Raw genomic sequence first — 267,968 nt, forward strand, 5'->3', positions numbered from 1 at the left:
TGTATGTATGTATGTATGTACAGCTTGATAAATTATATATATGTACAGCTTGATAAATTATATACAGCTTGATAAAATAAATGCAAAGTTATCCTTTGGGAGCTTCATCTTGATAAAATAACAGGAAGTGTGGACATTACTGTAACTATCCTGTTGTCAGTCTGTTGCTGCTCCTGTTTGCATTTCCCAACCAGCAGCTTTTTTCATGTGTTACTGTCCAGCCAAATTTTGCTAATTAAACTCCATGCAGGATACTTTACAGCAGGTTTCAATTTGTACAGTTTTCAAATTCAATTTGTACATTTGAAATGTGTGACGCTCCATTGCTGCATAATCACTTCAATACAACAAGCAAACACAGAAATTAAACTTGGTGTGTTCAGTTTGCAGAGAAATATGGAAACGTTTTCAGCCTTTGGTGGAAGGTTTGTCGTCATCAATGGTTACAAACTTGTGAAAGAAGCCCTGGTCGAAAAAGACTACACTGATCGTCCCAACGTTGCACTGTTTTATGATTCGTTTGGGAACAGAGGTAGTGTGCATTGCAATTTATTTACGGCCAGTAGCATCAGACTTACACCATGTTAAACATATTAGCATAAAGTTAAAAGTTATTATGGCCTGATCACTGGCAGAACTGTTGCATCAAGAAACTACTTCAGTAGAACCTGTCTGACTGACAAAGTGAAGTCGACTAAAAGATCTCAAAAAGCAACACACTTATGGCACGAAAGAAATTGATGGTTCCATCAAGGGCTATAAAATCTTTAAATCAATTCTAAAATTCACAGGTAGCGAGTGAAGGACTGCAGGGGTCACTTTACTTGCTTCCTGACAAAAGCCTGGCAGCAGTGTTTACTGATGTTGAAAGAAAGAGCATCACGCTGTGCTCTGTCCAGATCCATCCAATCTTTGCATTTCCACAGCACGTAGGCTACTGCACACAAAAAGCACACACATCTTGACATTGACAAAGGGTAAGGTCCACACTGAACCTGTTGTTGACGTTTGGTCATACCTGTAAACACACACCTACACAAGTTCTTTCTAAGTAAACAGTTTTAGTAAATACCACTTGTGTTTTGTAAGTTTAACAAACTTAAATGATCAAGTTTTACCTCTGGTCACAGTGCTACCCTGTTGTGATTGTCTCAAAACTAAATTCAAGTTGATGAATCCAGTCCTGTGTTTTTAGAATAGCTCTCTACTTGTGTCTTCTCTACATTCAACTAAAAAATTAAAATACCATTGAAATGCAAGGACTGCCCGGCTATCTGCAGAGAGCACAGCTTTTTAAACATTAGGTGGAACTTATCCTGTTTTTTCTTGTGATGATATTGATGGTTAGTTCTTCCATATGAGATATAGTTCTTTGTTCTACATTAAAGTGTGTGTTATACTGCTTTGCAGAGCACTGAACCGACAGCCATGGATGCCTTGTTCTGAGAAGACTTCCAGTCATTCTCAGGGATGCTGTGTCTATTTAAGAGCAGTTTGGTGAGTAACACTAACATGGAATCTACACTACATACAAACATACAACTTGTTTACACAACTAAAATAAAAACCATAGTGAATTATCAAAATGATATAGCCTATTAAAGAAATTCTTCTTAACCTGAATGTCCTCTTTTTGTCTAGTTCTTTCCATAGAGTCTTAATAAAGGAGACTCTGTGGACATTCCAGTGGGAATCCTGAGGACAACGGAGCTGCAAGCCCAGCATCACCACAACTCCTCTCAAGAGTCATAGACGGCAGCCTTGTAATGGAAGCAGTCACCAACCTACCTCAGCAATGTGCCTCTGGTATTGCTAATTTTACTGCAATTATTCTACAGGGGAAAGTTGCACTGCTATTTTGGTTTTGCATGTTGTCTTTCACCGTTAATACATTTGTTGCTTTATTGTGTGTAAAATGAAATAAAATAAATAAAATGTATTATATAAAAAATAGGATTTTATTTATTATATTAAGTTCTAAATATTGTACTTTCAAGTAGACTCCACAATTTCTTTCGATTGTTGATTACTTAAATCATTTCAGTTTATGTAATTTGAAATTTGAAATTCTGATCATTTATATTTAAGTTGACTATACTTGATCAAATTAATTTTCTCTACTTTTCAGTAACTTAAACCATTTGAGACAATCACTTGGTGAAAGTGGTTAAAGTACAATCAACTTGGTGTACTCATTTTGGTAATAATCTTGATAATAAATGGTCTACTTTCATGTTTTGGCCTCCTGTGTTAGTTATTCATTCATTGGTATTAAATAAAGTTACTGTAATATCTATGATATTCCATACCCACCATACATTGCCCTTTTGAAGAAACGCAAAAAACACCCACTGCCTTATCTTCTTATCACCGACAGAGGGTACAACCTGTTTTAAAGCGTGGTTTTGACAGTTTGTCATGTAGGCCTACCTGTAAACACACACCAACACACAGTGTAAACATCAAGCAGATATAGTCTTCCCTTTAACTATCTGGTCCACTCATCTTCAGTGCAGTCCTGACAACACACAGGCCACAGCTGGACAGACACATAAGATCAGTAATATAGAAGCTGTAACACATGGAGACAATATACAGCATCCTCAGCCTGGAGTGGGTTGATGGCTGGAGTGTTGTGATGTTTCTGTGTGTTTTCCTGCTGCTGGCTCATGTCTTGACGAACCAAACCTCGCCGAACTTCCCTCCTGGACCGTGGCCGCTGCCTTTGATTGGTGACATCCATCGCGTTGATCCCTCCAGACTTCACCTGCAGTTCACAGAGGTATGTCTCTAAGACAACGGCAACACATCCCACACATTCAAGTCACAATCTGCGTTTTAAAATGAATTTTAAACAATTTTATACTTTTTTTTAATTAATCATTATTTAAAAAATGAATGAATAGATACATCTGCATATTAATGAAAAGTCCAGAAAAATAAAAGTACATTTAACAGGCGCTATAGATTAACTTCAGGCAGGTTCTGCAGCTGCAAAATGAGAGAGAAAGAACATTAACTTATGTGCAAGATGATGTTGATGTGGACATGTCCTTCAGAAGTGAACACTCAACCTCACTGTTTGGTCCAGTTTAAACAGTTAAATGTCCCTGCGCGTTCTGTAAACTGGAATTGCGCTAGAAGGATTTGATATTAAGCCAAAAGGGGTTAGATAACACCAACATTATTTAGGATGGCTTTTAATAGCGTGGTAACACTTTCATTTTATTTTGTTCTATTTTATTGCTTTTATTGTTTTTAATTGTCTTTATTAATTCCTTTATTATCTATTGTAAAGCACTTTGGTTCACTGAAAGGGTTGTTGTAAAGGGCTGTATAAATAAAGTATATTTACATTTACAAAATTCACTAGCAACTTCAAGGTTTAGGAAGGGAGGATAATCGCCTGCCAGTGCGTGGGCATGTGGGCAGTGCAGGATGTGACACACACAGACATCAGTGTGCTTGTTTGTAGTTGTAATTGAGAGGAGAACCACATAGGCTACGTCAGTGCAGTTGGTCAAGGCTGCGACTTCGCTGGTCAAAGTTTTGGCGCAAAGCCAAGATGCACATTTGCTTTGCCACAAGAAGCGGATGTTTTATTCGCTTCAATTGTCTTGTTAGTCTACTTCTGTTCCTGCTTACATTTTCCAACCAACAGTGTCTTTCATGTGTTACAGCCAAATTTTGCCAATTAAACTCCATGTAGGATACTTATTGAGACACATGCTGAATATTTGTGAGGCTGCTTTGTTGTGTTATTCAATCTGCTGCACTGAAATTTTCACTCTAGCATCAATAATGTTATTGATTGCATTGATGCATATGCTCACTGTTGATCAATACAACAAGCAAACCCAGAAATTAAACATGGTGTGCTCAGTTTGCAGAGAAATATGGAGACATTTTCAGCCTTCACATCTTTGGTGGAAGATTTGTGGTCATCAATGGTTACAAACTTGTGAAAGAAGCCCTGGTCGAAAAAGGAGAAGACTACATAGATCGTCCCATTGTACCAGTGTTCCATGATTCATTCGGGAATAGAGGTAGTGGTCAATGCAGTTTATTTAAAGCCAGTAGCATCAGACTTTGTTAAGAGTATTTATTAATATTTATACCATTCAGGTTTCGTTACACTTGGTTTAATGCTGTTTGTGTTTCTAAAAGGTATTGTGGTATCCAATGGTAACCCATGGAAGCAACAGAGGAGATTTGCTCTTCAAACTCTCAGAAACTTTGGTTTTGGCAAGAAGACCCTGGAGCCATCCATCCAGCAGGAGTGCAGATATCTCATTGAAGCTTTTGGAGATTATCAAGGCAAATAATATCTATTTTTAACGATATACAAAAAACCTCATGTATGGGCTGATACTGCTGTTGAGTTGAGTGAGTTTTGTTGGGCCATGTCGATCAGCTGGCCAGGCTGCCATAGATACACAGATAGTTATGTTTTATACCTTTTAAGCCAGGGTCCTTAACCCTTCTGAGGTTGTTCCTAGATCTGCCAGTTTTTGGGGGGTTACAGCTCCCAGTGCTCCTATCACCACTGGCATCACAATGGGTTTCACCCTCCACTATTTGCCACTGGTACATGCCATGGAGGGGCCAATCCTCTCATGCTAGCTTCACTGGCTCCTCCTCCTCCTCCTCCCTGCTTGGTTTCTGCTGCCTGGGGCATTCACCTAACAGATCTTCACTGTGGGCCCGTCCCGCAAACTCATGGATATTGGTTGTTTCATCCTGGATAGTGGCTCTGACGCCCACTAGTCCTTGTTGGCCACCCTCCTTCCGCTTAGTGTGAAACCCTCCATGCATGATGAGGGGCTTCCTTGTCTTGATATCAGTGGCTTTAATCTTTTCATCTGGCCAGGCTATAATTCCAGCAGGTATCTCATTACTCATAGGGAGTATTTGTTGATGGGTTTGATCTTGTTCCATCCATTAAAGGGACAACGAGGAGTTTTGGAAAGCGAAGTGTTTTCATACTACACTTACCATGAGCCTCCGCGCGGACTGTGAAATTCTTGGACCGGCGCAAGATGGCCGTCTTGCCAAAAATGTTTTCATTCATCAACAATGAAAGTCAGAGGCTCAAAGACGATCACATACCGTCGTAGTTCCGACCATAAACGGCGATTCGGCGGTGTTATTTTCATGACCCGCCGGGCAGCGTCCGCAAAACCGAAAGTAGGAAACGCTGGTCGGCTCACCCAGCATTTCCACCATTAATTAAAATAACAAAATAACGATAGAGACAAAACGATATATTTATCGAAAATGGAGCCATAGCGTAGATTCATCCACATTAACGTGAGACTTTTTTATAACCAAATAGAAACTCCTTGTTGTCCCTTTAATCTGCACAGTAATCATAGGAACAGCTAAGACCCTCAGGCTCCCAAGACCCAAGCTTGGAAGGGGTACAAGACCGCCCAAGTGGGCAAGGGGGAGGTTTTCTTTTTAACATGTTGTTTCTTGTCTTTATTTTACAGGAAAGCCCTTTAATGCCCAGCCTCTATTACAAAATGCTGTGTCCAACGTCATCTGCTGCCTGGTGTTTGGGGAGCGATTTGAATACACTGACAAGAATCACAATACTATTCTTCAGAACTTCAATGACATAGTGTCCTTACAAGGACGATGGACAGTGCATGTGAGTGAACTTGCACGCTGTATTCTATTTGAAATCCCAAATTTGAAATGCCAGAGCCCAAAGGTTGTTTTTAAGCAAATAATAATGTAAGAGGATCCCATAACAACATAATCAACATGAACTTATTCAGTCGCTGAATAAAACTAAATAATAAAAAAACTAAAATGTGTAACTGGCGAAGTACTCAGATCCTTTATTCAAGTAAACATACAAAGGAGGCTGTGCAGCCATCTGCCATATATACTATGGGTCAACATGATTTTCTGATGAGCTGGTGTCCTTTTCCGATGTAGATTTACAACACAGTGCCCTGGCTCATGAGGTGGCTGCCTGGACATCACAAGGCCTTGCTCAGACTGGTACAGGAGATGACTGATTTTATCAAAGTCAAGGTCAAAGAGCACAGAGAGAACCTCGACCCCTCCTCACCAAGAGACTACATCGATTCCTTCCTCATAGAAATGGGAGAGGTGAGGGTTTGATGTGACTGTATTCTATTTGTTCTTTATGCATTTTCTATTGAAATATGGGAATTGACTGCTGTCTTTTTTCTGTCACTAATAGAAGGAAGACATGGACTCTGGTTTTGATATAGAGAATTTGTGCATTTGCGCCTTGGACCTGTTTGGAGCAGGAACTGAAACTACTACCACTACTTTACATTGGGGACTTCTTTACATGATATACTACCCTCACATACAAGGTGTGTGCATGTGTGTGTGTGTGTGTGTGTGTACTATCTGTCCGACCCCATGCCATATTGATAACTTTATGGTATTGTGAGTCTCTTACAGGTCAACCATGTGATAAACAAGCCATGTTCACTAAGTTTCCTGTTTTCACTGTGTACAGAGAAAGTCCAGGCTGAGATAGACTCTGTGGTTGGTTCATCCAGACAGCCCTCTGTGGCTGACAGGGAAAACATGCCCTATACGAATGCTGTCATCCACGAGATCCAGAGAATGGGCAACGTCCTCCCCCTCAATGTGGTCCGTATAGCAAACAAGGACACTACGTTGGAAGGGTACACCATACCAAAGGTATGATGGAAGCTTTAGAAAGAGCTAATTTCTGTCTGTATTTTGCGTATTGCTTGTTTTCTAAGTTTTGTTGTTGTTGTTATTTTTTGACATAGCTTTTGAATGACTTACGTTTGTACCACTGAATCCAAAACTATCCTTTTTCAGTGAATGTTTTTCGAGCAAGAGCTATTATTCATATTTTTGTCAAATTAACAAATGGAGATTGCCAAAAGCCAAATCAAATAGACTAAAAAACTTATTCATAACACAAGCCATTATCCAACTTAATTCAAATACTAAACAGTTATGATACACTCTTATTTATTTTATATGTTTCAATGTATTTTGTATGGAACAGCTCCCAGTCTGCCCTCTGGGGTACTGCCATTCAATGTTGTTCAATGCTATGTAGAGTTTGTGTGGATGTGCTCTAGCCTATATGTTCTGTGTTTTTTGCCCTTCTGCAACATGAATTTCCCTTTGGGGACAATAAAGTTGAAAGTTGAAAGTTGAAAGTGCACTGAAAAGTTGAAAGTGCACTGAAAAAAACACATCGGTTTGATCAATGCTTTTGATCAACTATTATGTCTCCAGGGCACTGGGATCTTTCCGACTCTGCACTCTGTCCTTCGTGACGAGTCAGTATGGGAAACCCCACACTCCTTCAACCCTCAGCACTTTCTGGACCAGGATGGTAAATTCAGGAGAAGAGAGGAGTTCATTCCCTTTTCAGCAGGTCAGTCAGTAGTTACAACCCTCTAACTCAGTTCAATGTTTGAAAGATTTGCACATGAAAATTGACACAAAAAAACTTATATCAATACTGGCCATCAACCATTTACCTGTGGAACTGTCCAAAGCTGTGAAATATCCTGTGATCAAAGCAAATCATTTGAGGATTTTGTGAGACCACTCAACTCGTGTATTGTGTTTTCGTAGGGAAGCGTGCATGTCTTGGAGAACCACTGGCCAGGATGGAGTTATTCCTCACCTTCACCTCTCTCCTTCAGAGGTTTTCTTTTTCTCCACCTGCTGGAGAGCAGCCCAGTGTGGAGGGCATTCTGGGAGGTATTCATTCCCCCAAACCGTACAGTGTTTGTGCCAAGCCAAGATAAACCAGCCACTGTGCCAAACTAAACCAATCAATCCACTGCATTTAATGTTAATATTTTATCTTGTATGTTATTCCTTTCTGAGGTCATCTTACTCAGAAGGTCTCTTCTGTTCAAAAAACATACAAAAATAACAAACTTCATTCAAAATATGCACAAAGTGCTCTGAATACTAACAACTTCATCAGGCTGCCCAGACGAGGGACCAATCACAGGTTTTGATGATTTAAAAAAAGGATTCTGTGGCTTTGACCATGTTCAGATGGACTGGGGGAAGCAGGTTAGGGTATCTGTAGATAAGAATACATACAAAGGGCATGTAATTCCTCAACACAAAACCAAGTCTTTTGAGTGTGGAAAAACACACAAAACTTAAAACATCCCAGTTTAAAAAAAATCACTGGGAGCTATTATTTCTTGGCATATTACATACAGTATGTCTGACTCTCTAACACGATGTGTGTGAGTAAATAAGAAAGAATTGGATTTACCTCATGCATTTTACTTGGTATTATCTGCTGTTGATAGGAATTAGTTGAGTTTACAATAGTTGAGCAGTAAAATTATTAATCTGTTGCATTGTTTTAAGATTGTATAATATTATTCTTCAATAAACCTGCATGTGTTTTATAAGGCTACCACAATGTTTGCTGTCTTTGTGTATAAACCACCACTTCCAATCACTTCATGTATAAAACTTTCACCTTTAGGTGTTATTGATGATTAGTACTTTGCACATTTTTGAAGGCGTATAGGCCAGTTCTGAAAATTTGCAAACCTCCAGTTTCAGATGTGTTTTAACATGAACTAAAACTCTTAGTATATATAAATGATTGCAATATTTGAAGTAAATAGATAAACCTATCAGTTCTACAGCATTATTGTATGTAGATGCATGTACATGAACTTCTAACTACGGCTTTCCATAAAAGACACAAGGCTTCACAATAAAAACTAGTTAAGCAGTACTCAGTCAATGAATCAAGTACAGTAACACATTAATCTTCCAGCATAAACATGCTCTCAAGGTGTGGAGGCTGATGCACACCTAAAAAATCTTGATAAGCATAAACATGCTCAACAGATTAAGTGTAGCCTATTAAATAGCTGTTTCACAATGTCAACATACAGCCATCTAGCTGCCAGATACATTTGACCCATTAAAGGGTGCAGCAATAATAGTAAGGTACTTTGTACCATAGCCTGCTCGTGACCGCCCCCAATGACATTGCATTTCTTATTTCTTCTTATTATGTAAGACTATTCAATTTTTATAAAGAATGGCCACACCTAAAGTCTTACGCATTAAATAACTTTCTGGAAACATAAAGGTAGGCTCCCAGAGGTTTAACCCCACCTAAGGCTTTACACGTTGAGAGACAAACACACACACACACACACATACATTTTCTTCCCCACCAACACCTGTTGGTAGGCTACACACTCACGTTTTAATTGTAAAGAAACCAAAAAAACACACAGTAGCCTACACCATATTATTACCACGCACAAGGGTAGCCTAAGTTAAGTCCGTTTCAAAACGTCCTTTAAAATCCAAACACACACACAATGACGTAGTCTACACACTGGCCATTGGCCAAGCGCGAGCCAGCGTAAACAGGAAGCCATAGTTCTATGTAAATCTCCGGTTCACTCAGAAACTTGTGTGAAGTCAGTGCAGTCGCGACGCCGCAGGTCACCGCTAGACAGATACAGAAGCTGTAACATGGAGACAATACACAGCATCCTCGGCCTGGAGTGGGTCGACTGCTCCAGTGTTGTGATATTTCTGTGTGTGTTCCTGCTGCTGGCTCATGTCCTGAAGAACCGAGCCCCGCCGAACTTCCCTCCTGGACCGTGGCCGCTGCCGCTGATTGGTGACGTCCATCGTATTGATCCCTCCAGACTTCACCTGCAGTTCACAGAGGTATGGTCTGTCTCACAAACACCAGCACATCCTCAGGACCAAGTCAATGCCCACTGTTCACTGCTTGATGGAGAATGACATTATTGGAAAAGAAACAATCTGCATTTTGAAAAAAATACACATATATATATTTTTAATAAAGTTGTTATTGAAATTGAAAATCCTTTAAAAGTGAACTCTCAAACACACTGTTTGGTCCAGTTTAAACAGTCAACTGTCCCTGTTATATAAACATTTGAAGTTGCCCATTAGGATTTGATAATGAGCCAAAGGGGTTAGATAACATTTTAAGTTACTGCATGAAGTGTCATAAAGTGTTGACCAATAATTAACTGGCAGCTGTTTTGATGATATGTTAATCATTTAAATCATCTTAAACCAGGAATATTCTGTTTCCAGTTTCTCAAATGGTTTGTCTTCATAAGTTGATAAAAAGAAAAACAAAGTTATCCTTTGGGAGCTTCAGCTTGATAAAACAACAGGAAGTCTGGGCACGTACGTTAACTGTCCTGTTGTCAGTCTGTTGCTGCTCCTGTTTGCATTTCCCAACCAGCAGCTTCTTTCATGTCTTACAGCCAAAGTATGCCAATTAAACTCCATACAGGATACTGGTTTCAATTTGTGCTGGTTTCTTTTTAGAAAAAAATAAAATAATAATAATAATAATATTTGTGAGGTTGCATTATTCAAACTGCTGCATGGAAAATTTCACCTGAGCATCAGTAATGTCATTTTTACAGCGGGACAATCCCAGAAATTAAACATGGTTTGCTCAGTTTGCAGAGAAATATGGAGACATTTTCAGCCTTCACATCTTTGGTGGAAGATTTGTGGTCATCAATGGTTACAAACTTGTGAAAGAAGCCCTGGTCGAAAAAGGAGAAGACTACATAGATCGTCCCATCATACCGCTGTTTTTTGAGTCAATTGGGAACAGAGGTAGGCTAGTGTTCAATACAGTTCATTTAAGGCCAGTAGCATCAGACTTAAACCATGTTAAATATGTTAGCATAATAGTTAATAATACTGCACTTAGGCTTCATAACACTTGTTTCAAAGCTGTTTTGTGTTTTCTAAAAAGGTCTTGTGGTATCCAATGGTAACCCATGGAAGCAGCAGAGGAGATTTGCTCTTCATACTCTCAGAAACTTTGGTTTGGGCAAGAAGACCCTGGAGCCATCCATCCAGCAGGAGTGCAGATATCTCACTGAAGCTATAGAAGACCATCAAGGCAAATAATTTTTATTTTTAATGATATGCAAAATACCATGTATAAGGGTAGATACTGCAATATGCAGCACATATTTAAGTTGGAATGATCATTTTTGCTTTTCATGTTGAAAATTCATTAATATTCAGTCTTGAGTAATATAAAATTGATTATGTGAGTTTTGGTGGGTCTTGTATGCCAGGCTGAATCTGTGGCGACACAACAATATTGTGGCGTGTGTGTGTGAGAGAGAGAGAGCTATTTGTTTCTTGTCTTTATTTTACAGGGAAGCCCTTTAATGCCCAGTCACTGATACACAATGCTGTGTCCAACGTTATCTGCATCCTGGTGTTTGGGGAGCGATTTGAGTACACTGACAAGCAGTACCAGACTATTCTTCAGAACTTTAACGACATAGTGTCCTTACAAGCTAATATCGCAGTACAAGTGAGTGAAGAGATTGCATGCTCTAATCTTTTTAAAATCAGGATTTATAATGCCAGAGCACTGAAGTGTTTTTTTTTTTTTTACTTTTACAGTAACTGACACAAACTGAATAATAAAAATCATAGGTCAGTCAGTTTTTAAATGTGTTACTAGTGGCAAAGAAGTATTCAGATCCTTAACTTAAGTAAACATATCGATGAAACAATGTAAAAACATTTCCCGTCACTAGAAGAAAAGACTCAGAGTGTATTTAAACTCCTAGTAGATAGATTGTTATTTTCACTTTTCCTCTATTACAACATATGAGGGGAAAAAAATCTATATTGCTGCGGCCCACTAATGCATGCTGTCATGCTTTATGTTCTCTATGAGGCTGTAAAAGTGCCATAAAAAGAATAAATCTGTAAACCCAAACCCATGTAAAATAATCCAATTTATCCCTTTATGGCGTGCGGCAGCTCCTGAACATGGGCCAATAGAAGGTTTGATTACTACCAGCAGGTGGCGACATGAATCAAAATCCAGCAGTTCCTTTACAGATGACAAATGACGCAGACATTCAGAGAACATAGACCTCCATCAATGCTAGACACTAAGCACCTTCCAATCCACACAATTGAATTTATTCATTTATTTATGCATGGGTCCCCACAGTTGATGGCAACTAGATAGTCTTCCTGGGGTCCATAACCGTAAGAATTTTTACATAATACAATGAAGAATGAAGAATAATAGCCTACAATAGAAAAAAACAACAACCATACAAATAAAGTCATGTATGTTCGCAGTGATCTGTGTAATGGTTCTTCTCTGGCCCATTTCACCTCCCTCCACAAAGTTTACAAGTTTACATATTGATATCAATATGCTAAATCTTGATGTTCCTTTATTGAGAAAACCTTTGTACTAGAGGTCGACCAATAACCGATTTTTAAAGGCTAATGGAATAACAATAGTTTGAAGCAGGAAAAAGCTGATGAATCAGCCAATAGCCCATGAAAAAACATTATTAAAGTCGTTCTAATAATCATGCTAATATGTTATGAATTAAGTCATATTAGTAACAAAGGCCATGAGAGTGGGAGGCTGCACAGTCATCAGCCACATGGGTATACCTCTACGTCATACTTACAGTAAGTGGTGAACTGACTGTGGCCTGATTTTCTGATTAGCTGGTATCTGTCCTTTTCCTATGTAGATTTACAACGCAGTCCCTTGGCTCATGAGGTGGGTGCCCGGACCTCACAAGACAATACTCACACTGGTACAAAAGGTTATTGACTTCATCAAAGTCAAGGTCAAAGAGCACAGAGAGAACCTCGACCCCTCCTCACCAAGAGACTACATCGATTCCTTCCTCATAGAAATGGGAGAGGTGAGGGTTTGATGTGACTGTATTCTATTTGTTCTTTATGCATTTTCTATTGAAATATGGGAATTGACTGCTGTCTTTTTTCTGTCACTAATAGAAGGAAGACATGGACTCAGGTTTTGATATAGAGAATTTGTGCATTTGCGCCTTGGACCTGTTTGGAGCAGGAACTGAAACTACTACCACTACTTTACGTTGGGGACTTCTTTACATGATCTACTACCCTCACATACAAGGTGTGTGCATGTGTGTGTGTGTGTGTGTGTGTGTGTGTACATGCCATATTGATAACTTTATGGTATTGTGGGTCTCTTACAGGTCAACCCCGTGATAAACAAGCCATGTTCACTAAGTTTCCTGTTTTCACTGTGTACAGAGAAAGTCCAGGCTGAGATAGACTCTGTGGTTGGTTCATCCAGACAGCCCTCTGTGGCTGACAGAGAAAACATGCCCTATACGAATGCTGTCATCCACGAGATCCAGAGAATGGGCAACATCATTCCCCTCAATGTGGTCCGCCAAGCAAGCAAAGACACTACGTTGGACAAGTACACAATTCCAAAGGTATGATGGACATTTTAGAAAGAGCTACTTTTCTTAATCCAGAACTATCAATTTTTTGCAAATATTTTTCAATCCAGTCATGTTGTTATTATTTTTGTCCAATAGGCTTTATGCACAGCTCCACTACTTCCTGAAATAAGCCAGCTGGTTTATTTCCTGTCTTACATTATTGGACCAACTGATTAATCCAGGTGTGTCTGACCATTGTTGTGAGGTCAGACACACCTGGATTAATCAGTTGGTCCAATAATGTAAGACAGGAAATAAACCAGCTGGCTTATTTCAGGAAGTAGTGGAGCTGTGCATAAAGCCTATTGACAAGAGGAAGCACTGATCAATGCTTTTGATCAACTATTATGTCTCCAGGGCACTGGGATCTTTCCGACTCTGCACTCTGTCTTTCGTGACGAGTCGGTATGGGAAACCCCACACTCCTTCAACCCTCAGCACTTTCTGGACCAGGATGGTAAATTCAGGAGAAGAGAGGAGTTCATTCCCTTTTCAGCAGGTCAGTCAGTAGTTACAACCCTCTAACTCAGTTCAATGTTTTTAACTGAGAAGTTTGCACATGAAAATTGACAAAAGAAAAATATATGTGCATCAATACTGGCCATCAACCATTTACCTGTGGAACTGTTTACCATGTCATTCTTACATTATTTGGCAACTCAAGATGGGATCAGTTTTTCTATCTTATCCTAATGTTGTTCCAGAGCTGTGGAAATATTCTGTATAAGCAAATCCTTTGTAGATTTTGTGAGTCAGGCTCATTTTCTTTTCGTAGGGAAGCGTGCATGTCTTGGAGAATCATTGGCCAGGATGGAGTTATTCCTCTTCTTCACCTCCCTCTTTCAGAGGTTTTCTTTTTCTTCACCTGCTGGAGAGCAGCCCAGTGTGGAGGGCATTCTGGGAGGTGTTCACTCCCCCAAATCGTACAATGTTTGTGCCAAGCCAAGATAAACCAGCCACTGTGCCAAACTGAACCAACACAATGAATGTGAAATGTGAAATGTTAATATTTTATCTGCTATGTTATATCTTTCTGAGTTCCTCTAACTCAGGAGGTCTTTTATGTTCAAAAATTCAAAAAAAATACAAAAATACAAAAATTACAAATTTCATTCATACACTACATGTTAAAACCAATGGTTGAACATGGTTAAAAATACAGCAATGTAAATGGTTAAGAAAACACCAAAGAGGTGATTTAAAAGAGGATCCAGTGAATCTGAAGCCTTGGGACCCAAACAGCAATGGCTTGGTCACCTTTAACGACCAGTCGAGATTTAGAGGAGTCACATGTAGACTGCCGCCTGATTCAGCCTGAATCTTAAAATTAAAATCTGATTGTCACTCACTCAGAAGTCAGGATAAAAATGGCAACTCTGTGCATGGCAACAGAGAGGGATCTTAAAAGAGTTTCTTCCCAAGGATGAAAGAGACCAATTTATGGTGGAGGATTTATAATGTGCCAGAGCGTTTTCCAGAGTTGTCAGATATCTCACTGAAATGGCAAATAGAAGAAGGGAGCAGGTGAACTCTCTAATGATGTTTTTTTCTCAATCTTGTCAGTAAAATAATTACAGAATTGATTTAAATCTCTCTGTTGAGGATTCAACAGGCTGCCTTGCGAGGGTTGATTACTTAAGAAGGATTTTGTGCTTGTGACCATGATCAGTGATGAGCTGTGTATTGCAGGTCTTAGGGGGTCCCTAGATGAGAATACATACAAAGGGATTAGGTATTCTTTAAAATAAAACCAAATCGTTCAAATGTGGAAAAACACATAATACATCCCAGTGTAAAAAAAAATCACTGGCTTTGATATGTGTCTGACTCGAAAACTTGATGTGTGTAAATAAGACTGGGATTTATAATAGTAACAATGATACATTTTATTTCATAGGTGCCTTTCTGGCAGTCCAAGGACACTGTATACTGAATAAAGAAGTGCAAAATACACAGTAAAAACCACCAGAGATACACAAGATTTCTTTCTTTCTTTCTTTCTTTTTATTTATCCCAACCAAGGCAATTTCACAATTTGACAATATCATCGCAACATTTCTTCCATTGGTTGGAAGGGAGCAGGGAGAAGATATATCTTATATTGCCTCCTTTAAAAAACAAAAGGTTAAAATTAGACAGTGCAGTTGTTATCAAATCAAAGAGAAAAGGCGATCTTAAACAGATGGGTTTTGAGTATGGATTTAAATAGTGGGAGTAAATTGATATTTCTAAGCACAGGTGGAACAGAGCAGCTGAAAGCTGTGCTGCCCACAGTGGTGAGACGGGCGGTGGGGACAGTCAAGTGGATGGAGGAGGATGATGTGTGCATCAAAAGTGATTCTTAAAAGAAATGTATTGTGATTAATTGTGGGTACGAGATGGATTGTCAGCATGGAGGATGTGGCCTTGAATGTCAACAGAAGGATTTTGATATCAGTGTGTGAATGAACCAGGAGCCAGTGGAGCTGCTGCAGGACGGGAGTGATGTGGTGGATGGAGGTAGTGATTAAACAGGCAGCTGAACCAGACCAGTTGAAGTCTATGGAGGGATTTGTGAGTGAGAACAAAGAGGAGGGAGTTTAGTCCACACATGCACCTCACCCTGTGGCCTACTTGTTCACATGGTGGTTTCAATCTGTGGTTTCTCTCAATGAGAGAGCACCATGTTTAGAGCAGGAGTTCTCAACTAGTCTCACTCTGGGACCCACATTTTCCCATGGTCATTAGGTCGCGACCCACTTTTATAGAATTCAAACCAAGATTTTTTTTATTTTTTTTAAAGCCTTTAAAAACTAATTTTGCTCTTTATAGAGCAAAGTGCATTTCAGAGCACATGAATGAAACTGAGGAGTTACCATGACAACTGCATGTACGGAAGTGAATTAAAAAAAATCAAACTGCACAAAATGGAGACCAACAAAACGATATATTTGACTTCTGATGCATCTCTGCATTCAGAGCGTGTTCACAAAAGTGAATAAATATCAAATTGCACAAAATGAAGACCCACAAAACAAAACAAGATTCACTGCATTCAGGCCACGTTAATAAGAAACTGATATCTTTGCATTCAGAGCAAATAATAAGAAAGTGAGGAGGAGCATTACAACTGCATGTGTTCACGTGACGCGTGCCTTTCAATATAAGTTATTTTTCAAAATAAAAGACATGTCTAACATCAGATGTGCATTAAATATTATTTACTTTTTTGACCAGCTGTCCACGACCCATCCAGAACGGGTCCGCAACCCACCAGTTGAGAACCACTGGTTTAGAGAACTGTTTATCAGCTTCACATTAATTATATCCTCTGTTGACTGGAGCTAGTTTAGTTAACTATGGGAGGACTGGAGTAGATTGTTTAACTTTTGTGGTGATGTTTTAAGCTTGTATATTAGAAATACTCAATAAACCCATACATCTACACATGACTTCCACGATGTTTGCTGTCTTTGTGTATAAACCACCAACTTCAATCACTTCATCTCTAAAAATTCAACCTTTAGCTGTTGCTCATCATTTGTACCTTTCACATTTTTTGAGGGCATAGTAGTTCTGAAACTTTGCAAAAAAACCTCCAGTTTGAGGTCTCTTTTATCTTTACATGAACTTGCACACCCTCTACTTTCTGGGTTTTCCCTTTAAAGCCTTTGAAGGTACAAATGGAAAATAACTTGCAAAAGGAGACACAAAAACTCAGTCTGTGTCTGTCTTTCCTCATAAACACAGGCGACACTGAGGGACGATGAGTTTAAGCAGGAGGTCCAGTGAAACCAAGGTACGGGCTGGTCTAGTATGTGATGTGAATTCTTAAGTTTGTTTATCAACCTCAAGTATAGCACTGATGGTTCTATGACAGCATTGTGTGTAGTATGCATCAGTGTTTTTGATGAATAAACAGTGTATGTAGCCTACTGATAGCCTTTGTTTTCCCATTCACTACCTCAGCACATTTAGATGTAGCTGTAAGAAACCTTGCAAGGTGTCAGCAGCAGTACAAGAAATGATAATGAGGTTTCTCAGAAGTTACGGTCAGGATCTTATGTAAAAGTTGACCTTAATGTCACACAGCATGCTACACTCTAGGTCAGTCACTTCATGATGTGCAAGCAGCAGCGTATTTAATGAGAGCAGCTGACATAAAAGTCAACTAAACGTTTGTGGTGAAAATAAAAACAGGCAAGTTAAGTAGAACACCAAGGTGCAAAAGATCAAAGTCTTTGCCAAAATACCACCAAACTAGGTCACTGGCCTCTTTAAAGATGTTTCATTTGCACGACGGAGATCACTTCAGTCAGATGCTTCTCACAAAGAAAGTCATCTGGGGAAAATGTGACGGCAGCTACAACTTGCTTGTCTTGTCAGACAAGAAAAACCTTATCAGAGCTAATCTGCTACAGCACGTGTGTCATAGAGCTCCAATACCCGGAGACGCTTGTTGTTCCTTATCAGCCACAAACCTGCACTTCAAAAAAGCAAGAAGTTTACAACACAACACTGTGCCTTCTCCACATGTTCGACGCAGCATCTCCTCTACGCGGATGGCTGAGGTAAGTTGTGAGGATCATTTATTGTACAGAAAGGATGCATCAAAAGTCATTCTCAAAAGAAATGTTTTGTGGTTAATAATAGTAACTCCTGTTACAGTTGCTGATTCTTTGATATTAACGAAGATGAGCTGAGATGAATTTCTCCTCTACCATCTGGGAATGTATCATCTTACTACTCGGACTTTCCGTCCAGCGTGAGTATTTATTCACCTATCTTCAACACATCTATTAGCCGCTGCAGTTCAGTCACAGCTTGGCAGCTTTTGGGGTTTTAACGTTTGGTTTTGCAAGGCAGCAATTGAAGTCCTTCCTGGTATGCCTTATTGTAATTTGTACATACATTTTGGAAGAGAGGGAATCCTTTGTGTCATAAAATCACACCCCTGGCAGCATTGGTGGTATTTATATGCAACAGCTAATTCTAATAATTATTTCAAACCCTGAAAATAACACCTCACCTTTGGATAACACTACTCTGCTATGAACACACTGACTCTATGTTTTGTGGACAGGTTGCCCCCTGCTCCCAGCTGGTGGTCAGCGCCTCAAAAAACTTGGCTACTTGACAGTAGAGCCAGCTCCGCTCTTCGTCATCGGTTCAAACCTGACTGTGTACTGCCACACCACACACTGTCATCCAGGGTAGGTGTAGACATTTGATATAATGTGCTTTCTGCATGCTTATGTCTAAGATTCATGCAGATCATTTGATACTGTCCTGCTAGAGAGAGAGAGAGAAAAAGTTGTGATAAGATGCAGTTATGTCGATGACTTCTACGTAGGTTCACAATATCCCTGGAGCTGAATGGCAAGGCTGTCGAGGCTTGGAAGAAACTGAACTGCACCACGGCAATATTTTATCTGCCCCAAGTCTGGAGGCCACAGTCTGAAGTGATCTGCAAGCTGAAGCAACATCAACATTATAGGATTGTCATTGGAAAGGACCTACAAGGCGGCCGTATGTACACTTGGCTCTGATGTCTACAGCTACATAGGGTTAAGACTGTATGTCTTTTTTTATGTATAGGAAAAAGGAAAGTCCGCACACACTTTGGTGGTAATAAATTACTGCTCTGGAGCTGTTGTTGGTGTGCAGACTTTCCTTTTTCCTATGGTTTACTTGTCCTGTCCGGCACCCAGAGTTTAGACTTGGGGATGTGCATGCTTTTTCAGTTTTTTCATTATTTTTTTAATGTGCAATTTATGCACAGGACTGCATTTGCCATAAATATAAATTCTGATACAAATTAAAAATGTAACTACCTCATTTCTAGGGCTCTGATACTGCAGATAGTAAAATGTGTTGTCTGGGTTATTTAAGTGATGGCAGATTGCAAAGACATGCACATATTGACAAGTCTAAATTGTCCAGAGGTGTAAAAGTGAGTGTGTGTGTGTGTGTTGTTTGTCCCTATATGTGGTCGTGTGATAGACTGGTGACCTGTCCAGGGTGAACCCCACCCTCACCCTATGTCAGCTGGGATCCGACCCTGCACAGATGAGGGTTATAGGATATGGATGGATGGATGGATGGATGGATGGATGGATGGATAATTCAGAATAAAACTGCTTACAGGTGGTTGTTATAGGGTTTTTGAGGAGGTTGCTATGGTGATTTGGCACAATGGCTTCGGTCTATATTGCTGCTAGTGGTGGAGAAACAGAGACAGGATCTGCAAATTTGACACACAAGATTCAAGATTCTTTATTTGTCACATGCATAGTTAAAGTGTACACTTACAACAAGCAGTGAAATGCACTTTTAGAACTTGTCTAAAAGTGCGTGTGTGTGAGAAAGAGAGAGATTATTAGAAAAATAAGCTTTGGGGGTGAAAAATGATATGATGTAATTAGGTGAGTATGGTAACGATAAGGAAGTGAAAGGCTGTAGGGGAAGAAAAAGTTTAGTCTTACCAGTTCAAGTCAATCGTCATTGTGGTGTTCGTGTATGAAGAAGCAGTTCCTGGTCAATTAAAAAATACTTAACTGGGCAGAAAAGAGAGATGGTCTATTGTGAGAACACAATAACAAGTATGGAGTATTAACTAATATTATCCAGATTTTGTTTCCAACAAAGAAGAGTTTTCATAGTGTGGTCACTTCAAATTTAAATGACATCCGTATCAGAAGAGACTTCACAGAGAGTTAATTTGAATATTTGCAGGTCACGTCCCATTATTCTCTCTGGGGAAAAGTCATTACGTACTTTTTGTGAATGAGCTGGTGTTTCGATTTGTCATACTGAGCGTGTCTATGGAAGCAGAGGCTCTAGAGGACTATAGCACCAAAAGTCGCAGACAAGAGACAATATTATTGTGGCATTTCTCAAAAATGACGTGCTTTTTGTTATTTCTTTGTTTCATTTCCAACCTTTTCCTCTTGAAGTCCCTCCTGATAAGCCTGAAAATATCATCTGCGAAACGACAAACAGCTCAGACTTCATGAACTGCTCATGGGAGAGGAGACTGGAGACACACCTACCTACTACCTACAACATTTCAGTCAACAGGTACCACAGGTTTTTCTTGTTCTTCCTACGGTACAGTTTAATATTTTTGTTAACGGCAAACTTTTTTCCTTTTTTTTTCACATTTTCAGAGAAAATGGGACCCAGGTACATTCAGCTCAGATCAAGGACGCTAAGGAAATCACCATACCACGAGGAAATTTAAATGAAAACACTAAATACCAGCTGATCATCACTGCTTACAACCACTTAGGAGCATCGCAGTCTGATCCATTCGCCCTGTGTGTAAAGGACACTGGTGAGTTCCTGTTTCTGTTGAACTCTATCTGTATGAATGACTCTGTATCTATATAATCACGCCTTTAAAAGGTTGGTTTTTTAAATCAGATTTGTGTACTTTCTGAAGAAATGAGTCAGCCTGTTTACTGTCACTTTTTGACAATTGTTCAAACGTCACTGTCTCTCAGTTTTTGTAATATCTCTCTGAAACCTATCAGTCAACCTACATATATAGCTGTTTCACCTCACATTGACTTTTTGAGTCATTACTGAATTGTTAAAGGGATAGTTCAACATTTTGGCAAATTGGCCCATTGCCATAATCGCTATAGTCATAGCAGTAGGTTCGTTACCTTTAATTGTCGGTGCAAGCTATTTTTAGAACAGCGGAGCGGAGCGGCAGGCTGCTCAGAGCTACGCTACGGAGGCTCATGGGATTTCTTGGTTTCCCTCATCAAACTCATCAAATACACAATCCAACAACTCCAAAACGCTGTCGTGGACAAGTTGTGACCTGCACATTCACCACGCTATGAGATAATAACACAACGTTACGAGACGGAGCTGTTTTAGAGGTAAATTCATGCAAAACAGTTGATGCGCGTTGCGTTCAGGGACAGTTTTTCAGCAAGCAGTCTCTGTATTTACCTCGAAAACGGCTCTGTTTCGTAACGTTCCATTATTATCTCATAGCGTGGTGAATGTGCCGGTCACAACTTGTCCACGGGAGCGTTTTGGAGTTTTTGGGTTGTGTATTTGATGAGTTTGATAAGGGAAACCAAGAAATTCCATTAGCCTCCGTAGCGTAGCTGTGAGCAGCTCGCGGCTCTGCTCCACCGTTCTAAAAATAGCTTGCACCAACAATTAAAGGTAACGAACCTACTGCTATGACTATAGGCATTATGGCAATGGGCCAATTTGCCAAAATGTTGAACTATCCCTTTAATTACTGTTTTGGTATTTTTCTTAGATTTTTCCTTTTGGATATGTGCACTGACGCTACCTTTATGTCCTTTTGTACTGCAGTGATACCAGAAACTCCACATGTTATACAGGTAGAGTTTAGCTCCACATCCGTCACGTTACAGTGGAAGACCACTGAACCCACAGCACATCTTAAACCATACACCCGGCTCCGGGCACGAAATGGATTCTGGGTAAAATGATAGCTTTGTTTCCAGCATCATAGTTTTTTTTTTCAGACCGTGTGTGGGTGATCTAATCTCTTGGTGCTTGACAGGAAGAGAGAGACGGAGCGCAGCTCGGTGGGTGTCTGATAAGCGTGCGCGACTTGAGGCCTCTAACCGAATATGAGTTCCAGATGAGGACTTGTAACTCAGAATCAGGACCAATGGATGGCAGCATGCCCACCTCCACCCCCAAGCTGACCTCCAGCCGAAGGTCAGGCTGCAGCAGGTGGAGCGCATCTGTGGCGCTGAAAAGCCCCGGAAAAGGTAGGCACACCAGTTTAATCTCAACATCCTTATCTATCATGAAAGAAAGTCAACTGAATGAGATAATATGCATAATCGTCGTCACTCATGCAACAACCCACATCATGTACTTTAACTTATCTGCAGGTCCATCTCAGCTGTTGCACGTCTGGAGGATGTTCAGCAGCCTCCGACCAGATGGGCAGCGGATGCTGACTGTTTTGTGGAAGGTGATGCCTAATAACTACTCAGCAACACTGGCTTTGATGTTGATAGAGCCTATTTTGTAATACCAAGACACATCAAATACCAGAAACACTGTGTTCTTATAGACAGCATGGTGCGTCACCTCAGAGCAGGAAGGTTCTGGTTTGAACCTGCTGTTCTGACGTCAGACATACACGTTAGGTTAGGTTCATTTCTACATGCGAGACCTGTCTCTCACTCACCCAATGGGACAAACTCCATCCCCCCATGACGCTACAGGAATAGGGAGCATTTTAATGAATGCATTCATGGAGATACAGTGGCATGCAAAAGTTTGGGCACCCTTGGTCAAAATGTCTGTTAATGTGAACACTTATACAAGTGGAAGATGAAATGATCTCCAAACAGCAAGTTAAACATGAAACATTCTGTTGCAACATTTTAAGCATATTCTTTTTGTTTTCTACAATTTTAGATTGAAAAAGGGAAACAAAGCAGCACCCTGCAAAAAATGAAAAACCCAGGAGACTTGAGCTCTCAGAGAACTTTGACCAAGGTGTCAGACAAGATATTTACTATTAACACGCTGTGATGGTTTCCATTTGAAAATGTTAAAGATGAAAAAAAAAAATCATATTGTTTCAAATGTAAAGGAAATGTGTCATCTGTAACTGTATGCCTTTTGGAGATAATTTCATCTTCCACTTGCTTCACTGTTGAACAAAATTCAAATTTCACTCATTATCTACTCACCTTCATGTCGACTAAGAGCTGTGAGAATTTTCCTCCGTCCCTTCTCTGAGTTACGGGGGGGTCCGCGCAGCAGTATTTGTCCTTATAATGGTTGTCAATGGATACCAACTTTCTTCGTCCAAAAAAACACACCAAAAAACATCCAAATACCTCCATACTGCTCGTCTGTAATGTCCCTCTTGTATTGAAGCCCTGACATGAGAAATTGTTCCGCCGGTCTGTGCAAATCTCTCAGGAAGAGCAGTGAACTGAGACACTGGGAGCTTCCGCTACAAACAAGCTTAAAATATAGACTTATTTAATTTTTTTCAGAACAATTTCTCATGTCGGGGCTTCAATACAAGAGGGACATTACAGACGAGCAGTATGGAGGTATTTTGATGTTTTTTGGTGTGTCTTTTTGGACGAAGAAAAGTGAGCACCATTCACAACCATTATATGGACAAATACTGCTGCGCGGACCCCCCCGTAACTCAGAGAAGGGACGGAGGACTCTGAAAATTCTCACAGCTCTTAGTTGACATGAGAGTGAGTAGATAATGAGTGAAATTTGAATTTTGGGTGAACTATCCCTTTAACATAAATTGCGTCCAGGGGTGCCCAAACCTTTGCAGAAAGCTTGTACTGCTTACTGTTCCTTTATCTTTTCACTGTGACTTCCTGAACTGCACCCTCTACTCTTTGTTGTCTTGCACAGATTAAACAAGTAAGGTGCAGTATAACATGTGCATTTCTTCCAATCCCTTCCTGTAACTGAATAAAATGTTTGTGATGGATGATGAAGAAAAGTAAACCTGAATGGACTTCTTCCCTATAGCCTCCGCCTCCAGATGACCACAGTGGTGAGGTGCAACTCTACAAAGTCCTACTGGCCAACCATGAGAAACAGGAGTTGCCACCAACCCGGTGTTCAGTCGAGGTACCCGCAGAAATTCAGGCGGTGAGCATCAGCGCTGTCACTTCATATGGGTCATCTCCACCAGCTGATGTGCCACTCAGACACTCAGGTACACAAATATCCAAAGCTAAAAAGCTCAAACGTAAGATGGTAAAGAAAAGCCTCATCATTTAATTCTGTTTCTGTCTGTTCAGGAGTTTCTGGACCTGTTCTGAGAGAGTTGGCCCCTGCAGCTACTGGCAGCACGGTGCTCGTCTCCTGGGCGTGGCCGGACACCAAACACCAGTCCGCAGCTGGAGGGGAGCTGCTGCATTATGTGGTGGAGTGGATAAGTGTACCTGCAACACAGCTACAATGGCAACAGCTGGATAAAAACCAAAACAACACGTCCATCACAGGTAGAGAGCTGCGTAAAACCTGCTCTCATACAGACAGTGAAATAAAACAAAACTTGTCAGTGAGTCATCTAAAACAGCCACTAAATGTTAAATTCACCACATCACACAAAAGATACAGTAGCTACGTGACAGACAAAAGGTTTTACAACTGAGATGAAGCAGCGACCTCTGGTGGGTGATTAGTGAATTACTCTAGTGGGTGCATTTTTCCACCTCAGTACCCGATAAGGATTTAAAATAAGTATGATCATCGTAATACAACTGCATCTTAAGTTCACGAGCAAATATTGGATATTAGTAAATTACAGTTGTGTGTCATTTTCCTGTTCTGTTTCAGGTCTGAGTGGAGGTGTGAGGTACAATATCTCCGTATATGCTGTGACCAGCAGAGGTGTCAGTGCTCCATCATCCAGACTGGTCTACTCCAAAGAGCAGAGTAAGGCTCACAGATTCAGCATGTCCCAGCTCACTTACACACTTGTAGATCTTGGCACATTTTTCAACAACTGAGTGACTGATTTTCTGTAGGGATTCAGACAGCACATGATATAAAGCACATAAAGTACATCGTGGAGTCTTCACTCATCATCCTCTTGCGTTCTCACTGTTTTTTTGTTGTTGTTTGTTTGTTTGTTTGTTTCTTTTTTTCTTTTTTTTAAATAGTGCCATATAGTGTAAAGACATACAGATACTACAAACAAACTACAAGGGTCAAACTTCAAATAGGCAAACAGAAAGGAGACAAGAACAAAACAAGACACATATACTATATATACTGATAATAGTAATAAAATTAGTAAATTTCATTAGTAAAATGAAAAAAGAAAAGAAAAGAAAAAAGTATATATATAATGAAGAAATAAATACAAATATAAATAAAGAGTAAAAGGTAGGTAATGGTTTATTTTTCTCTTGTGAGATTGTGCATGTACGTGTGCATGTGCGTGTGTGTGTGTGTGTGTGTGTGTGTGTGTGCGTGCGTGCGTGCGTGCGTGCGTGCGTGCGTGCGTGCGTGCGTGCGTGCGTGCGTGCGTGCGTGTGTGTGTGTGTGCACATGTGTGAATGACTTCTTGTGTAAGATTGCAAAGAAAGTGCAGAGGGAATGAGACAATGTGATGGAAGTATGAGAAGGAGGTGGAGACAAGGGGGAAGAGACAGATGAGAGACAGGAAAAAGTAAAATAGTCTCGTAAGTAAGAATAGGGAATACCGTAACATCGTTTTAGACCCCCAGCTTGCCCCGGGGGCCAAGACCTCCAGGGTGGGAGGAGGGCAGGACTGGAGGGGTATCAATTAATTAATCATTCTTTCTCTTTTCCTTTCCTTTTCCCTTTGTTTGTTTCTTTAAGAACCGATGTCTGGTCCCCATATGTCAGTGCTGGTTCACAAGCGCAGGCAGATCCTGATCCAGTGGGATGAGCTGCCTGTAGACCAGCAGAGGGGCTTCATCACAAACTACACCCTCTATGTCCAGACGCTCGACTCCAACGACACAGCAACGAGTGGTGAGCCATCGCGCTGTGTCCTTTTGTCAGTGTCAGTGTGTTTTGTCAGTGAGTCAGTGGCTATTTCGCTGATTAATCACTATGAGTAATTTTACTTTAGCAAAGATGAAAAATATTCACTGCAGGCTGATTTTCTTTGCGTTGTGTGATAGAAAACTGAATAATGTGTGGTTTGTGGCTGTACGTAAGGCACGATAAGATACTGGAAGACAGCACCCTGTGCATTAGGGCACTGTGATGGGTATTTATCACAATTCATGACATTTATCATGACCAAACATGAAAAAAAGGTAATTAATCATTTGTTGCCATGGATACAAGCTTATTACAGGCACATTTTAAATCAATCTAGAAACTAATATACACGTTTTCTATTTTGTTTTTGAAATTTTCAACCTAACCTCACAATAAAGAACAGTCTATTCACCTCCACTCAGTTCTGCGGCAGAAGGTTTAAATTTATATATAAAAAATGTATTCATCCTTTAATCAACAAAAATCTGCTTGGCTACGAACCATGCAGTGATAGAATATGCTTTTGTTGTATTTCGGGTGAATTTAACCTTTAAACTAAAGCTCTTTACCTGCTGTCTATAGTGTGTGAATTTGAACAGGCTCCTTCACAATAAAATTACCCTTTGATTTGATCTGAAGGTTTTAACGGAAATACAACTTTGCTGCGCGCCGTTTCCTGTACATCAAGAGCTCATTTAACCCTGTGCTCATGTGTGTGCTTTACTTTGGTCAGACCGCAGCACACCTGTGTCTATGAACACGTGTTAGAAGTCATATATGCAGTAGTATGCATATATTGTGTTGAAGCAGTAACCACCGTTAGATAATGGAAAGTGTGTAAGTAGCATTCCATTGATACTCCCCTCCCACAAGGCTTCAGTGCATCAGCAGGGTTTTTCTGCGCTTACTTCCAGTAACGGGGTGGATTTTGAGCGTTGTAGCGCTGGGTGTTTGTTGATGTTTCACCGGTGTATCGTTGACTTGTCAGGAATTATTCAATGGAACAGACAAGACACAGTGGGACCTCAATATCCAACCAACACAACACAGTATTCAGAGGAAAACGTATCACTACACATTAGTGTTTGTTTGTTTGTTTTATCTCATTGAGGCTGAGAGATACCTCTACTTATCCTACATCTAAACAAGTTGTTGTGGCCAGATTTGTCTAAGATATGTGCTTAGATATGTGTGTGTTTAAGTTGTCAACATATAACCAAGGGCAACAGGCACAGACACACACTAATGTTTCAGAAACTGGTTGCCAGTGAATCATAGAGTTTTCTAGAACTGACTCTGACCACGAACAGGAAACCATGTGGCTGCATCATGCACACATGCAACTGTAAGCTGTTACTAACCAGCCTGCTTCATACACTATTTCTGGAACCTGAGTGTAAAAGCACCTGAGAACATACCTTTACTCTCTCTTACACGTTATGTGCACATAGGACACTGTTATTACCTGTGGAAAGGAGGATATGTTTTTCACCTGCATCTGTTCATTTGGCAGTAAAAAGCATTTAACCAATTTGCACAGAACTTGATGGAGGGATGGGGCATGGGCCAGGGTTTTTTGGCATAATCCATATAATTTACTATCAATTACCATCAATCATTGTCCTTTTTTTCTTGTTCTTTCATTTCATTCAATCTGCTGTAGTTATAGTTTTACTGTCGAAACCACACTCTGACATGAAACATGATAAATACAAATGAGCCTGTATCACCTCAATGTTCTCCTCTGCCATTTTAAATTCTTTCTTTAAAGGTGTACAGAAATGGCCGTTTGTCCTGTTTGTCGCGCCGAGTTGTCACGAGCTGCAACACGAGTTTACCCGAGTTTGATTGGTCGTTATCAAGCGGGCGGGATATTCAAAGCTTGGGGCGAGACCGAGCTCTGTGTGTGTGTGTGTGTCTCAGACGTTTGAATGACGGATGACGGATCCAATATCAGTGGCTGGTGAATCGTGTACAGGCTGACGTATAATCCGTGCGCCTGTATTATCCAATGTGAACAAAAACTACACACTTTCATCCCGGATTCACTCAAAAATAGAATTTTGCACAAAGTTTGGCCTACATCATCTGATAGATGAGTTATTACATTAATGTTATGATCCAGAGTGGGCTCAAATTCAATTTTCTTTTCTGTACACCTTTAACAGCAGGGTTAAGTGACATGAAGAATAAAATGTGAGAGCTGAATTATTTTCAGAATCCACAGTTGACCAACCAGTCTCAATGCACGGTTCACTCAGAGTGTTCGATCACATCACACAAGATCCTTCAGCAGGGTCTTTGCAGTGTTTCAAAGATTGATGGAATAATTGGAATGATTTATATGTATGGAAATCTAAAAACGTATTTATTCTTACATGTTAAAGCTTAAAGAGATGGTAGCATTTTTTTTAAAGTGGGGTTGTATGATCTCCAAATAGCCCCTAAGTACTTGAATTGCAGTAGAAGACTCTCTGCACTCCCGTTAGCAACGCCAGCCCATAGCCCTGCCCAGAGATTTACAACATACATTGTTGTGAACAGACCCAAAGAAACGGCCTATTTTCGCAGCCTAAAAGAGGTTTTACCTGAAAAAAATACACAGTTCTATTGTTCGCTATAATATCTTTTTTTTTCCCAGCCCTTCAAAATGCAGCAAAAACGCAACCTGCTGATCGGCGGGCGCTAACCCTGGGCGGAGGGATACGTGAGTTGGTTAGGTCCAAATAAAAACTGCGTTTTTCCTGCACTTCGAAGGGCTGGAAAAAATTATATTATAGCGAACAATGGAACTGTGTATTTTTTTTTTTTCAAGTAAAACCTCTTTTAGGCCGCGAAAATAGGCTGTTTCTTTGGGTCTGTTCACAACACTGTATGTTGTAAATCTCTGGGCAGGGCTATGGGCTGGCGTTGCTAACGGGAGGAGTGCAGAGAGTCTTCTACAAATGCGACTATCCCTTTAACTCAGCTATAACTGATACCTTCACACCAACAATGCGCGAAATGACAGGGTGAAAACAGTGAAGCGACAGACACTTAAATAGCTTGTACAGCTTCATAGCAAATTTTAGCTCATTGTTGGTCCCAAACAAACCCGCACGACAGACACAGTTAGAGTCTAGCAGTGGAGCATTTAGCAGCAAGAGCCTGATATTTCCCCCAAGAGCTGGTGGAGACCAAAGAGCTAAAAGGGAGTACATTTTGGATTTATACTCTTTAGGTGCAGAAAACTCAGATTGAATGTTATCCTTTATGTATCACTGCTAACAAGCGTGCCATGATACAAACTTGTCAATGTTATGTTCATAACTTGTTTCTACCGCCCCCAAGTGGATAAGAAACAGCTTTAAATAGCTACTAAATAATATCCATTCATTGTGCTGCTTTGACAAAAAAACTCTCATTGGCTTCTTTGCAGTGACGCTGCCCGTCCTCGGTCCCAGGCAGATGTGGCTGGACTGTCGTGAGGGGACTCTGTCTCTGCAGTTGACCGCATCCAACTCGGCAGGAGAAGGGCCGCGCGGGATCCGCATCACCTCTCCGCCTGCAGCTCCCGAAGGTCAGTCTCCTGCCTCCGTCCTGCCATCCCTTTGAAAACACAAACATCCCTACCTGTATGAGTGTAAGTCGTTCACCTTTAGACAACTGGTCTCCTAATCTGTGGTGTGTTTTCCTTCTAGATCATGTGGTGATTGTTACTGTTTTCATCCTCACCATCTTCATAGTGATCATAGCCAACCTGATGTGCTGCGCATGTGTGAGGAGAAGGTATCAGTATTAAATATATAAGCTTTATTTCAGACACAGGTCCATATCATAAGTCATACAATATAAATAGTACAAAAATAAAAAAAGAAAGTACAAAAATACAAGAGTGTGCATTTCATAAAATATACAGGTTATTGCACCAATGCCACCTTAGCCTAGAAGTGAATCGGTAGCAGCTTTTCAATGGGCTTACTAGGGCCTCAATTATGTGATTCTCTGATTTGTCTACTAAACATCAACTGTCTTAAGAGTGCCTCACAGGTTGGCACTCTATTAGACACAAACAAATGACTGGCACTATGCCACCTAGGGACACAGAGCAGTAACCTCATTGCATCATTGTATGCTACCATGAGCCTCTGCATACTCTTTTGCTTATAATTGGACCACAATTGGGAGGTGTATGGTGTTATGTAAGTTCTGAACAGAGAACACGTATTAAACAGTATTACTTTAATATGGAAAATAATAGTCATCAGACAACAGACATCATCGAATAATAGTGAAAGTATTCTGTTAGGATAGCCATAACTGTATCTCTCTGTTTGGATTTTTTAATGCACATAGGTTTTGTTTTACTAGTAACCAGGATGGATACCACTGTGGTTGATTTCATGAAATAGCCCACAGCACCACAACATGAGCGTATTAAACAAGAGCCCACACAATTACCATGAACAGGAACCTAAAGTCTGTGGCAAAACTGTGCAAAATGTGGTGGTTTTAGCTGTGCAGATGCTAACTGTGTGATTCATCCATTATAACATTTCCACCAAGTGTGTTTGCTTTGTCTCTGTTTCAGAATAATAACTTTTTTTTTTGTAAATGCACCTCTCTATCTTCTATCTCAGGATTAAACAAAGATGTATATCCTGGGGACCCACCTGGCTTGTTGAAAACCTTCCAAAACCAGGAAACAGTAATGCCATCAGACTGCTGAGGGTAATTATACAGTAGGAAGCCAAAGAAGCCAACTGTGTTGACATTTATACTTCCCTTTTTATGTGAACTGCTGTCACCCCATTAACCAAATCAGCCACAGATAGCATCTCCACCAACAGCACCAATACCAGCCAAGAGAGCAGAAGTAGAAAAAAGTAGAAATAAAATTAGATTAAAAACTCTCTCATTTCTTGATGTTTACCTCTCTGGACGACAGTAGAAAGGGATGTCAGTTGTTTCTGTCTACTTTCACTTTGACAGCATCCAGTTACTTTGTATTCACAGCTTTGTGATCAACAAGTAAAAACAAAACACCTGACAACACATGTTTGTTCAACATGTTTGTTTCTCTGTGTTCATCACTGAATCAATCCAGCCTCACATCATTTTGTTTTTTGTTTGTTTTTGTGTCTTTTTTGGGGGGGGTCTGCAGGAGGACAACAGTGTACCATCCTTTTCGTCCACCCAGAGTGACCCTCCGCTGTCCCCCATTAGTTTGATCTCCTCTGAGGAGATGGACAACCTGTATCCCATCATCTCAGCCAAAGTATCCCAGACCAGATCGGGGGAACCCACAGCCGAGACACATTTACTGGCATCGGACACTGGGTCACTGCTTGTCGACAGCCACCTGGACCACGTCAGCTACAAACCTCAGATCGCTACGCTGGCTTCACCGGGAGAGGACGTGAAGGACACAGAAGATGAGCAGGGGGACACACCGGCAAGTGGGGAGGAGGATGTATGTCCAAGCACACTCGATGGATTACTGGGAGATTTTTTGTCCAGTGTGGAGGTGGATTCCTCTGATTCACCGCTGGGCACGACTCTCCACTCTGCTGGTGGCCCTTTGTGGCCTAAAACTAAAACTGAAACAACAAGCGCCTTGAATAAAGGCTTCTTAGTGAGGGGGAGGGGGAGTGAGTCTCCCCTTCTGGAGTCACTACAGGGCGACATAGTGACTCCTGACATGGCCAACACTGGTTTGTCCGAGTATACAGTTGACACAAGTCTGATTGGTGGTTACTTCCCTCAGGTAGCTGCAGTCAGCAGCACCCCGCTCTGCGACACATAGAGGCAGCGGCGACGATGGGAATGCCATAAAGAAGGACAATGTGCACTACTGAACTGACTTACAAGAGAGCATTACTCATGCACCACCACCTCCTGTATCCTGTAAAAAAAGATTAAATGCATAACTGACTTCAATTAAAGGTCATTCTGTTACATGTGAAGCAGGTCAAGACAAAATAAGATGAAGTTTTTGATTCTTTAAAGGGATAGTTCAATATTTTGGCAAATTGGCCCATTGCTATAATCCCTATAGTCATAGAAGTAGGTTTGTTACCTTTAATTGTCAGTGCAAGCTATTTTTAGAACGGCAGAGCAGAGCCGTGAGCTGCTCAGAGCTACACTACGGAGGCTAATGGGATTTCTTTGTTTCCTTCATCAAACTCATCAAATACACAATCCAACAACTCCACAACGCTCTGGTGGACAAGTTGTGACCTGCACATTCACCACGCTATGAGATAATAACAGAATGTTACGAGACAGAGTTGTTTTCGAAGCAAATGCAGAGACTGCTTGATGAAAAACTGTCCCTGACAGGAACGTGCATCAGCGGTTTTGCATGAATTTACCTCTAAAACAACTCTGTCTCGTAACGTTTCGTTATTATCTCATAGTGTGGTGAATGTGCAGGTCACAACTTGTCCACCAGAGGGGTGGCGTTTAGCTCACTTGGTAGAGCTGCCGCCCCATGTTGAGGCTATAGTCCTCACTGCAGGTGGCCCCGGTTCGAATCTGTCACGACCCGGCTCTAGGCAGGACAAATACAATGAAACGTACGGGTAAAATAATAGATTGACAAATTTATTAACCCAAAGGAAGATCTCAACCAAACATAATCAAACAAAAGAACACAAAGGAACACGAGGAGCTGCAGCGAAGCTGCGCACAGCTCTCCCTCTGGAGCCAGGTGAAGCAAGGGAAGTGGAGGGAGGAACACCTGGGGACTGACCAGGCCCACACCGGCATCAGAGCACACACCCACCAGCCGACCTGCAGACAGACATACATACAAAGCACAAACAGAAGCAGACACAACCACACACACACACGACAGGTCCTACTGGCAGCAGGCCGTCACAAATCCCATATTGGGCAGCCCTTTCCTGCATGTCATTCCCCCCCTCTGCCTCCCCATTTCCTGTCTTTCTCTCAACTGTGCTATCGATTAAAGGCATTAAAAGCCCCAAAAAATACTAAAAGGAGTTGTTGGATTGTGTATTTGATGAGTTTGATGAAGGAAACCAAGAAATTCCATGAGCCTCTGTAGCATAGCTCTGAGCAGCTCGCAGCTCTGCTCTGCCATTCTAAAAATAGCTTGCACTGACAATTAAAGGTACAAACGAACTGCTGTGACTATAGGGATTATGGCAATGGGCCAATTTGCCAAAATGTAGAACTATCCCTTTAAAAATCAGTAACAAAACACCATTGAGGTTGCAAGGTTGGGTGATGTACATTCTTTAGTGTTTCAGTCATTTTGGCAGCACAGCTCTGTGGATGTCGGTGTTGACTGGTCTGGTGGTAAAACAGACACTCACAGTTGACTGGTGATGTGCCCTAATGATTTTGGTGATTGCCTGACTTTTCCTCTAGCCCCGACTATGAAGATGCCTTTTGTGGTTTTGAATAAAATTTTTTGAATGGACCCCATCCCATCAACCCACCCACCATCCCTCCTGGATAAATTTGAGTAGCTTTGGTTGACTGACATTGGCCTCATCATCACATCGAAATCATCACTTGTCCAATGTTTTCAAGAGAAAATACCTGAAAGCGCCTGTGTTTTCTGCAAATGATCAAGTGTTTGTGTTAACATGCGAAACTAATATGGTGAATACTGAAAACATTACTAAATATTTTCTAGTTCACATTGTCACTGACTGCATGCATGTTGACATGCTGATATCAGCAATTACGTCAATAAAGCAGCACTTTGCCTGAGTGCAGCCTTACAAGCCATTTAAAGCCCAGCAAGTATTGGTAAAGGATGAAGTGAATAAAATCTTGTCAAATACATTTTTACAAAACTTGACAACCAAAATAATATTCATACAGGTTTATTAGGGATTTCTAAGAAGTTGCTGATTAACCATAAATACACAGGACACACAAGAATAAACCAGCATCATTCATGCGCATACCCAGTCTAAGTAACTGTCCTGTTCACAGACTTTCTAATAATTCAACATGAGGGCGTGACCTCTGTTTTCTAAAGTTCTGCTCTGTTAGACAGTGGTGTGATGTAGAGTGTGAAATTATTCCAAAGCAAGCCCAGATGAACGTCAGTCGGGGGGGTTTCCCTCCTGCAGATCATGGCTATAAGGTCATTATGTATATCTGCCCCTGAACCTGAAGTTCTGCTCACACAGTCACCACCTGCAGCTTAACACATTTTTTTAAGGACTTCCTGAGTCTTGTCTCACTTCCCCCTTCACCATCAAAATATGAGGAGGGTCACCCACATGTCGACACACTCAAGCGTCTCCAGGAACCTCTCTGTCTTTAAGCATCACTTTGCTAATGTTTATATGTTAAGAGCACAGTTGTTATTGTTATTATCATCATCAAATTGCTATTTTCTTTTGAAAATACTCTAATGTTGAGCCCTGTATTGCTGTATGATGTATGCCCTGAAGGTGAAATGTGGTGCACTTGCAGGGGAAATTCCCCCAATGCACCACATGTGGATCTGATTGAGGGAGTGACAGACATCTTTCTGTGTGGAAAATGTGATGATCAAAGTTTGTGAGCAGTTGTTGTCTTGTTGCAACTCTTTCTCTGACAAGTGCAGTAGGCTACACATCAAAGTTACCTCATCATGTAGTTCCTATCATCATACTCTACTGTTTATAGGATGGAAATACTAGTGAGGGTCAACAGTGCACAGGGGCAGCTTTTAAGCAGCTGTAGTTTCCTGGAAACCCAGGAATAATAAGTTTATAGCTCACTTTAATGGACATATTACATAATGGACATATTACATGTCAGCTGTGTGATTGTGCGTGTGTGTGTGTGTGTGTGGGTGGCTTCATTGATGAACCATGACTTGACTTGTGTAAAACAGTGTTAGTTCAGTCCAGAGGCGGAGCCAGCACGGGCGCTCTGCCACTTTGGCACAGGCGAGACGTGTCTATACACAGGTCAGGACGCACGACTCTAGTCTACACATAAACATGTTCAGAGTGACTTACGATGACGGGCAGAGCTTCAGGTGGCTCAGGAGGATTTGATATCGGGATGGGAGGTCTCGGTGAGTACCATGAGCTTTTATTTCCCTCAGTTTTCATTACTCGGTGTTGATTGAAAGCGGTTGCGGTTTATTTTTAATCCAGCGCTCCACATCTGTCCACTTATCTGATCTGCTTCAAATCAGTGATTTCATAATACTACTTACATGGGAATACAGTAATATAGTAATATAGAATAAGCAGGGAACAACATAAACGATGACTAAGAGATGAAGTTCTGAGTATTGTATTTATATAATAAGCCTGTCAAAAATGTATTTATTTCAAAGACACTACAGTGATCTAATGAATGTATGACCTTGTGCTTATTTTGAAATTAAATGAACAGCTTGTACTACAATGTAAGAGTCGTATAAGGAGACGGTTGCTGATGACTCGTGGCGACAATGTCCCAAACATGGTCCATCCTCACCACCGTAATGTTGCTGGCGGTGCAGCTTTGCATTGGTAAGCTCAGACGACTGTGTGGATACACGTCGCTGTCAGTTCACTTCACAATAAACATGCGTTTTATTGATTTATTTCCCTCTTTTAAATGAAAGTAAAATCAATTATTCTTGTAAAAATGTCCGTAAAAAGAATTAGTATAAAGCAAGTGTTCAGGTTCACATTTTCTCATGCTGCTACAAATTCTGCCAAAAAATTATTCATAATCTATTGCACTCATTTACCAAGCTTTAGCAGGTTTAAGACATGATGAGCATCCCACTGCGGCTTGTATAGTCTAAGTCACTCTTTGTGCCTTCAGGGGAGAAATCCTGTACCATCTGGTCCAGTGCTGGATCTGTGGTGCAGCGGGACTCCAGTTTTGCGGTCTACTGCACCTTTAACTGCAAGTGCAAGAGATACATGTTCAGTGACCATCCACCTACACCCCAGAGACACAAAGAGCTGAATTCTACAGTCATATATTTCAATGTGGTGAACATAACCAAGGACAGAACATACAGCTGCAACTGTGACTGCAGTTCAAGGCTTTGTAACTGTCCTGCGCAGGATCCCTGCGGACTGGACATCAGAACTGGATGTGAGTATGAAGTACAGGAGGAGTGAAGCCTTCTTCTCTGAAACTGTTTCCCCACTGCAAAGTTTGTTTATGCATAACGGATTTAACACTTATATTTCAACTGGGCTTTTAATGCATGAGTTACCACTTACCACACCCACAAGTTCAACATGAGCCAACAGCATTGACCCTAGATGTTTTACTTTACATTTAGACATTATGCTCTTGAAAAAACAAACAAACGTATGGACAGAAATCTTGTTTTCCAGCACATGGTGTCTTAGAAGTTTCATCTTAACTTTACAAACTATATAACTAACTTTACAGACTATGAAACTAAATGAAAAAAAAGAGAAAGAGAAAGAGGTGCTTCTGCTTTCTCTTCTTTATTTAAAGCATAAGCTGTTCACATGTTGGAGGCTGGCTGCAGCTAAGTGTTATAGCCACCTGTGACAAGTTGCATGGTCTGACCACAGAACCATTTCTAATTTGGGAGTGAAACAAGTTGGGTTGTTTCTGTTTTTGGTTTTTGACACACATGACATGTGCAGTCTTGGAACACGTACAGAAAATGATCAATTAGTAATAGACAATAGCTGCTAAAGACTGATGGTTGGTGATGGTTGATGATGGCTAATGCCAACGTTTTGGAATGAGAAAGTCGTATTCAAGCATCTTATTGTTGCACTCTTCTCAACCTCTTTGGCTGCTTTGTCCTCCAGACCCACCAGATCGCCCTACAGACATCTCATGCCGCTTTGAGGTCATGAATGACACGAGTGGAGTTGTGAGCTGCACTTGGGACCGGGGAAGGGAAACGTATCTCAGAGACACTTCAGTGCTGAGGTGAGTCTGAAAAACTTGACCTGACTTGAAATCTGCCTGCAAAAAAGCAAAGGAAAGACATCTCAGTTTCAAACGATCATGCTAACGCTGTCAAATGAAACTCTGTGTGTTTCAGTGTGAGAATTGAACCAAGAAATCACACCGATGGCCCAGATGTGCACAGCGTCCACACAGAGGGAAGTGATGCATCGTCAGTTAATATCACTCTGTCCAGAGATGTCAAGCACATCAATGTCTCGGTGGAAGTCAAAAATGACCTGGGCACCGAGGTGTCCCCCTCCATCCGCTACGCTCTCAGTGACATTGGTGAGACCCGTGAGCTTAGAATTATAAGGTTCTATCTCCATTTTTTTCAAAATTGAGTTTTTTGCATAATATCATCCATTAGTGGTTTGTTAATGCCTGTGTGGTGCTATTTTTAAATTTTCAACATTTCTTAATTAGTTATTCATAAAATAAAAAGATTCTATCAACCAAAACAAAAGCCGAGTTGGAACTTTGATGCTCAATATCTCGGAACTACCCAAAACGGAGATAGAACCCTATAATTCTAAGCTCTCATTTTGCAGAGCTCTGGGGACTTCAGTCTGCAAGCCGCTACTTTCACACATGTAACGACAGTTTCAAGTAATTTGTAAAGGCATGAAATGATGATGCCGTTTGCAGCGAAGTGTTTCATCCTTTTATCAACAACCATAAACTACGTAAATCTTCACTACAGTGGTTCTGGTTGTTTATCAGCTCTGTGCATTTTCCTTATAATTGATGTCGTGATGCACTGAAGTCTTATCATGTTTTGAGGTATAAAGAAAACATCAAAATCTGACCTTATTGTGTGAAAGCTGCTCAAGACCTTTGTTTCTAACCACTGTGGTGGTTGTGTTGATGTGAGCAGTGATGCCAACGCCTCCTGCCCTTGGGCAACCTGAGTGCACCTCTAGGAAATGCTTCATCAAAGTGCTGCAGCCTGTGAGGACTCAGCTCCTGGAAGTCCAGTACATCTCAGAAGAACAGACATGGACATCTTATCTACATCAAGTAAGGCATATCTTTGGACTGGTCCAGATTGTGGGAAGTTTAGCTGTGAGGCATGTTTATCTAAAAGCCTTCAAAGGCAGCACTGCATCATTAGACCTCACAGGTCTTCTGCTGATTCAGATCAAAAGTAGATATGAGTGTGAGGATGATTTAGTGTCAATAGAGGTGTTCATTTGATCTCTGGTCCTCTGTCAGATGCTGTTAAAAGATTATCATACAGTAAATGCCCTTGCAAAGCCCTTTGAGACAAACTGTTTGTAAAAACGGGCTATACAAATAAAATTGCCTTGCCTTGCCTAAATGTCACTTTAGGATAAAAGAGTGAGTTTACGTCAGTTACCAAAAAAAAGATGAAAAATACATGTCTTTTTTTTCACTTTCAGGGAGGGCATGCACCTCAGAACCTGTCCATCTCGTCTCTGGAGCCCTACACCTTATATTATTTCAGAGGTCGATCCAAATTCAGCACCGGCCTGTGGAGCCAGTGGAGCTCAAACGTTTCCCACTGGACTGAAGAGGAGGGTAAGTGGCTGAGTACAAACATGCAGCTCCTCAAACCGTTCAGAGAGCCTGACTGTGTGCGTGTATCTGCATGCACTGAGATGAGAGCACCACAGACTCTTATCTGAAGACAGAGATCTGAATAGATTATTTGTGGTTCTTTATCTATACAGTCTGTCAATGAATTAAAAGTTTCTTTTCGTTTGTGTTTTCTGATGCTGTTATCAGCTCACCATTGCGTGCATGAAGGATATTTAGAAGCCACTGAGACAGACAGGCCTCAGTGGGTTTTGGCCTGAAAGCAAAACCAGTCATTAGTGATAAGACAGAACTGCATGCAGTATGATAAAATGTAATTAAAATATTTTTCTAAACTAGTTGATTCATTTCAGTTGAACACCTGGCCACAGTGAAGAGAGCATGAGATGGTATAGAGGACAAGCACGTCATAGCCCACTGATGGTGTGAAGATACGTAGATGTAATCCACTATGAATGTGCAGATGTGCCACATAGTCAGTTCTGCATAAACAAATCAGCAGCAGAAACAAGAGCAGAGGTTAGGGTAGAAATAGAGACAGTTTTAGTCTTCGGTTAATGAACAAGAAGAATCATATCTTTGTCAATCCTCCTCATTTCCCAGGTCACCATCTTGTCTGATGGTTGAATCCAAAAGCAAAAGCAAAAAAAATTTCAAATCCACAGAGGTGATGAGGCAGCCAGTGGTTTCATGACAGGACAGTATGAAAGTCAACATAGCGATCTGAAACACAATGTAGGAAGCTCATCTGTAACAATGAACTGTTGCCTTTTCATGTGAAAATGGTAACATTTCACATAGAGGTGCAGTTGTGAGTCTGTATGCTGATTTTAATACTTTAATACATATTGTTGTGTTCTGCTGCAATGGGCAATTAGGTGCTTTCTTCAAACCTCTTTGAAACTAAACATATAGCCTTTAAGTGAACATCCTTCATCTTCATTTTGCCACAACTGGACAGGCATATTTGATGAAGGGGTCCCTAATGAGAATATAAGAATTTGGGAGGGGTTCATTTTATCGCTGTCTCAAGCAAGCTTCAATAATCAGTATTGCAATTTGGGGAAAAACAAAATCTATGTAACATCAATGTAAAGGTATCCAGTGTGTTATTATTGTTTATCTTCATTTGTATCTCAGTATTTGCATTCTGTATTCTCAGTATTGTATAAGCAGATTAATGCAGTAGTGCAAAGCTTTGAACTTCCCACATACTGTACACAAAGTGGGTAGGGTGGGGGCCTTTTCTACTCGACTGGGTTGTCACATGTCGTACATACATACATACATACATACATACATACATACATACATACATACATACATACATACATACATACATACATACATACATACATACAGCTGTCACCAGTGTCGGGTCAGTGAGGTTTTTTATGTAGCAGGTGTTACACACATTAAAGCATCAGCCAGTTTAGAAAAACCACTTTACACTTTTTACTTTTTTTTTAACAGCCGTTAGTTGGCAGTAAAAATTCAGTGAGTTTTTATATATATATATATATACACATACACATACACATACACACAGTATAATAACTCCTGTTCTATTTTTCTCAAGAAAAAACTGCTTTAAAGGAAGTACTCTCTTATTTGAGGTTTCATAAGAATTGTTACTCATTGCCATCAAGCTCGAGCTCACACAGGAAACTTTAACAGTGGATGTGTGTCATTATCAGAAGATTTCAAAGCAACACGCCATAGATTGATTCTGGCTGAAAGGAAGAAATCTATAAATAAATCTATCGACTGAATTCAAACACAACGCAGTGCAGTGACAGACTGATGTTTTGTTATTCTAGCTCCTGCAGAAGAGTTGGACGTGTGGTGCGCTCAATCAGCATCTGACTTGAGAGTTTACTGGAAGGTAAGTTTTAAATCATGTCAAAAAGTCCTTTTTTGTTTGTTTAGTTTAAACTGCTGAATGATGATGAGTGACAGTACTGTCAGCAGTCAGTCAGTCAAGCGTCCGCATGTGTTCCCTGTCCTCTTACCGTCTGTGTGGGTGGGTGACTTGTGTTGTAGCCATAGTAACACTTTCTGATCTTCCTGCTTCTCTACGGCGTTCTGTGCAACCTAAAGGTCAACCCTTGACCACTTCTGAGGTGACACCTTCACACGCACAAGTACACGCATACGCTCAAACATCCCCACCCTTCACCACACACACACATGCATGCACTCACACATTTATTCATTTTGTAATGTCACATGAACACAGTGAAAGATAAGTGAAACCTCACTGCAGACACCACAGTTTCAGTTTACAAGAAAAAAAGGAGCTGCACAGAAATGATGTGCCGTACACACTCATTTTGCAGTGTGTTGATTTTGAGCATCCTGTAAAGACAGTAATGCCACAAAAGCATTTTCCTCTCCCCTTCGCCAAAAGCAAATTTGGCACCAAACTCAATGGTTAACCTTTGGATTTTTTGTTTTGTTTCTTTGTTTGTTATTGCAGGAAGCCAGCATTTCCATGTCTAGAGGGAAGATCAAAGATTACCGAATCAGAGTTTATAGCCCAGACTCTGGGAAGGATGCTGTCGCTCACGTCAGTAGTGATGTCAGGAATTATACCGTCTCCAACTGTGCTAACTGCGAGGTGACACTGTGGGCTCGTAACTCCAAAGGGCTGTCCCCTCCTGCCACAATAACAGCAAGGCACACAATAGGTAAAAAAAAAAAAAAAAAAAAAGGGTAACACTTTACAATAAAGGTCCCTTAATTAACGTTAGTTAGTACATTATTAAGCATTAATATATAAACTAATGTGTTAATTAATGCTGAGTAATGCATACATAATGATAACTAATTACATTATTCAACTTTTATTATTACTTAATCATTTATTAGTAGTAAACATTAATTAACTGCTTACTAATAGGCAAGGCCGTTAATAATTCTAGGGGCCCAGCGCCCAGTAGGGCCCACAAAAAACCCCAGTAGTCTAATCTTTGTATGACTGAATTATTCTGCATAAGACCCTGACTAATACTCATTGTATTGCTGCATTAGCATCAAAACAAAGTAGGCTAAATAAAAAAATGATAATACATACGTAATCTAAGAAAAAAAGTGGAAAACTCAGGGGCCCACTTTAGTATTTTTCAGGGGCCCCAGAATTCCTAGTGACGACCCTGCTAATAGGCTTACTTTACTTTGTTTCCTAATCCTAAATAATACATAATAATGATTGTTAATAATCTGTAAACAGTTAATTAATGCTTAATAATGTACTAAGTAACGTTAATCAAGGGACCCTTATTGTAAAGTGTTACCAAAAAAAGAATAAATAAATAAACCTCAAATCAGTGAATGCTTGTTTTGTAAAATCTGACCTGTAACAAGCAGAATCCAGGATGGAGGTAGCGTTTGGTAGTGCCCGTGTTTCTTTCTTGTACTAAGTATTTATGTTCATGCTTCTCACTTTTTAGCCCAGTCCTCTCCGTACATGCATGTATCAGCAGCCAACCACAATGTCTCCATCTCCTGGGGAGAGGCTGGAACTGCAGCGCTACCTGCTGCGTACGTGGTGGAGTGGTACCCGGAGGGCCTCAAGATGGAGGAGCTCAGATGGATGAGACTGGACACAAGAGAAAACCATGCAGTCATCACAGGTGGGACCACTAGTAAATACAGGTGGAGGAGTGACACAAATAATGTTCTTCACTCCAGCCATGTTGGTGTTTTCTCAGTTTCTCGCAAGATGACGCAGCTGTTGTTCACCACTGTAGTATACTGTGCAGGAGACAATAATCAGGCCAGGGATGCACATAAAGGGATAGTTCACCCAAAATTTAAATTTCACTCATTGACTAAGAGCTGTGAGAATTTTCAGAGTCCTCCGTGCCTTCTCTGAGTTACGGGGGGGTCTGCATAGCAGTATTTGTCCATATAATGGTTGTCAATGGATACCAACTTTCTTCGTCCAAAAAGACACACCAAAAAACATCCAAATACCCCAATGCTGCTCGTCTGTAATGTCCCTCTTGTATTGAAGCCCCAACATGAGAAATTGTTCCGCCGGTGATTTGCACAGACACAGGAAGAGCAGTGAACTGAGACACTGGGAGCTTCTGCTACAAACAAGCTTAAAATATAGACTTATTTAATTTTTTTCAGAACAATTTCTCATGTCAGGGCTTCAATACAAGAGGGACATTACACACGAGCAGCATGGAGGTATTTGGATGTTTTTTGGTGTGTCTTTTTGGACGAAGAAAGTTGGTATCCATTGACAACCATTATATGGACAAATACTGCTGCGCGGACCCCCCCGTAACTCAGAGAAGGCACAGCTCTTAGTCGACATGAGTGTGAGTAGATAATGAGTGAAATTTGAATTTTGGGTGAACTATCCCTTTAAGTACCCCATCAGGTGACAGCTTCAGCTGTGCATAACATAACTCTATTACAACCACTGTTTGTGCTCCTGCAGATATCAAGCCGTTTGAGTGCTACGAGGTAGCAGTGTATGGAGTCTATAATGAGAGCTCAGTGACTCGGACCATGTTTACAGGTGTCAGTACTGTGGAGTCAGGTAAGATCGGAGAGGATTAACATTATTTTACTACTGTGTCATTTATAGAGCCATAATATGATATCATAATTGTAATACTTTGAGTATTAGAGCGTCTGAAATTCATTGTCCTTCATTGCGTGGTCTTTTGGGCTTCTGCTTGTTGGGTCTAGTGCCAGAAGCTGGCCCCGTTGCCCAGGAGGAGGTTTACAGGCAGAATGTCAAAGTAACATGGACGGAGCTTCCCAGGGGCCAGAGGAGGGGCTGCATCACCAAGTATACCGTCTATCTGCAGAACGCCGACGGACACCAGCAGCCTTGTAAGAACTATTTCATCTGTGATTGTCAGGCAGGGAGACAGCTGTCAGGAAAACTGGATTTTTATGTTGAGAACTGACTGGGCGGGGGTTTAAACTTTATTTTTATTTCACAAGGTAGAGATTAAAAAGAGCATTTTTTCAGCACCTCCCCTAATTTACCTTTGCTCCTCTGTTCTGTGTATGTGACTTTGTATTTCAGACTCTGTCCCTGCATCGAAGAGGACGTATGAGTTGACAGACCTGCCTCCAGCTGCCTACAGCCTCTGGGTGACGGCCTCCACTGCTGCAGGAGAGGGACCGGAGGGCCAGAAAATTAAGTTCTTCATCCAGGGTGAGCTTTGCCTTAAAAGAATGGGTAGATAATCTTTTTGGGTGGATGGGACAGTCATGGAGTCTCCTGGATAACTATTGGATCACTTTCCTCCAGTATAAGTTTTTATGTTTATAGTGAAAATGTAGTAATATTAGCTAGAGATGTACAGGTATGCTTAAATAAGGTACAGTATCTCACTAAAGTGAGTACACCCCTCACATATCAGCAGCCATTGCATTATATGTTCTTATGGGACAATACTATAGAAATGAAACTTGGATATACTTTAGAGTAGTCATTATACAGCTTGTATAGCAGTATAGATTTGCTATCCACTGAAAATAACTCATCATCCAGCTGTTATTGTCTAAATAGCTTGCAACGCAAGTGAGTACACCCCTAGCAGAGATGGACAGAGTACTCGACACCAGTACTTGAGTAAGAGTACAAATACTACTGGTCAAAATTTAGTCCGTTACAAGTAAAAGCAGTTCAGTCGACATGTTACTCAAGTAAGAGTAACAAAGTACTTGCTTTTAAAGGTACTTAAGTATCCAAAAGTACATGCTTTTAAATTTACTTTAAGTAAGAGTAAGAGTAAATTTCTCATTTTTCACATCAATGAATTACTATAATTTTTTCTAAATGAATTTAAGGATCTTTTAACTCTTGTTTCTGAGAATGAACTCTTTGAAACCACCTGCACTTTGCTTTAGGGTTAGGGTTTTCTTCTTTGACAAACACAGCTTGTCTTCAATAGCTTGTCTTCAATAGTACAAGTTGCCTTGGTATGAAATGTGCTATATAAATAAAGATGCCTTGCCTTGCCTTGCCTATTTTAGAAAAAAGAAAAAGAAAAAAAAGAGCAGACCTGAAAGTAACGAGTACTTTTCAGCCTTCCTAGAAATTAAGTAAAAATATTTGTCTTGGAAATGTATTCAAGTAAGAGTAATAAGTACCAAAGAAATCTAATACTCAAGTAAAGTACAAATCCTCTAGATATATACTTAAGTACAGTACTCAAGTAAATTTACTCTGTTACTGTCCACCACTGACCCCTAGTGGTACCTAAACATGTGGTTCAAGCATGCAAAGCCCCTGTCCTATTCATCATGTCCATGTTTTTGCCGGACCATACAAATTTGTGTATCATGGATTAGAGCTGATGAATTTAGTACGTTGTGTACAATTCTCTCATACTGGCCACTGGATGTTCAATATGGCGCTCATGGCAAAGAACTGAGAAATAGAGTTGTTGCCCTCCACCAAGACGGCCGAGGCTATAAGATTGGTACCACCTTGAAACTGAGCTACAGCACAGTGGCCAAGGTCATACAGTGCTTTTCCAAGACAGGTTCCAGTCAGAACAGGCCTCGCCAGGGTCGACCCAAGAAGGTGAGTCCTTGTGCTCTGCGTCAGACCCAGAAGTTGGCTTCAAAAAACAGAAGCATGAGTGCTGCGGGCATCGCTGCAGAGGCTGCAGAAGCAGGATGTCAGCCTGTCAGTGCGCTGATCATATGGCTGTGTGTTGAGTTATTTGCAGTGGATAGTGAATCTATACTGCTATACAGGCTGTACACTGACTATAAGTTCTATCCAAGTTTCATTTCTATAGTATTGTCCCTTGAGAAGATATAAACAAATGTTTGCTGAAATGTAAGGGCTGTACTCACTTTTGTGAGATTCTGTGTAGATAGACAGCATGTGTTTAAAATAATGTTAAGTTGCTTAAGTTCCTGAATGCCAAATGTTTTTTTTTCTGTTTGTCCCTTAACTGTCAAAGTGTACGCTACAAATTAACATAACTTCCTGTTTTCTGATCATGATTACAGAAGAAACTCCAGTGTGGCTCTTGGTGGTGTGTTGCGTTGCCTTCGTGATCGTGGTGGTTTTTCTGTGTCTGTGCCAGTGTCCAGCGGTAAAGCAGAAGTGCGTGAGCAACATCAACCTCCTTATCTGTTATCATTTACTCTTCTGCAGAAAAACACACCACTACTAAAAGAACAATGATTTTGCAAAAAAAAAAAAAAACAATTATCATGTTGAGAAAACAAGTTTCCAGATTGTTCAGCAGTTTTCTCCGTCCCCCTACCTCAGGTTCTGGATGTTTTTCCAGTGCCTCATGCTCGATGTTGTGCCAGATCCTGCAAACAGCAAATGGGCAAAGGAGTGTACGCAGGAGAAGGTATTTATGTGCAAGTGAATTCAAATCGAAGGCACACTGCAGCTCATTGTTCCCAGTATGAGCCTGTAATCTGCTCCCGAACAGGGCAAGATGAACCTCCAGCTGCAGCTGAGTAACTCCACTGTGATGGAGGAGGAAGAGGAGCCCATCCTGGTGGACGTGGAGGAGCTGCCCAAGCAGAGCGGTGGCGTCTTCACGTCTAAACACGTCTTCTCGCAACTCCGTCCCCAGCTCGGCCCTGGCCCAGAGACCGGACCGGCCACACAGCTGTATCCTCTGACCACGTACATCAAGAGCTTCTCCCACGACTCGGACAGCTCCGACCACACGCAGACCTCCCTGGACACCAACACCACCGTCGACTACATCTCATCACACGGGATGGGAGTCATGGAGGAGGACGATCTGGAGGAGGAGCAAGAAGAAGAAGAGGAGGAGGAGGAGCACCAAGGGGAAATGCTGGGATTCTTCCCCAGTCAAAACATCTTCCTGGACACGCTGGACTTTGGGGGAAAGTTGACTCTGGATGCCGTCAAAATTGATTTCTGCAGTGACTTCTTTCAGGACAGCTAGCGTCGACCTGAGGCAGAGACCTTTGATGGGACGAGGTTTGACGATTTCAAGAGGAGGAACTGATGAAAGGAGCAAAAGACCCTGAGTTTTTTTTTATATAACACGCTGAACTACCTCTTTGCTTCCAACTGAACTGTTACAGAAACAACTGGTGACGCAATGATCATTTTTGACTCCAGTGTACTTTTTTTTTTTTTCATTCAATTGCATTACCAGTTTTCTCTCTATAATGGCTATAGACACACTAATACCATGACCACAATGAACACAGCACGGGCTGCTTGGAGTACATCACATATCCACATTTCTGCCTGAACCGAGGTATTTGTGTTGTCAGCACTGGTTGATATTTTTCACAGCTCACATTTGGACTTGTTATGGAGGGAAAAGCACAGATGTTATTCACTTAAATCTCACAATGTCGCGACAGTGAGCCAGCATGCACAATACCATCCACTTCTCTGTGTAGTTTTGAAATTACTTTTATATAAGAGTCTTAGAAGTTATAAGACGTCAGTGAGACTTCAGGGCAGTATGGATGCTTGGTTGTGCAAAGTCCAAGGAGATGGAGCAAAGAATATAACAACAAGATTTTATTTATTTAAAGTACTCATACATGAATGAAATATCATTACCTCAACTCTGTGACTCAGTGATCTTTTAAATGGCTTCTGTCATATCAGCAAGGCTTTTGTCAGCTGGAAGTGGGCAGTGTTTCAGCTTGAAAAAAACAAATGGATGTTAATCAGGACGCTGAAACTGATGCTGCTAAATGGAATTCAGCCACTATTCATTTTATTGTTATTATAATATTCACCTCTTGTGCTTTTCCTACTGCGACACGTCAAAATGTTCTCTGTCACGACTTGAAACATGCTCACTGAGTGTGACCATCCTGTATATTAGCTGTGCTTTAAAATCTCTATGCTACCTCAATTTTAGCTCATCTAAATCATTAGAAATCTGAATCGTGTCCTTCAGCGTGTTTGCATATTGGTAATACTATACAGATACAGAACCAGTGTTGTTGCTGAAGAGCAAAATCAAAATTAATTAATTGTAACAATCTGCAAAGTTTTAAAGGCCTTTAGATCTTTTTGGTAAAAGGAAATGTTTTGAATGATTACAGCCATGTTCGCAGCTCGGACAGTGAAGTGTGGTATATGCCAGCAAGTGCAAATTTCCACTCAAAACAAAGAGCAGCTGAAGATCAACAGCAATGTTGCTCATATTATAACAAGTGCTGCTGAACTGCTGAATAAGTTGATATTTGTATCTAATGATGATAAGTTAAAGGATCATCAGATATTAAAATCCATCCTAACACATGAATGTGTGCACCACCTTATAGCAAATCAGACAGTTGTGAGCACAGTGCACTGCAACACTAAACTGTCAACCTCATGGTGTCGCTAGAGTCAATAGGATTCATGCCTGTGTAGGTGAGCTGACCACCAACGTCCCTATTCATGTCACCAACATGACCAAAAGTGGTGTCTGAAATTGTTTGCGTAGTGCACCCTATTGTGCGATCTTATTTGGGAGAATATTATTTGTCTGTAGTTCCATCAATGAAAATAAATGATTTTGTTCCAGCACTAACATCTGTACAGAACTGAAGTCTTGTTTCAGGCCTCTGTGTCTCTTTCTCTCATACAGACTTATGGTTTGAAACAGTGAATTGATTGCAAGGGTGGTTTAGAGTTTTATGAGTGTTGGCAGCAGGTTATGCCCAAACTATTCAAACCTTGTTAAAGTAAAACAGCCTGGGCTGTGACCGGGCTCTCTCACACCAGTCTTCATGAGGATCAAGTACAACGGTCACTTACAGTAGAGATCATAGACAAGAAGACATGGTTGAAGGCATAAGCAACACAAAGTTGAGCTAGACAGAAGTAAAATCATTTTCCCTTTGGGCAGGATAAAAAAGGTGACAACGCAAAAGATTTATCGACCATCTTTATTTACCGACAGAGGTCTCTAATAGCAGGGCTAGAATTCACACATTTGTAGAGCACTTCAGTTGTTCCACACAATGAACGACTGTATTTCTTTCAGAGCAATTATGCAGTGGTGCCACTGTGGAAGCTACAGGGCAAGTCAACAGTGGAGGAAAATACCAGCACAGAACAAACAGCAGAACCAAACTGACGCTGGGCTGAGTTTACATGTGTGGAAGGATGCTCGAGTGGAGTGTGTAAACAGTCGGGAGAGGGTCCGAGGGGGCGGGCCAGGGCCTCAACACCATACACCACCTCTCCCCATCACTCTTTGCAGTAAAAACAAAGGCTTTGATTGCACATGGTGAGTTATCAGAGATGAAATGAGCAAGGAGGAAGAGACATTAGATGGTGAACAGCACCCCGAATGCAAGTACATCAGAAGACATGGAGTAACTTCCAGCTTCAAATAAATCCACGGGACAAATGTGGCAGGATCGATGCAAATTAAAGAGAGTAATCACCAATGCGTTCCTCCAAAATGACCTAATGTTCCTCCTTCAAAATATTTCAGTACAAAATAACCTTAATACAGATTTAGGTGCCATTTCATCAATGCATTCAAATGTAGACAGCAGTGCTTGACCAGAGATCAAGGGGTGTCCTATTTGCACCATGTGAAATACAGTCTCTGAAAGAATTTATGAAAATAGTCAAGATTTACAGGCCGAAGATCATAGAAGAATAGACCTCCTGTATAAAATATAAAACAATACCCCAGTGCTAAAGAAAAAAAAAATCCATAAATCTCAATGAGTGAAGCTGTAACTTCATCTGAAATACCTGGTGTGGCAAAGCTTATGAGCTTGGGTTGGAGCTCTGCAGTGCCTATTGTAAAGCAAGCAAGCAATGGCACACACCAAGCTAAAGATATTCTTCTTATGCTTATATTTCGAAATGCATATTTTCAAGCAGCAATTACAAAAATTTATCAATGGACAATGCATAACCTCTGAAAAAAATACTGTATGAAAACATCCCTGCTACTTTGTTTCCAAGTACAAAACCTCTACCAATAAGTTGCTCCAGAGTAGCAAGAAGTCCTTTTCTTTTTTTTTTCTTTTTTTTCTTACTTTCTGTTTTTTTTCCATCTTTGTTTTCTTTTTATTGGATAAAACTCAGTCCTCACATTGAGTGCCATAGTTAATGACAGTCTTCTCCATCATTTCACTTTGCTGAAGGATCCAGGAACATGCAAGCCTCGTAGTGGAGGTGCTCAGGAGGCTCCTGTAGGCCTGAGGGTCGGCAGCCAGGGCTTAGGCCAGGGCTGGGAAGGCCTCTGGGTCGTCCACGTTGGGCACAGACGCAGATGACTGCAGGGAAAAGTCGTCATTAAGTAGCAGCTCAAAGATTCAAATGGTTGATTTGTTATGTTCACACAAAAAGGGAAACAGAGGGCATCAGAATGTAAATCAAGTAAATCCACAAACTCTTTAATTCTAGTAATTGTTCTGGCCCCGTTTCACAGATACTAGGCTTCATAACATTATCTACCTTGTCGGGTCTTCCGCCAGTGCGGACCGGCCTAGTGGCTTCACCGCCACCGGCACCGGCACCGGGACCGCCACCGCCAGCGGCTCCGCGGCCACGACCACCGCGGCCACCACGTGGTCCTCCGCGTCCACGGCCTGGACGGGCCATATCTCCAAAGTTGATCTCCAGCTGGGACGTAATGTCATTGGCTGGCTTCCGGAAGTGGTGCTCATCGTCTCCCTGACGCACAGAAACGGGAAATTAAATACCAGTTATGATTTTGTACACTTGCAGTTTTGTTTTTGTGAGTATGGGTTGATGTCAGATAATGTACAACAGTGATCAAGATTTTACCTTGGGCTCTTCAACCTCAGGATCAATCAGATCGTCTTTCTTGACCTGTGAAAGACATTTTTTTATAGAGTGAGAAAGATACATAATGTTTCAAATGACAATCTTTGAGGAGAAACATTTTAATGCAGGACAAAAAAACATCATGTTCTGCGTTTCTTGACTGTAAAGTCAGTATTGCAACATTACAGTCATACAGGCTTGAGACCTCATTTAACTTGTACTGTTCTACATCTAATAAAAAAAATTTAAAAAAGTGTTTTCTGCACAGTCTCACTGGGCACATATCTGCTCATGTTTCTTTTGCTTTACTCTATTTTATTTGTTGCTTTCTAAATTATTGTAAATTGCATTACATATATTCACATTGACATAAGGCAGCATCAGCTTCCACATTATCAGTGGTTGTAGAGAGTCTGGGACTTATAGTATTCAGGGGTTTTCTACGTTTATTTGGTATCAAACTCAAATCAGTTCACAGGAAACTGGTGAATCACTTTTTTAAAGTGTGCATGATCTCCCTGCTGGAGGAAGAGGGCCTTCTAGATAAAGTGAAGGGGTTTCCCTCACTAGACAGAGTGGGTGGTTGTTCATTGCCTATTAGTATGTGTGTTATTTTACTGCTTTAAAAGGAAATAAATGTGGCATTGACAATAATAACTTGTTTTTTCACAAGTTATTAGCCCCTAGGTTCTATTAAGACTGGAAAGGTTTTTACATTTTTTATAACTTGGCCATCACCAGAGTGCATCTGATTCTGACTTACCTCTGCCTTGGACTTGTGCAGCACGAATCCTTTGTTCCAATCAGCTCCCTCGTTGGCTTTACGGATGTTGAACTCCACCTTGGCCCGTTCCTTGTCCTGCATGGCCTTCCACTCATCCAGAGTCATCTCCTTGGGGCCTTCCTCCTTCACTTCCTCTACCTCATTCTCCCTTTTAACAAACACAGCGACAAAGAGTTGAGTGTTGCTGTTGGCCTTGACAATGATTTTAACTTACATCTTAATACAAATTCTGGTTGATTTGATTTGAACACAATACTGTAGGCTACAGAACCAAAGACCACAAAAACAAAAACATCTGTCCTCTTAAGTCCTGACAAGATTCATAGAAGAACATACTTGTTCTCAGAGTCAGCGGGTGGATGCTCCTCTCCTTCAGGGGTCTCTTCAGTGTTGTTTGATTGGTCAAGCTCACTATGAAGAGAGAAACAAATCATGGTCAGATTAACACATTCACCAAAACATAAGGCTCACTATAAACAACCAGGAAATTAGAAGGTGAAGTTTGGCTTTTGTTGCTGCTTTAATTTGTCCATTATGCACATGGTGTCTACATTCTGGTGGAGGGAGACTAGCGCTCAAATCAGGGTCAAAGATATTGCACAAAGACCCAGAAAAGAGTAACACATTATGCTGATAGTTTGATTTAGTGCAAAGCTTTTGTATCAGACTGTTTAAGCCAGGTGTATGCAGCATACTGAATATTTTGTTTATTTCTGTTATTTTACTCAGACTTTTTGCCAGAGTGCTGCACAGGGATCACATGCAAGTTGGAGTTAATTAACAGAAAAGGAACTGATGAAATCTAAAGACAACCACACCCATCTTATCCAGACTATCTCCAAATGTGACTTCAACAGCCGTCAAACCAAACGTTACCCAACCACAAGGGTATCATATTAAATTTTTCATTTTGCATACATTGGAACTTACTTAAGCTCATCCTTGACGGTGCCCCAGTTGTGAGATCCACTTCCACCACGTTTCTCCTCACCTTTCAGACTACTGAAACAACATTTGCTTTAGCCAGGATCATGACACATACACTGCATTTAAATACACACAACGGTCTTTAAGCAGACCCTGTATAAGTTATCATTTTATACAAGGATAACATTTAGAAATGAAAGTACTTACGATCGGTCACTGCCACTGTGTCTATCAAATTCACGTTTTCCTCGGGAATCAAAGCCATCGCTGCGACCCATGCCGCGTCCTCTGCCCCCACGGCCGCCGCCTCTGGGACCGCCGCGTCCTCTCATCGGCCTGTCACCAATGGGTCTAGAAGAACAGACAAAGAGTATTATTCACCTTTGCCTGTGAGGAGTTCAAAATTAAGGCAGGGCCATCTACTGGCTTTAATTTTAGTGACTACTACTTGTTTGTTTTCAAGCACATCAAATCTGGAACAAAGGAGATGTAGTACACTTTGGTACAAGGTGTAAAAAACACAGCCTGAAAGCTGTTGGCTACCAGCCAGAATGAAGATGGGTGTGGTGCGTATCCCACCCATTTCAGAGGTATGAAAAACCAAAATCTTATCAGTTGAAAATGTGAATCCTCACATTAACTTGAATGGTCCCAATGGAAGAAAACTGTGTCATTTAGTCTTGAACTCATAGAAATCATAGATAAATTAGCCAAATTAGCTAAATTGGCGAATGACAATCAAGATTTATATTTGGATTTATTTCATGTGGTATCATTTTTTTCACAGCTGTTGAGATAAATGTGCCTCCAGCAGTTTAGGCAAAACTAAGCCTTATCATTGCAAACAACGCCTTTAACAGATGCTGTGCTGACCCACACCCCACAGGGAGAGCTTCTTTTGCCTCATGTGGAGCAAGAAAACGCCCTGCAAAAGTTATGATGGTAGTGGGCTCACTTTAACCTTCTTTCAATTATGATTAAAGTTCAATTAACACCTGCTGATCGGAAATTAAAACTCACTTCTCCACTGAGAATTCGCCACCCTCAGGCTTGTCACCGGCATCACCAGCAGGCCTCTCGAAGCGGCGAGGTGGCCGCCGGTCGGCAGGTCGTCTGTCTGTTGGGGGGCGCCCGTCTCCCTGGCCGCCCTGGGGTCTGGGGCCATCACCACCTTCTGGCTTGCGGCCCATTCTCCTCATGCCAGGACCTACAATTGACCACAACAGGAGGATTAGAGGACCAACAGCATTAATAGATCAGGGCGCACTGCTGAGCACCAACACACAAGAAGGATGGGAGGGCGATTGTTCTGTTGAACTGGAGCAAATAATTTCAATTAATGTGGAGAATCAAAGACATTCAACTGGTATAGCCCTTTATTAAATACTCTGCAACGCTCCTCTGTCTGCAATTTAATCATAATAAACATGGTGGAAAAGTCAACAAAATGCACAAACAATCATGTGGAACAAACTTTGTAAAAAAAAAAAAAAAAAAGTATGTGATTAAACTTTGGGTTTGAGAGTCTGTGGGATAATTGATCAATTCCCATTTTGATGGTGTGATTTCCAATCTTCTCAATCAGTCACCCTGTGGATTAATTTAAAACCTCCATAGTCTTTAACCCTTCGAGGCACATGGTTGACCACGTCTGGCCCAGTCCCACCCATTGACCAAATCACCAGTTACTAAAATAGACACAGTCCAAGACATAGCAGCAGCTGGGTGCACCACAGTCGCCGCACCTGTCTCATCTTCTCCCAAGCAAACAGCTATGAGCCCAGTTGGCAGCCTGACATGATGATAATGGCCAACTAACTGCCTGCGACTAGGTATCCATCTCACTTCCTGACACTACACGTTTCACTTCTGCTTGTAGTAATTTATAGTCTTACAAAGTTTAGGTGAGGATAAATACATCGCAACGTCAGCATATAAACATCGGCTTATTTTGCACAGACAACGTGATGTTTTACAGGATATAACACTTTTAGGGAGACGGTATCTGGTTGATACTAGAGCGGAAGAAGTGAAGGCGGACGGGCAGGTCGACCGCATGCACCGAACATGTATTGTGCGCCAATGGGAAGTGGCAGTTTGGAGGCTGTGCTTTAACACGCCCCGCACGGCAACCACGAGGTTCATCTCCATGAGAGCGCTGCAGCTCCTAATGTCCGTGACAAATCCACCTCCACATCGCCCACGATTAAAACTCAACCACTGACTTTTTACACTTGTTTAATCACCACGTTGATTTTGCATCTGTCGGGCCTCGCTAAATACTAATTAAATTTAAAACTGTAATAAAAAATATTAGTACAAACTGCTCTGTTTCGGCCTATTCGGGTCTAAATGTGAGCAACAAGTGGCCCCACGGAGGGTCACAGTGTGACAGGAGTCACATCTGAGCTCTTCACGGCCACTCTCTCTCTGTGGTCAACCAGGCTCGCGGGTCCCACCTGCTCAACAAGGCCGATGGGGAACCAGCCAAAACAAGCTGGCCTGCAAACTGTTTATCACCGAAAGGCTGAAGCGGCACAGCTCCCACCGACAAACACGCGTGTTCAGGTGTCACGGAGCCGTTGACGACAGCATATTGGGACACAAAAGACACACCACGCGGACCTCATGTCACGGGAGCTTATGAACCGTTGCTAGCTAGTGAGCGGCGAATTAGCCTGTTAGCTCAAAACCTTCAGGAGCTGCTTGACTAAAAACCACAAAACAGAAAAACATATTACCATCTTTTTTGAGTGGGACGGGTGCCTGGGTCTCCTCTTTCTTATCGGTCAGTGGGACCTTTCTGTCTTTTTGGGACTCCTTTTTCGGCTGCTTGGCAGCCTGGGCTGCAGTCTTGGCGGCACCAGGAGCAGCAGCCTCCTTCTTCTTCTTAACTTCGGCCTGCTTCAGCAGCTCAAAGGGATCCGACTCGTCGTCAAATAACTGGTCGAACCGATTGGTTATGGCACAGCCAAAACCTTCTTGCATTTGTCCGGGCATGATGGCGCCCCTTCAGCAGGATTTTCCTCCGATTCTACGAGGCTTGGTGCGAGCACTTCGCTAGATGAAGCCACAAGATGGCTGGGAAAAGGACCTTCTTCTCTTCCGGCGCGATAGACATCCGGGACCTCGGAGCTGGCGCGGGTGGGGCGTGTAGTTCTTTTAAAATCGTTAGCAGTTGACTTAAACAGAGCGCACGTTAATGGAAAAACTACACTACCCACAATGCTGTTCTCGCCAGTGTTGCCAGCCCCTGTGAAGCCAAGCATGGGAGCTCTCGTACACAGTCTTGTTTTGACTCCTCGGTAAAACTTCCCTAGACCTGCAGCCTGCTGCTGCACAACGTTAAATCAGATTTACAGGTCAAACAGGGCTCAAACACCCCGTCACCCCCCGATATATCTATCCCCCATTCATGTCTTTATAAACCTGTATGGCAGCAGGTGCTTCTGTTTTGCCATTTATATTTACCCCCACACACAGGCTATGTCGCGTTAGAAAACAAAATGGGTTGTATAGCCTAAATGTTGCATTTAGAACGTAGTGTCAAAAATCTTGAGCGAAGTTCCTCGCAGTGAACAAAGTGTCCTGACATTTAAATGTGGTTCAGAACAAGTATTCACACTGCTGAGCCCCAGGCTCTTTTTACCCTGCCTGCATGTGGGGCTAGTAGTGTAAACAGGCTGAGCATGTCACAGTAGCATGTAGATATGGAGTTAGCACCACTCCCTGGTGTAATAAAACCTGATCCTGAGTGTGGTTCTGTGGATAAGGGTAAAAACACGACGAGAGGGGCATATTTAGGTCATCTCTAGCATTTTCCATTTCTGGCACAGTGCCTTTAACACCAGGCAGAGGGAGGCAAGCTGACAACCTAGTTAGTTTGTAGCAGTTTGTTTACATAGGCTACATTTGTAACATTGTGAATTCTGATTGAGATAGGAGGCAGCATGATGGCTGTTATGTTTTCACTTAGGTTATATGTGACTATGATATGTGGTTATGAATAAGTTGGTTTGTTTATTAGACACACGTCTGAGGCAGGCTATGTGAAAGATGTTGACACAAACAACAAAAATATCTATGAAATCTTGAGGAAGTTGATGCAGTGTAGCTATAGCCGACAAAGTATTTGTAGTGGGTGATTAGATGACTGATAAAGTCAGTTGTGAAACACAGCTGACTTTATTTGGCATCTTATTGAAAGACAGAAAGGAAACACATTCTTGAAAGTCTGAGAATTATAGCCTACAGTGCAATTCACTTTTACCTACCAAACCTCTGTCTATTAGCATAGTGCAACTTGAAAATTTAGCATCACTATAAACATTTTAAAGGAGGTCAAAAACAATATTAAGTCTACTGATATCTCATTTAAGAATTTATGAGCATCCAAAGGTTTTACTGCAACTTTCACACAAGATAGGCCTATTGACTTTTATTGTGAATCTTGATGTTTTATTATGGCCCAAGCCATCAGGGTTTGTCTTTTTAAAATGTGGTCTAGCATTCAATATGAATCCCCAGAGGAAGGCACTCTGAATGTCTCATTGATCATTGATGGTATTTTGGGAGTTGTGGTGGGTGCTGGTGTTTGACCTTAAAAGGAAAGTCAAACACTGCCAGCTGATGGACTTGTGTGACCTTTGTCTTTGTCAGGGAGGCAAACTGACACAAAGCACATAGCACCTGTTTAATTAGTCGCACTCATATCAGTCTGCATAATAATTCTGCTTTGGATATAGGGATGTAAATAATGTAATTGTACATTTAATGTACAATTACATTATTTACATCCCTATACACTCAGTTGTGACAACCAAACAGCATTCAAAGCTATACTTTGTCCATCCCCTTTTCAAGCTAGGTATTGTTATTTTCTAACTGTACTGTTACTGTATTGATATGTTAGTGTCTATTGTTTGTTTTGTCTGGTTGTTAACGGTCTTGTTGAATTGTTTTTATTGTGGTCTGTGGTCTAGTTTGAAATAAACTAAAGTAAATAATGGTAAGTTAGCTCTTGCAAAATTATTCAATCTCTGTCAGTTGAATCCCATAATATTTCAATTAGTTTTCCTCAGTTTGCTTATTTGTTTCCAGCTTTATCACTGTGCTTTTCAGCTTCATTGCATTATCATACAACATCCCATGGGCAGCTCCTGGAAATCATGTAACATTAGGCTACATGATTTACAGTTAAAGACCAAAATTGTTCTGAAAATGTTAAAAGTATTGCCTATAGGCCTACTACTAGTATACTAGGCCTACATCAAATTAATATATTTGGTACCTTTGGTCCTTTTATTTTTCTGGATCCATTTGGATTTTTTTGGAATTATTCTAAATTTCATCCTCAAAATGAAGGAGTTCAATTTGACTAGATTGTGTTGATCTTTTGTTTTATTGCTTGATAAAAGCACGAGAAAGTGTTTATAAAACCTTGAACTTCTTCTCACAGCCGTCATAATTCAGATTTCGGTTAGAGAGGTGATCAAAGCAATAGGCTGATTAATTTCTGCTCGTCTCTGTCTCTGTCTCTTCCTCACTGAAGTGGTCCAACCCACATGGATGATGCCACTCGCAGTGACAGTCTCTCCCGAGCGCACTGCTGTGGCAACTCCGAGCCGATCATCATCCACCAGACCAGAGAAGATGACATCTCCGGTCAACAAAGCCATGATGGAGTCCTACGCGCTCATGGTTATGGTCATGGGCACGTTTTTCGTCTATTTCTGCGGGATGGTTTGGGCTTTTTGCAACCCGAAGCTGAGCGGCTCGGAGGAGGAGGAGGAGGAGGAGGAGGAGGAGGAGTGCGGGGCTGTGACACAAGCGGCCGGACCCGAGGACGACCGCTGCGCCTCACATCCTCCGGAGCGGAGTCTCGGGTGCACCTGCGCGCCTCCGTACAACGCACAGGCGCTCACACAGACGACTTACGTAAACTTCTGGCACGACACGGACAGTCTGCTGTCGGACTGCACCGCACACTGTCGTCAGGATCATGGAATTAACAACCAGATTGGATACAGTCCCTCCTTCACCGCATAGGATGATTATCTGGTGACCTATCACTCTCCAACTCTGTCTATATGCAAGTGTGTTGTTCCTCTCACTTATCATTCTTTAGAGTCAGCGGAAGTAGAGAGAGGAGGGGTGTGAAATGGACAATGCTCAGTTAGTTTTATTATAAGCTCTTTATGTGGAGACATTTTACATGACACACATACAAACAGCAAGTCAGGCTCACAGGATCACTGAGGCTTCTGCATCCCCGCTTTGAATTCAGGCTTGTGTGTTGACAGTGTTATTCTGGTGAAGTCAGAGAGCCATGTGCATGTTGCTCCCAAGTGACCTGTCAGACAGGCATAAAACTGTCTCCGTCTGGGAACTGGGTGTTCAGCATCAGGATGATCCAGATCCTGCAGGATCTGTGTGGGACGCGCTGGAATTACTTCTGCTTTTCCTTCACTTTCTTCCTCACTTCACCTTCTAGTTGCAATAACTTCTCATACAAAACCTCTGATGTTTCCAAATCAATATCCATCTGTAAAGAGGAACAAAGGGCACTTAACTCATTGTGTGAACTATAACAAGACAATTAAAACTTTTTTTTTTTTGGAGGAATGGGAGGGTAGTATTCCTTGTCGTACCTTACGTGGTTGTGTGTAGTTGTTGCCCAGCCCAGATGTTAAGCTGAGGTACTTGCTTTGTGGGTCCAGTGTTTCAGGCTTTTGCTTAAATAACCAGAACTACAGGGAAAAGCAGCATTACTAAATGAATCTGTACTAAACTGTGGGGTGGAATTAAAATTTCATTTCACATACCAGGGCTTCAGCTCCATTATAAGGTGTCAGGGTGAAAGTATTGGTGAACATTCTTATCTGGGATCATGAAAAGACAGACGCAAAACTGATTTTAGACATAAAAAAAAAACAGACAATCAGATCAACTGGAGGGGACAGGCATGTGTAAGTAATTTGTACCATGAAGAGTTTCACTCACAAGCCAAAACAGAGGCATTAACAGAGTCCAGAGGAATGCTGGAAAGGAGGGCAGGATGCCATAAGTCAGACTGGTCTTCACAAAGCCAGGGCAAATCACAGATGAGTACAATCCCTGGAGAGCAAAAGGACAGTTCAAGTCATCAATATCATCAGAGGCGCAGGTAAAACGCAGCATGTGAGGTGTGTGTGGGAGCCCACCTGTGTGTTGTAGTGTGTGTTGAGTGCCACGCTGAGCAGGTCAGAGGCATATTTAGAGGAGCTATAAGGCTGGGTGCCAATCTGGTGCTGTATGTCCTCAAGGCTGAAGGCTGAGCGGCAAGCGTTACTGGATGAGGTCCAGATCAGCTGCGAGGTGCGACCAGTCTGACACAGAACCGGCTCCAGTTCCCTGATCTGGGCCACAACACAGAGGAAGTCCGATCCACAATAAGTCACAGATGCCCATTTGTTATCATTATATAAGAAAGAATGCAGCTGTCTGAGGCACACTTTCTTTAAAGGAATTCTAATTAAATTTAGAAACTATGTTGTCACTCATGAATGTAGCTTTAGGCCTACAACTGACTCACTGAGAGAATTTTAGATTGGATTAAGTTTTTTATTATTGAGTGCTTTAGTGCAAAAATATACCTCACTTTTACTCTGACTGTTTAACTATGTGATTGTAAAAGGAAGTATTTTATTCCCCAGCAGAAAAATGAATCTCTATAATCTTTCTAAAGTGTGAACAGGAACTTTGAGAAGGTTTCTCTTTGACAGCAACCTGCAAATGCACAGTAAGCAGAGGACTGTCCACAGTGACCTCCTGGGTAGAACAGTACGCACTGTTAATTTTTAATGAGCCATAGCTATTTGGTAACACACAGATCCAGTATCGCCTATTAATGTTTCCACAAGGGCAAACAGCTGACACAAAGAAATGCAGGAAATATGGCTCTGTGCTGTATGTCATTTGTGAATTAGACCAAAATTGCAGGTCAGTACTTTGACAAAGTAGCTGTGACTCACTAGCAGGAAGTGACCAAAGAGGTTGGTGGCAAAAACTTGCTGAAGGCCGTCAGAGGTGACACCGTCCATCTGCGTCAGAATGCCCTCACCGGTGGCAAACATGGTGATGACGTTGCTGAAATAAAGGCAACATTGGACGATGAGCTCTGGAAGTGGAGTATGGGAAAGTGATGACAAGCATTCAAGGTGAGAACGGATATACAACAAGGCAGTGGTTCCCAACCTTTTCTGGCTTGTGACCCCATTTTGACATTACAAATTTCTGGCAACTCGATTTAAATTTGAGCAAGTGAAAGTATAGAATACAGTTGTTTAGGATTGTGTGTGGTGTTTTTAATCATACTTTTTTAAAAAGAATAATAATTAGTTTAAAAAATATTTTTATCAGTAATTTTTTTGATCAATTACTGGACATTTCGGCGACCCCATTTGGATTCCAGGTGACCCCAGATGGGGTCCCGACCCCAAGGTTGAAAAACACTGCAATAAGGTGTCCAAGCAAATTTCCGTCGTTAGAATTTCATGATATATTATAGAAGAATACATAATATTATTGAATGGCCCCATCACTAAACTTATGTATCGTGTCATAGGAAGGCTGTACAGTGTGGGAATGGTTGAATTCAATTTGAACTGTCACAACATTACTATTAATTACTATTTATCGTACTGATGCAAATTTGCTTATTATCCCTTTAAAAAGAATGAACAATTAAAAAGCCAGGGCATGCTACACCACACAGTGACATGGAGGGGCTTCAGGAATCAGGGACATCTGTACCTGGAGAAGAGGCCTCTGAAAAATGCCTTCACATCAAACTGTGGGTTGGGCATAATGCCTGCGTTCAGGTAAAGGCAATCCAACCGGTTATATCTATGTACATATGACAAGAGGAGACATGAAACAGCATTTTGGCATAGTGTTGATGAATGTTTGACTTGGCAGCGGTGAGGTCATCCTCCCACCTGAGTTTGACCTCGTGTGCAGCACTGATGACGGAGGAGACGCTGCTGGTGTCCATCTGCAGCAGGGCCACCTGAGCCGTGGGGTGAGAGGCGAGGAGGGCAGAGCGAGCAGCCTGAGCCCGACGCATGTTCCTGCAGGCCAGACACAACTGAACACCCTCCGTGTCCTCGGAGAGCAGACGCTCACAAAGCGCCAGGCCGATGCCACTGCACAGATACACACAGGACACGTGCAAGTGTTACTCCTACATTTGAAGGTAATAGTGTGTCAAGCAAAACTTAGGCACACCTTTTAAAAATGGACAGGAGAGTAGAAAACCAACTGTTGACGGTAACACTTTAATTGAATAGGTATTCATAAGATTGACATAACACTGTCATAACCATAAACATCAATGAATACTTATGACAGCTGTCGTTAAGTGTCATTCAGTAAGTTATGTCACTTTTAATGCAAAGTTGACATTGTTTGAGATGTTTTTGTTCTGACAACTTGACATAAAGACAATTTAAACTGTCATAGCAGACCTAATGGCCAAACTTTAAAAAATTATGTCAAGTTCTCATAACAAGGACATCTCAACTTAACGACAGCTGTCATAAGTATTCATTGATGTTTATGACAGCTGTTATGTCATGGTTATGACAGTTTTATGTCAATCTTATGAATACCTCTTCAAGTAAAGTGTTACCAAAAAGGAATAAATAAGGTAGGCCACATTAATAATACCATAAAGCAACAATCAGCAGTAGAACAGTCTTTACCTGTTTGCTCCCGTCACCAAAACCACTTTGTTCATCTCTTCAGGTTCAAACTAGAAACAAACTACATGGAGAAAAAACACTAGAAAACACTTATTTAATTCCTGTTAGCTTTTTCAGTGCAACAGGCTTTCTGCCTGGACTACAAGGTGTTGGTTTTCACTCTCTAGTCCTCCTCCGCACCAGGATTGGACACAACAACAGGACCCAGCCAATGAGATCCTAGGACCAGTCAGCTGAGCTTCAAGGACCACCCCCATAGTATGACATATTCAGCCCACCCCAATAACTGTGAAGGCAAGAGCTCTCTGAGAGATTTCCATCTCTGTTTCAATTTTATTTGTATTTTCTCTATCAATATACAACTTTGGTTTACAGTTTATAAAAACATTCTCACTGAAATGTTGAGTACAGAGATGTAATAAAACCAAACAAATCAAGACATTTGTCAGGGTGCAATAACACCTTTACAGCTATACATCTGTCTCCAACACTGAGGAGATTGATGACTGACATGAAAACATTTGTTTTATTCAATGAGAATCACCACATGCTTCACAATCCAGAATTTGTCTCCAAACCAAATGTCATGTGTGGCGGATTTGTTACAGATTTGTTTGCCCAGATTGCAAAGTACAGATAGATAAGACTGATGTCCACATATGTGTCAACCTATATGCTTTAGGGCAAACATAAGTGTCTTTCATGTACGAGGTAAGTGGGACAAAGGCCTCTGATAAGAGTGGAGAACCTGTAAATGAAGCTGATCAGGCAGAAACAGTGGTATGCAGTATGAAGTTCAAGCTATAAGAGCAAAACACAGAAATATTCCATACGGAGAAACAAACAGAAAAGATAAGGAAAGGACCCAGCTAATACATGAGCAAATATAAACCACTGTGAAAGTGATCTGTAGACTTCTTTGGTTCCAATGAAACATAGTGAATATCCCCATTCCCTCTACATTCCTGATTTAAAAGACTATTTACCTTCTCTTTAACGGTTTCAACATCCACAACACACTTCATGTAACACCTCTCCACTGATACAGACTGTAAACATACTGTTGAACCAACATAGCACAGGGGCACAACACAGCTCAGACTCCTGATTTTGCAGTTTGCACTTGAAAAAACAAACAAAATACACATATATATGTGTATATATAAATGTTTTGTGAAGTTGTTTTTCTTTGCTTGGTGTGAAAATCCAATGTTTGACCAGGAACATTGCTGAATCAATTCAATTCTGATACTTCACACACATCAACTTAAAAAGCATATTAATACACACATATATAAACAAAACATAAACAAGACATACACATATGAACATATAAATATAAAGTACAAAATATTGATATTTGAGATTTAGACTTATCTATTGAAAATACACAGTCATATACACGTCATGTTCAAATCACTAGGAAAGCTGCAGGGAGATGAGAAAAACTGTGTGAACTGATATTCTAAATTAAGACACGGTGTTTGTTTGAGCAACTGAGATGAAATACTTGAAATACAATGAAATGTAACAGTAATGGTTTGCTGCACGTTTCCCTTCTACATTCAAGCAGTCCTCCAGAAGAAAACACTGGACAGTTCTTCAACAACGTTTGTAACATGGGGAAATTTAAAACGCACAAACGCAAAAATTCGAAATATATTTTTCAAAAGTGCCGAATGTCACTTGCTACATGTAATTTTTTGGCTTTCGCAACACGTACGTGTGTGTGTCAGGGTTGGTGCACTATGAAAGAGTATGCCTATGAAACATCTTAGTCAGCGTGATTGTGCTAATTAAATTCAAACTGACACACACACACACACACACACACACTCATACACAAGCACACATACACACACACATACAAAATGTCTCTGGTAGTCCATATGTAGTGTGTTTAGTCCATGGAACAGTGTTTCCCATATTGTAGCTTGTAGCCCACAGGTGGCTCGCAACCCTTTTCGTCACAAGACAGCTTAAACCTGGAGTGTGTCCACGACTCTTGTTAAGCACCATTTCTTCCGCAGATGCAGCGGACTGGGAATCACTGTCTTAAACACAGCCCTGGCTTAAGGCTGTATTTCCAGGAGGGCTTGGTGTATTTCCTGGAAGGAGGGCCGTTCTTTTGTGTTCCTCCTCCAGCAGCTCAACATGATCTTGTAGAGCGAGTCTGGACACAGCACAGGCTGAGGCAAGTAGATCTGCACGGAACGGAGACAGATGTAAGTCCAAAGGGTTCACCGGGTTTTATTATACAGGTGAAATGTTTGTGACAACACTTACCTGTCTTTTCTGGTCCCTGAAAAACTCCCCTGTGTTCTCTATCACCTGCTCATCGGTGAGCTGAGAGTAGGGCTGCTCCTTGCAGAAGTTTAGTATCTCCCACAGGGTCACCCCGAAGGCCCACATGTCACTGGCTGTGGTGAACTTTCCCTGCACAACAAGACGCCGTGATGATAATGATTAGTCTGTTTCCACACACAACCCGCAAATATTATCTTTTACAGTTTTTCTCAATTGCTAAATCACTAAACCCTATTGCCTGAACCAAATGCTCAGTTGCCTGAACCCACTGACTGAATCAGTCACTCTTGGCGAAACCATCAGCACTTTTCACCTGTTTAGACACAACTTGCCAACACATTTTCATTGTGATGCACCTGTGTTGCATAATGCTGAGCACAGGTGGCAAATGTCAGACACAATTAAAGCACAGGTTTCGTTTTGTTTTTGTACTGTACAAGTGCTACATGTATGCACAGAATTTCTGTTTTTCATATTTATTTATTTTTTACTATGTACAAGTGCTAAATGCACAGGTTTTTTGTTTTGCAACATGCATTTAGCCTACAGTGAACAACAAACATTTATTTCTACAGCTTCATGTCCTGAGCATTGTGTTTTCTATTTTAGTGACTGCTCTGTAGTGTTCTTAATTTTGATTGACTCGGGGCACGATTTGACAACATAGTTCAGTTTTGGGCACAGATTGAACTGTTTTGATGTGAAAGTTTGGTTTTGCAAGAAGAGTCTGAGGTTTTGTGAATGTAGCTTGAAAATTGGGGTTTGTGTTCACAGTTTAGAGAAAAGGAGAGCAGCTTTCGAGAAATGTGTCTTAGCAATCGAGAAAAACTGTTAATTCCAAGACAGATTCCCATCAACACAGGAGGGTAACTTGTCAGGGAGATATTACACCAAGGACTTTTCTTCATAACATCAGGAGCGGTCCTCACCAGCAGGATGCTCTCCCATGACATCCAGCGTATAGGCAGCACAGCTCTGCCCTGAATGCGGTAGTAGTCGCCGCTGTACAGGTTTCTGCTCATGCCGAAGTCGGCTATCTTTATCGTGTACTTCTTGCCCACCAGGCAATTCCGCGTGGCCAAGTCTCGATGAACAAAGTTTAGAGAGGAGAGGTACTTCATCCCCGATGCTATCTGAGTGGCCATGTAGCACAGATTATTGAAGCTGGGCAGGAGAAAGACATGGGTCATGAGTTGGGAAGGAAAAAAACAAACTATTGTACACACGTGTTTTTTCGGCGGTCACGTCGCTCACCTGACAGTAGGCGCATTGCTGAGCAGAGCGAGTTGTCCCTCGGGTTCATGACGGGACAGAAACTGATTGAGATCTCCGTTCTCCATGTACTCTGTGATCATACAGAGCGGGTCGCTGTAGATGCACACAGCCAGGAGGCGAATGATGTTGGGGTCCTTCAGACGCGACATGATCTTTATTTCTTTCAGGAAGTCATTCCTACCGACACAAAAGCATATGCACAAGTTAAGTGGCTCAAATTAAACTGTGATGAATTAGAATTATTATGAACTTCATATTCACAATTCAGGTTACCCATGGCATCCAGAATCAATACCTGGCATTTTTATTGGCATCTGAACGGAGCATCTTCACAGCCACTAAGACTGGCAGGTCCTCAGGGATGTCAAATAAAAACTCTTTATTCATGAACTCCTGCATTCCCTCTGCTTCACACAGGTGCACCTGAGAGGAGAAGAGAGGAGAGGAGAGGAGAGGAGAGGAGAGGAGAGGAGAGGAGAGGAGAGGGGAGGGGAGGAGAGGAGAGGGGAGGGGAGGGGAGGAGAGGGGAGGGGAGGGGAGGGGAGGAGAGGGGAGGGGAGGAGAGGGGAGGGGAGGGGAGGAGATGAGAGAAAAGGAAAGGAGAGGGGAGGAGAGGAGATGAAAGAAAAGGAAAGGAGAGGGGAAGAGAGGAGAGGAGAGGAGAGGAGAGGAGAGGAGAGGAGAGGAGAGGAGAGGAGAGGAGAGGAGAGGAGAGGAGAGGAGAGGAGGATGATCAAATTACAATATGGCTTTTGCATTCATCTCATCTGAATCTGTAGAGGAGCGGCCCGGAGCACACACCTCTCCAAACTGGCCCTCTCCCAGCTTTTCTTTGAATGTGAGCAGTTTTCGCGGGAACTCCTCCACTGCGACATCCTTCCCTGACAACAGGTCCATAGTCACGGCAGGGATGGCATATGTATTGCTTCCAGTCACTCCTTGCAGGTTTACAATGTCTGCCTCTGCGTAGTGAGGGACGCCGTCTTGGACGACAGTGGTCGTGGTGGACTTAGATGCTGCTGTGCTGGTGGAGGCTGGAACACAACACACGGTAGACTGTAACCAGGGCCGTTGCTAGGAATTGCTAGGCCCCGTGAAAAAATACTGAAGTGGGCCCCCAACCCCTGACTTTTCATCGCCATTTTTTTGATTGACTGTGTATAAGAGGAATTTAGTAAAAAATAAAATCAGGCTGCGTTCAAGACAAAAATGAGATCCGAGTTGTAAAAAATGAATTGAACGGCATTGAACTTGGAAATTACAGGTCAGAAACTTGGGTATATCAGAGCTCCGACTTTCCAACTTGAAGTCACGACAACATCAAAACATGGCAGCCCCCGTCATAAACGGTTAGAATTTAGACATTTTAAGTTATTTGTTGAGGTTTAAATGCATATGTATGTGTATTATTGCAGTAGCCTATATGAAATACGTTTATATTAAGCTGTGATTGTTGTATGGTGTGAAATTGTGTTCCTCGTATGTGACGGAAATAACGTTAAACTGTTATCAAGGCTATAACGTTATATGTGCACTCATCTGTGGCGTCTCCTCTCCTCCAAAATAAACATCATTTACTGCTGCATTTATTTTTCGTATTCAGCTATGAACCACAACATGCCAAACTTCCTTCAGGTATCCATGTTTTTTTTTCTTCCGAGTTCCTGTATGATGTATGATGTCGGCCCTGACTGTAACTAGGATGTCAATAAGAGACTGAATGTGTTTACTGTGCGTATCAGTCTAAAATGATGGATATATTTGTAAGCAGACTTGTGTGTGTGTGTGTGTGTGTCCACCTACCTGGCTCATCTGAGCTCTGTGCAAACTCCGGCAGCTTACAAATGAGGCGTGAGGGCTCCTGGTAGTCGGGGCCGAGGGGGAAGATGCGCTCATAGGTTGAGTTGGACTCCTGTTCGCTGGTTGTGCTTGACTGGTTGTGGTTGTGGTTGTAGGCGAACGTCTCGCTCTGTATTGACAAACTAGCAGTTAGTTCATCGTCCAGCATCCGACGGGAGGCCTAGAATGAAGGACGTGGGGGTGAAGGAGCAGATCTGACCACCTCCCGAGGGGAAAGCTCTGAATTCTTAATGAAACGGTGCAACGCGTTTTTGCCATGAACTCACCTTCTCCAGCATCTTCTGCCACACCTGCCTCCACAAGATGATGACAATGATGGCCACAAGGATGAAGATAATGGCCACCAAGCAACCGATCAGAATTCGAGTGTCGCTGTCGTCGACTTTGTGGGTGGGGTCGTCTTCTGGGGAGGGAACAGGAAGATAAAACTTCAATAATCTGTGTCCAGATATCAGGGGCTACACAGTAAATCTGCAATACTATCAGAGTAGTCATGAAATGTTTGTCCATCCAATATAAACTGTGGCCAAGCAAATTTCCGTCAGTACAATAAATAGTAATAGCAATGCTGTGACAGTTTGTATAAATTAAATTCAACCTTTATTCCCACACTGTACAGCTTACCCATGACACGATACATAAGTTTAGTGATGGCGCCATTCAATAATATAATGTTAAAGGGATAGTTCACCCAAAATTTAAATTTCACTCATTATCTACTCACCCTCATGTTGACTAAGAGCTGTGAGAATTTTCAGAGTCCTCCGTGCCTTCTCTGAGTTACGGGGGGGTCCGCACAGCATTATTTGTCCATAATGGTTGTGAATGTATACCAACTTTCTTTGTCCAAAAAGACACACCAAAAAACATCCAAATACCTCCATGCTGCTCGTCTGTAATGTCCCTCTTGTATTGAAGCCCCGACATGAGAAATTGTTCCGCCGGTCAGTGCAAATCTGTGCAGTGAACCGAGACACTGGGAGCTTCCGCTACAAACAAGCTTAAAATATAGACTTATTTAATTTTTTTCGGAACAATTTCTCGTGTCGGGGCTTCAATACAAGAGGGACATTACAGACGAGCAGCATGGAGGTAATTGGATGTTTTTTGGTGTGTCTTTTTGGACAAAGAAAGTTGGTATCCATTCACAACCATTATATGGACAAATACTGCTGCGCGGACCCCCCCTAACTCAGAGAAGGCACGGAGGACTCTGAAAATTCTCACAGCTCTTAGTTGACATGAGGGTGAGTAGATAATGAGTGAAATTTGAATTTTGGGTGAACTATCCCTTTAAATATATCAAGAAATTCTACCAACGGAAACTGGCTTGGACACACTTTAGTTTTCACCTTGAGCATAAATAGAAATGCCAACAAGCACGTCTAATGAGGCAGTACAGTAGGCTATTTAAGGACAAGTGTGTGAGTGAATAGGATGGGATACAATATTCATAATAATGCTCTAATTGGTGTATAATTACCCCAAACTACAAATCCCTGTGCTTTCATTAGGTTAGAATGAGCCCCTCATATGGACCTGCACTATGGTACACCACCATGTTTCTACAGCGGTCCCTAAACAGACAAACCAAACACAGGATTTAGAGACTGTCAGTGTCCTGTCTTCCTGTGTGCTCCCTGCTGTGATTACCTAATGTGTTGATTCCCCCACCTGCCTGTGCCTCCTTGTGTATTTAACCTCTGTGTTTTCCATTGTCCTCTGTCAGATCTTCTATGTTTATACCCTGTTTCCCTGCGTGTTCCTTTGTGTTTTTATAAGTAAAAGAAATATTTTTGTTCACTCAACCAACCCTGTCTCTACCTGTGTCTGCATTTGGGTCCAATCTCCTCAATCCTGACAAAGAGAGCCTTTTGAATTTTCCATAAGTTTGGAAAAGGATGATTGAGGAAAGAGGTGTTCCCCACCAATTGTCATTAAATCCTTCACACTGGCCCTTAAAATCATAATCAATATCCCTTTTTTAGGTATGCCAGTGCAAAGACACTGCTGTTGTGGAGGTTATCTAATGATATGACTTACTGACACGACAAAATTGCGCAGAACAAGTTGTGAGAAAGGCCTTTTTTTTTTTACACAAGACATTTGAAATGTAACACAAGGAAACGTTTAAATGATTGACAGCTAAGTTGCTTCAGTGGTCCTGGTAGACAGAGCCAAATTAATATAATTGGGAACACCAGTGCTTTACTACAAATACTTTAGTCTGTTGGTTCCCAAAAGAAATATCACAAACAAATAAAAAAAATATTATATAAATATTTGAAACTGTAATTTATAGATGTTTATAGCCTATATCACAATTCCTTTACATTTTTCTAGCATGTAAAAAAAAAGTGTCCTTAGTATTCCTGCTGTTCAGTATCATTACTGTATACCTTTTACTTGTGCTATAGACGTGTGCATATGAATGTGTGTTCACAAACCTGGTTGTGTGTTTGGTGGTAGTCCTGTCTTGGGTGGAGCCAGTGTTGTGTTGTACATGGCTGTGTCTGAAAGGGAAGATGACACACAACTGGTCAGTGATATGTAATAACAACATCAAACAGATGAGAATAGTTTTGTTCAGCTAGTTAATTCACCTCAGTTCATAAGTTTATTGTAATGTTTAAGCACCACTTCTACAGTTACATGAATGCAAGTGTAACTGAACATATATATAATCAGTGGTGGACAGTAATGGAGTACTGTACCCAGAGAATTTGTACTTTACTTGAGTATTAGATTTCTTTTGTACTTATTACTCTTACTTGAATACATTTCCAAGACAAATATTTTTACTTTTACTCAAGTTAATTTCTAGGAAGGCTGAAAAGTACTCGTTACTTTCAGGTCTGCTCTTTTTTTTTTTTTTTCTAAAATACTATTGGACAAAACGTAAAAATGACAATTGCTGTCCTCTTATGATCCCATTCATTTTATTTGTTTTTATAGGTGTTTCTGCAGGCTTTATATAACATTGTGGTTCTAAAAGCAAGCACATCAGTGCTAGCCTCGTAAACCAGCCTCTCGCAGAAGTGCATTTCATTTCATTCCGAGGGAGAGTCTGGCCTCATCCCCATTCTAAGCGTTTGGACTGAAACCCTCAGAAGGCCGAGCCAATCAGCGTCGCCCGCTGTGATTGACACAGCACGTTGGCCAATCAGGGACCGACTGGTGCAACGCCCCGTCACTACACCAACTTGCTGATTGGCTGAATGGGGTTGTCTGTCAACGCTACTACCAAAGATATTAAACCGTCTTTGCTACTACTCCCGCCCAGCTCCCGCCCACCCCAAACACTTAGAGGGGGGATGAGGCCAGACTCTCTGAGAAATGAAATGAAATGCATTTCCGCGAGAGGCTGGTTTACGAGGCTAGATCAGTGCAGGTGAGTTAATTCTCAGAAACAAGAGTTAAAAGGTCCTTAGATTCATTTTTTGGATACTTAAGTACCTTTAAAAGCAAGTACTTTTTTCACTCTTACTCGAGTAACATGTCGACTGAGCTACTTTTACTTGTAACGGAGTAAATGTTGACCAGTAGTATTTGTACTCTTACTCAAGTACTGGGGTCGAGTACTCTGTCCATCTCTGTATATAATCTCTAACAATGTGAAACTAGCAGGGGGCATCTTAGTGCAGTCACAAATTTGCAGTTCTTCAGTCTGTACCTGACTGGAAGGTGATCTCACTGAACAACATCCAGGCATCAGCAAAGTAGAACTGGCATTTGATGGCACTGGCCATGTGATTGGCCAGGTTGACGGTGACGAAGCGAGCGCTGGGGTTCTTCTCGTCCACCACAGGGCTGAAGGTGAGCGGCGTGGCCTCCCAGTCCGACTCAGAGCGGAAGTAACACACAACCTGCCGGAACGCCTTGACACGCCAGGAAAACATGTTGTTGCAATGGACCTGGAGGTGGGGACACGTGGAGAGAGTTTTTTTTAGCACTGATGATGTAAAATCAAACAGAAGTGAAAATGTTAGCGTGTATAACAATGAGTTTCACCTTCATGGTGGTAAAGTTACGTGTGCGGTCGAACTCAAACATGATTTCCACGTATCCGCTGGGGAAGCTTTCATTGTTCCAGCCCACGTAGTCATAGCCAGGCCACACATTGTAGACGTGACTGTGTGTGAAGTCGTCCAGGCCACACACTCCGTCAGTCAGCTGGCCCAAGCCCTCGGTCATACTGAGGAAAACAGAGAGGGTCATGAGAGGCAGAAAACACTATCACCTTGGCAACATCCTTTCATTTTCAAACTACCATCCATCAGCTCCGTCAAAATGTTTATATGGTACAACCATTCAACACCAGGTGGCAGCATTACTAAACAGATTCCTCACTTCTGCTGTTGGCTTTGACATTGTAATATGGGCCATTTTCTTTTCCCTCTGCTGTGTTTTCCTGACAGAGGAAAGCAGCTCTGTGTCATGGAGGACATTATTCACCATGCCATAACCCAAACACTAATGTCAACAAAAGACTCTGAAATCTTTCATTCCGGTTTTGAAACTGTGCAAGCACGGTTGACTCAGTCATTCCCATGAGGTATTGCCTAACAGTAAACCACCATGACCCACTCACTGCTGTCTGTCTCCTTGCTTTCACCATGGTGACCGGGCAACAACAAGTTGAGGGGGGGGGGTACAGACAATGGATGAGAGCAATGATGAAGCAGGGGAGCGGTGTGTGAAAGCAGTGAGGAGGGAGTAGGGACACGCAGAGACACACACCTGTAGATGACGGCTCCATCGTAGACAGAGTCATTGAGATAAACAGGGTGAGCAGGTAAGGTCATCTGTTCTCCTGCTGGGGCGTTGTACGACACCAGACCATCTGTGACAACATGTGGCCATATCGGATTATTCAATAAAGAACTAACACACTGGTACAAAAAAATATATATATATATATGGTTGACTTCATCCAGAGAATAAACAATGATTGACAAAGAACTAGAGCTCTAACTAGAGGAGACTGTAATGTACTTGTGTCTTGTTTTGTAATTGTCTATTGTATGATTTGTAGTTGTGACTGTGTCTGTGTTGTGTAGGTAGGTACCTGCCTTGGGACTACGGATGAAATTTAGCATTTGTGCAAAGTCTGGCGCATTTACATAATAATAATAATAATAATAAATTGTATTTATAGAGCGCTTTTCACCTGAAGAACAAGTCTCAAAGCGCTTACAATATAAGTTAGAAATAAAATAGAAAAGAAAAATAAAAGAGAAATAAAAAATAAAGTTAAATTAGCAAAAAAAAAAGCACAAGGACATTTTAAAAGACCAGGAAATCACATTGATGTTCAATGCAGCAATGTTGATTAATGTGGATTGTCCCAATACAATAATTAAAATAATTTAATTAAATGATGATACTGATCTCAGACTAATCTGTCTGATTGAATAGAAAGTTTCAACAACCAAAACTGCCAAAGTACCCCAAAAATATAAAATTTAAACTTCAGATTTTGAGAAAGTTAAAGTGAAAGACAGATGCAACGGGGTGTTAAAGTACAGCACTTGTCAAAAAATAAATTATAGTGGCTGTATTGGAAACTTTAGCTTGAAGAGGTGAATCGATATTTAGTTTGTCGTGTTGTTTTGATAACAGTTTACTGCTTGTAATTCAAAGGTGAGCCAGAACCAGCTGATCCTCTTTTATCTCTTATGGCCTCAAAGGTAAAATCTGGCGCCACAGCTCAGCTGTGATCTTTGCTCCTCGCTTCCTGTCTCATCAGTCCTGGCCACATATGCTCTCCTTTCCCATCAACCGTCAGTCCACCTCAGCCACATCTTACCCAGCCATTCACAGCCATACAGCTCCACTCTCATGCAGACGTTCATGGAGTGGTCGGTGACGGGCATGAAGCGGACAAAGCGAGCGATGATCGGCGGCTCCAGGTCCTTGAGTACAATGTCGTAGGCGTTTCTGTTTCCTTCAATCACCTGAAGGTAAAACAAACACACTTTGACCTCACTAATGATTACGAAAGACTGAATCTGTGCGATAACAAAATCATGGCCTCTTTATATGGTTTATAGATAATTTGAAAATACTGATTTAGTTCAATATAGCATCTCTATTATCTCCTAAAACACACAGAGTCATACCAGGAAGAAGCAATGACCGCCCATAAAATATGATCCGAAGACAGTGCATCTTTATCAGAAATGGGTTACAAAGGTTGGAATAAATTATACAGCAGCATCCAAACCAGACGTCCTGACACGTCGACTTGCCTGTTTGCCCTGTCTGTTTCTCCACGAGATCCACCGGCTTCCATCACGACTGTACTTAATCTTGTACATCTGGGCGAACTCGTTGCCAATGCCTCCGGCGTGACGACCCTGGGTGCCCACAAGGGTGATAAAGTGCAGCGAGCGCAAGTCAATCTGGAGGAACTCCTTCAGGTTGTCCGGCTCGACCGTTATCTCCGGACACCACGCGCCATCGCCCTCCTCAAAATCCAACCTGGAAGAGGGACACATGGGAAGGGGAGGAGGGAAAAATGAAATAACAGTGGGTGGATGTTCATATTAGAATTACAGCAGGAAAGGGAAAAGCGCAAGGGAGAAGAAGAATTAGGACAGGATGGAAAGGGAAAGGTGAGAGGAAAGTAGAAGTAAGTGCGGCGGTGGATTTCGGTTCTTATGGCCTGTTATGAAAACACCTCAGTTACAGTCTGTGTCGTAAATTCTTACTGTGTTAATTTTGGGCAAGGGGCTGGAAGAGGAGGGGGATGGGCGAGACAGAAAACACAGCCGGGATGGATGGGGAAAGTGTATTACATCATTATCCTGATACTTACTGAAGGCCACCCAAGTTTTTGCTTTTTGTGCACACACACACACACACACACACACACACACACACTCCCTTAATCATGTGGCTACAAGTAGAACTGATACCCCAGCTTGTGGTTTACTGCAAATAAACAAGCACAGGCACCTTACAGGATACACCACCCACACACACACACACTCATTATCAGAGTAAACATACTATGAAGCGCGTGTGTTAGTTTGGGAAATGTGTGTGTGTGTGTGTGTGTGTGTGTGCACGTGAGACCTACCTGCCATATCTAGCAGCAGTGGATTCGGACCACTGGCTAGAGGCGGAGATGTCCTCGTCCTGTATCTGCCCTCCCGACATGCCCAAAGGATATCGACACACACCTGTGACACACCAAACACATTTGGTTAAAAGGCTGAAAGAAATGAACAGACAAGTGGACGAATATGGAAACTGTAATGAGGGTCAGTGAAAAACCACCAGACGAACATCCTCCATTTGTTCTGACTTAAACACTGTTTACCCCTAAGGGGGAAGTGTCTAATTACAAGTGCTGTCGTCTAACAGGAGCTTTTTTTGTTTACCGGCACCCTGAAAACAGTAATTCTGCTGTCACTTACAGAAAGTCCAGCTTTGATTATGTAATCCTTGAAAAGCCAGAATTACAGAATGACATTTGTTGTGCTTTTATGACACAGTCAGGAAAACATGACCTGTTGTTAAAGCAGAAGTAAGCGATCCAGTCGTTTTGGCTAACTTCTTGTCAGCAGATGGAGTTAGCAGTCCCCGCCCTCGTCCCTACGTCACCACATTCACGCGCATCCCTTGGCTGCACACACAGAGAGGACCGCCCCTTTATGCCGTTCTCTCTCCTCATTGGATAAAGGTTGTAGGATACAAGGAAAGTTTTCTCCTGGGCTTACAGCAGAGCAGAGTGACTGATAGACCCGTGTTTCAGACCAAACACTCTATAGAAGGGATTGCTGTCGGAAGATACAACTATTTAAGACTTATATTAACACAAACATTCTGCTTACTTCTGCTTTAAGTTCCATGAGAATCAGAAAAAAACTGGCCATCTTCTTGACATGTATCACTGAATTTATCACAATCCAGCTGGAAGTGATGTAATGTAATCAGGTAACTGTTTCTAGGTATTATAGCGATCTACCTGAACGTTACTTCTTCGGTTAATTTTATGTTTCATGCTTTTACCCCAGAGAGTATTCAAAATCCTTTTTTCCCCTCTGCTCTGCTTTGTGTTATTTTTCATTTTCAGTTCTGTTCTGTAAAAACCTAAAATATAGATATAACATATTATAGCCTAATATAGCCTATAATATATTATAGGCTACTACAGTACATTTAATGAAATTTAGCTCCTCTTATAGGCCTATTGAAAGTATTTTGCTGTCATTTATTTGCAAATTTTGACTTGACACATTTCGAATGCAGGACTTGGCTCAACTCAAGATTTTTCACAGTTTTGTACTGTTTGTAATATAATGTTACGTTAACTTAGACAAATAGTTTGGAAACGTATCTTTTTTTCAGGAATTAAGTTATTTAAGGCTATTAGGCCTATCAAGTGTTAGTTAAGCTGCTAACAAGATTGGAAAATTGGCAGAGCCAGGCTCTGTCCAAAGGCAAACATCCAACTACAATTCTAATGATGTACTAATTACGCTATCACTTATTATGGCTTATTATGGTCTATTTAACCTGAACAAAAGCTAATGCATAACTTGTTGGTCTAGCTATTTCTTGGTCAGGCCAAGGTTATTATAGTTGCCAGGAAACCAATTGAGACACCAGGCTAATGTATGCTAAGCTAAAGTAATTGGCAGTAGCTTTGTAAGCAGCATGGATGAGAGAGTGATATCAGTTTAACTCAGTGAACAGTGAATTAGTATAGGTGTACTTTCCAAAATCCCTGACTAGTTGAATCCCCCCACTGCAGCTGCACTGATGTCAGGCTGCCACAGTGGCCTCAACAGCGACCTTATGGAACAAAGTAGCGGTTCCTTAAAAACTTTTTGCTTCAACTTGACAATTAATTAAGGATATGTGAGAAGTCCTTCTTCCCCTGGCATTTACCTGCTAAAACATGCAGCTCCCTTCGCTTCACTCAGACCAACCACAGTGCTGGTCGGTGCTGAAAATTCATAACCCTTACTCAAACATTCAACAGACATTCACAAGACAGAACTACTTAATTCCCAGCTCCTGTCAAGAAATCTGCACAATGTGATGGATAGTGCTGGATGAAGTGGTGGGGAGGAGGAGGACTCCACACACACACACACACACACACACACACACACACAGATCCAAGTAATTACAGAGTCTTTGCACTCAAATTGTGGTTGCTAGCTGGATCCATCAGTGTCTCTGCCAGTCCAAATAGGACTGGTATCAAGCACATGTAGGCTACAGGAGTTTGTGTGTGTGTGTGTGTGTGTGTGTGTGTGTGTGTGTGTGTGTGTGTGTGTGTGTGTGTGTGTGTGTGTGTGTGTGTGTGTGTGCGTGCGTGTGCGTGCGTGTGTGTGCGTGTGGTAAAACTGGCTGGTTTCGAGCACATGCCGCCCCCATTGTGCGGTCAATAGAAGCAATATGCCCTCTGTTTCCTGCGTGCCCCTCCACCCCCTCATCCTTATTTTTTTTATTTTTTTTCGGTCTGAGTTTTGTCCTCTCCTCCTGTGTGGTCTCTCTCCCCCACTCACTTTTCTTCTCCTCCCTCGAGTGGTGAGAGTTGATTAAAGTTAACACCATGATTTAGGAAATCTTCATCTCATTAAGACTGAGTGGGTTAGCGGCTAACTGAGCATGACACAGCCAGCGCGGTATCTATCAACTTTTACAAGACCCTGTGCTGATTCCTGGGTGTTTCCAATGTAGGGAAATCAAAGGGGAACTTTCCCATCATGTGTTATCAACACTGATATCGCCACCTAACAGGATATGACCCATAGGTAGCCTCATTTATGAATGAAAGAGCCTTTGGAAAAACTAGATTTTTCTGTGTATGTGATATAGTACTGGGTTGTGGCTTTGCTTTCAGTGGGGGCCATGCCGAGGCAGAAGTTAAAGGGAGTCTGACCCTGTTCGCTTGGCCCCTTGTCTCACAGAAAAACCTTTGAGAAGATGCCAGCAACAGCAGAGCAGGAGGTTCAATGCCTTCTCTGTCTCTCTCCTGCTCTGTCTTTCCTCCCCCTTTCTCTCCCTGTGATTCCCTCTTTCTCTTTTTTCTTGATCTCCTCCAAATATTTGTTTAAAAATCAAGATGTGAAAACCCCTGAAGGGTTGGGACCGGGACTCATGACCTGATACACCGCTCACGTAGCCTATCTGCACGCTCACACAGAGAAAATCAAAAAGCAGGCGAGGACGCAACCACACATGCATATGTACGTAGGCTCCATCTTGGCAGTGACACAGTGACAGCTTGAAGGAGGCACAAACAAAAAACTGTTCCAGATGTCTCTACACTCGCCTCCTCTGTCCTTCTTTCATCTTGTCCTCTCTAACTTTTGTTCCACTCTGTCCTCTTCACATCAGCCCTCATCGTTTATCTCTAACTGTTTACACCCCTCCCCTCCTATTTTTCTCCTTGCACCAGATTGCCTTGGCTCTAAACGGACCACATCAACCAAAACCCCATCTCACTCATCTCATATTCTCTGCATATTAGTGGTATCCATGAATATGTAATTATAAAATCATTTCAATCATAGGTGCAGTGCTCAAACTGCAAAGCTGCAAAGCTCGACACAAATCGTCTGAACCTGCTTCAAGTGCAACAGCGGAGATCTCCAACAAATGATTTGAAATCTATTCAGGCCAGGATAAGATGACAAAGAACGCCAATATTTGAAAAATAAGTGGAACAGTAGGAATGATAATATCTGGCACCTGAGAACTAAAATGTTGTATCTGTCCTCATGTTACAGGGGTTGCTGCTGCAGCCCAGACCAGCTTGAGGTTATGGGGTTTGAGGTGGTTGGCCTTCCTGCACTTATGAGTAGCCAGCAGAGGTGAACAGTGTAAACAAAAAAAATGGAGACGGCGACTGAGGTGAGCAGAGTGCAGCAGCAGCTGTAACCTCCTTTTACTCCTCCTGTCTCCACACTGGGATGAGACATTGTCGAAAGGTAGCCTGCTCTTGGTGGAAATGCAGCGATCATCATGTGCTTGTTATTTGGTATGATGTGGTGGTGACATATGTTTCCTCTGAAGCCTCGCCAGAAATCTACAGTGATACAGACCACAAACAGTGCAACATCACCAGTTGGGGAAAACACAGCAATTGCCTGGGACATAATTGATGAAAATAGGAGTCATTATCAGAGTCTTTAACCACATCCTAGAACGAGTCAGAGAGACAGAAACGGGTTTCAGTGTATCATGCCGGATGACCGCTCTTCCAAATGTTGGTTTTTGCTGTGTTTATTTATCTACCCAACCCACTCAGAGGTGACCCCTGGGGTGAGCTGTGGGGGCAGTCCAGTGTGTGCATTGAGACACATGCACACATACGCAGATTTACCCTCACACAACAGAGACACACACCACCAACCCCACCACCCTTCATGCTTCACATTTGGCCACAGCATCTAAAAATATCAACCCAGAAAAAGGTGGAAAAATACCAGCCTTGTGTGGTGGAGGAGCAGAAAGAAAGAAAGAAAGAGAGAGAGAGAGATGAAGGAGTAACGGACCAAACCCCCTCTCCCACTACTGAAAGGCAGGTTTGTTCTGCAGTGTTTGCTGTCCGACCGCTGACTCCAAATACACTCACACATATACACACTGTGTAGTCACGCAACTTGCTGTGCACATCTGCTACATAATACCTGTCCGTTATATGTCTGGGGTTGAAGAGCAGCCACGGTGGCCACAAGTGGGAAATATGGAATTACAAATTCAAGACTTTTTTTTTTTTTTTTTTTGCTTTAAAGCAACACTAATCAATATTTCTATATTCACAATGACTTAAAAGATTCCAATATGAAAGGGGTCTCCTCATAAAGCTACACCCAAACTATCTTGAACTTCTGTCAGATTATATATGGAGCTTTTTTGGTTAAAGTTTTTGTATGTTTAATCACTAAATAAATAAATAATATAAATACATTAAAAAAATATGTTTAATCAGTAAATAAATAAATTGTAAATACTTTTTTTTTTTTAAGAAAAAATGATAAACTATGGGCCTTAACATGCCCTCAATAAAACAAACAGCAGACTGGGAACATTAGTAAGAAGCTAGTCTAATTTTGAAAAAAGAGCAGAGTTCAATATTTCCCTCAGATTTGGGTGGAAACTAAAACGGAGCTAAAAGGACAGACAATAACATAATATATATTAATAATAATATAGAAATAATAGGCTAGGCTATATCTGTTAGGTGGCCAGACACAAGACTCTAAATTAATGCTAATTTGTTTTTTGTTAGCATGATAAGTAACTAGATTAGCCTTACACCGATCTACAATCTGCTGTTAGCTAACAACACAGCGACACTATGATGTGTCAATATGTTCTTGTCGTCTTTACACCTTGTGTTGCTGCCCCCGAGTTTCCAGAAAACCTTCAGTTTCTGTTTTGTCACTATGTTTATCAGTGATTTTCTAAAACATAGCATAGGAGCAGTCTATTTAGTCAGTGTTAGGCTACTGGTCATAAAAGACCATGGTCGGCTGTAACAGCAAAACCTAAAATAAGCAATTCTTATGATTGGTAAGAGGTGTACTATGTCTTTGTTCAGTTAAATAGTTTCACTTTAAAGTTATTACAGTGATGTATGATTCTCACAATTGAAAGAGAAAGCTCGAATGCATTCATTCATTCCTTGAGGATTTATTTGAAACATCCTCATGGGAAGAAGCCCACACAATAATAATACTGCGTGATATTTGGCTGCTCTGCTCAGGCCTGCACTCATGTCCACACCTCCTCCTCCTCCTCTCTCTCCACAGTGAAATAAAGTTCGCCCACTCACGAGTAAAATGGGAAAGACAGGGATGGTATAACTCCATTGCTTGGGAATTTTAAACAGGGGAAAATTGGCATCACTCAACATCTCAGCTCTACTAAATTCAGCCATGAATATTTCCAGACTGTGGAAAAATGACCGTCTTTTCAAGGCAGCAGAACTAAAGCATTAGGCAGAATTATAAGTGTGTATATCCTGCTTCCATATATTAGAGCAGGTTGAGATTTGAGCTTTTAGTGACACTGGAGATGATCGTTGGTGGTTTGTGAGGGGAGAAATCCCTCGGGTCAGATTTAAGATATAAAACCTTGACTTAAACAGTGAACTTGTTGAACTTTGACCATGATCAGATGCACAAACAGTCCTTTCCATGACTTATGAGTGGTCAAATACTGGGAAACACACACCACACACGCACACACACAAGTGCTGGGGAGAAAGACAGAGCTTATTTCAATGGACTTTCCTGCTGTCAGAATGTCTGGTATGCATTAGCCACAGACTCCAGTGGGATAGCTGGATCCACAGCATGCGTGTGCACGCACACAAACACACACACACAAACACACATGCGTGCACGCACGCACACACACGAAAAAACCCAAGAAAAGGAGAGAGACAAGAGAAAGAAGTCTCACTGGGGTCAAACACTCACATCCTTAATTGAGTGTAGTTGAGAAGAAGTCTCATAAAATATATAATTTGTTGTTGCTGAATGCTAAATGCTACAAGGCCTAAGAGTGGGTATGGAATTTTAAATGTACAAGGCATCTTATGTTACATTCACATCTGGTTAAATAGGTCAGAAATGTAGCTATTAACATACAGACATATGCATGAAAGCAACCACAGCATGAACACACTATTTTACTTGAAAACTCCCTTTATAAACACTCTCTGATCTCTATCTCTCTCACTCTTTCTATTTCTCCCCTCATTTTCTTCAAACTGCTTATAAAAACTCTCTTTTATGTTGTTAGTTTTGGCTCAAAGAAGATGAATGACAAACAGGGTGCTCCAGTGTTTTTATGTATGTGGTGCATCAGTGTGTGTGTGTTATGTGAGAATGATTCAAAGTATGGATAAATACTCTAGGAAACAGCTGTTGTCAAAAAATCTTCATGCTTATACATACAGTAGGAATGTGATGTTTGCAGTTTTCCTTCTGGACTAAAGCAGAAAATCCCTCCAGGACAGCTGTAAATATGGCCGTCACCATGACCTCATGTTTGCTCTTATTTTCATACCATCTCAAAATGTAACAGGGTTTACAGTTTTAAAAACACATTATGTCAAAGGTTTTATTTTGAAAGTGGAAGTGGGGTGGAGTAGGACAAGAGGATGTGGAAGTGATGGAGCATATTTTTCCACTGTTCCTTTTTTTTTAAGCATTACTTGGCAGAGCAGGGTCAGTGTGACCTGTAAACTCTGTGTTGAACTTTTTTGACAGAACCATCGTTAATAACTGAGTCTATTCCTTCATTATCCTTTCAACAATGAGGAAAACTCAGCTTGATGACAGAGGCTTTGAGACTGAAATAATAAACAGTAGCCAGTTGAGGGTTTTTACTGGCAAATATCTGCTGTATTTCTACAATTTCAACAATAACCAAAAACCTCTCTTTGATTCCTGCTTGACTCCATCTCTACCCACCAAATGTTGCTACTTTATTTCCTCGTAAAAAAAAAAAATTATTAGTCCGTTTTCATTGACATCACAGAAACCACCCGTGCTGTGGCGGTAGAGCCGGAGAAAAACGTGCACGCTGAGATCAAAGTGGCCAAACCAGGGAGAGAGGACCACATGGCTCCCACAAAGCAGCACTTATCCAAAATCTGAATCCGTTACAGTCTGGATTATGGGACTGCAGCAGTAAACCCAAACACACGACCCAAAACTCACAAAAAGCCATTTTATAGTATTCTTCTTGAGTCTGGAATATGAGCTCATTGCTGTTTGAGAGCCATCCAGATCCTGAAAAATGGAAGATAAAAGCGTGCGTATACCTGGGTTGACCTGTGACGTGACGGCTCCTAACAGGTAGAGGAGGATGAGCAGGAGGAAGTGAATGTCCCACAGGTGCTTCATCCCAAACACACGCACAGAGACAAGCTTCCAATCTGAAAGACAAGATGGGAACAGCAGGTTACACTAAATGTTAGTGACACGGTTTAATATTTAGTTTGACCACAAGGCAAAAATAGCTCAGTATACTGCAGCATGAACACGCTTTATTTTGTATTTACTCCTCTGTATTCATGGGAACCAAACACTAGTGTAGATATATAGGGGGAAAATTGGGGTTTAATTGGGAGCTTGTTTTTATTTCACTCAATAAAAGACATAATAATTGCCACCTAACAGCGGAATTTCCATTTATTTACAGCTTTATCGCTCTACGAGAGACGGCCTGTTAAATTCAAACTGTGGCGATGTTTCAGTATCAGTTGGACAAGACAGAATAGTCTCAGTTCATATGCAATTAAAATGTAGGCTTTTAATTTCTACGTATTCATAACGCACACTAATTGTAGGAACAAATGATGAACGGGTGAATAAATGAATGAATGAATGAATGAAAGGACAAATGACAGAGGAAGAGGGGAAAGAGACACTGAGTCACAGACATGACTTCAGCTGGACAGACGCAGCGCCAACATGCCGCCTCCAACTGACCACTTAGTCCAGCAGCAGAGAAAAACAACTAGCTTCAACTCATTTCAGTCCATGTTTCATTTATGATTTCACTGCACAAATCTAAAGACACTAAAAAAAAAAAACTTTAAAAAACACTTTATGAAAAATAAAGTGTGGGCGTCTTTTTCAGTTTCATATAAAGTTTGCTTATTAAACGTTTACAATGGGAGAAAAGACCTTCAGTTACAGACATTTTCTTCACTTTGTATTGTTATCTGATCATTGCCAAGTTACTTGGAAAACTAAGTGGGGCTTTTTACCGCTGCTCAAAGTCTCTGTTATATAACTGAGGTTCTTTTAATTGTTCACATCATGTTAATCACAACTTATGTAACACAATTAAAATGACACCACTCGTTTCTTAAATATTTTTATAAAGAAACCTTTTTGATGCTTTCCTGATATCATTGTACAAGCAACAGGCCCCAATGTAAATACTAAAATACATGACCAAAGCAGGGTTATCTAAACCCAATTACACGTGACACAAAACAAAACTACCAGAGCACTGTGGGAATTTTCATGAGACACGAGACTGTGTGTGTGTGTATCAGACGTTTCCTGGTGTTCATCAGCAGCCAAAAACAACATTTTCCTGACATCTCCCCACTGGAATAACAGAAGAATCAGCAGCATGCCTCTCAGACCTGTGGTACTTGGGTCTGGACAATAGGACGAGACCGGGCCACAGTACAAGCCTTCATTCACATATGGTTAAATCAGCTGTCAGTGGCTCTACTGTATTATAACATCCCCATTAGATCTCGTATACATTTCTTTCATTTTGCTTATGTTCAGTCTGCACCAGCAGTGACACTGCCATGCCTACGACCCGGTTAACCTCTGTCCATACAAATGGATGACATTTATGAAATGCAGGTTCACATGTGCTGCAATCTGTCCTTGGGAAACAAATCCAGACATGTTGATTTTGAGCTCATGCCCAAATTTACTCTATTTTTGAATAGCAATGGTCGACCTGTAGATACCTGATATTAAAGAACTATTTCCTCAGCTCTCCATATTGCCAGACTCCAGCGAAAGGATATGTGCATTTGGAAATAAAACACTTCTTGTCAGCCGATGGAGTTAGCAGTCCCCGCCCTCGTCCCTATGTCACCACATTCACGCGCATCCCTTGGCTGCACACACAGAGAGGACCGCCCCTTTATGCCGTTCTCTCTCCTCATTGGATAAAGGTTGTAGGATACAAGGAAAGTTTTCTCCTGGGCTTACAGCAGAGCAGAGTGACTGACAGACCCGTGTTTCAGACCAAACACTCTATAGAAGTGATTGCTGTCGGAAGATAGAACTATTTAAGACTTATATTAACACAAACATTCCGCTTACTTCTGCTTTAATTAAGCAAGTGCTCAAGGCGCCCTTTAAAAAATCCTGTGGTAAAAAAAAACAACAACCTCAAACCCAAACACTTTCGTGCGACCGGTGTTGATGAATTTTGTGACACTAATTACAACCTGACTTGCCTCTTTCTTTGTGTCCTCACACATAATCTTATTGCTTTTCTTGCTTCCATTTCCTGCAGCTTCAGGTTACAGCCACTTCCCCACTGAGACTCCTTTACTAAGCTTAACTCCTCTTGGCTTTTCATAGCTAATGAAACACAAACACCTGATGGCTTGTGTGCACTTAAAAGTCAAAAATATGTTTACCATGGGCTGGCGAACATTTATGTAAAGGCCGCTTGTGTGTGTCGCATATGGGAGGAGAAGTGACCTTTGGTTCTACATCTGGAGACTCTCAAAGGACCGTGCTGCTGCTGTGTGTCTGCATGTTTTAGCCCATTTACTGCAAATCACAGACTTTTTTACAGTAGCGCTCGCCATTTAGCAAAGCATGCTATAACTGGAGACGGAGGGCAGTCTCTCAGTCATCAACATTTTTGGACCAGAGAGAACTGTATCCAGACCTACAGTACTGGTTTGATTACCATAACATGTAGCGTACATATAAATGGTCCCCAGAGGATGAATCCTCATGTTCCCTCAACGTATCGCATGGCTACCAGTATGCAGTCTGCAACTACCGTAACTCTAATAAACCTGTGCTTTGAGGTCAGTGTTATCATATGTAACATGCTATAAAGCTGCTGTTGGCATGTGAACAGATGTTAGAGGTTAACATGCTATATTTAGCATTACCCTCTAAACACGGTGAGTCTGACAGCTGAAGTTGGTCTCTGAGCCGAGTTTTAGTTAACTCACAGCTAAGTCTAATGTGTCCTAGCATGGTCACCTCATCAAGGAAAGATCTTTTAATCTACAACAACAACTTGGCCTTTAGCACCATCCTAACACCAAATGGTAGGTGTTGTGTTAAACCTAGACACAGTTTACATTTGTCCATTTCATGACACTACTGGGATGATTGCAGTCTAGACTTGTTATATTGATTTTATTGCCTCTTCTTTATTACCACAGCCATGTGTGTGTTGTACATGTCAGTACAGCACAAATCACACAAGATTTCTTATAATTAGGGCTTGCATCTTGTTCTCTTGGGGATGATAACATTGGCATGTATACTGAGTGGCAATGGTAGGTTTTAGAGAGAAGGTGATGGGTTATAATCCAAAATGTTTGTGGTTTATGGGAAACTTCTTTCTTTTTAATTTTAAAGGCTTTTCCAATAGTTTACACATATGACAAATATCTCCAAGCTTCTCTTTTTTGTTTTCTCCCTAGAATCCACAGCAATTACAACAAAAAACAAGCCATTAGTGATATTCACATACTCTGTGAATAAGTGGAAATGAGTTTAACACCAGAAATGTTTTGGTTATTGTTAAACTGTGGATTTCCTATGTATCAGTTTTATTGCCGTTGCCTGCTTTTGTTGCAGCTGTGTTCTCCATACAGTACCTGTATGAAGTGAACAGCTGTTATTCCACAACTGGCGTCTGCTTTGGTAACATCAGCTCAGGCAGCGGAGTTGGAGTTATGGAGGCACAGGTTCACAGTTCTGGAAACTTCTGTTCGTTCTCGTCTTACGGCAGGAAAAACTTATTCGTGCCCCATCTTGGTTTCAAAAATTATCTATTCCAGACTTTTTTCCTCTTCATATGATTTTTTCAGGGAAAGACTGTATATAAATAAAGTAGTAAGCTTATGAAAACACTGTTGAATCATCTGACGATTTACATAATAACTCAGCATGTATAAATTTCACAAGTATTCATGGCCTTATATTTATTATACTAGACTGTCATCAAACTTTGACTTTTCCACACAAAGGATTATTATAATAGATAATAGTTTATATAATATAATTTCATAATGATCTACACTTTATTCCATCAGTTATTTCATATTAAGAGTCTTTGCCTGAACATTAGACATAGCTCTTCAAAATTCATTCCAACAGCTACATTAATAGTTCATCTTCTGAAGTGAGGGTAAAAGGGAGATGGGGTAACAAGGAGCAGCTGCATAAACCCTTCAGTCATGAATTTATTCTCATGGCGGAGACGGAGCAGGAAAAAGAGAGGAGGTCTCGGCTAAATAGATCCCAGGCTTACCCACATGTATGTCAGAGCAGAGCATGTGGAGCTCAACTGTAGTTTCATCTGAACCTTTGTTTTTCGGCATTTAAAGTAAGTAAGAGGAGCATAACTGAGTAACACAGGAGAGATGTCAAGAGGGATGTACCAGAGTAATGTGTGAAACGTCAAATGAGGGAAAGTTTACTCCTTAATTCTTTTGTGTTAATTATCAGGCAATATGCAAACACGTTAAGATAGATAGATAGATAGATAGATAGATAGATAGATAGATAGATAGATAGATAGATAGATAGATAGATAGATAGATAGATAGATAGATAGATAGATAGATAGATAGATAGATAGATAGATAGATAGATAGATAGATAGATAGATAGATAGATAGATAGATAGATAGATTGAAGACTAGTTTGAAGTACCTAAGTACAGTGGCAAAGGAAACAAAACGAAGTCAGGTGCACTGACACTTCTAAAAAGTGTTCAAAATGAGAACAAAAAATAAACCTGGGCCGAAATTGGATAACCAGATAGAGTGCCTTTATTGTCCCATAGGGAAATTCATCTTCACACTCTGTCACTGATCAACATACACGTAATCAACGTAATTAAAACAAGGCTTTTTCTCATAGCATATCAAAGTGTTACAGGTAGTGACTATAAAGTGAGGAGACACAGAAACAAACATCTCTTCACCCGTCTGTACACTACAGGCAATGACAGACGCCACAGAGGAGAGTTTCACACCAGGTCCCACCTTCACTACGCTGCACCTCCAGACCATTAGTTATAAATGTCTGGGCAAAAACCCTAAAGGAAAACTGGCCTCATATATTCCTTCTCCAGGAGGACTGTGAAGTATTTTTAACCATTAGTATAGTGAGGAGACCTGTGTGTATACAGTCACCCTCTCTCTGATTTTAGATGTATCCAGACTAACCAAGTGTCAAGATATTGTTAAACTTAATAACACACACACATTGGGAAGACTATTTTCCACATTTGTGTGTCCTCCTAAGGACAGGACACACTGGTGTTATTTCTAGTATGTTCAAAGCTTAATCTGTAGCACTGAGTCCTGGAGTACAAAGCATTTCCTGATTGTACTCTGTAACCTTTGTAAACCACTGATTTCACCTTTTGAACCATTTAGTCTCCAACATTATAGTGTTAACTGCACACACACACATTACCTGAGCTAAGGAAACTTGGACCACTAGGGGTCTCACCACAGCTCCCTTGGCTCCAGCTCCACAAGTCCCATTAATAATCCCATATTTGGATAATTAAAGTAAAATATGCTTATTTTATATTCCACTTAAACTTTAATTTGTGTGTATTTGGCAATATGAATGGGTTGCATGTGTGTGTGTGCACATTTCTAGAAACACACACACAGAGGCTAAATAAATAGAAAAATCTATTTTAGCATACCTGCATCAATCATCTGCAGTTGGACCTACTTTTCTGAATCTAAAGTGACATGTTGTAGCATGACAACCATTTGCAACAGATCACACACAAAAACAAAAGCTGAGGCAAATCAATGTCATTTCACATTAAACCCAAAATCTCACATGTCAGTTCCTCTCTTAGAGTAATGTGTCCAGATATATCCAAAGATATCTTCGACTGAAGCACTCAATCACAGCACCATTTAAACCCAAGAACTTAACTTAATGACTTTGACTGAGTCGTTGTTTGGATTCAAACGGCTTTTTGTAAACACCACATGTTAGTGAGCCGAGTTTATTGTATCAGATCAGAGCAGAACGATCCTGAATAGAATCACTATTGACGTGAATTTCTGCTTCTGGAGGGAAAAAAAAATCTGTGCCCCATAAATATCATCTCCCCCTTGGCTAGTTCAGGAAATGGTGAAGAACAGATACTCCCCTCAGGAACCCACAAGCTCACACAGCTCAACCAAGAAACACACACCGCACACACACTATACATTTTTTAATCAAAGGGACGGAATTCATAGATAAGCTCCCAAGTTATTGCAATTCAACAAACTGACATACATTAACACTTCACACAACATCCTCCACCTCTATGGACACTCTTCTAATATCCCATAAAACTTGAAACACAGTCGCCCCCGCCCCCTGCACAGCGCTCCCAAAACAGGAAAGCGGTTTTACTTGTGTGATTCCCAGGCTGCGTTGTTTGTATAAATTATCTGATTTTTGTGGGAGGGTCGAAATCCGGTGCACAGAGTAACACTGGTGTACCTCCAGGTCCTGCACCCTGGGAAAAGCCTGTAAAGTCAACACACAGGTTTACTTGGCTCTGGTCCTTACCTCTGTCTGTCTCACACACACACACACACACACACACACATCCTTGTAATGCTATCTTTGTGAGGACACTCATTGACATAATGTATTCCCTAGCCCCTTACCCTAACCTTAACCATCCAAAACAAATGCCTAACATTAAACATTACTCTTAAACTAATATAAACCTAATTATAACCTAAAGTCTTAACCCTCAAACAGCCCTTGGAAAAAGTGATGACCGGCCAAAATGTCCTCACTTCCCAAAAATGTCCTCACTCTGTTGGTTAAAAACTCTTTCCGGTCCTCACAACGCAGTAAGTACAAGAACACACACACACACACACACACACACACACACACACACACACTCAAACACACACAGCAGCGTCAACATTTGGGGTTTTACATGGGCCCTCACAGAAGAGGGAGCAAACAGCAGAGGTTCAGAGGGTCAAGAACAGCTGAACCTTTCACCATCCAACCACTAAACTCTGTTAGAGGAAAACACGGCTGAAGCTGATGTGAATATCATTAGCTTTGTAGGTATTTTGGTCATAAATCCTGTTTAAATTACTTCACACCTCCCTCCGTTTTTTTAGTAATGGTACTGTATGGGGGTATGTCAAAGGACGAAGGATAGATTTTTTTTTTTGCTCTATCTGTTGAATGATGGGATGTCCAGTGGCCTGGTGGTAACAACCCAGACCATATAACCACAATGTACGATGTCTTTCATCATTTCCAGCTGCAGGATTCTGCTGCATGTCATAACTCTGTCTCATCGTCTGCCTCTCTAATATCAACTGTACAATCAAAGGGGAAAAAAATACTATAAATAAACAGTAAATAATGGAAACCAGACTCAGTGTATGTGCTGCTAAATGCAGGCAGATCGCATTTCACTACGGCTCGTCTCTGCTTCCTCAACCCAGAAATCATATGTAGGCCTTATGGCTATAAACTGCATATACAGTATGGGCGTGTGTGTGTTTATATGCGCTGTTGGTGCTGGGCCTGACTGCCATACAGTATGCCCATATGCTCTGCACCAGAACCATCCACATATGCTTCTTATTATATCTTCTGCTTCTGCCTTAAGGCTGTAACATCACAGCTATTTTATGTTTATGGGAATGCATGAAATCCAAATCACATTTCACAATCAGATCCAGGTGGAGCCGTGTAAACACACAGCAGTAAAATCTGAGACGGGGACGCATGTATACACATGTAGGCACACACACACTAATTAAACCACCTTAACTGGAGGAGAAAACAATCCTCTATTGTCTGGGTAATATATGATACCTGGGGAGAAGTTAACAATAGGATATCACACACCCTCAGACTACACATGTCGTATAAGGCAGAGCCAGGCCTGTATTCACAAAGTGTCTTAAGGATGAAAGTAGCTGATAACTTGCCTATTTAGAAGAAACTCCTTATAACAATGGGTGAGTCAGTTGTCTAATTTTGGGGAATAAGAGTAGTTCACAAAGCACTTGGAGCCTGGGAGACGGTAGAAGCCTTAAATGATGCTGAACAACTTAAAAAGATACAGACTCAAATGCAAGGCAGTAATGATTGTTTTGGAGTTTTAGAGGGATGCAATAACATTTCCTACAAATAAGTAACCTGCCAAGTGTTTGGCAACGCGGAGCTACTTGGCAACAGAGAAAATACAACTTAGTAATGATTTCCTTCAGATGTCGCCAACTATGGTGAAACAGAGCCAGCTTCACAGCATTCGGTGCCATTTAAAAAAATATTGCACCATCAAAAGATGAGGAAATATTTGTAGACGTGATTTTTTTTTAAATCACATCATCAATACCGTTAGGTTGCATATGTCGTATATAGTGCTGTGTGTTTGCGATACACTGGGATACTGTAAGTGAGGCAATATATTGTAGAAGACTTCTCATAAAGAACATACAACAACTACACATTGCATTCAGACTCAGAACAGTTGGACATACGTTTTACTGATCAATATATTCTCACACCCTTGGATGCACGTACTATATACAGTATTTACTGGATTTAACTAGGTGTTGGTTGCAAAACTGAGTCCAGGTTGACACAATTCTTCTCATTCAAACAGCAGCTGTATAGAACTAGTATTGGTGCATGATATCATTGGTTAGTAGAAGACTTTTTTAAATATAATACCGAAAGTTAAAAGACTTTAGATTCTGTGCTACTTCACAAGCAGAGATAGTGATCCATCCACCAGTGAGTCTTGCTACATTTTTCTCCATCTTGTGTATGCTGTCCAGCTGGATAGAGATCTTTCTGTCACAAGCAGATCATAGGTCACACTCAGCTACAGAGCAGCGCAGCAGGAGCTGTCTTTAGGGATGCCAGCACCACTTCCACCTGCCCATATGTGATAAAACAAGGGGAGCCACTGAAGCTGCTTTCACTTGACTCAGACAAGCTCCAGCAGGAGCACACCTGCTCCGACACCTCACCAACGGTGGTGCCATTAGGGACTTTTCTCTGCCTGAGGACGTGAACTGTTGAAGCTGGTCTGCAGGTGCTCGTAAAAGCTACCAGCTGATGTTTAGAGGCCACGAGGGAGGAAGAAAATGAGAAACTGCAGGAGAGGCTGTAGGCCCACGTTCTTCACCTGTGAACACTCACAGACTGTTGAGCTCTGTGTTTCATCTACCTGTTGCATCCACCAGCCACATTTCAACAGCCACTCCGCCGTACGACAACGACTGTGTTTGTTATGTAAGGAAAGGAAGGCAGCCCAAAATCCTCGACTGGAAATCCATTCTGATCGAATATCCAGGCCCTGAACTTTACAGCTACACTGTCAGATCGGAAAAACAGCAGCCCATAAGCCAAAATGCTCTTTTTATTTTTTGTTCTCCTTTTTTTTTTTCCATACCCCCCCACCCTCAAAGGTCCATCCCCTGCATGCTGGAGCACTTGTGAATTCCAGTACAACGGGAAAGTACTTAAGTTTCAACAGGATAAATACATCTTAAACTAAGTATATAATGACTAAAATACTAGCACTGATTTTTGCATCTTTCATCTCACCTCTGAGAAAAGCTTTTCTGAAGACAACAGTGATTCACACATCACATAGCCTTGTAACACAGCAGTGGAAGACTGGAAGAAAAGGTATGACCACAAACATTTAAAAATGCTTCATTACAAATAAGACAAACATCAGCCGCTCAAATTTAAAAGTTAGGAATCAAAAGTAAAAATATGAATCCTGCACAACATGGTAGCTGAGATATAATCACTGTATATGATGTAATTAGATCAATAGCACTGAAGCATCAGTGTGATGTTTTGGAGGAATTAGCTTTTATTTCTTCATGTACTGTTACTATAGTTACTATACAGTTTGGTCTTTTCCAAACGGTCACAAATCAATCTGAGGGGCTGTGGGATGAAAGAGGAAAACGTTCTGCTACATGTATGTTTTTTTATTCTATCTAATCTTTTGTTTTTGTGTGTGAACATTAGATAATATGATGAAAAGCTTATAGGAGAAACTTCTCTGTACTCCATGTCTGCAACATTCATCTATAACAATACACTGCATTTTGGGAATGAATAATGAATAAATAAGTTAATAAGCAGCTCTTGGCTAAATTGACTTAAAACATTCAGATAAAACTATTTGAAAGAACAAAGCAGATGAAAATAGCTTTATAACATCAGCGGTGACAGCTCATCCACTGCCCAGACTGTCGTTGATGCACATCGGCAGCGTGCACCGTGTCACGAGGTCCTTTTGATGGTGAAATGATTACCTCAGATCTTCCCTGACAGCCTGCAATTAGCACAGACAGAGGGAACTGAGAGACAGATCATAAGCATCAGACAAACAGAAACAGACTGCCTCATATAAACAGGAGAGACAGAGCAAAGAATGACTGAGGAATGACGCTAAGGCCACAAAGTGCAAACACAGAAGAGGATTTAGACTGAATGTTACCAGATTTATCTTTTTCTCCACAACACAAAACAACAGGAGCAATTAAATGTTGTCATATTTCCTTCACTGGAGATAAATCACCTCTGGTTTTCAGATGTAAACCTCAATCTGAGAGAGATGCAGGACAGATGCTCAGTGTCTTTGGGCAACATGTAACCTGATCCCCCTCAAAAAGTAGGTGATAAGTGAGGTGCTGGTTTGGGCAGGGTCGAAGTTCAAGCATGTGCGGGGACGCAAAGTCAACAGCGCAGTATTTTAGGGACGGCGTTCCCTGAAATGCTGCTATTTATACCAAATTACAGTTTCACCTCAGCTAGAGAGACGCACACAGCTGGTTTTCTCCTGCCAGAGGCATTGATTCAAAAACACTTCCAATCAAACAACGTCAGCGTCGTGTTACAGCCTCCTGCGCAATCTTGTTGAATGTGGGGTTTAAATTACAGCCTTCGCCGTGGAGCGTGATGAAGGCCTGTATGTGCGGATGTCAGTCAGGAGGGAAGGGCTGCTAATTGAAATGACATGTTAGGGAGACGCAGTGATAACACACTCCTAATGTGGCTCCATCTGTTCTCTCTCACACGCTTACTTTCTATCTGTCTGCTCCTGTTTGTGTGTGCGTGTTCGTCTTTGTGTGAGTTAAGTTAAATCACACTAACATAATGGAGTGAAGACTCAGGATCAAATCCTCTGTGAAAGCGCCCTCCCCCTCTATTTTCCAACTGTCTGAGCAAATAAAAAGTACTGAATATGAGTACATTAACCACTCCCCCCTCTGACATCCACCACAGGCATTTCATATATTTTCCCAGTCAGGACCGATGGCTTCTCCATTCTGCTTTGACAAAGAACTTATTTACCCTGATAGAGGTCGTTTCCTGGACCTGATACTCCCACACCGTCACAAATTGGCAATCTGTGGTGATCACTGTGTTCCAGGACTGGTGTGTTGTGGTCAGGTTTCGTAATGTCTCTTTGTGTTTTCTGCAAGTTGCTTTATCGACTTGAACTTCCATTAGTTTCCTTGTTCTCCAGAATTTCGCACAGCGCATAAAAACGTGGCCGAGCGAGTGGAGCAAGGAGAGAAGTGAGTTTTTCTAAGTAGGAAAAACATGTTTCACTCCTCATTGAAATCTAAATATGTCACAGAGCTGCAGCTTTACTGCTGGAAAAAGTAGAAATATGATTTTAAAAAAAGGATAAGAGGTATGATGTGATATAAAAGTCCAGTTGGTATGCCTGCAAAAATGGTAATGTAGTGAAATCTGCAGTCTCTGTAATAACATAATTGTTGTGGATGTCATATTCAAACAGAGTTTGAACACTGCTTCTCTATTTTCAGGTAGAATCGCCAAAAAAGCTTTTAAAATGCTCATTTACACCTAAACACTTAAAAGCATCAGCAGCACAGTCTGTCTGCAGGCCAGCAACATTTAATCAAATGCATCTTTAATAAATCTATAAATCTATAGATATAGAAATGATGATAATAAAGAAGAAAGATGTAACAACTTAAATTGCAAATTATAAGTTGTCCATTCAGTAGCATAAAACAGAAGCAAGCAGTAAATCTTGACATTAGGGAAACAGGAAACAACTACGAGACAAAATCACACCCAGTTACACCAACGTGTGTCACTGATTAATTATCATCATCTGATTAGCAGATCAACTGATTCATCTTTTCCGTTGTCATCTCATAAAGGCCTTGAGGTCACATCACAGCACACGGCGACCAGGGACGACCTTAACGTCTCCTTGACCTCTCCATAACAATAATTCCTTTGACTGGGCTGCTGCTTCAGATTCCAGAGCTGTGAGTTCATACGTATCCGTACCTCTTCAGAGGTAGAGCGCTCTGTGGAGGGTTAACACATCACATGACCTGAGGTAGAAAAGAGGCCTCTGTGTGGACATGTGTCACCCACATACCACAGCAGGACACCTACATACCATCTACGTAACACCTACACAACAGCAAAGAACACAACACACCAAACACACCACCTCCATGACACAAAAGCAGGATGTGAACTCGAGGGACAGAAATCTTTTTCTTTTTTTTCCAAAGCTGCAACTTGGATATTCAACATTTCATCAGCTGACCACAGTCAACTCGGAGAGAATCTAAGCAACCATAAAGACTCAGTTGTTCAACTTTTCCAAAACATTCCTCTGACCTCCCCACCACAATAAAGCAAACAAAGATGTGTGTGAGCGCCATGCAAGGCAGTGAAATGAGACTCACATCATTTTTATATTAGTTACACTTTTTTTTTTAATTGCTTGTAAAAAAAGATAGTTGGTGCCATTCTGCACAGTAGAGTCATTTGTATGGGGCAGTAAACTCTGCCCACGCAGAGAAAATTATTACAGCTCCAAAAAGTCTGAAGATGCTGAATTTCATGCATGTTCCAAGTAAAAAAAAAGAAAAGAAAAGCTGAAGAGATCTGTTTCCTCTCACGTGTTGTTGAAGGTTATCCATGATTTCTATTCTGTTCTTCATCCGTGATCATTATTTGAATAGAAAAGGTCTTTTAACAGAGAAATGGGGCTTTAATCACACTTGAAGCCACCCACAGCAAAGTTAAACAATGTGTAATAGCCTCTCTCTGTTAGGAACAGCTGGATCTGCAGCAGCAGAGCACAGAGCGGTCTGAGTGTGGCTCTGCATCGCTCTGCTCTGCTCTGCTCTGCTCTGCTCTGCTCTGCTCTGCTCTGCTCTGCTCTGCTCTGCTCTGCTGTCCACTCCTCTAGTCTGCCATGCAAACAGCAACCACTTCACACAAAAGGTACAGAGAGTTCAAACACGCAGGACTTCACCAGTTGAACTGTACAAAGAAAAAACTGACAAAGGTCTCACAAAAGCTGATGGCAGGTCACCGTTACAGTCCAAACCAAGACAAAAAAAAAAAAGGACACACAGGAGCAAGACCAAAATGCTGAAGGTGGAAAATGTAAAAGGACGACTTACTTACTTCTAAGATGATTCTTTTCCTTTCAGACCATTTGTTCAAGGATGGTTTTAGATTATTCCAGTGAGAGACAGACGGCTGAACGTTCCAACCTGAGCCCTTCTCTCTCTCTGTCTCTCTCTCTCCCTCTGTCCGTCAGTCGCCTTCACTGGGACTCACTGGGCTAAAGCAAGACACCCCTGCACATAGGAAAAAAAGAGAGGGAGAGGAGAGAGAGAGAAGGGGAGAGAGAGGGAAGGGGAGAGAGAGAGAGAGAGAGAGAGGCAGAAGAAAAAACTTCACATTCTGTGGATTCTTGGGAGGGCGCCAAAGTCCCAGAATTCCACATGCCACACATACGGTTTCAATTAAGGCCGAATCCAACGCTCAATCAGAAAGCTTTCTTCCTCCTGAAAAGAGTCTTTCTTTTGACAGCTCGAGGCTGAAACAACTATAATTCAAGGTAATGTTTGTGCTGCTAGTCGTTTCTCTGTCGTTCAATAACAGATTTATAGGAGGTTTTTTGTCCCTACTGTCTCAGACGGCTTCACGTCATTTGCATTTTAGCTTTGAAAGGTTATAAATATGTGTTTTTTAAATATAAAATCATACAATACACCTGTTGTGTTTGATCATGTGAAGAAAAACCATGATTTTTTTGCTACAAAAACACAGAAAAAACTGCTTCTGTATTCAACCCAGTGGCGCAAATCCTGCGTCACTGCCTTAATAGTCAAACCAGATCCACAAAAAGTGTGAGTCAAGTGTCAGAGAGAGGTTGACTTCTACTCACCTCATAAAATGTGTGTTTTGCTGCTGATGTGGAACCTGAACCTTTTTACCAGACTTAAGAAATCAGATAAGTTGAAAATGTTAAATTCTTATTCAACTGACTTTAAGGTTTTTAGTAAACCATGATGGCTGCAAAGATGTGCTAGAATTTAGGAAGGATTTCTATTAAATTTTTTCCATCTACTTTTGTACATTTTTAGCTGGACCAGCGCTGTCAATCAGCAACTCAGTTCAACTGAATTATGTAACTATCCGATTACATTACATTTTCCACTGACATTCATAGTACCCAGAGGAAGAATCCTCATGAGTTTGGTGCTGACCTCGACTTTTCCACTAGAACCACCACAAGGTTGTCTTTCGTGGTTTTGAACGTGTTAAATGTCTCGACACCTTTGGAATTTCCATTGAATCTCTGGTAGCAGTCATGGTTCCCTCTGGATGAATCGTAATGACTTCACAGATTCTCTGATTTTTAAAATTTGTAAATTTGTTGTTGTTTTTTTTACCTGCTACACATCAACATTTTAACATTATCACTGTGAGCATTCAGATTTGCTATAAAGTATAGCTGCACAGAGTTGCTAGCATGACTGCAGGGTCTTGTCAGATCTATTCAGATTTCACAGATGCTTTTAAAGCATCTGTACAAAGATGGTTATACAAACTAGGACGCCATTAACGCAAGTGTTTTCCTGCTGAAAAGTAAACATACTGCAGTCTTTCACATCATAATGCCGTTATGGAGCTGGAGAGTTAGAAAGAAAACGAGTCACAAAGGAGCCACAAAGCATATTTCCTGAATAGCTGCAACAGCGTTGCATGCTCTGGCCCATCTTAAACATAAACCATGTGCTGGAAACTCTGATTCAAGACACCGGGAGCTATAATGCAAAAAACACACCCTGCAGACACAGGCAAGTGAAACTCGCACATTCACATATTGCAGGCTGGTTTGTCAGAGAACACACTCAAACACACATGACAAAATTGTTTTGTTTTGTTTTTCAAGCAGGAGATTTCTTTAATAAAGATGATAGAAATCATAGCTTATTTTAAAGCTAACATCTAACCATCTGTGATTACAAGCAGAAAAGAAGCAAATATTATAAATACCCCCCACAGCCCATACCATGTACCTAGATTACATGCTAGTAAGAAACAGAGCACTCATCCTCTCAGCTCAGTCCAAAAGTGTATAAAAATCACCAGGTAAAATGAGCAGATGGTCATTCCCACCTATAAAGCATCTATCAGTACATATAAAAATAAGTCTCATGAGGAAAATAAATAGATGCACCTTTAAGACTGCTTCATCCAGTCAGTAGGGATTTCGTCCTTCATCTCATGCTGTGTTCAAGTGCTCTCCAAAACAAATATTAACTATGAATGACACACATACAGACTTTACATACAAGTAAAGAACATTTGGAGCTGAAAAATAAATGAACTTTATCGTTCATTAATGTCAGACGTGACAGCCTCTCTCTTGAACACATGCACACGACATTTGTTATTGCACAGCGATGATGTCACAGTTTCTCCCTACACATGATGAGAGACAAAGGGAGGTAGATCTTTGGGTTGTCCCTCTCTCTCTCTCTCCGTCTCCCCTTCATCGTCTAAACTCCGTTCTTCACCAGCTCGTGGACTCCGCCCTCGTCGATCGTCAGGGTTGGATGAAACTCTTTTCCCTCCACCAACTCTTCAAGGCCCTTAAAGAATAAGAGAGGTACTTGTTAGTGGGTGTACAGATCATTTCAGGTTTAAAGCAGGGGCAGAACAATATCTGGAGTTTCTATCTTATACATCAGGCATTGGTTCCTTACCTCTCCCCCGTAGGACACCAGTGGGGAGATCTCACATTTGATTGGCAGGTCTGTTCCATCCTTCAGGCTGCGTTGGAAAAGGACAAAATCGGGGAGGATCGGAAGATAAAAAGAAACAGAATGAATGATTGTCTCCTGAAAAAAGTAGAGGGACTGTAGCTGAGAGAAGCAGCTGTGAGTCCTCGACACAGCTGTTCTTTCACTGCGGCTTGTGATTAGAGTTCAAAGGCAAAGAATCAGAGCTTCATCATTCCCAAAACACGACCAGTGATTAGTCCTCTGACCCGTAAGAGACTTCCTCTAGAAGAAAACAGATGAATGACAGGCAACGTGCACTCATCCCCACCCAGCGGTGCCACATTGCTGTCACTCAGGCTGTTTCTTTCTAGAAAATCATTACAGACGACAACCACTAGTCACACATCAGATGTTTCAGGTGTTGTGCTGAGCAGCTGCACCACAGCAGCTGTATCGTGAGAATAAAGGAGAAGCTGAATGATTAGGGGAGAAGCACACACCTTTCCAGAGCGTGGATAACAATTCATGGGCACCATGAATGTTGCTGAAGCACATGCACATTTGTTTCAGCTTTAAAAAACAAGCAGATGGACTCAAACTCAAAAGGCAAACTGGCAAGCAGTGATCAGTTGCCCTCGTCGCGCACAAATCCACAGGTCCATCATCCGAGAGAGAGAGAGAGGGAGAGCTGTTGCTGTTCCTTGTAAAGTACGACTAAAGCCCTTTACCCAGCATGCAATAACATATCTGTATTAGTAGCAACCCACTGAGAGGAAAATGATCTGTCAGCAGGTCATTATGACTGTTCATCATCTGACCAGGACACTAAGAGCACTGCGCTTTCAGTCGTCTAAACTGATCCTTGCTGTCGTTCCCTTCATTACAACAGACCATGCGGGCCCCGATATTCAGAGGTAATGAAGGGAAGTGGACGCCAAGGATCAGAATTAGTGTTAACACGTACGAGAGAGAGGGGAAAAAGAGAGCCAAAAAACCCCATCACCATGCACTCAGTACTGCAGGGGAATAATTACTTTCTGTTGCCATCATCTGTGACACTGCCTGCTGCTCCGTCTCTGGAAACATTGCACGGGACACACAGGAGCAAGACCAAGCACGAGAGAAAGGGAAGTGAGTGTGTGATGCTAAAAGAAAATGATGTCTCCAATACAAACAACAACAAAAACAACAACAAAAAAAGCCAATGCATGTAGTTTGTACACAAAGTATAGAGAGTGTTTGAAAGGTAGGAACCCTTTGTGTTTTCATGCTAAACATGGAGAATGTTTGTCTGGTGAAGTGACGTGACACATGACATGCACAGTGGTGTTTATTTTCATGGCCGGCTGTGGTCACCTGGGTATGGCAGGCACGCGTCTGCCGTTCTCGTCGATGAAGTGTCCGCCAGCGTTGAGCACCCAGCGGTGGTGCAGGGACATGAGGGCGTGTCTGGCTGTGGTGGGTGTGTCCTTTCCGTCCTGACTGTCTGCATTCTTCAGCGGGGAGAACTCGTCCTCCCTCAGCACTTCGTACACGACGAACGTCCTGTTGGAAGCACGGGGGCATACATCGCATCAGCAAAGAGTGCAGAGAGCAGAGAGGACAAGCTACATTATGCTGGTCAAGTCTGAGTTTTGCTGCTTTTCTCTGTTTTATATCATTGACTGTAAACAAAGTGTCTTTGAGTTTTGAAAAGTTGGTTAAAAAAAACAAGTCTAACGATTTTTGGACGTGTATATGAATTCAGTGAAAAAAACGAATGACATGTTGTTATGTAAAATTTGTTATTTGTTCCTCTTTCTTGCACTGCACCTGATCTGATCTGATCTGTTGATCTGTTGTGCTCTTGTCACTTTCGAGGAACAACAAATTTGGGAGTCAAAGTGTTTATATACATTAAAAGATTAAGTGTTGACCCATGCTTCTACAGGTTAGTGGACCCACTACCTGAACCAGTGCCACCACTGAAAGGCTCTTTAATCCCCACACTAAATTCTGTCCAGGGGAGGAGATAGTTCACCCTGAAGCCTGTAGTGTTATCCTCTTATTTAATTGCATTCATTGTCTTCATTGCATTCACTGTTATTTATCATCCTTGTTACTGATTGAAGTATGTGTTACGTGTGTGTCTGTCTCTTCTTGTCTTGTTGCAAAACTAATTGCCCTTTTGGCCACAAATAAAAGTTGAAGTAAGAATGGCAGGTTTCAGGTAAGATTAAGTGAAGAAAAGAGCATGTCCTTAGTGGAACTACCCTGGACAAAAAAAAGAAAAAAAAAAAAAGGTAAACTCTCCAGCTGGCACTGTTAAATCAATGAACAGACAATGAGTGCTGAGGTAAACCCTCAGGTATTCATGACGTGACATTCTTAAAATAAACAATTCATTGAACCTCATCCGACGTTGCAAACCATGGATCCATGGACGAATGGATGAGAAAGCTGGATACTGTGTTCAAAGACCTTTCATTTTTACAGAGGCTGTACTAGTGCCTGTCTGGCTCGGCTGACTTCATGTTACTAGCTATATTAGCCTTACTATACAACTAATAATACAACTAATGTATTAATGTCTATAGAACTCTTTTGTAATGACTTCAGATGTTTCTGAGCCAGTGTGCATCACATGATCCTGTAAAGCTGAATGTGACCGGAGATGGATACACTCTCATCACGCCACGTGCTCTGTTACACAATAAAGAGTCACAAATGAAGCGTTACATAGTTGAAGCTGTGGAAATGTGCATTATCAACACTTTGCTGTCAAACAGCAAAAAAATATTCAAAACCTTGTGACTACGACACACGTAATATATGGCACATGTGGCCACAAAACAGAGTGAGGGAGCGCAGACCAAACAGCGCTGAGAGAGAGAGAGAGAACAGAAAACAGTAGGACCTTCTTTAAAATCAGGCTGCTAAAGTGAGTCAGCCCATCTGGATTCTGCGAGGAGCTGCCAGTCCAGGCACGACTGTAATCCGTCTCCAAAGCAACACCAAAAACTATTTCTCATCTCCGCGACTTTGAAATATGGCAAATAAACCTCGAAGGAAGCTGGACATGTCTGCAGTGTTTTTCCATCAGTCAATCATTACAGGAATCCTTTCATTAGATGTAAAGTTCTATTAGCGGCGGCGTGACTCAAAGATGATGTCATGTAACACTGGAGGAGGTGGAATGAGTGAACAGCTCATAAACCTCCGTCCTCCTGCAGAGAGCTTGGCAGGCCCCGGTCTGCTGGACCAGACCTCGGAGCCGTGCCATGACTGAGGCTGACGGGTAGGGATGGGGACTGGAAAAAACCAAAAAAACAGGGGGTCGGTTCAGGCGGTGGAGGGACAGATCGAGGACCAGTCAAACCCCGAGCTCAGAGGCCAGGAGAGCATGAGCAATTCAGCCATTGATGGAATTCTTATAACTTTACGGGCTTTTAGTTTGTGGTGCGATGCCATCGACTGACACCGTCATACACACACACGCACTCTGTGCTCTCTGTGGAAAAAATGCACTGTAACTCACTTGGCGAACTGGAAGATGTCAAAGACAAACTTTTCCATTTTAATCCCGTTCGGTTTGTCTGGTTTGATCAGCTGACCCTGGGCATCCACATATGGGATCTTCTTCTGGGCCACGTGGTGCTGCAGCTTTGGCTCATATTTCCTGATGGATTCAAATTAAATTAAAAATTTAAAAATTGCTGTACATTTATTATATAATGATGTTGTGTTACTCCTGCGTTTGTCTTACTGCACTATGTCTCTGAGGAAGGAGAAGCTGAAGAAGTGATTGGCCACGTTTCCTGCGTTGAACATCAGTCGGCCGTCGGCGCTGCGTTTCTCCGCGGTTGCCAGGGTGATCTCGCTGTACTCCACCACCTGGTAACGGCCGTCCACCTTGCAGACCACGCCCACCGCTTCTGTCGGATTGGTTTTCTCCACCACCTGGAAGATTGAGGTCAGAAGAAGAATTTTTCTAACTGCAGCTACAAGGACGGCTGAATTATTCACGTGAATAACTGATTTACTGAAATAGGACTTTGCTCTTAAAAACCTTCCACTTTCTATTGCCAGCAAGTTGAAGCCTGCAGTAAATGAAGAATAAAAAAAAACCCTCTCCCCATCTGTTGGTTCCTAATGATAGAGTGGCGTCCTGATGAAGGGTTTGGTGAGCGGGGTGGGGTGAGGGGTAGGAGCTGGTGGTGAAGCCACATGAACTGTAGTGGAGCTTAGTAATTTATGATGGGAGGGTGGGACTGTGCTCTGATCTGATCCTTCCATCTCTGCTCCACCGCACAACTCATAATGTCGAGCAGGAGCAGGGTCTGGATGATCCTCGGTTGCATATTTCAGTTTATTCTGTGTTAGTTGGAAAAAATGGAGAATACCCAGTATGATAAAACATTTATTTCACTGTGGTGCTGCGATGAAATGCTGTCTGAGTTAGAGGAAGTTCAGGCTCATTTCTCTCTGCGTATTATACAGAGACATGACCCAACCGACGTGTGATTGGTTAAGAAGAGAGCGAAGCTGTGACAGGCTGCACTGAGTAAAACCTGGAAACCTGATTTGGTACTTTGATGGAGTTGCCATGGTATAAAAATGTATTTCAAAACCTATGCAGGAGAATCAGACGGCAGCAGTTACTCACAGATGTCACATCACGAGATCTTAAACATATTTTTTATGCCTTTTATGCGCAATCACTCATTTGGTTATGAGTCAACAAAGGCATGTTTCCTAATGGCTGCACGTCTGCTCTTTATGGTTTACTGTTAATTGGATTCCCTACCAGTGGTAACCCCTGGCAACAACAAGTCAAACAGCCTTTACAGCAGTTTACCTAGTGACGTCAGGGCCCAACTCTGAGTCTGCACACACATTTTTAAAGTGCCATCACAAACTGACTTAAGTTCAGCAAATTTTTATGATATTCTTGCAGAATCACATGCAATCCTTCTACATTATGTTGCGTTGTACTGTATTAATAGAACACAAAATGTTTATTTATCCATCCTTCATTTCTGCTTTTTTCCCTTCGATATGCTCATGGAACAACAGATGCAAATTTCTGCTACTAAGTGTTTAATTGCTTTTTTTTTAACCCAAGTAAAAGATCTAAATCACAACAAAGGACAAAAGTGTGTCTCAACAGTGGATCTCCTCTTCTAACTGATGGACGTGTTCTGTGAGTTGCTTTTTAGCTATTAACTCCTTGGCCGCACTGATATCTGTGCCTAGCTAAACTAAGGAAACTAAGAGCAGTTATAATCAATCATGATGACCGTTTGTTTGCCAGTGGAGAGGTTTCCAGTTCGACCACTGTGCCCTGAAAAAAGCCTTTTTCCTTCCACCAAAATGAGAGTACACTCTGTCCAAAGCAACTGTTTAGGAAAAAAGTGTCATCTCCTCAAAAACACTCGTTATCTGAGACTGTGATGAAAAGCAGAGGAAGACTCTGGGCTCAACCCTCAAAATTTCCTAGAAAGCTGTAATGAATTTATTGCTCGCAAAAGACCACAGGAGACAAAGTGGCCTGTGTCGCCACCGAGTGGTGAGCTGAGGAAGTGTCGACACTCGACGGTTAAACTGTTTGGACGGCGATCTGACCACACCCTTTACAGGACATCACAAATTTGAAAGACGGGAATCTACACCCGTCACTTTGGCGCATTCCTGGAATTTAAAATCTAGACCGGCTGGACCGCATTCAACCTCCATTCAGGTTTGACTGCCACTTGTAAAGCTCTTAACCACTTACAACACACGTGTCAGTGACTAATATGCATGTTTCTCTGCCTTGATTGAGAGATGCTTGCGTGCATGCCTGCAGTATTATCATAACTTCCTTGTCTGATAAAAGATAAGTCTGAGTTTATCAGCGATACAAGTGAGTTCATTGTATCAAGCAACTTTATGGCAGGAATACGGTAAGTTTGCTACTGTGTCAAGTCAACCTTTGTTAATCTTGGTTTTCTTAAGATGAACCATCTGATGTGATGAAGACTTTTACTGCCATGTACAACACAGCTAAGACCACTGTAATCCGAAATGTGTTGATGAATGAATCGATCTCTGATGATTCAACTAACTAGCACTGTGGTTCATCTCTAGACTCTTTAGAAATCCCTACGGTGCAACAGAGATCGGACATGAGGTGAATAAAGACAGCTACAGACAAAAAGGCATGAAGTGTGACCAACCTTAGCTCCACAATCCGCTCCCTTCTGCACACAGAAACCAATGAAGGAGGGGTCTGCCACTTTGACCAGGATGTTATCCACACAATACACATGGATGAACTCAACCCCCCTCTGTGCCATGTCTTCTATGATGCCCTGGTTCCCCAGAGCTCTGTAAAGACCCCCATTTCCATCTGAAAATGCAAGCACAGGCAGACTTGTTGGAAACATGACAACTCCACTTAGCAAATGAGAAGTTCTGATCACACATCCCAAGGCGGGAGCTTACCGGGGGCCATGGAGAGCTTTCCTTTGCTCTCCAGGATGATCTTGCCCCTGTAGTCCATGGCTGGAAGCATGCCCTGCTGAAAGAAGATGATGTTGTTCTTGTCTAAGCCAAAGTTGTTACGTTGTGAGAAGAACTCCTTTGTGGACTCCATCGTCCTCCCGCTGGTCATGATGTACCTGAAGGCAACAGAAAAGGAACATTTTTTAAATCTTTTATTTATTATATACTGTATGTATATATATTGTTATTATTGCACACAGGCCCACTGATACTGCAACCTTTTTGTGTGTATGGTTTTGTATATTTTCCTGCCGCTGTGACACTTTGAATTTCCCCCCTGGGGGATTAATAAAGTCCTTTTCTATTCTACACTATTCTCTATTTGTTTTTCTATATCATTTATACAACGATAAAACAGACAGTTGAAGGAAAAGTTGGATGTATGCTTCGGAAAACCCTTTCAAATGAATAAAAATCTTCTTTAGGGCAAGGGAAAGGGCAAAGGCAATTTTATTTGTATAGCCCGTTTTTACAAACAGTTTGTCTCAAGGGGCTTTACATGGCATCATAACAACATCCTCTGTCCTTAGACCCTCACATCCACTGAGGAAAAACTCCATGGAAAACCCTTTTAACAGGGAAAAATTGGAGAAACCTCAGGGTGAGCAACAGAGGAGGGATCCCTCACCCAGGACGGACAGACGTGCAATAGATGTTGTTACAGACAACATCACAAAATCACAAACGTAGATCCCAGCTGGCACCTCCCAAACCCAGAGACATAAAACGCTGACTTACATGAAAGACAATAAAAACAAACAAACAATCTGCCGGGAAACGGAGACTTACTGAAGGAGTGTCCCTCTCCTAATTCTGACATAACCTTCATTTACTGTTGAACCACAACAACATTGTTATAAAGACTCACTTCGCTGACTTCCTGGTATCTCTATCTTACAAAATTCCCCCGCTCCACAGGGTATTAATCCTGTTCCAGTAACACAACTTCCCTAATGAAGCTCCCTTTGATGCTGACAGTGATTTGGCCCAGATAGTCAAATGTTTTTTGGCTCTTGTTACATATGAAGAGAGACAGTATTTTTATCTATTTGTTTTTCTCAGCTGAATCTTAAACTAAAACACTTCAGTCATCATCTCAAAACATGACATGATGTCTTACCAAGGAATACAGCACTTGGTTTTGTGCCTCTGCTCCGCCAGCTGTTGCAGCTTCAGAATGCGTTCAGCCTGGATCTGGTATAGGGTTTTATGGGATGGCAGCCCCACGTCGTACATGCCTTTGGGGTACGAGACCCCCAGTCTGGTGCCTTGGCCTCCAGCCAGCAGCAGGACGGCCACTTTACTCTGAGAGATGCATTGAAGACCTGCAGGGCCACAGAGCACAACAGTTTGAACGGTCATAAATGTTTAGGAAAAAAAGTGTGTGAAAGTGACACATATCTGTATCTGTGTAATAGATACGATGGAATATGATCAGTTTACAACCACAGTATCTAATCTCCAGTGATCACTATCATGCATTTTTATTGCCTTTTGTCATAACATGTTAAATAACAACAAATTCAACCAAAACAATGTTGATAATAATTATTCATAAGAATCAATGAGGAACTGCTCAACCGTTTATCACCAGTCTAGTCCTCGTGGACTCTGGATATGACATATTAAATTAGCCCTTAAGTAAACTCCATATCTCTGGTCCAATGGGTCAATGATAATAACGGTTTATCATACATAAACTGCAGATACGTGACTTAATATCTGCACTCATTTTACTTTGTGCGTGGCAAGAGACAAGGTTTATACCCTTGTACTGGGCAGGCCTGCTAGACTTTGTGACTATTCTACCACCAAATCTACAAACACACACTCACACTCACACACCACACCCTGCACACAAATTTGGTCCCAACAAAGCAGGATGACCTCATGATGAGGGTCAAGCAGCAACGCTATTTACGTCAGACTCAGATCAAAACCAGATGTTGTCGACGGCCCACCTCCACTGTCATCCTCCCCCTGGAAATAAAACCCAACACACTCACTACATGGCTAGACCCCCACTGCAAGGGGGATTGCGCAAGAGCATAATGAATAACACAATATGCCACATTCATATTTCAAATCCACGCAGGAGAGTGAAACTGGGAATAGTTAGTGAGTTGAGGCAACAGCACAGAGAGGAAATAGGGGAGTCTCTGGTGCTGCTCAACTAGGACTTTCAGCTATTAGATAAAGACTTATAGAGGAGCTGGGCATACCACTGGAGGTCAACCCTATAATTAAAATTATCTGAGTGCTCACACACCCACCGCAGCATCACGCCATGTGATGTTTTAATCCCTTCCAAGCTTCCCAGGCAGATACCAGGAAATATTTTCTCTTTCTTACCTGAAAGACTGCTCCTGCCCTGCACACCCTGTTTAACCACTGTTAATAATTCAAAACACTCTCACTGTGCTGATCGACTCACACTGTAATTAATGTTCAGTAACTGTAAGAATAAACATTTTTGGGGGTCAGAAAAAACTTTTGATGGAGCTCACCAGCTAGTTCCCAGTCTTTGAGACTCTCTCTGTCCCTCGTCACACTCCCCAGCACCTCCCGGGGCACTGCCTCCATGCGGAGGTCCATCTTCTCATGTTTGCTGCTGCTGGACGTCTCCATGGCGTTCTTGAAGAAGCCATTGATCTCTTTAAAGTCCATCCCCTGCAGGTCCTGGGTCAGCTCGGCCTGCTCCTCTGGGCTCAGTTCACCCAAGAACTGCAGGAGGTGAGACTGGCCGGCTTCAGCCAACCTCTGGGTGAGTTTGCTGAGGTCCATGATTGACAGTGAATTTGATTAACTCTGCGACTGCCGCACTGAAACAGAGATGAAAAAAAAAAACAAAGTAACAACAAGAAGAAGAGATGAAACTGGTAACAACAAAGTATTAAACGGGGCCACCGTCTCAGATATCATGTCCTCAGGCAGGTTTTGGGAAAACTACATGAAATGAGGACACATTTACATGAAAGTCATTCATGGCTTTATTGTTATTGAGGGAGGAAACTGAGTAAGTTCAGTCACAATGGAAGGAATTCTCGCGTCAGAGATTTAAACCTGGCACCTGGCCACAATGAAGTTAATATTATTTGTTTGGTGATTAATCAAAATCTGTATGGGTGGGTGGGGTTCCTCTGCTGAAAATCTGACTCATAGCATGTAAGACACAACCACTGACCAATACACCAGTCTGTGATAACAACAAACCATTTCTTCACTATGGAAACTATAGGATTGGTGAAACTACTACTCTTCTGAACCAACACCCACAATGAGCAGCCTGCTAGACCAGGAAATCATCACATCAGTGCCGGGGGGAGACCGTCACCTCGAGGCTGTGAAAAGGATGCTGAAGGCTGCTTTCACATTCTCCTCTAAGTGGGAACTGTCAGACATAAGCATGAAATAGCCCCCTGTATATTTATAATTATAGAAGTCACGTTTTCATGTCACAGGCTGCTTTGTGAAGTCTCTCACAGGGTTTTGGAGATGGAGCTGCTCTCCTCACCAAAACACAGCAAGGTAGGACTCGATCAACAGGAAATCTAACTACACATTTAACGCAGTTAAAGAGATGTCCCGCTGCTACTGAGCTCTCCTGTCTCCTGCTGCTGTGTATCGTCAGGCTGAGGTCCATGTGTCAGTCGCCGCTGTGTCCAGTCGGAGCAGCAGCAGCAGCAGCAGCAGCAGCAGCAGCAGCAGGCTGACAGTCACAGCACCAGCAACCAGAGAGCAGCAGCTAGCAGCAGCTAGCCGGCTAGCTGTGAGCTCAATAAAAACATTAAAGATAGAATGAATGAAACATTAAACTCTCACCTCTCGTAGGCGCTCCTCTAAGGCTGGAGACCATTAAAGCCAGTCGCGGTGTGGTTAGTTAGTTGTACTGGTTACGACGCGCCTCCCACCCGGACTACACCTCCGGCTACGTCACGTTGACGTGGCACTAGCGGGCTGTGTTCTGTGTTCTAGTGCTGCGTTCACTTGGCCCTCGTAAATCTTATTAGTTATGGTGTCGGAGGGAAATTTGTCTGCTGTGTGAACAATAAATAAATAAATAAATTTGGTTTAAAAATAAAAATCAATAGCTCCCAGGTCATGTTACCTATTAAACCCAAAACCAAGTGCAGGACAGTAGAGTTACACGTGCTGTGTGAGACACACCTCTTTTTTATTGCATTTTAACCTTTTAACACTCCTTTTTTTTTTACATTGCATTTCATACTGTAAATATTAGCTCAATAACCCAGGTCACAACCAACTAAGCAAGACATGATTAGATTTATACTTGGCTAAATGACTCTCCTGCACTGTCTGTTTTCTTGTCTCTCATACAGGAGTCAAATATAATACAACCATGGTACCACCCCCCTCCTCCTCTGTTCAGTGAGAGAACAGCCTGATGTTTTTAAAGTACATCTACCTGAGTATTGCACTTAGGTATTCTTCTTTCAGTATTTGTACTCCACTCCACAGCTAATAATTGTATGAGTGCTGTATTCTGAAGTCAAAAACTTATTTTGTTTATAGTTTTCACTGCAATAATCAAACATACAATGTAGAAGACATACAAAACCAAAGAAATAGAATAGAATAGAACATTTCATTAAAGTAGTGGTTTCCTGGATTTATGCCACTACTGTCTGCATTACAAAACTGTCTTTTCAAATTATATTGGTGGCATCAGTATGATTTGTCCTCCTTTTTCCTAAGGATCTATGTAGAGGGGGTGATTGGAAATCCATCGTGTCAGTCATCAGAAATGTTCTGGTTACGGTCATAGGTGTTGAGGAAATTTTAGGAAAGTCTTTATTTATTTTTTGCCAAAATGGTAGGTTAAGACCAGTGACGAAAATATGCTTTTAAAAAATGTCCTGCCCTTTATTTTGTTTAATGTATAGCAAATATGTTAAATGATTACGTTTTCTAAGTTTAAATGTCAGAAAAATAAATCATTTGACTAGCCTGACAAGCCAGACTATACGGAGCAAATATATTTTCTGCCGCTAGGGTGCGTAGATTTCTAGGCTATCATTTGACAGCTCCAAAACCAAAACCTGTTATGTGTCAGTGTTGCCGTCGGCCACACGGGGGCGACACCACCATCTGTGAGGCGGAAGCAGTTTGTCACCGAGCAGAGGCAGTTTTTTGTTTTGGTCTTCCTCCTCCTAGCTCAGGCTGGCTAGGTGCTCTGTCTTCACGGCCACATTTACACCCACAGCAGTCGGAAATGAAGAAGTTTTTTGATGACTTTAAGAAAGACATTAAATTCAAGTCGGCGGGACCTGGGAAGAAGCTGACAGAAGACACCAGGCAAGTGGCAAAGTTGTTTATTCATCAGCCTAACTAACGCTAACCACAGACAGCCACACAGCTAGCTGGCTAAGCTAAACTAAACTGTCAACTGAGAGACAGCCGTGGTCATTAATGGTCACTGGGTGGCTACAAGCACGTATGAAAACTGGAACAATGTTGAGCAGTGGGTTTCACTGTCAGTGTGTGTGTGCGCAGATATATTATGTAACAGTCAGCCCACGTTCAGAGGCGTCCAGCTAATTTCAGAGCAGCTAGCGGCTAATCCTTGAACAAGATTATAGAGACTGTGGTGCTTCTTGTGATGTTGACCTAACCAGCCAGGATCAAACAGCTCCAGAGATAACCTGGTGTCTGTGTCGGTGACAGAGAGCCGGGGTTATAGCTCCACTATGGGGAGGGGAGGGGAGGAGGGAGTTTTAAGGGCCATCATGGTCCCAGACAGTATGCCTCACCTCTGTGCTCAATAAAACTCCCCACAGCGCCAAACCCGATGCTTTGCAGAGCAGCTCCAGTGGCAAACACAACCGCCATGCTCCCAGCGAGGGAGCACAGAGAGCTGGGGCCGCAGCTCTGGCCCGGATCGAGCAGCAGTCCCGGCCCAAGGTGCACACCTCTCAGGACGCCATCAGGAACCAGGGTGAGACCGGCTGATGATGCACAGTGCCCTGAATCACTCTGGGCGGTGGCTGCTGACACCTAAAACTCATACTTTGAGTAATGTTGCTATGTTTAAGTCATTTCAGATAAGTGCACAGTGCACAGGGTCGTTGGATGGGTTGTTAAATGTGCTTTGAAGAAAATACATAATTATTTAGGACAACTTCAATAACCTGCATTACCTGCTTTACACAGTGACTGTGTGACCCGGACACATTTTGTTTGCTACTCTACTGCAGGCTGCAAAAATGCAAAGAATGAAAGAGGAACTATCTTAACTATGCTACTTTTTTTTTTTACCTTAATTAAACAGCTTTGGAGTAATTGTGATGGTTTAATAAATAACTTGTTACAGGAAGAATGAAGGCTCTCTGCCTTCCATCTAGCGTCTCTGAGCTGAAAACCAACCTTGTAACATCAACGCCACCGCCCCTGTGTCCCAGTTTTTGTCTCAGCAGGCACCACGACACAAACGCCCCCGTAACTTGTAATCACTTGTTTAAGACAGATAAGACAACACAAATATATATCTAACGTTATGTACCCCTCTGTTGATTGATTTCTCACCAGCACCGTTGTAAACAAATGCACATGGCCAGGAGGAGGGTTAGCAAAGCAACAGAAAAGCGACCAGACTTGCATTGTTCCTCTTTAACCCCTTTGCTTTGTGTGTTGTCTGACATTATTTAAGATGTCTAAACTATCAAATTGATGGAGAATGATTATGGCTGCTGAGCTGCATTTGAATGTGTTATTGGATAATAGTCTATAGAGTCATTGTAGTCATTTGTGGTCATCTTGTCAGGCTGATTGATGAGAGTTTGATTAAAGAATCAACCCACTTTATAACTGCTTATCATACATGTCTGTGTTTTCTCATAGTTAAAAAGGAACTGCAGGCAGAGGCGGCTGCTCAAGCTGGAAAAGAAAAGGCAGCTGCAGCAGAGGTATGTAAGATACTGATTTATTTGGTGAAATCAAGGTCTTTAAAATTACACATTTAAAGATTATATACCTACAGTGACAAGTATTTAGTCTGATGATACCAGTGAATGGCAATTTCTCTCCAGGGATCCAAAGTGCCAGTGACAGATCCTTCCTGTCTCTCAGTGTCAGGTGTGTATTTCACCTGTCCCCTAACAGGAGCCACTTTAACCAAGAGTGAGAGGGAAGTACACATTAAAGAGGCCATTTTAATGGTACGTCCAAACATAGCATCACTTGTTCTTGTTTTAGTTTGAACTGGAATGCGCTTTAAGTTTGTATGAGATGAAATGATAATGTCAGCTGGTGCTGTTGATAAAACACTCACTCTGTTTGCACTGGTAGAGGTTCGAGGAGGATGCAGTTGAGGCCTCTGTTATGATGATGCACACATTTAACAAAGACAAAGACAAAGTGAAGGCTGCTGTGGACATTATAAGCAAGTAAGACATAAGACAGATTGTGTTATTATGTACAACTAAGACTGACTCTGTTTCTTAACTGATCTGTCAGAGTTCAGTCTCTATGTCAACTTAATATTCCCAAAAATCCTGTTATTTCACATGTGCTCATTGTTTTGTCAACAGATATGTGGAAAATATATGTAAGTGTCCCACGGAGGAGAAGTACAGGAAGATTAAACTCAGCAACAAGGTGTTTCAGGTATGTATGTAAGTAACTGGATTCAGATTTTTTTTTAAAACCAATTTAATGGGGAAAGATGAAGAAGATTTTTTGCATTTCTTTTAGCTCATTTCTCCTTTTGTTTTTATTTCAGGAGAAACTACGTAGTGTGGAGGGCAGTAGAGAGTTCCTGGAGGCTCTGGGCTTCATAAGCGTCACGTTTCCTGTAGACGGTCAAGGTGAATTAAAAAATAAATGATGGTGCTTTTGATAAATACCAGCCAGTGGCTTTTCAAAAAATCAACCTGACAAACACAATCATCCTTTCCTGGAGTTCAGAGGAGGAAGAGGAGTTCCTGGTGTTACCGGAGCAGAGCCCTGACGCCCTGGAGCTGATGAAGGAGCGGAGGGATCGACTGCAGCGAGGAGAGCCGGTCAGAGCTCAGCTGGACCGGCAGCCTCAAGCTTTCAGACCGACGACCGACGCCCAGCGCTTCGAGCTGCCGCCAGAGTTCTACAACCTGACGTCAGAGGAGCTGAAGAAGGAGCAACAGCAGAGGTACAGACCCCCCTGTTTGCTCCAGATACATGAGTAAACAGACTGGATTCACACACAGCTTATGTCAAATAAGCAAAGTCTACTGATGAAGGACGGTTTAAAGACTGCATTGCAACACATTTTTGCCAATAGGTGAAGGCTAAAACAAAATCTTTTGGTTCACTTGTTCGCTATGCATTGTTTTGCCATAAGACAACTACAAAACTACAATCATGTCTGATTCTGGCCAGAAAATACCTAAGTATGCATCACATCCACCTCCTATTACCATGGTCTGTTAGTGTTTGTCCATCAGCAGATTCTGTCCTGTCAGTGAGCCTGCACTCAACGCCCAGTGTTTTTTTTTGTGTGTGTGTTTTTTTTAGGAGTGATTTAGTGGAGAAAAACGCCATGCTGCGCACAAAAGCCATGAGGGAGAAAGAGGAGCAGAGGGAGAGAAGGAAATATAACTACACCCTGCTCAGGATCAGACTGCCAGATGGAAACCTGCTGCAAGGTAAGAAGATGTACTTTAATCAATATTATTACTATTGTTAGCCCTCATTCGTATGTCAGTGAGTCAGTGAACACTCGTTGTGACCCTAGGGACTTTCTATGCGTGGGATCGGCTGCCTGTGTTGTTTGGATTCATGCGGGAGTCCCTGGTGGACGGGTGGCAGCCCTTTGAGCTCATCGCTCCTGGAGGACAAAAACTAGAGGAGGCTGAAGAAGTCGCTCTCGCAGAAAGAAACTTGGTGAGTTGAAACAGCATACAGCTCAGGAAACTGGCCTCACATAGTAACAGATTGTTGGACAGGCTCACGTGTCCCTCTAGTATTATGAACATGGACATTGCAGTTTTGACTGTTTTTATTCAGTACAATATGCTGTACTACTAGAGCTACAAATGTGTATTTATGCGCCACTAAAAGTAGTCCCAACACATGCACTTTGAGCAGTGTTTGCTAAATCAGTGGCTGTGAGAACAATTTAGACCACCTTTTATGATCTATCTATCTATCAGTATTTTTCAACCTTGGGGTCGGGACCCCATGTTGGGTCACCTGGAATTCAAATGGGGTTGCCTGAAATGATCAGATTTGTCATTTGAAAATGTATCTTATAATATTTCACATATTGTATATTGAACACCTTTTGGCCCTGATGATTAGTGCCAGTCATTTGTCTGTCAAAATATTTAAATGTCTGTGTGTTTTCCTTTCTGTGTGTTGGTTTGTTTTTCTTAGGTCCCTGCAGCTCTGCTCACCTTCGCCTGGGATGCAGCTGTGCAGGCGGATATTGCAGCCGCAGGTGGAAAGAGCCCCACCCTTCTCAAACCGGAGCTTGTTGAAACCATTCGGACCCTGAACTGAGCTGACGTACTCTTGTCCCTGAACTCTCCCCGCAGCCCCACAGCCTGGCTCTTCTGAAATCGCTCCTTTGCAAACAACTAGTGATGAGTGTGTGTTTTTTTTTTTGTTTTTTTTTACAAATGCTAACTTGAGTCATTAGCAGTGGAAACTTCACCCTAATGCGCTTGTTCTGCTGAGCACCCCCCACCCTCTCCTCTGTCTTCGCTGTGGGGGCTGTGTCTCCCTGAAATCTGTCACAGCAACATATTCTGTTTAAAGAAGCACTACTAACAGATTTAAGGAGAAAGCAAGTGGCAAGTGTTGTTTTGTGATGCATCCTGAATGTACATGCTGTGTCGTCAACAGGCCTGACAGTCCTCTGTGCTCTACCCTGCAGTCAACCAGTCAGTCAGGTGTGAACTTCATGTGGCATGTTGAGAGACCCTGTTTAAACTGTGTCACCACTTCCTTCTTCTGTTCTTATTTCCAAGTAAACGGTCTACTTTTCTTACACACAAATGACATGTACGCCTCTAATTGCACAGTCACATAGATTCAAATCAAGAATAGATACTGTTGTTGATTTGTGTATTGATTAAGTATCCCTGCGCCTACAGTAGCTCCTAGGTGTCAGTGCACTGGCTTTACTGACAACTTGAAATGCTTAAGGTTTCGTTGGGCAGTGTTCAAGGTTAACCAAGTGTTAAATGTTTCATCTGATGGTCAACTGGTCTGATTTTGATCCGAGTCTGGCTCCGTGACCATAAACATACGTAAGCTTTTGATTCTTGTTTGTCCTCTGCAGCAGCCTTGCACTCTTTAGTATTGTACAACAAATGGGCTTCTGTGGATGCCCTGATAATCAAAAGGTCAAATTGAAAGACTTTTCTGTGTATAAGCACAAGCCCAGATATGAATCATAAGTCAAACATTGTTTTCTGGTTAATTTGACTTGGTCCAAAGCAAATATTTACAGTTCTAAGAGACTCTTAGAAACATGCTGTCGATTCTAGTACCAAAATGCGTAAGTGTGTTTTATTTTTAAACACTAGTTGTATATATTGTGCCCTAAATGTGACACGACAGCTACTAAATTATAAGGGTTTGCTGCAGAAACTTAATGTAACCAACTTGCTCTGGCATTTCGTGTTGAGATGATTCAGTTCCACATTTTTCCTGACAACCGTGTCATTGAAGGTAAATGCATTTGTTTTGGTGGTGGTATAACTGTGTAAGAACATCCACCAGGCTAATGTGTAAAAGCTAATCTTAGCCTCTCCTGCCTGTGGTTGGTTAAGACGACAACAACCTACCTCTCACCACTCATCTAATACATCCCAAGTCAAAGTTGTAGGATTTTGCTTGTGTGTGTTTTTTTTCTCCCCTTACCACCTGAAATGTGCATGAGTTTCAGTTGCACAGCAAAAACACAACTCGTAACTTCTGCGTGCGAACAAGCTTCATCTCAAGTATTGGTTTCATGCAGAATTTGATACACTCCCAGCATTTGTAAGGCCATGTCAGCAACGTTTCTGTAGTCCACAGGCTTTCAATGAAGGATCGAAGTGTTTTATCGGCATTGTAACATTGTTGAAAAGTAATTAGAGCAGTCACGTCCTGTCCAGATGTTGAGTTGTGTTCTGTTGCTTTTTAACCTGCCTGTAATTTTAAAAAATGCTTGCACTGCATCATATTTTTTGTTTAATAAACATTTATGAGGCAAGGCTGTTTATTTTCAACTACTGACACATGACATTCTGTGTATTATACAACAACCAATACAATGCTGAATTGTGTAAAACGCTTTATTGAACAAAAATCAAAATCTTTAAAACAAATTAAACAGTTGAGGCTTACATGGATCTTGAATGTCAACATGTATGTTTAATGTCTGTGTTTCTACTCATCAGCAGAAACATCACCATGAATCCTGGTGGAGATGGTGTGAACACATCTGCCTAGCTGCCTTAGCAGTACATTACAGGACAACCCTGTCAGCATGTCAAAACTTTAAAATACTTTGGGAAAGTGCAGATTTTTTATTAGGTTTTTTGGGGAGAACTACCTGGTACTCAAAATATCTGGAATAAGTGTCCAGTAGGTCAACTGGTCAAGATCAAGATGTGAGTTTAACATGTAAAGAGTCAAGTGTCCCACAAGAAATCTACTATATCGGTATATATAGATAGAGAGGTTTAACATAAGCAGTTGTTTCAAGGAAAAATCTTAAATCCCTATAATTTGTGACCATGTCCTTCCAAGGACATTTAGAAGAAAGTTACCTCAAAAACAAAGTGTGAAATTTACAATAAATTGCAATCGATTTAGGCCACACTCAAGCCCCATATTGCCATGAAGATGCCATTACCAAATAAATATAAAAAAGCCATAGTAGATCCACTGTTAAACTGATGTTTAGCCACTGCTGAACGGATTGCTGTATGATGTTGACTAAACAGTACAGATTCTGATAAGAAATATTAGCCTGTTTGAATGATGATGGTGTCAAACTAGCAAAGGCACCAAGAGGAAGGGGTGAGGAATGAATGGAAGATAAAAGTGCAGTACTTTTATTCATGTTTAATGAATTTTATCCTGTTCAAGTATTCTTGAAAATACACAAAATACATATTTATAAAACACCAACACTGGATCTAACTGTACAAGTACAGATCTAGCAACTACACCAGTGAGTTGTCAGAATTAGAAATTGCAGAATAAATGCACCCACTGAAATCATAGGGAAATATACAGATGGACTTTGAGCCTCTCATTTCCCACCTCTAATTTCTGGTTAACTATATACATTTAGAGCACAAGAAATCCACATCATGAATTCAACATTTCAAAACCATGAGTAATGCCGTTCATCATTTCTTGGATGCTTCTTCTCATGAATGTTAGGCATTGCCATTCTGCTCTTCCTCATTCTGTTCAACCCAATCTGCTGCAGCTAAAGCAGTGCCTAAAAGACGTTCACTTTCCACTTCAGAACAAATGTTAGAGAACAATGGACAAACTTGCCCTCAACAATCGAGCCAGATTCTCAGATTTTATACACAATTACATTATACTGGAAAAAGGGTTTGGGCTCCTTTAATAATATTAGGTGAGTGAACTTATACTGAGCAGTGGGGGCTGACTGCTGAGTTGCCTGTACCAGGGTGCGGTGCTTCATCTCACTTGTTTGTCTCTTGTAGAGTTCAGAACCAGGGAGCAGACATTTCTGAGGAAACAGGAGGAGCTTGGTTGGGGGGGGTTGGGGGAGGGGTCTTTCCCGTGCTCAGGCAGTGGCGAGTGTAGGAGCAGCGCTGGCCACAGGGAGAGCTGCTGTGTCGGAGGGGGTGACTTCCATGGCGCTTTCTTCCTTGCTGGAGGAGTTCTTTCTGTTTGGGACTAGAAAGTGAAATTTTATGAGATTTCGAAAAATGTACACATCCATTTAAAAATGAAATTCTCTAAAGTCTGATTGATTTCAGTTTGTAAAATATGAGGTACGTATGTGAAATAGTTGTTTTTACATTTCTACTGGACTGAATAAATAAGATACAACTCCAGCAGCTCAGCTAATTCCTTGACAGCTCCAGCTAGATGAGAGCCATCAACTTATCATCTAAAGACTGGGTTGTCTTTCCCTTGGCTGAAACTGCACTTAGGTGACCGTTCATGGCAGATGTTAACATGTTATCCTTTTTGTTTTGAACTCACTTCCCATCAGAAGTTGGATCATCCAGTCAGATTAATTGATGCCCTGATCATCTCAGCACATTAGGAACTAGGAAATGTTTCTGCTACTCAGCAACCTACAGTTGATCATTGTTGTACTATTGGCATTTTACTCTTCAAATAAAGCTTTAATACAGCTGCTTAACTGTAGTCAGAAATGATGTCCACAGCTGTATGCATTTAGCTGTAGCTGCAAAACCTGATTATGTGGATCAAAATGTCCTTTTTCAGAGCTGATCTGAGTGACAATTCTATCACTTTAAAATTCATTTCATAGCCAAATTTGCATGGTCATCCTCTCTTAAAAATTACAATGATGCAAATAGACTAAATGGTAAAAACCTTGAAGAAACATTAAGAGATCCCCAATATGACAGTTTTATATTATTTCTTTGTACTCACCACTTTGAGAGGAGATGATGACACAGTCCTCCTCATCGTCATCCTCAGTGTCGGCTTGAAAACCATCTGCCTCCATTGCTTCCGTCTGGCAAGGGCAGAGAAGTGAGACTTTTTAAATGGTATTACACTACAATAAATTTCAATAGGATGACAATCTCTTTGAAGACCACATGGGGTGCCAGTCACATACTAACCTACAAAGAGCTAACAGATATCACTGTTGATTAAAAAAAAAACTGCAGTGTTTAAAAGGACACTTCTCTACCTGCTCAGGATCGGTGCATTTCTTCATGAACTTGGTGATCGACATGCTGCCTGTGCTCTTTCTTTTGTTGGAGGACGAAGACGTGGTGGAGGAGGTCTGAGGTGTGGTAGGAGAGTTTCCCTGAGAGCCGGTGGCAGCCTGGGGTTCTTCACGGGACTCTTCTCGAGCTCCATTGGTGAGGTAGGTCCACTGGCAGGGCACCGGAAGAGCTTCTTGTCCAAAGGAGGACAAGACTTCTGCGTGCACATACCAGCAACAGCGTCTGTAGGTTGAGCGCTTCTCATAAGCAGCGTTCTTCTTTATGACACGCCTCAGGTGTATTCTGATGACAATGAGTGGGAAAGAAATTACTTATATGTAAAACTGTGAAATCTGTACATCTTGATGTGACAACTTTTTGAAACATCTTACAATTAGTTGTCACAGACGCTTTGGGATATATATTTATTTCAGTACAGGAGGATCTGTACCATCTAAAAATTCTCATTTTAAAAATCAGCAAATATTGTTTCACCTAGTAGGGATGTTTTCTGCTGGGCTCTGAGGGCTGGACAGCTCAGGAGGTGATGATGAGGACGAGGTCTGCTGACGACAAAACTCCTGAAACTCATTGATGATCACTTTGCTGCTGTTGACATTGCCATGCAGCAGAGGTAGCAGCTGACCAAGTACTGAAGGAGACAGAGCATGACACTGTTTTTAGAGTAGATCAATTTAAATAAGAACTGAAATAACAATCAGATGTAAACCTACCTACATATACACTGGCCGGTCAAGATAACATTTAAAGACCCCCTAAAGAGGCATTTTAAAATTTGTAAAAATGCTCTGCTATGACTATTCTTTGATTAAAATTGCTTACCTACACAAAGTTGTTTAAAATAACTCTCCAAGACACTAAAAACACGTCCATTATTTCTCTCTCATTGAAAAATTCATCTTCTATTAATATGCATGACTGCCTGGTCAGGGTTGCTAGGTAACGGCGGTGCGCGTCAGGGGCAAGGGAGACAGAAAGGTGATGTCAAAACACGAAGCTCACGTCAGGTTTCACGTGCAAGCTTGTGTTTCCTCTGGCGAGTAAATGTAAATTTGAATGTAAACCGAAATGTGAATAAAGTTTATAACAAAGAAAAAGAAAAAAAAAAAGACCACACCAGGACTCGAACACGGGTCTCCCGTTTACAAGGCGGCGACGCTGCCGCTCAACCACCGCAACTAACTACTTAGACACACTGCATCTAGCTCTATATGTAGAGTGTCACTGTCATGGTGAACTACTACAGCAAACAAAGGCTGCAGAGAGCTGCCGCTGCTGTGAATTATAGAGTTCTTTAGGTGCTGGCGTCCAGGGGCCATGCCCAGAGTCTCTGAGTTGCTCGGTAACAGGCTGGTATCACCGTCCTTAACCACTCCTCACCCGAACACAGAGCAACGTCGCCGTCATCGCTGTTTAACGTACGTTACTCCCGCTTTGTACCCTGTGCATATTTTATGTAATGAGATGGGGGAAAAATCAACGGGATTGGTTGCTACAGTTTTGTGACGCACGAAAACGGACTCCAAAAAATTTAATCCAGTTTTTTTAGAGTCTAGTATTGAAACTGCATTTTCAAGTCTAAAATGCTCAGTTATGGCGTGGATTAGCAATTTTGCCCCTGAAATGCCTTGTAACAGAGCCCACACACTAAATTGACATGTTAATCATTTAAAAAAGTGCAATTCTGGTTTAGGGAGTCTTTAAGCAAGTCATTGTAAGGTGGTGGGGTCATTACACCAGGAAATAGAAAACAGCACTGTTTCTTAGGGGTGTGTCCAAAAAAATCGATCCATCAATTAATATCGATTTTTTATTAAAACATGCGATATCGATTCAAAATTCTGAGAATCGATCTTTTCGAGTTCTCATGTTTTCCACGTCAATTTCAAGGAGCGACGAGCGAGATCAGGGTTGGAAATTAAAGCCGGCGGGTGGATCTGAGCAGCCCACAAGCCACTGTAGCGGTAAAAATAAATAAATAATAATAATAATGATATGAAATGACGGCACAGAGACATTTGTGTCACCGTGTCAGCTGACTGCAGTGTGTATGTGTGTGGCTGCGTTGTTTCACTAATGTCAAAGCGCTACGGGCAGGCTACCTGCAGCAACAACAGTAGCTGCAGCTTCTACTGAAGGCTGCAGTAACGCACGTGAGGCAGACATACTATGTTGCGACTCGCGGAATACGCGGACATCGTTAAACTTATACTGTTGAAAAAAAAAACTACCGCTGTGTTGTATGACGGCAGATACACGTGAGATGCACGTGAGACAGACACATGGACCGACAGCGCAGATGTCGCGACTCGAGGACATCGTTTAACTTCTCACACTGTTGAAAAAACTACCATTGTGTTGTGTGATGGCAGATACAGAGCCAGGTGTTTATTAAAAGGTGGAGAGGGAGAAGCAGCGAGGTGAGCCAGGTGATGGGGAGAGAGAGGGAGGTGGAGGGGGGCTGACAGGCAGGTGAGGGTGGGAGAAGGGGAGAGAGGCTGGTGACTGAGAAAGGCAGATAAGATATTTCATCTTTGACCAAATGTTCTTGTTGTTGACTTATGGATAATGGAATATATATTGTACTGGAGCTTATGTGGTATTATCATACAGTGAGTGATGAGTGACAGTGAGTGATAAATACCATGGGCTTGTTATTTAGGTATGTTATTTAGGTATTGTAATATTGTGAGATTTTGATATTGTTACTTCCCTACAAAGCACAAAGAGCAGAAAAATTAAAAAGGTAAATAAAATAAAAATAAAAGTTAATTTCCAACCCTGATATAGATCTGATTCATGATTTAAACCATTAGCTTACTCTTTTGAAGAATCTGCTGTCCACACATGATTGTGTGATAAAAAATATATTGACTGATTTACAAAACAGAAACTCTGGGAACATAAAATACCCCTCATTGAATCGATATTAAATCGAATCAATAAATATATCGTTTTGTCTCTATCGTTATTTTGTTATTTTAATTAATGGTGGAAATGCTGGGCGAGCTGACCCTTACTTTCGGTTTCGCGGACAGTGCCCGCGTGGGAATCATGCCACCGAATCGTCGTTAATGGTTGGAACTATGATGGTATCTGATCGTCTTCGAAGCTCTAACTTTCATTGTTGATGAATGAAAACTTTCTTGGCAATACGTCCGTCTTGTGCCGGTCACAGAATTTCACCGTGCGCACGGAGGCTCATGGTAAATGTAGTATGAACACACTTCGCTTTCCAAAACTCCTCGTTGTCCCTTTAAGTGTAGTGTTGAAATTTCACCTTCACCAAAGTTGTGCCATCATATACAAAATATACAAAAGAATTATTGCTGTTGCATAATATTGATAAAGTTGCCTTTGGGGATGTATGGTATTTCCTACCGACAATGGCAACCAAAGCTGATGGAGCCAGACAAACCACAAAATCTACAAGAATAGCAAGTGAGTCAGACAATTATTCCTGGCACTGCATCACTTAAAGGTTTTTTTTCCAACATTCATCCACGTATCCAAGTGAATCATGCGACACACTTACATTGTGCTTCTCTCTGAGACTTCTGTGACTGCTCCTCTGGGCTGAGGCTGGTGTCGGCCTTGGGTAAAGGTTCGACCAGACACACAGCAAAAGGCTGGAAGACATCCGAAGCAGGTCCTTCCCCATCCCAGATGCAGCCCCTCACCACAGGCTCCAGCACCTTCATCTTCTTCTTGGTAGACATCAGCTCATCCCACTCTCTCGCTTTCAGTTTCTGACGCAGTTTCTGCTTCTCCAGGTCTCCACCCTCCTGGGACATTAGATGTGTATTAACAGCGGTGCAAACAGGAAGCATTTGGAAACAAGAACATCCAAAGACCCGTTTCACACTAAGGTAACAATATTGTAACTCCTCTTCATACCTCCTCTTCCAGAGCCCCTTCATCATCTGAAAGGTAGCCATGAGGTACAAAGAAGCCGTCGTCGTCGTTGTCATCATCTTCACCTCCTTCCTCTTCATCTTCCTGAAAATGATCAGGAGTTCAAAGACTCAAGTCAACAAATACAATCCCCTCCTTTTTCCTTATACCTTACTTATAACCTGACTACCAACTATGGTGGTTGGTGAAAAAAGAAAATGGTCTATGTGCCGCATAGGATACCATTTACCATCTATTTACCAAGTAACAATACAAGGCACTGATTAAGACACAACAAGATAAGTGAAAATAAAAGTAACACCAGTGAACCTCCAATGAAACTTACCCCTTCACTATGTGACAGAGACTCTCCTGGCTCCTCTTCCTCCCATTCTTCATCACTGTCCACCTCGTAGTCCAACAAATCCTGCAGTAAGAGACCACCACTTTATTAATAAAAAAACCCCCAAAGGAATATAACAAACTTGGATCATCTACTACAGGGTTTATACAGAAATTCTTAAGTTGAATTTAATACCTTTTAATACCTTTTTTAATACCGTCACAATATTTTTTATTACCAACACGACTTCGAGCTGCAACTGTAGTGGCAACTTTTCGAACTTCAGTGTTGGGGGTAACTAATTAAAAAGTAACAGATTACTGTGTAGTAGGCAAATGCTCACAATTCAAATCAAGTACCTGTTACCTGTTAGGGGGGTGTGCTTAGGGCGGTGACACTCAGCATTAACAAATTATATACAGGTTCATCTCAATACATTATAATATCATGGAAAAGTCCATTTCCAGAAGTAAAGCCAACATTTCTGTAGCCTATTAAAAATGCTTTTTTTTTTATTTTATTTTTTTTTATTAATTGGTCCTTTGTAATATTTAGATTTTTGGGGATACTGAATTATAAGTCTTCATTTAACGTTAGTCATAATTAGTACAATTAAAATAAATAGAATAAATAAAGACATGAAATGTTTCATTCTTTGTGTTAGTTTCACTTGTTGAATTGAAATACTGACATATGCCTTGATAAACTTAACCATGATATTCTAATGCACCTGTGAATTGGAAATAATAGGAGTGATAGGTACAGTATATGAAATAATTAATTACTGCATACATCTTGACAGCTCACCTTTACTTCATTTTTAGCCTTCTGTGATTACGTTTGTCTGTACAGCACTTTGGAAACCTTTGTGTTTATTTAAATTGGGCAGAGCTCTGTGGGAAACACCTGCCTGACACAGCAACATAGGGAACCGTGCATGTCTGCAGCGCACAACTGATACTCGCGCACGAAAAAACAAGCGCGTCGCCGTTGCATCGAATGCGCGCAGCTACGGTGCTGCTTCCAGTTGTGAGCGTGCATGTCGCTACATTGGATATTGTATAATCAGAGCGAACTATGAATGAGGTTGCTTCACTTTCACGTGATTATCAGCCTGTTCAACATTTTACTGACCTGACATCTTTTCACATATGGGCTTCCTTCACCTTTCAAACGGGGCAGAGCTCCGTGGGAAACAGTAGGAGAGACACCGAGGGAGAATCTTGGTCTGACCCAACACTGACACATTGTGATCGCGCATGATGCGCATCTATATTGAAAGTAATGACAATACATCTGAACGGTCCCCCATGCACACATGTTTTAACCAAGGCAGCAGCCAAAATCACCCAGGCGGCACGGTTTTAGACTGAAGCGCAAATAGTTTTACCGCGAACGCACACTGACCGACGTCACATCATTGATATCGCTCTGGTCCTACTTGCACATATAATTTATGAAATATAGGCTAAATAAATTCACGGGATTTTTAGGCCTGCACTTAACACAAATGGGAACAAACTCATAGTTGGATAATGCTTCGAAAATTTAATACCTCGTCAGATTACATTTATTACTTTTTAATACTTTTTAATGGCCTTAATTTTTGCTAATTAGGGCCGCGGGCAATCGCACCGGGCACTGGTCCCAACAGCTATGAAATAGCTGCAGGGACCAGTGCCCGGGCGAAGCCCGGGCACTACTGTTATTGTGTGGATTTTTTCCTAGTTAGTGTGAATGCTGGAAGCATTCACACTATTGTTATTCGGTTCGGCCATTTTCTGCCTTTCTTCGTCATGTAACTAGTCCTTCATACTTTGTGCTATTTCAACAATTCAAATATCAAAATGTTCAGCCTTTTCGGGACAGGTGTGCTATGTCTTTTCTCTTTTCAACTATTCATACTTTTTGCAATATTCAACTATTTCTGATTTCTTTTTTCCCCATAGAGAATGCATTGGAACAGTCTTGAAACTCTTCAAATCTTCTTACTTCTTTCAGCCTTTAAAGCATCCACATACTTTCAGCTAGAGACTTCATTCAAATTCTGAGCTGTAGACAAACTTCTAATGTATTCATCCTGTATTTACAACTTTTTCATAGCTTGTACCGTTTTTGAGATAAATCCTTTAAAAGCACATGAGGATTTCTGACAAATTTCACACTTTTCAATGAGTGTGTATGGGGTTGGGTCAGAGTGAGTGACATCATCGTTAGAGTGAGAGGGATCGAAAAAACATTCAGGATTTTTTCTGGATAAATTGCCAGCACGGCCACAAATTAAACTCTAGACACATGATTTCCTCACCGGTTTGTAGCCACACTTGTCGTGTCTCATTTAATGTGTTCAAAACAGCAGACAGACTTACAGAATTGTCTCTATGAGCCTAATTGTCCAGCTAGACCCGCTCCAGTGGCTCATCCACTTCAATAGAAAAGTAGGAGCTGATTTTTTTAGAAAAGCAGAAATGCCCCCCTTTTCTACCTTGCGACCCTGAGAAAAGTTTTTGCCCTACAAACATTTAATGCACATCAATGTGCTCAGGAAGGTCTCCTTGCCCAGATGGTCAGGAGGACCACATTCTGATAAGAGTTACGGTTCTCTTTTTCTGGGCTGTTTTGGGAAGCTGCTCAGAGCTCAAATCTCTCTGCTCTGCTCTGTGTGCAGTTGGTCCAGCTGTAGCGGCCAGCTCGTTATCACGTCTATAAATAGAACAGTGCAGGTGCAGCCTGGCCGCTCGTTAAGATGTTTTTAAACACAGCCCCACACAGACACATGATAAACCAGACTGACAGAGGATGTCCACGCACAAACACAGGCATCACACTCACACAGACAGACACACACAGACACTCACACACAGTCACACACACACACATACACAAACAGACAAACACACAAACACAACACTGTTCCACACAGTAAAATGTAAGCATGGTAGTCGCCATGGTAACTTCTGAGGGCAGGATGCCAATCAATCAGATCATTAGGGAGAGAGGAGTTCTGTGGCTTTCTGCACATGTACACACAGACAGAGAGACCGTCAGACTCACACATCCAGACACACACAGGTTTTCAGCTCAAATTCATCAGCCTCTCAATTATTTTATACTTTTGATGTAAACATCTCCAACAATTAATTTTTTTCTCATGAATCTATCTATCTATCTATCTATCTATCTATCTATCTATCTATCTATCTATCTATCTATCTATCTATCTATCTATCTATCTATCTATCTCCCATCCCCCTCCCTATTTTTAACCCCTCTGTCTCCTTTTTTTCTTTCTTTCTTCTACTCCTTCATTTGTATTTTACGTAACTTTTTCTATCCTTCCCTCTCTATCCATCCATCCATCTACCTCTTTCTATCTATCATCCCCCTCTCTCTTTTTCTTTCTTTCTTTCCTTCTTTCTTTCACTCACTCCATTTCTGTCTTTTTACTTCTTTGTTTGTTTGATTGTTTCTTTCTTTCTTTCTATTCCTTTTCTCTTCCTTTGTTTTTACTCCATTCCTTTCTTTCTTTCTTTCACTCCATTTCTGTTTGTTTACTTCTTTGTTTGTTTGATTCTTTCTTTCTTTCTACTCCTTTTCTCTTCCTTTGTTTTTACTCCATTTCTTTCTTTCTTTCTTTCTTTCTTTCACTCCATTTCTGTCTTTTTACTTCTTTGTTTGTTTGATTCTTTCTTTCTTTCTTTCTTTCTTTCTTTCTTTCAACAATTTCTTCAGCTCATTCAGCATTGCTGGAAGCATTCACACCATTTCCATTCTTGGAAATGTTTTTTCTAGTTAGTGTGAATGCTGGAAGCATTCACACTATTGTTCTTCTGTTCGGCATTTTTCTTTATACTTTTGACACTTAACTAGTCCTTCATACTTTGTGCTATTTCAACAATTCTCACATCAAAATGTTCAGCCTTTTCGGGACAGGTGTGCTATGTCTTTTCTCTTTTCAACTATTCATACTTTTTGCAATATTCAACTATTTCTGATTTTTTTTCCCCCATAGAGAATGCATTGGAACAGTCTTGAAACTCTTCAAATCTTCTTACTTCTTTCAGCCTTTAAAGCGTCCACATACTTTCAGCTAGAGACTTCATTCAAATTCTGAGCTGTAGACAAACTTCTAATGTATTCATCCTGTATGTACAACTTTTTCATAGCTTGTACCGTTTTTGAGATAAATCCTTTAAAAGCACATGAGGATTTCTGACAAATTTCACACTTTTCAATGAGTGTGTATGGGGTTGGGTCAGAGTGGGTGACGTCATCGTAGAGTGCAGGAGATCCAAAAAAGCGACTGGAACTTTTCTTCTGAAACTGCCAGCAAAGCTACAAATGACACTCTACACTCATGATTTTGGAGTTTGTAGCCACGCTTGTCTTAGGTCTCACAATGCCGTCAAAAATGCAAAGAGACTTAGATAATAATTTAAAATATTTTTTAAATGCGACCAGGGAGCTCTCTGCTCTCATTCAGCCCAATGCATTTTTTTCACAGCAGCAGGAGAAGGAGCACAACTTTGTAACTTGCTGTTAAGTGCTTTTTAATTCATTTTAATTCACCAAAAAATAGTCACAGGTCACAAAAAAGTCCTCTTCTTGCTTGGTGTGACTAATTTCTGCACTTTCCTTCCTTTTTTTTAAGCATCATTGAAAAATCTCACATTCTTTATAGTCTCAACCTCTCTTCTCCACTACTCCACTGTAGTGTAGGGGGTAGGGTGGCCACTTGCCAGCCCCAAGGTCACTGGTTCGTATCCAAGGGAAGAACTCTTGTTATGTTATGTTGAATTCTGCTCTCCTCCACCGCCTTCAATTGGTTACAGGTGTTTGTTATCTCCTTGATTACTCATACCAGTTTGCAGCACATCATCACATTACAATGAATGACAACAGTCTTGAAAGCAGTGTGCTCTCTGTAGCTGAGTGGCAGAGTAAAGGCTTAATGATCATACAGTCATGGGTTCGATTCCTGCCTCAGTCATTTCACATCATTGCTTGACTTTTGATTCCAGTTATTCAGCTGTCATTGGACAGCCTTTGATTCCTCATAGTATGAAGCTCATTGTAACTCAGGTTCTCTGTGGCCATATGGTTAGTGTGTTGGGTTACCACTCATGAAGTTGTGGTTCAATTCCTTCCATGGACATGTTTCTTGTATGCCATTCCGCATGTCTTTGTCAATTTATTCTGCTAATTCAGCATGGTTCAGCATTGGGTTTCAGCATTCACACGCATGTTCCGTTAGGAAATGCTGTTTCTAGTTATTATTAGTGTGACTGCTGAAGCAGTCACACTATTGTTCTTCTGTTTGGCCATTTTCTTCCGCCTTTTTACGGTCTTCTTCTAGTCCTTCATACTTTGTGCTATTTCAACAATTCATATATCAAAACGTGCAGCTTTTTTTGAACTTTATCGGCATTACTTTTCTCTTTTTAACTATTTATACTTTTTCAAATATTTAACTTTTTCACAAAAAATCTCACATTCATCAAAGTCTCAACCTCTCTTCTTCACAACTCCACTGTAGTGTAGGGGGTAGGGTAACTGCCTGCCAACCCTAAGGTCACTGGTTCGAATCCAAGGGAAGAACTCTTGTTATGTTATGTTGAATTCTGCTCTCCTCCCCCGCCTTCAATTGGTTACAGGTGTTTGTTATCTCCTTGATTACTCATACCAGTTTGCAGCACATCATCACATTACAATGAATGACAACAGTTTTGAAAGCAGTGTGCTCTCTGTAGCCGAGTGGCAGAGTAAAGGTTTAGTGATCATATGGTCATGGGTTCGATTCCTGCCTCAGTCTTTTCACTTCATTGCTTGACTTTTGATTCCAATTATTCAGCTGTCATTGGACAGTCTTTGATTCCTCATAGTATAAAGCTCATTGTAACTCAGGTTCTCTGTGGCCATATGGTTAGTGCTCAGCCTGAAATTCACAGACATTTTCATTCTAAGTCATTCAAGCTTGACTCTCAAGCTTTCTTGTTGTTGACAGTGTGCAGATCATCAACAGACAACAGTCTCTGCAACTGTGTGTGCACTGTGGCCTAGAGGCAGAGTGGAAGTCTAATGACCATGAGGATGTGGGTTCGATTCTGACCTTGGTCAAACATTTGTATGGTGATCACAGCTTGCACTATTTGCTAATTCTGCAACAGCGTTCAGTTGCTATCAGCAGTCACACCATTTCCATTCTTGGAAATGCTTTTTCTAGTTATTTTTCCACTTCCGGCCAGATTTCGATGTGCTACTAGTCCTGCAACTCGAAGAGTTGCAGGACATATTATATATCAAAACGTGCGTCTTGATCGGGATCGCTGTGCTATTACTTTTCTCAACAGTTTACGAATTTTTCGCGACGTAGTCGCGAAAAACTGCGCAAAAAATTTGCATGTAAGTCAATGGGACGGGCGGAAAAAAAAGAGCGAAAAAGACCAATCATTGGAGTTTCACAAACGTCTACTGCTCAGGCATACTTTCACCTAGAGACTCCATTTAAACTTTAAACAGTAGACACAAGTCTTGTGTATTGTCGTATTACTCCACGTTTTGATAGGTCATATAGTTTTTGATCAATCCCTGATCAATGACCATGATCATTTTTGGAGAAATTATGAGTTTATAATGGGTGTGTATTGCATGGAATGTTCGTGTCAGAGTGCGTGACATCATCGGTTAGAGTGGGAGAGAGTGAAGAAACATTCTGTATTTTTTCTGGATAAATTGCCACCACGGCCACAATTTACACTCTACAGACATAATTTTTTCAGAATTTGTAAGACAAACTTGTTATCTCTCAATTCATGTGCTCAAAATATCAGAGAGACTTACAGAACTTACAGAATCAGCCTCTGAGTGCGGCCACGTCTGTCTCTGCTCCTCATTGAGTCCAATACAAATATTTTCTGAGAGAAGCAGAACGGCCTGATGTTTTAAAACTGCCAGCGTCGCCAAAATATTTACTGTAGAAACACCAAATCGTACCGAAATTTTCAGTAAGTCCTTAGAGCAACGTTGATCTGTGTTTTGTTCTGATAGGAGTTACCGTTTTGTCATGCTAAGCCTAAATGTGAGACCGGTTTAGAGGCAGAAAATGGCTGTTTTTCTCCACGTTTCTGTCTGTCTCAGCCTGCGGGGGCCCCTATCGCCGTGGTAACCTCTTTGATCCTCAGGCCAGGGCTCGTTAACTTCATAAACAATCCACCTGGCGCTCGTTTAAATGTTTATAAACACAGACACAGCTAAATCAGACTGACACAGGATGCAGCTACTAACTAACTATGTGTCAAGTCAGTCACACACACACACACAGACTCTAGAGCCAGCTTCATGTGATTACAGTCACACACACACACACACACAAACACACCTTCATGTGATTAAAACACAGTTAACGTGCAACAGAATTTAAACTTAAACCATGATTTAATCTGGTTTTAAAGTTAAACCTTGTTGGTGTCACACACACACACACACACACACACACACACACACACACACACACACACACACACACACACACACACACACACACACACACACACACACACACACACACACACACACACACACACACACACACACACACACACACACACACACACACACACACACACACACACACACACACACACACACACACACACACCACACACACACACACACACACACACACACACACACACACACACACTAATGTGGTTACAGCTCCTCCATATCAGTGCTTATAGAAAGATGATCATGTGTCTGTCTGATCAGCTCTGTCTTGCGCTTAAGATCGTGGGTTTGATTCCCATGTTGACAGAGATGGCAAAACCGGCAGTAGCCCCGCGGCCCATTCAAAATTTCCCGAGAGGAAATTTTCTAGTTTCATTTACTACCTTTTAATACCTTTTACAACCCCGCGGAAACTCTGTACTAACAATGAATCAAAGCAAAATTAGTGATTGGAAAAGCATTGCTATATGATCTGGGTTCATAGTTGATATAGAATCTGAACAGAAAGACGCCTTCACAAAATAGTTTTACCTTGTCTCGTCTGAGGGGACAGCGAGGTGAGATGTTTGAACTCTTCTTACTCCAGGTGCCCCAGTAAGCTGGACGGTAGTTCTCGTGAAACTGCAAAAGCTTCATGGGTCCATAACGTTCACGGTCTGGCACACCATCTGGTTTAGGTCCCTCCACTGTTACACACTCACTGTGGAAAGTGCACAAAAAAGGAGGTGAAGAGAGATATATGATGAACATAAAGATACAGGGAACTTTATCTAAAACAAAACCGAAGACTTCTCTTTGGTAGTAAACTGAATGTCTTTTGAGTTCTGCACCACTGGTTGGATAAAACGGGCATCCGACTACTCCACCTTTTTAAAGGCTTGTATGGATCAAATGCTTTTTATTGAAGGATTCATGTAGGTTTAGGGCTGCAGCTATCGATTCTTTTTGTAATCGATTAATCTAGCACTGTATCGATCGATTAATCGGATAATTTTTTTTTGCGTTTTTTAACAACCACAACAACAAAAATTATGTGGCTTTGAATGATCAAGCATTTGGCTTTTTTTATTGGCTCCAAAAAGCCCATTTATTGCAAGTGCCAACAAGTAGGTAACAACACAGTTACCTTACTGTAAATTTAAACATACAACATTACAAATAAGGATCGCACATTTGCTCCTTCTGAAATTTACCTGACCAAAGAATATAAAATATCAAGCCAAACAGGTTAACAATATCAAATTTATATTTAAAAAAATATATAATAAATGTAGGCTAAATAATACAATTATAAGACAAGACTTGGCATAAAAAACAAATTATGTTTTCTATTATTAAAATTCTGATTAAAAATTGGGTCAGGTCGGACCACGGGCTTCTTTATTTATTTATTTATTTCGCCGTGGTCCAGCCGAGAATAAATGCTCGTGAATGCAGCTGCATCAGGTCCAGGCTTCAACACCTGTGGATTGGACCAGGTCGGGTCTTTGAGAACCGTAGCAAACTGCTCAAACGGGCTTGGCCTTGTCCTCTTCCTTTTTGAGTATGTAATGATGCCAAACTTTAGATTATCTCTGCCGTTTACGGACATCCTGACTCTCCGCCATCGCGCCGAGTGTATCACGCGCTAGTAGTGTGTGGAACAATATCCCTGCGCGAGATCGCTGCGCGACATAGGAATATAACGATGCCTCGAGGCATTTTTGTAAATTGAGTTAATCGAATAACTCGATGAATCGTTTCAGCCCTATGTAGGTTTAATGGTATTTTCTTCATCTATACACTCCCTTAATCAGCAACAGGCTGTAATGTAGTTTTGAGATTCAGCAAAACCAAAATTAATCTCACTTAAAAAAAAAAATCAAGTCACGAACATGGAGCATCCTTGGGGGAGGGAAAGTATGTAGATCAGGATCATCTCCAGTCTTACCTGAGTGTGTCTGTCGGCCTGGGGTTGGTGGCTCCAGACCGGCGTGGCTTTTGACCGATCCAATCTTGCAGTCCATCCCGGTTTATGGCGGGGTTCACCAAACACCGGTCCAGTTCTTCCAAAAGAGACTCCTCACACTGAACCCGACACAGCGGTGCTAGAGCCATGTGTTCCTTTATCTCAAATGGCGCAAACTTCGTACATGCAGCTGCAAGCGTCTGAAATAGCAAAGAAACAAAAGCAATTGTTGTCAATCATTTGTACTGAGTGTGGTTTTCCATCTGAAGCATACCCCATGTGGATGGATATTTATACATTCAGGGTTTTTTCTCTTAAAGCAGATATCAGTGGAATGTTTTTGTTAATATAAGTCCTAAATAGTCCTATTTTCCGTCAGCAATCACTTACATGAAGTATTTCAGCCTAAACACGAGTCTCTCCGTCACTCTGCTCTGCTGTAACCCGAGGAGAAAATTTTCCTTGTGGGATACAAGTGTTATCCAATGAGGGGAGAGAACGGCATGAAGGGCTGTGTGTGCAGCCAAGGGATGCGCGTGAATGTGGTGACGTAGCACGAGGACCAATTGATGCCTGACAAGGGCGGGGGCTGCTAACTCATGGTGCGTTCAAGAAAACTCGTACTTTGTGTTTTTCCTTCCTGTGAAGTCATACCAGTTCGATCTGGTACGAGTTCACGGGTCGGAAGTTACGAGTGGCCGTTATAGGGAACTTTCACAGACAACAGGACGGTAAAAACACGAGCTACGGGTTACCTGGAACGCTACCAAGTCGTAGTTGTGACTTGAAGCTGTAACTTACGGTTTCAAAAGCCTGCCTTGAACACAGCATTAGCCGAAACGGCCGTGCCACTGATATCTGCTTTAAATTCTAAAAATCTTTGCTCACATTAAAGTACTGTCAAGAGCATACTAAACCAACTAGTGGAAAAATCCTACCCATAATCCATGTTGGTGCGGTAGGTTACAATAGCTAAGAACCATTTTCAGAAACCTAATCCATAGCTTGAATGTGGAGGAACACGCAAAAACATAAAACAAAAGTTATGTTCAACAAAAAACTAATCCTTTAATTGGACTAGATATTTGTAAATAAAATAAATGGGAACCCAAGTAAATTCAGTATCACATTGAGGTGGGAGAGTGAGACCCACGTACCTTTGGTGCCTGCTGGATCTTGGATTTTTGTAGAAACCGTGTGATCTCTGCTTTCTCTGCTTTGAGGCGCTGTAAAAACACATTGATGAACAGTTATTCAGTAAAATCTACCTTGAACACGCTCATTTTTCCAATTGTGACTGAAAAGTCTGAGCATTCTGATTACGGTATAGAACAAAAAAAGATTTGTCTTTCATAAAAGTCATAAGAAATCACAAAAAGTTTAACTCATTCAACAGCTAAAACCTGTGTGGCGTTTTATCTACAATTTAAGCAAGTTACAAGTTCACAAAGTTTCTACCAGCTTTGTTTCAAAAGTTCCCACCAGTGTGTTGCACTTGCACAAATGTGTTTGCATTTCTTTCAGTTTTTCTCCAGTTAATCTCATAACGGCTCCATGAGGTTTCAGTCTGGAAGAGCTGCAACTGCTACTTTTCCTCAGCAGTGCAACATGCATGTACATTACTACTTACTGCATTACAGTTCTGACCTTGTAGTACATTAGAGGTACTAAGGTTTTTCCAACACTGCCTTTGTCCAGACAGAGGGTTTGAAAGTCTTCAAATATTTGCATTAATTTTAAGGCTTAATTTCATTGCAACAATAAAGCAATGAGTTAACCAATTTCTTAAACATTAGGCGCGTTTCCACTGCAGGAACTTGGGGGTAATTTTACGGGGCCAGCCCCGTTGGTGCGTGTCTCCACTGCAGGAACCTCCCCCACAGGGCCGCTTACAGGAACTTTTACAGGGCCGAACGGAGTCCCGGCCCTGAAGAAGTCCTGGTGGGGCTTGAGATTTACTCTGTGCTGATGGGTCAGACTCAAAGCAGGATGTGACGCCAAGAGAAAGCCCCAAAATAAGATGCATTTTTATAACCCAATGTTACTAAAAACGGAAAAACGGCCAGAAAAAAGAGAGAATAACTCAGTAAAAGACGAGAGTAGCAGTAGGCCTGATAAAAATTTTTTAAAAAGGAGTGGTAAATAGGCGATCGCGGGATTACGTGACGATCGAGACGGCATTTTTTAAAAAGAAAGCGTCTATACTGACAGAAAAAACAACAAGAGCAGTAAAAAAAACGACCAAGCAATGATCGAAACTGTTGCACGTCGCCATGAGAGCCCGGTGGGTCCTGTCTGCAGTGGAGACACAGCCACTGAGAGGGCCGAGTGAGAGGAAGGTTCCTGTAGAAGTTCCTACCCCCTCCTCTTACCAGGAACTCCTGCAGTGGAAACGCGGCTCTTGAAATGATTCATCAGAAACTTTTGCATGATAGCACAGCTCATACAACACTATATTAACTTACATCTTTCTCTTCTTTCAACCGTTTCTCCTCTTCCTTAATCCGCTTCTCCTCTTCTTTCTTCCGTTTTTCTTCCATCTTGGCCCTGACGGATAAGTGCACCAATATGAATAACTGTGAAACTAATGCTATCCAACACAGACTTATGGCACTGAAAAATGTCAAATGGACATGAATTGAACAGCTTGCATTACTCACTCCATCTTAGACTTCCGAAGCTCTTCTTTTGCTTTTAACTTCTCTGCCTTTTCTTTCTCTTCCTTCTCTTTTTTCTCTCGTTTTTCTTGCTCCTCCTTTTCCTTTTTCTCCCGTTTTTCCCTTTCTCGCTCCTCCTTTTGTTTGCGAGCCTCTTCCTTCTTTTTCTCTTTTGCGGCTTTAGCCTCTTCCTTCTGTCGTTCCTTCTCCTGACGCAAACGAAGCCTCTCGTCTTGTTCTTGTAAACTCTATAATTGCAAAAGTTCAGTCAGCTTTTCTCAAATTTAATAAATGATGAAGTCAGGGAGAAAGACAAAACATAATTAATCAGGTTGTGTTTGAAGCCATATTTTCAAAGTGAAAACTAGAAGGCTCACCTTCAATGAGCGTCTGATCTTCTTTTGATCTGCTGGTATCTTGGGGGTGGTCTTTGGCTCCTATGAGGTGACAGGGGGAAAACAAATCTGATCATCCTTGTCTGACATCTGACCTACTTAATAGTTTCACACATCACACATTAGCAAAATATTGCTCTAAAATGTATGCTGTAAAATACCCTCGACTGAGTTTTTACTGGTTGTATGACTATTGTACAGTATTTAATACGGAATAACAATCAAAATATTCTAGAAAGAAACATCAGACAAACATCTGAATGAACTTGCAAACATAAAAGAAATTACATTATTAATCAGAAGTAGTATCTGTCCAAATTAACATCTATTTGATCATGTCAGTATACACATAGCATGATAAAAATCAGTGAGAGGGGAAAAAAATCATAAATTATTGATCAAACAAATGCTATGTATTCTTTGTTGAAAGGCAGCTCTGTTCAAAATATTTACTGAATAAGAGATTGTTTAGCGAAGACTACACTTTATGATGCCGTAATGCATCAAAGTGAAAACATTATCTCAAACATATTCTTTAGGAAGTCTCATGAATTCATTTTGTGAGATAGCTAGCTACTTTTACACAACCCTTTGTGGGATTAAACAAAAAGCAATACTGCATACTGTAGGTGTAGTAGTAGGTGTAGGGTCATCAGTCTTGGACCTCTCTGGTGAGCTTTCAGACATGGAACTGACTGAAGAAACCGACAGCATGGATTTATTTCCCAAACTGGAAACATTTCCTGACTCGTCCTGCTCCTCTGGCTCACTGTCAGAATCCTGTGTTGTGTCAAGTTGTGAGATAGATGTCTCGTCCCCATCTTTATCTTCCTCCTCCTCTTCGACTCCATCATTGTTGGCGCAGTCTAAAGTGTGTGATTTAGGAGTGTGATCAGTGTTACTGGATTTCTCAGAGGAGGCAGTTTTGGCTTTGTCCTGGTGCTTGTCTTTTCTTGGGAGGCAGGGAGAGACAGGAGCAGGTGAAACAAGGCACTTTGCAGGAGACAAACTGTTCTCCGCAGTCAGATCAATGACCGTGTTCTCGACTGAGGCTACAGGGCGTCTTCGGCTCAGGAAGCCGTCAAGGGGCCCACGGCCATTAACCAAAGGTGGTCCGTTGTGCACAGGGAGTGTGGCAGACTCATTTTCACTCTCCTTGTCTGAAGGTTCAGGGCAGGCAGGAGCACGTGGGCGTTTAGGCGGCTGGTTCTCCTTAGGTTCGGGATTGAGGCGCTTGAATGGGAGGCGAGCTGCAGGCAGAATAAAAAGATTGGACAAGTTAATAAAACACCTGCACTAACCATTGTTATTGATATCTGTCCACAAAATAAAGTTATAATATACAAACATTTGACACATATTTGTAGAAACATCTGAAGCATAAATGAATCCTAATTTATCAAAATGATGTGTATCTAAGTAGGGTTAGCAGTTTGGTCATTTCATTTATATACTATGTAAACACATCACCAAACAAAGGTAAGAATCAAAATTACTAAATTGAAAAATTACTGGTGCAACAATCAGTAATAGGCACAGTGAACTCATAAGGAAATACTTCAACCTGGGATAAGATCAAAGCATTAACCTATATGCATCATTATTATCATCTAAATGAGTGGATGTAATATTTGTCTTAATATTGACAATAAAAATGTATTTGATTTTACCTTGTACAAGTTTCTTGTTGGCATTGTTACTTGACTTACAATCCATACCTGAAAACAACAAAAGCACAGGCACATCAGAAAACATCCTGACATCAATATTTCACTTTAAGATATTGCAAGTCTAAAATAACCCACAACTTGACTAATGAATAGCAACAAATTACAGTTTTTACAAATGTTGACGATCTGTTTATTTGTCTCTGATTAAAAAGACAGGATTAACTTAAAACATCTGTTGCTGCAAGTAAAGCCTCTTAGTATGGCATTCAATTTAATTATTATACTGGAAATAAATAACCTCAGTAAAGATCACACATTTTACACATTAACAACTTCTCTCTCTGTTAATAATGTCCCGCTTGCAGCAACGTTACATGACTGCTATTGAAATAACCCCATGCTATAGCAGCCACTGTCCTGTGTCTTAAATCCTCATCTCCCCGTGATGATGTGAAGTCTTGTCGACTAAAAAAACTGTTCAGGACTAATGTTTTGTAAGATGTTGCATGGAATCTCTCAAAGTTTTTGTGACAACTGGGTGTCGACATGCTGATGTTACGGCACAACAATGAGTGTAATGGTAGTGTTTGGTTTGCTCTCCCGCCAACCGGTGTATTACTCGGTGCAGCAGCAGGCCCAGCCCGCAGCCCCAGCCGGCACGGTACGCACCCTCGGGGGCTGTCAAGCAAAGGCTGTCCGTCTGACAACAATAAGTCAGTGAAAACTTTGCACAATAACGAAGACTAGTTATAACATTGTGCGTGATGACCACCAGGTGCTTGGATTTAAGGATAAGGCGACGACATGAGCAGCCGCGGAGATTCACCTATGAAGCCGGCTTTCATGTTTGGTGCTAACGTGAACTACGTCAACGGTGCTAACGTGGCTAGCTTGTGCGCTAACCCCACAAAACTAGCAACTTTGCTAAGCACCACTGGCGGAGTTATGAGCTAGCAGCAGAGCAAGCACCCCACCATAAAGTTAAAAGACACTTTGAACGACAACAAAACAAACATTGGTATTTAGAGCCATAACATATTTTAACCTAACGGCATTGTTTATCTAGCCTCCAAAACAACAACAGTGTTATATCAACGTCTGTTTCCTCAGTTGATATCTTTTCCCTTACCTTAGCCTCAGCCTAACCGTACGTCTACCACCAATAAGTGTATAATATGGTGCCAACAGTGATCTGCTAGGCCAGACCATAGACTAAACTGAGCTCTAACTGCAACCAGGACCTGATAGATACACAGCTAACGTCAACATGTGAGTCGTTAGCGACCGAGTTTCACATCAAACTGGTCACCGTTTGTGCCACAACAGTGACAATAGCAAAGATTAAGTGATGTCGTTAGGAAAAACGGGGTTAATGGTCCAACTATGCGAAGAAGCGATTGGTTTACCTGTAAACTAAGTTTTGCATTATGTTGTGCTCACCAGATACTAAAGAGGAGATTGTGGAATAGTAAACATGTTGTTGAGTTGTTAGGAGCATCCGTAAGGACCATTAGATATTGTATCAGCATTACCTCTTCTGCGGGGAGTCGATGCTGCCAAATGTCCGTCCACAGATGGGGTTTCCGCCGCCAACATCCCAACCACTGACCCAGGGCTCCTCTTGTTGGCGCTACCTCTCTGGGCAGAAACAACTTCAACACAGCGGCGCGGTTCGTGTAAACACCCGAGAATGCCCCCGATAACAAACCAGACGTTGCGCTGCTATTAAAACAACATATATTTCTAATTTACCTCGAATATAACATCACGCACTCTCTTTCCGTATCTCCCACATACTCCCTTGGTTTGCCCCGCTGCCTGCCTCGCGCTCCTCAGTCGGAATTGGCGGGAGTGTGTCGCTTGCTTCAATAACCTTCGCTGATTGGTCAGCGCCAACGCAGTGGTCACCGCTGGAGGCGTTTGATTTAAGCACCCGCGTTGCACTGTGCTCGGTGTTTCGTGTATTGTAGCCTTTTTTAAAACATTTGTAATATCAACATAAGAACATATGATGCTTTGAAATCGACTTGTCCGCAAAAAAAGATGAAACTCTGTTTTTTGAATTGCTTAAATTGCTCGGTTGTATCTCGTTATAAGCATACTATCCACCCGGTTCGGCACACTCTGTGCTATATCCCGGTAGACGTTGGTTGTTTCTCACAGGTTACGCCCTCTGGCAGATGTTTCGGGCTTTGTGATTGGCTCCTCTTCTGTGACTTTCAGAAGTCGGGGTTGCCATGTTGTGGGATAGTAAAATGAAAGGAACAAGTTGGACTGAAGTCCAGTCGAAGAAGCCAGTGCTCTTTGGATGTTTGTTTACCTAGCTGTAGTTGCCATAAATTAATATAGTGCACGGTATTCCCAACTCTCACGCACACCACATACACATTTGTCGCATTCGCACATTTTGTGCATTGTGTGGCGTGGCCCATTCTCACAAATGCTTTGTTGATACTCGTGAGAAAGTTGCCAAACGTCCGTGAGAATTATAGAATGTTCCACCCCTGAAAAACTTCAACAATGGATCCACTTCTCTGCTCCAAAGCAATACGGACGGGCCCTGCACTCACTGTTTACAGATGACGGCTTTACCCCTGGCTGCAATTACTGCATGGGAGGGATAATTCATCGTATGGGTGGGATTCGTGCGGACGGGTGTCATGTTGGAATCACGCGTCCACCGTTTACCGCTCACTCGAATCCTGGAACTTGTAGTTCTTCCAACCCGCCAGCATGTTGAACATAAACCGTGAGGAACTACAAGAGAAACGGTTCAGCGCAGCCGCAGTGGATCAGAATCAGATGGGTGTCGGAAAGGCGCATCCTGAAAGAGTCCCAGACCCCTGCAGCTGTCGACGGAAACGTGAAGAGGTAAACGTTATCCTCATAATACTGTACGTTACTCGTCCTTGCTTTTTGTAGCGGTGTTTTTCTGTCATTGTCAACCGCTAACCGGTCAGTCAAACGAAGCAACGACCATGTTAGAGAAATGGACAGTTGGCTAATCTCTGCTCACATCGGACTATAACGTTACTGGACTGGCCAACAACACGCTGTAGCTACTCTTCTCTGTTTAATATCACCCATAAAGTTAGCATAACTTTACATAGTTACGAAAATTAAACAGCCAAACAAGCACAAGTAAAGAGTAACGTTATGGTGTTATATTGAAACGACATGCATGTTGCTGAAAGTTTTCTTGCCTGCAGGAAGAGTTCATTTCTGATTTCGATTTCTGTTATCCAGGTGAGATCCGGGATTTCAAAATGACAGGTCTGTCACTTAAAACCTATATATATCTATCTATCTATCTATCTATCTATCTATCTATTTATCTATCTATCTATCAGTGCATGCTTCAACTTTTCAAATCTAAAATAGCAAACTATCTTATTATGTCATGTTTCCTTGTGTTTCAGAGCGAGTAAATAACTTTCCTCCCCTGCCTCAGTTTCTGAGAATAAAGCCATGCTTTTATCAGAACATCGAAGAGGAAATCCCCTCACCCCATCAGCAATTAGTGCGCCGGGTCTACACACTGTGGATGAGTGGGTGTCTTTTCCATACATGCTCACACAACCTTGTATACTTTAACTTTTTTTTTACTGTCCTCTCTTCTACTGCCCTGGTCCCTGCTCATCTCTTGTCCTCTCTCCTCTGCAGTGTATTCAGGCACTCTGTGTCTAAATGTGATCGGATGTATTGCTTGGTGGGCTGGGGGCGGATCTGCCACAAACTTTGGCTTCTCCCTGCTCTGGCTCATACTCTTCAGTCCCTGTAGTTATACCTGCTGGTTCAGACCACTCTACAAAGCTTTCAGGTTAGTCACCATCTGGTAAATCTCACAAGTCACATCTGAAATCCCACTTAAATGCACATACCTCACTGTGACTGCACGCTTTGCAGAGTAAAATCCGAAATCATACGCACAACAGCTAGATTCGACATACAAAAACACACAGACATACACACACACACACACACACACATACAATAGGCCAAACCCCATAGCCAAAAAAACTGTATCCTTAACAGGAATCAGGTCATTGAAAATTCTTGGAAAGAAAATTGTCACTGGTGCACAGTTTCATAATGAACTGACCACTAACCATGTGGATATTCAAATTTAGGAAGTTGCTACACATCCGATGAGGCACTTTGAAGATTTCTCCAGTGGTACAATGCGCACACTCAGTGCTGATCCATGTGAAACTAGTTTGACTTCAGAGCAGAGTGATGTACTGTAGTATTATTGTATAAAGTCCCTTGAGACCAGTAAGGCGTTCAGTATGCTCTAGGTGAGTGTTGAGACAAAGATAATAGCAGTTTTCCTAGCAGGTTTAAGTGTTACACCAAGGGGTTACATGGAATAGGATCTAGAGTCTAGACCACGTTAATAAATTGCTCAAATGAACTATATCAAACTGCAAAAGTCATCTGGCAGTTAATTAAGGTCCGGGGATCCAAAGTATAATCAGTTTTTCTGTCAAAACCAAAAAAACGGAAACAGTGTTTTTTCGTTTTAAACCAAAAACAGTTTTTGCTGTCAGCATCAAAGAACCAAGATCAAATACCAGTCCAAATCAGCTCAGTCGCTTTATTTTTGGAATCTTGACATTTTAAACAAGTTACACACAAGTTCTTTCACAATATACATTCATTTTCATTACAACTCACAACTCATTATTTACTTATTATCTAACATGAGATGAGATAGACTCACCATGCGTAATTGCGCAGGAACTGATCATGACAGAGTCACTTTCCTGGCCTTCTTGGCCGCAAACTCAGCAATAATATCCTTATAATCTAATTTCGCAATGTCCTTTTCAATTGAGAGCAGGGTAAACCCACACAGTCTGTCCTGTAACACTGAGGTGCACAAATAGTTTTTGTATGCGTTTCAGCTTTGAAAAGCTCCGCTCGTCCGATTCCACCGTGACTGGAAAAGTCAACAGGATTCTGAGCGCAATCTCACAGTTAGGGGAAGTTCCTTCAATCCCTCTGAGGTAACGAAGTGTTTTAAGTGCTGTAGTTGTTCCCTTTGGGATTATCTCTCGAAGTATCTTCAACTCCTGGAAGCGCTCCGGTGCATTTATATCCTGAGATTCAGAAGTGCTCAGAGCATCACTCAGTCTTAGCATGTCGGTCTCCTCCATATCACGCAGTTTGGTCAGATCCAAAAATCCAAACATGTTGCCAAACTCCTGCATTTGTTTTTAACGGGTATGGAGAGCAGGGAGGGCCTGGTCCACTATCACATTAAAATAGTCCGTTATATATACCTGCTCTGGGTCTGGAGTATATTCATTATCATTTTCATCATGTTTGCGTTTCACTCGCCATGTTGCTTTTATTACAGGTTCAATGTTCATACCAGAAGCAATCACTGTTGCAGTAGCTTTTGCAGACACAAATCCAGTGTCTCTGTATTTTTGCATGAAGTCAGTTAATCCATCCAGCTGCAATAAGGCCACATCAAGCTGCATGTCCCCTTGACTGGAGTGTCTCACTGACAGTGTTCACGCCAAACAGAATATCATACCATATCACCATGGACATGATAAAGTCAAAACTTCTGCATTTCAATAGACAGCGACTTGGCTTCACTTTTAATTTTGGGGTTGCTACAACTTCGAGCAAAGCATCCTTAATATCACTTGTTTGATAGCGTACTGCTGTGTGGTTGTGACCACGGCATGGCATGAAGTAAACCCAGGGATTGAGACATAGAATATGAGCTTGGACTCCCTGATTTTCTCCTTTCATATTTGCCCCGTTATCATAACCTTGGAGTGTGACACTCAGTGATGGAGATGGAAGAATGGATGGGCTCCTGCGGATAAAAGGAGATCTTGATCCAGCTCCTTGGGTCAAGGCAGAGATCAGGTTCATGGGTGGCTCGCCATCTCCCTTTCCAGGTGCCATTTCCATGAGATCTCAAAAACCTCACCTGTGTAGAAACAGAGCTGTTACCATCATGTATCATCAACTTTACTTCACACACATGCAGACGTCACTATAACACAAAGAGAGCAGATGGATAACTTTTCACAGCACAGTTTTTCTTCATCAATATTTTATCCCATCCTTACATTTCACATCATGAATTATTAGCCTTTTAAACCATAGCTTGTGATTTTTAAGCATATTAATCAATTACAAATATTACATATTTCACTTTTCACTATTTCACTATTTTCACAGCTCATGGTTTTAACCTTTTAATTAACATTTCTGATAAAAAGGAATTTGCAAAAACCACATTTTGACCGTTATCTGATCTGATCCGTTTTTTTTTTTTGGGGGGGGGGGGGGTTGACAGAAGAACTGATTAAACTTTAGTGTCCGCACCCATTAACTGATATGAACATGGAGGAAAGGTTGGGAGGAAGTATAGGGAAGATGACAGAATGATAATCTCAAGAAAGTCTTTAAACAGGAAACTAGTAGGAGTAGGGTGGTTTTAACGGTTTCACTGAACATTCTCATCATCAAGGTTAACTTGAATACTGGTGATGGCTCTGTTGCTCAGTTAAGAATAGGAGCTGAACTTAACTTCCCAGGGACCACATTTCTACACAAGAGAGGTGAAGGCTGGGCAGAGGTGAACTTTAAACTGGATCATAAAGTGCACTGCTGCTGATGGAGTGGAAGATGAAAGTTATAGTGGCAGGAAGACCTTTCCACAGAAGTAGGTCAGAGGTGTGTGAGATCAGACATCAGATGCTGCAGTAACGCTGTGAAAGCTCTGTTTAGTTAATAAGATGTGTTGTTAAGTCACCAATTATGACATTGTGATCAGCACAAGCCACAAAATGTGTAAAACTTCCGGTCATGTCATGTGTACTATCAACAGTATGGCTGTATTATTCTTTCACTTTTAGATACTGTTGCAATGGCGTGTGTGTCAAGATATTGAATTCTTGGGGTCCTGTCTTACACAGAGCAGTACACGAGTGTTTTTGCTAGCTTCAGACCAACATAGTTTATCAATGTCTCATCCAGTTCATTTTCAAAATGACAAATACACTTATTCCATCTTAAAATGAGTTGTTGGCGGGAAGTGGCGGACAGATTGTTCAATCAGGGACCACAAATACCCTGGGCTACAATGGTGTAATATTTCCCTGTAATTTAAAGAGTATTGTCAAGGGAGTAATAGGTACCAACATACAGAGCACACACACTCCTCCTGTTACACACAAGCAGAGTGAGTTTACACTGCACTCAGTCAGGTGGAGCATTACAGTTCAGCCTGGGAGGGTCAGAGCTTCTCTGTCACATGTACGTTGTTACAGCGTCGTCATGTGTCGTGATGTCTCACATGAGTTTCTGCAGAAAAGCTTCTCTCTCTCTTGCAGCCTGGTAAATCTATCACAGTGTTCCCAACTCAGCAGCTGAATATCTCTCTACAGTTCAGACTTAATCACATTTCTCATAGCACATCAAATATTTATTCATATTTATGCCACCGTTGTGTGGAGTTGAGCTACAGCTCAGACTCTGAAAGCTGCTGCTGCTGCTTGTGTCAGTACTGGTCTCACTGATCAGTCACAGTATCCGATCAACTGACCACAAATAAAATCATAAACTCTGCACCATTATAAAGGCAATACACCAAGGTGAAATGCTCCTGGGAAAGGGGAATAAAGGGAATGGGAGATACCACTTGTTCACATTTCTAGCGTTTCTGTGTCTTGTTCAGGTGTATGCATCGTGTTTTATTGTTAATATTGTTTTGCCTCTTTCAACCACATGTGAACAACTAATGACAGGATGCAACAAAAATAGAAAACCTTCTATTGTACCATCCCTTTTTATTCTCTTTGTTTTTTTTTTCGTGTTGTTCACAGGGCCGATAGCTCGTTCAACTTCATGGCCTTCTTCTTCATCTTCTTCCTTCAGTGTATCTTGGCCCTCATCCAGACCATAGGCATCTCTGGCTGGGGAACATGGTGAGTTGAATCAAACCAGCTTTGAAGACTTAGTACATGTTTCCTGCCAGTTTTACCAGAGAGCAGCTCATGAGGGGTTTCTGTCAAGGCAGCCAATAAATTTGGTTTCCACCAGATGCATTTGTTGAAATCATGATGCTAACACAGATTTAACACGAAAGTACAACCATGAAGTTAACACACGATGTGGTTCTGAGTTTGTGACATGCCGTTGTCAGAGAACATATGAGAGTAGAGTTGTTGTTTTTTTATATTTTAGTTTTGTCGATTATTACCAGAGACCGAGACCGTCCTCCTCTAACGGAGTAAAGGTCAAGAAACAGTAACTGAACATCTGCATGTGATAACAACACCGTGCACCCGTGCGACAATAAGTCGGTGTTACACACTGCTCACCATTATGCTGTTTGTCACTGCATTTGTTCTCTCACTGCTTAATGTTTCCTTATTGGTTTTGGATTATGTTTGTATTAAGTCCACTGCTTATCCCATATATGATCCACTAACCCATACTACTCATCTGACTCTCACCAACACATCAAAGCGGCTGGATTGCCACAGTGATGTTTTTCAGCTACAATGTGGGCTCCGCTATAGTGATGCTTATCACAGCTCTGCTCTTCACTCTGGTGACTGCTTTAATGGCACTGGTGCTCCTCAAGGTGAGTGAACACATACACCCAAAGCATGCACACACACACACTCACACACACTCTCTTTCATGTTGATCCTCGCCATTTGACACTTATAGCCGACACATATACTCACCGTGAACCATTTCCTCCACGTCTTTCTTTCTTTTTCCCCACGTGGCAGGTGCACAGACTGTACCGTGGCGGCGGTGGGAGTTTGCAGCGTGCTCAGGAGGAGTGGAGCACCGGGATGTGGAAGAGCGCACCTGTAAGGGAAGCAGGGTTCAACGCCGTGGCTCAGACGGCCCAGGGCCCGAGCCTGCCCCAGTACCCCGCCGCAGTGCCCAGCTACCCCGACAACAGCCACTGGTGATAGCCAGGCGCCGCCTCTAGATGGAGACAGATATTCATCTTCAGCAGGCCGAGTCTGTGGCGCAAAGGAAATCACTTGAAAGTGCCATATCATTTCAACCTGACGTGACAAAATGCATTTTGAGTGGGAGGACAGGATTGCTCTAAAATATTTTATCAAAGAGTTTTGTCAGCAAACTTCTTTAAAGGCCCCAACCTTCTTCTATTCAAAGAGGGATATCTTCTAAATATGCCATTCCTTTTCATCTGTGTTTACATATTGTTTATTGAAGTGAATGAGAGAGATTTACAGTTTTATGCTATGAATGAAATTTGCTTAGGAAGATGAACTGTCTCGCAAATATGCAATTGGAAATCCCAAAATGAGTGTGAACAGTTTCATGACAGCAGGACGTGTGCCTTATGGACATTTATGATAGGATTGTTTCATGTGTTATATTAGAGCTGCATGCTAGAAGTTGTAGTATGCTGAGGAATTAGTTTCTTTTTTTCTTTTGCCTCAACAGAGAGTCTGCAAACAGCAGGGTTTTTATCTGGTGGACTTCTTTTTTCTGTGTACTATTCGTCTTTCTGGCAGGACTTCAGTTTCATTTAGATTTGTTGTGCTCCATTTCTCCGCTCTCTCGCCTGCCTCGGCTGTGATTTCATGAGATGCGCCTTACTATTGCGTGCAGATTTTGCATGTGGAAAAAAAAAAGTGCTTGACTGTCGCCTTAATAAATGCCGCTTTGTTTTTTTTCTATGTTGAACTGGACTCGTGCTCCAGTGACTCGGCGTGTGGAAACGTTTCAGAAAGCTGTCTGTGCCTAATCCTCCTGTGATTTCTCCCTTACCGCTGCTGTGCCAAAACACTTGTCTCCTTCCATTTGTTTTGTTAATGAAAAAAGTCTCACCCAGGCTTGATATGTGTTGTACTCTGCGTTTTCGTAAGTCTCAGTTTCTGTATTTCCAAAACTGCACTGTTTGCTTTTAGTGGTCAGCAACTCAGCATGAAAGCACCTTATCAGTTGTTGTTTCTGTTCCAGATGCTTTCGATTTCGCCCGGATAGACTGAATTTTTGCATTTAGTGGCTGCAGTGTGTTTTGCATGCAGCTTATCATGGGTGTAGGAATTTTTTTTCATTCCAAATATTCTGACCTCAAGTAACCAACATAAACTGACACAAAAAAGACCTGTAGATGGATCTGCAGTAAGGTGAAATCTTGCATGCAAAGGTACTCAGTCTGTTAAAGTGTAGTCTGATACTGGGTATTTTTTTTCTCATTTTCTGTCCTTCCAACAAATTTAAAAGTGAATGATCTGATTGAAACCAATGAATGTGGCTTTTTATTAATGCAGGTAATATAACGGCTCACTTTGATTTTGCCTTAGTGATCCAATCAAAGCCTGTATCAAGTACAAGCACCAACTTGGAGAACAAGGTGCCTGTCTCATAGTTTGACAATTTACTTTTCCATTCTTGTTACAAAGTGTCCTTCATGGCCAACTGCCAAATTCAGTATTTTGATTTCTCTCTGTTATTTGATAAATGACAAAATACAACAGACATGTCAAAATGACCTTTAAATATTGCAACAACAATAAATATTCTTACTCTCATGGTGTCTGGCTGCCCGTGTTTATTGTGTAAGAAATTCCAAAGGTTGAATGTTTGATAAGGAACTGACTGATGGAGGTCAGGTGTGAGTTTACAATTTACAAACTGGAACTAGAGCCTATTTAACAGTGTTAGCACAGCCAGTATGTTTTTGTTCCCCACCCTTTTAACTGATGGCTACTTGAACATCTCAAAAATGTTGGCAGATCACATCTGGCTCAACATGGAGGCCAAATAATAAAACAAACATTCAGGAGGAAACTGGAAGCAGGAGAAGCTCCGATTTCTTATTTTGTTCTGACTCTAGATTCCTTCCCTCAGACTCTTCCTGTTGCTAACCATCCATCCATTTTCACTACTCTAGTTTTTCCTATGGATGTAATGGTCAAGACCCATTAGAGTGTAATTATAAAAGAAAAAACAATGAAATGAATTCTTCAACATTTTTAATGCTTTTAAAGAAGATTTCTCATCAAAACATGTGTGAATGTGCACAAAATGACATCTTTTCAAAAGAATTGTACTGTTTTGCAAATGATTTGTCGACACATTTGCAATTTCCAGTTTAGGAGCCACTCATGTATGGGCTAGAGTTTTTTTTCCCACAGAAACACTGCTGCTGTGTCAACAATCAATACTCTGTTGGTTTGTAGTTTTTTATATATCAACTGCGGGATGGTCTATGTATGACATTAGACAACCTTGGCCTTGCTGCATTTTCTCCACCGTATCCCTCATCCTCAGTGTGGAGACGTTCACCATAGCAAAGAGATGCTGTTGTCATATTGATTTATTCAGAAATGTTCAAAGCTACTGAGTGTGGGTTAAAAAAGGCTGTGAGCATCATAGAAGAACTCAGAAAGACAGCCAGAAATAAAAGTAAGAGCAGAAACCTCATTAAATCTTGGGAAGCAAAAGGAAGAGTGACGAACAGGAGAGAGGAATCTAAAATAAAATCTGGATAAGACAGCGCTCTCTGAAGCTTATAAACAACTCAGTGTACTGAAAACTGTAGTTAGCATATAGATTGGCTTAATTCCCTGGTGAAAATGCATCTACGTTAAACATGAAAGCACTTGGAAAAAAAGAAAACTGCACTGGCAATATTTTATTAATTACCTGATCCAATCAATATACATCCTGAATTCATGACAACTATCTCACACTACACTGATGAGTTATTGAGCAGAGACCCACTTCAGCCCTTTCATATCTACAGTACTTGTTTGAGGTGAAACATTGAGTTCTGTCGTTAATAACAGGCGAAGCAGAGTCGGGCGATGTCCTGTAATTTACTTTGGTCTCAGTGTTCCTCAACAGAAACAAACAGCTCCTGGATTACTGTGGACTCAGTGCATGTTCTTCGTTGATATTATCCCACCCAAAAAATCCCACACAGGAGTAACCCTCTCAAGAAAAAAAAAAGGAAAAAAATCAAGACAAGCACGTCAGTCAAACTTTGCAGCAGCATGGCTTTCAAATACATCTGTGTGTTGTGCTAGAGGGAGAGGCATAATCATTACTGACAGCTACATGCGCGTCAAACTCCCAATAAAGTTTATTTTCTTACGAGCAAGGAATGCATTTACCAAAGTTTGACACTTGTTCTTATCCATGTTGTGTCTCTCAGTTGTCTGCCACTGCCAGAAATGTAGCTACACCCACACACACACACACACATCTACATCCCAATGACATGTTGTCTTTTTTGGAACAGAGACTACAGTGCATGCCTGGAATATAACTGTGTACCCATAAACAGCACTAGTTACGCTACAACACTCGAAATGATGACGTAACGTTTGCTGGATTTAGATAATCTCATTATTATCACTTCTCTGTCATAGAAGATGGAGGTATGGAGTTCAGTGTTTTCACCTGTGAGTGTTAGTTGAAACCTTACATACAAAGGTACATCTGTCGGTCATTTGAACAGCCACCAATAAATGAATAGTACAGGGTGTAGCCTACAGATAGATCAATCATTAACAGTCAAGGATATTCTGACTGATCAATGTTGTCTTAAATAAACAGTAGTGTCCGTCCATAAAATTAAAAGTGGCTTGAAATCAGAGGTTAAAGTGTTTTCGACTTGTTCAATGTAGTTGACCATATTTACATGATGACAAAGGTCAAATAAAAACTTCTTTACAACAAATAAATAGTTGAAAAATGGTCTTGGCTGTACACAATATATTACAGTGTTATTCACAATTTACCATTATACAAAAAAAAACATATATATATATTTATTTTTTTAAATGTCTTGTCAGCAGTTTCCTGGAGTGAAAATTCCACCAGAGAGAAAATCAGCTGCCGCGTTAGAGTACAGTAATGATAGTGAATGTAGGAAATTGAAGAGGAAACCAGTCAAAGAAATGTATAATGTGGAGATCTTTCCTAAGAACTGTCCCATGTTAGAAGTGCACCTATAGAACGATGATTAGTGCAGTTTCGTCGGCTTGTGCTATACTATACCTCAGCAGTTAAATCTCTGACTCATCATTTATGTATCCCAGGCCGTCCAGACTTGAAATGTTGGCCATAGGTGTGAAGTGGTGCTCCCCATTCCCTTTGAAGTCAACAGCACAGTGATTATTATTGGCACTGCAAGGTCTCCCAGCCTCCGGCCCCAGGAGCTTTATCTCTGAAGTTCTGTTCGGGATGTGCATGTATTCGCCCGACTGCCTCTTCTCCTCGCTCTCACTGGAGCTTTTTGCAAACTTGAAGCATTCCAAGCCTCCCCGCAACCAGATCCAGAGTATGACCCCCGTCAGGCTGAAGCAGAGCAGGGACAGCAGAGCCACAGCCACCTCCAAACCAGTCACCCTGCCCGTGTCTATTTGAGACTCTAGGGACGGGTCCTCATTGTCCTCGTCCGGCGGTGGACCCGGTGCGGCTGTATTCGCCGTGTGAACAGAGTCGGAGGAATTTCCCACCTCGCTGCTGGGAGTGGTGCTGCTGACCCCCACTTCTGGACCAGGGTGGAGCTGCAAGCGATAAACGGCCACGGTCCTGTTGTACGTCCTGCCGTTTATCTGCTCCACCGAGTCGCAGGTGTAAAGGCCGGCGTCCGACTCAGAGGCACTCAGGATGAGGAGGCCTCCGCTGTAGATGTAGTATTTATGGTTGGAGTGAAGTGTTTGGTCAGAGAAACGCCAGTGGACCTCTGCCAAGTTGGAGTGGAGCTGGCAAGGCAGCTGGACGTTGTTCTCAGGGACCAGGGTGAAGTCCACAGCCAAGACCGGATCTGAAACGTCACACACACACAAACACAAGGTGGTTTCCTCACTGCTTTGCTTTCTAATGAATACAACTGCTGGTTCAAACGACTTCTTCTCAGACTTAATTAATGTGAACGCCGCAATGTGAGGGATTGTACCTGGCTGAGGACACTGTGAGACATCTCCCTCCTTCAGGCTCTGCAATGCAGTGTTTGAGGAGGGGGGTAAGCTGTGTGCTGAGGAGCACAGCTCAGTGGAGAAGTCCCAGGCACAGTACGGATCCCTGGCCAGGATGCAGTCCACACAAGAGTCGTAGCGGCTGCAGTTACTGACTGGCATCTGGATAGCACCAAACTCTGAACCTGCATACAGCTGGCCCTGTGTTTGCACACACACACACACACACACAAAAACAAACCACTTAAAGGGATAGTTCACCCAAAATTCAAATTTCACTCATTATCTACTCACCCTCATGTCGACTAAGAGCTGTGAGAATTTTCAGAGTCCTCCGTTCCTTCTCTGAGTTACGGGGGGGTCCGTGCAGCAGTATTTGTCCATATAATGGTTGTCAATGGATACCAACTTTCTTCATCCAAAAAGACACACCAAAAAACATCCAAATACCTCCACACAGCTCGTCTGTAATGTCCCTCTTGTATTGAAGCCCCGAAATGAGAAATTGTTCCACCGGTCAGTGCAAATCACGTGAGATTTGCACTGACACAGGAAGAGCAGTGAACTGAGACACTGGGAGCTTCCGCTACAAACAAGCTTAAAATATAGACTTATTTAATTTTTTTCGGAACAATTTCTCATGTCGGGACTTCAATACCAGAGGGACATTACAGACGAGCAGTATGGAGGTATTTGGATGTTTTTTGGTGTGTCTTTTTGGACAAAGAAAGTTGGTATCTATTGACAACCATTATGGACAAATACTGCTGCACGGACCCCCCCGTAACTCAGAGAAGGAACGGAGGACTCTGAAAATTCTCACAGCTCTTAGTCGACATGAGGGTGAGTAGATAATGAGTGAAATTTGAATTTTGGGTGAACTATCCCTTTAATGTTATTCCAGCTTCACTTCCTCAGAACGCTCTCTACAGTCTGTTAGTGACACTGACGACACATTCAAATTCAGACTCAAGCTTATTTTGTAATATTTGCCAAGTAAAGCAGCAGTAGCTGTAAAAGACCATATAACTGGTGATGACGATGAGCTAACACACTTCATGATGCATTCTGGGCCTGCACTGTGTTACCTTGCTGGATGAGAGGCGCAGGATGCTGATGGACTCGGTGTTTTCGAACAGTTGAATCTCCTCGATTATGAACATCTCTCCATCATAGTTGACGGCCTTCTGAACATAACCATTGTCTATAGGAGACAAAAATCACCGGTGACATAAAGCAATCATAAAAATAACATTTGTTTTAACCAAGGTTACTGTTTTGATGTCACTCTTCATATCAAAAACATGTGACTTAAAAGATTTGTTCAGTCAGCACCTTTTACAATATGCACAATGATTATGAGACAGCCTTTGTAACGTCTGCTGTCCATCAGCCACTGCAGCCACAATTAATAATGATGGAATAATATCTAATGCTAAACATATTGTAAGTAGAGAGAATAATCTCTCCTCATCTCCTCATAATCTCTGGGTAAGTCTCCTTGCAGCAGCTGCTATAAGCTGCTGATCAGACCAAGTCAGGTTGGAGCTGGAAAACTGCTGAGTCCACTGAATGAACAGAGGCTGCGTTTTATTTCTTATGGGTTAAATATTCCATGCATGAGAGGGAGAGTGCATCATTTCATCTTTAATGAAATGATGCATAATCCCACTGTAAATCCCTGAAAAACATTGTTTTGGTTTTTCTTCATTATTATTATTACCAGGATCACAAGAGAGACTTGGCCAAGATGGCTGCCATGCAAACTGACAATTAATTAAGATGCAGCATAAAACATAAACAACTACATTTATGACATGACAGACAGCAATATAAATGTGCTGGCTTCTCAATACAAGGAAAACAACAACATGTATCATTTACCACATTCTCAATGACAGCACTGAGGGACATTTTCAATGGATATTTAATATGTCTAAATTCTGACTTGCACAATCTTACTGTGAACAAGGGGCTCCCATGTGAGCATAGTTATATTGGTTATTCTACACAATACATTTCTGTATATCCTTTTTTTGGGGTTATTTCTTTTGGTTCAAGGAAGGTGGTGTTCACCAGGAAAATACTGATATATTTCTTATGATCCCTGTCAATCAAACCACACCCACACAGTCCCAATGAAGACTAGCTGATTTGTTTTATCTTAAACTCTGAAAAAGTAATAATTTAGGATTTAAAAAAAAAATTCCATAAAACTTTCAACTTTGATTGATGCCTCCCCAGTCATGAAAATTTGATATTACAGAGAACTGCTGAAATTTTCAGGGGCTTTAAGTTTAATCAACCAGAATATTCAAACAGAAAACTAAGCCAACTTTCAGTTCAACTTTAACTTACCAGTGCCGGTGAACATGACGGCATGCGTCTGTCCATCCAGCGCCACCACTCTGTCCACCACAATCCGAGTCAGAAAAGCTCCTCTCTTGACCAGCAGCGGCTCTCCGCTCATTGGACGAACAGCCTCGTCCATGAGGGGACGGTCTCTGATGAACTGGAGGGTTTTGTCTGGAAGGTCCAGTGAGCGATTCATCCCCATTTTACGTGCCACATTATTAATGCACTGCAACATAAAACCTACAGTTAGTATCGTGGGTTTTGGGGAATATGCCTCGAATGCATCAGCAGTAAAAAAAAAAAAAAAAAGACTTGAAACTCACCGCTCCTGGTCTGGGGACCGGCACTTCTCCGGTGTACATCACCCACTTCACATGGGATGTCTCCACGGCAACAGGTGTTTTAAACTTCCCCTCGCTGAAAATATCTCTGATGGCAGACACGCTGTATGCACACACTGCTGAGACCTGGGACAGGCTCCTGAGGACAGCAAATCAATTCAATTGAATTTTGAATTGAATTGAATTTTTATTTTTGCACAAAGTTAAAAGAATACAACATAAAACATGGTAGGTAACAATAGTCAGTGCAGGGAGAGGCAAAAAGCCACAAGGGGCTTCTTTTTAAGCCTGCACCTTATATTACAGTTTAATGTGAAAAAAACACAAAATAACATGAAAAAAAAAATAGAATAATAATGACTGACAACAATAATAAATATTAAAAAAAACAGAAAATATAAGTGTGTGTGTGGATGTGTGTACATGTGTCCATTAGTAACTCATGAGCAACAACAACAATAATAATGAGAATAATAATCAATATCAAAATACCAACATAGACAATACATTACAAAACAGCAGTTAAATGATCTTTTAAACATTTTTTCAAACATTTCACAGAATTAAACAAACACATTTCTGTTTTAATCAAGTTACTCATCCGTCAAATTAAAGTATTAACTGAGTAATTAATACCTTACATTACAATCAAAACAATGGAACAAACTTCAAAGCTAATAGTTTTGTGTGAATACGGTCAGACACCTTTGTTGTTTCTCCCAACTGACTGCTCTGCTAGATTATCCTATGTCAACACCCACCCTGAGCCATAAAACCACAGGATTTGACCGTAAATGTACTACTTACGACTGCTGGGTGAAGACAGCGTAGAAGACACTGTCCCTCCAGTCCTCATGCTTCAGCAGGAAGACATCCTGGACAATGGGGGGCAGGCTGGGTTCAGGCAGGGAACAATCCAGACGAGCTTTCAGGAACGACGTCCATTTCCTCTGCAGCGTCCGCTGTCCGCCCATATCACCCTAAACACAGCAGGACAGAGCGCTCCATCATGTATTACATATTCCTCTTTAACCACGTCGACCAGACACGTGTCAGATGAGGCTCTCCGGGTGGATGTTTTTGATAGATTGTTAGCTTTCACTCCCATACCTTGCAGACACGGGCCACTCGAGATACTGCAACTTTGCTGTAGAAATCGTACTCCATGGCGTTCTCACTGAAGAACAAGTACACCTTATCATCGTCGCCATCTGCGCTGTCAAAACTTTCACCCACAAAGTCCATGTAGACAAAGTTTGGCTCTGAAACCACAAAACATGTCATGAATACTTGGGATGAGAGAAAAGTCAGATATCAACACTTATCATTAACTGCATTACAGTATGCATCAGCACTGCTGGTGCTACTGCAGTCTGTTTCCTCTAAACCATTCACCTCATCATATAAAACTTTAAATGGGCAGAGGTTTTGTTTTTTTTTTTGCAGCACAGGAACTCACCACTGAGCCAGGAGCTCTTAAACTCAGTGCGGAGAGCCAAGTTTGAACTGCGCAGAACCACAGGCTCAGAGCCCAAGAAGTTGATGGATGTAGCAGAATACAGGTCATTTCCTGTTGGACAGGAAAAACAAAAGAGGACAAAAAATTCCTGGAAATCAATTATTCATATAAAGTTGGAACAATATCACATTTATATGCCAACTAATGAACTGAACCGGCTGCTTTAGTCCAGCTGTGTTGAATGAGTAGGTCGCTGCAGTCAACTAGATATTCTAGGTCACATTCATAACCCCGGTCGGTGCTGTGGCCTGTTCAATCTGCATACACTTATCCTACTCTGGTCTTTACTGTTGGTGCACTTTGAGCGCTCAGCGTTGTTCTGTGCTTTGTTCCCTTTGGCAGCTCAACCTGACTCAGACACTCACCGACCATCAGGGAGGAGTATCTCTGGAAGGGATCAAAGGGACACTTCCCTTTTCCCTCCTCCTGCTTTCCCTGCAGCCTCAGCTGTCCCTCAGCAAACGTCTGTCAGGAACAAAGGAGGAGAGGGAGGACAGAAAGAAAAACTTGTTGAAGGAGGAAAGAGAAAGAAAAACTGACTCACACAAAGTGCGGAGATTCCAGTGGATTCTTATCAGGATTAATGTTTAGCCCATTAACCACAACTTTTGACATTATTGACATTATTACGCACGTATTTTTACAGTGATTGCAGCCTTTTGACTCAGCCATTGTTTTACATGTTTGTCAGAATCACATCTTGGAGTTGCAAAGAACCTGCTTTGGAAAGAAATGAACATCAGGTCTGCTTTTCTTTCTTTTTAATTCCTTTTTTCATTATCTAATTCACATTATTGTCTTGTTCTGCAGTTGCACATAGGAACCGTTTAACTCTCCATAGCAATCCTGTCAAGGGAGCTCAGCCCTCTGGAGATTTGAGATCCGTGCCAAAATAAACTGTACACATGAGCTACTGTGTGTCGTCGAACACAATAAATAAGCAAACGCCAACATTGTGAAGGGATTGGCTTGACCTGTTTTTTAAATCACAACCAAGACACACTTTGGAAAAACAAGAACACGTGTTTACTCTACTAATAAATGAACAGCCATGACGGCTCCAGCGTTATGATTGGCCTCTGCCTAGTGACTGCAACACTGACTGCCATTCTGGTTGGGCGACATTAAGAATAATTCAGGCGATCAGTCTATAGTTTCCCTTTTGTCAACAAACTCCAGTCTGTGTGTCTTCACTTCACTTATCTGTGTTGTACAAAAACACATTGAGCCACAATGAAGACATGTTTCTTTATAACCATGATTATGGGAAACACAGTTTATTTAGTTTCAGTCCCACATACACAGTTGTGCTGCCCACAGACGCTGCTTGTTAAATGCTTTCAACTAACCTCATGTTCTGTACTTACCATATAATCACAGGTGGGGCTAAACGCATTTGTTCCACACACATACATTGTGGTGTCATTCACTCTGTGCAGCGTTCGGATGTAGTTACGGCATTCCACCTGCAACAGGAGCCACCAGAGAGAACGCCAAGGTCAGAGCTTTGTTGGTTCAGCCGCAAAAATACAAACATGCCACATACATTTTCTGACTGCACAGGGTGCCTGGTGACCGAGAGGTCAAGGCTGTGCACAGGCATTTTCTACTCATGACTTTATTTGGGATATCACTGCAAAGCTGTAAGCAAAGCACTTTAAAGTGAAATCTGTGTATAGACTTGAAAAGGAGAGGGGAAAAACTCCCATATAAATGATTTACAAAATTTACAGAGATAGATAGTATGTGGGAGTAAAAACGCTTGCAGTCAACAGTCATCCTTACTGGCCGTATCCTTATCCTGGGAATGAATGTCTGTTTTGAAAGACCTTACACAAACCTCGGCATGTTTTCCCTTGTATGTGCACTCCCTCTGCTTCTCCTCGGTAACCCGCCAATACACCTGCATCAACATAGGGAAAGTGTCTTGTCAAAGCACGCAAGAGTGGTGTCGCAACCCAACAGCCCCAACACGCAGAGGAGCCGCTGCCTGTTTACACTCACAAGTTACAGTGTTTGTCTAACATCGAGAAGACCAGTCAGTGCACCACAGAGGGAAGTACCTGCAGGCTGGGACAGCGCCGGTCCCTCTGCAGTTGGGACTGTTGGACTGTGCAACTATTATTATGAACCAACAGCTGTAGAGTTCAACAGGACCGTATTTCACTAAAAAGAATTCCTCATGCAAATGTACGGGTCAAGTAGACAACACACTGACCTTTGACCAGAATACACTGCGGTTAACTGGTGGCCTGCTGCCATATTAGAATAGTGAAACAGACAGTAAAATATATACAAGGAGTGTAGTTAGTGGTGGCATGGACGGATTTCTGCAGAAGTCCTACGGAGCTAGAAATGAAACATTTCCAAATAGTATCTCAGGAGATGAGTCTGAGGGGTCATGACTTTTTTTTCAGATATGTGCTTTTGCTGATTTTGACCTCTAAAATCCAGGACAAATTAAACATACTGGGTGAAAAAAAAGCTGCTCATAAGTCAACCATATAACCATAACCTGAGATGTGAGGTCACATGAAACGTCATATACTCTTGGATTCGGCACTCAAGTCTGTCTTACTGACTATTTTATGAAAAACCTTCATCACTGCAGTAAAATATCACAAATGTTAAAAAAAAAAAAAGCTTCATTTTTAATCTGGGATAATGAAAAGTTAATGAGTCGTATCATCAAGCAAAGTAGCATCATCAAGTTAATGTAAAAGAAATTTGCAGATGCACATCGGCTACAAACGGGTCACCACTGATCAGCACAGACTGCCACACTCTGCACACTCTGCAATCCGAGTTCTTTCCGGGAGTCACTTCAGTTTTTCTTACCGCCGACTTCCTGACTGAGATGTCGGTGATGTCCAGGGCATATATGGCCTCTCTGGCCCCCAGCAGCAGCACCCCGAGGTCATCTCTCATTAACATAGTGGAGTAGTTGAAGATCCCCTCTTCTTTGAACAACTTCAGATCATCTAAACAGAAGATTGTAACAAAACATCTGCATCACTACGCTGCAATTAGCTGGAAAAAGAGCTCCCTCAGCAAAAAAAAGAAAAGAATTTAAAAGAAAAAAGCTAATTCATTGAAATTCAATGAGGGTTTTCCAACCAGCACAAACTCTAAGCAGTTAAAGCTGTAGTCTTTGTTGGTTAAAATATTCAAATGCATTCTTAGACTGCCACAAGTCCTGGTATTTACTGGAGCAGCCCGGGAGTGGAAACACAGTAAGACCATGGTGTGAGATAGTGGCTCACTGAGGTGCTAAAGGTGTTAACGCAGTGAGAATCTGTGACTTACTCTGGTAGGGGACAGTCTTTCGTGGGACACAGTAGTGAGTGTTGAGTGCACTCAGTGAAACATGGAGCATCAATCCACAGACGATGCTCAGAGCTGAGAGAAGAGACATGGCTCAGAGTCCGGGTTTGGAAGTGTGGAAGAGCTGCACAGTCCAGCTCCGCCAACCACGCAACCCCGATCAGAGACAGATCATGGTCCAAGGTCTCAGTCCAGAGGGCTGCTTAGGCCGTGGTGATGATGTCACTGTCCTGGACATGTGCCTCTCTGGCGTGCGTCAAAGCAGTACCTTACAGATGTTCAGTGCAGATCAGCTCAGCCTGCTTCGATTGAGGATGAAGTCAGCGTCCTGTGTGATGTATATCTATGTTGGTGTTAGCCTCCAGCGCAGTGCTAATGAGCTGCTGGTGTCCTCTGCACAAGGAGGAGCAGCGGCCATGCTGCTGGGCTACTGGTGAGGGATGCTGGTGGAGATCATGTTCGTCCAACCGCCTTCTAGAAGAGATATGAAAACATGTATGAATAAAATGATCAAAGAGACACTTTATTTTCATATGGCAGCTGATTTGCTTCTGCCACCTTATTTCTCTCCTCTCTTTCCTTTCAACGCTTGATGATTCATGTATGATTATTACATGGAAAGATCTGAAGATGCTCTTTTTTAGTGATTGTGCTCTGCATGTGTTGGTGTAGGCAATGGTGCTGCTTCTGCTTCTGCACAATATGAAATATAGACTTCAGATGGTCCTTAGAAACTTTCACTTTCACTTGAAAGTCTCTTGAAGGGCCACTACAGAAATTCTGCTTCGCATATATGTAAAATGTCTGGTCTGATGTTGATGTCTGTATGTTAAATGTATAACTGATGTTTGATGCCACACAGTACTATCTGCTACAGTGCTACTATGCTGTGCAGAAAGCACATTCTGCCAACTTGTTGTGCAGTCCTTAATAAATGAAATGAATGAATGAACAAGGAGATAGATTAGAAATGACAAAAAATAAAGGTGAAGTATCTTCACTTTTAGTGCTTTGGCTGAGATGTTGAATAGTCCAATGGCATTGGGACCAAAGGATTTGGATCTGAATCATACGATCAGGATCCCACAGTTCCAATAGTGCAACTCAAAAGCGTCTTTCATTCACTCTCATGAGGGTTTTATCTGCATAGGTTCGAAAACTCATTTCAGAGCCACAAAAAGACATTAGACAGCTGTTACAGGAAAGTTGAGCAGCATAGTCATTAAGAAAGAGGAGTAAGGATATGACATACTGTATGATATGTGCTCTGCTTATTTGTTTGCTTATCTTTAAAGAATTTCTGTGTACAGTACAAACTGTAAGCACAACAATCATACAATCATGGTCTTACTGTTACATCAGAGAAGCGCAGCATCACTTTCTGTTGAGGCTGCGTGAACTTCGCAGAGGAAACCGCTGTTACGTGAAAGGCTGCAGAGCGAGTGCCACGCTGCCCACCAACCCCCACTCTCTCTTCCTCCTCCACTCTCTGTGTCTTCCTGTCCTCCTCCCTGATAAGAACCTGCTTCCTCTGGGCTCAGCGGGGTTCAAGCAGCAGAGGGGATCACTTCAGGTTTGGGCATGCATACAGATCACAGTGATTCACTGCTTTTATCACGCCATTCCCTACCATGGGATTCATGCTGAATTGAGATTTACCACTTCTTTGGCGAGTTTCTTACTGTTTTTGACTAACTGAGCGGCACAGCCTCATTCAAAATTCATCAAGGCACTTTTATTCCCCCCAGAATAACACACAAAGCAAAGCATACTTAAGAACAGTCGCACAATGTAAAAAAAAAAAAAACAATACTCTTTTTGGTGCACACCGCTCCAAAGCAACAGCACCACGTTGCTGCTTTGCACCTGTTATTTGAATTTCAGCTCACAGAGGAGAAAAAAAACAGCAGATTTCACAGAGATTCTTTGAAACACACACATCGCAGAGTCCTTGCCTGTTGACAGAAACCGAAACGACAGCATCCAAATTTTCCTCGAGAGGCAGCTTGGCACTCACTCCCCTTTGCCTCTGAAAAACCTCAGTTTTCAATGTGCGTTAGCAACAAACTGCCATGCTCTCACCTTGTTGTTACTTGACGCACCAGGGCGAGCCGCTGCACGTATAGGACTGCTCATCTGTTGTCAGAGCACCGACGTCTTGCATACTTTCCCCCCAGGCTGTGAGCGGGACAGGGAGGGAGGGGAGGGGTGGGGGGGCTGGAGGTTGAGCTCTACAACTGAATGGAACGACTGCTGCTGGTTGTTTTTCACAGCGCTTGACAGATACTTCCCAACAGTGCAGACAGGTAGGTATGGCTACAATAATAGAGGAGCACACAGCAGTTGTCCCCTTTTTCTCTTCCTTTTGTTTATCCAGGGTCACACTCACTCGCTGACATGTGCACGTGTGGACAGGGTGGAGTGTGTGTGTGTGTGTGTGTGTGTGTGTGTGTGTGTGTGTGTGTGTGTGTGTGTGTGTGTGTGTGTGTGTGTGTGTGTGTGTTTTGGGGGTGGGGTGTTTGGTGCACAGCTGAGGTTTTTACAAGTTAACAGTCGTGAGTCATACATAGCTGATTTTCTTGTACTAGACCTTTGTACTTTCAGCTTAATGATAAATGTATCTATTTTTTCTACTAGGAAGTTAATTAGCAGGAGATTAATTACTTTATGAACCATTTATCTACAGTTGACTGTTCAGTGTTCACTGAAACTGAAACCAGCCCCAACTGTGAACACTTTTAAATCCAAAAACATTTCTCTTTTCATGTGCTTATAGCTGAGCTCTTTTAAGAACTTCTATTTTCTTTTATTTTACTTTTATTTGCTCTTGCTTTTAACTCTGTGTTTAGTGTTTTGTTTGTTTTTATTCTGTTTTATCCTTCTTTTTTTAATGTTTTGTCTTTATGTAAAGCACATTGAGTTGCCTTGGTATGAAATGCACTATATAAATAAATATGGCTTGCCTTGCCTTGCCTTACAGTTGCATTCAATTATTGAATTTTGGCCAATTATTATTTTGTTCCACTGAAAGGTGAAATTGTCAGCATCATTGGCACCCATTTGTAATCATGTGTGTAACCTGACAAAAGAAAGTGTGTCTATTTAGCTCACACATGTGAAAGGCCAACGATATCATTTTATGTGGCTCTCTTGAGAATATTTCATAATTTTATTATTAATGCCCGCCAGTATAGCGCTCACACTACTCAGACTACAAGTCCTATAATACACTGATTGTAACATCTAAAGTATGGTCATGACCATAGATCAACAAGTGTCAAACCCTATCTGCAAGAAAAGATGCAAAGTATCTGGCATGGACAAAATTGCATAGGAGAGAAAACTAGGCTAATTCTGTGTTTTTTGTTGTGTAATTAAAAAAAAGTATAGTTTTCACATATCTTATTCATATCTTATATTCTCATTTTGCTTGAAGTCACCGCTAATGAAAAACAGAGGTATTTTTATTTTCATTCATTATATTCTTATTTTATTTTTATTTAGGAGACCCACACCTCTTGTTTTTCTTTAATCTATCACTCTTTCCTCCATCTATTGATGTTAGCATGCTAATCGCCAGTCAGCTACCTTCATCACTTTGCAATACCAACTCAGTTTAGCACCCAGTTTACTGCAAAGGTACCACTGATTAGAGAATTTATTATAACTTTTTGTTCTTATAATGACAACATGATGAAATCTTGTTGAAACTGAATGCTAATATTGGCTAGCAATAGAAAAACGTATAAATGACTCGAGATTTGTGTTGTGTTGAGAGTGTGTTGTGAATAATCCATTAAAACGCATGAATAAAGGAAACTTTTTGTCTTGCCAGATATGATCCCATGTTGATATGAAGGGTCCTCATGTTATCCACCTTTGCTGCTCGCTTTGTCCCGTTTTAATTAATCAGGAAGGACCCTCCCATGGACTGTTTGACCCCTAACCTTGTGGGAGTAGGCAGCAAACATCACGGCCAAAGTCCATTGTTAATTGCTTTCTAGGCTTATTACCTTATGACTTGATGGTGTCCTGCAAAGTCACTTATGAAGCTTTATAAACGACACACTTTCATTATTACTAGTAAGCCATTAACAATTCATCTACATGTGTAATGGCTTCTTTGATTAACTTTTGACACATTTTCATTGTTTCTCTGGCTCAACTCTCGGCTCTTTCTCTCAGGATGATTCATCATCACCACTTTCACACTTCAGTGACCAAAATAAAATTAACTGGCATCACATCAGACGTGCTCTACTCCAAGGAAAGGGTACGCTGTAAGAGGCTGGCGTGAAAATTTCAGGAACACCTTTTGTTTATAAGGGATCAATGTTGATTCCAGTAAAGCCAGTAAAACCTGCCCAGGGATCAGTTATTAAACGCTGCTGTAACACAGCTTAAAACAACTTGAAATTCTCCTCTGTAAGACCATACAGCACCTCAACACCTACATCTCATTGAAAACATTAATATTGATGGCTGACATTGTGAAAAATACAGCAGTATCTGTATGCAATGAACAACACAACAAAACATTCTTGTCTTGAAAGTCAACCTGACATCTGAAGCACTGGTTGCATGTAAATACAGCAACCACACACTCAGGGAAGATGAACTTCTACAGAGCAACAGCGTTGACTAAAATAGTGTCTTTGCATCTCTGTAAATCCAGATGTAAATGTGTGCATATATTTCCCACATGCACCTTTCTAAAATGTTAGCGCTGTGGCTGCTGGTGGGTTTTTACTCATCAAGCAGATGAATATGTGACTGTGGGTTCAAAGGCTGCACACAATCTAATACAATACAGTGAAGAAGCCCTCCAGCAGTATCTCTACATACTCCAACCACTTGAAGCATGAGGATATTTATAGCCTGCTCAGGAGCCTCCATGATATCTACAATACACTGTGATTGGAGTCTCTCTGTAACAACGTGCTGCTGCATACAGAATAAAACTCCAAACATGCACGGACAAGCTCGCTGCTGTCATCACTGAGTCATAACAAATCTAAATCTAAAAAGCCGTGTGAAGAGTCACACAGCTGGAGTGAGCCGTGGCTGCGTAAGCCCGCATACGTCTTCATTTGTATGACTGTGTGAATATTGTAGGGCGAGGCGTCCTCCGGCTGTAACTGATTCACTCGTGCAGCCAACTAACTGATCTGCAGGGTTCATGCCGGTCAAGCCTGTGGCCGGGTTAGCTGACTGCTCTGCTGCCTGTCTGGTGTCTGCCAGGCTGCCAATCTAAACGTAAGCTGAGAAGTGCACAAGCGGAGCCGGCTGGCGAGCTGGCTGTGATACAGTATTCCATCACAGGGGCCTAAACAGGAAACCGGTTGTGGGAGGGTGTTCACCTTTGACACTCCTTGTGTCACACAGACTCTGTTGTGAAACACACATTGGAAAACACACCCCAGTTCAGCCCTGGGTTATATTTGTGCAAGCTCAGACGGACTAAAACAAACCATTCTTTTATCATAATGACAGTTAGCCGACCACCTTTTGTTTTGATGTACAGAAGAGTTGTAATTTGGTGAAAACAATACTTCAAAAACATGGTGTGTGTACAGTTTTCAAGCCTGCAATGGTGTGTATCATTAAACTAATGGACAGGTAACAGACTAGTCACAGCACTTCACACAACTAAAGGTGACAAGCAAACAACAGAACGAATAGCTATGCAGCGGCCTGTTGTGTCTGCTCTGACAAATTACTTGTCATTGATTAGACAAGTTTGCTTGAGTGTAAGTGCGTGCTTGAATGCACACACTCACACAAACACATGTTTGCACAGCTATCCCTCATTGTCAAACCCTCACCCACCCAAACCTTGACCTGCACCTCAGCCCTGTACACTGGTCCCGACTCCAGACAAGGTCAGTGTTTGTCCTGCCACACAGTGGGAACAAAAAAAACATGTACACACACTCTCTCTCACACACACACACACACATACACACACCCAGGCAAGTTCCAGCAGGAGCTTCTGCACACAGGGAAAATATGAACACACAAACACCTCTGCCTGCTCTACCAGTAACATATGACAGGTTCACAGACACACAGCAACACCCAGGGAAACAAACTGTGGGGACGACATCCAATAAGAATTACCAAGGAACTGATTTCATGACTGTGTCAACTCTAACCAGTATAAACAAGAGCTCCAACTACCAATTAAATCCCCTATGTATTAGTCTAACTTGAAATGAATCACAAAAACTCATCCACATCTGAAAATAGCAAAATAAATAAACAAAATAAATCAGATGCTCAAATAATTAGCTTATTGCTGCTAAATCATTCAAAATATCATGTCTTGAGGAGATGATTTGTTTACTTCACACCTGCATGTCAGGTCTGTAGCTTCATCACATTGTCCTATAATTAGCTGCAGACTCAGTGTTAGAATACCAAGTCATAGAAACAACAATAAAGGTGTGTTATTTCCTGCTATGGTTCCACAAACATATTATGTTCCCCGTCTACGTGCCACAGGTAATTCATGCTCTCTGAGCCTGCAGCAGAAACACACCAGTATCAAGAGGAAGTGTCAAGTGTGTACAGACATACAGACAATCGTACAACATAAAGGAAATGTGCATCATTGTCAGGTTAGACCACAGAGTGCCAGTGTATTATCTGTGGCATAGCTGTGTGCAGCTGTGCCTCGACACCCACTGACCCCAATGAGCTGCAGTGTGACAGCTAATATTGGGCAATCCCCCTGTGATTTCGAGCAAGTACAATGACAGCATTCAGCATTTAGTAGAGATCCTCTGCTCACTCAGCCACACACACATGTATCATGAGTTGGATACAACACACACACACACAGCAGATTATCACTTTCACTCCCAATGAGTTACAATGTTCACAAAATGAAAACTTAACATATTTATTTAGAGAGTCTGTTGAATTACTGATGTGTTTTTACACATGACTGAGCAACAAGAAACTAATGTCCAAAATTAAAATACGCTCAATTCAGGTTTTCACAAGTTACTGATTTCTGACTTTTTATGGTCTAATTTACTACTGCGTGATGTTTTTACCTGGTTAAAGTCAGGAGATTCAGTGGTTGCTCGCTGATTCTTGGTGGATTACAGAAAGAGAAAGCTGGACACAGTGATAGTATAGCCTGCTGCCTTGCTGCCTGCCTAGTTTAGTTAGTGGTTCACAGAGTGACACTTGTAGAAGCTGCAGCTACCAGCGACATGACAAGTTTGACCCCCCCTCCCTCCGCTCCCCCCAACCGGTGTCACCAACACCATCTGCGGCGCTTAAGTGTTTGTACGACATATCCTACTACTGCTTAGTCTAGCTCTTGGCTGCTATTATTAGATTGGGATATCCTATAATCTTTAGATAAGACAGTGAAGTTACAGAGTGCTGCCTTTGCTCCTCTCAGCCCCGCTGCCAATCCAATTCCCACGATCAGCCCCCAAGCTCCGTGGTGAGAACAAACCAAAAAAAAGGTAAAGGGGAAAAACCCTGTGGGACTCAAACCTGCGCACAAACAAGTCACTCAGTCCCAACACCACCTTGCCATGTCCCCGTGTAAGTGTGGGCTGACTTACCAGGGGACCAGTCCACAGATCGTCCACATCAGAGGTCGTCCACTCCACACGGTGTCTCCGGTGTGTCTCCGGTGCGGCTCCGCTGCTCCACCTGTAACGTTGTTCAACATCAACTCTCCTGTCTCCTGTCTCCTGTCTCCTGTCTCCTGTCTCCTGTCTGCAGGGAGCGACTCAGTGCAGCGGCTCGGCTGCAGCCAGCGCCTGCTGCTGCTGATCATGTGACTTTTGATTGTAGCTACCTTACTTCAAAAGTGCTTGTTCCTCCTCGCAGCCAATCAGATGAGACCCAATAATAACAACAATCATAAGAATACTACTACCAGCCTGATTATAATACGGTTCTGCAGGTTTGAACTACTTTTGGTTTTTTAACATGTGGTTAAATCACTAATGTAAAATTGAACTGTGGCTTACTACGGGGTCAGTAATGAGAGGTACAAACCTATCAAACATTTAAAATTAAAATATTACAAACTACAACAAAAACTGTCTTTTTTTGCTGTCTTAGATTTTAATATAAACATTAGAAGTATAAACACCAGTTCATTCAAAACATTCAGTTTTCAGTCACATCTAAAAATAAAAAAATCATCTACACCACTAGCCTATTATTTACCATATAGAACTACTGCTGGTCGCAGATCATATTAACTTTAAGATATTGACAAAAAAAAAAAAGGAGAGAAAAACATTTTCTATTTCCTATTTGTGAACAGCATGCACCATCTGCCATCTAGTGGCATTTTACAAGAAGAATAACAATTACATCAAAAATATGATACAAATGTCCATTTTGAGGGGAAAGTCTTAGTGAGACTCCTCAAAGTTTTTGCCTCCGTTTGCCTTCTTCGTATCTCCTGCCGGTGTTGGGGGTCCTGAGGTTTTGAGAGGAGGAGATCTTCAGGGTGTCCACCTGCGCCCCGGGCCGGGGGGACGGCTGCTTGTTGGCCACAGGGCGAGTGTTGGCGTAGATAGGGTCGTCTGCTGCAGAGAAGAGTGGAGGCAGGAGGAAGACAGTGTGAATTTCTGTCACATCTCCATTCCGGGAAAAGCTATACCTAAACATGTACAGAGTCCGAGTCCGAGTCGACAATCACAGTCTCAAGATCAGTATCCAGGGGTGACTGCATTATCCCCATGCGACACTCCTCCTTTGCACAATCTGTGTTTTCATGGACAGCCATCAAAGAATGGAACAAGCTGCCTGAAACCCTGAAAAGCAGATCAAACTATTTAAATTTCTCTCATCATTTAAAACAATGGCTACTGGAGAACCAAAGTTGCCAGCATGTTTAAAAGCAGGGCACTTGTTAGCCTACTCAGTTGGTCTTTTTAAAAAAATGTATCTTAGTATTTCTCAATGAACCCAATCCACGAAATTATCTTAAAACCTTATGGAATATGAACTATGGAATTCTAAAATGTTTTATATATATTCTGTATCTTGTAAGACTTAGCTTTTCTCTCCATTGATCATATAGGATAGGGTACACCTCTCTCAGGTGTGTTGTGTGCTGACTATGTGCTGACTACTGTCTATTTGTGTATCACTCTGTATAGTAGTTTGTGGTCTGTGTTTCTTGTCTGTTTGTTATATGTTACATGTTGGGACTGCAGATGGAAATTAGCTATAAGCTAAATCTGGTGAAACCATCTTCTCATTTTCTGTAAATCATTAATGTCATTGCACAATGTCCCCTAAATAAACTAAAAAAAAAAAAAAAAAAATCAAAAATGTTGTTGATCAATTGTTAGGTTAATTTTATAGGCCTGGCTTTTGTACATGTGAACATGTGTGTGCACGAGTGTGCGTGTGTGTGTGTGTGTGTGTGTGTGTGTGCACGTGCATTGTGTGTGTTCGCTAATTAGGCTATTAGGTTAATGTTTATAGGTTAAATTAGATTATTAGGTTATAAACAGAATGTTCTTTCATCAAGGCAAATTTTCTTTGAAGGAAGATGAAATGTATTTAGTGGAAAAATTATCAATAAAATGAAAACTTTAAAATGGCTCTGACAGTAACAGTGTAAAGCAAGTAAACTATCATAGGCCTATGATAATTGTCAGGCATTGGAAAGAAAACTGGTAAAAAAAATAATAATAATAATAATAAAATAAAATAAAAAACCAACCCTGATATATATATACAGTAAAGTGGTTTAAAATTAAATAACCTATAATTTTCTATTTTAATTAATATTTACAATTACCACTGCCTAGATATAACTCATTTAATAATTACTTAGGCTATCCACTGTCATTATGCCTTGTTGCTGAAATATTAAATCCTTCAAACTGGAGCAGATTCCCCTGATCAGCTGATAGGCCTAATATCTGTCATATAGCAACATAATGAACATATTATATAGGCAGCAAAGCAGACACAATAATACCCAGTATTTCCTGATCATATAAATATTTCACAGATTATAAATAAACTAATTCAGTGTTATCAGTGTGGGGTTAAGTTCATCATGAAATATACGCACATATTTTTGTCACACAATAAAATGTGGTTAACATATTATTGTTGTTCATATGCTGTCCCTCCCAATTAATGTTGAATTTATTACATTTCTCAAAGCACATCCCACTTTGTGGCCCGACAGACAGCGACCGTGTTAGAAGAGCTGCACACTACACAGTTTTTCTCCTGAGCATATTTTCTGTGTCACTGTCTCATGTTCTCAAAAACATGGAATGCCACGTTGCATCAGTTTATATTCACAGCACAACGCTCGTCTTGTTCTGCGAAAAAAGCCACCACTCATTCAAAAAGTCTGACACCTGCTCCAAAAGAAGATGAACCCATCCACCAGAGCAACACCGCCGACAAATTTCAAGTTCTCTTCACAGTCCAGATGGTGAAATAGCAAGTGAACTGTGTCAATACTGAGAATTTTTAAAATTTTTATTTTGCTCTGAGACTTAGATTCAGCGAAACACCCAACCGATCAGTGAAACCACTTATCAGATTACTTTTTTTAAAAAGTCTACATATTCACAGGTGTATACATGACATTTCCATCTTACACTAACTATAACGCCACTGACTCATCACATCTAAATTAGAAACTGCACTGTCTTGCTCTGAATGTAATATTCACACTTAGTGATATACCAACATTATCTCATAGTATGACATCAGCATTCTTTTATGTGCAGTTGCTTGCTGGTAAACTCTTTGCTGCTTCTGTCTCTGCTCCATCCTCTGTGGCCACTTCCTGCCACGGCAGCAAGGCCTACATACTGACTGACACACTTCCTCCTACATCTGGTGTCCGTCTGTCTAGCAGAATTATTATTATCACTGTGTACAAATGTGTTTGGGGGGAAAAGGTAATAGACTGAGAACGACAACAGGAGATAAATTACACTACACGGTGTAGAACGCGCTACCAGGTATTTCAAGAGGGATCTGTTACCGAGTGTACAGACTGATTGCACCTCGTCACTCAAAGTACGAAGCCATTACATTTAGGGGATGTTCTACCCTATGAACAATAACTTAATATTCTCAATACGGAATAACTCTCTTAAATTAATCTGCTAATGTTTGTCTTTTTGTCTGGCCAACAGTCCAGTTCCTGAAGATATTTATTTTACAGTTTTGTAAGAGATTAAAGCAGCAACCGCAGAATAGTTTTGACTGATTAAATGATTTACACTGTTAATTAGAAAATTGTAGCTAAACAATCTTCTAACACTTAATGAGTAAACACTAGTTTCACCTATGGACAAAAGAAGCAGAAGATGTGAGAATTTAACATTAAATTTGGATATGAATCGTTTTTGGTGGATCCCTATTTATGGGTTGCTGTTTGTCTCTCAGCCCGTCACAGATTGCCCCCCTCGCCCTTGACCTTATAAGGGCAAGCAGTGTAGCTAGAATGGATGGATCGATGGATTATGGGCTGAAACTGCAAAAAAATGTCTTTACGACACAGTGCATTAGTGGCTCGCTTTACTTTATTATAAATATCTGGCTGATCCGTTGGTTAATGTGTACACTTCTGCACTGATCTCTGTCTGTAAGAAGATGCCCGTCTGTCCTGTCTGTGGTCTCTTCAGTGATATCATAATCTTCACACTTATTCAATTAAACCACACAGTAGAGGAGAGGCAGCCCTGTTCATCCTTCACTGACATTTTATAGTTATAATCTCACGCTGTGCTGTTTAACCACACTAACCTCTCGCTCACTCAGTTTGCTTCTGTCGGCCACAGCTTGGGCAGAGTAAACTACCTGCTATCATATTGACAGTGTGTTTCCTCCCCTTTGGTTCTCTCACTGGCAAACAAACAAAAAAAAGGTCTGCTCTTCAGTTCTTCTTTTAAATGCAAATCTTCACAATGAAATGAATCATTTTTGTAACCAGCGCAGATTAGATCTGACTGGGTTTTCTTTTTTCTTCTGTGAGATGATTTTCCTCTGCATCACTCGCCCTTTTTTTCACAGTGCAACTTCTGCACAGTCCTGCGGCCTCCCTTAGGTTGCCTACAGTAATTATCTACAATCTACAGGTGTTGTTAACTGTTGTCTTGGTCAAGATCATTATTTATCTCTTCTAACTGAAAAGTAAAGGGGAGGGTACAGTACCTGTGCTGTTGATGCATCTCCATCTCAGCAAGGCATATGTGATCAGCAGGACGATCAGGATGAAAGCTGAGACCGCCAACACGACCCATATCCACCAGGCAAGAGGCAGTCCAACAGGAGGTGCTGTAAGAGATGAGAGTATGGTCTTGAAATGTGGTCATATTTTTGTTAAATTATAATCTGTATCAAAGCGTGTTGAACAAAATCAATGAATAATCCTTAATAATCTGATATAGCTCACAAATACAATTTTATTTTTGTCTACAAAAAAGGAACAGTTATTGTTTTGAGGAGGGACTTTCAAGAATATGGTGGGTTTAACGTGTAGTCTGTCAAGTTCACAAGTTTTGGTCTGTCACCCCTGAGGTTTTATCACCTCTACCATGGATGACACTGAAACCTGCCAGTGCAGCGGAAAAATCAACACTTCCTGCGACCAAATATATTTTGCCTTTTGAGGTGAGAAGTTTAAGAAGAATACAGGGTGCATCATTGTTCATGACTATGCATCCACAGACATGCACACACACCTGGTCCACTCGTCATTAGTGACGGGTTCGTTGTGTATTCGGAGCTCTGCGCTGTTATGGAGGAAACAAAATGATACTTTTACAAGCATTTGGTAATCGTAACAAGCCAGAGCCACAATATATATGAATCCACGATTGATATAATGTTTCATAATAATAAAACATTGAGAAAACAATAACAGTAACTGTTGCATTTCAAACCGTATATGGATTATAATCCAATACATAATGTGATATTAGAGGCAGATACTATAAGTGTTTATCAACAGACTTGTCAGCCAAAGTTCTTGCTGCTGTGTGTGGAGACCAATGTATTAACAGATAATGAGAAGTTGTGATTATTAATATACAAATAAACACTGAAGCTATCTGCTCGCAACTACATTATATTGTGTTATAAAGATGTATTAAATATTTGCATACTTACAAACAAGTATTTGTGATCCATTGCTCGTATTAACGCTATGAGAGGGGATCTCTGATATGACTTGGCAAAAGTACCATCCGCTGTCCTCATCCGTCACATTTGATAACAAGCATGTTGCTCCAGTGCCAGATCCAACAACTCTTGTTTTGGGCCCCAAAGACTTGTTAACAACCACCTCATAAAAGCTCTTTGCTTCATACAGTGAAGATCTATTCCGGCTAAAATGCCATCTCATCCGAACTCTTTCATACTTCTCTAACCCTCTATTCAAAACACAGCCCAAAGTCACGGAGGAGCCAAAAGCAACAGACACTGACTCTTCATCACCCACAATCACAGTTTGTTGAGCTGATGCCACCAGAGCTGCTACTTCCACTGTAAAACAAAAAAATTAAACATTAGTATCACACTTTGTCCATGTGTTAGTGTTTGTTCACCAGCAGTAACAATGACTACTAACAGGAAACAGTGTTTAAATGTACATGAAATATCAGTCTATTCTATCATTACTGCATTTAGCATCACCATGTATACAAATATCCATACTTGTTGTCAGTCTAACAGCATTTTATCTGTCAAATATCAACTCAGGAGACTCACCTGTGAAGAGCACCACAGTCAAGTGTTTCAGCCACACTTCCATCTTATCATGTGTGTGGTGGTCCTCTTCTCACACTCATCCTGTCTCTGCTGTCTGTCTGCACATCTGACAGCTACAGACATGAAACTTGTGTTTTCGTGTGGGTGGGAGGAGGGGTTTTCTATCACTGTACCATGAGAATGCGCTTCACAGAGGGAGCTGATTGTAGTGCAGGTGGTATAAACAAAAAACAAAAATGGAAAATCATGTAGGTTTTGAAAAAGACACGAGAAACTAAAGAGTGAGGCGCTTTTGTTCCATAGATGGAAGACATCAGAATAACAATATGACTGACATCCTGCTTACCCCTGCAGATTGATGTCAGGCAGCAGATTCCTCATTGAAATAAATACATATGTGCTGACTTGCAGTCAAATATAAAACAGGGCACACGGTGACATGAGGGGTTTATGAAACTCTTGTGGTTTTTGGTGCAAGGGTGCGAAAAACGCATCTCACCGTGTCCCCAAGGCATCGCACTAGAAAAGCAGTTGGCTTCCTGTGACAAGACACAACTAAGTAAGATGGGGTAGAACTTTCTAACTCTGACCACAGCTTGGAAATATATTATATAATGTAATATAATAATTAAGAAAATAGTGACAATAGGGAATAAAAACATGTTTTACAATATAGCTTCATGCAAGAGAGTTGAGATGATACCAGAAAAACTGTAAAAACAAATATAAAAACCCCTGAGTCTCATAGTAAGGCAATAAAAATCTGTAATCAGTGTTGCCCCGATTTACTAATATAACCTGCCTTTAATTTACTTTAAGTCAATGGACATGGCATCATGGGTGACTGTGTATTGTATGTTCAAGAGTGAAGACAAGTTTACAGGCAGCATATCACCCCTGAAACCTCAAGAGCTTTAGTTTCACAGCAAGCCTGAAAGTAGGTCCTGTCTTTGATTATATGTAGAGATATCATCTCAGACCATTTGTTTAGTAGGACAGTGGTTTACATGCAATAGATTTGAATGAATACTGAAACCTGAATGTTAGAAATAACAGTTAAACAGCTGGAAATCGATTCACACAATTTTCACACTGTTCTGATGTTTCATATGGTTTACTATAATCACATTTCACACCAAACAAAAGCATCCTTACTGAGGCTACTGTTTAGGTTACAGTGTCATAATATGTGCTACAAATTGTTTACAATTGTTCACAGACACAGAACACATTCGTATTGCTCTTGGGTGTTGGAATCAAGGATTTGGCTTGTTTTTACAAGTTATTCCACTAATATACAACAATGGATACCAAATAAAGTTATTCTGATTAATCAAAGTAATATTTAAAATATTTGCAAGAAATTGTGTTGATACAGGATTGATTTTCTCTATCAGGTGTTAAGTGGAGCAATACTACAAAATACAACTCTCATGCTACAAGTAAAAGGCTCTCATTTAAAATCTGGTTGTTTCTTCATGTAAACTTATAGGAGTTACATAAATGGCGTAAAAAGATGTAACATTTCTGTCTGAAATGTTTTGGCATTTAAATCTATACCAGCTAGGGGTGGGAGAAAAAATCGATTCACATAGATATCGCGATATCTTTTTTGACGATTTTTAAATCGATTTTTTTTTTCAAAAATCGATTTTTTTTTTTTTGAAAAAAAAATTTTTTTTGAATTTTTGAATTTTTTTTTGAATTTTTTAAAATATTTTGCAATGTGTATTTGTTCGCCTTTTTTACATACAGAGAGTACAGGCTTTGAAAAGGGTTTAAGTTCATTTTAATGAGTATGTTAATTTATAGGCTCCTACAGTTTGTGTGCAGATAAATGTTAAAAATGCGACTAAAAATCGAGAGAATCGGCAATATCGTAGAATCGCAATTTAAATCGAATCGGCATCCAAAAAATCGTAGAAGAATCGAATCGGGAGAAAAGCATATCGTCCCAGCCCTAATACCAGCATGAAATGAAAAGGAAAATATACATACAGTGTAACAGTATTTGACTACTGTGAACTGAGAATGGATGCAGATGAATATTTAGGACATATCGCTGCCATACATTTCTGTTCTGGTCCATCAAGATAACAATCTAATTATGATTATTAGGTCTACTCAGATGCTGCTTCCATGTGTAGCTATGTTATATTAATTTATGTAATTAGCAAAGCTGATGCAGTGAGCTGCCAGATGGTAATGATTAATAATTAAGTAAGTAAAGACTGTATGGGAGATAACTGTGTTGTTTCAGGTGACTAATGCATTTTATCATTTTATTCCCACACATTTAAGCTCACAGCAATGTCTACATTTGGTTTAACTTTATCACCTGATCAGACCACACAGTTTTGTGTTGTACATGTTAGGGTTAGGGTCTTTTTTTATATATATAATTGTACCTTTTTATATCCAGTTTATCACTTATACCTAATACTCTATTATCTTCACTCATTTTGATAAACCTGAAAGGAGCGGTTTTAAAGGCTCTATGGATCTCCTAGATAATAGATCTCCTAGGCATAATGTCTGGTCAGCCACACCTTTCCCTCCCCTCCCATCACTTTGTCAGTAAAGATACCCAGTGACAGCCACAACAAGAAGCACAAATGAATAAATGAATAGCATTACCATGTAGGCTACACAAAAGCTAACAAAAAACAGTAGCACCATTCGCTGAACAAATTCATTTTGGTAATGTCAGGTTAGCAAACATTATCATTTCGACTGTAATAAAAAGAGGCAGGTAACATCATTAAGTCAAACAGCTGCTCAACACAATGAGAGCAAGTAAAGCTGAGCATCCAACATGGCAGCCAGCAGCCAGACTAGTGTTATTACTGGGAGAGGCCACAATAATGACACTGACCACCTGTACTCTTACCTGTCTTACCTGTTTTCTTTGGTGGAGGCTTCTTCTTGGACAAAAGCATGTTTTCTTCTTGATGCTGCCAGCTGAACTGTCCAGTGTCTTGCATGTGGCTGGTCCCTGTGTGCTTGTCAATGTAGGGAAGAACAAAAGTTCAACACAATGCAGAGGTATACACAACAGAGATAAACACAGGAAACAAGTTGTGTGCGTGTGTGTGAGTTTATCAATGTATTTATATTTTGTCTCAAAATGCCATTACTCCTATATATATACTTACATAGAAAATAGTTTAATAGTTTAAAAATATCGTTTAGGAATAATTTACAAATGAAACAGTACCTGAAGGCTGCAGCAGTCACTCTCACTCACACCCAACACAAACACCACTACCCAGAATCCTCCTCTCTAGCGCATGCGCAGTGTTCACTACGGCCCAAAGGCGTTGGTGGTTGGTTGGTGTCCGTCCGAAGATGCATTGCACCCCGGCAGCATCAGTACCAGCTCCGCCGTGCTACTGAACCAGAAACCCCGGGGGGACGGAGGAGAAACGCCGGCGGTGTTAGCGGCTCTCTCGGCGCCGGGACATCAGCAGAGCGACATGGGGGACCAGAAGGTGAAGCCGGGGCGGGAGAAACAGGTGTCTGTGGCGGGGGAAGAAGAGCCGCGTCAGGGCGTAGTGTACAAAGGAAGGAGGAGGGGGGAGCCGCTGCGAAACTGGGGAGTTTGTGGATGCGGCGCAGGCTCGTGTTTCACCGTCGTGTGGTTTATTTTAACCAGCCTTTTTGCCGCTTGAAGGTTATCTCGGTAACGGCGTCGACCACTCCGTTATTGTCGGTATATCGGTGTGGCAGTCGTGGCCAGGGAGGGGAGAGAGGAGGAGGAGGAGGAGGAGGGGAGGAGGGGAGGACGGGGAGCTTGGCGCAGCTCCTCTCGCTTCAACAAACATTACACAGAGCTTCAGTATGAATATGAATGGGCTCTCTCACTGTGAGATAGCTAGGCAGCGTGAGAGGAAATAGGGCAAGAGCGGTAACATATCGGAGGTGTAATTTGTATAATAATGGAGCAGTGGAGTCGGCTGTTCAATCGTTGTGGAGCTGCATTATTGAATTATAAATGCGCATCCTTCCGCCCGTGAAGTGTCCTCCTTCCCTCATCCACTCAGGAGCTAGTCCTCTCTGATCCGGCACAAGAGCAAGTGTTTAATCAAGTGTAAAAGCCCAAAGCTGCTCATGTCCTCGACCAAACACTGATTAGCAGCACTTGAGTTGAGCTGGTGTGGGGTTTGGTTTGGTGTGGTTTGGTTTGGTTTTGGGGGGTGGGTCAGATTTCTGAGCCACAGACTTTGGGACAACTGATGGAGAATAGTGAACTATGTGCTCTTTGCTTTACCAGTCAGACTTTCTCTCTTTCCAGTCATAACAAAATGATCATTTGTGTGTGTGTGTGTGTGTGTGTGTGTGTGTGTGTGTGTGTGTGTGTGTGTGTGTGTGTGTGTGTGTGTGTGTGTGTGTGTGTGTGTGTGTGTGTGTGTGTGTGTGTGTGTGTGTGTGCCCTTCAGGAATCTCTGCGTAAGATCACCCACACGCTGGCCGTGAAGAATGAGGAGATCTCCAACTTTGTCTGCACTCTCAAACAGAGCCTGGACAACCTGGAGGTATAAACAAACACACACACACACACTGCTGAACAAAAATCTGGTTCATTTTTGTCAGTTTTCCTCTGTCCTTGCATTCCTGACTTATTTTTATCGTGACACCAGGCGAACTCCAGCCGAGTGCAGGAGGACCTGCAGTCTGAGTTCACCGCCCTCCACTCAGTTCTGGATGAGATGAAGGAAAGCATGTTGACACGCATCAAGCAGGAGAGAGCCAGCCGCACATACGAGCTACAGGTAGCGACTGCTGCATTCACAGGATGTAATGTAGTAGGAATATATAGTTATTTAACAAAATGAAACACCTTTTTAATCTAGAGTACTCCACATAATCTCTTGTATCATATATTACTGTATGAAAGATGTGTTTTAGTGTCGGACTGGAAACTGAAAAGCTGTTTTCAAAGCTCTAATAGAAAAACAGGCTCAGTGGAGGAAACTGCTGCAAAGTCAACACAATGCAGTATTACATTACACACAACCAAATTAAACAACTGAAGGGACTAATAGAAAATAGAAGAGAATATCAGCAGTATCGTCTTTTTAGCTGCATATGTGCACTGATTCTTGAGACAACCAAACTTATATCTAACAATCGGATCATCTTTAATATCAGCTTAATGTGGAGGATTTGTTGACATTAACCCTTAATGTCTTGTGCTCTTCTGTCTTTCTGTTGTAGAACTTCATTGTACTTCTTGTAACCAGCTCTTACTTTTGATTATTTTCCATATATTTAGGAATTCATAATTTTTATGTTCATAATTCATAGTTCTTGATCTTTGTGATGTATGCATCCAGCCCTCTGCAGTCTCAGGATACAGCTATGACTCTCAAATGATGCAGCCAACTTCTTAGCCTCTACAGAGAACATAATAGTCCCATTGTGCTGGAGACAAACGTATGAGAGTTTGCAGACACCGTACTCTGTTTGACTGTGGTTCCATGTTTTCCTCAGAGTCAGCTGAGCGCCTGCTCCAAAGCCCTGGAGAGTTCAGAGGAGCTGCTGGAGCTGGCCAATCAGACGCTCTGCTCCTCCGAGACGGACGGCTTCACTCAGGTAACTGACCGACCGCTCCGCCGCTGTGACGCTGCCACTGCGACTGTTTCCCTGCTCGCTGTTTATGACTGCGTTTAAAATGATTAATTATGAACTTCAGTGTCCATATTTATGATTTAATCTGTCCTTCTTGTGCTGTCATACTACCAGATATTTTAACACAGCCACCTGCCACTGTTTTGTGTCAAATGACGACATGACATGGGCTACAACTCAGTTTTTCTCTTCGCTCCGTATCTCTCCTCTCCTTTGTCCTTTTCCTTTCCCTCTCTGCTTCTCCTCTCCAGGCGGCCAAAGACATTAAGGATAGGTATAGTACTCAGCCATCCATTGCTTCCCTTTTGTCATAGCCTCCTGTAACCGATGAGCTGTGTCATAACGTAGCATGCATGCTTTGAAACGTGTAGCCACCACACCCACTCATGTAGACAACAAGCACTACGGAAAAAAAAAAAAAAAACCTTTCCACTCCAGAGTCTTTTGTCTCTGTGTTTCCCACTGTCTTCTAAAGTCTGTACCATCCTGTGTCAGCTCCTCCCTGGATGAGTGTCGTTCCCTCCCTAGCTCCGCTTTTTGAGTGTTGGTCAGGGTGATGAGTTCAGTGGTAGTAGCAGAAGTCTAGTTAGTGGCCTTTTCTTAGTTAGCAGTACTAGAGTCCCCTCTTTTTTTTCCTCCTCCTCTGATACAGTTTAATAATGGATCACACTTGTTTCTACCCGTGTGTTTGTGCCTCTCTGTGTGTCTCTCTTTGTCTGCAGCGTGACAATGGCTCCAGCCTTTCGCCTCTCCCTCAAGGCTAAAGCCAGTGACAACATGAGTCACTTGATGGTGGATTTCAGCCAGGAGAGGGAGATGTTGCAGGGCCTCAAGTTTCTCCCAGGTCTGCTCCACTTTCACTACAAAGTCTCACCGGTAGAAGTGAGAGATTTTAGAGAGCATATTGTAACATGGTTAGGGTTAGGGTTGACACCATGCTTCTCCGATTATCTAACTTGTTATCCACAGCATTTATCAAAAGCTGTGGTTATTTTACTCATAACTGATTTTTCTGCATAAACAAAACACATTTTTCCAATGATTGAGACCAAGTTTCCAAGTGAAAAAAGCACCAAGATTGTTTTTTTTTACTTTAATTTTTTTTAAATAATTTTTTTTCTGCATGTAGCTTCAATATAATTATTTTTATTTTTAACAGTATAATAGATACTGAGTCTGAATGACTAACTACTGAATGCAGATTAACAAATAACAATTTTGATAAACCATCAATATATAAGCAGACATTAAATTGCAAATGCAGAGAAAAAATTGTGAAGTCACGAAATGAAATCTAAACGAAACAAAAACCAGGTAGGCGCACTATATTTTCCGACCCTAATGTGTCATATCTTATTTCCTAAGCCACCGTCCCATATACACCAACACACACTCTCACAGACACACAAACACACCCTCACAATTTTTTTTTATGCAAATCAATTATTTTCTTTTCGTCTTAAATTATGGTTACAGTGTACCACAAACTTTCTTCAAGATCTTTTCAATAAGATCGTGTTAAGACCCAGAATCATCTTTGTGGACTGGGGCTTTTGACCTGTCAGTAGTTACAAGGTAGTTTCAGTCAGCTCAACCTCGATCACAAGTAACAGTAAAATGCTGTTTGCACACAGTTCATCAGTAACTAGGATGGCAGTAGTGCACATACCTCCGCCAAGGCCAAACAGTGAATTCCACCAGGCACAGGTCGTTAACTGCATCTGAATTGTGCAGTCATTCGTCTCAACACCATATGTCTATTTTCTACTTTAAGATCCAAACATGAAATCTTTGGAAACTGATCATTGTTAAGCGTTTTAAAAAAGTTCCCAGATCCACCACTTGAACTGGATCAGTCCCCTAATGTACTGGGTTCTTCCCTGGTTAATGTCCCATCCCTCCATCAAGTTTGGTTCACATTGGTTCAAAACGTTTTTCATGATCCTACCGACAAATAAATAAACAACCACAGGTGAAGACACAATAGACACTACACAATAAAATTGACAGTGTTATAGAACGTTTATTTTTCATACTGTAAATACATCTTGCTGAAAATTAGTCTTTACATTTGGTAATTGGTCGATATTTGTGATTGTGATATTTGAAATGAGCATTCAAAAAGGAAAGGAGACAAATGCTGGTTAATACACTCTTCTGTAGATAAATCTGTAGCAATAAATCAGTAGATAACCACACACAGCCACTGAGCGTTGAATGCTTTGTCTTGGTCATTGTTTTTAGCTGCAGTGTCGCACTTGATTCCAGAAGATAAACTCTTGCTCTGCGTTGCACAGGCTGCCTGGTCTGGTTTTGAGTTGTTCCACTTCAGTATTTATTAATGAGTCAAATGACACGTATTGTGAAAGGGAGTCGCACACAGCGAAGAAACCACTAAGAATCTTCACACATCTCTGCAGGTGCCTGTGGCTTGTCAGCTTCTTCAGCTTGTGTGGGTTCACAGCCCCTGTTTCCAGCGAAAACCACCTGGCTAGCACCAAACAAAGTTAGCAGCAGATTAGCAGGCAAAGAAAATCAAACAATCCGGAAATAGTTAGAACAAAAGAACGCTACAATAAAAGTGAACACAACTCTTCTTAATGTCGTTTAGATGTGTAAAATTTAGACAGTTGTGGTAACCATAGAATCTTACAGAGGGAAACAGTCAGGTGCTTTGGAGCTTTTCTGCCCCCAAGTGGTAAAAATGACACCTGCTGTTCCTCGTGACAGCTTACTTCATTGTTTGTAATCAGTTATTGATTTCTTTTTCACATAAACAACCAGATAGACACAACAGTAACAATGTATGGAGACGATAAAAACGCATTTCCCTTCATGATGGATCGTAAACTTGATTTGCTGTTATAAAGTTTTGAATAGTATGCTTTTTGATGAATTAGTCACATAACCTAATTCTGTAATTAACCACTGAATGTGATTTTGAATGTCCCTCATAACAGAAATGCTGTTTCCTCTGTTGCACGTTCAGTTCCTGCCACGCCAGAGATCCAGGTGTCAGAGTGCCAGGTGTGTGACAACACAGTGACGGTGGTGTGGAGCCTACCGGAGCCCGACAGTAAGATCGACCACTACATACTGGAACATCGACGGACAAACCACGAGGGTCCGCCGCGCATCAGAGAGGACTACCCCTGGATGGTGTTGGAGGGGATACGAGAGCTGGAGCACACACTGACGGGTAGGAGCAGGAGCGTGGGGGAGAGTTGTGCCGTTTATTGTCTTAACTTTGAAGAAGCTCATTAAAGATGCTTGTGTTTTGTTTTGTTTTTTTACTCCCAGGTCTACGCTTTGACACCCGCTACATGACGTTCAGAGTGAGAGCGTGTAACAAGGCTGTGGCAGGAGAGTTCTCTGAGCCGATTACACTAGAAACCCACGGTGAGAAAACAGCAGCTTCATTCTCCATTCACAGAGGTGTGTATGTGTGTGATAAATAACATATATAATGTGTCTGCCTCCTGTTCTGTTTCTAGCCTTCACCTTCAAACTGGACTCTTCTTCGGCTCACCAGAACCTGAAGGTGGAGGACTTGAGTGTGGAGTGGGACAGCAGTGGGGGAAAGATACAGGACATCCGCAAGGAGAAGAACCGCACCAACTCCCCGATGCACTCTCCAGCCAGGTCTGTATGAATGTATAATGGAACAAAATACTGACTTTTACGCCTCTGATCACGTCTCTTCATTTAAAGCAGAAGTAAGCGATATTTTTGTGTTAATATAAGTCTTAAATAGTTGTATCTTCCGACAGCAATCACTTACATAGAGTGTTTGGTCTGAAACACGGGTCTGTCAGTCACTCTGCTCTGCTGTAAGCCGAGGAGAAAACTTTCCTTGTATCCTACAACCTTTATCCAATGAGGAGAGAGAACAGCATAAAGGGGCGGTCTTCTCTGTGTGTGCAGCCAAGGGATGCGCGTGAATGTGGTGACGTAGGGACGAGGGCGGGGACTGCTAACTCCATCTGCTGACAAGAAGTTAGCAAAACAACCGGATCGCTTACTTCTGCTTTAATTTAATTTCTGAATAAAGCTCAGAAATACAAACTGTTGACAGTCTCTGTGACCATCTCTCTGTCTATGACCAGGTCAGCTCTGATGTCTCCAAAGAGAGCACCGACGACTCGTCCTGGCAGAGACAGGTTTACAGCAGAGTCCTACACAGTGCTGGGTAAGAACACACTTGAGGCATGTGGAAAACCCTCTGACTGTATTTACTGGGGTACATTTATGTGAAGTGGAGCTGTTATGGAAGTATACGTTTAACTCCACTGGGTGGAACAAAATAAGTGTAAATTGGGAAGTCACATCAAACTGAAACTTTCAGATGAGACTTGAAAGAGGAAAAGATGTACTGATACCTGTTTTTTTTAAATGTTACATAACCACAACTTTCATCGTACTCGATATTGATTCTGTGACTCTTGGGATGTCCTCTCTGGGCTTCTGTCTCATCACAGCTGACACCATGATCGATGCTGGCGCTCAGTACTGGGAAGTGCGGTTCGACAAGGAGAGTAAGGCCTTCGCCGTGGGGGTGGCGCTGCGGAGCCTGGGCCGATTCGACCAGCTGGGGAAGAGCAGCGCCTCCTGGTGCATCCACCTCAACAACTGGCTGCAGCAGAGCCTCACAGCCAAGCACAACAACAAGGCTCGCACGCTGGACTGCCCCATCCCCAGCAGTATAGGGGTCTACGTCAACTATGATGAAGGTTAGCAACATGTTTACCTACGGTCAGCGATAGGTCAGAATCACTGTTGCTGACACTGCAGATGTCCAGTTGAAGTGCTGCTTGAAAATGATGCCGATTAATTACGTTTTTTACAACAATGAAAAACATACACCTGTACACACTGTCCAGCCATAATAGATGATTACCCCCAGATCCTCAACCTCAGCATCCCACATCCCCCACCATAGCCCTGCTTGGTGGCCTCTCCTTTGTCAATCCCAAAACATCTTCAAACCTTCATCCTCATCTCCACAACCATGGCCAAAAAAATAATTTTATTCAGTTGGAAAGACAGAACAAAACTGTTACTAAAACATTGGTACAATCTGCTGAACCAAACACTCAAATTTGGAAAAACTTAAATTCACCATAAAATATAATATCACCTACTACAATGACACCTGGTCCCCATTCATACAATTTATCCAGAGCTGATCCCTCCAAACACTACTTCACACTGTTCATCCTTTTTTTTCTATTTCTTCTTCTTTTCACTTCTCTCTTCATTCCCAACAAATCCAATATACCTTCTCAATACCCCTTTCCCCCCGTTGTAGTTGTCCCATACGGTTCTGTACATGTCTAATGGCGCTTTTCCCCTACACAGTCACGGCACGGCTCAGCTCGGTAAAGGTGCTTTTCCACTACAGTTGAATTCTCTAGTTCCTCCTCAGCGGGAAACGTGCCGTGCCGTGCCGTGCCACGCTAGTGGAAAAGCGGCATAACTGTCTTGTAAAGTGTGCTTAAAGCAGAAGTAAGCGGAATATTTGTGTTAATACAAGTCTTAAATAGTTGTATCTTCCGACAGCAATCACTTATATAGAGTGTTTGGTCTGAAACACGGGTCTGTCAGTCACTCTGCTCTGCTGTAAGCCGAGGAGAAAACTTTCCTTGTATCCTACAACCTTTATCCAATGAGGAGAGAGAACGGCATAAAGGGGCGGTCCTCTCTGTGTGTGCAGCCAAGGGATGCGCGTGAATGTGGTGACGTAGGGACGAGGGCGGGGACTGCTAACTCCATCGGCTGACAGGAAGTTAGACAAAACCACCGGATCGCTTACTTCTGCTTTAAATGTTCAATAAAACAAAACAAAAAACCAATAAAAAACAGTTAGTTGTAGCCCCACTTAAATGTAGTAAATAGTGCGATTTGCCTTCTTCTCTCTCTCCAGGTGCACTGTCTTTCTACAACGCCAAAACCAAGCAGCTGATGCACACCTTCAAAACCAAGTTCCAGCAGCCACTCATACCAGCTTTCATGGTGAGAAGTGTCTCTTTATGAGAGCCCTCTGTTATGTAAAGCAGGTTGCCAGGACCTTTCTTGTGTGCAGTGCCTTACAATTCCTACCTCTTGAACTTTCCACATTTTGTCACGTTTAAACCACAAACCTAAATATATTTTTGGGGGATCAACACAAAGTAGTGCATAATTATGAAGTGGAAGGAAATTGATACATGTAGACCAAAAAGTTCAATTTTGGTCTTTGATTTGTAAAAAAAAAATCTTGAACACCATGTAAAATTTTCCTTCCTAGCCTATCACATAAAATCCCAATGAAATACATTAAGTTTGTGGTTGTAATGTGACAAAATGTGGAAAAGTTCAAGGGGTATTATGCATACTTTTGCGAGGTGCTGTATATGAAGCGGCTGTCATTGTGCTGCCCCCCTGCAGGTGTGGAACGGCAGTTTCTCGGTGGTGACGGGCCTGCAGGTTCCCAGCGTGGTGCAAAGCGGCCAGAGGAAGAACAGCGGCACCAGCAGCTCCAACGCCAGCCTCACTTAGACCCACTGCCCTCTGGACGCCTGGAGGATCGCAGTCGCCGGCCGCAGAACACATCTCCTCTGCTCCCGGCTGCGGTCGAAGCCATCGCGGAAGAGTTACATCACTGGAGTTTGATGGTTCAGCCTGTTCCTCGTGTCTGTGTTGCATGACAGCAAAGAGTGGGTTTTTTGGGAACACGTGAGTCATCGACGCCCACAGTGACAGAATTCTTCAGATCTATGACTCTGGCTGTTGTGATTGCTTGGGACACGTTAGGTGTAGTCTTACTAGTTTCCCTCTCTTTCTCTCTACACGTTCATTTAGCAACTGTCCCACTGCTGCTAGAGCAAAGATTTAGCGCTGGCCGCTGCCTCTCCTTCCTTCCCTCCTTCCTCTCCATCACCAAAACTGTCAGCCGTACTGTCATGGCAGCCAGCTGCAGGTGCAGGGTCAAGCCCTGTACTGTCCGCACTATCCCTGTGCCTTCCTCGTCATTTCCAACCTGATTGGCTAAATCGGGTGATCGGTACCAACATGCTAATATTTCACAGCAAGAAATGGTCTCACTACTTCAACTTAAAAGCAATGTATTGTGTCCGTGTCAGTATAACCTGGTTGTATCTTATCTTAGTGGTAATTATCACCTACTGGAATCTGCCTCTGTTCATCAACAAACCTACGTATGTAACCAAAATAACAACCTGCTCCTTGTGCTACACTGCTACTCAATAGAATGTAGTTTATTACTAAATCAGGATTTATTCAACTCTAATTTGCCAGTAGCTCATGAGAGCATAAGAAATGAACAGCACAGTTTAGGGATGTTGTATTTTCAATTCTTGCCAAGGCCTCCAGACTTAACAGTGTTTTCACTTTGTAGTCAGGACCTACAGTCTGTCTGCGTGCAAGAAACTGGGTCCTTTAGCCTGCTGCTGCTGCTGAGGTTCTGTTACTTTTACATTAGAGCCATTGTTGGGCTTCACCTGACAGCCACACTCTGCACAGAGAGTTGGAGGGAGTTTTCTTCAACTTAACGTCATGTACTGAAGTCAGAGAGACTTCCAGATGTGGCTTCAGGACTTTGGAAATGACTGTACTGTATACACTCTATTCATCTGACTGCACCCTAATGCTTGTATGTTTAGTATGTATGTGTCCTCTATACCTAATAACACCTCTTTATTTGCTGCAGAGAGAGCCTGTTACCAGTAGTGGGGCTGTTTGTAGTCCAGATATAACAAATAGCTAGTAGCTCCAGCTAACAGACTGTGGTGTGAGAGCTAGATGGTTTTTGGATCCACCTGGGTGAAAGACAAAAGAGGGTGAACTATGGGAACTGTTTACTGACGTTATGAAGTTCTTCTTTGTGCACCACCCGACCTCCTCTGAGTAGCACCCATGTCATATGTTAACACATGGTGACGGTATCGCTTTGCCGTGTGTCGCTCCCTCTGAATGCATCTCCTGAATAACTGTAGCCTGCAATGCTTTAAAGAAGCGTCCAGCTGAGATTTATGTTAACTTTATTTCACATGTTGACAAATGTCACAATTTATTGTAAATAGTTTAATTTTCCACTATAATGTATCAGTCATTGAGGTAATTAAAGAAGTGAGAGCACTTTGTTCACGGATGTTATTTACAACAAGTCTTAAAAAAAAAAAAAAGTAGAGCAGCATCATAAAATGGACAGACTGATCATTTCTAAGTTCTGCACAGATACAATTCACTTTGTGGGTCTGATTTGATGACAGAAGCAATCAAGGATAGTTAAGTGAATTTCACTTAACTGAAAAACTAACATGCATATATATATATATATATATATATATATATATATATATATATATACACACATAATATGTACATCCAACATCCAGTTTCTAGTGTGGCTCGCAGGGAGGCATTTTGTATTTTATCTACATGTACTGTATATACACACACATCATATCCCTATGAGACAGAGCATATTCATTGTATTATTAAAAAGTATATAAAATTATACAAACAGCAAACATTTAAACTTTACAAACACTGATAGAGAAAAATGCACACTACTGTCAACAGTAACTGTGCAACATGTCCAAGAGAAGACGCGGTGAAGATAATCTGATGTGTACATCCTTCTTTACAGTCGATTAATGCGCTAATGAGTGTAAGAGAGAGGGTGAATCAATAACACGTTAATCTTCAGAGCAGCTTTACTGCTGCCCGGCCCCGGCCAGCAGCAGCCAGTGAAGAGGAGGAGCAGAGCAGAGCCACGATGCAGAGGAGGAACGGGCCTGTTGGTCCTCTGTCCCCGTGCGTTTCACGGAGTTTCACAGATGGTGACGACTTAAAGGGACCAGGAGAGGTCAGTCATCACTCTTTGCCTTTTTTCTCCAACTTTAGTTTCAGCTCTGTTATTGCTGTGAGAGGAAATGGAGCACATCAGAGTGACCGTGAGCTTCAGTATTGTGGCAATAAAGTAAAGTGATGCAGAACAGGAAATTATGAATTGAGGCTGCAAGTGTATCTGCACAACTTGCTGCTGTCTAAAGAAGGCAAGTGCCCCCATGTGGACTTACTCTGTGCCAGAGGGTCAGAGTGGGTCCTGAGTCCGGGCTCGCTCTTTGCGGAGGAGGCAGTGGGTGGGGTCACGCTCAGTAAGGTCAGCTTGCGAGGAGCAGGTGTCGGAGGCATAATTGCTTTCTTCGGAGCGTTCTTATCGGGCTCTAAAGGACAAAATATTATTCAAAATGACGCCACACAGCACGTAGAGGAAGTATTCTGAGATGGAGAGCTCAGACAGAGCAGAGGGACTTACGTGACAGTGTGGTGGCTGAGGAATCCTCCCCCTCTTTGTCTTTCTCCACTGTCGGAACAGACATTCATTAGAAGCCGTGGAAAAAATGAAGTCATACCTGTTTTTGTCTGGTTACAACAAAGACTAAATGTCAGGAATGGCGGACTGCCTGATGGAGGGGGCTGGAGGAGTCACTCACCAATTTCATATATATTCGAATCATTTTCTGTAACTGGTTCAGGTTCAGGTTCAGGTTCTGGTGCTGGTGCTGGTGCTGGAGCTGGTTCAGGAGTCGTTGTTCTTAGGGCCACTGTATTACAAAACAAATCACAGTGCCCAGAAATCAGAAATAACCACTGGTTATAAGCAATTTCTCAAAATGTACCTGTATGTAGCATACGACATGTTCGGTAAAATAAAAGTTGACATTTTTAGTCTTGCTGGTGCTGAGGCTCTGGGGATAAAAAAGAATGCTGCTCTGTCATTTAGCTATGCAACATGTGAAGAGAAGTCTTAAACAGACATTGCATAGTTTCAAGGAGCATTGAGTCCAAAACATTGAAGCTTTGTTTGCTTGGGTTTTAAAACTTAAGAGAAAAAGGAATCTCTGACATGCAAGCAAGCAATCCATGAGTGATTGTGTGGGTGTGGATAAGTGGACAAACAAGGCAACTTTGCCTCTACATAACAACTAAATTAATTTACCAACCAATCAAAAAAGAAAAGCACATGCTCTCTTTTATAACATAAAATGAAAGCTTATATAATGTGTTATCATTCGTCTTAAGGTTTATTGTTATATGTTTATATTATGACATAAAGAATAAACTGAATTACTTTATGTGTCACACTGACTTATGAAAACTACGTAAAAAGCTAGTTTGTGCGTTCTTATGTTACCTGGCAAAGCACCTCGTTTGGGAGGGACGCTCGGTGGGACAAGGTTTGGTGGAGCATGCTGGACACTTTTTTCTCCATTTTCACGATCAGACTTAATGAAAGCTGTGTAAAAAAAAAAAAAGTCACAATTTGCATCAGTCATAAGGTGAACATGAGATGCAAATGCTCCAGTGTTTGTACGTACAGATGTTTTTTTCATATGTATCCTCAATGATGAGAGGACTCAGAATCCCTTCGGTTTTCTCTACTAAGTAGTTGACCACATCATGCAGCGTAGCACAGAAGACCTGCAGAGGGAGAAACTTGGTTTTAACAACACGTCCTCATCTTTTTAAATTAATATTATTAAGTGATACAGATACAAGACAAGTGGGAAGCAACAAAAACAGACAAAGGTAATTTAAAAAAACCTATCAGAGGGCTAGACAAGACAAATAAACAAAGACAAATGTCCTGTTGGTACGAACAGTGCTGTACATATATGAATTGATGTTGTGGTGGAAGGTAGTTTGTACGTATGTATGTCTGTAAGCATGTGTATATGTCGGTCTGTGTGTGTGTACAGTATGAGCATGGCTGTGTATGTGTTGGAAATAATGCAGATGAGCTGGAACAATTGAAGCATGAGAAAGAGAGGGAGTAAAAGCAAAGAAATAAACAAACAAGCAAAAAAGGATACTAAAGTCCACACGTGCACATCTACAGTAATAATAGAGCTGCTCTTTGATATGGATGAAACATGACTCACTAACCACAGTATAGGTTCAAGTAACCTTCACCACAGGTTGAAACTGAGATTAATTAATGATGTGTCATTAGTGCAAAGGAGGAAAACAAGTCACGAAAACAATGTGCCAGCAGACACACGCACACGAGCATGCATCAGCAGTGAGTTATGACAGTCATTAAAGCCACTTCTTGTCAAGTTCAATCTTTATTACACCTTGCATTCATAACCCTCCTCTTTTTACGGGAAGCCATACGTAAAATGAAATCAAAGCTTCACTTCTGCTTCCAATAAAACCTCACAGAAACATTCCAGCTATGCACACCTAGTTCCTTCTTTATTGTTCTTTGCCGTATGCATTATGCTTTCACCCAAAATGAGTAAAAACAAAGGTAATGTCTGCCTACTAATAGTGTTAGTTTCAACCAGAGCAGCAGAGGTTAATCTGTGGTACATATACTGTACACAGTGCCTGCAGCTTCACCAGATGTTTCAATACTTACAGGATTGTCCACATCAATGATGAAGCCTCCTTCATGTTTACGGCTCACTCTGTAGTGTTTGAATACAGGGCTGATAGAGAAAGAGAGGAGACTAATGACTCACTTTATACATTCTCCAGATACCAACCAAGCGAAACAGTGAAGGAGGAAGTGTGTATTAGGTTCAGGTGTGTGTCTGTGTCTGTGTCTGTGTCTGTACCCATCAAGGTCCTGTCTGGTGGTGAGAGCAAAGCTTCCGTTGCTCGGCCTCAGGAGCAGGTTTCCTCTCTTGGCCTCTTTCTCCAGCAGCAGCTCTGCCTGCAGACGGGACACGTCGTAGAAACAACTGCAAACAAAGAGATGAGACGGAAGGAGAAACATCACTCATCGCAACTTCAGTTCAATAGGGAGAGCCGAGAAAGAGGCAGAAACAGTTAAATCGTGTAGATTTGTAAATGAAGTGTGAAGTTTTGTCTGAGATTCAAAGTGGCAACAGATTGTGCTGCTGTTCTTTAAATTCTGCCGATACCATCGATCAACCGATGCCTCACTAAAGTAAAAACAGAATCCATTAAGAGCATTAAGTAAAATTTAAATTTGTCTAAAAATCACCATGTGTGCAGATCCAGTAGCTCTGTCTGGTCAGGAATACAATACAAAACTGTGAAAACTTTATCAACTGTTGGCTGACAGAACAATGCAACTGCAAAATTACAGAGACTCAGATGCATGTGTCCACTCGGTGTGGAAAAGGTTGATAATTTAGTAAAAAAAAACAAAAAAAATCATATATTATCTTTAGAAACCAAATGAGGATCTTTGTTGATCTGATTTATTCCTATTACATTATTTCAACTTTTGTCTTGGATGTTGTTTTTATGGCAGCCCTTCACCTTTTTTCGCAGTTACAGAAATCAGGAAAACCAAATGTATTTATTTATCAATTATTTGAAAGAGATTTGCTAAACACTGAAATGCTGCCAGACCACTCAGGACCTTTTTTTAATTTCAGAATGACCTTTCCTTAATATTCGTACTTGATATCAGCACTGTCAGTACTCACTGTGGCATGTCTGGCTTCAGGGTAACATAGGGGTCGTTGAGAGCATAAGTATCGAGATTTTTTTGTCTTTCCCTCTCCTTGTCCACTGCCTCTCTGAGCATGTGGATCTGTCCTGGCAGCAGGTTGAGGGAGGAAGGCACCGACAGCTGCAGGGAGAAACACGCTTTCTACTTTAATCCATTTGTGTAAATGCACTGTAATCATCTGCCTCTGGCCTGGTTTCCATGCATCTAAACATCAATGTCTAACCAAACTCAAACTTCAATCAATTAAATGTTTTTTTTAAGATACTAAAATGTTGTATTGGTCTTTCTATGGAGTGAGATGAATGTCAAACTCCACAGACCTGCAACACAGAGAGGATGAAGCCCTTCCACAGCTCACGAGCTTCTGCAGTAGGGATCTGTAGAGACGAGGGAGGAGAAGACAGTGAAAAATAGGAATGTGAGAAAAGAAAGGATGACTTAGAAGTTTTAATGTTCCCTCACGGTGAATTTGATATTTCCATCTTTCATGGCGAGGATGAGTCTGGCTGCATCTAAGTTACGGTCCGGGCTGCAGTCGTCTGTTAGGGACTTCATTCCTTTGAGGTCCAGTTTCTCTATGTACTGATGAAACACACAAACGCACACATTGAGTCCAAAGTGTTGGCTTGACCAAGAGTTCTGTCTGTGCAATGATCATTTAAATGTGTGTCATTTATTTGCGAAAGTTAACTTACGGTAGTGTCTCTCTTATCATTGTAGAAGAAAAGTGCGTCTCCACAGAGGCAGGCCCACAGTTTCCGTGACGTCTGCACGGACACACACAGAAACATGAGTGGAAGAGCAGTGCACAGCAGAGCAGCAGGATTAAAATGAAATTTCCACTTAATACAATAAAAAGACAGAACAGAAAGACAAACAACTCATATTAAGGAAATGGACATGATCTGTGCAGGTGTCATACTGGAATTTCATAAGCCAGGGGGTTTTAATCCCAACAGCAATAACTGTTACATTTGTTCAGTCTGGCCGGTGATTCATCTTTGTCATGATGATCTGTGTGTAAGATTTGCATGAATGGATCATTATGGTCTGTTTCAGGGTCAAAGGTGTCACTGCTGTTGTGTGTTACCTGTGGTAGCTAAACTCAAAACAAAACCACTGTCCAGGGCTGTTGTACTGAGTAAAACTGATAAGTGTACGTAGTAGAGGGTAGTCCCAAATGGTTCCAAAACAAAACCCTGATGTAACTGATATCTGCTTTTAGGTCTCCCAGGTAAAACATTTCCCTCATGCCTTAAGACTATTTCAGGTACAGTCTCTTATCAGAAAGGGTTTGGCGGAACAACCCACAGGATTCATTATTGACAAAGCCTGCCACACCAGTTTGTCTTTACATTCCTCAGCTCCCGGCTCGCTCTAATCTTTATGGAGCTGAGAAGAAGCAGTCGGACCAGTCGGGGACACAAGTGCTCCTCTCTGTGAAAATCTGAGGTCAAACTCCACATTATTAACAAAAGACCGTATAACCTAATGACAGGTGGCTCTGCCCATGGAAAACACTTCACCTCTGTTCTACCTGGGGCTGTGTATTCAGTGAACCACTACACTTGTTAAGTGGTTAGTGAACTTAATTACACTGCACTGCACACTCTGGGGGAGAGATCGAAAAAGTAACTCTGCTCCTAAAACAGAGTCAACCACATTGAATCATTGATGCCAGAGATCCATTTATCTGTAGCAGATGCTGCATTGCAAAAAAATAAATGATGGGAAAGTTGAGGATCAAGAAATCCCTGTCATCTTCTGCACATTGCTGAAATACCAATGAGTCATGGCTCTCACGATAGAGAGAGAGAGAGAGCATGGCCTCGTGAAAAACATCTGATGACTTATTTCTAACATACCTACAGTCAAAATAAGAAACGATTAGTCACTTAGTCATCAAATAGTAACAATAATAATAGTAATAATGGTTATTTTGCCTATTGAATAATTAGGTCACGAGAGGCAAAACAACTGGAAGCAACTAGAAGAAAACCTCATCCAGTCTCCTAGCTCAGAGGATTTGCTGCTTTTCTTCATCTATTACCATGGTGAATCAAATCAAATGGGTCATGTTTTTTATGTTGGCCAGACAAAAGAAGGAATCTGAAGATGTCACCTTGGGTTTCTTCATTAAATGATTAATTCATTTCACTGTGTGCCTGTGAATTACATACATTAGGTCATTATAAATATAGGTTTTTTTTCTTAATTAGTCATTCTGCTGGACATGTTTCTTTTTAGTTTGCATGGCAATAATGTTTATCTATCTATGAAAATAACTGACTGGTTAAATGTCAGTGAAATTAATCAAATAATTATTAGATGCAGGCCCAGAGTTAATGAGTTAAGAGTTATAACATGAACTGTAAGTTCTTTATTAATTTGACCGTTTTTTACCTACTTACTTACTTTTTTTTTAGTTTTACTGTTCTATTTCACTTTTGATCATATCATTATTTTAGCACTCGTTTATTTATGTACTGTTGGCTTTATTCCATTGGTTTAGTTTTTCTCTATGTCGAACCACAGCGCACATAGCACTTTAACTTAAAGAGCTGCTGATTTGATCAGTTCTACAGACTGTTTTTACTGACCTATTTGTAATAGAGTGGAAGCACCCTTCACTGTTTTGAATGCGTGTTAAAGGTGTGAAAGTATTTTGTATGAATGTCTCGTATGTATTGTCTTGTATATACAGTGGCTCCGAGCCCAAAACAAATTTCCCTTCGGGACAATAAAGTACAATCCAATCCAACAACAGCAACAACAAAATGAGAATGATAATCTATATTGATAATTAAAGGTGGTTCTAATGAAATGACAGGTGAATTTGTTTTTAGCTAAATGTTATTATTATTTTACAGGTTATTTCATACAGTTCACTTCACCTGTTGAACTCTACAGACACAACCTGCAGACCAATGAGCACGAGCCTCTGACAGACAGACAGGTTACCTTGTCTCTGAACGACCTCTTCTCCAGGTAGCCCTCATAGTAACAGCTGGGCAGCTGGCTCCTCGGGCGCGAGGGTCGTGTTGCCATATCCAGGACAGTGGATACCCACAGAGAAAACCAGCTCCTACACCTTTACACTTAACTATCGCTGCGCTGGATATTCCTGTTTATGTATGGACAGCCTCAGTTGGCACAGATACATAGCCTACTCCTGTGAGGGAGTGGAGTCAACCTGTCATTGGGCTGACAGGCAGCAGCTTTCTGAATGCTGATTGGCCATTGTGGTGTGGGGTGGGCATTTCCTAAGAATATCCACAGGTGAAACCAGCTGCTCATGGTGTTTACCCATGACGCTTCTCTTGAGGCTGGAAATCACCTGCAGGCGACTCTAGTAACATATGATTAAAACTTACAGAGGGAGAGGGAACACACCCTCATGTCAACTAAGTAAAAAACTTTCTGAATGTTAAAGACAAACAGATTCATTTCTGTTAGTTCACACAAATACTGGGTCTGCAGATAGAAAAGCAAATGATAAATAGTGCAGCATCTCTTATCCGGTGAAAGTGTGATAACCAGGTCATTCAGGATCAGTGCTGGTTAATGAGCTGTGTGTTGTGGTCTAAACTCAAACCTCTGAGGCTCAACAGGTAAGTCATGATCTAGGACGGTAACCTCACCGCAAGGCGTGAGAAAGTTGATATTAGGTGAGAGTGGTCAATCTCATCCCCTGTATACAGTTGCAAAGGCTCAGCAGCTTCTTCACACAGCTGAAAACTTGCAAGGTTGTAGCCTATGAATGTGAATAATGAAGAATGAAGAAAAATCAAAGGGCTAGGTGAGACTTTATGTTTACATGTTATGATACTGGTTTTCATAAATGCGTAAGTGAGACGCTTCAGGGATCTTATAAGACAAGTCAAGACGTACAGGTAGGGATGTGGCCCCCTCTGCTGGCCTTGATTAGTTGAGCCCATTGCATTGACTCAGTTGCCAGTTTTCAACCTATGAAAGTTAATTTCAAACTAATTTAGAGAACTGCAGTTTCAACTTTATTGTCATTTGAGTTGTTTGCAGTGTTGTTGATTTGTATTGTAATAGTTTAACTTTTTCCAGCATGTTTGCAAAGGGAAGCTATATTTCTGTTGTATGCAGAAACACAGTTTAAGTTGCTGCTAAACACACCCCGTGTTACTTTTAGTGATAGTTGGCACTTTCTATCTCTTTTTAAATTCTGACTTTCTCCACATAAGTGATTGCTGACATTATCTCTGTCTGGGTCAGATATGAACTGTGTCATTTGCTGTTGTGACCTTATTATCTGCAAATAAAATTCAACAAAACCTATTTTCTTTATGGATAGCAATGACTCTCCAGCTTACTGTAAATGGCAGTGGACCTCCTCCTGGCAACAGAAATGTAGATGAAGATATAAAGAATCTGTGGGTGTTGGCTCAGGTTGAATAACACAAGTCTAATTTACAATGACTTATCTTTAGCCATGAAACACAGGATCCACTTCACAGCTGTTTCTTTATCAGTAGATAGAGTTTGCTCAGTGCCCATGGAGATTAATCTGTTGACATTCAAACTCAGAAACTAATAATGGCTAAATGCAAACAACGTTCAGGATCTCCTATGTGTAATAGCTTTAAAGTTAGATGTAAAAGTTGATTGCTAACCTTGGAGCTTGAAGCTGGTAGTTCTGTCAGGATTGTTTTATCAAACCACTTTTTCTAAGGTCAAAAGTGAACGCTGTATCTACCAGCAAAAATAGTGGCTTTTAAAAGTCTGGAAGGCGCTAGGCTACTGTGTCCTCTTGGCCAAAGGTGCTTTTAAAAAGTTCTTTGTCCCAAAACCCATTAACATCCTGAACATAAAGAAGTGACCACCCCAGAGACATCCATGGATATTCCCTTTTCTTATTCCCTACTGTAGCCTAATCCCCACTGTTATTTTAATTTATTTCAATCCAATGTAGGCTACTATTCTTGTGGGTTTTTAGAATTTTGTTCATAAGTGTAATTTGTGCTGTTTTGTTTTGTATGTTGAGCTGAAGGCAATTTTCCACCCCAGGTTGACAATTAAGATTAAATATAATCTTCTAATAATAATAATAATAATAATAATAATAATAATAATAATAATAAAATATATATAGAAACAACACCTCAAGATCTGTTTGAACAGGCCACCATTAGGTTGGCAAACTCTATTCTAGCAGATCCTATGCACGCACTTCTCCCTGAACATAACTCAGGTAGAAGATACCAAGTCCCCTTGTGCAGGCACAATCGCCTCAAAAACTCTTCATCCCACTGTCCATTAAATTTATGAATGAGCAGCTAGTGTGATGATGTGTATGAATGTTTGTGTGTCTGTACATCTGCCACTATCTACTCTCTGAGGCATATTGCACTTTAATGATTTTACTGTAGCCTATGTTTTTTAGTACTTTACTGCGGCTCGTCTTCTGAGGGAGAGCAGGGTCGAAAGTAACATTTTTCAAATAAATGTCATTTAAAAAGATAGTATTACAGAAAGAGACATATTTTTTTGTTGTGATCACCATCTCATATGTGTTCTCTATCAATACCAGGTGTTATTTTGTAAAAATGTGAAATGACGTCGGTGTAATTTGACTTTGAAGAGAAGCTGCGCTTTGTTACTTTCGTCCCTCACGGCAGGGACGAAAGTAACGGGGGGGTGGGTCAAAAGTAACACGACAGTATAAACTGGACTTGTTCTTATTTTTCTTGTTTTTATTTAAAATGTCTGACAATGCTCTTGTTAATATGTGATAACAAACATATCGTGACCTTTATCTTATTTAAAAATATATTTAATTAAATTTAATTTTTGAACGAACGATCAATGACGCTCATTTGGATTTTTTTTTAACGTTTGTAGATCGCTTATTAGCATGCTGATTTTCTCTAAATTCCTGCTATTTTCTCTAAATTACAGTGTGAATTGGTGTTAAATAATTAACTTTTTTTTTTTACTATACTACACCTTGGGACTTGGTCAGAACAGATCTTTGCCGCCGTCCTGCTGACAGCCTGTTGTCCTGGTCCACTATGACTGGACCACCATGATCCACTGGTCATGCCCTCCTCCTGCACTTCTCCACTTATATACGGTCACATATTGTTTACGTTGTGTGTTTTAATCCCTCCCGTAGCACGATGACAGATTTTTTTTTGCACAGAATTGCTCATTGTTAATGTGTAGAGGGACGAAAGTAACAGCCAGCGACTCCCGACAATCAAACCTGAGTTGCTTCTATACTGAGAAACTCTGACAAGTCAAACTTTAGAGGACTAATTAATGTGTCTAACCATCATAATTATAACACCTGAAACGGTCAACACAGCTGATCAACCCAAAAAATTATCGCTCAGACAAATTTACTTTTCGTAACTGAAAACAGGTTCTTGAGTGTAACTCGGTCAAAGTCATTCTGTTAGGTCCTGCATGATAGGCCTATAGACCTTTTCAGAGAGTATAAACAAAGACAGGTGTGGCTCATTAGAAAACGCTCTGGTACACTAAATGGAATGGAGCCTTAATTAGTATCCTTGGTAACACCTGTATTTGTTTATACTCTCTGAAAAGGTCTATACATGCTGACCAAGTTTGACATGTCAGACTTGTATGGGCTTGGAGAAAATCACTTTGTTACTTTCGTCCTCCGTTACTTTCGACCCTGCTCTTTTTTGTCTTGTTGCGAAGCTCCGAGAGAAATTTCTCCCATGGGAGACTAATAAATGATTTTGACTTTTTGACTTGACTATTTTGACAATGTTCAAACTGTTCAGGATGCAGAATAATGGTAAGAAACTAAAATTATTTGTATTTTCCATTTTAGATGCCAAGTCAATTAATAATATTTGTTACAAATAAGAGGTGAGATCATGGACTTACTGGCAATAAATGTGTCACAGTATTAGGCTGTGTGTGGCTGTACCTGGAGCTACCTCCCGGTCACATGACACCGTGTCGTTACCGTAACTCTGGCTGTCAGCCGCTCTGCTCCTCCTGCGCAACATGCGCATTGTCTCCTGTCATCTTGGCACATCTCCCCGGCCGGAGCAGGGCGACTCTTTTCCTCCAGCACCGCAGTCTGTCGTGGAGGTGATCACATCTAACAATGGGAAACAGAGACGACGAGTATGACTTCTTGTTCAAAGGTGAGCGGAGGGGAAAGACACCGGTGGATGAACCTTGTTTGATGATATAAAACCGGGAAGCTGGCTCTGCTGGCTGCGGCTAGCCTGCTAACATGAGCCGCGGTAACGTCAGTGGTTAACATCAGCTGGTAGCAGCTAACTGTGGCTAGCCCAACTGTTTCTTCAACTAGAGCAACTTTTCAGGCTCCTTCTTTCTAATTATTATCACATCTCGGTTCGCCTTAATGTCTCTCACCGCCTTTATCCCTGACAAAGTTAGTTGTCCACTGTGTGTTTTCGCTCCGTGGGTTTTGCAGACAGGAGGGCGTGTGGCGTGTTAGCCCTGCAGGCTAGCAGCTAACCTGACGGGTGGAGCTCGGACTTTTGCAATAAGTAAATCTAACTTCGTTGTCATCGACGAGGTGTTGTCGTTACCGTGCTATAAGCACATTTACATGTTAGCCACTCAAGCAGCGCCAGCAGCGGTCTCCTTTCTCCAGCCGCTCCCATCAAATCAGATAAGTTTAATGGAAAAAGGAAACAGGAGTTCTCTTTGTAGCAGAGCTGCCACTCAGCGGTCTGTGCCCCGAGGAAACAAGTCAAGTAACTTTATTAATACCCGTGGGTACATTTGTTTTGCTGCAGGAGAGTAACCCCACTTTAAAGGGACAAAACAAAAACAACACAGGACAGAGACATGGACAGGAATCAAGCTCACTGACTGTGGTGTAAAATCAGACAATAAATGCAGTGTAGTAACATAACTGTAAAGCATGACACAGGGAGCAGTGAATAAGTTAAAAATCAAAATGGATTAAAAGAAGCCAAAATAAGTTTAAAAAACAAAACAAAACAAAAATAATGAGCTAAACATAAGAAGAAACTACCGGTAGCTCCATATCTGAAAGAAGAGGAAGTGAAACTCTCCTACAGGTAGACCAGAGAGCAGTTTGTCATTAGGAGGACAACTAGCTACTTTGTCTCTGATGACTTTATGCCAGTCGTCATCATGCACCTTCTGGAGCACTGAGTCACTACTCACATGATGGTGCTTTTACACCTTGGAGCTCAGCTTTACTGATAACATGCTGCTGACTGTGCTGAACAGGAATCACTTATGTTATTGTGTCGTTCTGTCCAAGCACTCAACAATCACATGATGGAGCCTATCTCAGTTTAATTGCCCTGATGTGTTAAATCGTAAAAGATGGAGACTGATCTAAAAAGTTTTAGTAACATAACTAGAGAGAAATAATTTTTGCACCAGCTGTCATTTCACTACAAACCATTGGCTGAAATGTGGATGCAGGGATCTGAAATTTGGGGGAGTTTAATATGGGAGAGTGGTAAATCAGCTTTGTCTCATCTGTCCAGGAAAGTAGAGTAGAAATAGAGGCTCTGGTCTAGTGTGGCTGCTGGAAAGTGATTGGAGAGCAGCGATGACTCGTTACAAGGACGCAGGAACCAGAGACCTTGAGAAACTGTTGAGTCAGATTTCCCAGAGAGCAGGCACTACTTGCTCCAAGGCAAAGTCAAAACAAGTCATTGCTTTCAGTTTTCTGAGGAGGTAATGACTGAATGGTAAACTGACTGCAGAGCATCCTGTAATTATTGCCGTTTTATACATTTTGTGTAATTGCCATTATGAGTAGGCTATTTGTAATTCTGCTGCTGAAAATCATCTAGTTTAAAGGGATAGTAGCATTTTTTTAAAAAGTGGGGTTGTATGATCGTTTCTTTGGGTCTGTTCACAACACTGTATGTTGTAAATCTCTGGGCAGGGCTATGGGCTGGCGTTGCTAACGGGAGGAGTGCAGAGAGTCTTCTACTGCGATTTAAAGTACTTAGGGGCTATTTGTAGATCATACAACCCCACTTTAAAAAAAAATGCTACTATCCCTTTAATAAGTCTGGTGTGTTTATATCAATTATTGTGCACTTAAATTAAGTTTAACAAGAGTGAAAGTACTAGAATAGCCGAGGTCTGAAAGTCCCCTTTTTATTGAATCCGAGCTGTGTGTGACTTTCAGTTTTTGCTGTGTTGTTTTTGTTCCAGTTGTACTAATCGGAGACTCTGGAGTGGGGAAGAGTAACCTGCTGTCCCGTTTCACAAGAAATGAGTTCAACCTGGAGAGCAAGAGCACCATCGGGGTGGAGTTTGCCACCCGCAGCATCCAGGTGGATGGCAAGACGATAAAGGCTCAGATTTGGGACACAGCTGGACAGGAACGCTACAGAGCAATCACCTCTGCGTGAGTTTGTGTTTTTTAAAGGTTTTCTTTACTTATATGCAGGGCCGTTGCTAGGAATTCTGGGCCCCCTGAAAGAATACTAAAGTGGGCCCCTGACTTTTCCACTTTTTTTCTTAGACTACGTATGTATTATCATTTTTTATTAAGCCTACTTTGTTTTGATGCTAACGCAGCATTACTATGAGTACTAGTCAGGGTCTTATGCAGAATAATTCAGTCATACAAAGATTAGACTACTGGGGTTTTTTGTGGGCCCTACTGGGCGCTGGGCCCCTAGAACTCCCCTATACAACGGCCCTGCTTATATGACATGAGGATATAGTTGCTGTACTGGTCTGCTTTTCTTCTACCACCAGGTATTACCGGGGTGCGGTAGGGGCCCTCCTGGTTTACGACATCGCCAAGCACCTGACTTATGAGAACGTTGAACGCTGGCTGAAGGAGCTGAGGGACCACGCTGACAACAACATCGTCATCATGCTGGTTGGAAACAAGAGCGACCTCCGCCACCTCAGGGCAGTGCCCACTGATGAGGCTCGAGCCTTTGCAGGTAAGTGAACGCAAGTGCTGCGGTCGTAAAAGGACAGGTGAAGCTGCTTTGTGCATGTTCTAAGTTGTACTCTCGTTCTCTTCCCACATTAGAAAAGAACACTCTCTCATTTATTGAGACATCAGCGCTGGACTCCACAAACGTAGAGGAAGCCTTTAAGAACATTTTAACAGGTAAGAAAAACAAGACCTGGTACAGGATAGCATGTAAGATTCAATTAAAATTAAATTAAAATTAGAAAAAATTATTAGTACTATAATGCATATGACCATGATACATTTTTGCTGTACAGTTAGATTGATATTTCACCGCTTTGCTGCACATTTCTGTTTCCCTTGTTATGATGAGTTGCGACCACAGATTTACATGTTTATATGTGTTTTAAATGCAATGTAATGTTCATATTTTCTTCTGGGGTTTCTTTCTGCAGAAATCTACCGTATCGTGTCACAGAAGCAGATAGCGGACAGATCTGCACACGATGAGTCTCCAGGCAACAATGTAGTGGACATAAGCGTCCCACCAACCACTGACGGGCAGAAGGGCAACAAACTCCAGTGCTGCCAGAGCCTGTGACACTCGATGCCATGACACTCATCCTCTCCTCAACATCCACCTTGACATCACATCACCTGTGCACTTTCTATTCCCGTAGCTCTGCGCACGGCCAACTCCTCCTTCACTCTATACTTTATTATTCTTTCTTCCTTTCATTCTGTTTTATATACTACTTTTGAACTCACTCGTGCTCTTCTCTTCTGCCATGAAACAAAACAAGAAGCCTTTATGTCACTTGGTTAGTCGAGTTGTTCATGGAGTCAATGTGAAGGTTCCTGCAATGCAGGGACGAGGCAGTTGTGGCTGTCTTGATGAAGCCTATGAAGGTGTTTGAACTCTACTGAAGCGCTGTCATGCACAGGGAGGTTGGGACATACATTTCAACGGCTACCACTAGATGGTGCTGCATCAATTAACTACAGGCAGTTAGTCCAACCCAGTGAAGCAGTATTACGCCTTCTGACAGTGTGGTTCTTACATTCTTCTTACATCAGTTAAGTTATGCCAAAAATATCCTCATTAGGTATTTATTGAAGAATATTTGGCTTAAGTTGTCATTGTTTTACTTCAGTTTGAGAACTGTAAAAATTTACAATAAAATTCTTGACGAAAGTTTTGTGTTGAATTCATGGAGGCTGTCCTTAATTTGAGATGTACACGACTTCAGTTGTGTGGTACTCCAGTACAAGCAAAATGTAAATATTGTGCCTGTGCAGCATTTATTCAACAGCTACCGGTATATATTCTTTAACTTTTTAGATTTTACATGTAAAATATGATCAGTTTTTAGAGAATGCTACAGTGTTAAACACATAAAATTAGCTCTAATTAGACCACAATACAATCCTGCATACTGTACACATAAACACATCAGTATCAAGATCCAAAATAACATTTAACATTTTGAATGAGGTTATTTAGTATAATGTTTGAGTCTTTAAGAACATTAAGCTAGAAATACTATTTTCTTTTTAATTTAAAGACGGTGTTACAGTTTTTTTCATTTTGCTACATAAACATTGTTTAAATTGGGAATAGCATTTTAGTAGGATGAGTTCAGTTGAGGCAAATTGCCTAAATGACTGGAATATAAGAAAAATAATAATGGCAAATTTCATTAAATCTGAAAAATGAATGAGTAATTCCAGTGCCTACATGACAGTACTGATTTCAGATTATGGCACAGTGTGTGAAAGATTTACACGTATCATCATCTGTAGCTCAGTACACAGACTGAACTTGTCGTCTTTCAAATGGTTTATTTTATTTTAGTGTTAATGTTTTTTTGGCTGGGTCTGCCTCCTTCATGGAAAACAGTGATTGATGTTAATAATGTTTTTCTAGCTAAGCTGCTTACATTTGACCAAATGCAGCGGCTAGGACGAGAACAGTAGCAGAACTTGACACCAGCAGCTATTTTCCAGCAGGATTACTAGCTACATAAAGCTGTGGTCAAAAACAGACTTAAAGTAATGATGCCTCATCCTCACTGGCCTAAGAGGATGATCTGTAAACAAACAGTGTACAAAGCGTCTACAATGGTGAAGCCCTAAACGAAAACATAATCACACCAGTCTCCACATTAATACTGCTATAGAGACAAAAGAAAAAATAATAATTTATCAACATTTTTTATTTGCTTTGCAAACAATTCTTGGCTGATTGCAGGTACCAGGATTTTGGTGAAGACATCTTTTTTTTTTCCACAGCACACCATACACATCATAGTATTTAAAATGTGAATACTTGAAGAATGAACAAATGACACATACAAACATTCCCACCTTCCAAAAAAACATGTAGAATTAAAAGATTACAAACATGTTATAGAACATAACACAACATAAGTAACATCTACATGTTCATTTGTGAACTAAACAGAGAAAACAATGATTTATAATCCCTTTCTTGGTTTGTATAAAGTCATTACTACATCATGGTAAATGTCTGATGAAACCAGATCTGATAGCTGGCGGGGACAGGAAGGTAGCTAGAGAAGGAGCAGTGTTGCATAACTTGTCAGCAAAGTTTGTATATACTTCCAATACAATACACACCATCAAAAAACATTAACTTAGAAATTCAGCTGATTCGTGTTTTCGAGCGACTTTGAAATTAATGGGCCTGTTTACATCGCTTCAAATCAGTGCATCCATAGATCCCTTGGAGTTAAAGCCTTGTTCATGACAAACAGTAAACACATGGATGATCAAATGACTCATAAGCCTGTAAAGGCAGATGAGTCCCCGGGTGCATCGCAGTATTGCAGGATATAATCCTTTGTTCTCAGATCAGTTAAAAACAACAAACAAACGATTAAGTGGGGCGGTATGTGGGGCAACCCACCGTGAGCTAAATGTTCCGCAGTGTCATGTTTGTGTAGACAGGGCAGGAGGCCGGGGGGCTTGGAAACGCTCACTGGTAATGCCACACTGTCAGCTGTCAAACAGATGTGGTGTCAATTTCCCACCAAACGCCACTACTGAGTTACACTCTGTTCCTGTGGCTCATGTTGCACAAGCAGCCACTAAAATTGTAATGTCATTTCCGATCACGAGGTTTCCCCAACGACGACAATCAACCCAGTGGAGGAAGAGACAAATATTGCATTTAGGCTCAGTGACAGTCAAGAACCAACGCTTGACCCTTTATACAAGTTGTTTGTGACATGCGGCCCATCGGCCCATCCTTAGGAGCATGTCCGTCACAAACCAGTTAAAGTAAAATACTGTTCAAACCTGATTGTTATTAATTAACAATAGATGAGTGACTGATTAAAGGAAGAACCTGAAAAATGCATGGTCTCTTCCAGGATGACAACGGCCCAATCCAAAGATCCAACACCGACATCATCAGATTTTGGACTGACAATACCTGCATGATGACTTTTCCCTTTAATTATCACCCATCTGTGTGTTTTAAGTGTAAATAAAATTCAGACTTCTGGGCTTTTGCCTCTACTACAAGATGACTCCATCTAATAAAAAATAAATAAAAAGCAAATAGGAAGTACGAATCATGAAACAAAAAAAAAGTAAACAATTTAAATACAAGTGACAAAATTCAAAAACAAATGATTGTTATTTTCAAATTAAAACTGAGTTTATAATAATAAAATCCTTTTTTTTTATCATTAGATTTAAAGCTTGCTCCCAATGCCACCTGTGTAGATAGCTCAGGTATTTTTAATTGCACACCTATAGTAACACCTATAATACCATAATGATGTATTTCTAAAGCCAATGTGTGTGAGTCATCAGACTGAATTATGTTGGTGTTAACATTGTTACCCATCTGTTAACATTGTTAACACCAACCACAAGTGTTGCTGGGGTTTTTATATATTCAAGCTTCTCACTCTGTGGATATCCCACTGTGTGATCAAGAGGCAATTAACCGTCTCCTCATAACGCAAATTAAATGGAATAGAGCACATTTAAAAGTGGACCGCATCATAACACGGAGGTCCGGAAAACGGACAGACTCTGTGGTCTGTGTTTTTCTGCCCCTCCAAGCGACTTGATTATAAACTGCACGCCACTATGTACAAAAGAGCGAGGTGAATCCTCTCTACTCTCCCAAACTGCTAACACAGTTGATTCTGGTCAGTAACATCACAACGTAACGAGGAAAAAAGTTGGCACCTGCGAAAAAGACGACATTCATCAAAAGGACTTAGAAGAGCGAGCGAGCGAGCTTCTAGCGGCCTGCTTGAAAGAAAATACAAAACAAAGCTAAGAGTCAGATTTTGGCCTTAGTGGTGCTTGCATAATGTATCCGCCTTGAGAGTCATTGTTGGTGGGTTACGTTTTGTGTTTGAAGGACAGAAGAAACTAAACATCGACTCCTACGTAGAACTCGAATGACACAAGCTTGCAAGAAGTTTCAATATCCCTGATTGTTGTGATCATTGAAGAGTACATACATAAAGCAATATGTATCACTTTAAAATAACAAAACTAAACAAATGGCTACAAATTAAGCACTTCAACAGGCCATTAAAAAGGATGTCTAAGTGCACAGTATCAGCCACTGAACAACGCTTGTGGAAATGTTCCTCTAAAAAGCCATTTTGATGGGAGTCTCCTATCGATCTATATAAATATAAAGACCTACTTGTTAAGTGCTGACAATACAAGAACCTCTATGAGGACACTGTTAAACCCTACTCCAGTAGGAATAGTAAATCTGCTCATTCTTTAGTGGTTTAAAAAATGATTTTACAATACACTGACAGTAAAAAAAAAAAAAAAAAAAAATCCCCCAAAAGTATTGTCAGTGGTTGCATGCATGACTGTGCATGTTGTTTGAGGTCTCTTCATGTATTCTGACGACCTCCATGTCCACAGTGGTTTATTGCACAATCTCTGGCTTTACTAACGTTACGCTGCCATCCGTTCTTGGGTGACATGTAAAAACAGATGCAGCAAAAACACCGAAAGACGTCCCAGCAGGCTTGTGCCAAAATTTAAAAAAAAAAAATCCATCTGGCATCTGGATTGTTAAATGTAAATAAATCAAAATAATCGAAGAGCTATGCTTTTCAATAAGTGCTTGAAATAGCTCCTCGATGGGCAATGCTCTGCAGAGCGGACAAGGCCTAAGTAGGTTGAGTGCATGCCCAGATATGACATGCATCTAGCAGTTCACACACCGACCTGCTTCTGTCTTTGTTTCATGTGAACTTTCTGTGGGTTGTTGAAACTTAAGCAGAACAACCATTCGAACATTTCACAATCCAATAAACAAGTTAGTTTGGTCCATCCCTTACTTCCTTTTCCACTGTTAGCGGTCATCATCACATCGTAAATGATGAGACTGAGTCCATGTCTCTGCAGATTGTCACTTTCATGCTCTGCTCCGTTCTTCAGTGCCTTTGCATAAGCCTGGTCAACACCCGGCCTGACAACAGACAGACGCCATCCAAACCTGTTCTGTTCTGCACCCACAAGGACACCATTTCTTTTCTTTTTTTTAAAATGTAATGTGAAAAAAATAAGTACCGATGGGGCGAAGAAGGATTTGATAAAAAAAAAAGAAAAAAGCAACATGAAAAGGCCCACAAGTGCTTCTTGAAAGTCTTGCTGGCTGACATGACGCTCTGAGAATCAGCCCTCATACTCAAAAGACACTGTTAGTATCAGCTGGTCTCATACAATACTCTCATTGGCAGGCTTCTTCATCAGTTTAGTAGAGAGCAGAGAATGCTGGGAAGAGTTAGACTCCTTGGCTTCGGGAATGAGCAGACGTACTTTCTGATTTGTTCTTCTCCATTCCGAGTACAGCTGACAGTGGTAGCGGAAAGACACCTACAGAGATGACCGAGTGGGAAAAGAGGAAGTTAGGACATTCAGTATTTCCAAGAATTTTTAAAAGGGGGCGGCATTACAGCAATGCTTCAAACTAATGTATATGGATTCATTTTTACCAAGGTCCAGAGAACATAGATGGTGAAGAGGGCGATGGTGAGGGCTATGAGGCCCACGGCCTGCAGCCAGCTCCCCAGTTGGAGGTGGTCCTGAGCGCCCCTCAGGCACAGCCAGCCCGAGATGGCTGCTAGGGGCGTGATGAAGAGGAAGCACACCATGTCGCAGAATAGTGTCCTCTTCTCGTTGCGAGGTCCAGGGTCCCGCAGCCACTGTGGGAGGTGACACAGAGACAGTTCAGAGATCTTACGTGATTCAAGAACAGAAATGATTCACTGTGATAAGACGGCAAGCAAGCAAGCAGAGAGATGAGATGTAGGAAAAAGAAAAAGGCTAAATTCACATATACATTTGCTGCTCACATAGAGAAGCTCTGCCAATGAGAGTAACTGGAAGAAAAGATTGATGCAGACAAGGCAAAGGGCATTGACCTTTGTTACCTCTGTGAGCGGCCGAGGTCGGCGCTCGATGCTGAACTCTGTGTGGCAGAGCTCACAGTAGCTGGTGTTGGATGACGACAGCCACTTCTCCAAGCAGCTCTTGTGCACTGCACCCAATGTGCCTGTGCAGTCACAAGGGGACAGGAGACTCTCACTGTTGCCTCCTTCATGGCAAATACGACAGATGGGACCATCACTGTGACAAAATGAGAATTTTTTTTAATATATATAAAAACGACTTAATCTGAAACTGCATTTTCAAACCAAGGACAGTTGCAGCTTTAAAATGCTGAAGGGATAATAGAGCGAAGAAACTCAAGAGTTAATGGATGACAACTGGAGAAACGTCTGAGAAAGGAAAACCTAGCACTTCAATTTGTGTCTGATTCATCATTACATCCCGATTCATCAGTATTTCACTCATCAGAATCATATGATCACAGTCATTGTGTGTATCAACACTTGGTGGTTTTCTTACTGATTACAAACCAGGATCAAATACTCATGAAGCTAATGGGAAAATACACAGGCTACCATAAACACATATGGGGGGCAGTCTAAGTCCCCGAGCAAATGTCTATAAATATTTACTTATAACATACTAACATTAAGTTACAAACATAGTTAAGGACATTTTATTAATGTTGTGTCACCATTTGTTAACATCTGTATTTTACTATATTGTCATTCATTAGCTGTTAGCATGCCTTCATGGGTGTTGGCAAGATTAGGCACAGTACTAAAATACATGAATAAACACTTAGAACTGCTAATGACTACATAATAACATATAAACCATTTGTTAGACATCTGAATGGGAGCAGAGGCTTTTTGAATTTAACAAATCCAAGATTAACCTCAAAATGAGTTAATCTAGTTAAAGAGGCTACAATCTGAGAAAACAACCACCCAAATGTGATTCAATAGATGCTATATTAATATGACATAACAAACCGTAGAAGATTTAGAGAAAATGAGGAAGCCTATAGTTTATGTAGTTACAAAGATAAACACCTAGTGTACGAGGAGAACCTCGAACACAGAACACACAGATGTGAATATCAAAACAACAACAACTGTAAAAAGCATTTGTATGATACATGGTATGTGATTATTATAAATACAACAAACAGTAAGAAAAGTGCAAACTGCTCAAGAAAATAAAAACAAATCAGGACAAGGAAGCATCAATAGAAGAAACAGGATTTATGAGATGGGTCAGAGTGGAGCAGTCTCACCTTTGGGCGCTCATGGGTTTGAGCACAGAGGACAACAACCGTCCATCCATGGCCGTGACCTGGGTGACGTAGAGCGCTTGGCAACCGTCGCCACTCGCCTCCTCCACGCTCTTCCATAGGCCCGTGCTGCTGGCACAGTCGCACAGAGAGCCAGGCAGGTGGCAACACCCGCCTGTCGTCATGGTTACAGTGTAGAGATGGCGGCGAAGGTGTGAAGGGTCGGCCTGTTGGGATGAAGGAGGGAGCAGGAAGCAGGAACTCTGACCTTCCACGGGCTGGGGGTGGACACTTCCTACCGAGAGAGAGGAGGAGACACCGTTAGAATATAATATAATGAACCTCTGTGGCATAAAAACAAGCTTTTACTGTACTGAAGTAGAATTTAGTGAGGGTATTTCTATTTTATGCCTCTGCTTCAACACATTCACAACACGCTTAATTTACAACTCATGAGCTACTTTGTAGTTTGTGTGTCAGATTATATGAATGAACAAATGTATTATGATGGATTATTATAGCTCAAACTACCCCGCAGGATTTTAGAAGTAGCCACCTACCACCACCTTTACCACCTACAACTGTTTCTATTTGATTCAATAAATAGAATTTAATAACTTTGTATATAATTGGCGTGAAATGAATTAAAAGTCCTCACAACACAAGTACTTTCACATTCAGTTTCGCGAGTACTGAAACATGCTAATAGAAGATAAAGAAATGTAGATGCTGTAAGCTGCAGACTAAAAAAACTAGTGCAATGAGACAAGATATTATATGTTATTTGGCTCATCAAAATATTATGATCAGTCCTCAAGGAAGGTTATACTACAGCTAAGTGAAACAATATTCTGCTTGGCTGTTTCAACATGAGTGGAGTTGAATACCGTAACAAAAGCAATAACACTCATATCAAGCAGTTACATTATCAGCATCTCTGTGACAATATTATGATTTTGTATAATTACGATTTCGTTGATACGGTCGAGTTCTGGCTTTATGTCTGGACAGAATTCATCTGAAAGCGCGACTCATGGACCAATGATTTCCTGCCATCGGGGAATAACTAAGATTATCTAAACAGACATTTTGTCATTTAAAAGAAAGCTAGTCTGTTTGGAGGTGGGCCAATTTGCCCCAAAGCATCTGCATTGTAAAAGCAAGTGTGATGGTCTGTGGCAGCGAGTGTGATGTGCAGCAGACTGATAAACAGCTGTCTCCCCTCAGATAACCCCTCACCAAAGATAAGACAGTTAAAGAGACAGCTGAACTGCTGCAGCCTGTAGCGTGTACACGTGACATTCGTTAGTGCAATGTTTAAATTAGACAATAGAGACAGTAGGTTCAATGCACGTTTATCTATATATTTATTGTGTCTTTATACCAGTACTAAGGGGTGGTGGTGGTGGTGGCGATACTGTATGTCTCATGGCATTTTAAATTTCCCCTCTGGACTAAATAAAGTAATCTAATCTAACCTAAATGACAAAAAATACCCCCAAAATTGTTTTGTTTTTCAAATATGGGATGCTGACATTTCTACAAAACTATTATGGAACTAATGAGCCACCCATACCAGTGCATTGGTCAGGCTTAATACTGGGTTGTTGTTGTTCATATAAGGCCTGACGCTCCAACTGTAGCTCTGTACACGTCGCTGCATTACACCACACTCCTTATACATCCTTTGTGCTCACAGTGCTGTTGTTGTGTTGTTTTTCAGAAAGGAGGTTTACCATGGCAGATGGTGCACAAATTCCTGTGTTCATTCATGAGATTTTGTGTCTTTAGTTTATCTTCTTATGGATAATTGATACAAGAATTTACACACATCATTTTGTACAGGTTTTGGACCAAAAAAAAACATGATCTCAAAACAATCTGCAACAGTTATTTGACTAGTGTAACATTTCTACATATTTCAGTTACACTTCTTTCCTGTTTGTAGTTTTTGCCACCACAATATGTAAATGATAGACTGTTTCAACTTGTCTGTTCTTAACCAGACTATGGTTCTTAAATCCAGACATAATAGAGGCAGACAATACAAAAAACAAAACAAAGCAGAAAGGCTGTGAGAGACTGGATATCTGAACCTGAACTTTAACTTTATAACAAGTTCCTCATCCAAATCAATTACAAACAGTTAGAGTATCCCTGCATTTAGGCACGATTAAGAGGAACCATCCCCTGCCCCAGACAAACAAAAGGGTGGGCCCAAAACTGAGACAAATCTTTTCAAACCTAGTGATGCATGTCAACACACAGACGAGTCCATTTTCACATCTAATCAGATGAGAAGCTTGATTTCAATGACACTGAATGTAAACCACTATTTAATAACACTGATGTCCTCTGCTATTACACCATTTAAAAAATCTACCTAGCTGACACCTTAACTCATTTTCATCCCGACTATCAGCAGTTAGCAGCGTTACAGCTGCAGCCAGATGTTACAGCTCCGATCCAGACTGTCATGTCTGTATCATAATGTGACAAAAATGCGTGGCGGTACAAACTGTCTGTGTGCAGCAGTGTTTATATAGTTTAGACGTAAGCATTACGTCCATTTTGTTATCACTACCGACCCACTACGTGTTTTCATTGTCCGATAAATAAACGTGCTCGGTCGGTCGGTGGGTCGGTGTCTGTGTCCGTCACAGCTGGACTGCCTGCTAGCTACAAGCTGTCAGCGGCTACAGGCAGAGCTAGCGCTGCGCTGCTGGGGAAATACAAGCAGAAAACAACATGTCCACTCACCCCCGTGTCGACTTGTTGTCAGTGCTGCACGGTGACAGACACTGTCAGCCTCTTCTCCTCCTGTTTGCTCCTCGCTTCATGCTTCTTTATGTGTGTGTCTGTCTGTGTGTCCGTGGTAGACGCCGCTCCGCCGCTCGGCTCAGCTCAGCTCAGCTAGCGGGAGGTGTTGAGCTGCTATCACACGGCAGCGGGCCACACTTCCGCTTTCCCCGGGCTTTAAATACAGACAGCCCACAGGCTCATCATCATCAGCTGTCTGCCTCAGCGGGGATCGCAGCATCGACACCACAGGCTGGCCAGCCGAGGACGGCCCGACACCGTCCGGACGAGTTCATTATGTTGTTATGGTGAATAATTCAGATCCCGGGAGGGGCCACAGGTTCAAGGAATAAAATCATAGTCCAGGCAAAATAGCGTTTTACGACAGACGAGAAATTAATTTTCCAAGAAACTTGTAATACAAAAAATGTTACTTTTCATGTATAGTTTCATTGTGTAAAGTTTCATTGTGATAGGAGTAAAGGAAAAAAAAAATAGCCTCATTGGGGTGCATTGTTTTCTGGCCTTATTGGCACCACAGACTTAATACAGTAAATCAATCTTGATGAGAATGGGCTTTATGCACAGCTCCACTACTTCCTGAAATAAGCCAGCTCCTTTATTTCCTGTCTAACATTATTTTACCAACTGATTAATCCAGGTGTGTCTGACCTCACAACAATGGTCAGGCACACCTGGATTAATCAGTTGGTAACGACAAATGACTACCGTAAACACAACGGCAAATCAGAAAACAGTTTAGTCATTTGTTGTTGTGTTTTCTGATTTGCTGTTGTGTTTTCTCTTTTGCTGTTGTGTATGGAGGTATTATTTGCAAATGTGTAACTGTGTGTGCCATCAGATTTGTATATGTAAAACAAATCCTTGTCTGTATTCAGATTAGCAAGTGAAGACAAATCTGCAAAGATCTGTAAGTGTATATAAATCTGTAAATGTGTATGTAAATCTGTAAGTGTAAACTGTTCTGTAAGTACATAGACAGTAAGTGTCTGTCATCAGTTACAACCCAGGTGGGAGCTCTCGATTGGCTGTCTTTTTAAACACAAATTTTAGTACACTTCTGCCATGGCTGGGATCCGCAAAAGGGGTGCTGCTTTGTTTCCCTTTTTCACTCTAAAATTGTAGAACACAAAAATAATATGCTTGCAAAACACAGTTTCACGTTTAACTTCATGCATTTAGAGATCATTTAAACTCTCACTTGCTTGACTGATCACATTACTGTAACAGAAATTTTGACTCGAGGTGCCCAAACTATTGCATGCCATTGTATGCTATGTGATAAATCATATAAGTTTGAACAAGTGGCGTACATACTTGTTATTATTGTTCAAAGTTTTATTTGAATACACATTTGTTTTAATGGAAATGAAGTATTCAGAAGAAATGATGCATGAAGGCAGTGAAGTGTTTTGTAGGTGTCTGGCTATCATGTGTGGATTTGTAAAGGCAGCCTGTCAAGTGAGGCTCAAGTGTGTGCAAACAGCTCCACTGACTCTGTCACAGTTGCTAAACAACAGTGGCAGACACAGTGCTAAGTTATGGGCACACTGAGTGAGTAATGGATCCAAAAATAAATACGTCTGCTTCATGTGAATTAGGTTTATTAATGCGTCAGTATCCCTGTGTCGTGTAAAAGGAGCAAAATAAGTGCATGCTTTGCTGGTTTTTAGCCTATTATTCAAAGAAATGGGAACTATCTCAATAGACATGGTGTGTAAAATCACACATGGAAGCACTTCTTAACCGATGGGTGAACATGGCATTTCAGCCAACCATGTAAACAATTTGCATTTCAGAATTTCAGTTCCATTTTCCCAGGTAGCAACTGCTTGTGGCTTGACACAATGTTTTCAAGTAGAAAATGTTCACATCTTTCTATTCTCCTACAGCAGATATGACATTTAGATTCAAGGCACACAAGGGGAAACTGCATTTAAAACAACAAAAAAATCAACAGGAAAATATCACCTAATAAAGACGACAAGTGTATTTAAAAATAGAAGATGATTTATTCCACTGAAATTTTTGGACATAAGTGCAAGGAAGAGTTTCAGTTTTGAGACAGCCTGCTTTAACTGTTTGTCCTGAGCCAAATCAAGAAAGAAACAAGACAGTAGCTGTGTCCCTGGCTGATAACATTTTCAGTTCCATTGTTCTGTAGCATTACACGTTACATTTCACTTTTTTTTTTCTCCAAATAGCCTGGACTGGATTTGCCAAATTCAGTAATGGTCTGCAGTGTTAGCAGACTTGAACGTGCATAAATAAGAAATCCCAAACTGACACTGATTGCATCTGTCTCCTTTGGTATCTTCGTGCACTAAGATAAACACACACAGACACACACTCACACATGCACACACACAAATAAACACACTTCATTTGTTTCACACTTGCCCATATTAAGTTAGACAGTCACAGCCAGTCTGGTCCCTGGCTCATGCTAATTTAATGCCACAGTGGGCACTGGGCTCAGAGGGGGGAATTCAAATTAAAGAGGGATCCAGCAACCCCAGACAAAGTTTACATCAATTCTCCAATGTATTAATGCATTACCTACTCATGCCGTCTTCTATACCCAAATCAACTAGACATGAAACTGTGATTCCACTTTTAACAGCTCATGTCATAAAACATCGCAGGCTGAGAAAAGGAGATGAGTAGAAACCATTTGGAGCATAAAGAGGATGACTAATCCCTCACTGTTCCTTCAACTGGAACAGGTCAATAGGACCGTATCACTGGATAATTAAAAAGAAATTTAGTTTACCACAGCTTTGGGATAAACCTCATGATAGCAAACAAACCTCCCTCTTCTCAGGGCTATTATGAGTTCATAGATTTATACAGACACAAACCAAAACCAAGAAGACAAACAAAAAATAAAAAAAACAAATAAGAAACCAGCTAAAAGGAATGTCAGCTACGAGAATCTTGGATCAGAGAGCGCTGAGCCAATGAGGGTTTCATGTTGACAGCAGCATGACAGCTGAAGTAAAGCGAGAGGCGAAGAGAGGAAAGACTGACAGAGAGTCAAACAAGAAGAGAAAAACACAAGTATCACAGGCTTTGACAGCAAGGGAGTTTGTTGCCCCTTTGTCCGTCCATTGTTGGGGGGACACTTATGTCCACTACGTTGTTGCCTGGAGAATCATCGTGCGCAGATCTGTCCGATATTTGCCGCTGCGATACAATACGGTAGATTTCTAGGAGAGGAAACAGTAACAGTTAAGCATAATTAAAAGTCACACAACCATAGAGATTTATAGCAAACGGTTCATTATCTAATTTGTGTTTTTTTTTACCTGTCAGAATGTTCTTAAAGGCTTCTTCTACATTAGTCGAGTCCAAGGCCGATGTTTCAATAAATGAGAGAGTGTTCTTTTCTGGGTTTGACAAACAGTGGACAAAGGGTTGGTCAAATAAATAGTTTGTATAAGTGGTCAAACCGATGAGGTGTTATTTGTTTGAGTTTTACAAATTGTTCCTTCAATTGCATTGCTTTATTTTAAATGCAAGTGTTGTTCACCTAGCTGCAACACTTACCTGCAAAGGCTCGAGCCTCATCAGTGGGCACTGCCCTGAGGTGGCGGAGGTCGCTCTTGTTTCCAACCAGCATGATGACGATGTTGTTGTCAGCGTGGTCCCTCAGCTCCTTCAGCCAGCGTTCAACGTTCTCATAAGTCAGGTGCTTGGCGATGTCGTAAACCAGGAGGGCCCCTACCGCACCCCGGTAATACCTGGTGGTAGAAGAAAAGCAGACCAGTACAGCAACTATATCCTCATGTCATATAAATAAAGAAAACCTTTAAAAAATACAAACTCACGCAGAGGTGATTGCTCTGTAGCGTTCCTGTCCAGCTGTGTCCCAAATCTGAGCCTTTATCGTCTTGCCATCCACCTGGATGCTGCGGGTGGCAAACTCCACCCCGATGGTGCTCTTGCTCTCCAGGTTGAACTCATTTCTTGTGAAACGGGACAGCAGGTTACTCTTCCCCACTCCAGAGTCTCCGATTAGTACAACTGGAACAAAAACAACACAGCAAAAACCAAAATATGACTGATTAACTATCATGCTAAGGCTAGGCTTGCAGCTCAGTCTGTGAAAACTAACACATTTAAGATAGTAAATGACAACCAAAATGTGACAAACAGTGCAGTACAGAAGCATACATAGTGGTTTAGAAATCCTTCTTTTCTTTTTTTTAATTTAACTTCTGTTTTTACTCAGACTTCACTTTAATATGCAATGCATTCATTTCCCATCATGCTTAGGGATGCGCTGATTACTTGAACACATTCATTGTTTTACATCCGTTTTACAATCTAACCATTAGACTGTATAGGATTTAACAGTCACCATTTGTTCAGTTTCAGAGTGTGTTTTATAGTTGCCTCTGTCTCCTGCTTTAGGTTTTAACTGCTTCTCTCCAGAAACCCAACGATGCTGATAAAACGTGAAGAAGCAGCAGCAGAGAGAGAAACCAGGGAGCGGTTGTGTCCGCTGCATTACAACTTGACAACTTAGTTCAGTGGCCTTAGCTTCCATAACTCTCAAATTAGGCCAGTATCAATACATCCCTTCTGTCACTCAGCAGCTATTGACCATCATGTCGTTTCAAGTTAACGTCAGGTGATTGTTTTTTTCTAAACGAGGCCAGGCAGCTCGTTAGCATGCTAGCTACTTATATAGCCGCTTAGTCCAGTAAGTTAACGTCAGCCTGCTAATTCCCATGCACCCAGAGAAATGACCGAGCGGTTAACGAGCACAGAGACAACACTACTACTACTACCACTACTACGGAAGAGGAACTGGTGTGGTATACGCTGCTATAATTAATGTACAACACACAGTAGTGGAGGCTACGGAGTTAGCACCTATCATGTTATCGTGTAGCAGAGCTGACTTTAGCTGGCTTAGTTGACTTCCTCAGTTTCAGCTGCTGTCAGCGAAGTGGTACAAAGAGGACGAAGGCGCCGTCTTTCGTCCACCTTTGAAGAAGAAATTACCTTTGAACAAGTAGTCGTATTCATCATCTCGGGTTCCCATTTTGTAGGACTAGTTTTGGTACTTTTTTAGTAGTACTTTCCCCACAACAACAACCATAAACAACAAGCCTCTCTACCGGTAGCTAGCAGGCACCGCCTTCAAGGAAGAGAACAGGCACGTGAGTTAAGTAAGGCCGATTTGGACCAATTGGAAACGTTATCTCAGTGACTGACAAGTACATTGACCAATCAGCTGCTTTATTTTAAAAAGGCAGACCAATCATCACACAGAGCAGAGAGACGTCGAGGCAGAGCACCCTTTGTTCTTCAAAGTTTGACGCCCTGTCGTTTTGTAGATTGAGCAACATCCATGAGACTCAGGTAGTAGCCTATGATTCTTTTTTTTTTTGACAATATTTACTGACGGAAGGGAAAACACCGAATATATACTTAATATCTATTTATGGGTCTACGATATTTATTATATTTAAATCAGTTCAAGCCATGGTGTTATTTAGCAAAAACTTATTGGTCCATCTGAAAATAAGCAATACATCAACTGTGCATCAACTAGTATTTCTCAGTGGTTCATTACCAGGCAAGCAGTATAGATGGACTTATTTACGGGCTGTCAATTACACTATTCCCTTCATGCAATCACAAGGTAGCTAAATGGAATTTAATATTCTTCCTCTGGTGTGTTGGTTATCTGAGCTCACTGTATATGGGCAGGGCCGGCCCTAGGATTTTGGTGGCCCCCTAAACAAGATTTTTGTTTGTGGCCCACTCTAAGCGCAAACACCGAATCACTGGTTAAAACTGAATACAGACGTGTTTATGCCCTCTGAGGTTTGAGGCCATTTTCTCGACTTTTACATATTTTCTTAAATTTATATTTTTAAGATATTTGCAGATGTAAGAATACTCAAGTGTTTTATGTCTAAATATTAGAACCTCCGCTGTAAGCACACTGAGGCCAATTTGCCCTAACACTGTATAAAGAAATAATTTAGGCCAAATGCTGGAAATTTGAGGTCTGCTTTTTGAAAAATTTCAAATCCCTTGTGAAAACACTCCTTCAGTCATGAGAATAAACTGTTTTTGGTGCTTGAAATAGGATATGAATACAGTAGCTAATATATAGCCTAAGTGTAGAAAACAAGTCTAAAATTAAATTTTGTAAGATTGCTTTTGAGCACAAATGTTGTCATTCTGCCATTCTATTTTCACCAAATGTCTCAAATGTGAGATAAAAGAAGCTGAATATTGACTTCAAATTACATATAAAGCTCATAGCGTGCACGTGCAGACCTCAGGATGTTTAAATGACTTGAATGAACCCCGGTACCTTTCTGATCATGTGGCCCCCCACCTAACGGCTGTGGCCCTAAACAACCGCATAGAGTGTTTATGCCAGGGGCCGGCCCTGTATATGGGCAGTGATGGCTGTGCTTTAAGAGAGCCACTTTATCTTGAAGGGTCCAGGGTGGCTTCAGGTGATCTTCTCTGAATTTGCATTGGCAAATTCATTCCCCTCTTCCCACTGGCAGGCCCTGATGGTGATGTCTGCTTGCTGGTCAGATGAGCAACATATCTCAACAGCTGGTAGCCTGATTTCCATGAACAATTTCTCGTCAGCTTGGCAACCCCCCTGGCCTCTCATGGAGCATCACCATCAGATTTTCAGAATCTAATGGGCAGATCGCCATGTTCACAATATCCCACAATACTTGGCAGGAAACATTATTTTCTTTGCATAGATTTTTACATGGATTGCTGAACATATAGTTTCCAAAATTCACTCTCAGAATAGTGACATCAATAAAAAGCATGCCTTGAAGCAACATTGAAGGTGCTCTTATGCAATTGAATTACAAGGTCCTCAACTTACTCTTTGCTTGTGCATTTTGTTATTTTAAATCATGCTGAGCCAGCCAAGTACCCAGTTCCTGCAAATGAAACTTATGCCTTGCGAAACCAACCAGTTAAGTGATCAAAAATTGTATTGCATGTATCGTGTTAGATGTATGATGACTTGACTAAGGAGTTAATAAAAAAATATAACATGACATTATCTCCATGGACAACAATTCATAGAACTGCTTTATTTTGTATTCATTCTGATTGAGTCCAAACACACACACATACAGCCATCTATTTATCCTCACGTATAAATAGATGAATATACACAGATATACATAAATACATATTTCTGATATGCATATTCATTTTGAAATCATGCTATGTCTCTGTAAAGGACTCTCCCTATTGGATGAGGGCACACCGCGATTTGAAAACACATACACAACACAGCTGAACAGTTGGAAGAATCCCTATTGATTTGCATGTACAGTAAAACCCACAAATCTTTCCATTTTGGATATCTTACAAAGAAACAGCTGTGGTTTATGGACCATAAATATACAGCAGCTGCATCTCAATAAACACGCTGAAGAATATGATACAGTAAATTATGTAGATTGCAATCATTTCTTGCCCAGCAGCAAAAATAAAACCAAATAAAAATAATATTCTCCGATTCAAATGGAAAATATATTTGTATATCTTTATATATGTATTTATAATTTTATGTACACATTCTCAGGAGCACAACTATGAGAAAGAAAATAAATACAACAGCACAAGTGAAAAAAAAAATACAAATGATAGGCCTACATGTAAAATTTTTTCAATAAGGCAATTAAAATGAACTCAAAAGCTAGACTGTACAAAATATTGCTGCTATGGTCTCCATCTGCTGAACACAGTGAACTGATTACAACTGGCCACTGCACATGAGAATGGACTCATCTCTATTTTACAATGTCAGACATTGATGTGTCCTCTCTTACACACAAACACATAGAAACACACCAACCCACAGAAGAAACGGCTTCTGGAGTTAGATTCTAAAAAATCGCTTTGTTGAACTTGAACTTAAGTCGTAGTTGAGAGTCCTAAGATGTTAGCCACAGAGAGACGACAGTAAACACTAACCATACAATGAACCGTGATTGACTTCACCAACACACACACTCACGCACACTCTGGATATCCTTAAAATAAATACTTTCTAAATATCAGCCTGTGTGAGCAGAAACTCCTTTATATACCAACTGAAAAAGTGTATTAATGTAATGTCATGTTTATTTGGCCTCTATCACTAGTTCGTCTTCAGGTCCTCTTTACAAGTGCTAATAACATTCAACCCATTTACAAACTGCTGTGTCTCACCAAGTCATCACTGCGACGCACTGTGTTCATTCAAATATACAGATAACAGGTACGATATTGACTGCAAATACTACAACTGATGTTCTACATCTACAAACATCTGAAATGTCTAGTCAGTGGATTTCCGATAGTGAGGAGGTGAGGGGACCAGATACAGCGAATTTCACCAATATGCTGATTATTCCTCCACCTAAAAACAAAACAAAGCAAAAACAAAAAAAAGTGGAATTTGCCGTTAAAAACAATTTGTGCGTCTTGTCCAAAAATAGGGCAACTCTGGAAGACATTGCAACGATGTGAAGATTAATGACTGACAATGTCTGCTGCCTTAGTGTTGGAATTGATGCCGTCTATTTTGAAGGCAATAGTTAAAAGCCTCATCCGTTTCCATAAGCGCTGTAGTGAAAAAAGTAGCAACACATGACAAATGTGATGAAAAAATAAACTACTAAAAAGCTGCAGTGATGAAATGATCAAAACAAAGATTGAAGTTCTTTGGATGCAAATTGAAAAAACAAACAAACAGCATTACAAAGTTAAAAGTACCAGTAACAATGACGACTTATAATAAAATACAAACAGACAAAATAAATTAAAGTTCACAGTAGTAAAACAACCAAAGAAACGTTCAGAAAAAAAAGTAAAAACATTTGATATAAATTATTATGCTATGAATTCAACTGTTTATCTTGACTAAAGGAAATGGCATCTTTCGCTTCTGTCCTCTATAAACTAAGCTGCATATTTTCACTACTGGAAATGTGAGGATGACGTACGTCTAGAGGTTCTGTTTTGATTGGTCAAACAATGGTTATCACTGTAACTCCAGTTCTATGAGCACAAGCACAGCGCTCCAACATCTTTGACCATGCACTTCTGAGTGAGCACACTGAAATCTGCCAAGGAGGGTTGATGATCTTATCCTGATTGGTGGAACCAGTCTTTGCACATTTTTATTAGGTGGGAGGAGCTACTACAGGAAGTCTGACTGATTTCCTGCACCGCGTTGCTGAGTCTTGGATGGACATGAAACTGTCCAAGTTGAATTCTTGGTACAAAATATGAACAACTGTGTTTTTGATAATATGTTAAAGGGACTATGAGGAGTTTTGGAAAGCGAAGTGTTTTCACACTACATTTACCATGAGCCTCCGCGCGCAGGGTGAAATTCTTGGACCGGCGCAAGACAGACTTCTTGCCAAGAATGTTTTCATTCATCAACAATGAAAATCGGAGGTTCAAAGACGATCAGATACCGTCGTAGTTCCGACCATAAACGGCGATTCGCGGGCAGCGTCCGCGAAACTGAAAGTAAGGAAACGCTGGTCGGCTCGACCAGCATTTCCACCATTAATAATAATAACAAAATAACGATAGAGACAGAACGATATATTTATCGAAAATGGGGCCTTTAACAAGTGTGGGTAGCGTTGATTCATCCACATTAATATGAGACTCTTTTATAACCAAATACAAACTCCTCGTTGTCCCTTTAAGTATCATGTTCTTTGATCATTCATTTCATTTGATAAAAAAGATCAAATGAGATGTTAGACATGAAAATTATACATTAATATTATGTGGTCAACTAAATGACCCAATATAAAGTTTAAATCGATCGACTTTCAGATTCCGGGTCAATTTTGGGTGAATTCAGGAACTGAATGTTTTGTCACAACAGTTCTTATTTTCACCTCTATCTTCTTTTCATGAAGCAGCAGAGACTCATGTAGTGTAGTGTTGTTCTTTTCACGTAGTGTTGTTCTTCAGAAACATACAGCGCTGTTATGTTCTCCTTGCAACTGACATCATTAAAATGAACATGTGAACTGGGTCTTGCCAGTGGGGAACCAGTAGCTCCTCTCACCTCACAACTCCATGTGCCAGTGAGTGTGACGGCCCTTTTAGAGCCTGTTGGAGGGCTGTGCTTGTGTAAAACAGAACACAGTAAGTTTCTTCTGTCTTTCATGTATGTCAAACATATAAGACTACGGCCTTATACGCACTATGTCACACATACACATATTAAATCGATATAATTTTCATTTGTTAAGGGTGAAAGGCAGGGATGGTAGGAAATCAGTGATGTTGTCACTGCCAGGATTTTTTTTTCCCCCTCTGGTTTTCAGTCACTTTCTCCCTCAGTGTGTTGAGTTTCTGTATGCATGTTTAAAATCCTGGCTCAGACAGAGATCTTGCTGCTACCGCTGAGATCTGGACTTCAGACTGACGAGTCCTCTCCACTGAGACGTTCGCTCCTCTCTGCCAGAGAACACGGTTTACTGTTGAAGACACACAGGGAATGTATTAGACAGAGTGTCCACGTTATACACACATCGATGTCCACAGGGTGTAAAATTGTGTATTTTTGACTAAGGCGGCTAAACAAATTGCATTTCTAGAAGAAAGTGAAAAAAGGAAAACAGAATGGGTGAAGCAAGGAGAAAAAAAAACCTTGCACACCTGAAAATAGAAAAAGTCAAGATGCACAGTGTTCATGCATCACACATTAAAGTGATTACAGAGTGAAAGTCTGTGAACCCTGTGGGCTATGTGGGAGTCGCTCGCATCTTCTTATGATTTAATGGAATATATTGGATCATAATGATGTCCTGAGCCAAAATGAAATATTTTAATTTGTCAACCCTCCGTATATCATGTAATTGAGCTCACTGGGCTGGATGTGACTCACAGCAGCAGAGAGTCTGGTGGTATGGTAGTATTTCAACTGGAGAAGGAACTACTGCTTTCTTTTCAATAAGGCCAATGTCTTTGATATTTATCACAAGTTAATTAAAAGTCTGATTAGAGCATCATGTCTAATGTGATAAAAAGATGAAAAACAAAATGAGTTGGAGAGAAAAAAAAAATTAATGCCTGATCACATCTAATCAGAGGATAGCGTATGGGCAAATGCTGCTACACTGAACAAAGTAGACCAGCAGCCTGCCAAGGACAAACTCATAAAACTTCTAAAGGAAAATAGTCAGAGCCAAGAATTGGTTCATTGGTGAGTCATTTCCATTTTGACCCATGTCTCTAATTTGTCAGATTTCCCAAAGCTCAGTCTGGGTTGAGAACATTTGATTTGTATTTTAACACCGAAAATACATTTTTGACCCCGAAAAACTTTCAAAGTAAACTCAAAGGACCAGAAGCACATTAGATCAATGTGTTATTACATCTTCAAAAACATCATACACATGGCCTAAAACTGAAGGAAACAATTGGGGACCAATTGTTTGATGAACATGTTCTGTGCGATGTGACTCATCTGGAAGTCGACTGAACTCATTCTAACTGTGAAAATCTAACGACATGAGCTGTGGGAGTCTGGAGATGCATGAGTGTGATGGCTCCACACAGGCCGATGCAGTAACACGGTGTGGTAAACTGTGAGCAGCCTGTTGTTGGAGGGACACAGGATGGCCGGCTGTGGACTAAATGGTCATGCAGGGCAGCCACTGACCATTTCCACCCACTTATCAATGAGGATGGAGAATGCTGTAATGCAGGGATTGGTTTTTGGACACAGACCAAGCCTACCCTTGTAGTAATAACAGACTTTGGGACTTGAGAAGCTTTTTCTAGATTTAATGTAGAAGCTTCTTACAGAGGGTTAAAGGACAATACCGGGCAAGTTCAACATGGAGCTATAGTTTCCTAGTATTTTAGGTCTAAAAAAAATGAATGTGAAGATGAAGATGTCTCCTGTTATGCAGTAGTTCTGTCTGTCCCCGCATCTCCACAGCAGCGTATAATGGGAGCAGACTGATCTTACACTGTTTAGGCTATTTACATCCCACAAAACCGCATTTTATTTCCACTGACAATGTCAGATGGCTATTCAAACATACACCAAGGGGTTTGATTACTTCAAGAAAGCCGACATGTTTGTAAACGGAGCTGTAATACAAAGTCCCGTGCGAGAGTCAAGTTGACACGCTCAGTATGTTTACAGGTCGTCTGAAACTCCCGTTTGTTTTTATCAGCAAAGGAATATCAACTCACAGCCACAACGTCTTCATGTCAACAAACATGTCGGCTTTCTTGAAGTAAACAAACCCCTCAGTGGATGTTTGAATAGCCATGAAAAAAAAGTGGTTTTGTGGGATGTAAACAGCCTAAACAGTGTAAGATCGGTCCGCTCCCATTATACGCTGTCTTGGCGATTCGGGGACAGACAGCGTCTGCGTAACAGGAGCCATTAAAAAGAAAATCTTGAGATTCATTCTTTTAGACCTAAATTATTAGGAAACTACAGCCCCAGGTTGAATTTACCCGGGATTGTCCTTTAAGCTACAACTTTCTATCCTTGTTGTGACGGATGAAAGATCACCACCACACAGCGCTGGTCTAGGACTGAATTTATTCCTCGACTGAGGAGATTTTTCCTGTGCTGTATATTTTAGTCCGATGCTTCTCACTTACTGTCTCTCTTTCCCAATCCCCATCTGGCAGGGCCTTAGACTCTGAGCCATAGTGTAGCGGAGAGTACACCCAGGTCCTGTCCTCTGGAGGCTGTTTTTACACACCCACCACAGCAGAGGGGGCCAGAGGGACAGAGGAAAGGCCAGAGGCACAGAGACAAGCAGCAGGGGCAGGCAGGAGAGAAAGACACAGGAGATCACAGGAGAAGAGAGGACAAGACAGGAAATGAAAATTAGGGATGCATAAAGGAGGAAATGTTGCTGAGACACATTGAAAGTGTGAATCTGACATAGAGAACAAATGTTAAAAGTCTTTTAAAAGGATGTGGTAATCCTTTCAGCAGTTAGCAGACTCAAACAAAGATGTTAACGTATTACCAAATAACTGGCTGTGCTGTTAATATGATGGATCTTACTGACGTGTGTATGAATCATATGTCTGTTCAGCCCCATGTGGACTAGCTCCTGGGACGCAGAGTGAGGTGTACAGAGAGAGAGAGGGAGAGAGAGAGAGAGAGAGAGAGAGAGAGAGATAGAGAGAGGGGGGGGGGATGAGTCAATGCATCAGCCAAAAGGGGGAGGATGAGGGGTGGGAATCGGGAGGTTGGAATGGGAAGAAAGCCAGGATGCCAGGACAGTCAGACACAGAGAGCATCCTCAGTCGAAGCAAAAACACGACAACAACAGGATGTTTGATTTTTTTTTTTCCTTTCCAACAAGCAGACGTGCTCTTTCCACTGAGTCTGTGAAAGCTTCAGCAGCTTCCCTGTCGCTGCTGGTACCGGCCCCTTTAAAAGAGAGAAGCAGCTGCAACACGGTACATCGCCGATGTTGTAGTGGGATGATGTTGAACACACAAACACATACAGCCTATATACAAACACACACCCACACACACGATGGAGCTAACACACAATCCACACAGGTGCAAAGAGGAAGGAGGCGGACTGTCAGTGAGCGAGGAAACAAATTAAAAGAAAATTATCACAAGATTAAAAGAAAGACAGACACCTCCAATTTCATTTCGAGGCTTCTTGTCTTGTCTTGTCTTTGTTCACCCTCCTGTCTGCAACAACACAGGGAGCTGCAGAGTAGGCATTGTTTTGTTTTAGTTTCAGCACAATCGCAAACACCTTCAGTGGATAAACCACAAATCATGACAAGCTGCAGCTCTTGTGGTACACGCCAAGAAAAAAAAAATCTTGTTTCCTCTCAACACTGTCACTAAACAAGCGATATGCACAGAGCTGGTCTAAACCTATTACCAGGACAGCAGCAGCCAGTTACCCTCACATCTCTACTGTCACTTACAGGCCAACTGGACTGGCACGTCCTCCTCTGTCGGAGAGGAGAGACCACCACCGTCCTCCCATCAGGAAACTGACAACAACAGGCCAGTGTGACACATGATGACACAAAACAAAAAGAGACATGACAAATAGAGATGAGGGATAGAGAAGCGAGGACAGTCGATGTAACACAATAAATGGTAACCCTTTCTTTCACAGTCCCCTAATTACTGTGTATTTACTGTGTAATTACAAGGTAAAAGAAAGAAATTACAAGGTAACTAACACTGGTAAAATGATGGTAACTACAGAGTAAATACTAACTGATTGCCTCAATGCCAGATGCCAATGCCAGAATATCTCAACTATTACTAAAGAACAACACAGCATTAATGGGTAATTACTACCGGCATTATGAAGGTAACTACAGTAAAATAATAACACAATTACTATGTAAAAGGAGATAAATTACAACCCATTTACCTGGTAGTATAATCCAATATCTCACCTGTCCATCTAGTTACTAAGGACTAATGGACTGTTTGGCTGGTAATAACTTAGTTACCATCATTTTACCAGTGTTAGTTACCTTGTAATGTCTTTCTTTTACCTTGTAATTACACAGTAGTTATGAGACTGTAAAAGAAAGGGTTACCCAATAAAAAAAAGGGAAACATGCTGAGGTGAAAAGGTTTTTTTAATCTTTTATATGCACATCACATTTTTAAGGTGCAGGGAAATACAAAAATGCCAGAACAAAGACTGCTGAGGTGAAAATGGAAATGGTTGTCATGGATGGTGTGAAACCTGACGGAGACGGACTGAATCAGTGGTGACAGACAGACTCACAAGTCTGGCAGCCACGCTGTTTTCACATCTCCCTGCCACAACACAACACGCTCCTCACTCGCCACTTTCATTATGACTCATGACGACAATCAGAGGATTGAGAAAACGCAGAGGAGAGGGAAGGGGGGCATGGAGAGAGAGAGAGCAGTAAAAGAGGAGAAGAGAGGAGACATTCAGGAACAGGGGAAGGTGAGAATTATTTACAAGTTGTGGTAGAATAAGAGAAAGAGATGGGAGGAGGGTGGAGGTGAAGGAGAGACGACAGGAAGAAAAACAATCAGATGTGGGAGAGCAGAGAGGTGACGGTGAGTGAGCGGAGCGGGAATCATGAAAAGTGAATGTGGAGACTGTTGATAGTGGCTGAATAATTCAGAAACGAGCCACTGTGAAGAACCTGTTAAGTAACCACACACACACACACACACACACACACACACACACGGACACACACTTGTCACACAGTCCCTCCTATCTCAGAGCTAAATGATGCAGTGTTTCCCTGAAAGGCTACACGTTCTCAAACGCTGCCGTCTCTTGAATCAAAATTCAAACATTTCTTCTACACACTACATCATTAAAGCCTTCGCAACAACTGGTTGCTCCTGTTTGTTTGTTTGTTTGTTTGTTTGTCTGTGTGACACTAAACTGAGGCCAAGAGATAGAGGTGAGAAACTGGACTCCCATTATTCTGAATCCATCTTTCCAGAGATCAATCCCTCAGTGTGCTTGTAATTGAGTAACAGAACCATAAACCGACCAAATCCAATTCTAAAACAAATTGATCAATAAACAGTGGGACAGAGTTTCCACTTTACTACAACAATAACAGACTCTAATGTACAAGGAGCAATTACGCAAGCAACGTATTTTCTTTGTCCGAGAAAACATTTCCAACAAACCCGCCCCCGGCGTCTGGAACTCCAGAACCAATTTCAGTAATAAAGGAGCAATGACACTGAAATCTTTCTTTCTCTGTGAGCGTTGTGAAGCAACACCTGAGGGCGTTAAACAATGGAAGAAGCAGCTTGAGTGGTCATGCAGAAACCTCATTTGTGTGGGATGTCAGGGAGGAGAAGTGATGACGACGGCAAAGATAGTAAAAACAAAAAAGAGAGAGATGGAGATGATCAAATGACAAGTTGGCTTTCTATTTTCTATTGATCTGTTTCATTAGTTGCTATTTATTTTATTTATAGTCTTTTATCTTTTATACAGTTCTTATCATGCACTTACACTGTGATTTTATTCTATAGCTTTACTTCCACATTTCTTCGTGCTCTTACACTAGGCTGGCTTTGTAGTGTAGTGTACTGTACTGCCTAATTTGTGTTTTATTTATTTATTTTATTTTATTGCCCTGTTATTGTACTGTATGTACTGGTCTGCGTTTTAACTGTTTTAATTGTCTGGATGAGCGAGAGACACCTGAATTTCCCTACTGGGATTAATAACATCTATCTATCATCTAATAACATCTAATAACATCTATCTATCTATCTATCTATCTGAATGAGCTGCTATAGATGACCAAACTGAGCGATGAAGGAGAGATGTCGAAAGGTGAAATGTTCCTGTCCATTTCCCATATAAAGGTTATGTATTGGTGTATTTTCGCACTAAGGTTTGGTTGTGTCCCGTGTGTCAGCAGCATATGTGGTCTCTCCCCAGGGGACGCCTGCGACCACGGCGCCTGAGGCCAGTTTCTGTTCTGTGTAGTGTAGTTACACCTCAGCGCCACCGACCCCCTGCTGCTGTGCACAGAGAGCCAGTCTCCTCTTTTGAAGCGTGAAGCCAGAGCCCGTCAGTCAGCCGAGAGCTCCACTAACCTGTTGGCCGTTAGGATTCCTCGTGCCACATTAGAGGGTGTTTGATTCCTGACAGGGGACACCCAGCAGGAGCGCAGCCAGGTGGGAACGTTTCTATCTGTAACTGTGATCAGTGGCGTCTGTCCTCAGGCTCCACCTGACACTCATACATTCATTTATAGATGTGCTTTTGGACACATTTACACCTGCTAACTGGACACTGAGACAGCTGCTTGTAGCAGGACGCTCCAGTCCACTGAACGACTCCCGCAAATTGCAGAAGCTTTAGTTATTTACACAAAATGCGAGTGTGTCTGAAGGTCGTAAAGAGGAGCAGCAAAGTGATGGTGCACATGCCGATATCACTCTGCAAACACACTGTGTTTAAAGAAATTGTTTGACACATGAGGAAATATGTTTGTTTTTTCGTGACACCACTCCTCCTGTGGCTCTGCTGTAAATATGAAGCTATAGCCTGCAGTCTACAATCAGATCTTAGCATATTTCCCAAAATGTCAAACATGTCCTTTAACTGGTTACACCACACACATCAAGCAGGAACTGCAGTGCACACACTCTTATTCCCGTACCAGTCGGAGTCTCCACCTGTTTTTTGTGGTCCTTGTGTCAAGGCCTCTGCAGGAGAGCATCACACAGCTCAGTCCAGTCACTTAACAAACCATTAACACATTGATCCTGACACTGGGATGAGGTGATGGCTGAATAAAAAATAAGAAACTCAAAACGATGAGAAGTGATGAGAGCTAGTCCTCGTCTGAGATCAGTTTACATTAGTCTTCACAGCAGAACAACTTCTATAAGCATCTTAAAGTATATGAGAGTGTGTAGCCTACGTACATGTGTGAGGCTATGTGTGTGTGTGTGTGTGTGTGTGTGTGTGTGGGAGGAGTTGTACTTACAAAGTAGATGTCTGTGATTGGCACGTCATCGTCATCGTCGACTGAAGCCTGGCTGGTGCAGCCTGAGCCGGACACCTGGCTGGCCCTGTCCGCCTCCACCACCACCACCAGCTTAGGACTGGACGGGGCTTCGTCCTCCGCCAACGCCACGGGGGAGGGGGGAGCGGCCGAGGCAGACGAGGAGGAGGGGGCCGCCGCCTCGGGGGCCGTTGAACAGTCGGACGCGGCGGCGGCGAAGGGAGCCTCGGCACCGGCTACCTCCGGGACCTCGCTGTGGGACAAAAAAGCAGGGATTTTTCCTCCGTTCACAGATAACGACGTCTTTGGAAAGTTGAAGTCACACTAAATCCAAAAATATGTGTTTTGAATCCGTGTGTTTAGATTCAGATTGAGTCGAAACTGCTACTGTACACAAAGGGGTTAAAGGGATAGTTCACCCAAAATTCAAATTTCACTCATTATCTACTCACCCTCATGTCGACTAAGGGCTCTTCAAGAGGAGCTTCTGCTACAAACAAGCTTGAAACATAGACTTATTTAATTTTTTTCAGAACAATTTCGCATTTCGGGGCTTCAATACCAGACGGACATTACATACGAGCAGCATGGAGGTATTTGGATGTTTTTTGGTGTGTCTTTTTGTTACGAAGACAGTTGGTATCCATTTGCAACCGTTATATGGACATGCACTGCTACGCCGAGACCCCCTGTAACTCAGAGAAGCCACGGAGGACTCTGAAACTTCTCCCAGCCCTTAGTCCACATGAGGGGGAGTAGATAATTAGTGACATTTCAATTTTGGGTGAACTATCCCTTTAAAGTTTCTTTCCTGTCTCTGTGAGCTGTGTCACATCTGCTGCTGCACCTGTTCCCCTGGGTGTCCCCATCTCCCGCTGAGAAAACCCTCTTTTGGATTGTTTGTTTTTTAAAATTAGCATATCAGTCATCATTATATAAAGACCTTGTAGCTTTAGGAACAAAAGAAACAACCTGGTCACACACAGACACACACAGCAGTCACAGACATCAAGAGCCTTTAATTGGGTCACTTGCCAAAAGCCACTTTCCTGCAGCAGAGCAGAGAAACAGGACCAGGCTATTAGAGTAAACTGGCTCTGATTAAAATTCAACATCTGTGTGTGTGCGGGTGTGTTTGTGGTTTTAGCTGCTTAAGCTAAGATTTGCCAGCTGGCCGTGTGCTGCCACAATCCTTCATTGTTCCTGGCCAGATCATCAACTATTAGGAAGGATTTAGACGCATCCGCAGAGCTTTCTCAGCTTCTGTGTCTAGCTTAACTCCATCAGAGGAACAAGCCCGTCTGGTCACCGCTGAGGCAAAAAAGCAGAGTTGGCATCTCAAAGAGGGAACTGATTGGCTGAATAACACAAGAGGACAGGATGCTGGCAGTTGCCATATAAAAAGGCTCTTTCATCTAATATCTCATTTCTTCTCCATACATCTCCATCTCTATCCTCCATCTTTCATTTACTGATGCTGTCTAGGAGATTTCTCTTCTTTTCTCTCTACACATCCTCTCTTCCAACTGTATTCTGACTCACTTTCCTCTGCTTCATCGTTTAGCCGGCTCGTCCAGCTGCAGGTGAGTCGAGGTTCCTCTGTGAAGACGGATTTAATCGACTGTCACCGTCTCAGCTGCTTTCACCACCAGCTCCCTCTAGACCCCCAGGCCATATGTCTAGCCACTGCCTTCTCAGCATCAGACCCAATTATTCAGTTGGTTTCCCTCAGCAGACACACCCTAATCCCCCCTGACCTCAGACCAGCTCATAGTAAATGTAAGTCCTGCTCCTATTGCATGAAATCACCTCTGTTTGCTTCTCCTTGTGTCTTACACATCGTTTTTTTAAATATGTCTCTCCTGATGCAGCTTCACTCGCATATAAAGCTGAAATGCTGACTCAATTAACGAGGATCAATTAAAAACTGGGTTAAATTATGCAAAGTGTCAGGTCGTTGCAGCTTTATGGGAGCAGCCCCAGGCCGGCAGGCTTCCTGCCCCACTGCCCTACTTCTACTGGCTGGTTCCCCCATGTCAGGGCCCCTTCAGCCCCTTGTCTGCCTCGCAGTGTTACCCCATTAAAAGACAAAAAAACACACACACTACACAGATTAACATGCATGTGCAGACTTTCATAACCCAGTTCCTGTCTAGTAGCTGCCTGCAGCGTTTATCTGTCCAGAACAGGGGAACCCCTGTGCCCAAGAAACAAATGGGTCAGGCGGCTTTCAGTCTTCATCTGTGTGCCATCCAGAGATGGACAGAGTACTCGACCCTAGTACTTGAGTAAGAGTACAAATACTACTGGTCAAAATGTACTCTGTTACAAGTAAAAGTAGCTCAGTCAACATGTTACTCGAGTAAGAGTAACAAAGTACTTGCTTTTAAAGGTACTTAAGTATCCAAAAGTACATGCTTTTACATTTACTTTAAGTAAAAGTAGAGTAAGAGTAAATTTCTTATTTTTCACATCAATGAATTACTATAATTTTTTCTAAATGAATGTAAGGACCTTTTAACTCTTGTTTGTGAGAATGAACTTGAAACTTGAAAGCAGCTGCACTGATGTGCTGCTTCTAGGGTTAGGGTTTCCTTCTTTGACAAACAGCTTGTGTTCAATAGTATTTTAGAAAAAAAAAGAGCAGACCTGAAAGTAACGAGTACTTTTCCTTCCTAGAAATTAACTTGAGTAAAAGTAAAAATATTTGTCTTGGAAATGTATTCAAGTAAGAGTAATAAGTACCAAAGAAATCTAATACTCAAGCAAAGTACAAATCCTCTGGATATGTACTTAAGTACAGTACTCAAGTAAATTTACTCTGTTACTGTCCACCACTGGTGCCATCCTATAAACGGCATGTGTGTTTTGGTGTGTATATGGGACAGGTGAGGTGAGGTGAGGTGAGCTCATCCAACAGCTGGTTACAGCTCAGGTGAGACAGGGGCAGCAGGTTATTTATATTGCCACAGCAAACTGAGTCAAATGGATGATTGGGGTCATGGAGGGCTCGCTGCAGCTCCACAGCTTATCTGTTCTCTATCAGCTCCCATGTCTACAGGGAGCGCACGGCAGAGCGGACTATTTTTGTCATTGTTCACGGAGAAAAGGGTACAGAGCTGTGTGTGTCATGTTTATCATGTGTGGTCCATTTGATAAACACTGACCGACATTCAGCACAATGGGAAGCTGCAGTGTCTGAGGCTGAGCTACATGTGACAAAATACACACTTTAAACCAGTGTTTTTCAACCTTGGGGTCGGGACCCCATGTGGGGTCGCCTGGAATTCAAATGGTGTCGCCTGAAAAAAAAATACTGATCGAAGATATATTTTTTTAACTAATTATTATTCTTTTAAAAATTATGATTAAAAACACCACACACAATCTTAAACAACTGTATTCTATACTTTCACTTTCTCAAATAAATCGAGTTCAAATAAAATGCAGCATATAGAAATATCTGAGCTGGCGCATTTTGATTGGCGGCCACGATAATGTGACTGCACGTGATAGAGGGGTTGCCAGAAATGTGTGATGTCAAAATGAGGTCACAAGCCAAAAAAGGTTGGGAACCACTGCTTTAAACTACGTGCATCTCAGTTTGTTTGGGTAACACTCTGGACCGCTTTGGCTGAAAGCATCAGAAATAGTAAAACCTTAAGTGAGTTTAAAAGAAAGGTTTGATCTGTACAGTAGGGGGGAATGGGTAGTGTGTGTCTTGATGGTGTTTTGTGTGTCTATGTGTACTGTATGTAAACCGGGGATGGAAATTTAAAAGCTTTGCTTCATCCATCCCCATTTTAAACCACGTATTGTTATTGTATTCATATTTTATTTTATTTATTTTGCTTGTTTGTTTGGTTGTTCTTGTTCCTGTTGGTTGTACTGTTGTTTATTTTGTTCTAATTGTGCATCTGTTGTATGTGAATATGTTATTCTGGTTTGAAATAAATTATGGGGAAAAAAGAAAGAAAGAAATAGAGCAAAAAAAATAAAATAGCAAAAGTAAATCATGTGTGAACTCCTAAAAATACACAACCACATTTAAAGATAAAACCTGCGATAAGGTGACAGAGTTTGGATGGAAATCCCATAAAACCCTGTTTGTGCTATGCTAATACTGTACACACAGGTAGTAAAGCAATAAAGACAATATAACAAGAGTGTGTTGTGTGTTTTTAACCAGAGTTGATCCACTGACAGTGAGCTAGTGACACTGGGCTCATGGAAACAGATCTACAACAACTACATTTATCTCTCTCATGGCATATTTGTAATATTTATGACTGCATGACATATTGGAGCACAGATTGTGGAAGATATTACATTGTTTTTGTTTTTTTTACTGACATCCCAGTTGTATGTACCTGGTTTCAGAGGAGGGCTGTGGGGCTGAGATGGTGGGCTCGCTGTCGTGTCTCTTCAGCTCCACCTCCACTGTGATGGTCTGCTGATCCTCCTCACGCACACGCAGCTCCTCCTGGGTCCTGAACACAAACAAACACATAAAGAAAAAAACACGCAGAGAGGAAATGGAACACGTGTGGAAAAAAACACACACACAGCCACATCTTAGCAGCAAGAAGAACAGGGCTACTCATAAATGCACCGACCAACAGGCTGACCTCGCATTTCTCCTCTAACCTCCCACCACACCCTGCAGTGTGTAAAGGCTAGCAACCCTCAAAACATCATAAAAACAGCGGAAGAGTTGAATTCTGCTCCAAAGGGTTTATGAAGTGAAAGTAGCATTCATGGTCTCCTACTCACCTCCCGTCATGGCTGAGAGACTGGGTGTGCCTCCTGGAGACAGAGGACACAGTGTCAGAACAAGCTGCACACACACCTGCAGCATATTAGGTGTGGCGCCTAAACATCCACATAAATAGTATACTGACGCAATAACCTGGGTTTCCACTGTTGAAGTTGTGACTTAAAGGGATAGTTCAACATTTTGGCAAATTGGCCCATTGCCATAATTGCTTTAGTCATAGCAGTAGGTTCGTTACCTTTATTTGTCGGTGCAAGCTATTTTTAGAATGGCGGAGCAGAGCCGTGAGCTGCTCAGAGCTACGCTACGGAGGCTCATGGGATTTCTTGGTTTCCCTCATCAAACTCATCAAATACACAATCCAACAACTCCACAACGCTCTGGTGGACAAGTTGTGACCTGCACATTCACCACGCTATGAGATAATAACAGAACGTTATGAGACAGAGTTGTTTTAGAGCTAAATGCAGAGACTGCTTGCTGAAAAACTGTCCCTGAAGGCAACGCGGATCAGCGGTTTTGCATGAATTTACCTTTACCAGTTTAATGAGGGAAACCAAGAAATCCCATTAGCCTCTGTAGCGTAGCTCTGAGCAGCTCGCCGCTCTGCTCCACCATTCTAAAAATAGCTTGTACCGACAAATAAAGGTAACGAACCTACTGCTATGACTATAGCGATTATGGCAATGGGCCAATTTGCCAAAATGTTGAACTATCCCTTTAACGATTTTAGTTGGATTAACCCGACAAAACACTGATGTCACTGTGGGTAATGTGTGTTTTTACCTGTAGCGAGGGTGCTCTGCCGTGTCAGATGGGGATCTCTCAGGGATGGACAGAGAGGTGGTGGAGGACAGAGTGGTGGCAATCGATGCTGTGGTGGCTTCTTCGAATGATGGAGGAGTACATGGAAGAAGATCTGGTCGCCCTGGGAGACAGAGTGTGAGAGAGGGAGAAAAAATTTAGATTTTCTTTTCAGTAGTATCTCCACTAGCATTTACTTTTTTCCACCCCTCTAAAGTCTGATCATGTCGCTGTAGTCGTCTGTTTCCCATGGCAACAGCTGCAACCCAATTGTTGAGCAAAGGCTGGAGAGGTCAGTGGTGTTACTGTTTACAAAAGAAGACTGTAAATGACTGTCATGTCATGTGGACTGAGGCGGGACTGTGAGCTATAATGTAGTGAACTCTACACAGACTGACAGTTTAGAACTTCTCTGTGACAGCCCGCAGTCAAAGTCAAACTCTGATCCCCCACAGTGACAGAGAGATGAAGCACTGAGGCTCCAAATTATGAATCTGTGAGCGGCCTCTGTTTTTATTACGTGTGTCTGGTTATCTTATCCTCTGCAACTTTGTTATTTACCCTCATCCTCTAGTGTTGGGAAGCTGCGAGCTCCTCTCAGGTCGTAGATGTTTTCATCCCTCTCACAGGGCAGCTGGCTGGCTGACCAGGCTGCGCCGGGACCACCGCACTTAGGCACCATCAGTGACACTCGACCCTTCTTGGATGGAGACGACTTCAGAGCTGAGGAACAAATCACATCAACAGTTTAACTTGGGAAAACACGTGTGATACTGTATGTTATACTGAAGAATTGGTGGTTTTCTTTATCTAAAACCTTTTAAGACCCCTCTTTTAGAAGACGTATGTTGCATCTCATTGTGTAGGAAATCACATATGTTTGTTTTAAAGGGATACACCAACATTTTTTTTTTACGTGTCTTGCCTCACTCCCAAGTCCATGACAAGCAGATAGACACCATCCTTTCGACTGTGCGTGCAGTACAAGGGAGATAGAGCCGTATCGCCCGTAATTAGCTTAGCTTAAACGCTGGAAGTGTATAGGTAGTGTTAGCCTGCCTCCACCTAATGTCATCAGAGAAACTCTTCAGCAACTCTAAACGGAAACCTGTGGGCCGATCTTCGTCTCAGAGTCAGAGCTGACAAAACTCTCCAGTAAGGCATCTGGAGCGGTCAAATGCCGCTAACGGGACCAGATCGGTCAAAACGGAGGGTTCAACCAAAGACGCTTTCTTTTGGTTCAAGCTAGCTACATCGATGGTAGGTTAGCTTCCTATTTCAAAGTAAAAGCACAAAGTCTATTGTCATGGTTTTCTGTAAAGGGCAACGGGTGTTTTATTTTGTGTAAGTAACGGGAAGTAACCGGAAGTAACCGGAAGTGCGTTGGTCACAACGGCTAGCTTGAGTAGCGCCGAATTCGTCCGAACAAAATTGTAAACAGCTGGTATTTAGACAAATTAACGACACACTGCTGATCTAAACGGCTACTTTCTCACCTAAACATGTTTGAAATGTGGATAAAGTGATATATTTACAGTTTAGAGCTAAAATGAAATCAGCTTCTGACTGCTGATTTCGGCTCAGGTAGGAGGCAGGCTAACACTACCTATACACTTCCAGTGTTTGAGCTAAGCTAATTACGGGCAATACGGACCGTATCGCCCTTGTTACTGCACGCACAGTCGAAAGGAAGGTGTCTTATCTGCTTGTCATGGACTCAGGAGTGAGGCAAGACTTTATCCCTTTAAGTCCTGCTTCAGTGAATTCTTTCTCTGTGAAAACATCCTTGTAAAGTGCTTCAGAGGAAAGCCGCGTGTGGATCAAACTGATGCAGTTCTCTCACATGACATGAAGCAGCACCTAATAAGGCCGTAAGCTAATGTCTGTGATTTTGCCGTCAAAGCTTGGCAGTAAAAGAGAGAAAAGCCTGGCATCTGACATCTGTGTCTGTGGCTCTTCCCTCACAGCTCAGTTTGACTATGTAAGGCAGTGTCTCCAATGGAAATTCAACTCACAGGAGCTCTTCTTGAAGACCGTGCTGCTCATGAACTTGAAGAACCGGTCTGCGTAGAAGCCAGGCCGGTGGACTGACACAGTGTCCTGAGCGGAGACACACAAAAAGACAAGAGAGATTAACGAGACAAGTGGTGCATGGATAAAATGATCAAAGCGGCGCTTACAGTAGATTAAACGTCTATTAGTCCCTTGGTGTCCCATTTCAGTAATTCTTTCCTCTGGGTCAACCCGTGAGACAGAACGACGGACAAAAAAAGGACAAATGATGGACGGACACGCAGTCGGATGAGGCTACGGACACGTCTCTTCATTATTTATGTGGCAGCAGACGGAGATGGCGCTGCCAGCAGACTGACAGATGACACTTGGTGTTTGGTTTAGACTGAGAGAGGACAGGATTGTTGGAGGAGACAGTCTCTCTCTACACAGTTATTGTTAGCTGTTTGACTCAGCACCACTGGAGTCCACTATGAGTAACGTGTTTGAATGCATCCACGCAGCTGAGCCAACCGTATGAAGTGTGGAGTGTCCAGCATCGGCATCAGCAGTGACGCACGGGCGGCTGTCACGGGGGTTGCTTCTTCTCCCACACATACTGTAGCTTATGTATGAGAGCGTTACAGAAGAGGAGAGCGCTGTTAGTAAGCAGGGTGTGATAGAGTGAGGGCGAGAGGATTTGGCTGATTCAGTTCTGAGATCAGTTTTTCTAAACTTCTGAGTGGATAAATAGATGTGAGCAGGGCCGTTGTATCCACCTTTTTCCGAACGTCAGAAACGTAAGCCTGTTTTGCCGGTTTTGCTCTTCCGGTGGAATTTTATGTTTATGTTTCCATGGTTTCGGTAGTCGCGGTAAATGCATGGATTTTTTTTTTTTTTTTCTCAATGAAAATCTGTAAAGCACATGGATCATCACACCAGCTTTTAACAGTGGATATCACACAAATTGACATCTGTGTTAAAAGCCAGCGTTAATAGATCCATGCGTTTACCGCAACTATGACAACGACTGAAAACCATGGAAACGTAAACGTACAATTCCACCAAGCCGGCAAAACCGGAAGCCGGGTTTGACCATAGATGACGTTCGGAAACTTGTGAATAGGGGAGTAAGGTGATGATAATTCTAATTCTAGGGGCCCAGCGCCCAGTGGGGCCCACAAAAAACCCCAGTAGTCTAATCTTTGTATGACTGAATTATTCTGCATAAGACCCTGACTAATACTCATAGTAATGCTGCATTAGCATCAAAACAAAGTAGGCTAAATAAAAAATTATAACACATATGTAGTCTAAGAAAAAAAAATTGGAAATGTTAGGGGGTAGGGGCCCACTTTAGAATTCTTTCAGGGGGCACAGAATTCCTAGCAACGGCCCTGGATGTGAGGTATTTCCAGGTGATGGAGCACAGAGTAAGAGACCAGAAATGTCATGATTACTTGCTTTCACAATTAATCGTGGTATTAAACGCCACAATTAATTTATCGCAAAGATTCCTAAATACCGTCACTTACCAAAAAAGATTATGTCAGAAACATCACGTGCGCCAAAGTAAAGGTAAATGCACAGATACTGGTCCAGTTACCTAATGTAACATTGAATCGGTAGGAATTTAAAAGTTTGCAGGTCATTTGTAATTAGAAAATACAAAGAAAAAAGATTAAAATAAACTTAAACACTTGGTAAAGATGTAATTATTTAGACTATATTTGATTTTACACATACATAGTGTTGGGAAATTAATGAATGCATAATAATCGTGATAATCGTAATACCGTGATTATTTCTCTGACAATAATCGTACCAAGAAAATCTATAATTGTGACATCCCTATACGAGACTCATACATCCTTAAGTGTAGAGCGGACAGTGTCACTATATCTACAGCAGATACATCTGTTGTCACTATAAATACTGAAAATAATAAACATGGTTGAAAGTGAGACAAATGGCGGCCCCATGTTTTTCATCACACTTCCCAGAAACTGTGTGGCTCTGATCAACTTCTCCAGTCCAAGAAATTTTCTTGGCTTTAGCTACTGTACATTTACTCAAGATTGAGAATCTCTTCCTGTTTTGTTGTGTTAATCAATCCCACTCGAGTCACTAAGTGATAAACTGTACCAAATTTCCACTGAGATCAGATCTGGCAGCAGCACACAATGTAAAATGTTGTGTGTGGGCTGGTCAGAGCTGCCAGTCTTCAAAGCACTGGACTCTTTTTGTTTGTGGAAATAATTAAACCTGTGTGTGTGAATTAATATGATTTGTTTATATTATTAAAATCCATGTTGTAATTTAATGCCCACACAAATTTCACAACAGAAAAGAGCTCTGTTTCAGACAGGAACACTCTTAATTCAAGTTTATAGTTTAGTTTAGTTTAGTCTAGCCTCTGACAGCAGGTGTGTCCCACTAATTCCAGTTCAAACAACACTGTTTGTTCTCCTGTTACTGACTGATCACATCATAAAGGTGATTTACTGTGGGAAAAGCTCAGCGATGTTTAATCTTCATGACGATGACAGAAAACAATGAGGAAGAAGTTATGGTGTATACAACAATATTAAAACACTGGCTGTATAAAAGCCAACTGTGGCTGGTGGTGGGCATATAATTAACACTTGAGTAATCCATCGCTCTGCCTAAAGCAGGCTTCTAATAAGATTTGATACAGAAACACAAACACAGCCACAGACATATTATAATATTTCTCAAAAGGTTTGTGCGCTGAGACTTCTACAATAACTGTGTAAAGAGGAAGGGGAGGGTGGAGCTGAAGCTGAAACGAGTGGGATGGACAGATGAGGAGGGAGATGAGCAGACACAGAGACACACACAGACGGATGAGAGCTCTTCTTCAGCCCAATAAAGTTCCCCTGATGTGAAGCTAATAAAAGTCCTCACACGCACACACAACGATGTGAGAACAAATAAAGCTTGAGGCTGCAGTTAATATCTGGTACAAGCCAAATCTAACTGTGTGGCGCCCCAGAGGAGGGCCAGACATGCTGTGAGTGACGACTGAATAATAATAAAAGGTGAAATGATATTCCTCTGTTGCCTGATAAGAAAAGAGCGACTAGAGATGTTTTTGACCTTGTGTGTGCAGAGTATAGTTCACGTTCCTGCATCTGACTGGCTGTGCCTCTATGCACAGAGCTATTAAAAACTCACCCCATCATGAACCAAAGCTTTCCACGTGTGCTCCAGTTTCTTGATTAGCCTGAGGAAACAAAGAGAAGCACAGTTTAACTAAGTGATGGTAAACATGTCTTATGTATTAAGGTCATAGGCGAATGAATATAAGCAAGCGTGGCTGTAGGCAGACAGCCTTAAATGTGCTGTCTGGTGGGATTATGTCCTTTCAGTGTGAGAAAACATGGCTGCTGCCAAGTAAGGTATGCAGTGGCTTGTGCATATTTAGGTCTGGCCTGTGTCACAATGAGGGATGTAAACTGAGAGAGTGACTACATGTAATCACACGGTTACCTGTACGACTGCAGGATGTCGATGATTCCAACGTAGAGGAGGAGTCTCTCTCCCTTTCCATTCCAAGCTGGGATACCGCCCATCCTAAAATGAGAAGGAAAACACAACAGCATTGTGAGGTTGTCATCCAGACAGCTGAACAACAGCAATGTTTGTGCGCTGTGATTTGAAGAAGAGATCCAGTGATTATCAAAAACAAGACTCCAAACACTTGAGGAGGTTTTCACCAGATTTTGCACAAATCTTCGAGTAATGATGACCCAGCACCAGAGAACAGAAAATAACTACAATGTCTGGATCCTACAGACAGGATCAGGCTCTTCTCATAGGAAATGTTCAACATTTTAAAAACATAGCGCTTTATTTGAATCAGAAACGTAACTTAATGCACCACTTGTCTCTCAGGCTTGTGTAGTGGAGCTACTTAATGGCATCCATTACACATTAAAGATCTATATAAGACATGCACTCTGGAGAGCTCCATCTTTAGGGACTTGGACGTTATTATCTGCCATGCTTCATTTCTCCTTTCATTTCTCCTCCACCTCTGACAGCTCAGCGTGCTGCTAAGTGAACATCAGTGTCCTGCAGAGCTCAATTCTTGATCCAATCCTTTTGTCACTGTAAGTATTCACCTTTGACCAAATAATCCATAATCCCATAACCACAGAGTTGAAGCACAGTGAAGGTGCAGGCACTCAGCTCTACTCCATCTTCTAAACTGCTGACAGTCAATCAGACACAAGTTAGTTTACTTATGACTGTAAAAAGGTCCATTTTTGTTTCTGTCTTTGAAATTATTACTACATTATTACTTACGGTATATACTTTAAAGCAGAAGTAAGTGGAATGTTTGTGTTAATATAAGTCTTAAATAGTTATATTTTTTCCGACAGCAATCACTTCTATAGAGTGTTTGGTCTGAAACACGGGTCTGTCAGTCACTCTGCTCTGAGCCCAGGAGAAAACTTTCCTTGTATCCTACAACCTTTATCCAATGAGGAGAGAGAACGGCATAAAGGGGCGATCCTCTCTGTGTGTGCAGCCAAAGGATGCGCATGAATGTGGTGACGTAGGGACGAGGACCAATAGATCCATGACGAGGGCGGGGACTGCTAACTCCATCGGCTGACAAAAAGTTAGCCAAAACCACCGGATCGCTTACTTCTGCTTTAAGACTAAGGAAACTTTCTTTATACATGCCACAGTCAAATGTCCTGGTCCAGGACTTTATATTTTCAGGTTTAGGCCTTTAGTTGTACAGTAAACCCTTTAAACCTGTGTGCCTTTTTATTTCTCAAATGTCCTTTTATAGGACAGTTTTCATGCAGTAATTTATCTCATTTTGTAAATTTAGTGATTTGTTTTTTCACACCCTGTGAAAAGTTTCTCCACTTGCACTGAAAATTACAAAATGTTCCCACTGAACAGGTTCAAATATCCAATAATGTTAATTATTTGCTTGTGAACTGCAGCATATGGCTTATAGAGGTTGCGGTTTAAGCACTTACAGTAAAGCAGATTCATCGATATTAATCTAGTCTTCCACAGTGTTTATTATTACCACCAGTACAGTACATGCCAGCATCCCCATTTATCAGTGGTTGTGCTGCCAACCTCCTCTTGTCTCTCTGGCTAAAACTCACGTGTCGTCGGTGTCGATGGAGCCTCCGCAGGCCGCCCCTCCCTGGATGGACTCCATGGCTGTGGAGTACAGGGCCTTCTGCTGGGCCACGGGCCTCTTCTCATCGCTGCCGCCCTGGGAGCCCTCCATCTGCCTCTCCCGCTCCGCCTGGTCCATGTTGTGGACCCCGAGCAGCAGGCTGTAGTCCATGATCTTAAAGCTTTCCAGCACCTGAGCAGAAGACACGTACTGTATAGTATAGTGGTGCAGTGATTGACGGACGTAGGTCGTATAATAGGAAGCTTTTATCTCGAGTGCACAACGGCGCCGGCACCAGAGGGAATGAGAGCTGTAACACTGGAGATGTTAATACCCTATAGAGGACGCACAAGCTCGCACACATGAATTAAAGGGATAGTTCACCCAAAATTCAAATTTCACTCATTATCTACTCACCCTCATGTCGACTAAGGGCTGGGAGAATTTTCAGAGTCCTCCGTTCCTTCTCTGAGTTACGGGGCGGTCCGTGCAGCAGTATCCATATAATGGTTGTGAATGGATACCAACTTTCTTCGTCCAAAAAGACACACCAAAAAACATCCAAATACCTCCATACTGCTCGTCTGTAATGTCCCTCTTGTATTGAAGCCCCGACATGAGAAATTGTTCCACCGGTCAGTGCAACGGAGGAGCAGTGAACTGAGACACTGGGAGCTTCCGCTACAAACAAGCTTAAAATATAGACTTATTTAATTTTTTTCGGAACAATTTCTCATGTCGGGGCTTCAATACAAGAGGGACATTACAGACGAGCAGTATGGAGGTATTTGGATGTGTTTTGGTGTGTCTTTTTGGACGAAGAAAAGTGGATATCCATTCACAACCATTATATGGACAAATACTGCTGCGTGGACCCCCCCGTAACTCAGAGAAGGCACGGAGGACTCTGAAAATTCTCCCAGCCCTTAGTCGTCATGAGGGTGAGTAGATAATGGGAGAAATTTGAATTTTGGGTGAACTATCCCTTTAACAATGTATGAGAGAGCTCGAGTGCGAGCACACACTCCCTCCCTAGCCCACTCCCTATAAATGTAAATGCGAGGTGGTGATTTACTAGACAAGAACAGGCCTGCTACGAGAGCCGACACCTTGTTTAAACTTCACAGCTCTAATTTATATTGAGGGATCCTGGAAATGCCAAAAACTGTCATAAATTTCCCTTTCCTCTTCCTGCCTTCTTCTGTCTCTCTCCATTTACTCTCCCATCCACAATCCTTATTTCTGCGGACTATCACAATCCTGAACTCTTGTCCAACTCCATTTCCTTTTCACTTCATGTCTCTTTATCTGTCTCTTTCCCTTTGGGATACTGCATTATAGCACCACCACTTTATCCTTGCTTCAAACCTCCTTTATCCTTCCTTCTACCCTCCCTCTAATCCTTCCCTCTAACCCTTACTGCCTACTATCTACCCCCTCTCTCGGGATACTCTGGATCCTCCCTCAGAATCAGTGAACCATCCTCTCCATCTCCCCCTCAGCTCATCCTCCCTCCCTCCTGCCACGACTCTCTCATTCCTGTTGCAGCAGGAAAAATTTGTATGGAAGTCTCAACACAGCAGCTGTACTGTATCGTCTCCCTCTCTCCACCTCGTCTTCCTTACCAGGCAGTCTCTCTGCAGGGTCTTGACCAGCGCATTGTACGTGTCCTGGTCCAGCATCAGTCCATCCTGCAGGTCCTGCATGAAGTCCAGGTCTTTGAAGGTGGGCCTGGCCTTCTCCCTCTCCTTCTTGGACGCTCGCCTCTTGTAGGTGGAGCCCTTCAGGTCGTATTTGAGGTGCATGCGAACCACACGGGGAAGGACGTTGTTCATCACCACCACGCGGATGTTTTTCCCGCCGGACTGGACGCAGTAGAGGCCGAAAAACTTGGGCAACAAAGTGCGAGGGTTTTGATTCAAGTTCTGGAGAAGAGAGGCACAAGGAGAGAGAGAGAGAGAGAGAGAGAGAGAGAGGAAGCTAAATGTCTTGTAAGGTCTCATAAACTGGCTTGGATGTTGAAGAAGGACAAATCTGAGTTTATGTGGGGAAAGGTCAGCGGGGTCACCACACAATCTATTATTACATTTTACAAGACTGATTTTTTATATGTCGCCGAAAGCAAGATGTGCCAGAGAAATAGTTCCTGTTGCTGTGCAGCATCAGAGATACAACTTACTCATCCCTCGCACCAGATCCAAAGAAGGGGAGGCAGATTTAGTGTAGGCTACATGCCCCACAAAAATGGAACACCTTGCCTGATACAGTTAGACATGCCACATCAGTAGCCATTTTTAAGAACAGATTTAAAACCTATCTTTTTTCAACAGCGCTCTGTTGAACTGTGTATGCGTGTGTCCATGTGTGGTTGTATATGTGGTGAAGATGGCGTATGATTGTTTACTTGCACTCTCCGATTGATTTCTAATTGATTTTCTAGGACTGTTTTTGCTGTAACTACACTCTTATAAAAGAAAAAAAAGTGCTATGTAGAACCATATAAGGTTCTTCAGCTTGTCCTCTGGAGGGTTCTACCTAGAACCCAACTTAAAGGGTTATACCAAGAACCATCTGTGAAAGGTTACACCCAGAACCCCCAATGAGAGGTTCTACAAAAATCCCTTTTATGGCGGATTGGTTTCACCCAGAAGCCTTACTGGGGGTTTCATCCAGAAAATATCACACTTCTTACAGTTTCATCTAGAACCCATACAGGGAGTTCCACCAAGAACCCTTTTACTGGAACCCTTAGTATTACCAAGAACCCTTGAAAAACCATTTCTTTGGGGAAAGGGTTTTTAAGGGTTCTCTGGATCAAAATGGTTCTTACTGGAACCCAGAACCTCGAAAAACCCTTTCTTCAGGAAAGGGTTTTTCAGAAGCAAATGGTTCCAGGTAGAACCTCAGCCCTTGTAGAAGAACACTTTTGGAACCCTTATTTCTAAGAGTGTATGTATACCTGTTGTGAAGCATATTGACTCTGCCTTGTGCATGAAAAGCGCTTTATAAATAAAGTTGAATTGAATTGAATTGAATTGATATTCATGTGGACAAGTGGACATTTTTGGCACAGAGCACAATACCCAGCATCTTTCATGCATAGGACCGTTACAGAATAAAAAATACATGAAGAATGTGATGGATGATACTAATTTAGTATATTTATAACATAACATGGTGGTGTTCAGCGTACACACACTTTAGCTACAGTTGCACATTTGCCATCTGATCACAGCAGAGTGCAGAGCGAACACAAATCAAGAGTTTCCTCACAGTGCTATGATACATGAAAGTGGACAGACTCAAACTGTGATTACAACGCTGCCGAGTCTGGTTACAATCAAGCTCCAGCATGAAGAGGACCCAGCCGGCATCAGGACAAGGACCGAGGATTAATAATGAGGAGAGAGTAACTGCCCAAGTTTAAACCCAGTGTGAAATAAATGAGTTTTATATCAGTGTCTTCTCAGTGACCTCATGGAGTCAGAAGACTTGAATTAACAGCTGGTCACAGTGTCATAACAACAAAAGCAACAACAATACAATCTCCCACTAACTGAAGGTTTTCTGAAGGACACAGATCAGCCATTCATGTGCAGTATCCATGACAGTGAAAAGCAAAATGGATGGACATTTTTTGATAGTTAATGAGGGACCTGTTTTTAGTAAATCAATCACTTTATTTTCACAATAAATAATTTCAATGATCTCATCTGTCCTGTTGTGTTTCACTAAATGAATTACTTCATCTCCCTGAATTAAAGTATACATTTTTATAACGTTTTGATAATTAAATATTTTGATAATCAGTGACATCTCCAATTAATAAGTTCAGTCAGTCAGTAGAAATGTCATTTTCTAACCATTTAATAGAGCAAACAAATGAAATAGATTACATAAATGTTTCTAAATTAACCAGTGATGAAATAATAACGACAGAGCTTGCTGATGTTATATGAAATACAAACAACAACAACAAAACGCCACAGTGCTGTCAAGACGATGAGCGCAGATTGGGCCTTTACTGCACACAGGCCTCTCTCCTCCATCACCAATCGGAGCTGAATATTTCAGTAGTCAATCCACACAAATGAGGTTAGTCGGGCTCTGTGCTCAGTTAAAAACCTGCTTTGACCTTGGGACCGGTGCCAGCTCGGTCCCATTAGAGAGATGAGAGAGCAGAGAGAGCAGAGCAATGGTCCGTACGCAGTGATAAGACAACAACATCCTGGAGTTCAAGTAACTAGCAGAGTTAGAGAAGGAGACAGGGTGGATGTGGAAGTGTGGCTAAAAGGAGCAGCACTGGTGAGTGACCTTCAGAGAGTGGTGGAGAGAGCAACACAATGAAAAGAAAGAGAGGGAAGGAGAGAGAGAGGGAGGGAGAGGAAGCATTCTCTGCCGTCAGCCACACACGACCCTTCTGTCAATGTGAAGAGGACAGAGCGGTGACGAGCCAACAACACACACACGTGAGAGAGAGAGGAGGGAAGAGAGAGGAAGAGAGGAGAGAGGGATTGAGAACAAAATATAAGCATGGAAGGGAATCAGGGGGGAAAAGAATGGATTAAAACACAGGGTGAGAGTGAGAGATAAAGGAAAATAAATTACACCAAGAGTGTCGCTGCAGCAGGAGGGGTGTGTGTGATAAGATGTTGAAACGTGAGCGGGAACAGAAAGACCGGCCGTCTAATAGAAGAGCACATACACACACAGAAGGGGAAGAGGAGGTTACATCACTGTGATGTGTATGCTGCTGCTGCCCAGAGCCAGACTCCTCGGCCAGCCCACCGCCGTCAGCCACTCAGCTGTGGACCACGTGTGGAGCTTCACCAATGACTGCACTGCCTGGCTGCACGGCACGGCACGGCACGGCACGGCACGCCACGCTGTCTGCTGTCTGTGATCTGCATGTTGTCTTGTTTTTACAGTTGCTTTATTTTGTTTGCTAACCCTAACCCTAACCACATCGCTACGAGTCCGCTTTAGGGATGTCACGATTACTTGTTTTCACAATTAATCGTGGTATTAAACGCCACAATTAATTAAAGCAGAAGTAAGGTGAATGTTTGTGTTAATATAAGTCTTAAATAGTTCTATCTTCCGACAGCAATCACTTCTATTCACCACTTTCCGTAGAACGCCGCTGGGCGTCGCCATGACACTCAATTCACCGACAAGTCGGTTTCGCACTTCTGTCTCACTTCAAGCAGAATGGAGCTAGCCTAGCAGTCTGTCTTAGAAGTGTTTTTATTATTATTACAAGTTCATAGAATGTCCTCCGGTACGACATGTGCTGTTGTTGGATGCACAAACAACTCAAGGAAAGTTAAAGATTTTATGAATGGAGCCTGTAACGACCATAAAGCCAATCGCAAGAGTTGTGGATGTCCGGTTGCTACGTTAGCCGCTAGCTGTTGCTACGTAAACAACCGACTTCCGGGGTGGTGTGACGCAATGGATCATGGGAAAATAAAGTGGTGAATAGAGTGTTTGGTCTGAAACACGGGTCTGTCAGTCACTCTGCTCTGCTGTAAGCCCAGGAGAAAACTTTCCTTGTATCCTACAACCTTTATCCAATGAGGAGAGAGAACGGCATAAAGGGGCGGTCCTCTCTGTGTGTGCAGCCAAGGGATGCGCGTGAATGTGGTGACGTAGGGACGAGGGCGGGGACTGCTAACTCCATCGGCTGACAAAAAGTTAGCCAAAACCACCGGATTGCTTACTTCTGCTTTAATCGTAAAGATTCCTAAATACCGTCACTTTCCCAAAAAGATGATGTTGGAACCTTATCGGCAGATGTGTGCAAAAATTAAAAAAAATAAATAAAAGGAATAAAGGTAAATGGTCCATTTAACTAACTTAACATTGAATTGGTAGGAATTTAAATGTTAGCGTGTCATTCTTAATAAAAAAGGGTATAGATGACAATTTATGATCTGAATATTTCAAACATTTCCCCTGGGGATTAAGAATTGGTCCTTTCGGCCATAATGGGGGCGGGACTAGATAAGCTTTTGCTTCTCCCGCTTGAACCAAGATGAAGTGTGATGATGATGATTTAAATTGACATGCCCGAAATAAACAAATTGATTGATTGATTGATATATTAATAGATACTTGAAATATTTTGCGTAAACAATGAGTAATGTAGTTATATTTTGACTATATATGATTTTACACATTCATACTGTTGTGAAATTAATTAGTGCATAATAAGCGTGATAATCGTAGTACTGTGATTATTTCTCTGACAATAATCGTACCAAGAAAATGTATAATCGTGACATCCCTAGTCTGCTTCTTTGTGTCCATCTACGCTGTTTTTGTGTCGTGTTTTTCTCTCTTAGCCCTGTTTCCCCAGTCCACCAGCTCTGACCTTAGGCTACAGCCACGCTACATGAGCCTGAATGTCTCTACTCTCATTACGTGGTCCTTCTTAGACCAATTACACCTGTGAAAATGCTTCGGAGCACAACTGCAGAGATTGGAAAAGGTTACTGAAAAAAGCGCTGAGCCTTTTAACGTTCCTAAATGATTAAATGAATTCCTGCAGTGGTCTTTGGCCACGGCTGGCGGCACATGAATGGACTCCGAGGCCGAGGAAGACGGTGAACTTGAGAGGCTGGATCAGTGGCATGGACATACATGGAGCTGACTTTGTTCTGAAGGGAGGGGGGGCGTATTGTTGGTGCAAGTCATGCTCTGTTAGGTTTAAGTACAGTACATCCGGCCAGTGTCTTATGAAAGCGCATGGCCTGAGGTTTCAGTCGGGGATGATAGAGCTGCTGATGTCACGCTCGGGGCAGACATTTCCGGGCTCTTACATAAACCTGACATGTAAAAAAGTACGACTCAAAATAAGGGCATACGGAGAGTTTGGCATTTAAGAGTTGCATGTGTGCAGTGGCCTCTTCAGACGGAGCTACATGAACACACTGACAGGCTCCCCCAGCCTTTGCACAGAATGTAACTGACTTAATAATATCGAGATGAGCTTATTGTTCTGTATGAGATTAACATTAAAACATTAAAATCAAGAGACCACTTCAAAATGATCAGTTCCTCTGGTTTTACTAGTCTTAGGTATGTGTTTGAGTAAAATGAACACTTGTTTCATTCTATAACCTACTGACAAAATTTCTCCCAAATTGGAAATAAAAATACTGTCATTTAGAGCATTTATTTGCAAAAAATGGCAACACGTCAAAATAACGAAAAAAAATTCTGGTGTTTTCAGACCTTGTATAATGCAAAGAAAACAAGTTCATATTCATTTTAAAACAACACGACACTACTTTTTAAACTTAGGAAGAGTTTAGAAATCAAAATTGGTGGAATAATCCCAATTTTTAATCGCAACAGTGTTTTTTTTAATTTATTTATAATCTTTCTTCCTCATTAAATCTGATTTGGTTCAGGTGATCAGCTAAGTGAGGTGAGAGAGTGAGGTGTGCTTGTGTTGGAGTTCAATAGACACTGGAATGGATGGCTGCCATACATGTAGAAAGGCTGATTTATTAAGAACATTTTGTTGTGGTCTCTTTATTTTTTCCAGAGCTGTATATTAATCTAAATCCATGATGTGTTTAAAAAAAAAAGCTAATGTAATTCAAATTATTAATTAAGACAAAGAACATCTTGTTTACATTCTTATTCACACAGTCCTAGCTCACCATGTAGTATCCAGGCAGCAGCTTCTGTAAGAACTCCGCCTCCTTGTGCATCACCGTCTTGATGATGAACTCGTCGTCCTTCGTGAGATAGAAGACGGAGCCGCTCGCTCCAGGATTGGACAACTCGATCAGCGGCTCGTTACACAGGGAGTACTGCAAGTACACACACACACACACAGACGCACACACAAACAGAGATTTAATGGTTTTAGAAAATGAGGAAACCCTTTAAAAAAAAGGGAGAACGTGGTACTAAGCTCAACACTGAACTCACACTTAATCCAAAACGTTTCATATATGTAGTTGTTCACGGTGGGCAGTGCAGTGTTTGTGGGTATTTGATACACTCAGAGAGATCTGGTTTGACGTCACATACCAAAGCCGTTCCCCTGGGCAGACACACGTCTCTGTCCCTCGCTCTGGAACAAATACCAACTTTTTTCTGTCTTTTCCAGGAAACCCGTCTGTGTTATTCTGAACCATCTAAATCTAATTTCATGGAAAAAGAGCAGCTCCAAAAGGAGGCGAGAACAGAGGACAGCAACAGCGGTATCCGACCGACAGCACCAGATATAGAAAGCCGGAGTGAACGGGGAAAAAGGAAAGGGAGGAGGATTTATTAGATTTGTTTGTTAATGCATCAGATTCCTTCTGATGTGATAGTTACTCAGCCCATCCACTCCCTTTCTCTCCACGGCTTAAAAGCAAGTCATGACAGAGAGAAAGATGTGAAGCATCCCCCACATCCTTTTTGCTAATGGTTCCCTTCGCTTTTTCACATTTCATTCCATTTATTTTTGTCACATCAAAAACAAATGAACCCAGTGTAGAGGGAAAATGTCCAACTGAGCTGGATGACTGGATATGGCCACATGCAAACTGTGGCATGTAAAAGTCAAGTAGGATCCTTGTCTCATGTTAACAACTACAGCCCTAAGGTCTCACAGGTGGGACACAGTCTTTTTGAGGGTGTGATTAAAACACCTTAAAGGTGACAGTTGTGCTGGCAAAGCTGAGGGAGGAATATATTTACAACACAAACTTAATCTGTTATCACCAAGTTCTGTGGTAACCGACTGAAACACAGCTTAAGAGTTAGTAAACTAATTCACTGTGTGTAACTACGGCCATGTGCCCCCTCAACACTGCACACTGTGCCAAGAAGACAAATCATGTGAAACTGTGGTAATAATGTATTCTCCATTGTGACACCTGTCAGCTGTTTAGCCTCTGCCGAGTCGAGTAGCTCAGCTCATCCAGAGAAGATGAACCAGCAACTATTTTAACTAACCATATGAATGCATCATCAGCTGTCCAGACCTGGCCACAGCATCGACTGGGAACAGGTCAGAAAAGGTCCCACACTGATGCTGGAGTCAAATCCATTTGCTGAATGTACTGTAGGCCGAGATGAGTTTGACTATTTTTATACAATTCATACACATATTTAACACATGAATAGTTTCAGGTTTGACTCTGACTTTTGTGCTGTTTATGTAACTGCTCTTCCTCTGTCTGCAGTTTGCAGTGGTGCTAAAGGATTTTGTGTTTCATACTCAAACCCTGGTTCACACCCAAACTTTAAGCAGCACACATGCCAAATGTGTTCAACATAAGTGAATGAATGAGCACACAGTGCCTGACTTGTTTAAGTACACTCCTCCCACCTCTATGGAAAACTCTTTGAAATGTGGACTAATCCGTGTGAAGAGAATCCAGGATCATCAGCTTCTCCACCACTATGAATGTAATGTGACATTAGGATATTACTTTAAATGTTATGCCTCCACAAGGGGTTTAGATTTAGGTTCAGGTGATTAATTGTGATAAAAAAGAGTGTGTTATTGGGTCATTTTTTTGTTTCTCTACGGACCTAATCTGTCTGAAATAAATCAAATATATGTGTGTGTACATTTTGTTTTCTCAAGCAGGACAGTAGTCGGGTACATAGTAAATGATGGCACACATGGATAAACAAGCAGCGTGTATCCACATAGCACCCATACATCAATAAACAGTGCACATGGAACATGCATGAACAGTGACTAAGCGGTGCATGTATAGTCTGCTAGACTGCTCAGAGCGGAGCAGTGAATCATGCAGCCTTCTGTTCCTCCTCACTGATGTGGAGAGAAAAGCTGCAGACCGTCCTTCCTCTTCCTCACCCATCCACCCATCCTCCACCCTCTCTTGTGCTGTCTCATGGTTCCTCTCCATCATTCATCCACTTGCAGCTCTCTCCAAACATGCCATCTCTCTTCCCCACTTGTCAAAGTTACCGGTAGTTATTTGCTTTTCTTTTGGTACCTTTACCTTTTCTGTGTTTACATTTTGTTATACTTGGTCTTCCCTTCCTTACATTTCTCCGTACATGAATATTTGTTGCTCTCTGATCCCAGAGCGATTGTTATCTGATTCTATATTTGATCCTGGAGACTTCCTGTGTAGCATCCATGCTATGTGTTAAAAAATCCCTTTAAATCATTGAGGCACATATATTGGTTTATTAGATTAGATGATTCTTTACTGCCTCCCTTAACAAGGGGCTTTAACAGGTTTTCAGTGTCTCTCTCTGAGTCTGAACACAGTGTAGAGAAAGAGTAGGAAACATGCAACATGTGACTCACGCATCTGCTCAGCCTGCCTGCATGGAGTTAATATTACTGTAACATGGGATATTTCAGGAACAGACGTGCTGCTCAGTTGGAGAGTGGTGGCACTCATGTGTTTGTGCACGCGAGTGTGTGTACAGTGTTAAATACGATGCGTTCTAGGAATTTAAGCTGTTTAATTTATGACGTGTAGAAAGACGTTTTAGCATATTGCTGCCAATTCTACCCAGATCTGAAAGGACCATTCTACAGACATTACAACTAACACCATCACCAGTCCTGAAGGAATTGGGACGGTTCCTTCCTCTCAGCTATGACTCATTCTTGATACAAGTTTCCAGCAGTGCAGATGCATGCGTTTGACGTCATTGTTTTGGCAATGCTTACAGTAGCTGAATGCACTGGTATTGATAAAGAATTGATAAGTACAGAGGCATACAAGACAAGTCCAATGGTTTTGACAGTTTACAATTCTCAATTCCCATCCGTGACACTGACACAGCTGGAAGTGAACGACAAACTAAATCTTACCAGGTAGTCGTCTGGCCTGATGCCAAACAATTCTCTGAAGTAGCGGAAGGCCACTGGAGCGTACGTTTTGAAGCGGAAATCGGGGAAATGGTGCGCTGGAGTGAGGTTGCTCCCTTCACTAGAGGACAGAGCATCAGAGGACAGTAATCACATTTCATATAAGAATACCAGTCAACAAAAATCAACTGCAACAATGCTGTATAATCCATCTATGCACTGAAAATGCAACACTGTGGTATGTTTTGTGTGTGTGTGTGAGACCTGGGGAAGAAGATGCTCTCCACCACGTAGAAGTCCTGCATCAACACATCTCTCTCGGGCTTGGAGCTCAGGTTGCCCACTGTGTAACCGATGCCCAGCTGGATGGCGCCTTTCAAGGCCGAGGATGTGGTCTGTGGAGAGAGAGAGCCAGAGGGAGATACAGTATGGTGTGAGTGAGCTACTAATAAAATCTTATCTTATATACAGGGAATAGACAAGAACACGTTATTGTCAATTGGTATTAAAGCTGTCTCTGTTACTTACACCTAAAAATTTAATAATTTCTCATGCTGCCATGTGCAGTCTGCAGGATGTTACCTTCTTGTAAGTAGTTTCTCCTGATGCGTCCACTCCTCTGTGACCGATCTTCTTCCCCTGACCGGGCTGGCCTGAGGACGAGGGCATCTGGTGACACAACGAGAGGTTTGTGTTATTGGAACAAAGGGATTTGCACCTGTTTGTTAAAACTGATTATGTAAATATTAAATCAGGGGATTGATAAAATATTAATGCATGAAAGCAATTTAAGGCTTTGATGTTTTTCACTGAGGAGCCCAGGTGTTCATTTTGAAGCAAAATATAAACTCTGTTGTATTCAAAAGCATCTTTATTTCCTAGAACTGAATTCCCTAAAACAATCAAACCCAATTTCTCAGAATGAGAATCTGCTGTGAAACTGTTTCACTGATAGAAACTATAATGGGAGTTTTCAATCCCATTGCCAACACCTCATACAGTACATACTGCTGGTGCTACTGTAAATCATTTTCATTCAGTTCTTTTGTTTACACTGGCGAGTAGGATTAAATGTTGTCAGCAGACTAAATATCACCCAGTTCCTTTAAAGGGATAGTTCAACATTTTGGCAATTTGGCCCATTGCCATAATCCCTATAGTCATAGCAGTAGGTTCGTTACTTTTAATTGTCAGTGCAAGCTATTTTTAGAACGGCGGAGCAGAGCCGCGAGCTGCTCAGAGCTACACTACGGAGGCTAATGGGATTTCTTGGTTTCCCTCATCAAACTCATCAAATACACAATTCAACAACTCCAAAACACTCTCGTGGACAAGTTGTGACCTGCACATTCACCACGCTATCTTACACCGACAATTAAAGGTAATGAACCTACTGCTATGACTATAGGGATTATGGTAATGGGCCAATTTGCCAAAATATTTGAACTATCCCTTTAAGTGTTTGCTTTAGTGTACAGCAGAGTATCTGTGTGACAGCTGGGTTAAGTTCATGTGAGCCAAGATGTCCAGCACAGTCAACAGTTATAACGTGACATTTAAATATATGAGCTTGATTAAACTTTCTGCTACTCTGACATTTGTAGAAGTCTCCTGCACCAATAAAGTTAAATGATGTGCGCCGTTGTATTTAATGACCTCTAATCAAACAGTTATGATGCAGTCACTCAGTGGGTTTTCATTAGTGTCTGTTTAAAACCACTACGACTAGATGTCAATGTGGTCGATCAAGAAGACCTGCAGAGAAGATAATAAGAGAGCAGATGATGACAGGAACAGACGGCAGCTCACCTCTGTGATGAAGGCTTTCTTAGCAGCAGCATCTGAGACAGAGAGAGAGAGAGATGAGGGTGTTAGCTGTGAGTCTCCAGTACTGAGCTTCATTAGTTCTCACTGTGACAGAGATGAGTCCTAACACAGCAGTCCAGCATTATGTAATAACAGTGTCAAACACACCAGTGTGGCGCTGTCAGCTGGACGAGCCACAGGAACCAGCCGCACCAGCTCAGAGAGCAGAGTCTGATTCATACACACACACATGTGTCAGTTTGTTGCTCCACCTCTCTGGTCAACACTGAGATGTTTCAGCGTGTATTTGACTGATGGTCATGAAATCCTAATGATGACTTTAGTGATCCCTCCTCTAACAACGCTGACAAGCTGACGTTTGTCACTGTGAAATGTCTCAACAATGTTGGATAGATTAGCAAGACATTTGTTGCACTCATCAGGTCTATATTTTGATTTTGTCCAAGAATATGATTTATGACCTCAAACCTGCTGAACTCACAGAATCAGCCGTACTTTGTGTTTATTATTAACCATCGTTAATTGATGAATTGGAGAACATGTTAACATTGCACCTGCTACACGTCAGCTCCAGCACTGTTGTGTCTCACAGAGCTGGAATGACTCATGTCGACAGATTCATTAATGAAAATCAAAAATACCATAATACTTTAGACCTGATCATGACAAGCCAAAGATAAAAGATAAATAATATCCACTTGTAGTCAAAAGCACATGTGTCACATTCTGGGGTCAATGTAAAAAGTCCAATATAAGAACATTTTTAAAGGGATAGTTCAACATTTTGGCAAATTGGCCCATTGCCATAATCCCTGTAGTCATAGCAGTAGGTTCGTTACCTTTAATTGTCAGTGCAAGCTATTTTTAGAACGGCGGAGCAGAGCCATGAGCTGCTCAGAGCTACGTTACGGAGGTTAATGGAACTTCTTGGTTTCCCTCATCAAACTCATCAAATACACAATTTAACAACTCCAAAACGCTGTGGTAAACAAGTTGTGACCTGCACATTCACCACGCTATGAGATAATAACACAACGTTACCAGACAGAGTTGTTTTAGAGGGAAATTCATGTAAAACCACTGATGCGCGTTGCGTTCAGGGGCAGTTTTTCAGCAAGCAGTCTCGGTATTTACCTCGAAAACGGCTCCATCTCGTAACATTCCATTATTATCTCATAGCGTGGTGAATGTGCAGGTCACAACTTGTCCACCAGAGCGTTTTGGAGTTGTTGGATTGTGTATTTGATGAGTTTGATGAGGGAAACCAAGAAATCCCATGAGCCTCCGTAACGTAGCTCTAAGCAGCTCATGGCTCTGCTCCGCCGTTCTAAAAATGGCTTGCACCGACAATTTAAAGTAACGAACCTACTGCTATGACTAGGGATTATGGCAATGGGCCAATTTACCAAAATGTTGAACTATCCCTTTAAATCTAGAGTTCTGAGTTTTGGACAGAACAGCGCCGCAAATGTGCCGAAGTTAAAGTGACAGTAAAGTACAGGCTGGCAGTTCTGCAGCTTTACGAGGCGAATATTATAATGGCTGACATATAGTACAACAATAGATTAAAAGGCCAATCGTGGCATGGGAATCTGTGTGTGTGTGCATGTGTGTTTGTGTGTTTGTGTATGTATATCATATAATAATGTTGTAATAATGGCCTCTAGTTTTCTGTCCAATGGCAGGATGCTGCAGTAGAGAAAGGCAATCAGAGGCCTGTTTTTGAAATGAAGGCCTGAAAATAGATGCATGATTACAGTCATATAACACTCAGCATAATAATGCAGACAAGGCTACGGAGGGCAGGAACGAGTGAACACAAGACGAGCAAATGAAAGAGTGGAGAGAGAGAGAACGAGGGGAGGAGAGATGGATTCGGACAGAGCAAGAGTGAAGCTGATTAATTCCCTCTCTGTTATCACTGGAACTAACATCACACTCACGCAGATGGTGGAATTCATCAAGAAACTGCAAATATGTTTACAACAGCAACAGCCCAGTCTGAGTGTAGTGAATAAATAAATCAGCAATGAGATCAGATATTCTTAATCTTATGAACAACATCAAATGAATTTTTTCCACCAGATTTTCTGGCTGATTTAACAGGTTTATTATCATTAATGACATAACATTACTTTCTGGTGGACTACATCTGCTTTGTAGGTCACTGTGTAGATGCATTAGCTACTTTGTCTCTACAGCAGACAAGACAGTGTGATGGGGATCCAGCATGAAGAACACCAGGACCTTGAAAATGAGGCAGCTACATGGACGTCATCGATTGTCAGTTTATCATTTACTACAGTCACATATCCTGTGTGAAAAAGGATTATAAAGACAAAGGAGGAAATCTGAGCAGGAGTGGGAGAAGACGACTTTCATGACATAGTGGCAGCAGGAATAAAAGCCAAAGGGGGGTGGTATTTAAATAGAAACATAAGTGTGAAAAATAACAAATGTTCTGTAGGGTGGAGAGTTGGGTGAGATGCATCAAGCTGCTTTTGAAAGTTCAAACTAGACAGGCTCACTTCTATATGCTGAATTACATTTATTATTTGATATAAAAAGGCCCCAGTCGTCCCATGTTTTCACTGGTTGTGCACAGCTCATTCATCCATCTGGCTTCTCTGACTGTATATGTGTGCAATGCATGGCAGAATAATAATGAGTGCACACTACACTGTATATAATCTATACAGCCTGTATTGAAGAAAAAATAGCGCCTACCGTTCCTATATAAGCCCTCCTGTCTCTTCCAGCCACAACAGCCTTTTATTCATAGCCAACATATTGATCTGTCACAGCGAGGCGCAGGTGGAAATAGCATTATTAAGCCTCTTTAATTCCACCTGCGTTTTTCCAGCTGCTTATTTCAAAATGTCTTCAACAATAGCTCCTGTTTATCAACACTGTCGACCTTTTTACAACAGACTGACAGAGCAGGAAAAAGCACTAATAGCATGACAAAATGGTTGCTGGGAAAATTGTCTTTTTTTCTACCTGCCGCAATTTTGTTCCTTTAAACGAAAACAAAAAGACATTTTGACATATGTATTACAGTGAATAGGACTGGATAGAAAAGATATACATTTTTATTCAAATGACGCCAAATAAATTCTAAAATCTAAAGATCAATCTTTACATTGAACATGTTAATCTTTGCTCAGTGTTATGTCTATGCAATACTCCAGCCTGTGTGTTGTGTAAAATGTCTAATATAAACCTGCAAAAATTGTTAATGCAATATGAAATGTAACATAGATCTCTGGTAGCGTTACAAGCTGCCTTCAGTGACGACGTCCTGTAAATTGTAACATGAATAATTACAGTCTGGTGGATAATTGAGGAGAAATAAGGATGACAGATGACAAAACAGCACTTCTAAAGACCCCACTGTAACATCAGCACATCGTGATTCACTGTGTCCCTCACCCGCTGAGACATTAACAGCTATAACCTCCACCACCCTGTATCACTCAGGAGTGGGACGGCATCTTCACAGCTTGACTGTGTTTCCAGCTGAATTGATAGCCAGCCGCTCTGGTCTGTCTCTGTCTCTGTCTCTGCCTGCCGCTCGTGGATGCCCATGTGACTGAGCCACAGAATCGCCTGTTTGCCCCCCTCCTCCTTCTGCTCTGTCTCTCTATCTCGCTCCCTCTGTCACACACACACATTCACATTCACACTGCGATGAGCAAGCCGAAGCGTGCCAATGCATTCCCGGCAACGCTCCCTTCAAGCTGAAACACCCAGGAAATCAAATTTGAGGGGAGAAAAAAAAGTGATGAAAGACTGTTTGCAATGCAGATAATTAAAGAGGACGCTCTCCTGTTTTTATGGTACTGTGAAGGTTCAAGTGTGAGGATGCATGTGATTGGCTGGTTAACTGTGTGTTTGTGTGTGTGTCAGTTTAAGACAGAGACATGACATGTTTCTCACTGCAGCCACATCTCTTCTTTTCTACATGCATGCACCTGTTAAGACAGTGTGTGTGTGCATGTGTAGGTCTTAATTAGGGATGGGACTTTTTGTCGACAAATCGACAAAAAATCGACACACGCTCCCCTCGACAAAAAAAATGGAGTGTCAAAATGTCGAGGGGGCGGGGCTTGTGGGATTTCCATGTGTAAATTGCATTTTGTCTTTCAATATTTCCTATTCAAATAAACAGCAGAAAGTGCCACTTTTCCCCTAATGAAATAAAATATTTTAAATGAAACAAATCCACTTTTTCTAAATGGGATAGCTACTTGACCCTCATTCTGCTTCACATGTGACGGGAGCGTGCGCGCATGCTGACAGGCGACAGAGTCAAGAGATCAGCTGTCCGGGCTCCCTGCAGTCTAGGTGATGGTGCTGTTGATGACGAGTCCGAAACCGAATGCGGACTGCCTCGTCCGCTTGTGGCGACAGCAGCGTTAATAAACCACAACAAAAGCACGTGTAGCCCCCCCCCCCGCCCGCATATCTGCTGCTGTTAAAAAAAAAAAAGAAAGGGCCGACAATTCGACAAAAAGTCGACACATGGGCCTCGACAATCGACAATCCAAATCCCGTGTCGTTCCCATCCCTAGTCTTAATAATAGGGCTGGGACGATACGCTTTTCTCCCGATTCGATTCTTCTACGATTTTTTGGATGGCGATTCGATTTAAATTGCGATTCTACGATATTGCCGATTCTCTCGATTTTTAGTCTGCATTTTTAACATTTATCTGCACACAAATAAATGTTACTTAATTAACATACTCCATTATAAAGTGAACTTAAACCCTTTTCAAAACCTGGACTCTCTGTATGTAAAAAAGGCTAGCAAATGCACATTGCACAATATAAAAAAATTCAAAAGAAATTCAAAAAAATAAATAAATCGATTTTTGAAAAAAAAAAAAAAGATTTTTGAAAAGAAAATCGATTTAAAAATCGTCAAAAAAGATATTGCGATATTTATGTGAATCGATTTTTTCTCCCACCCCTACTTAATAACAACAATAACAGCCTTCAACAACTCCATAATGCTAATTTCTTCTAATATTCCTACATCACTGTGTTGGTGCATGGATTGAAGAACTGTTACACTCATGTATTCATCTCTACCTGTAAAGTAAACCCAGCATTTCTGTATAAATAATAATGATGGCAGGAAGGAGATAGGTCTGGGGAAGGGAGCGATGAAGAACGGTGCGGAGCTGCATTTACATCTGAGCTGTTTAATTCATGTGAATGCCTGACTGCAGTGTAATTACATTATGATTACAAGAACTCAACGAGAGTGCAAATGACACAACCGTGGTGCCCTGCAGCTTTTCCTTTAATCCTATAACTCTAGACTGATAACAGAAACGGAGAGACATAAAGATGATGAGGACACAGCACAGTGAGCAGAGGAAAGGCAAAGGAAGAAGTTATGAAAGGGGCATTATGGGATAGAAATACAGAGAGCATCCTGAAGTCCTGAGTAACAAAACAGGTCTGTGCTACCTGAACTCAACCCGTGAGTGTATTACAGTATTATAAAACACATCAAAGCAGTACTGTACAGTATGTTAAAGGGATAGTTCACCCAAAATTCAAATTTCACTCATTATCTACTCACCCTCATGTCGACTAAGAGCTGTGAGAATTTTCAGAGTCCTCCGTTCCTTCTCTGAGTTACGGGGGGGTCCGTGCAGCAGTATTTGTCCATATAATGGTTGTCAATGGATACCAACTTTCTTCGTCCAAAAAGACACACCAAAAAACATCCAAATACCTCCATGCTGCTCGTCTGTAATGTCCCTCTGGTATTGAAGCCCCGACATGAGAAATTGTTCCACCGCAAACACACGAGAGATTTGCACTGACACAGGAAGAGCAGTGAACTGAGACACTGGGAGCTTCTGCTACAAACAAGCTTAAAACATAGACTTATTTAATTTTTTTTGGAACAATTTCTCATGTCGGGGCTTCAATACAAGGTGGACATTGCAGACGAGCAGTATGGAGGTATTTTTGGTGTGTCTTTTTTGACGAAGAATGTTGGTATCCATTTGCAACCTTTTATATGGACAAATACTGCTGCACGGACCCCCCCGTAACTCAGAGAAGGCACAGGGGACTCTGAAAATTCTCACAGCTCTTAGTTGACATGAGGGTGAGTAGATAATGAGTGAAATTTGAATTTTGGGTGAACTATCCCTTTAAATAATACAAGTCCTCAGGTGATTGTTTGTGCCATGTAAGGTGAGTTTTCATCTACAAACACAAACCTCAGGAACCACAGGAGTCTTCTGTGATAACATGTTATCAGTGTTTACATCCCAACAAGCACCCAGGTCATTTCATCCTTCTTGTGATAAGGAGCTGCAGAATGTGTAAAAACAGGTCCTACTCCACCATTATGCTGCAGCAGCAGTTTGTAGGACTCTTCAGGGGATGGAAAAACAAATAGAAACATCTAAACCAATAGCCTGTGGCTCAGACTGTTGCCTAGCCAATGCCGCTATGCGTTGGTTTAATGGCCCACTCTTACAAGCCTTAAGAGAGAGGTCCATTACTGGCCGCTGATAGCCACGGGAAGTGAAGCGAGACGCAGTCATTTTCACACACAAGCCCTGTGTTTTGATGCAGCAATATAATCACATGTTCAACCAACGTTTGACCTTTTTGTCATATGAGGAATCTACAGTTTAATCCCTGCTTCTTTCCACTTCACATTATCCATATGTGTCTTTTTTGCCAGACTATACTACTGTATGTAGGAGCTTCATCAGACATCACAATGTTGACACAGGAGATTAAACAGTGGCATGACATTCATGCACTTGTTAAAACAGATTTCTGGAACAGTAAACACAAAATCAAGAAGTGCAGGTGCAAACCACCACTGGTTTGTTGTAATAAAAATGTTTTATGGCCAAGGTGATGATAGATAGATGTTGGATGTAATGAACATCACTGTTTCCAGGACTCAGAGCGTAAACATCTACATGTTTTTATACTGATTCAACAGAAAATGTGAAAACAGATCACTGTTCACAAAATACAACAAGACTTGTTATACCCTTGCAGTGTCCTACTCTCTGTGGACTGTGCATGCATGTGTGAAACTGAGGACATGACTGAAAACTGTTGTGGAAACGCTGTAAACAAACATCATTGTGTTATATTAGCCTTCTGCCTTTTGTCAGCCGGTTTCAGACCTTTATCTGTTTGCGTCTGTCCTGCTCTCTGTGCTCACATGTCCAGTTTTCTATGCAGCCAAAGCCAATAAAAACGTTCATTTAGATGTTTTTCTGCATCTGAACAAGCATGAAATAGTGACTCCCTCTCCCGTTTGAATAGCCATGGTTGGATGCTAACAAAAACAAGAAAAAACTGTTATAATAGAAACTGTTTGCACACACACTCACTTTGAAATGGTTACGGCCAACGGAGAAACCCTCACTCAGACATGTGGCACTCAGACTCAGACCAATGGTGCAAATATGATGACTTAACTCTATCACTCAGTCAGTCAGTGAGGGGCATTTGCAATAACTGTTCCTGGTTCAAAAGAGTTTCTTCTATCATCTACTGTATGACAGTTACAGTTACAGTTATGTCTGATACCAAGAAACAAACCAACACGGACTCTGTTAAACTCACTGCATGGAACTAGGTAGGTCCTCCTCAATGTGTAAAGTTACATGACCCATATTCATCATTTACATCTGCAACGATAATCACATCTGTATCACTGTGTTCACAGGAGTGACGAAGAAGACTGTTATTACATTTCTCTGTTGTAGCATCTTTATTTTACATTGTTTAAACTGAGCGATCTAAAAGGTAAATTTGGACCAACAGGATCCTTTAATCCAGTGTTTTTCAACCTTGGGGTCAGGACCCCATGTGGGGTCATCTGGATTTCAAATGGGGTCGCCTGAAATGTCTTGTAATTGATAATATTTTTTAAACTAATGATTATTCTTTTTAAAATTATGATTAAAAACACCACACACAATCTTAAACAACTGTATTCTAAACTTTCACTTTCTCAAATATAAATAGAGTTCAAATCAAATTCAGCATATAAAAATATCTGAGCTGGCGCATCTTGATTGACGGCTGTGATCATGTGCAGTCACATGATCACAGGGTCGCCAGAAATTTGGGATGTCAAAATGGGGCCAAAAACGGTTGGGAACCACTGCTTTAATCAATATTGATGCATATAGCAATCATGTGTATCAGTTACTCTACCTATGTCCAAGGCGTCTCTGTGGCTACAGAAACACCCTGGCCACCAAATCATATTTTTGTAGGATGTAAGGGACATATTTGTTTGGTACAACACCCAACAAACATCATGTCATCAATTCTGATATTTCTTAAGTGATAATGAAAAGCAAAAATTACCATTCACACCAAAATGGCAATCATATGTCCCAATCATAACATCACCCCGTAAAATCGCAGTAAGATGTTTATCATGTGCAGGCCTGATGATGATGGCACTTTTATACTCTACATGTAAACATACAGATGTCACACAATCCAGTTTAAACCCCTAAATCTGATGTACACAGATGCTCACTGTTCATGTTAAAAAAAAATTATTTTTTTTTTATCATCACCTCCGGTATGCTGCTACAAGCTCTTCAACACACAGTATTGTATATGCAAAAATACATAACATCAAGCTAATTCCTGTTGTTCTTGAGAAGCAGGAGAGTGCAGATCCAAAGAACTCTACCCCTGGAAATATATATGGATGCCAAGTCAGCTCGTTGTAGGATATTCTGTTTGTCTTGATCTCTGAATGAGACATTTCTTAAATCATGGTGTCAAAATCTTTCACATAAATGTAGAACTGCTGAGACACTATTGTAATAACCAGTATTACATTCCCTGACCTCGACCACGGCTGAGAGATAATCTGCTCTGGCCTCCATGTTCATATTGTCTCAAACACATACACACACACACATACAGTGACTTGTGCACATGCACTTTTTCTCCCTCTTGTTTCCATGGTGCCGCAATTGAGGTCACCCAACATTTTTGTGAGTAAGGCACGTGTGCCTGGAATCAACAGACAGATGCTGCCTTCCACGTGTCCTCGCACGCTGCTGTTAAACAGGGCATTAGCACAACCATAGGGGAATATATGATACCAAGCAGACACACACATGCATGCAAACCACCACCATTAGCTCACTCATTATTTTAAGCATCCACACAAGGACAAATAGGGAAACAATATAACCAGCAGCAGCCTTGTATAACACTGACTACAAACACTCACTGAAACAAAACACAATAATAGACGTGGTTCTGCATTACAGGGTTCTGCACTACTGTTATTTATTTTACTACTTTAACTAGGGGTGTGCATTGGCACTGCCCTCACGATTCGATTCGATTACGATTCAGCAGGTAACGATTCGATTCGATTCGATTCGATTCGATTCTCCGATGCATTGCGATGCATCAAAATTCTACTGCACACAACACGGCAAATTTTTCATCAGTCATGAGATATTGAACAACAGATTTTATCGCCTGCTATGTATTATCACTCTCCTGTATCTTTGACATAAATGTCATTAAATAAAATAAAATTGAATGGTACAGGTATTGGATATGGGATTTTCAAACCTGAAAAAGAAAACATAAATCACTTCTAGGGCTGCCCCCAAAAATTAGCCGACCAAAATTTCATTGGTCGCAGGAAAAAACAAACAAACCTTTGGAGCCATGTCTTGTCAACATTAACTCAAAATCAATATGACTGAACTATATGAAAGACTACGGGGCTTTTATTTTGAAGGGCCAGATACAGGAAGTTGTGACACTTTTTGTTGCACGGAGGTCTCTCTCTCTCTGCATCAGAGACCCCCGTCTTACACAGCCTGAGCTCAGTCACTCCCCCTCCTCTACTGTGTTTATTGGTGATAAACGGCCATAGCTACTGCCTGTAGTAACGGTAAAACCCGACCGGCTTGTTGAATCTCGGACCCGACACGGCCGTTCACGTTCACGAGCGTTAATTAATTAATTTTCAACCCGACCGCGGGTGAAAAAAAAAAAAAGGAAAAAGAAAGTCAGCTGCAACACTGCTACTGCTGATGCTGCCCGTGGTGCTGCCGCTGCATGTAGCTACAGGCTGCGCATGTCGTTGCTCCGGAAACGCCCCCGGAGGTAATTGAAACTTCACAACTTTATTTGAGGCCAGAAAATAAACAGTGACATAATCGATTATGGCACGTTGCCGCATCGATGCTGAATCGTGCATGTCCCGCATTGCAATGCATCGCCGAATCGATTATTGTTGACACCCCTAGCTTTAACGTCATCTAATTTATCTTTGTTAAACGATCAACTTTTTGACACTAAAGAAGACAAAACTCCTTAACTGAATCTTTGTTTTTTATTTTTACACTTCATCAAAATGTGGTTTCTTGTTGGCAGTGATGTGGTGAGGTCGTTCAAGTTTCAGCTGTGATTGCATTGAACAACAAAAGAGGTAATAATACCTCCTCAGAGCAGCACTACCTCATCAGGCGTCTGGACGGTACAACGAGGAGTTTTGGGAAAGCGAAGTGTTTTCACACTACATTTATGAGCCTCCGCGCGCACCGTAGAATTCTTCGACCGGCGCAAGACAGACTCATGTTTTCATTCATCAAGAATTAAAGTCAGAGGTTCAAAGAGGTTCACATACCGTCGTAGTTCCAACCATAAACAGCGATTCGGCTGCATTATTCTCATAACTCGCTGCAAAAGGAAATGCTGGTCGGCTCGCCCAGCATTTCCACCACCACTAATAATAACAAAATAACGATAGAGACAAAACCATATATTTATCAAAAATGGGCCCATTAACAAGTGTGGGTAGCGGAGATTCATCCACATTAATATGAGACTTTTTTATAACCAAATAGAAACTCCTCGTTGTCCCTTTAAACAACGGAAACAGCTGTTAATGCTAATGTTAGCTAAGTAGCATGTTAGCATTAGCAAAACATAACAGCTCTAATCTAAAATGAAAAAAACAAACGCACACTTGTGTGTCACTGTACACTGTAGGGAGCACTGATGTACTGTCTGCGCTGTCTGGCCCAGATTGGATCAATAGTACGACTCCCTGAGGACGAGCTAAGTAAGAGGCCGTCTGAGATGACTGTTTGTTATCTCTGCAGAGGCTAAGTGATGGCGCTCCGGCTATCGATCGGGTGTTAATTTTTCGTTCCTCCTGCAACAAAGCAGTGTTTGATTATTGTGTCAAAGTGTGCCTGACCTGATCCGAGGAAAGCCAAAATCCATAACACTGTCAAATCTGATCTGAAGAGCTACCTCAATACAAAGAGGAGTAAAATACAGTGGGCTCTGATGTCAGTGTGGCAGTGAAATGTGCAGTGGGGTTGTGATGTTATCTCTGACAGCAGAGGACAGAGCCGTTGGTTCTCCTGCTGCTACAGAGGTTCAGACAGGACCTCTCTCTCTCTCTCTCTCTTTCTTTTTATTATAATATGTTAATTTATGGTCAAGCCACCGTCGCCTGGTTCACAGCACTCAGGCAGGAGGCTTACGCAACAGTGATGGTTGCTCTTTAGACTGAGGGTAAGCAAACTGATCCTAAATCAGTGTGGGTCAGGCCATTCCACCTCTGAGCCCTTGATCTCAGTAGCCAGCGGGCTGTGTACTTTTCCATGACCACACCAGTCAGCCAGTGTGGTCCTCATCCTCCGTCTGTGGCCTCAGACCAGGGTGGAAACGTGGAGGCAGTAAAAAGTCCTAATAGAGTATGTTCGGCTTTGCACTAGTCTTATCATGTCTTTAATCACTTTTACTTCATGGTGTTGACTTGCTGCACACACATGATGATTTCCAGTCTTCTCTGTTGTCGTCCTTGACATCTCCACAGCTCTGTCAACGCTGAAGACCAACACACTTTTTTTGGGTGCTTTTCCTGTTAAAGGGATACACCAACATTTTTTATATTTTTTCGTGTCTTGCCTCACTCCCGAGTCCATGACCAGCAGATAGACTGTACGTGCAGTAACAAGGGAGATAGAGCCGTATCGCCCATAATTAGCTTAGCTCAAACGCTGGAAGTGTATAGGTAGTGTTAGCCTGCCTCCACCTAATGTCATCAGAGACACTTCAGCAACTCTAAAAGGACCGATCTTCGTCTCAGAGCTGACAAATGCCGGTAACGGGACCAGATCGGTCAAAACGGAGGGTTCAAGCAAAGACATTTTATTTTGGTTCAAGCTAGCTACATCGAGGGTAGGTTAGCTTCCTATTTCAAAGTAAAAGCACAAATTCTATCGTCATGGTTTTCTGTATGTAAAGGGCAACAGCAGTTTTATTTTGTGAAAGTAACCGGAAGTGCGTTGGTCACAACAGCTAGCTTGAGTAGCGCCGAATTCGTCCGAACAAAATTGTAAACAGCTGGTATTTAGACAAATTAACGACACACTGCTGATCTAAACGGCTACTTTCTCACCTCAAAATGTTTGAAATGTGGATAAAGTGATATATAAATGCTATAGCTAAAATGAAATCAGCTTCTGACTGCTGATTTCGGCTCGGGTAGGGGGCAGGCTAACACTACCCATACACTTCCAGTGTTTGAGCTAAGCTAATTAGGGGCGATTCGGCTCTATCTCCCTTGTTACTGCACGCACAGTCAAAAGGATGGTGTCTATCTGCTGGTCATGGACTTGGGAGTGAGGCAAGACACGAAAAAAATGTTGGCGTATCACTTTAACTGTTTTATGCCAAGCAACATGTGGTAGTTTCAGCTCAGACTTTAGTGAGCGTGTGTTTATATTTTTTAAGGTTCAACATTTTTCACTTATTCACTTAAAATGTTGGATAACAACATAGATAGCGCTTTCATATTTGTATACTAAATATGAAGCCAGAGTCAGGAGAAGGTTAGCTGAGTTTAGACAGTGAAGACAGGCACAGCAGGGACAAACAGCCTGGAAGCCTCTAAACCACAACCTGTCGTTTTCACTTCTTTTTATGTACAGACCAAACAAAAAAGTTATAAGATATCATTTTGATGTCCACAAAATGTGACACTTCATTTAGAATTATTTTTTAAATGACCCTGTTGCTTGTGTCAAAGATACAGTACACCTGTGCAGCAGCGTGTGATAAGACACACAGGTGAGTGTTTGCATGTCACAGTGTCCTGGTTTCCATCGGAGTAATCCAGCCCAATCCAACCAGCAAACAGTGTTTCTGTAACTAGGACATGGTGTTACCATGCACAAACACATTAAACGGGATACTCTCAAATCCTGCTGCTAATGTGCATGTAAACAAAGTCAGCATTTCTCTCTACCAGTGTGTAAGTGTAGATATCTGTGACGATATCAATGATTCCTCACAGCTGACCATCACTGCAGAGTTACTACTTGGATGGCGATAGTTATAATTAAGGAGTCATCAACTTCCTAATGCTAAGCTTTTTCAAAGAGGCTTAAGCGTTCCTCGCAATTACGGCACTCTGGCAGAATAATATCCTTACAGCTTATCCTTACTTCTTCTGCATGTAAACACACGCGGAGGCAGCCACTAGGCAGACGAACACACACACGGAGTAATACCAGCTACTTACAGACTAGGGAAGTATGGCTGAACCCAGCTCTGAATACACTGACACGACTTAAACCGGCATGGTGGCATCATGGCCGCGCACGCTTCTCCCTCAAACACAGATTTCCCTGCAGCGTTCCTCTGGTTTACTGAACAAAGCGGTGTGCACAGAGGGGGAAAGCCACTCCGTCCTCTACTGTCAGTGCATATCATACACTTTGTGTAATACGGTGAATGTGTGGAGGGAGTAAAGGGGGGATGGGGGTCTGGAGAGGACAGCGTTTCACTGCGCCAAATCATCCATTACGATCAATAGCATCAGGGAGGCAAGCAGGCTTAATAAAAAGCTTCCTGCCCTCATCTGGCTCAGAAAAAGCTCCTTTTAAGACATTCAGCTCAGAAGAGACTGTCGACAGGAACACAAAATGTTGTCTTCTTTTAAATACCATTCACAGGATTGTAAATGTGTCAATTGCTTGTTACATCTGGATCACTACAAAATGTGGTCACTGTTGTTTTTCCTTCAGACCAGATTTGTAATTCCACACTGAGCCCAAACAATCCAGTTTTAAGATTTCTATTTTTCTCTTGTGGAGAACATGAGACTAAACTATCAACAGATCATTACTCATGCAGATGAAGCTACGAGACAATGAAAATAATCACATAGTGCCGCAACAATTACGATAGTGTTACAATATTGATTAAGTCGAACACTGTGGAAATACAGAATTAACTAACACATATAATCAGTAATTTAATATGTGGGCCTGACCTTGCACACAAGCTGAAAAGAGTGATTTCCTAGAGTAATATTCAGCAGCAGACACCGATGAGTTTCTCAAGACTAGTGTTTCTCAACCTTGGGGTCACCTGGAATTCAAATGAGGTCGCCTGAAATGTCTAGTAATTGATAAAAAAATAAATTACTAATAAAAATATATTTTTAACTAATCATTATTCTTTTTAAATTATGATTAAAAACACCACACTCAATCAACTGTATTCTATACTTTCTCGAATATAAATCAAGTTCAAATAAAA

General features: G+C 41.5%; 19 protein-coding genes and 1 long non-coding RNA gene across 36 annotated transcripts in view; 9 read left to right on the plus strand and 11 right to left on the minus strand.

Annotated features, from left to right (window-relative positions):
* The first annotated feature begins 2,550 nt into the window (after window positions 1-2,550).
* LOC146988467 (cytochrome P450 2J4-like) lies at window positions 2,551-16,744 on the plus strand. Its single transcript, XM_085773839.1, has 11 exons — window positions 2,551-2,782; window positions 3,884-4,046; window positions 4,168-4,317; window positions 5,493-5,653; window positions 5,947-6,123; window positions 6,218-6,356; window positions 6,506-6,693; window positions 7,270-7,411; window positions 7,615-7,872; window positions 14,355-16,005; window positions 16,607-16,744. The coding sequence occupies exons 1-9, from the start codon at window positions 2,582-2,584 to the stop codon at window positions 7,788-7,790; spliced, it is 1,497 nt and encodes a 498-aa protein (XP_085629965.1). The 5' UTR covers window positions 2,551-2,581; the 3' UTR covers window positions 7,791-7,872; window positions 14,355-16,005; window positions 16,607-16,744.
* LOC146988468 (cytochrome P450 2J4-like) lies at window positions 9,435-16,744 on the plus strand. Its single transcript, XM_085773840.1, has 10 exons — window positions 9,435-9,714; window positions 10,491-10,653; window positions 10,796-10,945; window positions 11,211-11,371; window positions 12,570-12,746; window positions 12,841-12,979; window positions 13,120-13,307; window positions 13,674-13,815; window positions 14,092-16,005; window positions 16,607-16,744. Exons 1-9 carry the CDS (start codon window positions 9,514-9,516, stop codon window positions 14,265-14,267), a joined length of 1,497 nt encoding a protein of 498 aa, XP_085629966.1. The 5' UTR covers window positions 9,435-9,513; the 3' UTR covers window positions 14,268-16,005; window positions 16,607-16,744.
* Window positions 16,745-17,606: 862 nt separating this feature from the next.
* Window positions 17,607-31,757, plus strand: il23r (interleukin 23 receptor). 2 transcript variants are annotated; one of them, XM_085773828.1, is made up of 16 exons: window positions 17,607-18,060; window positions 18,379-18,508; window positions 18,649-18,824; window positions 20,252-20,375; window positions 20,465-20,631; window positions 21,639-21,769; window positions 21,853-22,066; window positions 22,193-22,275; window positions 23,823-24,012; window positions 24,098-24,301; window positions 24,639-24,737; window positions 25,650-25,805; window positions 29,239-29,379; window positions 29,501-29,588; window positions 30,440-30,530; window positions 30,964-31,757. In XM_085773828.1, the coding sequence occupies exons 1-16, from the start codon at window positions 18,000-18,002 to the stop codon at window positions 31,603-31,605; spliced, it is 2,697 nt and encodes an 898-aa protein (XP_085629954.1). In that variant the 5' UTR covers window positions 17,607-17,999; the 3' UTR covers window positions 31,606-31,757. The 2 variants fall into 2 exon arrangements, with proteins under 2 accessions (XP_085629954.1, XP_085629955.1); XM_085773829.1 differs by having other exon boundaries at window positions 30,967-31,757.
* A 2,882-nt stretch (window positions 31,758-34,639) lies between these two features.
* Window positions 34,640-47,423, plus strand: il12rb2 (interleukin 12 receptor, beta 2a). Its single transcript, XM_085773831.1, has 16 exons — window positions 34,640-34,854; window positions 35,181-35,299; window positions 35,601-35,879; window positions 36,581-36,704; window positions 36,820-37,010; window positions 37,600-37,742; window positions 38,126-38,264; window positions 40,103-40,167; window positions 40,762-40,972; window positions 41,735-41,917; window positions 42,739-42,840; window positions 42,993-43,139; window positions 43,339-43,470; window positions 45,285-45,381; window positions 45,550-45,637; window positions 45,722-47,423. Exons 2-16 carry the CDS (start codon window positions 35,239-35,241, stop codon window positions 46,208-46,210), a joined length of 2,451 nt encoding a protein of 816 aa, XP_085629957.1. The 5' UTR covers window positions 34,640-34,854; window positions 35,181-35,238; the 3' UTR covers window positions 46,211-47,423.
* A 732-nt stretch (window positions 47,424-48,155) lies between these two features.
* Window positions 48,156-54,849, minus strand: serbp1a (SERPINE1 mRNA binding protein 1a). Of its 2 annotated transcripts, none has more exons than XM_085773835.1 (9): window positions 54,490-54,849; window positions 52,769-52,955; window positions 51,956-52,099; window positions 51,752-51,820; window positions 51,158-51,232; window positions 50,801-50,969; window positions 50,038-50,082; window positions 49,705-49,923; window positions 48,156-49,523 (listed from the first exon to the last, which is right to left on the minus strand). In XM_085773835.1, exons 1-9 carry the CDS (start codon window positions 54,746-54,748, stop codon window positions 49,467-49,469), a joined length of 1,224 nt encoding a protein of 407 aa, XP_085629961.1. In that variant the 5' UTR covers window positions 54,749-54,849; the 3' UTR covers window positions 48,156-49,466. The 2 variants fall into 2 exon arrangements, with proteins under 2 accessions (XP_085629961.1, XP_085629960.1); XM_085773834.1 differs by having other exon boundaries at window positions 51,752-51,823.
* A 2,178-nt stretch (window positions 54,850-57,027) lies between these two features.
* On the minus strand, window positions 57,028-61,639 carry hsd17b7 (hydroxysteroid (17-beta) dehydrogenase 7). The gene is made up of 9 exons (XM_085773841.1): window positions 61,492-61,639; window positions 60,727-60,933; window positions 60,542-60,634; window positions 59,761-59,875; window positions 58,951-59,145; window positions 58,751-58,864; window positions 58,573-58,629; window positions 58,399-58,497; window positions 57,028-58,292 (listed from the first exon to the last, which is right to left on the minus strand). The coding sequence occupies exons 1-9, from the start codon at window positions 61,524-61,526 to the stop codon at window positions 58,197-58,199; spliced, it is 1,011 nt and encodes a 336-aa protein (XP_085629967.1). The 5' UTR covers window positions 61,527-61,639; the 3' UTR covers window positions 57,028-58,196.
* A 171-nt stretch (window positions 61,640-61,810) lies between these two features.
* ddr2a (discoidin domain receptor tyrosine kinase 2a) lies at window positions 61,811-95,374 on the minus strand. Of its 4 annotated transcripts, none has more exons than XM_085773847.1 (17): window positions 95,178-95,374; window positions 81,740-81,853; window positions 74,018-74,120; window positions 73,185-73,416; window positions 72,743-72,890; window positions 71,674-71,776; window positions 70,945-71,128; window positions 70,607-70,847; window positions 69,381-69,446; window positions 67,200-67,333; window positions 66,877-67,042; window positions 65,875-66,107; window positions 65,369-65,496; window positions 65,053-65,250; window positions 64,728-64,962; window positions 63,778-63,927; window positions 61,811-63,695 (listed from the first exon to the last, which is right to left on the minus strand). In XM_085773847.1, exons 2-17 carry the CDS (start codon window positions 81,819-81,821, stop codon window positions 63,564-63,566), a joined length of 2,535 nt encoding a protein of 844 aa, XP_085629973.1. In that variant the 5' UTR covers window positions 81,822-81,853; window positions 95,178-95,374; the 3' UTR covers window positions 61,811-63,563. The 4 variants fall into 4 exon arrangements, with proteins under 4 accessions (XP_085629973.1, XP_085629971.1, XP_085629972.1 ...); XM_085773845.1 differs by having other exon boundaries at window positions 66,877-67,093; XM_085773846.1 differs by having other exon boundaries at window positions 67,200-67,336.
* Window positions 95,375-97,128: 1,754 nt separating this feature from the next.
* Window positions 97,129-108,237, minus strand: uap1 (UDP-N-acetylglucosamine pyrophosphorylase 1). 2 transcript variants are annotated; one of them, XM_085773858.1, is made up of 11 exons: window positions 108,140-108,237; window positions 106,825-107,139; window positions 105,438-105,642; window positions 104,258-104,433; window positions 103,990-104,162; window positions 101,538-101,731; window positions 101,310-101,450; window positions 99,149-99,337; window positions 98,827-98,868; window positions 97,775-97,841; window positions 97,129-97,660 (listed from the first exon to the last, which is right to left on the minus strand). In XM_085773858.1, the coding sequence occupies exons 2-11, from the start codon at window positions 107,099-107,101 to the stop codon at window positions 97,568-97,570; spliced, it is 1,557 nt and encodes a 518-aa protein (XP_085629984.1). In that variant the 5' UTR covers window positions 107,102-107,139; window positions 108,140-108,237; the 3' UTR covers window positions 97,129-97,567. The 2 variants fall into 2 exon arrangements, with proteins under 2 accessions (XP_085629984.1, XP_085629985.1); XM_085773859.1 differs by lacking the exon at window positions 98,827-98,868.
* A 1,215-nt stretch (window positions 108,238-109,452) lies between these two features.
* On the plus strand, window positions 109,453-114,778 carry ubxn6 (UBX domain protein 6). Its single transcript, XM_085773860.1, has 11 exons — window positions 109,453-109,633; window positions 110,116-110,273; window positions 111,176-111,240; window positions 111,364-111,492; window positions 111,623-111,720; window positions 111,865-111,940; window positions 112,056-112,140; window positions 112,241-112,460; window positions 112,826-112,956; window positions 113,046-113,194; window positions 113,687-114,778. The coding sequence occupies exons 1-11, from the start codon at window positions 109,551-109,553 to the stop codon at window positions 113,810-113,812; spliced, it is 1,320 nt and encodes a 439-aa protein (XP_085629986.1). The 5' UTR covers window positions 109,453-109,550; the 3' UTR covers window positions 113,813-114,778.
* Window positions 114,779-116,356: 1,578 nt separating this feature from the next.
* Window positions 116,357-138,785, minus strand: chaf1a (chromatin assembly factor 1, subunit A (p150)). The gene is made up of 16 exons (XM_085773843.1): window positions 138,170-138,785; window positions 136,638-136,685; window positions 135,592-136,217; window positions 134,950-135,009; window positions 134,576-134,820; window positions 134,381-134,462; window positions 133,073-133,141; window positions 131,898-132,115; window positions 130,499-130,667; window positions 122,465-122,545; window positions 122,122-122,223; window positions 121,760-122,009; window positions 118,699-118,855; window positions 118,185-118,506; window positions 117,920-118,004; window positions 116,357-117,187 (listed from the first exon to the last, which is right to left on the minus strand). Exons 1-16 carry the CDS (start codon window positions 138,231-138,233, stop codon window positions 117,075-117,077), a joined length of 2,691 nt encoding a protein of 896 aa, XP_085629969.1. The 5' UTR covers window positions 138,234-138,785; the 3' UTR covers window positions 116,357-117,074.
* A 663-nt stretch (window positions 138,786-139,448) lies between these two features.
* On the plus strand, window positions 139,449-147,199 carry scamp4 (secretory carrier membrane protein 4). Of its 3 annotated transcripts, XM_085773865.1 has the most exons (7): window positions 139,449-139,508; window positions 139,884-139,910; window positions 140,057-140,185; window positions 140,301-140,457; window positions 144,494-144,595; window positions 145,140-145,257; window positions 145,412-147,199. In XM_085773865.1, exons 2-7 carry the CDS (start codon window positions 139,904-139,906, stop codon window positions 145,598-145,600), a joined length of 702 nt encoding a protein of 233 aa, XP_085629991.1. In that variant the 5' UTR covers window positions 139,449-139,508; window positions 139,884-139,903; the 3' UTR covers window positions 145,601-147,199. The 3 variants fall into 3 exon arrangements, with proteins under 3 accessions (XP_085629991.1, XP_085629992.1, XP_085629993.1); XM_085773866.1 differs by lacking the exon at window positions 139,884-139,910 and having other exon boundaries at window positions 139,449-139,535; XM_085773867.1 differs by lacking the exon at window positions 139,884-139,910.
* A 770-nt stretch (window positions 147,200-147,969) lies between these two features.
* LOC146988478 (semaphorin-4E) lies at window positions 147,970-165,560 on the minus strand. Of its 2 annotated transcripts, none has more exons than XM_085773848.1 (14): window positions 165,199-165,560; window positions 158,120-158,611; window positions 157,652-157,794; window positions 156,654-156,716; window positions 156,181-156,279; window positions 155,179-155,278; window positions 154,754-154,864; window positions 154,405-154,556; window positions 154,102-154,274; window positions 153,277-153,433; window positions 152,957-153,179; window positions 151,687-151,802; window positions 150,580-150,799; window positions 147,970-150,447 (listed from the first exon to the last, which is right to left on the minus strand). In XM_085773848.1, exons 2-14 carry the CDS (start codon window positions 158,226-158,228, stop codon window positions 149,684-149,686), a joined length of 2,430 nt encoding a protein of 809 aa, XP_085629974.1. In that variant the 5' UTR covers window positions 158,229-158,611; window positions 165,199-165,560; the 3' UTR covers window positions 147,970-149,683. The 2 variants fall into 2 exon arrangements, with proteins under 2 accessions (XP_085629974.1, XP_085629975.1); XM_085773849.1 differs by lacking the exon at window positions 165,199-165,560 and adding an exon at window positions 160,220-160,455.
* Window positions 165,561-166,533: 973 nt separating this feature from the next.
* Window positions 166,534-172,037, minus strand: LOC146988479 (uncharacterized). Its single transcript, XM_085773871.1, has 5 exons — window positions 171,881-172,037; window positions 171,281-171,655; window positions 170,848-170,904; window positions 170,324-170,446; window positions 166,534-166,707 (listed from the first exon to the last, which is right to left on the minus strand). The coding sequence occupies exons 1-5, from the start codon at window positions 171,921-171,923 to the stop codon at window positions 166,544-166,546; spliced, it is 762 nt and encodes a 253-aa protein (XP_085629997.1). The 5' UTR covers window positions 171,924-172,037; the 3' UTR covers window positions 166,534-166,543.
* Window positions 172,038-175,164: 3,127 nt separating this feature from the next.
* On the plus strand, window positions 175,165-185,644 carry fsd1 (fibronectin type III and SPRY domain containing 1). Its single transcript, XM_085773857.1, has 13 exons — window positions 175,165-175,371; window positions 176,320-176,415; window positions 176,521-176,652; window positions 177,374-177,475; window positions 177,763-177,785; window positions 178,234-178,355; window positions 180,501-180,710; window positions 180,812-180,910; window positions 181,006-181,153; window positions 181,618-181,700; window positions 181,990-182,241; window positions 183,435-183,523; window positions 183,938-185,644. The coding sequence occupies exons 1-13, from the start codon at window positions 175,171-175,173 to the stop codon at window positions 184,046-184,048; spliced, it is 1,668 nt and encodes a 555-aa protein (XP_085629983.1). The 5' UTR covers window positions 175,165-175,170; the 3' UTR covers window positions 184,049-185,644.
* Window positions 185,534-193,183, minus strand: LOC146988481 (signal-transducing adaptor protein 1-like). 2 transcript variants are annotated; one of them, XM_085773862.1, is made up of 13 exons: window positions 192,972-193,183; window positions 190,706-190,777; window positions 190,473-190,592; window positions 190,331-190,387; window positions 189,985-190,130; window positions 189,142-189,267; window positions 188,943-189,012; window positions 187,897-187,999; window positions 187,713-187,814; window positions 187,012-187,122; window positions 186,834-186,881; window positions 186,595-186,741; window positions 185,534-186,435 (listed from the first exon to the last, which is right to left on the minus strand). In XM_085773862.1, exons 1-13 carry the CDS (start codon window positions 193,056-193,058, stop codon window positions 186,389-186,391), a joined length of 1,236 nt encoding a protein of 411 aa, XP_085629988.1. In that variant the 5' UTR covers window positions 193,059-193,183; the 3' UTR covers window positions 185,534-186,388. The 2 variants fall into 2 exon arrangements, with proteins under 2 accessions (XP_085629988.1, XP_085629987.1); XM_085773861.1 differs by having other exon boundaries at window positions 186,347-186,741.
* Window positions 193,184-197,021: 3,838 nt separating this feature from the next.
* On the plus strand, window positions 197,022-201,115 carry LOC146988482 (ras-related protein Rab-11B). Its single transcript, XM_085773868.1, has 5 exons — window positions 197,022-197,164; window positions 199,200-199,395; window positions 199,752-199,945; window positions 200,038-200,118; window positions 200,376-201,115. The coding sequence occupies exons 1-5, from the start codon at window positions 197,125-197,127 to the stop codon at window positions 200,519-200,521; spliced, it is 657 nt and encodes a 218-aa protein (XP_085629994.1). The 5' UTR covers window positions 197,022-197,124; the 3' UTR covers window positions 200,522-201,115.
* Window positions 201,116-202,599: 1,484 nt separating this feature from the next.
* On the minus strand, window positions 202,600-210,715 carry marchf2 (membrane-associated ring finger (C3HC4) 2). Of its 2 annotated transcripts, none has more exons than XM_085773864.1 (5): window positions 210,365-210,715; window positions 207,608-207,899; window positions 206,370-206,565; window positions 205,932-206,141; window positions 202,600-205,812 (listed from the first exon to the last, which is right to left on the minus strand). In XM_085773864.1, exons 2-5 carry the CDS (start codon window positions 207,787-207,789, stop codon window positions 205,654-205,656), a joined length of 747 nt encoding a protein of 248 aa, XP_085629990.1. In that variant the 5' UTR covers window positions 207,790-207,899; window positions 210,365-210,715; the 3' UTR covers window positions 202,600-205,653. The 2 variants fall into 2 exon arrangements, with proteins under 2 accessions (XP_085629990.1, XP_085629989.1); XM_085773863.1 differs by having other exon boundaries at window positions 205,435-205,812; window positions 206,361-206,565; window positions 210,365-210,612.
* Window positions 210,716-212,416: 1,701 nt separating this feature from the next.
* LOC146988484 (ras-related protein Rab-11B-like) lies at window positions 212,417-215,577 on the minus strand. Its single transcript, XM_085773870.1, has 5 exons — window positions 215,438-215,577; window positions 214,255-214,450; window positions 213,974-214,167; window positions 213,733-213,813; window positions 212,417-213,633 (listed from the first exon to the last, which is right to left on the minus strand). Exons 1-5 carry the CDS (start codon window positions 215,475-215,477, stop codon window positions 213,488-213,490), a joined length of 657 nt encoding a protein of 218 aa, XP_085629996.1. The 5' UTR covers window positions 215,478-215,577; the 3' UTR covers window positions 212,417-213,487.
* A 4,540-nt stretch (window positions 215,578-220,117) lies between these two features.
* Window positions 220,118-267,968, minus strand: part of pip5k1ca (phosphatidylinositol-4-phosphate 5-kinase, type I, gamma a) — a 60,227-nt gene continuing 12,376 nt past the window's right edge. Inside the window, exons 2-20 of one of the 6 annotated variants that reach the window (XM_085773850.1) lie at window positions 253,330-253,361; window positions 252,103-252,189; window positions 251,785-251,915; window positions 251,524-251,641; window positions 248,381-248,533; window positions 242,333-242,632; window positions 240,691-240,899; window positions 239,045-239,128; window positions 238,730-238,778; window positions 235,555-235,639; window positions 234,101-234,262; window positions 233,522-233,663; window positions 232,735-232,767; window positions 232,332-232,451; window positions 227,944-228,214; window positions 224,392-224,460; window positions 223,501-223,545; window positions 223,082-223,171; window positions 220,129-220,932 (exon numbers count right to left, since the gene is read on the minus strand). In XM_085773850.1, the coding sequence (XP_085629976.1) occupies window positions 220,930-220,932; window positions 223,082-223,171; window positions 223,501-223,545; window positions 224,392-224,460; window positions 227,944-228,214; window positions 232,332-232,451; window positions 232,735-232,767; window positions 233,522-233,663; window positions 234,101-234,262; window positions 235,555-235,639; window positions 238,730-238,778; window positions 239,045-239,128; window positions 240,691-240,899; window positions 242,333-242,632; window positions 248,381-248,533; window positions 251,524-251,641; window positions 251,785-251,915; window positions 252,103-252,189; window positions 253,330-253,361 (2,183 nt within the window). In that variant the 3' untranslated portion in view covers window positions 220,129-220,929. Of the gene's footprint in view, window positions 220,933-223,081; window positions 223,175-223,500; window positions 223,546-224,389; window positions 224,461-227,613; window positions 227,660-227,943; window positions 228,215-232,331; window positions 232,452-232,734; window positions 232,768-233,521; window positions 233,664-234,100; window positions 234,263-235,554; window positions 235,640-238,729; window positions 238,779-239,044; window positions 239,129-240,690; window positions 240,900-242,332; window positions 242,633-248,380; window positions 248,534-251,523; window positions 251,642-251,784; window positions 251,916-252,102; window positions 252,190-253,329; window positions 253,362-267,968 lie in introns of all 6 variants that reach the window. The other 5 variants (XM_085773851.1, XM_085773855.1, XM_085773852.1 and 2 more) reach the window with 5 other exon arrangements.
* On the plus strand, window positions 243,366-243,646 carry LOC146988486 (uncharacterized). The gene is made up of 2 exons (XR_015035699.1): window positions 243,366-243,501; window positions 243,577-243,646. It is a non-coding gene; the product is annotated as an uncharacterized LOC146988486 (long non-coding RNA).

Source organism: Trachurus japonicus, chromosome 4 (assembly GCF_045865225.1).
Source record: "Trachurus japonicus isolate A0001 chromosome 4, Traja_1.0".
NCBI classification, from domain to species: domain Eukaryota; kingdom Metazoa; phylum Chordata; class Actinopteri; order Carangiformes; family Carangidae; genus Trachurus; species Trachurus japonicus.

Coding starts and splice junctions, on each gene's coding strand:
- LOC146988467 (XM_085773839.1), top strand. CDS start 2,582: ATGGAGACAATATACAGCATCCTCAGCCTGGAGTGGGTTGATGGCTGG. Junction 4,318..5,492: donor AGCTTTTGGAGATTATCAAG/GCAAATAATATC, acceptor TTTATTTTACAG/GAAAGCCCTTTAATGCCCAG. Junction 6,357..6,505: donor ATACTACCCTCACATACAAG/GTGTGTGCATGT, acceptor CACTGTGTACAG/AGAAAGTCCAGGCTGAGATA.
- LOC146988468 (XM_085773840.1), top strand. CDS start 9,514: ATGGAGACAATACACAGCATCCTCGGCCTGGAGTGGGTCGACTGCTCC. Junction 9,715..10,490: donor TTCACCTGCAGTTCACAGAG/GTATGGTCTGTC, acceptor TGGTTTGCTCAG/TTTGCAGAGAAATATGGAGA. Junction 13,816..14,091: donor GTTCATTCCCTTTTCAGCAG/GTCAGTCAGTAG, acceptor TTCTTTTCGTAG/GGAAGCGTGCATGTCTTGGA.
- il23r (XM_085773828.1), top strand. CDS start 18,000: ATGAATTTCTCCTCTACCATCTGGGAATGTATCATCTTACTACTCGGA. Junction 20,632..21,638: donor CCTGTGTGTAAAGGACACTG/GTGAGTTCCTGT, acceptor TTTGTACTGCAG/TGATACCAGAAACTCCACAT. Junction 24,013..24,097: donor TGTGCCACTCAGACACTCAG/GTACACAAATAT, acceptor CTGTCTGTTCAG/GAGTTTCTGGACCTGTTCTG.
- il12rb2 (XM_085773831.1), top strand. CDS start 35,239: ATGTCCCAAACATGGTCCATCCTCACCACCGTAATGTTGCTGGCGGTG. Junction 37,011..37,599: donor CTACGCTCTCAGTGACATTG/GTGAGACCCGTG, acceptor TGATGTGAGCAG/TGATGCCAACGCCTCCTGCC. Junction 40,168..40,761: donor ACTTGAGAGTTTACTGGAAG/GTAAGTTTTAAA, acceptor TTGTTATTGCAG/GAAGCCAGCATTTCCATGTC.
- serbp1a (XM_085773834.1), bottom strand. CDS start 54,748: ATGCCCGGACAAATGCAAGAAGGTTTTGGCTGTGCCATAACCAATCGG. Junction 51,824..51,955: donor CACAGTGGCAGTGACCGATC/GTAAGTACTTTC, acceptor ATGTTGTTTCAG/TAGTCTGAAAGGTGAGGAGA. Junction 50,970..51,157: donor CCCGCTGACTCTGAGAACAA/GTATGTTCTTCT, acceptor GTTTGTTAAAAG/GGAGAATGAGGTAGAGGAAG.
- hsd17b7 (XM_085773841.1), bottom strand. CDS start 61,526: ATGAACAAAGTGGTTTTGGTGACGGGAGCAAACAG. Junction 59,876..60,541: donor TTCAGAGGCCTCTTCTCCAG/GTACAGATGTCC, acceptor CCTTTATTTCAG/CAACGTCATCACCATGTTTG. Junction 58,630..58,750: donor TAATGCCTCTGTTTTGGCTT/GTGAGTGAAACT, acceptor TCATGATCCCAG/ATAAGAATGTTCACCAATAC.
- ddr2a (XM_085773844.1), bottom strand. CDS start 81,821: ATGAAGCACCTGTGGGACATTCACTTCCTCCTGCTCATCCTCCTCTAC. Junction 72,891..73,184: donor GAAACAGACAGGGCAAACAG/GCAAGTCGACGT, acceptor TTTTACCTTCAG/GTGATTGAAGGAAACAGAAA. Junction 66,108..66,876: donor ACAGAGCTCAGATGAGCCAG/GTAGGTGGACAC, acceptor GTTGTGTTCCAG/CCTCCACCAGCACAGCAGCA.
- uap1 (XM_085773858.1), bottom strand. CDS start 107,101: ATGGACCTCAGCAAACTCACCCAGAGGTTGGCTGAAGCCGGCCAGTCT. Junction 101,732..103,989: donor GAGCGGATTGTGGAGCTAAG/GTTGGTCACACT, acceptor TCAATCTTCCAG/GTGGTGGAGAAAACCAATCC. Junction 97,842..98,826: donor ACAGATGATGGCAACAGAAA/GTAATTATTCCC, acceptor TTTCCAACGCAG/CCTGAAGGATGGAACAGACC.
- ubxn6 (XM_085773860.1), top strand. CDS start 109,551: ATGAAGAAGTTTTTTGATGACTTTAAGAAAGACATTAAATTCAAGTCG. Junction 109,634..110,115: donor AAGCTGACAGAAGACACCAG/GCAAGTGGCAAA, acceptor AACTCCCCACAG/CGCCAAACCCGATGCTTTGC. Junction 111,493..111,622: donor TTAAAGAGGCCATTTTAATG/GTACGTCCAAAC, acceptor TTGCACTGGTAG/AGGTTCGAGGAGGATGCAGT.
- chaf1a (XM_085773843.1), bottom strand. CDS start 138,233: ATGTTGGCGGCGGAAACCCCATCTGTGGACGGACATTTGGCAGCATCG. Junction 135,010..135,591: donor CACCTACTACTACACCTACA/GTATGCAGTATT, acceptor GTCACCTCATAG/GAGCCAAAGACCACCCCCAA. Junction 122,010..122,121: donor AAGGGGCTCTGGAAGAGGAG/GTATGAAGAGGA, acceptor CTAATGTCCCAG/GAGGGTGGAGACCTGGAGAA.
- scamp4 (XM_085773865.1), top strand. Junction 140,458..144,493: donor CCACTCTACAAAGCTTTCAG/GTTAGTCACCAT, acceptor TGTTGTTCACAG/GGCCGATAGCTCGTTCAACT. Junction 144,596..145,139: donor ATCTCTGGCTGGGGAACATG/GTGAGTTGAATC, acceptor AACACATCAAAG/CGGCTGGATTGCCACAGTGA.
- LOC146988478 (XM_085773848.1), bottom strand. CDS start 158,228: ATGTCTCTTCTCTCAGCTCTGAGCATCGTCTGTGGATTGATGCTCCAT. Junction 155,279..156,180: donor GCCCCACCTGTGATTATATG/GTAAGTACAGAA, acceptor TGTTCCTGACAG/ACGTTTGCTGAGGGACAGCT. Junction 154,865..155,178: donor ATACTCCTCCCTGATGGTCG/GTGAGTGTCTGA, acceptor CCTGTCCAACAG/GAAATGACCTGTATTCTGCT.
- LOC146988479 (XM_085773871.1), bottom strand. CDS start 171,923: ATGGAAGTGTGGCTGAAACACTTGACTGTGGTGCTCTTCACAG. Junction 170,905..171,280: donor TGGATCACAAATACTTGTTT/GTAAGTATGCAA, acceptor CCTCCATAACAG/CGCAGAGCTCCGAATACACA. Junction 170,447..170,847: donor GACGAGTGGACCAGGTGTGT/GTGCATGTCTGT, acceptor CATCTCTTACAG/CACCTCCTGTTGGACTGCCT.
- fsd1 (XM_085773857.1), top strand. CDS start 175,171: ATGCGCAGTGTTCACTACGGCCCAAAGGCGTTGGTGGTTGGTTGGTGT. Junction 175,372..176,319: donor GCGACATGGGGGACCAGAAG/GTGAAGCCGGGG, acceptor TGTGCCCTTCAG/GAATCTCTGCGTAAGATCAC. Junction 177,476..177,762: donor AGACGGACGGCTTCACTCAG/GTAACTGACCGA, acceptor TCTCCTCTCCAG/GCGGCCAAAGACATTAAGGA.
- LOC146988481 (XM_085773861.1), bottom strand. CDS start 193,058: ATGGCAACACGACCCTCGCGCCCGAGGAGCCAGCTGCCCAGCTGTTAC. Junction 189,268..189,984: donor CTGAAGCCAGACATGCCACA/GTGAGTACTGAC, acceptor CTTTGTTTGCAG/TTGTTTCTACGACGTGTCCC. Junction 187,815..187,896: donor TACATATGAAAAAAACATCT/GTACGTACAAAC, acceptor TTTTTTACACAG/CTTTCATTAAGTCTGATCGT.
- LOC146988482 (XM_085773868.1), top strand. CDS start 197,125: ATGGGAAACAGAGACGACGAGTATGACTTCTTGTTCAAAG. Junction 199,396..199,751: donor TACAGAGCAATCACCTCTGC/GTGAGTTTGTGT, acceptor TTCTACCACCAG/GTATTACCGGGGTGCGGTAG. Junction 199,946..200,037: donor TGAGGCTCGAGCCTTTGCAG/GTAAGTGAACGC, acceptor TTCCCACATTAG/AAAAGAACACTCTCTCATTT.
- marchf2 (XM_085773863.1), bottom strand. CDS start 207,789: ATGACGACAGGCGGGTGTTGCCACCTGCCTGGCTCTCTGTGCGACTGT. Junction 206,566..207,607: donor AAACCCATGAGCGCCCAAAG/GTGAGACTGCTC, acceptor ATTTTGTCACAG/TGATGGTCCCATCTGTCGTA. Junction 205,813..205,931: donor TCTATGTTCTCTGGACCTTG/GTAAAAATGAAT, acceptor TCATCTCTGTAG/GTGTCTTTCCGCTACCACTG.
- LOC146988484 (XM_085773870.1), bottom strand. CDS start 215,477: ATGGGAACCCGAGATGATGAATACGACTACTTGTTCAAAG. Junction 214,451..215,437: donor ATACGACTACTTGTTCAAAG/GTAATTTCTTCT, acceptor TTTTTGTTCCAG/TTGTACTAATCGGAGACTCT. Junction 213,814..213,973: donor TGAGGCTCGAGCCTTTGCAG/GTAAGTGTTGCA, acceptor TGTCAAACCCAG/AAAAGAACACTCTCTCATTT.